This window comes from Canis lupus, chromosome 15 (genome assembly GCF_003254725.2).
Source record: "Canis lupus dingo isolate Sandy chromosome 15, ASM325472v2, whole genome shotgun sequence".
Taxonomy (NCBI): domain Eukaryota; kingdom Metazoa; phylum Chordata; class Mammalia; order Carnivora; family Canidae; genus Canis; species Canis lupus.
The window spans coordinates 55,355,793-55,644,150 of NC_064257.1; the positions used below are offsets into that span (position 1 = coordinate 55,355,793).

General features: G+C 37.3%; 2 protein-coding genes, 3 long non-coding RNA genes and 1 pseudogene across 20 annotated transcripts; 2 read left to right on the plus strand and 4 right to left on the minus strand.

Moving 5' to 3' along the window:
- Positions 1-83,135: 83,135 nt before the first annotated feature.
- GASK1B (golgi associated kinase 1B) lies at positions 83,136-129,135 on the minus strand. Its single transcript, XM_025439479.3, has 4 exons — positions 128,310-129,135; positions 112,669-112,883; positions 89,223-89,449; positions 83,136-85,926 (listed from the first exon to the last, which is right to left on the minus strand). Exons 1-4 carry the CDS (start codon positions 129,133-129,135, stop codon positions 85,719-85,721), a joined length of 1,476 nt encoding a protein of 491 aa, XP_025295264.1. The 3' UTR covers positions 83,136-85,718.
- Positions 129,136-129,291: 156 nt separating this feature from the next.
- LOC112654843 (uncharacterized) lies at positions 129,292-159,545 on the minus strand. 3 transcript variants are annotated; one of them, XR_004805345.2, is made up of 5 exons: positions 159,364-159,545; positions 147,792-148,176; positions 147,143-147,298; positions 130,627-130,683; positions 129,292-129,353 (listed from the first exon to the last, which is right to left on the minus strand). It is a non-coding gene; the product is annotated as an uncharacterized LOC112654843 (long non-coding RNA). The 3 variants fall into 3 exon arrangements; XR_003133420.3 differs by lacking the exons at positions 129,292-129,353; positions 130,627-130,683 and adding an exon at positions 144,179-144,617; XR_003133421.3 differs by lacking the exons at positions 129,292-129,353; positions 130,627-130,683 and adding an exon at positions 144,779-145,269.
- Positions 159,546-159,576: 31 nt separating this feature from the next.
- On the plus strand, positions 159,577-232,965 carry TMEM144 (transmembrane protein 144). 14 transcript variants are annotated; one of them, XR_003133417.3, is made up of 15 exons: positions 159,578-159,735; positions 176,047-176,220; positions 178,361-178,483; positions 179,030-179,129; positions 181,002-181,082; positions 190,711-190,792; positions 193,124-193,200; positions 195,297-195,415; positions 197,779-197,898; positions 199,031-199,128; positions 201,079-201,132; positions 206,234-206,441; positions 223,663-223,737; positions 227,356-227,563; positions 231,123-232,965. XR_003133417.3 is itself a non-coding variant. In XM_025439484.3 (14 exons), the coding sequence occupies exons 4-14, from the start codon at positions 176,112-176,114 to the stop codon at positions 205,526-205,528; spliced, it is 1,113 nt and encodes a 370-aa protein (XP_025295269.1). In that variant the 5' UTR covers positions 159,590-159,735; positions 163,101-163,209; positions 170,984-171,174; positions 176,047-176,111; the 3' UTR covers positions 205,529-205,699. The 14 variants fall into 14 exon arrangements, 10 of the variants coding, with proteins under 10 accessions (XP_025295273.1, XP_025295272.1, XP_025295265.1 ...); XR_003133418.3 differs by having other exon boundaries at positions 232,041-232,965; XR_003133419.3 differs by having other exon boundaries at positions 232,046-232,965.
- Positions 183,967-188,337, plus strand: LOC112654276 (eukaryotic peptide chain release factor subunit 1-like; annotated as a pseudogene).
- LOC112654844 (uncharacterized) lies at positions 193,193-205,879 on the minus strand. Its single transcript, XR_003133422.3, has 3 exons — positions 205,807-205,879; positions 205,372-205,490; positions 193,193-193,401 (listed from the first exon to the last, which is right to left on the minus strand). It is a non-coding gene; the product is annotated as an uncharacterized LOC112654844 (long non-coding RNA).
- A 23,158-nt stretch (positions 232,966-256,123) lies between the features above and the next one.
- LOC125752554 (uncharacterized) lies at positions 256,124-260,956 on the minus strand. Its single transcript, XR_007402374.1, has 2 exons — positions 260,870-260,956; positions 256,124-256,792 (listed from the first exon to the last, which is right to left on the minus strand). It is a non-coding gene; the product is annotated as an uncharacterized LOC125752554 (long non-coding RNA).
- Between the last annotated feature and the right edge of the window lie 27,402 nt (positions 260,957-288,358).

The window sequence follows — 288,358 nt, forward strand, 5'->3', positions numbered from 1 at the left end:
GAAGTGGAGGTGCTGGATCAGATGGTAGTTCTATTTTTAATTTATTAAGCAACCTCCATTTTGTTTTCCACAGTGGATACACCAGTTTACATTCCCATCAATAGTTTACAAGGATTCCTTCTCCTTCACATCCTTGCCAGTATTTGTTATGCCTTGTCATTTTGACAATAGCCATTCTAACAGGTGTGAGGTGATAGCTTATTGTTGTTTTAATAGGCATTTCCCTAGTGATTGATGATGGTGAGTATCTTTTCAAGTGCCTGTTGGTCACTTATATGTCTTCTTTGAAAAAAATGTCTAATTAGGTTCTTTGCCCATTTTTTAGTTGGGTCATTCAGGTAGTTTGTTTCACTGCTTTTGAGTTATATGAGTTCCTTGTATATTTTGGATATTAACCCCTTATCAGATATGTGGTTTGTAAATATTTTCTCCCTTTTCATATGTTGCCTTTTCATTTTATCAATGGTTTCCTTTGCTGGGTAAAAGCTTTGTAGTTTGATGAAGTCCCACTTGTTTGTTTTTGTTTTTGTTGACTTTACTTTTGTTGTAAAATCTCCCCCAAAAAGCATTGCCAAGACCACTGTCAGGGAGTTTACCCCTACTCTTTTGGAGTTTTGGAGTTTCAGGCCTCATATTCAAGTTTTTAATCCATTTTGAGTTAATTTTTGTGTATGGTATAAGATAGTGATCCAGTTTCATTCTTTTGCATGTGGGTGTCCAGTTTTCCAAACACTATTTATTAAAGAGACTATCCTTATCTTATTGTAATTTTGTGACTTCTTTGTCAAAAATTAATTGAACATACACGCACACTTTATATCTGGGCTTTCTATTTTGTTTAATTGATCTATATTTGTCTGTTTTTATACCAGTGCCATACAGTTTTAGTTAATATAGCTTTATAATATAGCTTGAAATCATGAAGTATGATGCCTTCTGCTTTGTTCTTTCTCAGAAACTTTTTTGGCTATTCAGGGCCTTTTGTAGTTCCATATAAATTTTAGGGTTATTTTCCCCCATTTTTGGATATATACCCAAAAGAAATAAAATCATTATTTCATAAAGATATCTGTGCTTTTATGTTCATGAAGCATTATTTACAAGAGTCAAGGTATGGAAGCTACCATAGCCTGTCAGTGGATGAGTAGACTTTTTTAAAATGTGAAATATATAAATGTAGCCTTATTTAAGAAAACAATCCTGTCATTTGTGGCCTCATTGATAGATGAATCTGGAGGACATTATCCTAATTGTAATAAGCCAGACAGGGAAAAAAAATACCTCATAGTATTATTTACATGTGGGATCCAAACAAAATAAAACATAGAACTCATAAAGAAGGAAGCAGAGAAGTAGTTGCTAGGTCCCAGGAAGGGGTTGGGAATGGAAGAAATAAGGAAAGGTAGGCCAAAGGGTACAAACTTTCAGTTATAAGATGATTAAGGCCTGGGGATCTAATGTATAACGTGATGACTCTAGTTAATAACACGGTACTGTAAAATCGATCTTTGCTAAGAGAATAGAACTTAAATGTTCTCAAAGAAAGAAAAAAAGAAAGAAAGAGTAAATATATGACGTAATAGAAGTGTTAACTCTTTGGTAGGATTGTTTCACAATGTAGACATGTATCAAATTATTATGTACATTTTAAATATCTTACAATCCTATTTGTCAATTATACCTTAATAAAGAAAAATAAAAGCCTCATGACTCTTAAAATATCAGCTGGAAGAATCAGGACAAACATGTTTTCACTTTTCTACTTCTCTTTCAAGCTTACATCGCTTTCAGAGTACATGTTTTGCCTCTAATTAATGTCCAAATGCTTCTTGTGGGTGTTTATCACTTGCCCAACATGGGAAGCTCAGCCAAAGAGTCGGGAACACTAGGAAAGGCTATAATGACATATTTTATCATTAATGTCCTCACAGGCAGGGCTGGCCACTGTCTTAGTCCACTCAGGCTGCCATAACACAACACAATAGAGTGAGTGGATTAAAGAACAGAAATTTAGGGCAGCCTGGGTGGCTCAGAGATTTAGCACCACCTTCAGCCCAGGGCCTGATCCTGGAGACCTGGGATCCAGTCCCACGTCAGGCTCCCTGCATGGAGCCTGCTTCTCCCTCTGCCTGTGTCTCTGTCTCTGTCTCTCTCTCTGTGTCTCTCATAAATAAATAAAATATTTTAAAAAAAGAACAGAAATTTATTTCTCACAGTGCTGGAGTCTGGAAAGTCCAAGATCAAGGTGCCAGCAGATTTGATTCCAGCTAAGAGCTTTCTTCCTGGCTTACAGACAGCCACCTTTTCATTGTGTCCTCATTTTGCCTTTCCTTGGTCTGGGCACACAAAGAGAGAGAATGATTTCTCTTTTTTCTTCTTCTTAAAAGGCCACTAATTCCTTCATAACAATCCAACCCTTATGACCTAATCTAACCCTAATTACCTCCCAAAAGCCACGCATCCTCTACATACTCTAATATTAGGAGTTAGGGTTTTAATATGTGAATTTGGGGATGATACAAACTTTCAATAATAGGTATCCTACAGTTGGTTCCAAAATTACCAAAACTCACAACCGATTTCAAGATTGCAGTTCATCTAGATAGTAGAAAAACAGCTACTGGAGTTCAGTCACTTAAGAACTTATAAATTCAAGGTTGGGTGAAGAGGGCACAAACCCAGTTTGAAGAGGTGCAGTGGGAAATGTAATGAGGAAGGACTCCTTTGGATTGGAGTGTAGGGTAAGCTTTATAATCTGAAAATGTCTTGGAGGTTTTGCTGTCATTCTAGTAACATCACCTAATGAAGGGAATACTAAAAGATGACAGTTTGAAGTTTATGATAAACAGGATGAAAAACAAACCGCTCTTGAGAAGAGTGGTAACCTACAACAAATTGTGAATTTTAACAGTATTTGGGTGACAACTATCAAATTCTTGGCTTTGGAAAGCTGGCGAATGCTTATTAATACTGGTATATTTGAGATACTGCTATGTGGATTTTGACCATTTGAGCATTCTTTAAAGACCCTATTTGATCCTAAAACTTCTGCTTTATGAAAGGGAAGTCATTTCTTTAAGCTGCTTTGAAGTGTGGCAGAAAGCATACAGGACACTTTGTAATTAATGACAATGCTAAGTGGAATGTCTTACCAACTTCTGTAGAAAGTGACTGCAATGGAAAAATCTCCATTTAGTTCTAAACTAGGTAAAATGGTCTCAACAGTACCACCAGGGGCACTGATGAGGCCTATAAATTAGAAACTAATAAAAGAATTTCACAACTTAAAAAAAAAAAAAAGATTGCAGTTCAATTCAAAATTATGAACTTCCTCATGAGCTCTGAGTATGACAAGAACCATAAATGGTAGCTTCGTGTTACAAGGATAATGTTAGGCTTATGGTAACCACCTACATTCTCCATCATACATGAATAAGTCTCTGGAATTTTCACAATATTGGGTTATGATGTATTTTTATTAGTTTTGGATATTCTTGTGGATTCCAGTCTAGGACATATTGGAGAATAGCAGCCAAAACAGTAGATGCTTAGGTAAAGAGAGTGGATTGAACATACATATTTAATTTGAGCCTTTCCTGAAATTAGACCAAAACTATAATTAGGATTTTTTTAATGTATAGAGGTGCCTGGGTGACTCAGTCAGTTAAACATCTGACTCTTGATCTCAGCTCAGGTCTTGATCTTAAAGTCATGGGTTCAAGTCCCACCTTGAGCTCCACTCTGAGCATGGAGCCGAAAGAAAGAAAGAAAGAAAGAAAGAAAGAAAGAAAGAAAGAAAGAAAGAAAGAAAAGAAAGAAGAAAGAAAGAGAAAGAAAGAAAGAAAGAAAGAAAGAAAGAAAGAAAGAAAGAAAGAAAGAAAAGAGCATATACCAGTAGGCACACAGATCAATGGAACAAAATAAAGAACGCAGAAATAAACCAACAATAATAATTAACTTATGACACAGATGACAAGAATATTCAATGGGGAAAAGATAGTCTTTTCAATAAATGTTACTGGGAAAACTGGGCAGCTAAGTATAAAAATAAAACTGAACAGCTTTCTTACACCATAATCAAAAAGAAATTCAAAATGGATTAAAGGCCTAAATATGAAACCTGAAACCATAAAAATCCTAGAGGAGAACACAAGCAATAATTTCTCTGCCATGGCAATATTTTTCTAGATATATCTTCTGACGCAAGGGAAACAAAAGCAAAATTAGACTGTTGGGACTACATCAAAATTGAAAGTTCTTGCACAGCAAAGGAAATCATCAACAAAACAAAAGGACAACTTACTGAATAGAACAAGATATTTGAAAATGATATATCCAATAAGGGGTGATATCTAAAATATATAAAGAATTTATACAACTCAACACCACAAAACCCCCAAACAATCGAATTAAAAAATGGACAGAGGACCTAAATAGACATTTTTCCAAAGATGACATCCAGATGGCCAACAAACACGTGAAAAGATACTTAACATTACTTACATCAGGTAAATGCAAATAAAAACCACCATGAGATATCACCTCACACCTTCAAAATAGCTAAAATAAAAATGGCAAGAAATAACAAGTGTTGGCAGGATGTGGAAAAAAAGAAATACTCATCGTGCACAGTTGGTGGGAATGTAAATTGGTGCAGCTACTATGGAAAACAGTACTGAGGCTCTTCAAAAAACTAAAAATAGAATTACCATATGATCCAGTAATTTCACTACTCAAAGAAAATGAAAAAAATTCAAAAAGATGTATGCACCTTTATATTTACTGCAACATTATTTACAATAGCTAAGATATGAAAGCAACCTGAATGTTCATCAATCAATGAATGGGTAAGGAAAATAGACACACACTCTCAAACACACACACACACACACACACACACACACAAGAATATTATGTAGCCATAAAAATGATGAAACCTATGACATTTGAGAAAACAGGGATGGATCTAGAAGGCACACATTCAATGATACTGTAATATTACAGGACAGATGCTAGCTATACTTATGGTGAACATAGCATAATGTATAAACTCATCAAATCACTAAATTGCACACTTGAAACTAATGTAACATTGTCAACTATACTCAAATTAGAAAATGCACACAACAAAGTATGTTGACAAAAGAAGATATCAAGAATACCTTTTGGGAAGTAGGAAGACATGATCATAGATTTTTATTTAGGACATCCTAGGAAAGTAACTCAATCCTTATTTCAAAATCTTCCTATGTCCAGAGTAGTGATAGGACCAAATGCCTTTGTAGCTTGGATAAGGGGAATACCAAAATAAAGAGATAGCACTGAAAGCAGTTTAATATGTGGTTAGACACCTAGATCCCCTTTCCATTCCAACATACCAAAGGACGATCAGTTCCTAAGACCAAGAAGACTAACTAAACGTTCATTATATGGAAAATAAAGAGTAGAGGGTCTGAACATTTGGAATAATCAGTTTGAAGGGGTAAGCACATACCAAAAATAGAGGATTGAGTCAACATGTGAAAACTAAATGATAAATTCTGAGACCCTATTGTTTCTCCGAGTTTCATAGCTCCAGAAACCAGTGCTTCACTCTCCGGAAAAAGCTCAAGTTCCCAGAACATAAATTCATGTTTCCCTAGAGACTCTGAGTATCCCTAGAGGGGAAGACCTAAAGAAACAGGTATTGAAGTTTTCCCAAAAGGAACCAACCAGGGTCTTATTCCTGAAGTTTTTCCAGATCCATCTTAGATAGGAAAAGAATAGAGTGGAATCAAGAGTAACAAAATGATAGTTCTGTGTAACTTGAAAGCTGGGAATATATGAGAAATTTAGGGTCCTCAGAAGAAATCTCATTCGGTACCTGTGATCCATCCACAGACCACGCTGCCGAAGAGATATAGTTAGTGACTAAGTGTGAGGGCTGTAAAATGGCAGCTGATAAAATGCACATGGATTGCAACTCCAGAGACCAGTCAGGACTTGACAGTGCTGAGTTTCAAAGTAGAAGAAGTTTCAAGGTCTCATTTCCATTGATGGCAACTAAGCATCTTGTGGACACAAGGCCTACTTAGGCTTATTTCCAGCAGTCACAAAACAAACAGTGTTTAATTCCTTAGTGGAAGAGCTAAGAAGAGAATGATATTTTCTCCTTTGTTCCAGCTAGTCCGTTAATCCTCTTTCTTGGACTAGGGATTTGTAGGTATAAATTTATATCATTAATTGAGATCCAGTCCATATGGAGCTCAGCATAAGACCTGATTTACTGGCTCCGTGGGCAAGCCAAGAAGACCTTGGACCTGGCATTAAATCACCTCTTCAGAGATCTAGTAGGTGAGGGTACAAGGAATCATCTTGGAGGTGCGCCAATCTCATAATCAAAGAACGGTAGACAAAAGGTAAGCCGTCAATAGTAATGCATTGGCACACAAGTAGATCAGGTCAGAAGATGAGTTTCCAGCTATGTCATGTCTAACACCTAGAATGAACTAACATAACACTTGGAGGGGAAAGTTATCAAAAAGATAAAGAAGCAAAAAAAAAAAAGATAAAGAAGCTTTTCTGAATTATTTTCTGAACAAGGAAAATTGGAAGCCTAGGTCAAATCCCTGGGGTGAATTGTATATCATATCATGAGAGTAATAAAACAAACAAGACATAAGCAGCTTGAAGAAGAAAGAAACAGAGAAGCAGCCATAAATTCAAATACTTAAACATTTCTTTTGTGAAGAGGAATTAAAATTATTTCTGCGATCTCTTATTTTTATTACTGAGCATAGCCCACTGAATCTCTGCTGTAATCAGTCCACAAGGCAGGATCTCTCCTCAAATTTGGTTTCAGATGTAGAGATGGTGCATTATTATACACACACTAAAGAGGGCATGGAAAAGTTTATTGCTCATATAATGAAGCTTTCCAGGGAAAGCAGTGCAGGTGCTCAGGCAGGTCTGAAAATGGCTCGAGGAAGAGCAGGGAAAGGAGACTAGCTTAGCTTTTACTCTAATGAATGGGGCTGGAGTGAGGAGTCCCTCAGGCATACCACGGTTTGTGTGGTTCAGACTTTCTGCTGGTGTCAGAGGAGGAAATAAACTTTTCTTATAAGCTTTCCCAGATTTAGAGTAAAATGAGTGATGGGGTTTGAAAGCTGTCAACAGTCAAATATCAATCAGATTCTTTATTACAACCTAGTATACTGAATTTTGAAATAGTAGAAATTTTACTTAAGAATGAAAGTCATATTTTTGCAGACTGTAAATACTAAAATGATGAAGAATTCATGTAAGGTTGACTATCGTCTTCTTGAGATTCTATGGCTATACCTTTGCATGACAAATAAGGTGCCTTAGAAACATCTAATTATTTCAATTCCTGGATTAAACAAAGAGGGTCCCAAATGCAGAATTTTAGAGGAATATTATCATTGGTTTTGTACAGTATATGATACAATATTGGATTATGAGAGTTAAATAATAACTAAATGATGAATATTTTTTACCACTATTTCAGTTCCAAATCATATAAATCCACAATGAATTGGAAGAATAAATGAAGGTGAACAGAGTTTCATTCAAGTAAAACCAATCTGGATAATTAAAGAAATACACTTGGTTCAAAGATATTTTTTAACTCTGAGAGTCCTCAGATGTTAGTTTTAAGAGAATATTTCCATTCTAATACCTATTTGATAATAATCTTTTTGAATTATGGCCCATTTTTGCATTATATTCCATATACATAAGAAAACATCCCTTTGTCTTAAAGCTATAATCTTTGTTGTCTATAAGTCCTGGGTAAAAGAGTAGCAGTCAGTGCCCAATGTATGACTTTCTGAGAAAAAAAAGTAATCACACGTATATGTCAGAAAGAATACTTACAATGAAGACAAGTGAATAAATATCCATGTTTCCTATTTTTATCAGTGTGTATATTTTAGCTCTGAAAGATGCTTTAAACTTAAATATTATGGCAAAATAGATGTTAACCTATGACTGTCTGAAATCCTACAATTGAAGATTAGATCAAAAATTGACAATACTACAAAACAGTGTACAGTTGATCCTTGAACAACACGGATTTGAACTGCACAAGTCCACTTATATGTGGATTTTTTAATAGAGCACAGCAGCGTAAATGTATTTTCTTTTCCTTATGAGTTTGTTAATAACATTTTCCTTTCTCTAGTTTACTTTATTGTAAGGTTATAGGTTATAGTGTCTAATACATATAACAAATATGTGTTAATGGACCATTTGTGCTATCAGTAACAGTAGGCTACCAGGAGTTAAGCTTTTGGGGAGTCAAAAGTTGTACATGGATGAGAGACAGGGTTCATGAAGACTCCTCTCTAAGAACAAAGGGGCTGGCTGGGACCATTTTCTGATCCCACCCCTCAGCATAAACATGAAGCCATGACAGAAAGCCAAGCAGCATTGACACTGGCTGCCTAAGGTGCTTACACAAAACCCCACTGCCCTGTGCTCAGCTGGGAATGTCCTTCTTAGTCAAGCTTGCATCAGTCCCATCGTGGCAGGCAACTCCCATGGAAGGCCAGCACAAACCACTGCCCATATCATGTCTCTAGAGCCTGGAGTTTTAAAGGTCAGCCAGCTTGGATAGATCAAGCCAGGGGAACATTGCACTGCTCCTGAAGAGAAGGCAGGCAGAAAAACCAGAAGCAGGCTGTGTGGAAACACTGAACTGGGAAATACCTGGGCCACACAGAGGGAAGATCATTTGCTACTAGGAGCACTTCCATCAGAGCCAGTGTTCACAGAGATGCCTCCCCAGGAACAAGTTTGCTGTCTGGCACTATTTCCCTCCACTGCCCCTCACCATAAGCCACCTGAGGGAGTAGCTCAGTGCCAACACTGGCTGCCTAACTGGTTTACACCAAGCTCCATGCCCCTGTGCTCTGGGAACTGCCCTTCTCAGTCAAGCTTGCCTCAATCCCAGAGTGGTGGGCCGCCTCCCAGAAGATGAGCACAAAACCCCTACCCACACCACATCTTCCAACCAGAGAGTTCTGCAATGCCTCGGTTATGGTGGAGTTGGTGTCAAGTCTCACTTCACAAGCAGACCAAAGCATACCTAGTTAAAACTTGCCACATCTAGGCCAGGGACCAAACACCGGTCCACTGGAGACAATTGACATAAAGAATAGAGTAGTCACAGCACAACAGCATAGTACTTGTAATGCATACTGCAGACATACCCTGAATCGTCAGGCCTAGGTACTACATGACTTCTTCTTTATAAGGTGATTATTTTCAGGAGCAGGAGACATAACTGGCTTTTCTAACACAGAGAATAAGGTAGACTTAGGCAAAAAGCCAAGACAAAGGAATTTATCCCAAATGAAATAACAAGATAAGGCCACAACCAGAGATCTAGATAAAACAGATATAAGTATCATGTCTGATGGAAAATTTAAAGTAATAATTATAAGGATACTCACTGGGCTTGAGGAAGGAATAGAAGACCTATCTACATGCTCCCTACAAGAGGCTCATTTTAGAGCTAAAGACACTTGCAGATTAAAAGTGAGGGGGTAGAGTAACACTTATTACATAAAACCCACAGTTATCTTCAATGGGGCAAAACAGAGCTTTTCCTCTGTGGTCAGGAATAAGACAGGCATGTTCATTCTCACCACTATTATTTAACATAATAATGGAAATCTTTGCCACAGTAACAGAAAACAGAAAGAAATAAAAGTGTGCAAATCAGCAAAGAAGTCAAACTTCCACTATTTGCAGATGACATAGATAACTAAAAACTCCACCAAAAAACTGCTAGAATTGATAAATGAATTCAGTAAAGTCACCGGATATAAAATCAATATTCAGAAATCTCTTGCATTTCTACAAACCACTAATGAAACAGCGGAAGAGAAATCAAGGAATCAATTCCATTTACAATTACATCAGAAAAATAAGAAACCTAGGAATAAATTTAACCAAAGAGGTGAAAGGCCTGTACTCTGAAAAGTATAAAACACTTATGAATGAAATGAAGATGATACACAGATGGAAAAACATCCCATGCTTATGGATTGGAAGAACAACTGTTGTTAAAATGTCTATATTACCCAAAGCAATCTACACATTTAAGGCAACTCCTATCAAAATACCACCAGCATTTCTTACAAAGCTAAAACAAATTATCCTAAAACTTGTATGGAACCACAAAAGATTCCCAAAACCAAAGCAACCTTGAAAAACAAATCAAAGCTGGAGGCATCACAATGCTAGACTTCAACTTCTGTTACAAAGCTGTAGCGATCCAAAAAATATGGTCCTGGCACATAGATCAATGGAAGGAATGGAAAATCCAGAATAAACCCACAATTATATGGTCAATTAATCTTTGGCAAAGCTGGAAAGAATATCCAATGGGAAAAAAGACAGTCTTTTCAACAAATGGTGTTGGGAAAACTTGACAATAAAGTACAAAATTATGAAACTGGACCACTTTCTTATACCATACACAAAAAATAAATTCAAAATGGATGAAAGACCAAAATGTAAGACTTGAAACCATCAAAATCCTAGAGGACAACACAGGCAGTAACCTCTTTGACACTGGCTGTAGTCACTCCCTTCAAGATATGTCTTCAGGGGTAAAGGGAACAAAAAAATAAATAACCAAATGGGACTACATCAAAATAAAAAGCTTCTGCACAGTGAAGGAAACAGTCAAGAAAACTAAAAGGCAACCTGTGCAATAGGAGAAGATATTTGCGATGACTTATTTGGTAAATGTTAGTATCCAAAATATATAAAGAACTTATCTAAGTCAGTATCCAAAAAATAAATAATCCAGTTAAAAATGGGAAGAAGACATGAATGGACATTTCTGTAAAGAAGACATCCAGATGGCCAATAGATACATGGAAAGATGCTCAGCATCACTGATCATCAGGTAAATTCAAATCAAATCTACAATAAGATAACAACTTACACCTGTCAGAATGGCTAAAATCAACAATCTAAGAAACAGAATATAGAGAAAGGGAACCCTCTTTGCACTGCTGCTGGAAACGCACGCTGGTTCAGTCCTTCTGGGAAAACAACATGGAGGTTCCTCAAAAAGTTAAAAATAGAACTACCCTATAATCCAGCAACTGCACTACGAGGTATTTACACTAAGAATACAAAAATACTAATTCAAAGGGATATGTGCACCCCAACATTTATACCAGCGTTATCTACAATAGCCAAACTCTAGAAACAACTCAAGTGTCCATCAACTGATGAATGGATAAAGAAGATGTATATATACACAGTGGAATATTACTCAGCTATTAAAAATAATGAAACCTTGCCATTTGCAACTTCATGGATGGAGCTAGAGAGCATTAAGCTAAGTGAAATAAGTCAGCCAGAGAAAGACAACTACCATATGACTTCACTCATATGAAAACTTAACTTAAAACTTAAGTTTTTAAGTGAAACTTAAAAAACAAATGAACAAAAGGGGAAAAAAGAGAGAAAAAGACAAATCAAGAAATACTCTTAACTGAGAACAAACTGATGGCTATCCGAGGGGATGTTGGTAGAGGGGATGGGTAAAATAGATGAAGGGAATTCAGAGTATACTTATCATGATGAGCACTGAGTAATACATAGAATTGTTGAATTAATATACTGTATCCCTGAAACTAATATTACACTGTATGTTAACTAACTGAAATTTAACTAAAAACTTTTTTTTAACGTTATACTTGGATTTTCAACTGTGCCGGGGCATCCATGCCCCTAAACACTACGTTGTTCAAGGGACAACTGTACCTAGGTCCAGCTGGCAGAATGATCTTCTATAGTCCTCATTATTTTCAAGAGGAGGATTAAGTCAGCCATGTGTGTGCTATACCCACAAAGCTCTTTGGTACACACCCACTTCACCAATCTTCATGATAGATCAAAAATTACTTAGGCAAAGGATTTTGACTTTGCTGATCCATCATTCCCATGTCATTACACATATGGTTGCCAGGTGTAACAGTCTAAGGCTGTGTGTACTTGGGACAACCAGATCTCCTATGCTATCTCGAAGTAATCATGGAATCCAATCATATGCTACTAATAAAGCAGCATGACAATATGCAAGTGCACTGCAATTTGACATGGAGCAAGTTCCAGCCCTAACAAATCTTCAGCCCAGTATTGTTTTCAAACCACTGAAAAGAAAATTCTCACCAGGTTAACATTTCAGTTAAGCAATTCCACAATAATGCAGATCTCCACTTAATTTTCAATCTATATTTTTAGTAAAAGGTACATTTGAAGACTAAACCCTTCCAGTAAATGTACCTAGTCCTTTTTATTGATAGCTGCTTAATACTTTTATACTTTCCCCCTTCCATTTCTAAGCAATATGGTTACTTAAACTTTATGAAGGGACATAGTTTTTCCATTCCAATTTCACACATGACGCAGGTGTTTCAGAATGGAGTTTGGAATTAATCACTGGGAAAGAAGAGAAGAGATGAGAAGCTAGAAGTGTGAGTCTGCAATCGATCACTGAAACACTGCATTATGAAACTGAATTCAATAAAATGATCATTGGCTAATCTAATAATCCTGCAAAAAGTATTGGTGATGAAACTAAAATTAAAGGTAAATAAGTATAAATAGCCTCCCCCAATACAAATCCATAGTTAATTTTTTCTCATGTTTAGTTAGTAAAGAAACTGTGGAAAATACTTAAAATATAAAGAGAAAATTAAAATCATATAATCCTCTCATTTAGTAATAACCAGATAGTATTAACATGTTAGAGTTTTACTTCCAGTAATGCTAGTTTTTATGTGTGTGTGTGTAAGATTGTGTCCTAAAAATATTGTTGTATGTTTTGTATCTGCATATAAAGATAAAAATGCATATAGAAGAATGTTGTTAGCTTTCATTTTACTTAGTGTTATACTATAATTTTTCCATGCTGCTAAATTTCCTTCAAAAATACTAATTTTGGGGGCATCTTGGTGGCTCAGTTAAGCGACAGACTTTTGACTTCAACTCAGCTCATGATCTCAGGGTCCTGGGATCCAGCCCTGTGTCCAGCTCCATGTTCAACTCAGAGTCTATTTGGGATTCTCTCTCTTTCTCCCTCTCCCTCTGCCCTTATTTTGCTAGTATGCATGCACTCACTCTCTCTCTAATATAAATAAATGAAATATTTTTTAAAAATTACTAATTTTATGTAGCTATATAAGTTCCCCATACTATCAACATGCTACAGATTATTTTCCCCCTATTATCAAACATTGTTTGTGTCCAAGGAGAAGGTTGATGATTGTATTTGTCATAAATAATATGTCAACAGTTCATATACTTGTATATAAAGATTTGTATTCATCTCCTGGTATGTCCTTTGGATATAAGAAGTGCTTTTCTGGGTCACAGTATTTTGCCATTGCATACTCACTGCACATTTCTTCACAATTGGGTTGCACCAGTTTACAATCTTATCAGCAGTTCATCCTAATGGCCTTTGCACCACACCCTTACCGTCACTGAAATTGCCTTCTTAAAAAAGCATTTCTACAATGTTATATAGGATTATGAAACACTGTTTTACGCTTAAGTTAGATTTTTCTATGATTATAGGCCAGGTATATTTCCTTTCTGTGAACTATAGCTCCATGTTCTTTTCATACTTTTATGTTGAGTTACTAAATAGCTTTTAGTTATTAGTTATTTGTAGGTATGTGGTTTTTAAAAACTAAGTATTTTAAAGTTCTACATTCACTTTCTAAAATCAAATGAATTTGTTTCCAATAAGCATTACTAGCTCTCCTATATTTCTAAATAAGCAAAAGGGTAGACATAGAAAAGAATATATCAAAAGAACATTTCTTGCTTTCTTCTTTCACAATGACCTCTAGGCATATTTTTTGTATTTGCATCTTTAACTTGAGTAGAATACATACATTCGTGTGAGATCAGGAGTCATCATTTTTCTCTGATATCCCCTTTATCTTTTTGAGACCTCACTGTGCATAATGGATGTGCCCACTTACACAAGTACAGTGAAATTTGATGAATTGTGGAAAAGCATTCTTTTGTGGGGAAAGAGTGACACACATGTCTTTGGAATGTAAGGAATTTGACCCTAAGTAGACAGAGTCACATTTTATATAAATAGTGCTCTATGGCAGTAACTTTCAACAACATAAACTATTATGTTCATGTTAGTGAAATAACAAAAGAATCACTAAATTTTTCATAAGCTCTTATTAGAGAGAAGAAGGATGTTCACCAAGCAAGAACTGGTGTTGAAAATACAAATGCAACATTGTGTGAGAAATTCCATGTCCAGAATATGCCCTCTTGACGACAGCACAGTTTTTGACCTTTGACTTGTAACAAATTGTGGTTAAGTTAAAACACTATCTGGAAATCCTCCAGTTAACATCTGCATTATATTGCAACTATGTTAAGAAATGTTAGGGAAAGATACCAAAATGCGAAAATCATTTTGCTCAAAATATTTCAATTTCGTTAAATGGCACGAAATACTTATATAATACACTATTTTTAAAAATCCACTAGCCAATTAAAGACTGACTGAATGGATAAAAACATACATACATAAGAATAATGAAGACCTAAACAATATATTTTTAAAAGTAGGTCTAATGCATATGTGCAAATATTTCCTGATGATAGGTGCAAAGGCCCATGCCATATTCATGAAAAAGATCATATAGTAGGCCATAAAAATCTTCATTAATCTAAAAATGTAGAAATAATAAAAGCATGACAATAATACTACAAATTCAGTAATTAATACAAAATAAGAAACAAAAGTCCTTCCATTTAGAAATCATTTTTTTGCTTAAATTTTTTTTTGCTTAAATTTTAAAACTTAAAATCTTGTTTAAAAACTTTTCTGTACACCAAAATTCAAAATATCCAGAAAGTAATAATAATGGGGATAATATATATTTTGGATATAAACTATAAAAAAGAAGAAGAAAAGAATATATAGAAATAAAGGCAAAAATGAATGAATTAAACACAAAAAATGAGAAAATACAGATTAGAACTAATAACAAAATTTATTCATTAAAGTAAAATAATAAAAGTAATAAAAATCAAAAATAGGTCAAATCTTACCTATTATAATCAATTAAAAGAAGGAAGAAAACCACGTGCACAGAGAGATAACAAGAACAAAATAAGCATAGAAACAGAATAATTTTAAAATATTAAAAAACATCCCTACCTCTAAACATAACAAATTTAAATCTTGGATGAAGTAGTATTATCTGAGAATATACAATATACCAAACGTGGCCATAGAATCTATATAAATCCTTAAAAACAATCAAACTAAAAGTTAAATATAAAGTGATTTTCCCCAAAATAATGCAAACCAGACCTTGACAGTTTCAGAGAGCATTTTTCTAAACTTAAAAATAAATAAACTATTCAAAAATCACACTTAAAATAAGATTGCAAGTTATTTTAATAAAGTATGAGTTACATTGACATTAAAACATAAAAGATTATAAACTGCCAAATAAACAAAAAAGAAATGTTGACCAATTTTCAATATTTTAGAAAATCTTAAATAAAATAGTAGTAGGCCCATCCAGCACCACATTAAAATAACAGTGCATCAAGAACAAGCAAGATTTTACAGGCATTAAAAAAAATGGCTGAATGTTAGAAAATCCTTTGTTACACTTAATTCTCTTTATTGATATAAGGTAAAAAAATTAATGATTATTTTCCTGATTGCTGAAATGGCATTTGATAAATTCTCTACTGATTTTTTACTTACAAAAAAACTCAAAAACTAAAAATCAGTGAAACTTTCACCGATAGATGTGAGTGCACACATGTGCGCACATACACACATCAAGCTCTGCAACCAGAACACCAAATAGGGAAATAACACGGAGGGCAGGACCAGATGAAAACGCTCACCACTAACATGCCTGCTAAGTAAGGTCCTAGAGGTATTAGTCATTAGGATTAGAGACAAAATGTATGTTTATTAGTTTAAAAATGAAAGAATAGAATGAAGTAAAATTAATCTTTGCCGATGGTATAATTGTACAACTGGAAAATCCAAGATAAGTTATCAGTGAAAAAAAACCCCTACACAGCATGAAACCATAAGGTATTAAAGAAACATGGCTGTAGTTTTTGATAACAGAGCAGAGAAGGAAGATCTTTCTAATCATGACTCAAAGTGCAGAAGTCATTAAAGTAAGATTGATAAAATTATCAGTGAGTTTTTTAAAATGCCACTATAAGAAAAATGAATCCCAAAGACACCATAAGCAAAAAGAAAGACACACCCAATACCTAAAAATAAAAAGAACCTGGTTGCAGGCAATGTGTAATCCCCAAAAATGTAAATACCTAGAAATCAAGAAGAAAAAAGCCAACAGCTCAACAGAAAGTTAAGCAAAGATGTGGATAATTCATTGAAAATTAAATAAAAATATCCCCTGAGAAATAAACTATGCAACTTCATTCATCATAGCTGAAATCTTCATCAAAACGCAATAACATTTTTACCTATCATATAGGTCAATATTCAAAATGTTTGACAAAATACTCATTGAAAGGTTATATGGAAAAAAAAGCATTCTTGTTCATTCTTGGTAGGAATACAAAATACTACAACTCCCGTCGAGGACAATTTGACAAAATTTGACAAAAATCTAAAATGCATTAACCCTTTTACCCAGCAATTCTTCTTATGGGAATTAATCCTGCAGGAACCTCTGAAATGATTTACATAGAAGGTTATTTTCTTGCAGTACTTTTGTGTGAGCAAAAGAGTCAGCGACAACTGGCTAGAGGTATCTAAAGAGGAATTATTAAATATACTGGTATCGTTAATATTTGTGTCCTATCAGTGAACATTTCATGTGAGTGCTGAGTCTCTTTAAGTAATGCTGTTTCAAATCTAAAAGCATATGTCCTCTTTTGAATACATATTATGTGAGTACTAAGATACTGTTCAAAAAAAAAAGATATTGTTCAAATATACATATGCACCCCGCATGCAAAATATTAAGTGCTTCATTCAAAAGAAAGTTTGAGGTGAGTAGCATCATTACTTCACTTGGCATTTTCAGTCATAATAAAACTTGATTCAAATTTTTAAAATTCGTTTCCAAAAGTTCTATTTCCATTCAGTTTGACTGCACGCTTAAATGCAGTTTAGCCTCATTCTTCATATGATGCTTTACGAGAATATTAGAAAAATGCTCCATTTTTCAGATTGGCACTATGCATGTGTGTATGTAGAAATACAAATGATTATATTTTTATTACGGATACTAAAGAAATTTACTCACAATGGAAAAAGTGAATTTCAGGCAGTATAATGCAGTTTGAGCAAAAGACTCAAAGTAAAAAATTACATGTTTTTGAGAAAATGGGGAGTTCCACGGGTGCATCAGCCCAACTGTGATTCTTTGCACAGGGTGAGCTCCAGTAGGTAGTTCCTGGCTGAGCCTTAATCACACATACAATCAACTGCTAACCGACTCCGGCCGCTTATGGGGAAGGCTGCAGGTGCAGGGGGGACGGGCCTCTATTCTGCACACAGCACACTCTGTCCAAAGAGCATCGCAATAGGTATGGGAAGCAGCTAACACTCAGATCACTAAACATGTGAGTGTGTGAGTGTTGCAAGCTCTTCAAGCCTGGAACCTTCTCCCTTGACTGGCAGGGGAGCGAATGCAGAAATGATAATGAGGGGCACCTGGGCGGCTCAGTGGGTGAGCATCTGCCTTTGGCTCAGGTCATGATCCTGAGGTCCAGGGATCGAGTCCCGCATCGGGCTCCTTGCAGGGAGCCTGCTTCTCCCTCTGCCTGTGTCTCTGCCTCTCTCTGTGTGTCGCTCATGAATAAATAAATAAAATCTTAAAGAAAAGAAAAGAAATGACAACAAGAGAGGTCAATGGCAAGCATGGACAAGATGCCAGGCAGGGCTTTGCCAGTATTTTATTAACTCAGGTTTTACGAGAGAATCCGAAGTACCTGTTCGAGGGGAAGGTCAGCAGGTAACCATTAACATGGGCGCAGTCTCCATCAACAGCAAGTGACTTCATATGAGGAGTCGAGGAGTCCTCGATATGCGGCCCAGCAGTGTCACCCCTGTATGGACAAGCTGGCTCTAGGGTTTGGTGCTTCCCGTTTCCCACAAGCATGTTCCTCGTGATTGTCCTGAATCTGAGCAGACATTGTATGTGAAGCATATGCAAGGCAAAGAGCTCTGTAAGTTCATAAATCTCTGAATCAACGGATGCCAAGCTTGGACTTCATGGAGCGACCCCCCACCCCCACCCAGCAACATCCCGTGAGGTGCAAGTCTGGCATAACACTGGGGATCTGGTCTTACTGCTGTCACTAGATCTGATTGTTTAGGATTGTTTCCCTTAGAGAAGTGTTATATTTTTAACATTGATCTTTATTCATTTTATCCTGAATGAATAAATGAGGTGGAGATACTCTGGATCAGAGCCAGACTCTCATTATTCATTTAAAAAGTAAAAAATGACATTGTGGCCCTTCATACCCTGACTCTCACCTCAGGGGTGACATGAGAACACTCAGATAAAATGCCTTAGCCATACAAACCTCAAAGTCTGTATCTCCAGGGAAATGGAAAACAACGGATTTTCTTTGCTTATCTCCAGAAGGAAAAAAAAGCACAACTTTTACGCCTTTGAGAGGGGGTGGCAAGGATCCTGGATTTTGACCCTAAACTTTGACAATGTAAATATATCTTTCCAAGGACCAAATAAATGCTGGATGTCTCCTGCTTTTGTGACCCAGAGTTATTGCCAATTTCTGGACTTCATAGATTTGGAAATGTAAGTACCTAAGTCACTCTGGCATCCTGAAGCTTAACCTAGGGACCTAGTGCAAATGGCCATAGAAACCATTTTCATGATATGTGAAGAGCAAAGTGCTTCCAGGAAAAGTGAAAGCAAACATTTCCTAACTCAAAAGGCTGGGCCTTTCTACAGACTCCGCTGTTCTCAGTGAACTCCAGGGAGTCGTAGTTACCCACAGGAGGGAGAAAGTGTATTTTTATGCAGCAGGGAGAAAAATAAGCTCAAAATGGGTGACTAGTATTCTCAGCCGCCCTAATCATTAGCATTGTTAGCTAGTATTTTTATTACGATTTCTTGCTCTCCTCTTTCAGGCATGTGGTAAAATTTGCTTAACCGTCCCTTGAGGTTAGACATGGTCATGTGACTCCTATTGGCTTAATAACATGGGAGTGAAAGGAATATGTATCATTTGCAGGTAGAAAGCTTGAAAAACCAGAGCACTATGATCTCTTCCCTAAATGATAGACACGGTCCAACTTCCCCTTCCCTGCTGCGTGCCCAGGGGCTGACTTGTAGGCTCATTTTTTTTTTTCAGGTCCCATTTAAGATGCATATTTTTATTTAAGTCAAAAAAAAAATTCGTAACCAGACAGAAAAAGTAGACAGGAATGTTATAATCTAAAAAAAAAAAAAAAAAAAAAAAAAAGGCATGTTATAATCTGACTATATAATATCCTCTCATTCTCAGTGAATCACTAAATATAACAAAGGATTGTTCTCTATGCTAATCTTAAGCTTGTCCAGTTAAACCATTATCTGGTATCTTCAACAGAGCAACCTCTTTACTATTTAGAGTTTCTTCTCAGAAACAGTCATGTATTATACAGGAAACATTCATAGCATATTTGGGACACATTCACATTTTATCCAGAATGTACAAATTTAAGATGAGACAATAATAATAATTTTAAATCACACAATTGTAACCACAGCACTATCCTAGCTGTGTTGTGGGGATTCTGTTGAGTCTGCTGTTCACTGTATACAACCGGATTTAATAGTGTAGTTTACAGAGGGGCCAAAAGCACTCATCTAAGGTAAAGGCGCTCGGGTTTAATGTGCACTTTCATAGCCCTGTGAAAACACAACCATTATATACGCTGTAAACACCACAGGGCATGAAATCCATCTCCAACCACAAACTTCGACCTCACAGATCAAGCATACAAGTGCTATGGGTAAGGGGCTGACTTGTCATTTGTAAGCATTCCTGAGTGAAGATGATGTGGGCTGTAGCCCAAAGCTAATCCTTCAAATACACATAGAGTGAGCAGAAAAGTAAACCCTTGATGTTTTGAGTTATTCAGATACTGTGGTTGCTTCTTATATAGCATACCTGGCGCCGTCCTTTCTGACGTGAATACATATAAAGTAGTTGAAAAAGTGTTATTGATCTAAAGTTCTAAAAGTTGGTACACTTTGAGCTGTTTTCTCCTCTGGGATATGTCACCGCCTTCCTCGAGTGGCATGAAAAGCTCAAGAAATTAATTTTTCAGAGATTGCATCTCTGGGGTCAGCACAACCCAAGGAGTCTGATCCATTTCTCATCAAAGTGTATTAGATATTCAAGTTGGGATTTGAATTCTGGGAGAGGCCGACGTCAACCAATTTCTAGTCATAATATACACTTGTATGCAGTAGAATTCAAACTCTCTCTAAGAAACTTGCTTGGTTTAAGGAAACCAACCTTAGTTCATGTGCATGTGAAACTTGGCAACAAATATTATCTTTAGCTTACTGAAACACAAAGAGGAATTTATTTCAACATACCAAACAGTAAGCGTGAAGAGTCCTCAGAGTATTCCTCTACTTTTCAATACCTCACAAACACAGTAATTTCAAAAGAATAGTCTGAAAAATGTCTTTTAAAAGGGTTGTTTTGGGGATGCCTGGGTGGGTCGGTGGTTGAGCATCTGCCTTCAGCCCAGGTCATGATCCCAGGGTCTCAGGATCGAGTCCACATCGGTCTCCCCACAGGGAGCCTGCTTCTCCCTCTGCCTGTGTCTCTGCCTCTCTCTCCGTGTGTGAATAAATAAATAAATAAATAAATAAATAAATAAATAAATAAATCAATCAAATCTTTTCTAACAATAAGTAAATAAATAAAGAGGAAGGTTGTTTCCTAAATTTTCTTGAGCCAAGACTATTGTTTCCTACTGTTAACCCTTCTTTATTGAGTTTTCATTAGTGCATTTTATTTACTATCTTGTGATGTCACATAGGTAATTAATCAAAAGAATCCTTTTAAATGTCTATCATATGCCTACACTTCAAATGTTGAACAACTGATATCCATGGATTGTTGTGGCAATTCAAGCAATGTTCTGCATTAATAAATTGTTTTCATGACAGTCTAACTGGAAGCCAGGAAATAATTTACTAATAGATTGACTTCTCATATTATAATCTCAGATTTCAAGACTGTATTTTTCATTTAAAGAGACAGTTGTACCTCAGGGGAACAACAGATAATTGTTCATTATATATCTGAAGTATAGGGGGGAGAAACAGATAAATTACTGCCTTTAAAATTATTACTTATTAAAGATTTCAGTTTAAACAAACAGAGTAGGCAATTACTTATACAATTCAACACAAAGATACTTCAATAGAAACACCCAGACATTTAATTTGAGCCAGTAGTATCTGGAAAGCCTCCACTTATAATATTACTATTTACCTTTGCTGTGCCTTTTTTGTTTTAAATGAGAGAAACTGGGTCCTTTTTCTGATGGCATCAACTAAGTAAGCAAGTTTTGTTATTTTTATCCCTTCCCCGGAAGAAATAATCTTTTTTTTTTAAGATTTGTATTTATTTATTCATGAGAGACACACAGAGAGATGCAGAGACATAAGCAGCAGTAGAAGCAGGCTCCTCACAGGGAGCCTGTTGTGGGACTTGATCCCTGGACCCCAGGATCACACCCCGAGCCAAAGGCAGACCCTCCACCGCCGGGACACCCAGGTGTCCCAAAAAGTAATTTTATTTGAGACCTTGCTTGATGTCAGCTCTGATTATATTAAGCCTCTTTCAAAATCATTATTTTCCCAAAATTATTTACTTTCTGAATATATCTGAGGGCCTAAAAGAATGACTTTATTAAAAATTAATAAGACACGAAAGGAATAAATTTGTTTCTACCTAAAATGACTTTTGATAAAGATCCTGAAGTTTTCCAAAGATACTGATAGACCAATCAATGGTTCTTGTTCTGTTTTTGTTTTTATTAAAGTTGGTTTTATTAAGTCATAGATAAATCAAAATGAGGAAAAAAAGACAAAAAGAATTTTAAAAATAGACCTGGTGAAAGACATATCTATTATTAAAGATGTAAACTTGGGGAAAAGTTTTACTTTTATTTCCAATATACTTTGACAGTTGTTTTAAACATTTATTTTAATGCATCAGGACTAATTTACCTTCGTAGATACAATTAGAGGTAAGTTAAGATTTAAGAATATTAATGTTAAACTTTTTCAGTGTTACTGCCACTTGTATCTAATCACGGAATAGATCGAGATTCATGATAGACATTAAATGCCCTGAATTATTTGAATAAGTGCCATTACTGAATTCTTTTGTGTCTAGATAAATTCTGTCCCTTCAATCAGTGTTTGAAGAAATTTTTATTCAGGTCTAATTAGACCAGCTCTCGGTCAACATATAGGCCAATCTGCTGATTAACGAGTTGATGTTTTTAAAAAAATAACATATCAAATCACATAAATATGCTTTTGTACACAAAAGCAATCCAGCGTGGGAATAACAGACACTCTGGATGTTAGTATCAATCTCATCTTAAATTTTAAAATAATCTAGCCTAGACCAAAATGTGAGAGAGAGTTTGGTGTTTGCTGTCTAAAGACCATGGATCATTTATTCCAAGGACAATGAGAGAAGGAAAACTGAGAAAGTCCAACACTTTGCTGTTTCAGAAAAGGAGGTGAAACCCCAGTTTCAGCAAGAAGCTGAGAATGGCAGAGGAAACGGATGCCATGCTAGAAAGTTCTGTTATACAGTTGTCAAAATCTAAAGAAAAAAAAAAAAGCTTTTTAATTCTAAAGAATTAGAATGCAGTCAGCCAGATATGTAATTTGGATTAATTTAGTTAATCTCTTGGGAACTCCGTTAAATTATCAGAGATTAAACAACAACAACAAAAAAGTAAAATACTTTAATCTCTAAGTAGGTTTTGGACCAAGTGATCTATTAAGTTTCTTATGTTAGATCTTTGATTTTATAATACACAAGGCAATAAAAAAGTTTGGATTTTTCTCCCCCTTTAATATCTAAATTGCCTTTTTCTTTTTTCTTTTTTTTTTTTTTTAATCTCAGAAGAGTGAGTAAGAACAGACCTAAGAGTTGAGTCCCAACTTTCTCAGCCCTGGCTCCCACGCCATCTCTTGGGAAAGAGCTTCCTCTCTCAGTGTTCAGTGAATCAACTCCTCCAAGGGCCTTGGTATTCGAGTGGAAGTTTTACACTGATACTCTGAGGTTTTGGCTCTGAGGAAGAAGAAAACAAGACTTTCCAAAGTTTTGACATATTATGTATTATTTTGTCCCTGTTCTCACATAAGTTTAAAAAAAAAACTATTCAGATGAAATTTTTTCCCAAATACCTTGATACCAAAGGCAGCCCAGATACCTTATGAGGGACTTTAAAAGAATACCCATCCTTGTGCCCCATCCGTGACATGGTCTCAGGATACTTGTAGTAAAGAGCATTAGAAGGGGGGAGAACTTAAAAGTAACCCAATACTTCTGCATTCCAGGCAACTGAGACTTGGAATGAGACCTGATTTCCTCACAACATTGCAAAACTGTACCTCTCAACCTTCTAAGGGACTTGGGATATTTTAAGTTATTTCTGTTGGCATCATATAGCACAGAATAGAAAGTCTATAATAAGAAACTAGAGTAATTCTGTCCTCCCTTCACCTCCTTTCCTCACTGCTTCTCAAACCAACAACAAAAAGTTTTTGGTGATATTTCAGAAAAGGAATGTGACAAGGCCTGTTTCATTTTAAAACAGTAACTTTTGAAACTATTTCCTTTGACTTAAGCATTATGACGCCATGTTGCATTCCTTCCAGAGAGAGGAATATTAATATTATTAATATTATTTGTTAATCAACTAAGTTACATCTCTGAAAAAAACATATTGAAATAATGGATATGAAAATGTCTGGAACAGTGCCTGGCATTTAGAGGCCAGTTAGTAAACATGCACCATATGAACTAACTGACATGACTGCATTTATTTATAAAACCAAATATTCTTATTTAATAGATTTTATATACTTTGAAATTCCACTATCCACATGGCTGAGAGAACTAGCTGTTGAGGGTCAAGGCCTTCCAGTGTCATATGAATTTTACATCAACAAAAGACTATGAAAATACGACATATCTGGCTGCTAATCTATATGGCAAAAGTACATATAACTTATATGGTCACTCTAAGACATGGCTTCACATAGTATTGGAAGTTAAGCTATTTTAATATAAGTGCTTGCCTATTACACAAATATGCATCTTAAGTATAATTACAGTAAGTAAAATACTGCCTTTTCTAATAATTTGTTCAGAAACAAAATGTTTATTTTGTGTCAGAAGGACACAAGATTGTTATAAACATGAATGCCTAAGTAATTCAATCATATAATGGTGAAATCTAACCCCTGAGGATGAAGTAACACGCAGTATTAATTAAAGCATGATTCATTGAGTGATGGAAATATAGCTTACCCTGAGTTGTATTTCATTAAAAGTTGACTGGCCATTAACAATTTCACCAAGATAAATAATTCTATAGATGAGGGACAAAGAATATACAGTAAAATACTTGGTGCACTGTGTTTCTATTTCTCAAGAAAGCACCGGTGACAATCTCCAAGTGTCATGTCAGTGCCCATCGGATATCAGAGAGGGTTCTATGTACTGACTGCTATTAGGGCACTAAGCTGTTATCAACGTGATGTGATCCAAGGATGCCCAGTAAATCAGAATGCCCTTCTTAACCCTGCATATATGCTAACCAACCATTGACATTCCAGAATGCTTTATCTCTCAGACCAGAGGTTATAAGGAGAAGTGTCCTTCAGTGTTTTAAAATACTCTATTTAAAAGTACAAATGTCCCACCAGACTTACTAAATCAGAATATTTGGGGATCGGATAAAGTACGTGCAAAACTTTGATCTCTTATAAGACCTATCTCTCTCCCCATCCTAGCCACACTTCTAGTGGAGCCCTCACTTAAAGCCATTTGCACACATTTGTATTTTAGTATGAATTTTCTGAATGCAGGTTTTGAAGAGGAAAAGAACAGTTAGTCTATCAGTGTAACTGTGGAAAGATCGATGTAAAATCTTCAGAAAAGGATGGACTTAATCTCATGTATTATCTCCAGCAGAAATTTATGAGAGAATAAAATTTTGCAGGACTTAATGTGAACAAGATTTTCGCTTCTTCCTTTTCTTTTCCAAAAAAAAAAAAAAATAATATATATATATATATATATATATATATATATATATATATAAAATGGCAAATTTCTGGAATAGTTTGAAAAGCTTTCAAAAATTTACAAACTAGAGGAAAATTAAGTAGGAAAATTGCAAAAAGACTCACTACAAATGAGCAACAATTAATAGATAAATAATATTTTACAGTGCTTATGAACATTTATGAAGCACCTTTCACATTCTGTGTATCATTTAAGTATCAAAACAACCTTATTGCTTTGTAGATTTAAGTGTAAGTAGATAGTGATTAACACTATCTGACAATGAAGAAACTCAACTTCTCAAAGGAAAAACATTCTTCTTGTGTCCTTGAGCAAATTGGAGAATCTTCTTGCTGTTTCTTAGCTAGGTTCCAAACCCTTCTTAAGGAGCACGGAGAACATTTGGGTGCTCTTCTAAAATTTCTTGGCATTGCAGGAGTCTATGGAGTATGGCAGGCCCTCTCTGTCTACTGTTCCCATGTCATTATGTTATAGGAAATATCTGTTTGACTAACATGACCTGGTATTCCAAATAAAACGTGAGACACTAGTGGCTTCCAATTTTGGATTTCCAAATTTATCTTGGGAGTCCCACTATCTGCAATAATACCTGACAGAGGTAAGATCAAGGTCAACATCTAATGTTGTTGTTCTGCTCTAGCTTCTATCTCTCCCTCTTTTATTTTTGTTAGTCTAGCAAAATACCTATTGACTGTGTTGCTCTTTACAAAGAACTTTTAGTTTCATTGATTTTTCGCTAACGGTTTTCTTTCATTGATTTCCACTCCGATTTTATTATTTCCATCTTCCTCTTATTGGCACTGGATTTGGTGTTCTTGTTTTCCTAGTTTCTTAAGGTGGAAGCTGAGATTATTGATTTTTATCTTTCTTCCTTTCCACTGGAAGTGCTTAAAGTTACAAAGTTTCCTCTAACCACAGACTTCTTTCTGTTGTTCATTTCCAATTTAATTCTGTTGTGGTTGGAGAATACGGTTGGTATGATTTTAATCCATTTGAAGTTACTGAAACTTATTTTATGTCCTAGCATGATATCAATCTTGGACAATGGGTCATGTGCACTGAAGAATAGGTGCATTCTGCTATTGTCAGGTGAAAAGTTCTCAATATGTCAAGTTGGTGATGGGGTCCTTCAAATATTCTCTAATCTTACTGCTTTTTTTTTCTAGTTGCCTCGTCAATTATTGTGAGTAAAGTACTGAAATCTCCAACTATAATTATTGAATTGTCTATTTCTGTTATAATTATGTAAGATTTTGCTTAATTTATTTAGGGACTCTTTAAGTACATTTATTTAGGTGCAGCTGCTAACTCTTTTTAGTATATTAACAGTTTATTGGAAAAATCTGTTTCTGTCTCTAATAATATTTCTTATCTTAAACTCTATATTAATATAACTACTTCAGGTTATTTAGAGTTACTGTTTGAATGGAATGTTGCTTTTTCCATCTTTCACCTCAACTATTTATTTCTTTGGATATAGTAAAGTATTTCTCTTGCAGAAAGCATAGGGATGAGTCTTACTTTTTTATTCAGTTTGGCAAATACCACCTTTGATTACAGTTTAGTCTATTTACATTAATACAATTACTGTTAGGGTTAGATTGCTGGGGGTTTTCCTATATCATATCTTTCACATTCCTCTTTTACTGCCTTTTTTTTTTTGGAATAACAGACATGCACATACATACACTGTATATAATATTTAATTCATCATTGATTTTCTTTTTCCTCATCAATATTTTGCATAGTTCATTCCACACTCCCTTTTCATCTCCACTGTTTCCAATTAAGAAATCAGTTACTAATCATATTGTTGCAAATCATTTTTTGTTTTGCTGCTTTTAAGTTTTCTTTTATGTCTTTGTCTTTCACAGTTTGACAATGTGTATAGGTGCTGTTCCTTTTATGTTTATCTTTCTTGGGGTTCATTGAGTTTCTGAGATCTGGGGCATCATATTTTTCATCAAATTTGGCATATTTTTAGCCAAATGTTATTTCTTCAAATATTTTTTTTTTTGTTCCTGTATCTACTAGTTGGAGATAGGGGATAGTTAGAATTCAAGGTGATTCCTACATTCTTGGTAATTCTTTCTTCTATCATCTCAAATCTGTTGTTGGTCCTCTCATTCTAGTTCTTGTTAACTTTCTACTTTAGAATTTATTTCCTTTTATACAGCTTACATTTCTTTACTAATATTCCTTATTTACTTATTGTCATCCTAATTTACTTTTATTTTTTGAACAGCATTTCCTTTACGTCTGTGAATATATTTATAAAGGCTGTTAAATCAAGCAGATGAACCCATACAGTTTTTATTGAAAGCTTCTGCTTCTATAACTAAGTATGAGTCACACTTTATTATTTCTTTGTATGCTTTTTTTTTCTTTTTGAAAGTGTTCATTTTAGATTATCTATCATAACACCTCTGGGTTCTTTTTTTTTTTTTTTTTTTTCTGAGGCTTATTAGACTTTTAAAAACTATTTGCTCCTGAGCCACTGATGTCTCTGCTCAGGTTTTTCATTCTTATGTTGATTTTTTTTAGCCTGGCTTCCTAGGTGTTGCCTCCTAGGAAGGGAGGGTAGCTAATGCTTTAGACAGAGGTTTTGCTCCAACACCTTGACCATGTAATTTTCATCTTTATGTGTATGTGGTTTGAGAAATGCACTCGATGTGACAGCCTGTTTTTATGTATTCCTAAGCTCTCTTCTTCCGCTTCCTCATCTTCTCCTTCTCTCCTTCTTTTTCTTCCTCTTCCTCTCCCTCTCCCTCTTCTTCTTCTTCTTTTTTTCTCCTCCTCCTTCTTCTTCTTCTTCTTCTTCTTCTTCTTCTTCTTCTTCTTCTTCTTCTTCTTTTCTTTTCTTCTTCTTCTCCCTCTTCCTCTTCTTTTCTCCTGGGCCCTGATTGACCTCTTGTTCACATGCATAAATTTCTAGTCAGCCAATAGGCACATGAAAAGCTTATCTCAGCATTTCTGGGGCTTCCTTATCTTCCCATGAAATGTCTGGCTAGAAGATTTTCCTGCCCATTCCTAGTTGACTCCATCACCACTGCTAACCAGCAAAGCATGAGGTTTTTGCCTCTTACCCTCAACTGGGACAGTCTGTCCTCTTTGGTAGCAAAGCCCCAGGTTCTTGCACCCAGTCACAATTTGTGACTCTTGTTCAAAGGGACTGGGGGTGTGAACAGTCTCAGGGAAATGGCCAGAGACTCCTGACATTGTTACCCAAAACTCTCACAGGTTTTTAGGAATTAATACTTCTCAAATTGTTATCTGCTTTTGGTCAATTTTCTGTGTCCTTATATGATTGTTTTTGACAATTTGGTCCAGCTTTATACATTTTTTGTGGAAATGAATTGCCAAGCTATTCACACAACTATCATTTTATCTATATCTCAATCTGCAAAAGGCAAAAATCATAGGAACAAAAAAGTAGGTCAGTTTCCAGGCACTTGGGATTGAGAGAAATTCTAAATACAAAGGAGGTATAAGAACTTACTAAGGTGTTGGAAACATATCTTCATTTTGTTTTTGGTTTCATGACTATATTTATCAAAACTCATAAAATTGTGCACTATAACACAGGGTAAATTTACTATTGGTAACTGATAGGACACCTGGCTTTACAAAAACAGTAATATAGTTACCTAACCTCTGTTTCTTATCCCATCATTGCCAAATAAGTATGATAATTGCATTAGTTTCCCATTGTTTCTGGAACAAATCACCATGAGCTCTGTGGCTTATCACAACACAAATGTATTACTATACAGTTCAGGAGTTCAGAAGTCCAAAATGGATCTCACTGGGCTAAAATTAAGCTGTCAGGAAGTGTCCTTCCTGAGGCTGGAGAGGAAAATATGTTTACTTGATTTAACAGCTTCTAGAAGCTGCCTATCTTCCTTGGCTTGTACCTCTTCCTCTCTCCTCACAGCAACAGAGCATCTTTAATCTCTCTCTGACTCTGACCTTCTGTCTCCCTCTTCCACATTCTTCACATAAGAATGTTTATGATTACATTGGACCCACCTAGATATTCCAGGATGAACTCCATATCTTTTTATGATCTCTTTATTTTAAGAGATGATTAAGATCCTTAATTCCATGTAAAATCATTGTGCTTGCCATGTAATTTAATATGTAATATAACATATTCAAATATTCTGGAGATTAGGAACTGAACAACTTTGGGATGCTTACCACAATAATAACACCTACTTCATGGGTTTGTTGTGAATATGAAGTGATTTATAAACACAAAAACACCTAAACCAATACCAGAAAAGAATAAATAACTCGATACATTAGCTCTAGCATTGTTAATCATTATTACTATGTAGCTTCTCACACTGGGGTCAGGCATGGACAAAAAGGGGAATGTGGGAAAAGGTGAGAAAGAATAGATCAACAGAATCCTGCCATACTCTCAATGAAACTGAAAGTAGAAATGCCAGTACAATAACTTTCACTCAAAGAGTTTTTATTTAGACCTGTATCCCTCTGGCTTTCTGTCCTAGTGTCAAACCTATACATAACCAAATCGGAAAATAAGCTTCCCAACTAATTTTATGGGGGAGAAAAAAACGTTAAGATCCCATCTCCAGGTCCTCAGGCCATCACCAAGGTGAATGAAGTAACTGTATACCATGATAAAAGGGCTTATTCTCAAAAGTCCCATAAAACTCAATTTAACTACTTTTTATGAATCCATCCATAGACATACACAGCCTTCAGGCACTAAAAAGTCCTTTGTTATACCACAGCAAGATACGTCATTCTGAAGCCTGTGGTTACATGTAAGCTGGAACAGGAGCAAGCCAGTTGTATTTTTCAAATTTCTAAGAGGTTGGTTAGAATAGAAGTCATTATCCTCAGTCTGGGATATGCAAACCAGTTAAGTAAAAGAGAACATGATTCAAGCTTAGAACCTTTATTTATTCATTTTTTATTATTGCTAATCCATGCACTAGGAATGCTTAATTATTTCGGATGAGGAAAAATATATTTCCTATGTATGTACTCAGTACCCTATCATGTTATATAGATATATTTTTATTTAGTAATCAAACAGAGCCACTCCAAAGTAACTAACACACTTTAAGGCTAACTTGACCCAGTAAAATCAAATATTAAAAGTGTATTTGGCATAAGGAAATAACTTCTGGAAAAAATTCAAGTTCACACCGGAGTAGCAACTTTGAACAAACATAGATAAGAGAACTGAAGCATTGTCAGGAAAGTCTATAGTTTCAAATATCATATTAATACATAAAATAGTAAAATTAATAAAATAGTAAAATGAATTAATAAAACATTTATCTGGGATCCCTGGGTGGCGCAGCGGTTTGGCGCCTGCCTTTGGCCCAGGGCGCGATCCTGGAGGCCCGGGATCGAATCCCACGTCGGGCTTCCGGTGCATGGAGCCTGCTTCTCCCTCTGCCTGTGTCTCTGCCTCTCTCTCTCTCTCTCACTGTGTGCCTATCATAAATAAATAAAAAATTAAAAAAAAATAAAAAAATAAAAAATAAAACATTTATCTTGAGAGGTCATAAAAAAACAAACCTATGAAAAGATAAATAGAAGAAATTAAGTATAAACAGATTTTAAGGAGCACCTGGGTGGTTCTGTCTATTAAGTGACTAACTCTTGGTTTCAGCTCAGGTCATGATCTCATGAGTCATGGGACTGAGCCCTGTGTCAGGCTCCACACTCAGCAGGGAGTATGCTTGAAGACTCTCTCCCTCTGCCTGTCTTCCAATTCACATGCAGTCTCTCTCTCTCTCTCTCTCTCTATCTCTCTATCTCTCTCTTAAATAAATAAATACATCTTTAAAAAAAACAAACAGACTTTAATAGATTAAAAATCATTAAACTAATAGAATAAAAAATAAATCCAAGAATTATTTTCTGTAAAATAAAAAAATAGATAAACCATTAATAATCTCATTGAGGACAAAAGAGTAAAAGCACAAATACAAAATACTGAAGTGTTTTCGTGGAAACAACCATAAATAGCAAAGACACAGAAAGAATTACAAAAGAATGTTTTGCTCATTACTCTGCTCAATGACAATAAGAACTTGTATGAAATAAATTATTTTCTGGGAACAGGTACGTTAAAATTAAACCCCCAAACAGTATACCAATTACTCTAGAAGATGACACTTATAAAGCTATTGTTTCCAAAGATTAAATGTTCAAATAGTTTCACAGGGATTTCTACCAAACCTTTAAGGAAAAAATAACTATAGTGAAATGCATACTGTTCAAAAATACAAAGAAAAAGAATGGGAAGAACTCAAATGCTCTTTAGAAAGTCATCAGAATATGGATCCAGAACCCAAAAACAATAGTAGAAAAGCAAAACAAAGTAGAAATCAATTTTATTTAATGATTATGAGTGAAAAAAAATAATGAACAGAGTCCAAGGGCACATTAAAATAATAATACAAGAAGTGTTATTTATTCTAAAAATGCAGGGAAGGTTACATGTTAGTATGTCTATGTAAATTTGCATATTAATTAAGGAATCAATGAAGAAAAATCATAATTTCCATACATAATGAAAAGTCATATAACAAAAAACTAACATAATTAGTAGCATTCCCAGTAACATAAGACATTTCAGTTAGTTAAATCATGCTTAACTGGGAAACATTAAAAGCATTTTAATTAAAATCAAGAATAAAACAAATATGTTCTTTATGTATGTTCTTTACCATCATTATAATTAACATTGTTTTGACTATATTCATGCAATTAGATCAAGAAAAAACATAAAAATCAAAAATCTTATCATTAAAATTATTAATTTTATTATTTACTTTTAAAATTATTAAATTATTAAAGTCCTATCATTGAAAATTTATTATCATTAAGTTTAGATTACATCTTTGTTTTCTGGGGAAAAAAATAAAAGAATCAGCTAAAAAAAACTGCAAGTAGTAAGAAGATTTATTGAAGTTTAGTGTAAAATTAAATATACAGAAACCAATGATTTTCACATCAACAAATAACTGCCAGTTAGAAGATGTATCCATTTAAAATAACACAAAATTAATAAAATATCTAGAAATAAATTGAAAAAGCATGTACAATGTACATAAAAAACAATTTAAATCCTACTGGAGGATGCAAAAAAAGGTTGAACAATTATATGGCACAACTTATCATTGAACAGGAAGATTTCACATAAGAATATTCTCTTCAATTAACTTACTTTTTTAAATTACAACAAAAACACAATATTGATTTATATTTGGAACTAAACACACTGACTTTAAATTTCATAATAAAACAATAAGAATATAACACCAAAGGCATAATCCATGAAGAAATATTTGATAAGCTGAATTCCATTATATTTAAAAACTACTGTGAATGAAACATCAAAAGAATGAGAAGACAAGCCACAAAATGAAAGAAAATATTTGCAAAATATTTTCTGATAAAGGACTATTATTCAAAATATACAAAGACCTCAACAATAAGGAAACAAACAACCCTATTAAGAATTGAACTAAAGCCCTTAACAGACACCTCACAAAAAAAGGTATGTTGATAGCAAATAAGTATTTGAAAAGACAGACGTCTCATATCCTATAGAAATGCAAATTAAAATGAGAATGAGATACTACTATACCTCTGTTAGAATATCCAAAATCTTGAATACTAACAACACCAAATGCTGGGAAGGATGTGAAACAACAGGAATGTCCATTCATTGCTGATAAGAATGCAAAATAGTACATACTACTAGTTTGGAAGATACTTTGGCAGTTGTGAGTGTGTGTGTGTGTGTGTGTGTGTGTGTTTTAGAAAACTAAACATAATTATTACTATAATATCTAACAATCATGCTCCTTGGTACTTACCCAAAGAAGTTAAAAATTTATATCCACGGACAATATACATGGATGTTTATAGCAGCTTTATTCGTCATGGCCAAAAATTTGGAGGCAACAAAGATATCCTTCAGTTGGTGAATGAATATTAAACTGTGGTACCTCAGATAATGGAATATTTTCAGTGCTAAAAAATTTATTTATCAAACCATGAAAAGATATGGAAGGAACTTAAATATATATTACTAAGTGAAAAAAGCCAATCTGAAAAGGCAATGGTTTCAATTATATTGTTCTAGAAAAGGCAAAACTGTGGAGACAGTAAAAAGATCAGTGGTTGTTAGGGGTTAGAATGAGAGGGATAGATGAATAAGTGGAGCACAGAAATGTTTAGGACAACAGAAATTGTATAATGTTATAATGATGAGTACATTTTATTATATATTTGTTCAAATCCATAGAGTATATAAGAACAGGAGTGAACAATAATGTAAACTATGAACTCAGTGATAATGATGTATCAGTGTAGGTTTAATAATCGTAACAAATGCAATACTCTGGCAGGGGTTACTGATAATGAGGAAGGCTATGCATGTGTGGAGGTAAGGAGAATATGGTAAATCTCTGTGTCTTCCCCTCTCAGTTTTGCTATAAATCTAAAACCATTCTAAAAATTAAAATCTTAAAAAAAAAATCAGTAAGAGAGCTTTCCTTACACCTAGGCAATGGAGAGCTAAAAAGAAGGCTTCCCCTCAACAAGAAAAAGCCAGATAAAATCATACAAAATCATAAACTTTCTCAAACTATCAAAAAATTGATGTCACAGAGTAACACCAGATAACCTGGAAATGCAAAAAGGTGCAGGCATCCATCAGAGAAAGTGCAATATGAACCATCTCGTCTTCGGTAGAACATAGAAAGAAGGCAGGATCATCTGAAATTATACTATATTGCCAAAGACTGAGAATGGGCTAACATAACAGTATAAAACTGCTGATAGTCCCAGACACAAAAGGAATTTGCATTTACTCACGAACTCTTTTTTTGGAAACTTCCAATGGGTAGCAAGTGAAAGAGGGGGACAGCCTAAGAGAACTGCTGCTGCTGGTAGACACGGAAGAGGGGATTCACCGCCATTGCTGGAAAGGCAAAAATCACATTACTCTTCCTTATTTTCTGAGAAGCAAATGCCATAGGGCAAGAAAACTGTACTTGTCAAACTCGGGGCATGAGTAAAGATCTGCTGAGGAATTCCTGCAGCAGGCTCAGCAGTAGACCTGTCCTGGTTGAGGAAAGAATCTGTGAACTTGAAGATAGGTCAGGAGAAATCACCAAAACACAAGGGGGAAAAAAAGAATGAAAGCAAACAGAACAGAGCATCAAAGAGCTGTGGGAAAATATCAGATCATCTAAATATTTGTATTTGGAGTCCCAGAAGGAGAACAGAGAGATCACAAGACAGAAGAAATATTTGAAAAGATAAAGACCATAAATTGTCCAAAAATAATGAACGACATCAAAATTGAAATTCAAGAGACTAAAAGAACCCAAGGCAGTATTAAAATATATATATACACACAGACATATCACATTCACACTGCTGAAAAAAAGATAAAAAGAAAATCTTGAAGGGAGCTAGAGGGGAAAAAAAAGAAAAAAGACCCATCACATACAAAGGAGCAAAACCAATAATTAGAGCAGTCTTTTCATTAGAAAACACATAAGTGAGAAGATAACAAGTAGCATCATTATATTCTGGAAGAAAATCTGAAAATCCATCATCCCTTATCTATACCTAGAGAAAACATTTCTCAAAAAAGGTTAAATGCTTTTTCAGACACACAAATGATTGCCTGAAGAATCCACTGAAAAACAGTTCTTTAAGCATTAAATTGTTATGATGGGACAGAAGAAGGTCCCAAATCAATGATCTAAGTTTCTACCTTAAGAAACTAGGGGGGAAAGGAGCTCTTGAGTGGCTGAGTCATTGCACATGCAACTCTTGGTTTTGACTGGGGGGGGGGGGGGGCATGATCTCATGGTTTGAGCCCCGAGTTGGAGTTGTGCTCAGTGGGGAATCTGCCTGGGATTCTCTCTTCCTCTCTATGTCCCTGCCCCTGCTCCTGCTCACTTTCTCTCTCTCTTTCTCAAATGAATAAATAAATCTTTAAAAAAAAAAAAAAGAAAGAAAGAAACTAGTAGAAGAAAAGCAAATTAAACCCAATGCAAGCAGAGGGAGGAAATAATAAAGAGCAGAGCAAAAATCAATTACATTGAAAACAGACTAAAATAAGAAAAAAAGAAAACAAGTGAGTGAAACCAAAAGCTTGTGTTTTTTTTTGTTTTTTTTTGTTTGTTTGTTTGTTTGTTTTTAATTAACACAATTGATAAACCTCTGGCAAAATTGTTGAAGAAAAGAGACAAAGACAAGTAAAAACCATATGCAGGCTCTGCTTATATTAAAGGGAAAAGGAAAAACATGTAACTGGATTGTAAGATGTACAACATAGACTTAAAATAAAAGCTGCGTGCTGTGAGAACAAGCAGCCAAATTAGGAAATGGAAAAAGGGACCCTTAAAAACTGACATAGCTAGATAGAGCAACATGGTTTCATGTGGAACCTCAAAGAAGTGAGCAAAAGAATAATTATTTAAGAAACAGTGGAAAAATTAAGAACTTCATGGAGAAAAATAAACTTCTGCAAATGAAATTTTGATGTGTTCAGTGTATGAAAATGTGAAATGTAAGACTCTAAAGTTAATTTTAAACGGGGCATCAGAAAGCATCTGGCATAAGGTGACATATTGATGAACACATCAAAATTAAGGTGTTTTGCTTTTTAAAGTTTCAAGAGAACACCAGGTGAAGATATGGCAAAGAAAAAAACCAAGACAATGTTATCTAGAATATAAGAGTCTCTTACAGAATTGGAAAACACTGGACTCTCTCTCTCAGGTGATAACACATAGAATTATATGTGAATAAGAAGTGAAACTTTACAGATTGAAAACCATATATTTCAAATCTCCCTAATCATCAGAGAAATACAAAGGTAAATAATGATTTATTACCTTATATCCAATGATTAAAATAATTAGAAAGCTATGTGATACCAAATGTTGACGAGGACGCGAGAAAATAGGAATCCTGTATATTTCAGATGGAAGCATAACCTGGCACAGCTAATGTGTAGAAAACTTGTAGTACACAGCAACCACCAGGATGGCCCAGCACTGCTGCAATGCCCAGCAGCATTGGAGGTAGAAACATTCATGTATAGATCCATTGTGGAATTTGTATGCATATGTTTATTATAGAATTATTTGTGATTGTGAAAACCAGAAGCATCCTATGTGTCAACTGCTGGGAAATAGATTTGGAAAAAAATAACAAACATGTTTAAAAATATCATGCAGCAATTTAGAAGTAATGACCATAAAGTAAAGAATGGATCAATAACACAATACCATCAATATGATTTTTAAATACACACATGCTAACCAATAGTTTGTAGTTTACAAAACTATATCCAAGAAAATACCACACCTTAGAGCAATGCCTGTTGTAGAGAAGTTAAGAAATGTATTCGGTGACCAAGGACAAAGGCAAAGGTAAAAATGGAGCAACAGAGGATACTCACATAGTCCAACAGAGTAGTACGAGTGAGCTGAGTTACGTGGCTTCTGTGTGTGAGCCCCCAACACACACTCTTATACACATTCACCACACACATACTGGCATAGGCACAGACACACAAAAAGTAAAACAGAAAGCCAGAAAATTAGATAAAATTTTGGTATGGGAGCTGGTTAAAAACACAGTTCACTCATCTCGTGGAATATTACTAAGCTGCTAAAAATAATGAAGAGCTGATAGGAAACCATTTCAAATGTATATTATCAAAGTAAAATAACTAAATCTTGACCTGTATGAAGAGCCTGGTACTATTTGCATCATAATAAAGATAAAAAGATGATAGATGGATAGATAGATAGATAGATGATAGATAGATGATAGATAGATGATAGATAGATAGATAGATAGATAGATAGATAGATAGATAGATGATAGATGATAGATAGGTGATACATAAGTAAATGCTTACATTTGTACAGACTTATTCTGGAAAGGCACAGAAGAAAATGGGACAGTGAGTGCTTCTATGAAGATAGAAGGGAGGACACAGCAGTGGGAGGAGAGAATGACATTTTATAGCACAGCATTTCTTTTCAATTTTGTACTCCTATTTGCATGACCACTTCAAACAAATAAATGAAATGCATCGTTAAAGAAAATGTAGAAGAGGAAGAGTTTCCCCTTTTTCCTTTCTAGGTCCTTTGGCTGTTCTAATAATTAAATTGGTGTAAGACAGATTAATGGAAGAAAAACACATTTAATTTTGTACGAATGAAAGCCCCATAAAGGTATGAGACCCAAAGGCAAGCCAACGATTGAGGCTTGTATAACATCCCAGGCCTGAGCCAGAGAAAGGGGTGGGGGTCTGCAGATAGGAAGGAGGGGAAGGCCACTCACAAAGGTGAGAGGCAGGTGGTGTCTGAAAAACAAAGCCTGCCCTGTTATTAAGAAAGTTTCTTAGGTAAAAGATGTATGTGGTAGCAGCTCTCTTCCTGCACAGACCCCGTTTCCAATGTAAATTTAGGCAGTTAAGGAGAGGTAAAGAGCTCTTCCTAAATCTGCTAGATTTTGATTACTTCTAGCTCTAAATAATCCTCGGGCCAAAGTGTCATATTTTAGGGTCTCCTCTCCTTCTGCTCTCCTTCAAAAACTTGCACCAATAAAATAATTGTCTACTTTCATATTAGCAATGAGATTATCGTAGACTAAATTATTGGCAAGAGTTAAAAACTTAAATATTTGTGAGATTTTGACTGAAGTGATAAATGGGAATACAGAAGCGGGACTGCTCTGAGGCCAGAAAGTCTAAAAAGTGCTCAAGCTTTATTTAAAATTTATTTTCTATCCAAACACAGCAGTCTTAAGCTAAACCTACAGCTCCATGCTTTTGTAGTGTTTTTACTTTATCACAGTCCTTGCCGTGAAAGCTATACTTTTGATAAATCAGGATTTCATTTAGAATTCAGAATAATTTGTAGGATGGTAATAATCCCCCTAGGACATACACCAGCATTTTCTATTTTAAATAGCCAAGGATCTCTAGATCCTAAGGGCCTTAAAGAATTATCCATGACAAAGCCGAATGTATTGATCTGTAAAAGTGCTGGAAAGCTTTCCTGTGAAAGTTCCTTACTGGAGTAAGGATCAATTCCAATTCCTGTCTCTCCTGGAGTACTTTCACTCAGATTTTCAGCACAATTTCAAAGCCATTCACTTAAATGTCCTTGATATGCTTACTCATCACTTTCTGGTACACTCCCAAAGGCCCATCAACTTGTACTCAAAAAGCTCTGATTCCTTTAAGTGGAAACAATATCTTTTCTAAGTCTCTATACGCCTCACATAACTGAGAAAAGCCAATTCCATCCTTCAACCATCCTCCAAAGACTTTATCAGTACAGTTGTTATTTCTAGAGCAGAATCTATAACTAGTGGAGCCAGCAAAGACCCAAGAATTGGGCATTAACTATTCTGATCATATCATGATCTTGTCAAAAACAATAATATTTCCCATTGTGCTCTTAAGGAAGGTACAGGAATGGGGGCGAATACAAAAAGAGAACTTGAGACCAACTCTATAGCAGATTTACACTTCCCAGATCTGGCTACCAGAGAACTAAAATTATTAGAAAGATTAAATAGTCAGCTAAAAGAAATTAAGTTTATTTAATCCTAAAATGTTAGTAAAGGTATTTCAATATTTCCTTACTTAATAATTAAAAACGTAATTACTACCATGGATAATCACTAGTACTGTAATTTGTATGGAATTCACAAAATTTGGGGAGATGTTCGTTACCATTAACAACTTTGGTAACATTTTCAAGAGGAAATACTCTCAAGGAAATACTCCCAGCTGTTTAGGTAGATAAATTGGCAACACAATGTTATTCTCAACTTTCGCACTTAATAAAAACAATAAGAATTAACACAGAGCCAGATAAACAGAATGAATCAGTATTGATTTTTCTTCCACAGAGAAGGGAGATGACGTGAGCTGTTCCATTGTTTGATTTTTATTTCATTTATTTCAGGCATCAGCAGCTTTTCCTGTAAAGGGCCAGGTAGTAAGTATTTTAGGCTCTGTAGGTCTCTGTTACAACCATGCCACTGTAGTGAAGCCCCTACACCCAACATGTAAATGGGGATTGTTGTGTTTCAATAAAACTTTATTTACAAAAACAAGAGGCAGGCCAGATTTGGGCCTGCAGATTGTAATAGTCTCCTTACTTCTAATCTATTTGTTAGCAAGATTCATAAAGATATAGTAAGGAACGAATAATAGTCCAAAGAGCCAAATCTCATCAGCTGTGCGCCTTTTGTGATGATTTCGAGATGTCATGAAGTCATAAATGTACTCATCTGATACTAGTGGACATCATTTCAATCTATATGTTAGTCTTCCTCTCCCTTCAGGTATACATTGGTTATAAGTGGAAGAATTTGTGGATTTTTTTTATTTCACAATTTATCTCTTGAACTATTGTGAATATTTCATAAAGAAAGTTGTATCGTTTTAGCAAATACTCCATAGAACTCCAGTTACGTTATCAGAATATTATAATGTGAAGAGTAAATATATGATAAAAGAGCTGAAGGAAATTTGTAGGAAGGGAAGTACTTTCAACATGGCTAAAGGGATAGGTATTAAATACATATGCTTTGATATGCTTACTCATCATTGTCTGGTACACTCTTGAATACCCACTAACTTGTACTCAAAAAGCTCTGATTCCTTTAAGTGGAAACAATATCTTTTCTAAGTCTCTATACGCCTCACATAACTGAGAAAAGCCAATTCCATCCTTCAACCATCCTCCAAAGACTTTATCAGTACACAGAATGGGATTTGATCCAATAAAATTAATAAATTAAATTCCTGATTGCTCCATTGTACCAGTTTGTGTGAACGAATGATACTTAAAGATAGCATGCATGCCGAAATTAAAAGAACTAGTCATATCTGCAGGAAATGAAATGCAATTTTTTTGTTTTCCTCTCTTATAACTTCCTTATTTCAGATTTTTGGGGAAAAATAGTCATTACATGTCATGAGTGGAAAAGAACCTTAAATCTGCCCCTATTTAATTTTTCATTGTCCAAAACAAAAATAATAACCAGGAACAAAAAGTCAAATAAATGAACAAAAGATCAGTGTCCACATTGTGTATTTTGAATTTTCTTCTTAAGGAAGGCCTTTTAATTCCATTTTCTCTTTTGAGCTTACAGGCAATACAGGCAAACTGTCTAGGTAATAGGATTGTGAGCAGTACATAACAGACAAAACTGTGTGCTAGCTTTATTCTACTCCTCCTATTTCTTCACTCTGTACTTTCAGCCTCTATAACAAATCTCTGTGTGTTCTATTTATGCAGTCACAAAAATTTTCTATATGCCCAGGATAGCTAATGAACATATCTAGATGGTCAAGGGATACGTTGAGAGAATTATAGGCAGCTCATATATAGATTAATATTTTGTGAGAAAAGATCTTTTAAAGATAGCAGTAATAATTATATGGCCCAGTACATTGTATTTATGTCTCTAGCTATTCCAAACTGCTGCATAATAACTGATTAGCAGTGGAAAGTTCAGTCGTATTTACATAATATCTCTAAATAGCTTTACTATTATTAACATGCTTTGTTCTTTCAAATTCTCTGAGGCAGTTAGAGTAGGTAGTAATATATTCATTTTGCAGAAACAGAGATGGGCTCCCAGGGGCTAAGTGGTACATGCAAAATCAGAAAATTAGTTAATGATAGAACCTAAATTAGGCCCCAAATGTTCTTCCTTTTTATTGGATTTTAATCTATGAAACTTTACTACAATTAATACTCTTGAGATGGGCATACCATAATACACAATATAAATGTGAATCTTTAACACAGCAAATTGAGGTGGTGCGTAGGTGGCTCAGCCAGTTAAGCATCAAGCCCTGCACTGGTCTCCGTTCTCAGGAGGGAGCCTGCTTCTCCCTCTCCATTTGCCTCTTCTGCTTCCACTCACTCTCTCTCTCTCTCTCTCAAATAAATAAAATCTTTTAAAAATATAAAATAATCACAACAAACTGAGGTATCTTTCGAAGGGTGGGGGAAGAGGCTCAATTCAAAAAGCTGGATTGGAATACAGCTTTGTAGTCCAGGGACGGAAATGGTGGAAACATAGTGGAATGGTGGAAACATAGCCAAGAAAAGAACTTTTAAAGCAATTTATCTAATAACATTTTTAGGGAAAGAAGAAATAAGGTCTGGTTTTTCAAAACAAGGCTGACAAGAATGAGACTGGTCCCAGGCATTAGGCTGGGGGCAAGAGGAGATCTCTCTTCTTTGCTTCTACGTACACTGGAAAGAGTTGAGACAGCACCATGACTTCTCCATTAAGGCATTCAATGAGGTTGTCCTACCTATTCTTTTTGAAACAACAACAACAACAACAACAACAACAACAACAAAAAATGAGGCTTCAGTTTTCTAGTGGCAGAAAAAATTGAATTTATTTTCAGCTCATACTGCCTCTTGGGCAAAGGAACAATGACATTGATACGTACTTGCCACCCAGGTTGATTTGTTTAGTCTCAAGAAAAGGCAGGGCAGTCTGCCATTGTGTGGGGATTTATCCCTGACAATTAGAAGGGAGCTAGGATAGTGCTACAAGAGGGAATAGTGTTTATTAATGTCATTATTAGCCTTCCATAAAAAGGATTTCTATTTTGAAATAGTCTTATCTAGCATATGCACCAATGTTTTCCAAACAAGTTATCATCTTAGTAAGTGGTCATTCTTCACCCAACATTGGAGCTCCATTAGGTTGATTAAATCATGGACTTAGCAACTTTTTTTAAAAAATCAGTCAAAAAATAATTTTGAGCAAACATTTGGTCCAATTCTTAATCACTGTTTTAAATCATATATATCTATATATAAATATATATAGATATATATATAGATATATATATATATAATCTCGTCACCTTATGGTGACGTTTATGCTCATTTCCCAGATGAGAAAACTGAGTTTTGAAAGAGACTAAGTACCTTCAATGTTTTACAGTTATTAAGCAGAAGAGCAAGGATTCAAGCCTGCGTCTATCGAGCTCTAAAGCCAAAGGGTTTGGTCATTCTTCTCCTAATGACATTTATTTAGAAAGTCAAGATTTAGATACACAAAAAAAGAAGCTAATAGTGCAAGCCAGTACAGATATCAAATAAATACCACAGACAGGAAGCAGTATATAATTCCTGAGTAAGAAAAAGAGGACTGTAGTTTTAGAAAGGAGGAGAGGGGATTAAGACAAAATTTATCTCAGTTAAATCTAGAAAGTTAAGAAATAGACAGGTAGGTGGAGAGAGTTGAGGCATTAACCAGAGGGAACTGTGGGGAGAAAGGTAGGATAAAGACACAAAATGAAACCAAGAAATAAGAATGTTCAAATGCTCATGTTCAAGAACAGACAATAGGCATGTCTAGTGGAAATAAAGTAATGAAATTGTACAAATACACACAAGGCTAAAATATATATGAATGAACATGATCACATTTCCCCTTTCACAGTAAAGATGCTGTGCCTTACTACTTAGAAAGCATCTGTTTCTCCTATGAAAGTCCAGAAAATCATGAATTCTTAGACAAGAATAAAGAAGAGAACTGACAGGTACTAGGTTAGGGTAAAAGTTGCATTCAGCATAAGAATTAAAACAAATATTATAATCATAATGAACTATGCTGTGGCATCAATTGAGCTCAAGACTTCAAACTGTAAGGTGGGAGTTAAAAATGGCAAAGAAGTGGGGCACCTGGGTGGCTCAGTATGCTTGAGCAACCAACTATTGATTTCTGCTCTGGTTATAATCTTGGGGTTATGAAATTAAACCCCCCTATTGAGTCCCCCATTGAGTTTCGTTGCTGGGTATGGAGTCTCTTTAAGATTCTCTCCTTCTGCCCTTCCCCCCTATAAAAAAGTGGCAAAAAGTCACGCTGGCAAGAGATCAGGGCTAGAGTCAGAATTATTTAGTGAGCACAGGGCTCTGGAACCTTGAGTTCTTAGCAAGTTTACTCTTAGTGATGGCCAAAGGGAGGATGGAAAGGTTGTAATAGGCATGCGCTTGTCTTCATCAATACACCTAAAGCAGGGATTTTTTTAAAAAAAATATTTTATTTATTTACTCATGAGAGACTCAGAGAGAGGCAGAGACATAGGCAGAGGGAGAAGCAGGCTCCTTGAGGCAGCCCAATGTAGGACTTAATCCCAGGACTCTGGGACTATGCCCTGAGCTGAAAGCACTCAACCGCTGAGCTGAGCTACCCACACGTTCCTAAAATGGGGATTATTATCACCATTCCTACCTCAGGATCCTTCTCTCTAATACATACTGTGGAGGGATTCTTTTTATATATTCGTGGCCTATCTAGGCACTGACAAGGCACAGATACTGCACCTGTAGAGGAAGGAGGGGGAGCAGAGTCAAGGCATGGAGAATTCATATAAAAACTGTCCTCTTTCCTAGCTATCGACAGGATAAAATAGAGACTCATTTCTCTTTCAAACAAGGTTTTCCATTTTCTATGCATGACTGTTTATTAGAAACAAGCGAAAATATTTCCTTTCCATGTACAACAGGAAATTATATGTAGAGAAAAATAAAATCTGTTCTCCATGGAAAGAATTTTAGCAACAATGGAAGTTCGACTTCTTTCCAATAAAACGTGTGTATGTATTTTCCCCATGAACAGGTGTGAGGTTGGACATTGAATCGTGCTCACTTCTGTATATCTTCTCAGATCTCACTCAGATCTTACAAGGAGAATATGAAAAAGAAATTCAACAGCCACAGCTCTTTACAGACACCCTGATGCATTATTACAAAATGCCTGAGGTAGAACATTGCCTTCACCAAGGCTACACTACACTCAAATAGTTCATGCAACTATGTGGAATAAAAGCAAGACCATAATGGTTCAGCCTCACTTTCCAGTTTAACCATGAAGAAGCCTATAGGCATCAGCACTTGTTCACAGAAGGCCCATGTGTGTAGGCTCGAAGGAAAGAAAATGGCTCTGTATGAAAAACAACAAAATAAAACCATGCAGCAAGCCATTCCCTTAACACCCAATCTGCATAGCACCCTGTATTTTCCCTGTGTGTTTTTATGTTATCACATCGTGCCCTGGACCTCTCCACATGGATGGGACACTAATACCTCAAACTCATCAGGTTCACAACCAAACCATTCATCTTCCCCCCTATCCCCCAAATCTATGCCTTCTCTCTTCCCAATTCAGACAATGACAGCAATATCCTCCAAGGCTACAAAATTCAATGGAATCTCTGCCTTCTTCCTCTTGTTCATTCTCCAAATTCAGATCATGGATACCTTCTCCACTTTTTACTCCTTCGGCCATGACCCTGATTTGGGCTCTCAATATCTACTTCTTGGAAAGTCTCATTAACCTCCTTATTTAGCCTCCCCATCCTCTACCGTATCCTCATTTTGTCATCAAGCAACAGCCACAGTTGGTTTTCTTAATCTTAGATTTGATCACTTTAATTCTGTTTGGAACGTCTCATCAATTCCTCATTTCTCACAACATCATTCCCTTGTGAAATTAGCTTTGCCTTGTGCCAAACAATGGGGGAAGGAAGGAAGGAAGGAAGGAAGGAAGGAAGGAAGGAAGGAAGGAAGGAAGGAAGGAAGGAGAAGAAGAAGAAGAAGAAGAAGAAGAAGAAGAAGAAGAAGAAGAAGAAGAAGAAGAAGAAAAAGAAAGAAAGAAAGAAAAGAAAGAAAGAAAGAAAGAAGAAAGAAAGAGGAAAGAATAAAAATATTTCAAAATCTATAAGAATAATTTTACTTAAAAATTGGCTTTGCATTTCATTTGTTTATATTTAATGGACTTTTTGTAGAAGCAATTCTATTTAGGGAAATAAGAAAACATGTACAGATCTGCTTATTTTTGCACAAACAACCAAAGAGAATAAACTAAATACTAACGTAATTAGTCACGTACAAGGGGAAAATGTAGATTAGATTGAAGTGTTAACTTTCCTCAATATGTTAACTGCACTGTAGCTATAAGAGAATATTCTCATTCTTAGGAAATACAAACTGTAATATTAACTGCTACAGGACCTGACATATGCATCCTACTCTCAAATAGTTTAGGTAAAAAATTAGAATTGTGTGCATGTGTCAGAGAGAGACAAGACAGAAAAGAGAATAATAAAGCAAATTTTACAAGACGTTACAATCAAAGTATAGAAGTCACTTTTTTTCCTGACATATCTTTTTTTTTTCTTTTGCTACTGAAAACCAACTAGAAGACTTTCCTCCAGTCCTAATATTTATTTCTCATCACTAAAAGACTTGGAACCCTGATAATTTGCTACTAATTCTGTAGCAGAAAAATGGGCAGTGTTTATCTGAAGTTCTTCATCTTTGGCCATGAGTTTAAAGCATATGTTTAGCAAGTGGCTATTTTTTGCATATTTTCCTTTTGGTAGATATGTGATTGTTACTGTAATCTATTTTCAGAGTTATTTCCTCGTCTCTCAAGTTTGTTCTTGTGATATGAACATTTTTGGGCTTAAATCTCCTCCTCTGCAGAATAAGAACAGTTGAGTAATCACTAGATTACATTTCTAAGGTCTTTTCTCTCCCAAAAATCTTTTTCATATTTTACTTTCTCAATTTTTTTAATGCAGAAAAAAATATCTTATCTCCAGTATCTTCATATCACTAGGGAGGAAAAAAATCAATCATTTGTGCTCTTGATCGAGGTGAAGTGAGGTTCATTGTCAGGCTTGTTCCTTTCTGTACAATTTTAATTTCTTAATTGAGCTTAGAATTGAAAGAAGCTTGTTATAACTAACACTCTAAAAATACTAACTCATGCCTAAGATTGCTTGCATTCTTACAAGTGAAAGAAAATTGTTGAAATCATTGATTTGTGTCCAGATGCTTTTGGTTTCTATTATTTCTCAGTATTTCTCAGCACTGGCTGGTAGAGTCATTGTTACACAGCTTTGCTGCAGTGTTAATTTGGCATTTGCCAAAAATATTCAAAATCCTGAAGGAATGATGTGCAGCACAAACGCTTTGAAGTTGTCTACAATCTTTTCAAGTATAATCAATGTTTATTTGTTTGTAAATCATCAGCTAAATAATATGTAAAAGGTAAATGTATTTCCTTTTTCCTTTTCTCCCCAGGGAGAATCTGAAAAGAAATGAACCAAAAGCCACTGAGAAGCTGTGTGTGAAGTAGGGCTGTGACCTGCAACAGACAGTGGTTCCAGATGGACTTCTCACGGTCTGAGAGATTAGCTGGCCAAAGGCTTACAGAGAGCTTCTCCAATAGCCACAACCCTGCTGGAAAAAATGCATAGATATAGGTTTGATTCACCTCTTCATCAATAACTCTTCCAGATACCCTATGTCATAAAATTTAATAAAGAAAGTCAGAAGGAGGACCTGCTATTTATTTTATGGGTCCCTGAGTCTGCACCCCTTAAGAGCAAAGTGATCTATGCCACCTCCAAGGAGCCCAGTAGTGATCAAGCATGAATTATAAGCAAACTTCAAGGTGGCGATCAAAGACCCCCTCACTCTGACAGAGAAGCTGCCGGGCAGCGCCCTGCTCCCTGGAGAGCAAGCCTGTGTGAGTCTCTTTCCTGTCCACCTGCCTGGAGCATCTGGCAGCCCAGACTTGTCCATAGGGGGTGCAGGATGAACCTCCCGCCAGGAGGGCTAAGAGGATGCCAGTATGGAGAAGGCAATCCCTTCACGCAGTTGCCAAATTATCCCTCCTTCCCACAGAATTTCCTCCTTCCTTAATCCCTGAAATTCTTGGCCTTCCCAAACCACTTTTAATCTCCTGATTTCTCTTGGGTTGAAGCAGACCAAGTTCCCCCCAGGCACCCTCATTTGGGGTAGAGGGGAGGAGCCGTATTTAATAAATATAAAATTATACTGATGCTTTTAAATAAACTCAATATTATATTTTGAGCCAAAGTTGAATGGGATCTACATTAACTACATGGAAATCTTTTATTTTCTTAAGTCAGTTAAAACTCACCAATTAAAAAGTAGCTTTAATCCGCTCATTCAACAAACATGCATTAAGCACTTATTATATGCCAAGTTCTGTGGTCCACAGACCAGGTTCTCTGGACTCAAGAAACTTATAGTAAAAGCTTTAAGAAAAATTTTAGCTATATGTAAGGATTTTTAAAAGACAAAAAGATACTAATCTGGAGTGTTTTAAGTTTTTTAATGAGTGTTTTATTATGAAAGATGAGTATAAATGATGAAAATGCCAAATATACAACAACAACAACAAAAATACAAATAACAAGTAACATTAGTCTTAGAGACCCTTTGAGAATGGTCTCAGAAAAGATATTAATAATGCTGCTTTCTTCTAAGCCACTTTTTTAGTATTTTCATACATATTATGAAATTGCCACTCTACAAAGAGTTTGCATGTTAAAAATAAAATATATATTTCCAGGGATCTACAGGATCAATATGTTAGAATACTGATGTTCGGCAGAAAATATTTTTATTTCCTGCTATAACATCCGGCCAACTTCAAGCATTTAGAATTCAGACATGTAACTAGTGTGGACACTGTTAATCTTCCTATGCAGATATTCAGGAGAAAATTACCAAAGCAGGATAGGGAAAAGTTAGCGTCATTTAAAAAAATGACTTCTACTCAAACAATACTGTCATTGTCTAAATGCCAAGGTCCTCTTGGAACTGTAAAAGTTTTCATATCAAGTTCAATTGTTTATTAGCCAATAAGTAGTTCTTGCTTTCTAAAATATTCTTGATGTGTTTTTTCCCCAAGAAATGTTATCTTAAAAAATGTTATCTTTGAAGAAAAAATAACATTATTTTAAAAGTATTGCTAATTGTTCTGCTATTATTGATTTTTACATAAAGTATAAAATTTTATTGATACTTCTTGGGTTGATACTTTTATATAAAAATCAGTGTTATATATTAGGCTTAAGTAAAACAGACTCTACAGTAAAAGTGGAAGTCATTCTTTATACAGTCAATTAAAACTCACCAATTAAAAAACAGCTGTACGGAGTCTTAATTAATTAAAAAAAAAAGTCTATAACCAACCACAAATTGACAACCCAATTAAAAACCGGGCAAAGAATCTGAATAGGCATTTCTCCAAAAGAGATACATGATGGTCAATAAACACAAGAAGATGTTCACCTTATTAGCCAGAAGGGAAATACAAATCAAAACCAGGAGATACCACTCCATAGCCCTTATTAGGATAACTATAATCCAAAAGGCAGACTATAACAAGGACTGGAAAGGACATGGAGAAATTGGAACTCTTATAAATCTTTGGTGAATGTAAAATGTTGCAATGGCTTTGAAAAACAGTCTAGTAGTTTCTTAGAAGGTTAAACATTGAATTACCATATGACCAGCAATTCAACGCCTAGGATGTATCTGTAAGAAATTAAAACATACATCCACACAAAAATGTCTACGGCGATCTTCTTCTTCTTCTTCTTCTTCTTCTTCTTCTTCTTCTTCTTCTTCTTCTTCTTTACCATCATATCAAATGTATTATTCCAATGGCACTAATACAGCGGGAGGCACTCACAGTAACATCACACAAAGTCTCCTGCCTTTTAGCTTTTGCCCAAAGAAAAAGGTCTACTCGCTTGTTCCTTCCCCCTTTGTGGGGGAAAGCCCACTGTGGGCCATTTACCCAAATTCAACCTCATAATGCATTAATTGGGTTTTTTTGGATATCAATAGAATTATTCATAAGAGCCAAAAAGTGGTAATAAGTCAAATGTCTAACCATTGGCAAATGGGTACATATGTGAAGTGCCACCGTACAATGGAATATTACTCAGCAATAAGAATGAGTAAAGTATCTCTACATGCTACAATATGGATAGCTTTGAAAATAGTATGCTAAATGAAAGAACTCAGTCACAGTAGATTATATATTGTATGGTTCTATTATACAGAAGTTCCAGAACAGTCATATCTTTATGAATAGAAAAGATTACTCTTACAAGGAGGAAAACAGAGCTTTCTCTCTCTCTACCTCCAAGCACAAGGAAAAGCCATGTCGGCAAGGCAGAAAGCAGGCCCCCTCCAGAAACTGAATTGCCAGCACCTTGATCCTGGATTTTTTCAGCCTCAAGACCTATAAGAAATACATGTTTGTTGTTTAAGCCAAGCACTTGATGGCATTCTGTCATGGTGACTCAATCGACCAAGACAGGTGTTTGATAAATACACTGATTCAGGGGCTTCAAAATCTATTGATTCAGAACCTTTTAGGGGTGAAGCCCAGAAATCACTACTTCTAATAAACTCCTTGAGAGATTCCTATTGAAAACAAAACAAAACAAAACAGATTAGTAATTGCTTAAGTCTGAAGCTACAAGTCAGATAATTGACCAGTGATTACTAATGGGTATAGGATTTCATTCTGGAGGAATGAAGAAATTCTAAAACTGATTGTAGTGATGGTTACACAATCCTGTGAATATACAAAAAGCCATTGCATTGCACACTTTAAATAGATGAATTATATGGCTTGTGAATTATATGTCAATAAACCTAATAAAATTATCTGAATTGTAGAAAACACAAAAAATACAATTCATTTTTTCCTCATACATATATTACCTCAAAAAAATAGTTGGGGTAGTGTTACTAGATAGAAGTGATACTGGAGTTGCTTTAAAATGTACAGATCCATTTAAAATCAACATACTTCTTGAATAGAAACCATTCTCCTGGGACACCTGGGTGGGTCAGTGACTGAGTGTCTGCCTTCGGCTCAGGGTCCTGGGATCAAGTCTTACATCAGGCTCCTTGCAGCGAACCTGCTTCTCCCTCTGCCTATGTCTCTGCCTCTCTCTCTCTGTGTCTCTCATGAATAAATAAATAAAATCTTTAAAAAAAAGATTCATTAAAAAAACTACTGTGTTGAGAACCTAAAAATTTATTCCTTAAATAACACACATTTCCTAAGTTAAGGTTGTACATTAATTTTTATATGTATTTTTTCTCAGAATCATTAAATAATTATTAATTTAACAAATCCAGATTTGGCACACATTTTCATGTAGTATAGTCTATATTACTAAAGTTCTATAGGAATAATTTTTTTAGTTTGTATTTAAGTATTAAATTGTTAGTATACTCATTCTCTAATATCAGTATTAAGCAATTAGAATACTACTACCTAAAGTAGTAGAATATACTCAGATACCTGGATAAAATTATAAATATATATATAAATTCTTTATATAAATTCTGAATATATATACATATACATAGGTAACTATATACCCTAAATATTTTAATAAAAATAGATAGTGTGAATTAGAGAAGTTAATGTTTTTAAATACTTGATTGAAATACTTTGATTAGGTCTTATAAATAAGAATGATTGCTCACTTAGCTTCATTATAAGTTTGTTACAGAGAAAGAGGAACGAAAATTAATTTCATATCAAAAATTATTTAAGAGATAGAGGAGCCAGAGGTGATCTTGAAAGCACATTTGTCTATTTGCACCACTGCACTGAATGAAATGTCAGATTGAGAATCGTCTCCCTAAGAGCACACAACATCCATTCTCTACTACCACATAACTGAAAGAGGAAGCAAAGAAATTTGCAAGAAGCAAGTGTAGTTGACAAAACAAAGATTAGAAGCGTGCAGGTAACTAAACTAAAGAACTAAAACCAACAAAACTAAATTGGGCACTTAATTTTAAGGGGAAAGGTTCTGAAATATTCACCAAAAAAAAAAAATGGGTCATGAAAGGACTTAATTCATCAAAAGTTTGCTTGATCAAGGACTACAAATTATTCACAAGCATCTAATTCATGGATAGTTTCCACGGTGATACAGAAGGTCCAAGATGGAAACAATTTGTGTAGGTTCTTAACCCACATAATGGCCCAAACTGCCTTGAATAGTGGCTGCAGCTCAAGATATTATGGCCACAAATAATTCTATAGAAAATCAATTTTATTAACAATAAAGAAAGGATAAATCACAATATTCTTAAGCAACAGACTACAAATACTGAAACATTCATGAGTCGCTGTACAGAATAACACTTCCACGTTTCTTTAAGTGTAGACTGTATTGATAAAATTGTTGAGTCTGTTCCCCTCCTTCAATATATTTAATATGACCCTCTGTGGTTGAATAAGACCAACATAAGCGGTTGCTATGGTATTTGTGTATTCAGTACACGTTCACCACAAAATAGTTTATGAAACTCAATTTATATGAAGAAGTTTGGCTATACACACAAGGAATACAGGGCACTGATGAAATGCTCTTTGATTTATTCTTAATCTATATTAAATGATCACTACTGCTCTTGAGACGTCCTTCCTCTTTCATTTAATGGAAAGAAAATTGCTGGGCTATTGAGTGCCACCAACATAGTCCTTCCTAGATGAGAGAACTGCTACAATCATTTTACTTCATCTTTGGATTTCTCCTTTCTATACTGGAAAGAAAAGACAGAACATAAAGAATGGATTATTTGAGTTGACACACTGTGCTTCTCTTTTCTTCCACTTCTAATACCCCTGTATGAAGTAGGAGAACCAAAATGCTGCTTATATTTCTTATTCAGCATCCCAGTTATATGACCTACGAGCAGATAGGATTTAGTAGTTTATTTCACTCTTTCTTGCCTTAGCCCAGAGTGAATAAAAACCAAAAAGCTGAATTATGAAATAGCTTACCTTTGCCCCGTCGTTATTTTATAGTGCTAGACATAATCAAAAATCTCTTTATCTCTAATTATTTTTATTGATTAGAAAGACAGTGAGTTCAGTCCTATTATTACTTTGTACAATTTAAATGTTGGGTTTCTTAATATAAGGCTGGTCAATCATATAAAACACCTTTAAGAGAGTTTATGGGAAGCAGGCACATTTTTCATCTATTTTGTGACAAATTTCTTCATCCAAAAAATATTTATTGGGTTGATTTTTTTTTAATCCAGAGACTATGACACTATCCATTGTTTTCTCTGACAAAGAAATCCAGTGGTAGCAAAAGAAGTAGACTTCCATAGCAGCAGGGCTGCATCATTAGAGGAAAAGTAAAAGTAGAAGTAAAAACAAACAAAAACCTCACAGAAGAAAGAGGATGAAAAACAAATCATTGAAGGTGAGGAGAATGGCTGTGTGAGAAATTGAGTAGAAAAATGATAAAACTCTGGTATAGGAAATCTTCTAATTCAGATGCTTTATTAATATTGAATAATTGTAAGAATTTGCTTATCATACTTTTTAGGACTTTTCCTGTATAAATGCATTTAATCCTCACGGTTTATCCTGAGTGATGTATGTACACACCGGGAAACCCATCACCACAACCAAAAAATAATAAATATATCCACCATTCTCAAACTTGCCTTTTCTTTCTCCCTTCCTCAGGTAAACATTGATCTGCTTTATGTTACTACAGACTGTATAGATTACATTACTAAAGACTGGTATTAGTGACTACAAATATAACTAAATTTACATATGAGTGGAATCATAAAGTACGTTCTCCTTTTCTGTCTGACTTCTTTCCCTCAGAATAGTTATTTTAGAATTCATCTATCTTGATGCTTGTATGAATAGTTCATTACTTTTTATTACCTACTAGTGCTCTGTTGTATGGATATAGCACCACTTGTTTATCTATTCACATGGTGATACACGTTTGGATTGTTTTCAATTTCCGTTCATTACAAAATCAAGCTGCTGTGAACATTTGGGTACAAGACTTTTGGTAATTCTTTTGGGTGAATGCCTAGGAATGGAATGGCTAGATCGTGTGCTACTTGCATATTTAACTTTCAAAATATTTCCAAACAGTTTTCCAAAGTGGTTGCATTACTTTACATTCCTATCATCAGCTAATGGGTACTCTAGTTCCTCCATATCCTCGCCCACTTTTGGCATGGTTGGTCTTTTAAATTTTAATAATAATTTTAATAATTTTATGCAGTCTACAGTGACATCACATTATGGTTTTAATTATCATTTGCCTAATAACTGATGAATCAACATCTTTTTATATGGTTATCTATCATCCATAATCTTCTTTTGAGAGCTGTCTCTTCAGATCTTCTGCCTATTTTTTATGGGTTGGTTCTTTTTTTTAAATTTATTCAGTTTTGAGAGTTCTTGAAGTCACAAGTCCTTGAATTTTCTCCTAGTATATAGCTTGTCTTTCCATTTTTATGAGTGTATTTTGAAGGGCGGATTTTTAAAATTTTGATGAAATCCAATTTATCAATTTATGGATTATGCTTTTGCTCATGTATCTAAGATATCTTAGCTTAACACAAGGTCACAAAGGTTTTCCTCCATATTTACAGCTAGAAGTATAACCATTTTAGGTTTGACATTTAGGTCTATAATCCATTTTAAGTTAATTTTGTATATTGTGAGATAGTATGGATCAAAGTATTTTGTTTTTGTTTTTATTTTTGCATATCAATTATTATAATTAATTAATAATTAATAATTAATTATAGTATTATTATACTAGTTGTTGAAAAGACTATTCTTTTTCCATGAAATTACTCTTTCATCTTTGTCAAAAATCCATTTTCTATGTATGTGTCTATTTCTGTACCCTCTATCCTTTTCATTGATCTATTTGTATATCTTGGGTTTTTGCTTTTTTTTTTAAGATCTTACCTATTTATTTGAGAAAGAGAGAGTGGGAGGAGGGGCAGAGGGAAAGGGAGAAGCAGGCTCACCACTGAGCAAGGAGCCTTTTATTTGTCTATCTTAATGGCAATACTACCTACACTATATGATTGCTGATAGCTTTATTAGAGGTCTTGAAACCAATTAGTACTAGCCTTTAAATTGTGATTTTTCAAAGTTGTGCTGTCTATTCTAAATTTTCTGTACTTCTAAAAGAATTTTAGAATCAGCTTGTCAATTTTTACAAAATACCTACTGGGATTTTGATTGGAATTTGTTTTGTGACTGGAAATATGATTTATCTTGGTAAATATTCCATGTGCAATTGAAAAGAGAACATAGTATTCTCTTGTTTGGTAGAATATTCTATAAATATCAAATAGATCAAGTTGGTTAATAGTGTTGATAAGTCCATAGTCTTGTCGATTTTCTCTCTACTTGCTCTATTATTTACTGGGAGAGGAGTACTGAAATTTCTGACTACTGCTGAGGATATTTCTATCTTTCCTTGCAGTTTTATCCACTCAGTTTCATGCATTTTGAAGCTCTTACTTGAGGCACAAATGTTTAGAATTCTTATATGCTTTTGATAAACTGATTCCTATCTGTGGAATAGATTTTCATTAAGTTTGGAAAATTCTTGGTCATTATTTCTTCAAATATTTTTTCTGCCCCTCCACTTCTCTTCGTCAAGAACCTGAATTATAAGTACATGAGACTGCTTGAAGTTTTTTTTACAACTCACTGATGCTTTGCATTTTAAAAATCCTCTTTTCTTTGCTTTTTATTGTGTATAGTTTCTGTTATTATGTCTTCAAGTTCACTAATGTTTTTTTCCATCAATGTTCATCTATTGTTACAAGATATTTTTCAGGTCATACATTGCAGTTTTCATCTCTTAAATTTTGAGTTAAATCTTTTTCTGTGCCCCTAGACATAGAACATGTTGAGTATATGAAATACAGTTAAAATTGTTTCAATGTCCTTTTTTGCTAATTCTATCACTGTGGCAGTTATGGTCAATTTTGATTTTCTGAATTTTCTCTTCATTATGCATTATGTTTTCCTACTTCTTTGCATGCCTGGTAATCTTGTTTAATAACAAACATGATGAATTTTGCCTAGTTTGTTTGCTTTATTCTGAGATGCAATTAAGGAACTTGGAAATAATTTAAACTTTTTGGATCTTGCCTTCCTGATTTTTTTAGGCAGAAGCAGAGAAGCATTCATTCTAGGGCTAATAATTTCCTAGTACTTGGGCAAGACCTTTCTTGAATTATGAGTTTTTCCATTCTGGCTAGTAGAAATGGGACTCATTCCCAGGCCTGTGTGAGTGCCAGACACTGTTCTCTCTAATCCTTTTGGTTGGTTGTTTTCTCAGCCTTAGATAGTTTCTTCTTCACTTGCATGCTCTGATCAGTGCTCTGTTGAATATTCACAGGGGCCATCTTAAGAACTCCAGAGATCTAACTCTGTGCAGCTCTCCTGTCTCCAGTACTCTGTCCTAAGAACTCTAGTCTCCTATTCTCCCCAGACCCAACTCTCTCAGACCCAACTTCTCAACTCAAGGAGTGCATTTGGCTCTGCCTGGGTACCCAACCCTGTGCTGCATCTGGGGTCTGTAAATTGGGGAAATGAGCCTCACTTTATCTGTGTCCCTTATCTTGAAACGAGTTTTTATATACCAGTTTCATTTGTGTGTGTGTGTGTGTGTGTGTGTGTGTTTGACAAGCAGGAGGGTATTTTCAGTACTTGCTACTATGTCTTGTGCAGAAGAGGAACTTCCCCCCTACCTATTAAAAAACAATTAAAGGACCAAAGGAAAAAGCAGTAGATAGAGAGCAGGGAAGAATTCCTTTTCCTAACTTGTTTTGATAATGTGCAATAGCTGATGGATTAGCTTTCCACTGCTGCTGTTACAAATTACCACAAACTTAATGGCTTAAAACAATGCAGATTTATTATTTACAGTTTTGTAGGTCAAAAGTCTGACTCAGGTCTCAGAGGTCTAAAATCAAGATGTCAGCAGGGCTGCATTTCTTTCTGGGGGCTTTAAGAAATAATCCATTTTCTTGCATTTTCTAGCTTTTAAAGACCACCCACATTCCTCTACTCATGGCTTCCTCACTCCATCTTCAAAGCCAGGAAATTTGTATCTATCTGACTATTCTTCTGTAGTCATATCTCTCTGACTATAGCAGGGAAAAATTCTCTGCTTTTAAGGACATATGTGATTAGAATGTGTCCATTTTGATAATCTGCTATATTCTCAGCCACCTTTTAAAGATTCTTAACTTAATCACATCTGCAAAGTCACCTTTCCCATGTAAAGTAAAACATTCATAGAATCTAAAGATTCACTTGTGGATATCTTTAGGGGATGATTATCCTAACTGAAATTTGGTGTCTTAAATTTTACTTTTCTAATTATTTTTAAGCAATGAGCATGATATTCACCGAAATCCTCTGAAAAACATTTAGTCAAATAGAAAATTTTAAGAAAAGAAATTTGCAAGTTGTTCTTTTCCACCAAGTTGATGAAAAAAATTAATTGGACAGAGACTTTTCTTTACAGAACTCTCCTGTAAGCCTTTCTTTCTTGGTCTATGATACTGGTGTCTCTACCAAGATTAAAATTGTTGTCTAATATGCAATGAGCTCCATATGTTTCAGGGTTCAATGATGCTTCTTAGCATTTATCCCCAATAGTCTTCTCTATTTCATACTTACATGTAAAATTTTATAGATATAATATATGTTTTAATTATTAATAATTTTATAGATATAATATATGTATGTATATATGTATATATATTTCATGTATATATAAAATATATGCGCTTTAAGATTATCTGGTTAATGTTTTATAACCAATTTCATAAGTATTATCAGTAACGTAACAATAGCTAATATTTATTAAGCACTTACTATAAGCCAAGTACTTGATTTAACACAAATAACTTCTTTGGCATATAAAGTAGCCACTACCAAGAGTGCCTGGCTGGCTTAGTCAGTAAGGCTATGTGACTCTTGATCTTGAGGTTAGAAGTTTGAGCCCCACTTTGGGTGTAGAGATAGTTAAAAAAAATTTTTTTAAATAAGAATTGGGGCGCCTAGTGGCTCAGTTCATTAAGCATCTGCCTTCAGCTCAGGTCATTATCTCAGGTCCTGGGATGGAGCCCCTCATGGAGCTCCCCGCTCAGTGCGGAGTCTGCTTCTCCCTCTCCCTCTGCTTGTGCTTGCTCTCTCTCAAATAAATAAATAAATATATACATACATATATATATATATATATATATACAAACAAAATGAAATCTTTAAAAATAAATAAAGTATCTACTATCATTAACCTCATTTTATGAATGAAGGAATGAAACAGAGAAAGGATAATTTGCTCAATGTCTTAAAGACAGTATGAGTGAGGCCTGTCAAAGCCAGAGCAATCCGATTCCAGGCTCTGCATTCCTAATCTTTGTTTTCACTCCATTTTAAGTTCCTGGAAGGCAGGAACTATCCTTTTATATTTTGTTATTCCTCCAATGCACTTGTCACAGTGCTGATATTTAAGTGTACAACACTTGGTAGATCAATTTATACTTATTCTTTTCATGTCTTTATTAAGCCATTTAGATAGATTGATACCCCAAAGATGTCCCTTGGTTTTGGGGGGTAGAGGTGAACTTGGAAAAGGTGACGGGAAACATTATATATACCATTACATGCCAACAGAAAAATAATGTGATATTATTGCTACGAGAGCTAATCAGCCATACTGGGAAGCCTCATTGTAGCTCACTGAGATTTGTTGTTGTTTATCCTCACAAACACACACATATGTATACCTGGATATTTGAATCTTGAACACTAGATATGATTCTTTATCTTTTTTTTATTTTTAAAATATTTATTTATTAATTCATGAGAGACAGAGAGAAACAGAGACACAGGCAGAGGAAAAAGTAGGATCCCTGCAGGGAGCCCAATGTGGGACTCTATCCCAGGACCCTAGGATCATGACCCGAGCCAAAGGCTGACACTCAACCACTGAGCCACCCAGGTACCTCTAGGCATGATTCTTTAAATCTTGAGATAGTTAAACTTTGAAATTGTTTTTACAAAAATAAAAACAGGAGAGTCTTGCAGATTTTACAGATTGGTATTTCAGGGCGGTTGTTGAATAGAGCTCCTAAACACAGATGAAAAGACTCCCTCTCTAGTCATCAATTTAGCTGATTAGCAGGGCTTATTTCTATCACTGGGATGTGTTTTAGGTCTATCATTCAACACAGAATGACTTGGAAGAAGTTGCCTACCTATGCTAGGTTCCTAGAGCTGCCATAAATTATCACAAACTGGGCAGATTAAAACAACAGAAAGTTATCCTCTCACAGTTCTCAAGGCCAGAACTTCTAAAGGAAGGTAGCCCAGGCACACCAGGGTGGCTCAGTCAGTTAAGCATCTCAAGTCAAGATCCCAGGGTCCTGGGATCAAGCCCCACATCAGGCTCCCTGCTTACCGAGGAGCCTGTTTCTCCCTCCTCCTCTGTCTCTGTTCTCTCTTTCAAATAAATAAAAATCTTTTTTAAAAATAAAATAAAGAAGGCAGTGGAAGGATTAATTTCTTTTCAGGGTTCTGTGGGAGAATCTATCCCTTGCCTGTTTCCTAGCCTCTACTGACAGCCAGCAGTCTGTGGCGGTCCTTGGCTTGTAGGTGTAATCACTCCAAACTTCGCTTCCATCTTCATGTGGCCTTTTCCTGGGCCAGATTCCCCCTCTTCATGTGAGGACATCAGTCACATTGGATTAATGACCTCATCCTACATTGATGAAATCTACAAAGACTGTTTCAAAATACGATCAGATTCACAGCCACTGGGGGTGAGGATTTCCACATATCTTTGGAGAAGGAGACACGCAATCATAATATTACACTACCTGTTGAAGAATTTAAAAGTTATGTTAGGAATCACTTAAGCCAGGATTCCACTTAGGTGTAAATACTGCCATTAAAACATGAGCTGTGTAATCCTTTTTTCCTCAATCTCATCTATGTGTTATTATAATCTCATCACCTGTGTGAAGTTTGTATTCTTTTTCCTTCTGTGTTATGTGGTTATCCCTAGGTCTCCCTACTCTTGATTTAACAGTCACTCAATCAGCAGCTATTTCATGGCTTCCTATGTGCTCAGCACCAGATGAAGAACTGTGAGGTACTGGAAATGTCATAAATGTGTTACTAGAAGAGATCAAACAATCCAATCTTCCCATTGTGCTCAGATGAGGAAACTAAGACCCAGAGGGGTTATTTCTTAAGTTAACCCTTCAGTTAGTGACAGAGCCAGCTATCCCCAGGCATCAGTTGTGTCTAACCTACTGTTTTTGCTCCATTGGCTACTATACTGTAAGGCCAGTAAACCTCACAAAAATATATGTGGGGTAGCGTCATTTCAATTTCTGCTCTGATTACAGCCAATGTGGAAGAGAGGGCTCCCAATTTCATCTCCAGGAAAGGAATCCTCCCCTCTGCATTTCACCCTGAGGACCTGGGAATACATTATAGTATGTTAATAAGGCAAACTTGTGTTATTATTACTCTGTACTCTAATAAATAAGCATGTAGGAAAAGCCAAACCTCCTTCAGGTTTTATGCAGCTGCTGAACTGTCAAAGTCAGCTTTCTTCACACCATTCTTCTAGTTCTCAACATTGCAATTTGCTCCAAAAAGCACTGAAGGGTTTGCTTGGGCTGTTGCTAATGTCTTGCTCTGAATATAAAAAAGATAGTTACACATAGAACAATCACATTCTTAATAAAATAATGATTTATGCCCTCAAAACTGGGCAATAAAAATTCAGATTGACTTTTTTGTAAGTTACACCTTCTTCACTGCAATTCACTCATGCCTTCTCCAATTTTCACTTTCTGTACAATCAGAAATCTCAAGCATTATTGTGGCTTTATAGTTCAGGAATAAATTTTAAAAGGTAGCAAGATTAATTTTGCCACAATCCCTTTTAAAAATCAAAGAAGAAATATTTCACAGTATGCAAGTATCTTTGCAGCACTAAATATGTTCATTTATGAAGCTAGGCATCCACAAAGAAAAGGGAAGGATTGAGGAGCTACACAGGAGAAGGCAAAATTTAGTCAAAAATACAGGTAAAGCAATCCAGTTAAACATATTTTAACTTAGTTACTAAGCCAAATATTCATCAAGGATATTGCTAACCATAATCTATTATAATTACTGTTATTATTGCATAAAAATAATTTTATTATATCAAATTTATCTGATGGAGTGCCTGGGTACTCAGCCAGCTGAGGACCCAACTCCTGATTTCGGTTTAGGTCGTGATCAGGGTCCTGGGATTGAGCCTCTCCTTGGGCTACATGCTCAGTCTAGAGTCTGCTTAAGATTCTCTCTCTGCCCCTCCCCACACTTGTACATACTCTCTCTCTAAAATAAATAAAATATTTTTAAAAATATTATTATTATTATTTTATAGACCAATAATTTGAACAGTATAATCATCTATTTAAACTAGCTTGGAGCTTATAACTTATATGTTTAACAGAGAAATAGAGTTGAGTTCTTTCTGGAAAAAAAAAACAAAATTTTATCTTCAATCAATGTAAATCCATTAATTTCAGTCTACAAAAATAACTCTTCAGAAATATAATGTGGCGTAACATTCAAATCAAGACCTCTGAAGTTAGATTTCCTGGATTCGAGGCCAGACATTGCAAATTACTAGCCATATGTCCTTGGGGATTGAATTGACCTTTATAAGCCTTCCTCAATTTTCTTGTGTATAAAACAAAGATAATAAGTAGTACCTGCCTCAAACATATGTTTGTGCAAAAGTAATGGGATAATGCACATGAAATACTTGTTACGTATCTGTTATTACCTGCCTGAAAAAACTTTGTTAAATAAGGCATTTGTAACATAAAATAATGGAAAATAAAAGACAATAGAAAGAAAATGCAGCAGAATGTGAACAGTGGTTAACAGTAAACTAGTGCAACTATGACTGATTATTTTCCTTTGGTCCACTTTTAAATGCAGTTATATTGTATTTAAAACAGAACATGATTTTATGAAAGTCATTAGAGCATATATGTTACAGTGGAAAACTTTAAGTTATTCTTAATGTTTCTCTATGTATGGAACCTTCCAATTTCTGGAAATAAGCATCCTCCTCTCAACACACACACACTTCTTGCCCCAAGATGAGATTTCACCATCATCTAAACCCCCAGGGCACGTGTAAAGAACTCACTCCTTGACATCAATTCAGCCAGCCCTTTACAAGTTCTGTTTTATAACATTCCTAGGATTAGAAACTCATATTCTTCAGAATTCAAAGAAAATAGAGCTGACCTATTTGTATAAGATATGGACATAAGATATGGACTGGTGTTATATCAAAATGCTGGATTTGCATTAAACAGTTCCTATAATATATTTTTATATATTATACATAATATATAATATAACGACATATAATATGTAATATATTTTCTAAACCTGATCTTACTAAAATTAACTGCTATAGATTGAATATTGAGTTAAGGAACTGGGGTAAATAGAGAGTCATTTAATTTTAGGGATGGCTTTTTCAACATCAAGATTATTCACATCAAGTTTGATATCTGGAAATCAAAGTAAAGGCATGCATGATTTCAGGTGGGGGAGAGGGGGACAATCTACTCACTTATTTCTTAACAATAAGAAATTCAGAAATGGTTTAAGGCAGCTTACACAAATACATTTAGTAAAACAAAACAAAACAAAACAAAAAAAAAAAAAAAAAAAAAACCTGTCCATACAAGAGAAACTTCCTTGGAAACAATTAGTGGATTTATGAATCACTCATTTTAAAAGTAGTCAGAAGCCATACATAACTACCATGTTAAAACAGATTATTTGATTTCTTTTTTTTTTTTTGATTATTTGATTTCTTATATGAATTTTGAAACAAGATTTTGTAAAAATCAGAAAGCTTATGCATAAAGATAGGCAAGAGGCTTTTCATAACATTTCTTAATAAGGCTATAAAAGATGAGAGTTTGGCCATGACTCATGAAATGTAATCTGAATTAATTTCCACTTTTTACCCTGGTCGTGTTTCTAAGAAAGTGGCTCATTTTCTCCTCTGGAATTTAAAAGTATAAAATATCAGCATATTGTCTGAATTAACTCCTCTGCAGATATATGAATAGAGAAGATACAGACACACAGTGTGACCCCCTAATAACATTTTGTATAGAGACAAATTAGGTAATAATAAGTATCAAAGATATCATGAAGTGACAAGTCATAAATAAAATCCAACAGTCTCCAGGACTTCTTTTCCCTTGCCCCTAGGTCTTCGATCTTCCACAATCTGTAAGAAAGACTGGCCATAGATACCTCTTAAAGATGATAAGTGGTTTTTTAAACACTGGCTGCACATGATATCTTTTTTTTTTTCACCTGCAGACAGAGACCACCTCCTTACTTATATCCATGAAACATGTTATTCTCAATGGTATACACATTTGTACAAAGTACGAGTAACCCTAGAGGCACATGTGCTTGAGGAGTTCATTAAAATGAAAAAGTATGAACAAATAAAGTGCTATTTACTTCCTACAGAGGTTTGTGAATACAAACCTAAGCAAGAAAGCATTCTGAAATATTATTGTTTAGGAGAACATTTTGAAATCTGTACAGGATCAAATGCAGACATGTCTAAATAGGTAAGGTGAGACAGAGATTTTGTTCTCATCCAACAAGCAAATGTATAACTCATAAATATTTTTCATCTCCAAAAATAGGGGACATATTTTCCACTATTTTTTAACTGCAAAATATTCTCATTCCCATGAAATCTTTTTTTTAAGGATTTTCTCTTGAAATATGCTAAGAAATCTGCGTTTTGTTCTTGGCAGATAACCTTGGCCAACTGCAGAAGCAGATGTTTGTCCACACTGTTATCCAGAAGTAATAATAATAAAAAGAAAACCCAAGGTCAGAGCTGTCTGACAAAATCCAGTAAATGAGAGATGAATAAAATAACAGAAAATGAGGGATAAACAAGAATGTCAGAATCCAGTGATCCCATTACTTGAATCACACTGAATTCAGGAGTACATGTCCACCACAGCAGGAAAGCAGACAACCTGGTAGCATTATTATGATTTGTTCTTATTATGAGTTCCTCGCCTGGAATTAAAAAAAAATATATTAGCTAAGAGCTTTGTAATCAGGTTCAAGTTATCACAATTCCAGCTTCATGAAATGCTGTAGCTTTCCCTACTATTCGTTGAGATAAAATCATTTTTTAAAAATACTATTGAATATCAACCCCAATCTGCAAAACAGACTATGGATCCTGAGGAATAAGCAATGACAGAAATTTATCTAATACCAAATTGCGGGAATTAAATGGGATACCTCTGCCATTATGGCAGGTATCTTTGAAAGGAACTGTGAAAATTGTTTCACAGCCACACAAATCAGAGGAAATGCTACACAAATGCCACTCTTTTCTAGTTTGTTTAGATATTTCTAAATTTAGGCAATGGGTGAATACTCAGCAAAAGAAAAAAAATTATTTAATCTTAAGGTTATTGAGAATCAAAGCTAAAATCTACCAAGTGATTAATTTGCTCTAATTAAAAGTAATTCTGCAGAAGCATTTGGAAATCCAATGGTCTGTAAAAATGGTAAATAAATGCTCTCTGACTGTTGCCTGCGATTTAACTGTGATTTCAGGACTTGCTAAGGGTCCCTTATGCTCATCTGATATTGCTTATGTCAGCTTGGTTATGAGTTTCCAGGTGAATTTCCAGGTTTCAGACCCCATCTCTGTGTTTGGAGATGGGGTAGAAAAAAGCGAACATTGGGATCAAGTTGAACATTGTGATTAGTCAGAAGAGAAGCACAATTTTTATTTCCTGCTAATAAGTTCAGGCAGGCATATCTTGACCCATTTTAAGAGTTCCAGGAAGTGGTTGTTAACATTGGTCCCTAAGCAAGAAGTCCCAGTTTTCACAGCTGGCCTTGTTCCTTTATTTCTCCTCCAGGGAGATGGGAGTTGGAGGGTGCTAGAAACACATGAGCCCAGGGGCAGAGATGGGAGGTGGCTCTTGAAGCAATACCCACTCGGGATAAAGGCGAAGCTTATTTTCTCTAGTGTGGCTGAGAAATGATTATAAGTATTCCTAAAATACTAAAGACAATAAAATCTTTAATAAGAAGGCATTTCATAAAGAAAAATATTGACCTAAATTTAACTAATATTTTGGCTCATATGGATTATTTAGCTCATGTAATACCTTGTCCCTGATTACTTTTATTAGGGAGGCACTTGATATTTTATTTCTGTTTTTTTTTTTTTCCTTCTGGAGTAGATCCTAGACTTTAGAAAGTGGAGACTTCATTGCATTCATCTATGTAATCTCTGCAATATTTGTCCAGCTCAGGGCCATACACAAATGCTTGCTACTGTAATCAGGGATCAGCACCATATTTCACTAATATTTTCTTACCTCTTAGGATATGAAAAGCAGATCTACAGTCATCAAGTGTACAGAGTTTATTCCATAGTTTCCATGTCCAAGATGTACTTCCTTTCTTTTAGCCCCCACATCCGCTCATTTGCTCCAGACCTATTTGGAGGGTTTTGTTTTGTTTTTTGTCTTTTGTTGGCTCTATGTCAATGCTACTCCCATGTAGTAATTAATTAAGCAGGTACCAAAAGACACAGGCATGGAAGGTCATCAATAAATAGAAGTCATTGGATTGACTAAAAGCCATCAGGAGAGGCAGAATGAGAAAAGTCGAGAAAGGTATGGCAGGAAGAAAGAGGTACATAAAACATAAACCAAAGTGGTGCTTCAGGGATGTTTGATCATCCACTAAACATAGAACAAGAATTTCTGATATGAAACACAATAACCTGAAATTTACTGTACAATTTGGTCTTTATGTCCTGAGAGTCAGAACCTGCCATCATTTGTGTTATTTACAGACGCTAGTTAGTGAGAAAAGAGCAGCCTGAGGCTCTCTGTTGGGATGTTCACTAAAATATCCTTACTGACATTGGAGTAGCTTCCTCATTAAAGTCCCAGGAGCTTGTTTTTAAGGCCAGAAATAAAAAAGAATATTTTTCAAATTTGACTCTTCTCTTTGCCAAATAAGGTTATTCTTCCGTAGAACAAACTGAAAGATCAGCATGTTAGGCTTTTTGAGAGATCAAAACAACTTTAGAGTCAAATATTAGCATAGGAAGTCTCATTAGGAAAATTACAAATCAATTTGTTTATATTTGAGTTGTTAAATATAATTGTTCATAATATTAAAAGTCTATACCATGATGAGAGGTATCTGAAAATGTGTAATTTATATAATGGATCATTCCATAAAGTAGGTTAAGAGCTGAGTTCAAGCTACGCTTGATTTAATATCCTATTGGTTCAGACATATTATGTACAAATAAGTTTTGGGGTTATTAATTACTCTTTCTTATCATGTATTGATCATCCTCTAGGGATGAGTTGAAAAAGAGAGAGAAAAAAAAGTCATGGAATGTTGAAAAATCCAAAGAATAATATAAGAAAATAAGATTTCTCCAGTAATATGAATTTCAAGTTAATCTCTTATTGTCTTAGAGTGTAGTTCAGTATATACTCGCTACCTCCAATTTCTATTCCTAAGTTTTTTTTTTTTTAAATCACTTTACTTTTACCATCACTATTCCAATGAAACTGTTCTCAGGTCCTAATGAATGTCAATTCTCAGTCTTCAGACTCAGTTTCTCATTCTTCCCTTGCTATGTTTTATTTTTATTTTTCTTGGCTCCAGGACACTAAAAGACTTGGTTTTCCATCTCTCTTACTGGTCGCTCCCTCTCAGGGATCTCCATGCCTAATAAACACCTCAGTCTTAGAATTTCCAAAAGCGAACCTCTTTCCACCTTAATACCTATCCAATCTGCAGTCTTCCTCACCTTGGTCTTCACCGATTCTTCTATATGTCTCATACCCACATGCAATCTGCTAGTTCCACCTTCAAAATGCGTTCAGCATCTGCTCACCTCCCTTCATGGCCACAGCATCCACCATGGTCCAAACCATCATCATGGCTTAGCTGGATTACAGCAATGGCCTCCTAAGTGGCCTCTCTGCTTCTACTCCTGCCCCTGTAGTATATCCTTCACACGTCAACAGAGCCTATTTAAGGGAAAGTTATTACCCCTGAAATCCTTCAATCTGAATAAACACCAAAATACTTACAACGGCATTCAAATCCTTACATGGCCCAACCTTTTGTTGCTTCTCTGTTACTATCCCTCACAAGTCTTCCTATGGCTCCCCTTGCTCCAGTCATGTTGGCCTTCTTGTTCTTCTCAGAACACGAGATAGTTGGTACCTCAGTACCTTTGAAGGAATGTTCTCTCAGTTTGGAAAGCTTTTCTCCCAAAACACGTGTGACTCATCTCAGTCCCTCCCTGCTTTCAAGCATTTCCTAAATGTCACCTTTTGGAGGTCTTCTAAATCACTCAGTTTTAAATTACAATGCTCACCGTGGCACTCCTCAACCCTCACCTTGGCCCTCCTGATCTCCTTCAACTTACTCTAGTCTTTTATTTCCATCCTGCTTATAACCCTTCAACATTCTACATCATTAATTATTTTATCATCTGCCTTCTCCCTCTAGAATGTAAGCTCTAGGAGGGCAGGGGTTCATAAATTGTTTTTTATAAATTAGACTCTCAATAAATACTATTAATTAATAAATGATTAATTTGCAACAACACACTGTTTTCCCATGCATGACAAGGCATGCATCTGTAGTTTGCAGACCTCTGTCCTAAAAATCTTGAGTCAGACCCACCCCACCCAAGAAGGGATTCACCAGCCTCTACTCAAACTTCCTTAGATTCAGAGAATTTATGAATAGCTGTGATTGTGAGAAAATGTCTTCAGTTGGAATGAAATCAGGCTCTCTATCTCTTCCAACCACAGCTTCAGTTTTTGTCTTTGAGGAAAGCCCTGCATAAGTATTTTTCCTCTTCCATGTGAAATCTCTTCAGGCGTTTGAATATAAAAGCGTTTTCCATTTGTTTCCAAAGTCCTCATATCTTTTGCAAAATAGCATCCATTCTTCCTTTTAGTTAAATGACTTAAAATTTTAGAACATAAAATTTATTGTGGAGCAACTTATCCCACTTACTCTACAGGCATATCAAATGCAGTATCTTACTTAATTTCACAACATCTTGCTTAGGCAGGGACTACAATTTCCATTCTCACTTTACAGAGGAAGAACCCGGGCTTCAGTAGAGTTTGGCAATTTGTCCAAAGACCCAGGGCAGGAAAGTAGCCCAGTGGGGAATTCAATGTCAGGCTTTGTCTCTAGCCCCAGTTTTGGATTTTTATCTACTATACTTGCTGTGTCTTGCAAAATTATAAATGATTAAAACAGAATTTCTCAAGGAAATAAAGATCCTGTAATCTTCCCAGTCAGACCTTGGGGATTGGAAATCCCAGTTTATGGCTCACTAGCTGGGTGTGACATACTTCCATGCTCTGGGTGCTATTTACTTCATCTGTAAAATGGGATAATAACATGAAAATTACCCGATTTAATATGTGGGAAGAAGATCAGCCCAGCAGTTAAGAGCACTAGCCTTAGAGTCCAACACTCTGGGTTTAAATTCAACTCTGCTCCTTATGTGTTGTGATCTTGGGTGAGCTGCCAATTTCTCTCAGGCTCAGGTTTCTCACCTGTATAGCAGAAATAATGAGAGTATCTCCCTCACAGATTGTTAGGAGACTTAAAAGAGAAAATCTTCACAAAACATTTGTCACATAGAAAGTGTCACATAGAAAGAGCTACTATTTATCTGGCAACTAGGAATACTAATTATTAATGTGAGTAAAGAAAGCAAGTTTATTTGACACATGACAAAACAGAAATGTGTAACCTAAAAAAATACAGCAGTTACAAGATTAAAGTTATACCAAGAATAATGATCTTGACAATAAGATAAAATGATTAAAATCGATTTGCTTAAAAGCAAAGTCTCTCAAGTTGAAATGTAAAACCAAATTTAATGAATTGTTACTTATAAAAATACATGAAAGGTCAAATAATACGCAAATGAAAAATAAGAATATAGTGAACATAAAAATAACATATTTATGTGTCAAATATAGAGCACAGATAAAAGCACATAGAATAAAGTCTATGTGAGACTAAAGGAAAAATTAATGGTAATATGAAGAAAAAAATTCTACCCAAGCATTGTCAGCCTACGGTGGAAAACAAAACAAAATTTTTAAGTCGTTTGGTATTTTTTATTTTAAAGATAACAGTAACATATGTACAAAATTTTCTGTGATTCAGAGAATATATCCATTGCAACTACCCATGCAATATATTTACCAATGTAATAAGATATAAAGAACATCTCAAATAAAAAATAGTAATAAATGTAAAGGTTATCTTTGATTATCATAATTCAATAAAGCCAGAAAATTATTTTATTCACGCAACAAAGTTGATTCCTCATCACCTTAAAAAAAGAAAAGGGGAATTAAAATTTAAAGACTATTTAAATTTCTTAACACCAAGTGAAAGTTTGGGGTTGAGACTGAGGATCTTTGATTGATGTATATTGAAACAGGCAGAGGTCCCAAGACCAAACTGACACATGAAGAAGCTAAACTGATATGTTGGGAATCTAATCCTTGGGTTAGAAGGTCCATGTGCCCAGGAGGAAAAAAGTGAAATACAGGTAGGCTAATTTTTGTTCACTCTTCACTTGTATGTAGTGAGTAGCAAAACCACATAGGAACAAACCTATTCAAACTTATTTTAACCTCCAAAACATTCTCAACTTAATTTGCCTTTTCTAAGTTTTGAGGTTCCTCAGGAACTGGTCTTGGTTTCTTTTCTGTCTCTGATCCTTTTACTTAGATGATCACTCTTTTTTAAAAAATTTTAATTTTTTTTTATTTTTAAAGATTCATTTATTTATTCATGAGAGACAGAGAGAGAGAGAGAGAGAGAGAGACAGAGGCAGAGACATAGGCAGAGGAAGAAGCAGGCTCCATGCAGGGAGCCCGACATGGGACTCGATCCTGGGTCTCCAGGATCATGCCCTGGGCTAAAGCCAGACTCTCAACCACTGGGCCACCCAGGTGTCCCTGATGATCACTCTTTTTAAAATACTTTGTATTCAATTTCAGTGATCTGCAGTTTCCTTACATAGTACCTATGCTGAATTTATTATTTTTTTTTATGTTTTTTCTTTCAATTTGAGAATTTATGTCTTGGATCAATTTTGGCAATTCATAAACAATGTCTTTTCCATTATTGCCACTTTTCTCTTTTTCCTATCCTAGCTTTTTGGAACTCATGATAGATATGCGTTGGCTCATTTCATGCTATCTTCCACAAAGAATTATCTTTAAGCTCTTCAGTTGTTACCACCCATTATCTATAATCTGTTTTATTTCCACAGCTCTTTCCTATCTTAAGCTTCTGCAAAACAAGAACCTACTGTTTAGCTTCCATTGCATTTGAAATTTCACATGTTATAGTTGTCATTTCAAGAATTCCATCTTGTCCTTTTTTTGTCCTGGTCTCTCATTCTTCTTCTGTATTTGTTTTAATATTTTTAATTATCTTCCACATTACTGATTTGTAGTCAGCTTCAGGTTATTTATTGTTTCAAATGATTAGAGCAATAATTCTCCTATGTGCTGTGTCTGTAAACTTTGTTTTATGATAAATGAGTTCTTTCTATTTTAATGTTTAATTCTGTACTTCGAGAGGGGCTGGGTTTTTGCTGGAGTCTGGTTGCTGACTGGTTGTGGGAATGATCCTCGGAGAAAGTTTTGCGTCATTTCTATTTATCTCAACGGTATTGTGAGGACCAACTTTTATATTAATTTCTTAGCTGAGTGAAACTGGCCTTCTCAGATACTGCAAAGTTAGACTCTAAACCAAAATGGGACATAGCTTCAGGCTTCTGATTGCTTGGAGTAGCCTTTTTCCCAGACACTAAGCAAATAAGAGTTTCCTCATCATATGCTGGGTCATGGGGAGATATTTATGTCAACCTTTCATTTCTATATTCCAGACATTATGAAAGAACATTTTTTACAAAGAATTCGGACTCTTTGCCTTGTACAGTCCATATATAGTAACTGAAAATCCAGTCCTGTGCTATTTTCATCAGTAGTAAGGAAACCCCTCCAACTCGTGTCAGGGCTACAGTAGCATCACCTCCACGTTTACTTAAAGTTTCATTCTTTTTTAATTATTATTATTCTATTGCTTGGGTATTTTCTTTTTTTTATGTTCTCACTGTTAAATTTGTGATATTGTTATACTTTATCAAGCATTCCAAACATAGTGGAAGAGTTTCTGTATTTATTTGATATACCATTTTGCTGGAACCTATACTCCCTGAGTGATTTCTTCTACTTTTATGGATTTAAAATTTCATCTATATGCCGTCAATTCCCAAAGCATATTTCTAAACTAGTCATTCTCAATCAGTGGTGGTTTTGCCCCAAAAGACATTTGGCAATGTCTGGAAACATTCGTGATTGCCATAACAAAAAGGCAGTGCTATGGCATCTAGTGGGAAGAGGCCAGAAATGCTGCTAAATATCTTGTAACTGACAGGTCCTTCTCTCAACCCCAAATGTCGTTAGTGCCAGGGTTGAGAGACCCCTGCCTAGCCCATATGCCTCATCTGTTTTTGACAACTCCTCTTGAATGCACATTGATGTGTCAAATAGAATATTCTTTTTGTTTTTATTCACAAATTTGTTTCTCACCGATCTTCTCCATTTCAGTTAAGGGCACCATAATGAGTATAATTGCTCCAGTTAGAAACCTGAGAGTCATTCTTAAAACTTTTATTGCCAATCTGGTTGATTTTGCCCTCCAAATATATCTGGCATCACCAGATTTCCATCTCCACACTCTTCTCATTGCAGCCTACCAGCTCTCACAAGAGCTACAAAATGATCTTCTAAGCCATCTCCCTTGCAAACTTTCCTGCCTAGTTCTTTTCTACACTGATTCCAGGGAAATCTCATTGCACTTCTGGCACAACCCCAAATCCTTAGCAGGGCCCTCAAGTCAGGTGTGCATGATCAGGGCCTTGCTGATCTCATTAATCACCTTTTGTGCTGCTTTCTCATTCATCACACTTTAGAAACCTTAGCTTTCTCTTATTTTCTGGAAGATGAACCATTTTCCACCTCCACGACTCTTTATGCTCTTCTTTTGCCTGGAATGCTCTTCCTTCAATTCTCAGGGTAACTGCTGCTCAATCTTCAAATGTCAACTTAAATACCCCTCCTCCAGAAGGCCTTAACTCATTCCCCAGTCTGTAACACATCTTCCCTGTTATTTCTCACAATATTTATGCAATTTTTAATATTACTGTGCATATTCTCCCCTTAATGTAAGCTTCAAATAATCAAGACCATGTCTCCTGAGTTCACTACTTTTTAGTGGGCCTGGAATATGACACGCATTCAAGAAATATTTGTTGAAGGAATTAGTTATGTGTATCAGAAATTGAACAGGAATGATCACTAGGCTAACATCAGTTGAAGGGGTTCTGTGAATCTTGAATGTATAAGGACTTAGAGTTTTAGGTGTAGACGGAATACAAACTATGAAATAAGCTATATACAGCTGCAAAATAGTTAATGCGCTATATAATACAGATACATTTATGTACACAAACTGCACATATATTAAAATGTACATGTATATATTATATACATACTTATACATATGCACATATATGTATACAAGATGTATATATCTCATGGGTATATGTGTGTATTAAACATATGCATATATGTATATAATATCATATATATGTATATAATATTTCTAATATAATGCATTAAATTCATATTTATATGTAATATATAATGTAAAATGTTTTATATATTATTACTTGGTTCTAATCTTCAAGCCTAGTGATGGAATTAATAAACTTGTATATGGTTTTGACATCAGAGATATTTCTTTCCCACATATTCAGAAATGTCTTACACTCTGTCTTGGTCCCTAAGGGACTGGCTCATTTTTTTCCTGTTCCATGAAGTCTTATATCCAATATTGACATCTTCAAAATAATCACTTTATTTCCCACTTTTTTTCTATTTTCCAAAATTCAGAAGTTTTCAGTCTTCATCATTTGCATGTGTATAGCTTTAAGTATTTTGCTACCCCTACCTGGAAACTGGGTGCTCCAAGTTCTTTTAAGAATGACATAGAGAAATACATTAACAAAAATAAATCAATTACCATAAAATGCATGTCTTGATAGATAAATTTTATAGAACTTTGTTTTCCAACAATAGCACTTCATAAAATGGATTTACTAACTAGATCTTTGGGAATGGCTTCTCTTTCTCATTTCCACAATATGGTAGCAAAAGGGATTTGAGAGACTATCTTAGCTCTGTAAGAAAGAATATGGCATTCTTAAAAAGCACCTCATAACCCCCCAAAACTAGACTGAAGCCATGAATTTCACATTATTTTGTGTATCACAGTCTCAGATACCCCATCGGCTGTAAATTTTGATGCTGCTTCATGCTCATGATGAGAAAACTGCATAGAGAGTCCCAGTGTCCTTGAAAATCTGTACACGTCTATCTGTAAAAAAAATGATGTGTACATTTTTGCCTCTCAATCTTCCACGATCCTCAACATAAAGATCCAAAGGTTTACCTAAGCCAACCAAATAGATATTTAATCGTTGAGCATATACTGGAGACTCATTACCACTTCTAAGAGTGCTGTCACTCACACAACAGGAAGCAAGGATGCAAAACAGTGTTTCAATCACAGCAATGGTATAAAATTATATAAAGTATTACTGCTTGGTCATGAAAATCAGCTTCTTCATATGACTCTTCTTTATATGACTCTAAAGTAAGAATTCTTTCCCAGCACAGAGCTGATTTTTTTATGAGTTTAAATGTGTTCTTTATTTTTTCAATCTCTTGCTTTAAAACACACTAACTAATCAGTTGACCAAAGCTCCACTGGCTATTATATCTACTTGCAAACTAGCAAATTCAATTTTCAACATAACAACACAAAGTAAAATGAAGTGGAATGCTGTGATTTTAAGGGGGCTTTGCCCTCCTTTGTTCTGTGAACTTTACTGGCTTTCACACCACAGCAGTCTCACAGCTCTTTGTTCAAACTCAACATCGAATGTAAAGAATGGCTTTACATTGTGATTTTCTTACCCGAGGAATCCAAATGCATCAAGAAAAATGCTCATCAAGGCTTGGAACAGAAAGAGGTATTTATTTTACATGTGCCCTAGTTCTGTGTAACTCAACGTCACGACAAATGAGTTGAGATTGCAACTGAGAGTTGAAATTCTCTCTGTCTCCTGTGAATCATAAAGCTGAAACACATGGCTTGACATAACACTTTTAAATATTAGTTACTGATAGTGGGAAATTAAAGATCACCATCTCACATACATAAGTAAAACCAGACATGTGAGAGATATTGCAAGCTTGAATGGCTTCTGCTTCTTATCTCTATCAGGTGTCTACTTGTTAATTTTCCACTTAAACATTGGCCATAGTTCCCTGCAATTTATCTCAGTGTGCGTAAGAAATACAAATTCTATCTGGAGGTAAGTCACTGTGACAGAAAGGAGAGAGCACCGGATGGAATTTGGAAGGGATTGTGGCCTAATCGTCATAAGCATAGGTTGTGAAATCAAACACATTTGGAAATGAATCTGTTTGGTCACTTCCTAGCTCTTTGTTCCTGGACATATTATTAACTTCTCTATTCTTCTATTTTCTTATTTGTCAGATAGACTCATGAGGACTAAACTGGATGGATAATATTCTTGAAATACATCACACCATGCCAACCTCATAATAGAAACCTGATATAGGTGGCTAGTTATTAAATTAGGAGAATTACCATATTGTTTCATGCCACAGCGCTCTGGAACTCATATGCAATCCTTTTCAAAATACAAATGAATGAGCCTAAATAACAACCGGATCTCGAACGGTGTCTATACTATTATTTACCTCCCACTTTATTTCATACTCTTTCTGTTGGTTTAAATGGTGTCCAATACTTATATAAGAAATTTTAAGGTCTTAAAAGACAAGAAAAGCAAGAGGTTTGTATGGTATTCAGGTTAATTAGCTGCCATTTGTCTAAGCAGCAGAAACAAAGCTATGAATTTTTTGAGAGCAAAAATATAGAGGGCAGCAGAAGTAGAGAGGGCCTTAGGAAAAGTGAGGAAAGCATGAGAACAGGAAAAAATTCTGAAGTCTGTATCTCTGGGTCCTAGAGAAAGAGGGAGAAATCAGCACTAAAGAAAAAGTCACTGAAGATTTTGCAAAACAATGACATGGCTGCCTTGCAGAAAAGTTATTCCAATGGTCAGAAATTACACTGAAGAGACTTCTAGAAAAGATAAAATAGAAGCACCAACTCTGCAATACAGTTAAAAACAAAATGTTAAGAAAAGAAAAAGAAAGGCCACTCATAATAGAGAAAGAGATCTGAGATGCTGAAGGCCCTTGAAGGGGATTATGTTGTCACAAAGGAAAGCAGGCTTACTGAGGATGGCTTCTTGAACTTTCTGTCTGGTTCCCATTACTTTTACTCTTCAAAAAATGTCATCCATTCAAGGCAGAACATTTTGCCAAATATGCTATTTAAATATTGATTGTAGAACATTTCCTTGATTTGAAAGTATACTACCAACATTGGCAAAAATCCAAACTATTTCTTTCTGTAGTCTTTGTTATGACTTAATACGGGTAGTTTTTCCTACCAAGACAAAATGGAAAAGGAACAAAATGTAAACTGCACAATACATGCAATTCCAGTAAAATGCATTGGCTAGAGGCATCGTAAAGGATATTTGAAATATTACTCAAGAGATTCTGATTATGTCCACAAATATAGCTGAAAAATACTGTTTCTGTTTTTAATACGAACGTTTGAAGAACAGAAAGGTTAAAGTGTTAAGGCAACACTATAAAATTAGTTCTTCTTGTGTATGAAAAATTTTGGCCAGTGCCTCTGATTTTTGTTGTATTAACTTCACAGTTTAATTTTCAAAGACTTGAGGACAGAAAGCTGCTAAAGATGCATGTGCTCACCTATTTTTCTCTGCTGTATCTCAAGACCTAAAACAGGACCTGGCACCTAGCCTGCACTCCACAAATATTTGTTATATGAGTGAATAAATAAAGCTTCAGAGAAATCAAATTAGCAAACAAACTCTGTAATCGTCACTGGCTGAGAGGTAATGGGGCCAGAACATCTTGAGATATAAATGTAATCGCATGGTTTGGGGCACCCCAACCTAAGTGCAGAACCTCAATCCTGATTAATAGTAAGTAGCTTGGTTTTAAATCAACTGAGAAGAGCAACCAACTTGTTCATTATGAAAAAAGAAAAGGAAACAATCTAGCTCCTTATCTAGATTTACTGTTTCATGTATATGCCCACTGGTTGGTGGTGATGGTGGTGGTGGTGGTGGTGGTGGTGTGTGTGTGTGTGTATGTGTGTGGTGTATCCATCCATTCTTCTGAATCTTTCAATGATACAAACTCAGTCACCTTGTCTGGTTTAGATAGGCCTCTTTAGTTAATACTGGTGTGGTGACCATATTTTTTTAAAGATTGCATATATTTATTCATGAGAGGCAGAGACACAGGCAGAGGGAAGAGAAACAGGCTCCACGCCAGGAGCCCAATGTGGGACTCAATCCCGGGACCCTGGGATCACGCCCTGAGCCAAAGGCAGACGCTCAACTGCTGAGCCACCCAGGCATACCTGCTGTGGTGACTATAGCTGAAGAAAATATATCTAAAGCCCTAAGGAGACTGTTATACATAGTGTTTCTAGAATATCTTTTCAAGTTGTCTCCAATAGCAGGGATATTTTTCTCAGAATTGTTAATTAATTCCCTTTGAATCTTAAAATATATAATGGCCCACAATTATGCATGAAAAATACCTCAAAATTAGACCCATCCTACCTCACCTCTTGATAATCTTAGGCCTAAATAATTTCCAGAACTTCCTAAATTACTTCTCTATGTCTTCCCCACTGTCTCCCCCAACACACACTCCAATCCACTCTAACACATGGCTCCCTAGCTTAAGAACTTATAATGGCTTCTCAGTAAAACACGGCACGGGATAAACAGTTTAAGATTATTCTTAGAAAGCTGTTATTCTTAGGAAAGAATGATGTATCTAGTACAAAGCTATAAAACAACTATCAGCCAAACTAGAAAGCACTGTGTAGATTTCTTTGAAAATAAACAATAGGGTTCTAAAAGACCTAATTAAAAGAAAATGGGAATTATACCTGCAAACACACTGCCAGTTTAGACTAAAAAGAGTAAGAAGAGGAAAGAATGATGCTGAAGATTTCAGAGATCATCAGAGCTGCTATTTTCACCACAGGCCCCAAGGACAGAACTGGTTCCTGCTGGTCCAGTGGGCCAGGATGCTGCCACTAGTGCCTCAGGGGTAAGGCTGCCCACCAAGTCCTGTGGGCAGGTCCCTTGCAGAGAGCCATGGAGTGATGGCAAACTAAAAGAGCAAGACCAAGTCTTGCAGCTGTGAGGGTGATACTGTCACCCCAGTGAGCCTGGGACAGGGCACTCAAGCCAAAGAGGATTATTCCTGACACTTAAAAGCCAATGAAATTTGCCTATGTTTGGACGGACTTGGGACCCATCACCCCTTTCCCCTTTCCTATTTGTTCCTTTTGGAATGGGAAAGTTTCTCCCACAGTTGTCCCACCATTATATGTGAAGACACAATGAAAAGGTGACCATCTACAACCTGAAGAGAGAACCCTTTCCAGACACTGGTCCTGCTGGCATCTGGATCTTGAACTTCCATTCTCTGATACTGTGAAAATTAAATACCTGTTATTAAAGCCACCTAGTCTGTGGCATTTGTTGTAGCAGCCCAAAAAACTAAGAGAGAGACCAAAAATCTAACCTAGATAATGCTGCCTGGCGATAAGGTAAGGGGGAGGAATGGAGGGACAAAAAATATAACCCCAAGGATGGAACTACTGCCGAGGACAGAAAATATAAACCCCACCTCACAAGAAAAGCAGACACCTGTGCTCTACAGCAACATCGGCCAACAGATTTTTCTACAATGATGGAAATGTTCTATATTGGTGCTATCTGATGTGGTAACACAGTGTCCATGAAGCATATGAGGTTCCTGAGCATCTGAAATGCTGCAAGTGTGACTGAGGAAATGGATTTTTAATTTAATTTTCATTTTAATAGTTCCAAAAGCTATTCCCTGCAGTCTCAAAGAATATTTTGAAAAACTCTTTGAAAAACTAGTTCAAATAAAAAGAATGAGAAATGAAGGTCAACCAAGAGTTAACAAAGCCGCCAAAGAAAGCTGAGCTCTCTAAAAAGAAACTTGAAGATAATAAAATCATTACAAGAAATTAAGACTAATGGAAAGCAGGGAGAAGCCAAATAAATGGGGCTGAAGTGAAATCAGAGATATAAAGGAAACACGTGGGGAAATAGTACATTTTGTGGAAAAAAATACAGGGAAGTAAGCAAATAAGGAAAAACCAATTGATTCAGAGCAGATTCCATACACACCTAATAAATATGTCTTTACCTGAAGACAGAACAAATAGAACCAAAAACTATTCAAATATACATTGTAAATATCTTCCCGAAGTGAAAGAAAATATAAATATGTTGATTTCAGGAAAATGTTGTGTTCCAGGAAAATCTGATGCAGAACAACCAGCTTTAAGACACATCCTGAGAATTTATTAAAATTAAAGGGTAGGAGCACCCAGGTGATTCAGTGGGTTAAGACTCTTGCCTTCAGCTCTGGTCATGATCTCAGGGTCCTGGGATCGAGTCCTACATCTGACTCTCTGCTCAGCAGGGAGTCTGCTTCTCCCTCTACTCCTCCGCCCTACTTGTGATCTCTCTCTCCCTCTCTCAAATAAATAAAATCAGAAAGAGAAAGAAGAAAGAAGGAAGGAAGAAAGAAAGAAAGAAAAAGAAAGAAATAAGAAAGAAAAAGAAAGAAAGAAAGAAAGAAAGAAAGAAAGAAAGAAAGAAAAAAGAAAGAAAGAAAGAAAGAAAGAAAGAAAGAAAGAAAGAAAGAAAGAAAGGATTTAAAAAAAAAAGAATTCAACATGCATGGAAACCAGAAAAGCGAATCACCTACAAGTCAGAGGGAAAAAAAAAAAAAAAGGACAGCCTGACCTCTGAAATCTTATCTGCAATGTTCAATGCTATATGACAGTGTTACAGTGTCTAAAGACTTCCAAGGATATTTCGTTTTGAAAAACTTTTTAAAAAGCGCAGAATCCAAATTTTGTATCACAAGGCTGTTGTTTATATACATAAACAAAACAATGCCATTTGCAAATCAGCAAGGCTCACTGAATATGGAACTCATGGGTAAGTCTGTAAAAATCATTTCCATGAAGCCAATCAGCAAAGAGATGAATGAGTAAAACAAACAAAAACCTCAGGAAGGAAGAAGTTGTAATTGATGGTGAGCAGGAAATCTATTCAAATATGGAATTAATGCACCTGTGACAAAGTGGAAACCAGAAGGTAAATATTAGGAAGATTGACATGTAAGCGTGATGATAAATATTTTAGATATTGGTTTATGAAGGAGAGAAGTGGAGGGAGGGGGAATTTAAGAACATGAACATCTTTATCTGTCATAAGAAGAACTCATGATATACGTTCTAAAACTGACAAATTAGAGAAAGACCTAATTACCTTAGAAACTAATTATAGATTTGCCATTTGTTGCAATTATCAGAAAAGCTGGATCCCTGGGTGGCGCAGCGGTTTGGCGCCTGCCTTTGGCCCAGGGCGCGATCCTGGAGACCCGGGATCGAATCCCACGTCGGGCTCCCGGTGCATGGAGCCTGCTTCTCCCTCTGCCTGTGTCTCTGCCTCTCTCTCTCTCTCTCTGTGACTATCATAAATAAATAAAAACTTAAAAAAAAAGAAAGAAAAGAAAAGGAAAGAAAAGCTATCGGCCTAGATTAAGTTAAAGCAAAGGGGCACATTAAGAAAGGACTCTGAGGAAACTAAAAATTGGAAGGCACCTCAAGCAACTAATGCGAAGGAGTCGGAAGACATGGGACCTCCCCATCTCACCCACCAGCACCTCTGAGGCTTGAGGCTTTCCCTCAATCTACATTAAATTTTCTCCACTCACAGCAAAAAAAAAAAAAAAAAAAAAAGTCTAAGTAAGATCTCCAGAACATTGCCCCATTATTGCTTTGGGCTTGGGTCTTGTTTTTTTTTTTTTTTTCTCTTTATCTGTTCTAAAACTCTGAGGCAAGTTTTCTGGGTGACCTACTTAGATCAGGTGTTCAGTTTCGAACCAATCAATTATGACAGGAAACAGAGCTGAATAGAGAGACTGCGACTGGCCCAGCATTAAGGCACATGTACATCACTGACCCCATCAACCATGGTCAACAGAGGTCAGTGAGGTGGGGCCGGGGGGACAGGGGTAATCTCGAAGAAGAGGGTTGACAAACAATAATAGATTTGGGATATGATTGCCTCAAACGTAAGCAGAGCCACCCCTGCAGTTCTCACTCTCTGCTGTAGTTACCGGTGTCCCTTGCCAGACAGTTCAGATTTCTCGCTTTTGTCCAGTTAGTGGTGACGAAGTGCAAAGCCCTTCAGAACTTTCTCTCCCTCAGATACAGAAATAGAAGCATCCAGGCTGCCTCACCACGGTGATTCTCTAGGTGTTTATCTGAAGCAAAGCTCTCCCTGCCAAGCTGTGGCAGACAAGTGCTGTGAGAAATCTAGCTTTATTGTTTTAAGCCACTGAGATTTGATGGTGTTTTGTTACTACAGCATTACTTAGCCTTCCCTGTTGATATTCCACTCTCTTCTTCCATTTCCCACTGCGATTCCTCACTGCCCACTGGCTGCTGACTGTACCACAGTAGAGCAATTCCGCTCTACCACACTTTGCTACTCATTTTCCCCTCCTGCTGCTAAGGAAACACCCTCCACTTCTTTTGACCCTCTGTTGGAGGAGGATCCCACAGGGCGGTTGGGTCCCTGGTGTGAGCAGGGCTTCTTTGTATTCCAGGCATCTTCTCAAAGACTACAGATCCCGAGCCCCAGGACAGAGGAAGGGAGAGCACAGATTTTCAAGCGCTTTTACTTCAACCACCATCCATTCCCAAATTTTTATGCTGATATTTAATTTGTCATATGCTCCTAAATTTATGCTCCACCTAAAATGTTTATTTCAAAGCCCAGTATGTCTCTTTTCTCCTCTCAAGTGGCTACTTTTATTGATCTCTTTCTCCAAACCATCAGACGTCTCAGGGCCCTGAGTGATGCCATACCATGTGGCAACACAGTCTAAAACAAGGACTTAGAGAAAAATCTTCATAAGCTGAATGCGAAAGGACAGGAAAAAAATTAAAAGGTTTGTCTTTTATGGAAGACTTTCTATCAGTGAAGGTGCTAAAGCACGAAGAACTAATGATTCTCAACCAGGGAATGACTTTGCCTCCTAAGAGGACATTTTGCAATATCAGGAGACATTTTTTGTTGTCACAACTTAAAGGCGTGTTACTACTGACATCTAGTAGGTAGCCCAGGATAAAGTCAAGACTTAATTAGGAATTTGTGTCTCTAATTAGGACTTTGCTTCTCCAGAGGCTGTCATGTCACTCCTCCTTAAACACAACATGCTGTGTCTACTTGCAACGGACCGTAAGGAAGACAAAGGAAATGACACAATGCGGGCAGCAAATAGCACTGTCACATGAATCACCAAAACTCAAGTCCTACATCGTAACTGTCACCTGTTACCTGATGTGGAGGACGGACTCTTAAGAGAGGCTGTAAATTATTTCACCATTCTCTTAAGAAAGACTTGAATCTTGCAAGCTTAACGATAATGTACTCTCACAAAGTTAGAGGCTATCTGAATCACAGTTGACTTTTTTAAGTTACTATGTGGTAAAAAATAAATAAAATAAATGTTGACCTCCCTTTTTAATGCCCCTGAGGGCCTGAAACAGGGATACAGAACAAGATCTCTTGTTCTCCTAAACAGAAGTTGAGCCAATAACATAGGGTACTTTATGAGCCAAATAATGTCTGGTGTCCTGGGGCTAAAGAAAATGTTGGCACATCCTGCAAAATCACAGCTGTTTCAGTCTCATTTAGTGACTGGTCCCACTCTCTGCAGCCCAGTTTGCCTTTTGAAATATAGCACAGCTAGCTAATTCTGCAGCATGTGATTAAAGCCACTGACAAGGGAGGTTTTATTTTTTAGTTCTTTGTCTCAGAAGCTTTAGAAATCTTGACAAGTACTGCTAAGAAATACAGATTACTTTTTTAGAAAGAAGATGCATAGAGATTTCTTAATGTGCACATGATTGTGCATATTTTTATCGAGAAAACTAAATGCATTTTGGAGTCATGATGGTAAAAAGGTAACTTCCTAAGATAAAAAAAAAAAAAGTTGAACTAATTTAGTAATATGCAGTGCTCTTGCAAGAAAAGATCTCTGCCACTTCATTCCCTTACCATGTGCACTCTTAGGTTGCAAAACAGAGTCTGTCCGCAAGCCCTTCTGAGTCAGACCTCTGAACTAGATAATCCACTGATAACCACTAAAAAATTAAAAGATTAAATGAAAATAAGCTCCAAAGGCTAATCACATGGTGTCATTCAGTTCTTCAATGATAGAACTGTGTTTTGAAAGGTTGCTAAAGTAATTTTTCAAAAATTTAAAATCATGATTCTCAAACAAGTAAGATATGACTCTGTAGTCAAAAGTTTATTAGGGCAAAATATTTGAAATAATTGAAATTGCAATTCCTATGCAAATGTAAAACGAACATATGTCAAAGACTTTATCTAATTAATAACCAAGGGAACTGCTAAGATGGTAAAACCATTTCGAAGAGTATTTCAAAAGCTAAGTATTTACAGGCAATGTTAGGGTAAGATTGCTGGACTAGATATAAAACTGGCTAATGTCCAACAGGGTAATAAACTGTAAAACCATTAGGGTTGTCTTTTCCACCAGGCAGAAATTATTTGCATCTCAATGGGATAAAAATCTACAAGTTAACCTCTGCCCCACAACATTGTTAAGTAGACCATTCAGTACAAAAGCAAGCCCAGCATTGTACTGAAAGAACACCCAAAAATCTCTTCTGGCTATTTCCAAGTGTCCAGTAACTTTTCCCACAAGTCAAATTCTGTTTCAAGAATGGAAGCTCTTAATTCTTGATGCTACTAGTTTTTGGAGAAAGGTCTTTTATCATCTTTATTTGACCCACATACAATTTCCATACCATATTTTCAGACTAGTGCCCTAACTGAGCCTTCCTTCATTCTGTGCTGAGATAAACATAAGAATTCCATAAGGTACCGGCTAGATAAATCTACATCTAGGTTATTTTATTCATTAGCTATATCACATATATTTAAAGGTACGATGGAATAAACAGGCTATAATACAGGCTTAGAGATTATAAATTTTTTGAGCATAAGTCTAAGACATTTTATATTTTGATAAGTCCCCCAGGATACCTAATAAACTTAATAAGATTGAGTGCTATAAAGAAAACCTTAACTATAGTTCTAAGACTCACCCCCAGCAAAGAAAAACAAAAATCAGTCTCTTAGGGTTTGTGATAGCTATTAACTAATTTGCATACCGCGGAAGACAATGCTTTATGTACACCAAGAAAAAGCATAAAATCACTGGTAACAATGTCAAATATATGCATACACGAACACAATCCAACAAAACTCTTAATTGTTCAGTTGTTTCTTTTATCATGGACAGTGGTAGCAAACCGTCTTCCGTACTTCACTTCTGAAAAGTCACCCATGTACAAAAGAAAACCCACCTACAAAATAAAAAGCACGCATCTTTATTTTCTAATATTTTTATTATAGATTTTTAAGATATGTATTTATTTTCATATTATCAGCTTAAAGAAAATAAGTCACACAAGAACAAGCTTTTGTATGCCTGCCAAGGTAAATTGTTCTATTTTAAATTTATCAAGTTATAAATAAACCACATAATATGCTTATGTGAACCAAACCACAGCATAATCTGAGTGCATCTGAAAGGCGCAGAGTACTCTCATTGTTTCAGTGAGAAAAAAGAGGAGTGTTACTTAGAAGTAAAAGCCTGGCCCTGTAGCTATCCATTATTCAAAAATAATACGGCATGAATTATTCACTGATTATAAAGCAAAATACATTGTTAAAAAGCAAAGGTGACTAAAATAAACATGTGTTCCTGGACCTTTCATTTAATATTAAGCATGTCAGAATAACTGGAGGCAAATAAGCAAAACCAGACCCACATAAGGGAGAACCAAGCTGCCCCAAAGCAGTGCAGCTGGAGAGGCAACATTATAGCTCATTTCTAAGGAGACTGGAATTCCCACCACTAATATCACAAATTTGGATAAAGATGCTCTACTCCATAAAAAGCATATTAAAATGAAAATATGCCACCTTGATAAGACAAGGTACAAGGCAACTTGACAATGAGTTATTTTAAGTCAGTGGCTCAAAATAGAACCTGGGTCTCCAAGCTTCTGTTAGGACAGTTTTTTTTTTTTTATTAAAATACTGATTAATGAGAGAAAAGGGGATTTTTAAAAGCCGGAGCACAGCAGGTAAAAGTAGAGACTCGGGAGAGCCAAAGAGTGCACGGGACATGTGGAACAGGAGAAGGGAAATCAGAGTGGTAGAGGGATAATGGGAAAGAAGAATGGTCTGAAGGCCACTTCTCTAAGGGTTAGCCCAGCAAATAAGGATGTTAAAAAGTAGGTACTTGAATGTGAGCCTAGAAAAGTTCTAATTAGGTGATCAAATGATCCCTCTCTCCTTGCCTGTCTTCTCTTAGAGTTAGCAGGCGTTGTTTTGACATTTTTGTCCCTATACCTTTGAATAAATTAGAATCTACAGGTATATATATTTTTAAATTTTAGTCTTTATTGTTGTAATGCCTTTAACAGTTCTACTTTACAGTGATATTAAGCGACCCTTGATTAGAACACAGAAGATATGGGACTTTAGCAATAACACACAGACTCGAGAAAACAGAATAGAATGTAGTACAGCATTCTTAAATCATATTTTTAAACTTTCAGGGGAAAAAGAAGTCAGTATATCAGCTTTTAAATAAGGATAGGTGTGAGGGGGGTAGAATGATGACTTGTTCAAGATTTGAAACCTCTGTAAGAACATCTATCATATGTGATGACATGGGTATCTTTCCAGGACACAAAGATCCAACACATGAATACTGTACTTCCATGTCCCTGTGCCTAATTAAAAAGTTGGTAGAGGGAGTTTGGGAGGAATTATTTGAAGCTTAATATTGTCCAAATTCACTGTTTTAGTTCTAGTCATGTGCTTTCAATGAGGAGAACTGAAAAGAGTCAGGTTTCAATTTATTTTGTTCATATTTTTCATATTAGGATAAGCCAAACAGCATATCTAAATGCACTCGGTATCTGGTTCTATCGTCAGTATCTCAGCAACATCATTTAAGTCAGTTTAAATATAATTAGAACAAATCTAAAGAAATCCCCTATTATTAAGAAAATATACAAAACTATAGTATATCCTTTGTAAAAATGACATTTTTTCAAAGAGCATCCATTAAAAAAAGGCACACTAGAAGTATAGTTTCAAATAAGCTAATTTATACCTTAAAATTGTTTAATGTCTAAGCCACTAGACATAAATTGGACCAAAACTGAGGAAGCAAAACTACCTACTGTATAAATTGTCATACTTGGATGGTTTCAAAACTGAAAACAAAACAAATTTCTAAAAAAAAAAAAAAAAAAAAAAGTGAAACTGTGATTTTTGTTTCTCAGACTCACAGAGATGGCCGATCATATGCAGATAGAATATATCGGCGCTTTTGCAAATAACCCACCATTTCTCGTGTAGAATTATTGTGTGTGCTGGTGTTTTTGTAGATCACATGCCTCAGTTTTCCAATATGGAACTGCCTCCTCTGGGTCATATTGGGACGGCTCTGTTTTAACAATCAGCAACTGAAGAATGTCAAGAACCGTTCCCATCAGTACTTGATCAGACCAGTCAATATGGCATAAAATACACTTTGTTAAAGGAGTCAGTACCTCTGGTTTACACTGTTCTGTTAAAAGGCACGACAAATGTTTTAACAAAGCTAAATAATGATTACAACCATTCTGTAATCAGATGTTGAGACTCGCATGACATGATGTTAGAGGAAAATATGGACAAAAATCCTTGGAGCAGTATGTTTTTTAAAAGGTTTTAAGTCTGCTTATAGTGCTCAGACCGATCATATACACTTGGTTAAATTCATTTGTTTTATATATTCATCTACACTGCCTCATTCCTAAAAAGGCTTGAGGTTTGTGCATGTGGTTTGAAAACAAAAACAAAAAAAAAGCATAAATATGCCTAGTATTATACCCAGAAGATGCTTTTGTTATTCATTCATAGGTAATACTTTGGCCCCATGTGCATTGATGTAGGTGAGAAGGATTTTGGCTCTCTGTTCTATTACATCGATGAGTTTTTCAATTCCTTGTCTACCGCCTTGACTCTCCCAATAAACTTTATCAAGAAACAGGGACTGAAGGAGTTTCTGCCGTAAGTGCTGGCTCTTCAAAACAGAAACTGCAGATTCGGGAAACCTGAGAAGATAAAATGATATTTCATTCTTAGTAATTGCTTAGAAATATTATGCCTTACCCAATTGCTCTGCCCTTCATTAATCTGGCACAAATCACACTATCAAATAGTACCTGGAGAATGAAAACATTTTTGTCACTGTCAAGCCTGTCAAGCTGACACTTCTCTTAACAATAATATACTAGAAGAATATGTCTCAAGGGACCTGAATTTTCTACGTTGAATTTTCCATTGAGAACTTGACATGCTAACATCTTATTTAAAGTCATTACTGTAGGCAAAGAAAGGCATAGAATTAAAAAGAGTTCTGTTAGCCTGGCAAAAATACTTTCCTCAATCTTCAGCTCCATTTCACCCATAGAAACCACTTCAATCTGTCAAGTTAGAATAGTATCCTCATAAGTGTCAACGTGGGGTTTTATGCAAGAAAATATGAGAAGCAAATTGCTGATAAATGCATGACTGATTTTAATGTGAAATAATCCAAAATGTAGGTAGTAAAAAGAGAAAGGAATCATTCCATGACGCCCAATTAAATAAGGAATTGCTCCTGATTCAGACTACACTTCAGGAATTCTGAGAATCTGGGAGCACTTTACTGAACTGGAATACTAAATTGTTTTCAAATCAATTTACCAAAACTCAAGTTTTAGAGCCAGCATTCCACAGTGAACCTTCTTTGGAAAACCTGAGGCCAATTTGGAAAGGTCCTTGTTGAACGACCTTAAGAGAGTGCTTTGGGCTGCCTGTTCTCCATTTAGAAAGTGAAAACCAAGCACATACACTATCTGATGACCTCTGTCAAGTTTCTGGTTCAAAGTCTTAAGGAATGTCTTGCTGAATCTCCAACTGGCCCCATCCAGCTTTCATTGAAATACTGATGGAAGCACAGTACAGCTACTGGGGTTACGTGGTATATTTCATGTAAACGTAATTGCTCCTTAAAAGCTATAATAAGAACATATCCTGGGGACGCCTGGGTGGCTCAGCGGTTGGGCGCCTCCGTTCAGCTCAGGTCGTGATCCTGGGGTCCTGGGATCGAGTCCCACATCGGGCTCCCTGCAGGGAGCCTGCTTCTCCCTCTGCCTGTGTCTCTGCCTCTGTGTGTGTGTGTGTGTGTGTGTGTGTGTGTGTGTGTCTCATGAATAAATAAGTAACGCCTTAAAAAAGAAAAAAGAACATATCCTTGTTTGAGGAATACAATTTGCCTAAAGTTTCAAGCCTCCTAAACGCCTTTTCCAAATTCCAATGGAGTGAACTAAGGATGGCATTCAGGGGGCATAAATGCTGGGCATCCAGGTCCAGATGCTGCAGAAAGACCAAAGGCCACAGAGCTGGACGTGCTTAATGAGTCTGAGTAAGCGTGGAATTAAATAATACTGATAAGATGCCCTGAGCTCCCTGAAGACATGTACTATATAATTTAGTGGCCATAGCATTAATTAAGTAAGCATTTTTGCTCTATGAAATATTAATAATCCATGATTTATAAATTCTATGACCCTTCAACTAATTTCACTGTGGCAAAATGTACGAGATGAGACGGTGAAAACCATGGATCTCTTTAGCGACTAATCCTTTTCATAAGGAAAATCAAAAAAAATTACCTGTATGTGCATTACATTAACAGGAATATTCTATGCATAAATCTGGGCTAGCAAATCATCATTTTTACTTTTTTTTAAAAAAAAAAGATTTTATTTATTCATGAGAGACACAGAGAGAGAGAGAGAGGCAGAAACACAGGCAGAGGGAGAAGCAGGCTCCATGCAGGGAGCCCAATGAGGGACTCGATCCTGGGTCTCCAGGATCACGCCCTGGGCCAAAGGCAGATGCCAAACTGCTGAGCCACCCAGGAATCCCCTCATTTTTGCTTTTCAATGCATGACTTACTTATTCAAAAAAAAATTTAACTTCAAACTCATTACTCCTCAAATTTCATTGGAAGTTAACTTCTTTGGAAGCATAAATAAGACCGTATTCATATTAATATGAATGTATAGAATGGCTGGACCATATTCTCAGGTACTCCTAATTCCAAAAGAAAATTTAGAGATTTAAGAAGACCCCATATTATCAGTAACAGATGCCTTTGGCAAGAAAGACTCAGACTTTTTTTTCTACACATAGAATTTCTGTAGTTTAGTCACTTTAAAGAATCTGTCATATAGTCTACCTTCAATCCACAAAGAGATGTGAGAATGAGTATGCAAGATGCGGCAAGAACTCATGAAATTGGGGCTCATGAAACTTTCATGGGAGCAGTATTGTTTCTAGTCCTGAAAGTACATAAAATCCACATTACCTGATTCGGAGAACTAGGAAGAACTAATGAAACATGCTTCAGAGTGTTGTTAATAAGAGCAACAGCATAAACAAACAAGTCACTGCAGAAGAAATGACTGGACCTGGATTTGGAAGACTGGGGTTCTACTCTCAATTTTAGACTCATTCACGTGCTCTCCAGCAGTCACTTAGCTACACCGAGCTGGTTAACTCTTTCACTAATGCTCCCCTCTATTTGCAAGTCTCAGACATACCCTAATGTCTTGGTCACTGATTTCTGACAAGGTAGGAAGGCTATGTAGGGCGGCTATGAGCTGGGGGGCCTGAAATCTGCACTCAATCCCTGTAGCTAAAGTTGAATGGCCCAGACTCTACAGCGGGTTCCTGCCATTATTAAAAGAATCTGTTTCCTTTATTTCCAAATAGATAAGCTCAAGATACTTTCCCCCATAGTCTATGTCTACCGGAAAGATTTCCAAAAGTTCAAAAACCCTCCTACCTGAATTCAAAAAGCCACTGTCTCCAGCAGATTAGCTCTAATTTCCCACTGCATTCAGAAGTCTCTTGAGTGTATTATGCCTTTGATTATGCCTTTGGACATCCCCCCAGTCAACATCTGCATGCCTGTTCTTCCCTCTGCCCCATGCCCTGGTAACGGAGTTTCTGCTACCCACTCATCCGTGCTTTGCCGGTTCCTATCCCAGAGGTCCCTGCATGCTTCCAACCTTACCCAGGCGGATGTTCACAATGAGGCCCAACCAACACAACAGATGTGAAATGTAGTGGGAGTTTTGTAGGTTGCATGGGTTAGTGATAGTGACACTGAGGCCGCAGTCTTGTTATGTTCGGTTTAGGTCTGTTTCCCATTTCTGGGCCTCCAGTCCCCAATTCCACATCCACAGTTCCATTCAAGGGTCAGATCAGTCACACATAGCATTTGGGTTTTCTTAAAACCTTACTACTTATTTAATCGAAAAGTGATGTCCCACAGATGTTACATCATAAAACTTACTCTTTAATGCCTTCTAACAATTTGAAGTTTAAGTTATCCTCACTCCTGTCAAAAAAACCCTTGTTGTCTATGAAGACCAAATGCCTTGGGTCATGCTTTCGCTGGATAATGTGTGCCAGAGCCACAGAATCTTGGTCGTCACATTTTGGCCTCAGTCCATTCTGTACACAGGCATCTTCCTTTCGAGGTCGGAATCCACAGCAATTTGTATCTAAGCGATTATAAATCTGAAAATGGAAAACGAAAACAAAATCCAAGATGCTGAGTAAAAACAAAACTTGGGAAAGTTAGATTTCTGAAGAATTAGTGCTTTCTAAATAGCTGCCTTGCCAGAATCTAATAGAGCCAGGCTCATTTAATTAAAGGCAACTGTCAGAGTAAGTCCAAGGTTCATATCCTTCTGACTAAGCCATGGTTAAAAGCATTTCCAGCTTCTAACAGCTCCAAAGTCAGATCATCCAAGTTAGACATCTCCACCCTTAATATTCAAAGTTCCCACTGACATCATATGCAGACGCATGGCCAGAAGAATCTCTGACTCTACTGATGACAGAAGATAGAAACCACTGCCTTTTTACATAGCTAAAGGCTATATAGCTTGTTCTCTTTCTCGAGTTGGGTTATAGAAAACCTGTGCTATCTCAGTGGCTCTAAAAATTTACTGCATCCTCTGACCTCTCTGGACTTTAGAATTACACTATCTAACCTGAAATAAATAACATAGAACGAATCTTTTGAAAAGATGTGACATTCAGCAATGATAACAAAAAGCACTACCCATATGGGGCCCACAGCTAGATTCTAAATAAGTGAGCACCATGAATAAAATTATTGGGTCCAGTGGGGTTTATTATGGGGATAGGGTTTCTATCCAATAGAAGAGGTAAGCAGATCAATTAGAAAAGGATAATTGTGTCATCTCCATTTCTTTTGGGCAGGAAAGAAATAATATTTATTAATTGGGATAAATTAAAGTCTCAGCTTAGGAATTAGATAAATTTCAAGTCAAATCTCTGTTCTCTCCCTTAGCTCTATGACCTTGTGTAGGGTCCTTTACATCACCTACTCTCAATTTAATTGGCTGTATAATGGGAATGATACTATGGCACTGTGCCTTGTACAGTTAGTGGGAATTTAGTTAGCTGGAGGGATCACCACCCACAGCTGTGATCCAGGCATCTAGAAGATACTAAAAAAAAAAAAAAAAAAAAAAGTGAAAATAGCTATTATTATTGAGACACACACATATATACTATATGAAGTGATTTACCTAGAAACTATATGTTGGCAAATTGAATTTAAATTAAAAATTCTATCTCATTGTAGAAAATTTCTAAAAATTTCTAAAAATTTCTATCTCATTGTAGAAAAAAAAAGAGAGAGAAAGAAAGGAAGAAGCTTCCAAGACAAAAGGCAATTTCTCCATATTAATGAAGAAATATTGAGCCTCAGGGAGGTTAAATAATCCACTCTAGGTAGCACATAACTAAGTAGCAAAGTTAAGATTTAGACACAGCTATATTTGTCTCCAAAATTTCATGATTCTCCACCCAGTACATCATGTCAAATAGTTTAAGGCTAATCAAAGAGTACACATTCACTCATGATTCAAAAGATGGCTGGACCCGACACTTTGGCAGTAAATTCCCATCCTTTCTCTTCCCCTGTTTCTGCAGATCCTGTGGGGCTGGCCACTCTAAGAGGCCAATTGCTCAGAAAGGAATGCAGAAAGAGCAGTACTGAAATTTAGCCTCCTTGGAAATGACCACCCATTCATTCATTTATTCACCCAACAAATGTTTATTGAACATCTACCACCTGTCAGTGAGCTGGGCACAAAAAAAAAAAAAAAAAAATGTTGCCCATGGTCAGCACCTCCCCACCAAGACTACTCCCAGAGGAAAATGAAGTGGTCATTTAATGTTGCCTCACTACCACAGCAAACCTTAAGAACTGCACAAATGACCGTCCTCTCTGTCTTCTGCACAAAAGTGAACTTTGTATCAACCAGCATATTTTGAGAAACAGGGATTGTAAAAGAAGTCAGCCTAAACCAATCTTCTATGTCATTTATGTAAAACCAGTCACATGGGACAAGGGTGGTCAGTGAGCCAAGAAACATTTGGATAATGCAGAGGGTACATTGCTGATCTACAAGCAACGTACAGATAAAGGGAGGCCTCTCTTGGGATTGGTTCCAGGCAGCTGATCCATGGGGCTATAAGTCTAAGCAATGATTTATCCAAAAGGTCACATAGGCTGATTGCAGAGAACAGTAAATTCCCACTTCTGGTTAAAGCGTCTCTGTCTGATATGAGGACAGGGGTCGCCCAAAGGTGAGCAAGAGTGTCCCCAAGCGAATCACTATAGGTTAAATGAAAAAAAAGCACAAATTAGAAAGTATTAGAAAAATTTATGGAGCCCTTTCTCTTTAAACAATTTGGTTCATTTTGTGTAGTATCCTGACTGCCTTTGAATATAGGAGAAATCAAGTGACATAAAGAGATTGCATCTGATTAGCAATCATTTAAGTTAAGATCAGAGAGTCGGAGAGGACATGAAAAATAACCCTTCTAGAAGCTGCTTCTCCGTCGATCTTCCCTCTTTATATACATTAGCTAATAATTCTCAAAGATGCTCTATACCATTGCTCCATCACCATCGTATGTTTATATCCAGTTATAATGACATTATATATGGGGGAAAAACTAAATACTGCTTAATTTTAACCGCAATATTTAAGGTCTGTTATGTTGGATAAATGGTTTAGAACTTAAGTTTTATGTGCCAAAACTTAGCCCTTAAGGGCACTGGGTGGCTCAGTCTGCTAAGGGTCTGCCTTGGGCTCAAGTCACAATCCCAGGGTTCTGGGATTGAGCCCCGCATCCGGGCTCCCTGATCAGCAGAGAGTTTACTTCTCCCTCTCCTTCTGCTCCTCCCCCTACTTGTGCTTTCTCTCTTTCTCTCTCTCTCTCATTCTCTCACTATATCTCTCTCAAATAAATAAAATCTTTAAAAATAAATAAATAAAATGAAATTTAGCCCTTAAACTACTTAATAATCGCTACCCAGAACCCTGAACATTTTTCTTCATTGTTAATTTCATATCAGTGAAGAAACGATGAAGACATAGAGCCACATTTCTGTTGTTTCTACAGCAAAGCCATCAGTAGCAAATATATTGTTAAATAATAATAAGCGCCTTAGAGTTTAGACCCCAACTTTCAGTATTTCTATAAATATTACACTCTTCTATTTTTAAACTACAAGAAAACATTAAAAGTTAGAGGTGGAAAAGACCGATTTAGGTCATTTTTTATTGCCTTCCCAGCCTAGATTGTTTCCTACAGTGTATTTTTAAAGTGCTTTGTCTGATCTAATTTTGAATCACTCAACAGTCTGTGATGATTTCACCACTTCCCCGACAGACTGTTGTGCCATTCAAGTCTAACAGACCTTATTATTAAAAACGGGTGTGTGTGTTCAGCTCAACTCTTCTTCTAGAAAATGTTCACCCTTCCTTTTATTCAGATCTACACATAAAGTTGGTGGGTATGTTAACACACATTGAGTGTGTGTGTGTGTGTGTGTGTGTGTGTGTGTATACACCTACAAATATAGAATTAGATTTTAAGGCCTCAAATAATCTGGGCTTCACTTCATTTTTCTTATCCTCTAACTACAGTAAATTATGTCTTTGTATTATTGTCCTCGTCTAGCAAGGGCCTAAGTAGCTCTTAAATCTTGTTCCCTAGCTCTTCTCAGAATTTTTAGAGTCTTCTTTTTGAATTCACATTCACTATACCAAAAATAATTTGACCACAAAACCATAATCCACTCCCTTAAATTCAATGCCATGTTGCTTGGCATTTAATTTAGTTATATGTTGAATACATTTCTGCTTACTTCCAAGAGAGTCTACCTATTTTTTTAAAGCCTAATAAAGCATATCCTCAATAGCTATGAATCCGTAATATGGTGTTAATATATTTTTTGGCGCACACATTAAAATAATCATTCCATTTAACTACCAGCATAATCAAACACTGTAATTCACATCCACAAGTCTATGTCCTTAGAAAATTATCATACAAAGAAGACTCATTGGGGGTAAATTTTATCAGGCTAGTGACTGTGAGTATTGATCATCATTAATGCAACTTGTTCAAATTCACAACCTCTCACTTTTTAAAACAAGGAAAATCTTTTATAGAATCGATCTTCTGAATCTGAAGATTACTACCAACCATCATTTTCCATAAAATTACTCTTTCCTCTTTTAGGAAAATATATCTTTTCAATGTTTACCTAACTAAAATTATACTCAGAAAAATCCAGGTGTCCCAGCCAATTTTTTTGTTGTTGGTGTCGTGGGGATATTTTTAGATATACTGCTTTCTTCTAAAGTTCCTTTTTTTAAATTCCATTTTCCTTTTAGGAGTGTTACTTTTGCCTGAATGAAAAAATTATCATATGAGTGACTCAGTTATGTTTACAGAACCTAAGCAAGTAGGCCTCTGCTGCACTGACCAGCTCCCCAAAGCCCCATAGGAATCTATAGAAACCCAATGACGTTCCACTCTTGCACAACGCCTATTCTAGGATGTGTCTTCAAAAAGTGGGTCTATCAAAGGACAAACATTATATGGTCTCATTCATTTGGGGAATATAAATAATAGTGAAAGGTAATAGAGGGGAAGGGAGAAGAAATGGGTAGGAAATATCAGAAAGGGAGACAGAACATGGAAGACTCCTAACTCTGGGAAATGAACTAGAGGTGGTGGAAGGGGAGGAGGGCGGGGGGTGGGTGTGACTGGGTGACGGGCACTGAGGGGGGCACTTGACGGGATGAGCACTGGGTGTTATTCTGTATGTTGGCAAATTGAACACTAATAAAAAATAAACTTATTATTAAAAAATAATAAATAAATAACAAAAAAGTGGGTCTATCAAAGCAACGGCTTCATAGCTTCTTTTTCCTCAAAACAATGGGATTGAATGACTAATTTCAAGCAATATCTGAACAAATGCAAAAAAAAATATTCTAAAAGTGCTGCTAATATTAATGAAAAACATAAGAGCAATCATTTACTGAGTGTTTAGTATGTGTCAGGAACTGTAAACTTAATGCTTTATACGTATTGTTGCTTCTAATCCTCAAAGCAACCTGAAGAGATCGGTGCTACCAACAGTCCCATTTGATAAGAAAAGCAAGTGAGGCACAAAGAGACTCGTTGACTGACCCAAGGTCCATCACTTCATAAATGACAGAACTCAGGATTCTAACCCAAATATTCATGCCCTTCCCCATCCTGATTGTATCTCTCATATGTAGCCCAGGTGGTAGTGAAGAAAAAAAAAAAAAAGCAAGTGCATTTGTATAGAATATTAAATGTCACTACATTTAATAAATGCTGGTTATAAGGTTTCAGCAGAAATAATAAAAAAAAATGCAGTGTAGGAGTTCAGATAAAAACTCATGAAGGAGAGGATATTATGGTTGTATTTTGAGAGACAGGGAGTATTTGCTAAAAAATAGGCAAAGGCATGAAGGTAGGAAATCAAAAGACATTTTTAGAAGAACTGAGAGTACGTTAGACCAGTAGTTCTCAGACTATCTGTAGTGAAAGACCAGGTAGTTTTATTGTTTCTCTCCCTCAGCCTCACAATTCATATGGATTGTTATTTGTTAAATAATAATGATAATAATTTATCACTGGAGAAATAAAATTTAAAAAAATACAAAATACCAACCAAACATTTGTTAGAATCAACAGATGAAATTCCTCTACCACATTTCTATCAAAGTTTCTAAGTGCTTGCTTGTAATTTTTGTACTTGTCACGGACTAGTAAACCAGCAGAGACCTTGAGTTCCACTTTGAGTAGGACGGTGCGGGCCTGAGCTGTCGAGGGTAAGGGGAACGTGAAGGTAGGTAGCAGAGCAAAAGATGGATAAGAGTATTTTTATTGTGCCTTTAGGGGAAAGCCAAAAAATCTGATGTGCCTTCAGGTCTCACTATATTTTCTCAAGTTGAGCTGGAAGAAAGGTAAAGGCAAGGGAGCAGCACATCAAGGGAAAATGTTAAAAAAAGAAAAGAAAACTAAAGGGAATCAGGACCTCTCTTGGAAGCTGAAGACAGAATAAAATAAAGATGTTCTTCCTCACATAGATTAGAAATATCTGGGGCACCTGGGTGACTCAGTAAGTTAAGCATCTGCCTTCACCTCAGGTCATGATCTCAGAGTCCCACCTCGGGCTCTCTGCTCAGTGGGGAGCCTGCTTCTCCCTCACCCATTCCCCTTTCTTGTGCTCTCTCTCTCTGTGTCAAATAAATAAATAAAATCTTAAAAAAAAAGAAATTCCCCTAATCCAAATATTTTTTTTCATTCGACTTTTTTAGTTAAATTATGTGACCCTGTAAATTTTTCTACCGCAGTTTCTGTACATTTCTTTAAGGGACTCAGTGAGTGTATGTGTGTATGTACGTGTGTGTTTCTGGTTGCTGAGTCAATACTTAAGATCCCATCATCTCTTTTCAAGTTATTTGTTTTTAACCACTTAAAAATTGCACCTTTACAAAGAAAACTGTCTTTTTTTTTAGAGAGAAAGCTTAAGTAATGCAAGTAAGATGTGTAATAAAGTGGACTTTAACAATTTACCATAGTAACTCATCCAATACCCGGCACCTACTAGGCACTCGATAGTGTGTATTATAAAAAGAACTGTCGAGAGTTAGGAAGAATCAAATACAAAATAATGGTGACATAGGAAGACATGGGTCTTTTTAAAGTAGCCTCTACTGGATAGAGGGGGGAAAATGGGAAGGGAGCAAAAAAAAAAAAAAAAAAAAATGGAACTGCCTGTGCTTGTCATTTTCTCTCAGTTGGCTCCTTTATTTGGGTTGAGTCCCACTAACCATGGACCAAAAACTGTTCTATCCCACAGAGAGTCTGCCATAATACCTTACGGGTAATAGGCACTTGAGAAAGACATTACAATCAGATGGGACAGAAATAGCAATAGGGTATCCTTTTCTATAATTAGCAGTTTTCTACAAGATTTCTTTGACTTTCATTTACCTCATTGGACATCTCATTTGTCTTAAGAAAACAGTGTGGAGGGGAAAAAAAATTCTCATTTTCAACAATTATCTCATTTCAAAAAGGCAAAAAGACAGTGTGTATCATTACCATTATCAGCCCAACCCCAGGTACAAAGAAACACAAAAACATATAGATGCATTTATTAGCTAATGACTCACATTGGAAAATCCTTCTGTGTGAATTTGTCTTGATATGAACCAGTGTATGGTTGCCAGTGAAATTAGACGGATCCCTGTAGTCTACTGAACATTGTGAAGCTAGACCAGACTGTAGAGAAGACCAACCTCAAACAAATCTTACAGTCCCCATGGTACTTTTTAATACAGACTTAGTGTCTCACTGTGGGTACGCTACACAAGCAAAAGCAAAAGTGTTCTCACCAGCCTGCACCTGCATCACTCGGGAACTCTCACCTCATAAGATAATAGATTTCAAAAAAAAAAAAAAAAAAAGATAATAGATTCCATATTTGTTCTGTGCTGCCATGGCAACAGGTGCCTGTTAAATTACTATGCATATAAATGTGACCAGCAGAACATTTGATGAACGATGAGAAAGTAAAAATAGTTCACAATATATGCATCTAACAATGCCATAGGCTCGTTTTTGCCTCTGCCTCTGTAAACAGCAGTCACTGTTCTACACTACCTAATCTGGAGAATTCCGCATTTAAAAACCCTTTCAATATGAACCAATTCAATGTAGAATCTCTAGTTTCTTCCATGTTACTGAGTCATAAGTAAAGACAGGACAATATTTCTTTATGTATAAGTAAGAGCTTATTTATTTATTTATTTATTTGTAAGAGCATTTTTAATGCGACAATGCATTTGAATCTATTTCTATGCATGCAATGTTGGGAATCCACATATTGTACCTCTGGATAAGAACCAGAAGTCAAGCATCATTCCGCCACATAAAGACTCTGGAGAGAGTCACCAGGCAAGTGATAATCTATTTTTAGAGAAAGAAAATTCACATCTGTAATTTGCACAAGCAGAGCTGCATGGAAATAGCCTCAGCCAAAGGCACACCCACTTTCCTCTAAAGATTTATAAAGAACACTCAGACTAAGAAAAACAAGAATTTTTACATTTCATAAAGTTTCGATTTATGGAATGGGTTTATGTTAAACAAAGAAAATTAAAACAAGAGTAATGTAAGTAAAATGTTTAAAAAGTGCCTTCTTTTGAGGAAATGAAACACCATTTTTAACAATTTAACATTAAATCAAGTTGTAAGCAAGCTTAAGATTACACATACTTACATCTGAGGGAACACTGTCACTGAAAACTTTCTTTGTTTGACTTGACTGTATTAACTTTTAGTGTTCTCATAAAATTTTTATCAATTTTATCATTCTCTTATAATGTATTTAATTATTAGGAAGTTGACAAAAACAAGATAATCTAAATGATGATGCGAAAACACAATTCTGATTACAGTAACAATGATTCTTTGCTTGACGTAACTTTAGTCAGGCTCCTGCACCTTTCTCCTAGACCTGTCTGTGCACTTCCATATACAATCCAGTTTTAGCAAGAACCTGTAAATCAGTTTAATCGGAGTCCCCCACCATTGATATCTGATCACTCTTGATATCTAATTGGGCTCCTCATCTTCCACCAGTCCCCCCAGGGCAATGTCTGATGGCCCTGGTCTATCTTCAGCAAGAATCTGGTTAGGCCAGTTAAGCCAGAACTTTTCTTACCCCTGGTGCTTCCTCTTCATAATTTGCCATCCACTGACTCCTCTCCTGCTCCTTGGCTGTACATTCACACTTGCCCATACTGTACTCAGGGTGGAGCCCAATCTCCTCACCAAAAAGTCCCATTACAGTTGTCCCCCTACCTAAAAGGATCATCCTGAATAAGGTCTTCTTTATTGTCTTTAACAAGCGTCACTGAACATTTTTTTTCTTTAACAATGATGAACACAATCTAATATAACATATTCAAAAGCTATTTGAACTCATATCTTTTGATGGAAATTGGTCCTCTTTATAAAAAGCCAATTCATTCTCTGCTTATTGAAAATAAACACTGCTTGAGAGTGGAATGGTGATTGCCAGGGGCTGGGAAGTGGGGAAATGAGGAGATGCTGGCCAGAAACTTGCAGAAAGAAAGAAACTTGCAGTTGCAAGATGGGTAAGTTCTGAGGATCAGATTATAATTAATTATACTGTATTGTATACTTTAAATTTCCTGAGATCGGTAAGCATTCTCTCGCACACACACGAAAAGTACCTATGTGAGGTGATAAATGTGTAAACTACCTTGATCATGGAATTTCACACTGTATACGAACATCAAATCAACACATTATACACCTTAAGTATACACAGTTGTGTTTGTCAAGTATCCTTCAATAGGATAAAAAACAACTAAAAAAAAAAATCTGCCTTACAAAATTAAATCTTTTTCTTTCGAAGATTATTGCTACATGTACTTACAGAAATCCCCATTTGAAGACAGATTTATCTTTATGCTCTCTGGGTTAGCAAATAGCTATAAAGTAAAGTCCTTTATTCAGCTTGGATACAAAAGTCCCGGGATACTGCTAAGCACTTTACATCACAAACTTTCCAATTATCAAGATAAGCCAAAAGGACACACATTTTTTCCCACATTACAAATAAGAAAAAAGCTCAGAGATGGTAAGTAACTTGTCCAAGGAGACAAAACTAGTGTTATGATGTGAATCTCTACCAAGGAGACTAAACTAGTGTTATGATGTGAATCTCTAGGGACGTCTGCCTCACTCACCACACTGTCTCCCAAGGTAGAAAAGACAAGCTTTTTACTTTTGTGGAGATTACAATCCGGCACTTCTAAGTAAACACCATATTCTGCATAGTGCACATACTCAAAAATTGTTGAAAAAATGAAAGAATGAACGCTGGCTTCACTCATCTCACCTCTTCAAACCTATCTAATGCAGATAGCTAACTATGAAAAGACCTCTCATTAGGCCAGACCTCCATGTTTTCTTCTACCCATTTTCTTGTAAAAAGCTCAAAATCTTAAAATCAAAATCACAGAATCTTAGAATCACAGAAATGTAATTAATACCTTTGAAGTTATGAGCAACCATCCAAAGGAAAGTTTTTTTCAGAAAAACTACTCCAGGCCATGCTTCTCAAAGTTTTTTTAAGTACCTTTGACACATACAGTTATTGAAGACACCAAAAAGGATTACTTTATGTGGGCTATTTACCATATAGAAATGAAACCTGAAAAAATGATTTATGTATTAATTTATTTAAAAATAGCTGACATATCCGTTACATGTTAACATATTTTTAAAGAAATTGCTATACTTTCTAACAAAATAATAAGAGAAATGAAATTGTTCTTCCAAGTAAAAATGATGTTTAATGAAAAAAGCAGCTAGTTCATCTCACAATCCAAACAACTGCATAAAGTTTTTTTCTAGACAACCACTGCTCTGTGGGAGGCATTAGAAGTGCTCTAGGCATTCTTCCTGGGTTATCACACAGAATTTTTATTTTTTAAAATATTTTTCTTTTAAAGATGTATTTATTTGAGAGAGGGAGAGAGAGAGAAAGAGAGAGAGAGAGAGAGAGAATGAGCTGGATGGGCAGGAGAGGGAGAGAGAATCTCAAGCAGACTCCATGCCAAGCTCAGAACCCAATGAAGAGTTTGATCTCATGACTCTGAGATCATGACTGAGCCAAAATCAAGAGTTGGATGCTTAACCGATGGGGCCACCCAGGTGCCCCTCAAATAGAATTTTTAAAAGGTGCATATTTACATGGAGGATTTAAGAAAGTTAATAGTTTCACTGCTTCGTCAAGGACATTCTTAAGTGAATCAGGCATTTTTTTCGTGTATTTTTTTCTTGTGAGCACAGTGGCAATGAAGAGTAGGACAGCAGTTGGTATAATTCAGCGCCAGCTCTGATTCATGCTAAGGCACCACCAGATTCACCCATTACTGCAAACATCAACGTAGTGAAAAAAGCAAAAACCATCTTAACATTATTATGGAACTTGTATTGACCTCATGGACCCCCTGAAATGGCCACAAAAAAAGCCATGGTCTCAAACAATCCTATCAGTAACAAATTTTTGAAGCTCCATTTATCTCTTAGTTATCTATGTCCATTAAATAACAACTTGAATACGGCTGGCAAGAGTGTGGAACCAAAAGAATCTTTATGAACCAGCTCTCAACCCTCTCTGAGTCTACTGGATCAGGCAAGTTTTTAAAAATGCATCTTTTAAAAATAATTATACCAAAAAATAACTATATTGAGGCCCATGGGTATCTTTCTGGCCTCTCAGGTGTTCCCATGAATATACTATTGTATTAAGTTTTCCATGGTTTTTTATTTGCTTCCTGGTGGATTTATCCAGGCATGATGCTTAAACTTCCTATTTCCCCAGAACACAGCAGTTAAGTTTGGTTTTAAATTGTCTGTGGTTCAATGGCATAGGATTAGTGGGGAAGCCAATCCCACAGCTAGCTCAAACGATGCATTAAACAATCTTTGAATATCAAAAGGTTGTTATGGAATCACACAGGCTTCCTCAAATCCCTGATCTCTCCAGTCCAGCTATGTATACAACACGATTTAGGATTGAGACATAGTTACTATGCACTACTCCATTTCAGCACAGTCTATAAATCCCAGGGCAAGTGTTGAAATAAGCAAAAGCAGTATATCGTTAAATAACGTAACATGCTTTTGACTAATAATTAAATTAAAATTGACCCAGGAATGTTGAGTTGTTTGTCGCTCAGCAATATGAACTTTACGAATATAACTTATTTGACCAGACATTTTCCCCTTTGATTCAGACTGATAAAAGAGCAAAGACTATGTGAGCCAATTTCTGAGTCCACATTTTATGCAAATTAGGCTTTGCTATAATCAATGCCAGAAATCTCTGAGAATAAATGCTAGACGGTGGATGGAAAGAATATATAAAATTCTAAAAGCTTTTACGTTGAAAGCCAACATCTGAGGAGCTCATATGCTCCTGAACAGGAGAGAGATGCTTTGAGACACAGGGAAGTCTTCACGAGAAGCGGACCAGGATCCAGCAAAACACATTCTTGTGGTAAAGGCCAATAAGCCATGCCTCTGTGATAAACCGGGGTCAGTATGGCTAGACAACTGTTTTTCTTCAAAGTTGCCTCCCTGAAAAACCAAATAAATAGCTTCCATGCTGTGAAGTGAGACAATGTAGTCTCCAAAAGCCAGGCCTCTACTAGAGCGATGATCTCAAAGCCCAAAACAGGGACTCATGGGCCAGTGCCTTTGTGTTTACTTTCTCAACCCTGTCATATTCCTGTAGAAAATTTTTAGCAGCAGACGTACATTCCACTTAAAGGCCATAAAAAGTGAAACTATTTGCCTTTTGAAGTGCTGGCCAATATAATTCTACTCTTGGTTTCCTAATCTGCCTGAGGTTTTGAGAATGCTTAACTGCTGAGGGGGCAGGTACAGTCTAGCAGGTCGGTTTTCTGCAGGTTTCACAAACTCCCTACATCAGACTCTCTTTGGAAGAGAGGATTCCGAAGGAGCCAGCATGTGTGAATGGGATGTTATTCCATGAATAGTCAAAGGGGAACTGGCTATGTGGCTTAGCCAAGAGGACATTTGGAAAGGAATCACACTGAGAAAGAAGAGCACAATAGTTCCCAGGCATAGAAATGACATTGTGTCAGATTCAGAGCCAAGTCACAAAATCTCAAATGATGACTGAGCCTCACAGGTTGATTAGGAATTGTCTAGACAGAACATAGAAATTCCTCGATTCAGGTTTGTTCAATTTGATTGAATCTCATGAGCAGTGTCCTGTACTCTTTGTAATTCCGGATTTTTGTTCATAAAGTAAAATAAAGAGTACTATGCTATGACAACAGGAAAAAGAACAAAGGGTTATAGAATAAACCATCTAAATACTACACCTATGAGGCCAAGCAAAGCCTTTCATATGATGTCAAAGTGGCCAGAAGCAGTAAATAAGTGCCCTAAGGGATTTGTTACATTAAGATGCTGTTTCAATCTAAGGAAAATTTCTTGGCTTCTGCCTTGCAGACCTATGGTCTCAGGAATATAATCTCCCTAATATCCACCTCCCACAACATCCCTTTTTCTGGCATCATAAAACCACAGCCTGCCTCACCCCTGCTTCTCTCTAATTGGTAAAAGGACAGGAATAGCATGTGGTCAACTGCACTTAAAGTATGTAAGATTCTTAAAAACACACAAATATCCACTTATTATGCATATAAAGTTACTTTTAAATTGACTGAAAGGATGCAGCCTAATCTCATCTCATGACAGTGATCATCTATTTAGAGAAAGTACAGAAGGGGACTTGAAGAGATGGTCAAATGGGACTTTAACTTATTTTTAATATGTTTATATTTCTAGAGTAAATCATAAAAGCAAATATACAAAAAAAAAGTTGACAGGATAATCCTAGAAGGTGGAAACATGGTATTTGTTGTTAGTCTTTGTTCTTTGGATTGTTGCCTTTTTTTTTTTTTTTTTTTTCTATGTCTCAACAAAGAGAATAGAGACATTGAGGAACAGGAAACAGACTTTCAGAATCTAATCCCAACTAGCTTCCCAGATTCTGTAGGCTGAGAACCCTGCAACTAACAAACATGTAAGAATGTATTCTCTGAAGTCCATCATCTAAGCAAATATGATAGCCCTTTACCCCAACTTGACCTGAATGGCAAGTCCATGGAAACAACCTTATATGATCTCATGGTTTCCTACAGCATCAGAAGCTATAATGAGCAGCTCTTTGCTGCAGAAAATTCACAGAAAAAAACAGACATGAGTCCTACTACTGAGGACTTGCAGTATTTGGAGATTCAGGAAATCACAGCTATGTGTATAGATATACATTCAAAGTCTTATAAACGGGGCGATTCTAGATAATCTCTGTGCTGATCCATTGAGTACTTTCTATCTGCCAGTGCCTTACTTCATTTGTGCTGCTACAACAAAATACCACAGACTGGGTAATTCATAAACAACATTTATTTCTTGCAGTTCTGGAGGCTGGAAATGTGAGATCAGGGTGCCAACACAGTCTGGTTTTGGTTAAAGCCCTCTTTCCTAATGCAAACTACAACATCTCACTCTGTCCTCACTTGGTAGAAGAGACTAGGGAACTCTGTTGGGCCTCTTTTACAAGGGCACTAATCCCACTCATGAGCGCTCTGCCCTCATGACCTACTCACTTCCTAAAGCCCCCCTGCCCCACTTCCAATACCATCACGTTGGAAGCTAAGATTCAATGTATGAATTTTGGTGAGACACAAATATTCAGACCAAGGCAGCCAGGTACCATGATAAGCATTTCATGTGATAGGCAAATGTTTTCGTCAATAAGTAAACTGGTAAGGGAAAAAAAAAGGAAGAGTTGGGGGTGGAGGAGTCTATAAAATAAAAGACATATCAACTGATGATAAAGTGTAGGATTTATTTGAATCCTGGTTCAAGTAAACAAACCTAAATAATAAATACATAAGCAAACAAACATACAAATAGAACATTTATAAGTCAATTAAAAATTAGACAATTTACTGGATAAGTTACTGGAATTATTGCTAATTTTTCTTTTGAATGTTTTAATAGTCCTATGCTTAAGTTTTATTTTCTAGTGATACTTAAATATTTACGGATGAAAGAATATGATGTCTGGGATTTGCTTCAAATTAATGTGAGTATGGGGAGTAGATTGGGATAGAGATAAAACAAGCCTGGTCATGAGTTGATGATCAATTGTTGAAACTGGATGACAGGTACCCAAGGGTTCATTTACTTTTGTATATGTTTAAGTTTTTTCATATAAAAATTTTTAATGCAATAAGACAATTAAAATTTATTTTTTAGGGGCGCCTGAGTGGCTCAGATGGATAAGCATCTGCCTTCGGCTCAGGTCATAGTCTCAGGGTCCTGGGATCCAGCCCCACACTGGGCTCCCTGATCAGCGGGGCGTCTACTTCTCCCTCTCTCTCTCTACCTCTCTCTATACTGGTGCTCTCTCTCTCTCAAGTGAATAAGTAAAATTTTTTTAAAAATAAATAAAAACAAAAAAAATTGATTTTCCAATCATACGGAAATCTTCAGAGCTTTATTTTTTATTTTTGTAAGAAGCAACTAAAACAATTTAAAGGAAAGTACAAAAAGTCAACTCGGCAATGGATTACACATAAGTTGCAGGAGGGAAAGATAGAGATAAGGAGATCAGACCTATAGTGATAGAGTTTGATTCGGATATCATTAATAGGGATGAAAAGGAACATGTAATTGGAGTGATTTTGAGGAACTGTCAAAGTTTAGTGCTTCTTAAAAATGACGCACAAAGCAAAGGAAGATTCAAAGTTGACTCAAAAATTTCTGACCTGACTGACTTTAAAAATAGTAATATTATGAATAGAAACAGGTAAGTCAAGAGAGCAAACTGTCAGGGCATGAGGTGACAAATTTGCTTCTAGATATCAAGTTTGAAAGGCTGACATGAAAAAAAAAGAAAAGAAAGAAAGAAAGGCTGACATGACCATTGGCTATTTAAAGTGAAGTATTGTTTAGCTATATATGCATAAAAATATTCTTTGTGCCCTCTCCAATTGTGATGCTTTATTTAAAAATAAAGTCATGAATTGAAGTTGTATAATAAAATAACTGAATAAAAATATGTAAGTCGGGGATCCCTGGGTGGCTCAGCAGTTTAGCACCTGCCTTTGGCCCAGGATCAAATCCCACGTTGGGCTCCCTGCGTGGGGCCTGCTTCTCTGTCTGCTTCTCCCTCTGCCTGTGTCTCTGCCTCTCTCTCTCTCTCTCTCTCTCTCTCTCTGTCTCTCATGAAAAAAATAAATAAAATATTTTTTAAAAAATATGTAAGTCAAACTTCCTTCTACTAGTAAGATAGCCCAAATCCTTCCTTAATAAATTTTCTTGGCATAGGTTAGCCATTTCATCTATCTCCTCTTCTCTGCAAAAATCTCTACATTGTTTGATACAGAAGCAAATCTGTATGCTTCTTTTAAATCACCTCCCCTGTCCCTATATATCTAAACATAGGTGCCCAGGAAATACCAGCTTTTCTGGCCAATTTGCTCATGTATGGTAAGCAGTGCTTAGAAGAATAAAACTATAAAGTCACAAAATAATTTGGTAAGTCTTTTGAGGCCTCTTTAAATATAAGATAATCCCCTGCATCACAGCATCAATAATACTGAAAATATTTTCTCCTAGTGACAAAGTATGGACATGTATATAGTAGAAACTATGTCAAAGTCAGACATTTGAATTTCATTTATAACAAAGGGCACACTTAGCTTTAAACAATTAAAATTCTGTAGAAAGCACAGTAGATTTCAGTTCTTAGCACATCAGTACCTTCAGAGTTTAGAGTTGGTCATTTTTGATGCCCAGAGTATCACATTCCCATGTCCTTTACCTTAGTAAGTGACTCTCAGCAATCAAGTGAACCCCTGTGATTCTCAACATAAAAAGAAATTGTGAAGATTTCTTTTTATGAAGCAGTAGTATTTTCAAAACCCTGTGATCCTTGGCCATCTTTGTTCCCCAAATTCCTGCCAACTCAGCAACCAATATAGCCAAAGCTAATCACCTTCTTTGCTACTTGAAGACAAGACAGTCTTATATCTTATATAAGACTTACATCTTTTCTCATTGTTTGCGAGCAAATAAACAAAAAAAAAACCTCTATTATTTTCTTGTTTGGACTTAATGCTACAAGCTATTTAGGCTACAAGCTATTTAGATTGACAGTGCTACTTCTGCAAAACAGCAAAACTGACCCAAACTATTAGAAATCCCAGGGTCCAAGACCCAGGATTGCTATGCCTTTTGCTGTCAGAGTGTCTGTCTGTGAGTGATCTCAGAAAGTTGGAGACAAAATCCTTGATCACTGAGTAGTAGGGATAAAAGGAGGAGAATGCTGGGAAGACCTTCATAATCTATCATGGAGGCCATAGTTGGAATCTTTCTCTGCCTAGCATTTGGATATTCCTGCAGAAACAAATACTCTTTTAATGAAAAGTTATATTTTCTCTTGTTTAGATGATAGTTGATCGGAATGTTTACTTTTACTATTATCACATCATTAATTGAAAAAAAATGATGCATAGATAAAGAATAAAAGAGAATAGGTCAAAGATTACACTTATTAATATAATGTATTATATTCCAGAACTTAATCATTAGAAGCCAGGTAAGAGCTAAGAGAGTTGATAAAAGACATACCAATTCATATTATTGTTGTTTGTTAAATTTATGAAAATAAGTTTATTACAGTCACTGAGGAGGAAACTACCTAATGGAACAGGAAGTTTCCATAAGCATAGTTTTTCCCATTCAGAACTTTTTTTTTTACATCTTTAGCCCTTTGTTAGAATCCCTCTCTCCGAAACCCTGTCTCCTGTACTCACCTGATTCCTGCAAGGTCTTCAGTCTCTACATTAAATGTCACATTCTCTGTCCACATTCTCTACACATCTCTAAAAACTAATAGCACCTTATTTGTTTCAAAGGATGTTAATCTTAACTCGGTTATGACACTTGATACATTCTGTTATGATTGTCTCTGTTTTTAGACTGCCATAACTCTTGAGGTCAGGGACAGGATCTCATCCATCTTCTCACCAGCACTAAACCTGCCAAGTGTCTGGGAAAGAAAGGGGCCCAAAAAAGTCTGTCCAGTCCACATGGAAAGAAATATATGGAACTTATTTTGTGAAGGTGGAAGCAAACAGCTCCAAAAACACATCTCTGTTAGTCCTCCTCTATCTAAACACTCCTTAATTGCCCATGAAATAAAGTTATACTTAGAAAATGTAAGTACAAGAAGAACTCCAATAAATAGTAAAAATATTAAATATTTTCTATTCATTTGATTTTTCATTTTCTAAACTTCTAATTCTCTTATTTTATAAAACTTCATTTCTTTGGTGCAATTACAATTTTATTTCTTTCACATTTTTAATTTGGCACTTTTGATTTAATATTTTAATATAACTAGTTTTCTTTAATCAAAAAAAATAACACCCTGAGTGTGACAATCTCAGATACTCTACTACTAATTGAAAGGTTACAGAGTTGGATAAGACAGGGACTTGCCCTTGAGAAATTCACAGCTTATTAAAAAAGACAGACTAGTCAAAAATAATTAAAACTTAATAGGCCAAGATCTCTAATATAAGTACATAAGAGTAGAAAAATGTAACGATCTGGGAATGACTGGCAATTTAATGAATAAAAATGATAAAATACTTTAATTCTTATATTGATATTACCCTCTACTATTATTTCTGGCTGGTCAATTTCTTAATATATAATACTCCCTGAACCTATTATGTACCAGGCATTATTCTAAATTCTTCATGTGTGTAAATGCATTGAATTCTCTCAATAGCTCTCTCTATAAACAATATTATTATTCCTGAGGAAACCAAGGTAGAGAGAGGTTAAGTAACTTATCAATGTTAAAAAATAGTATTGAAAATTAGGATTGAAATTTAGCAGGCTGGCTCCAGGATATCAGTTCCTAACAGATTATCTCTGAGCTCAAAAACTAAGTTTTCTACATCCTAAATCTTTTCCTGTTATTTTATATGACCTTTTGATAGAAATTTCCCAAATCTTATAAACTAAAATGCTCTCTAGAATACTATTCTTTGTCATCCTAAGGAAGGTGAATTTTTGTCTCTACAGTTCATACCCCCACGCTTCAAGAATAAAAGGTTACTTGTGCCTCTATCACATTTTACAGTAAAATGGCATAGCCTTTATGAATGTAGATTTGTTAATTGGGTAAAACAAAAAGAATATTGTGTACAGAAAATTAACAACTGGGTTCTGTATTCTCTTGCCTTGCTGTAGCATCATAGAACAAATGATTTTAGTTTACTTCAGGCAGAACTTTTCTAAGATTGTTAACAAAACCCACCCAATATACTACCAACACATTCCCAATCACCGTTTAAATAAGGAATATATTTGACTTTAAAGTAAACATTTCAGTGTAACTGATGAGAAGGATTATTGTATAAGAGAAAACTATTATGGTACTCCTGAAAAATGGCCTACGCATTTTCATTTATTCGATTATTTGTTCAGCAAACATTTTTAATAAGCATCTCTCTATAAACATTGTATGATGCTAAATACAGGAAGTAAAAAGATCAATTAAGATATAATCTTACAAAAAACATACAATTTCTCTGAGTGACATCTACTATGAACAAAGTCAAATGAAAATCAACAAAGTAAAAAAACTATTTGAGATATATAGGATTGATAATGATTAATTTTCATGATATACAAAATGTTTTTATAAATCAAAAAGGAAAAGCTATGGAATACAATAAAAAGGACAATGATATAAACACGCAACTCACAAAAAATGGACTATAGATAATATTTGAAAATATGATATCTTCAATCACATTCATAATGAAAAAACTGGAAATATAAAAGACCTTGCTACCCTCCATAAAATCAGTAAAAATATTAATTAGTTCTCCACTTCCCAAGATCGGCAAGAAAGAGGGAAACACACACTATAATACCTTACTGGTAAAATTGTAAAATGCTGCAGCATCTGGAGGAAATTAGCGTTTTGTCTGTTGCACTGTGGGAAGCAAGTTAATGTTGAATGAATTAAAAAAAACTCTATTCTCATAGACGCCATCCTCATATATATAATTTGAAATACTTTTGTAGATGCCAATCAAATTAACTCTTGACAATAGAATTAACTTCTGACTTTTAGATTCAATGCTTTAGCCAGAGCCAAAATTGGGAACTCCAATCTCCAGTAAAAAAGGATGTGATCTCTGCAACACACATGCTCATGGATTACCAAGAATGTGAAAGACACCCCCACAACCTTCCCCAGGCAGAAAGAGCAAGAAGGCAGATTACAAATAGAACTGACCTGCCAATAGAATCAGTTCCTGCAGAGATAACAGCAGCCTGATTCTCAATATCTCAAGCCAAAGGTGATCTTGGCTTAAACAGTTTGAGTGGACTCAAAGGAGTCATCCAGGTAATAAATTACAAAGCCTGAACTAAAACAGGAGCATAAGCCATTCCTGAAAGAAGAAGGGCTGGGTCATTGTATGGATGTGAGGGTCAATACCATGAGGCATATAAATGATCCCCATATTCTTGGCTTGGGAAATTGGAAAATGATGGTGCCATTACTTTATCAAATGATTAGGAGGAAGCATTGCTTAGAAGTTTGTCTCTCAAACCAGAACTCCTCAGTTGAGCTCCAGATCCTACTGGATACCAGTTGTGACTCTAGCCAAATTATTTAATTTCTCTTTGCCTTAATTTCCTCATACCTAAAATATGAATAATAATAAAAATTTCTTCATAGGACCATTATGAGGATTAAATAAGTTAATATCTTAGTGCTCCGTACAGAGTGCTTAGAATAGTGCCAAGCACATAGCAAATGTTATATGATTGTTAGATTATTAATAGTATTAGTTTAAGGACTTAAAATATTTATCTTCATTGAAAACTTATAATAGAGATGTGTCTACATTCATCCTCAAGGTCATAGACAATGGGTAGGTACAATGTTTAAAGCTGCTGATATACTCAGGGAACTGTGGTTCAGCTGGAATTCATTCTTAGTCAAGGTAATGAACAGAAGTTACAATGTGAACACACCTCTTGTGAAAAAAGCTCTCTTCCTCCATGATCTATCATATCGCTTATAGGCAGAAGCCATCACTATTCCCCTAAAAGACACTGTTTCAGACAAATGGTATATTTAGGATGCCCTAAATATCATATGAAAATTGCCAACCCCATATCCTTCCTCACATTTGTGCTCACCCTCTTTATCATTTACAGCCTGTGATCTTGCTCAAACTCTTCCTTCTTTACTGTTTCATGGCAAAGTATTCTCCCCTCCTTAACCTCATACCAGTAAGAACTTTTATATTATTTCATCCAGCCCTTCTTACATGTATCTATATTTGTTTCATACACTGTACTTTCCTAAGCGATTTTTTATAAAACTAAACTTGGGTTAGGGCAAGGGGGTTAACCATCTTTACTACTTTGCTACCCCTGTGTTAGTTTTCTACAGTATAATGCTCAGTAGATGCTGCATAAACACATCTTCATTGATTAAATGATAGTTGTGATTTCCCTCAATAGAGAGGAGAATGACAAAGACAGAAGGTAGGCAATTTACTTGAAGTTTCCAGAATTAACATAAATGTCACTAGAGACAACTTTCAAAGGTTTTGCCCTCTATTCCGTGTAGAGTAGATCTTTGTTCCTCAACTACAAGCCTCAGGGTCATTCTTTTTTCATAGACTTCACTGCCATGTTCATGGATCTCTTCACCCTCCTGCCTCTACTTATCACTCTCAGAAACTTCAACCTCTACACTGTCAACACTCCAAACACACGGCCTTCACCTACTTAGCCCTAGAAATCTTCACTCATTCCTCACTTTATTGCTAACACGTTTTATTACACCAACACCCTTCATTCACCTAAGAATAACCTGGTAGTTTCCATACGATAATGATTAAAAATATGGAATCGAGTATTAGCCAAACCTGCTGAAAACTAGTTTAGGAACTTACTAGTTATGTAATATCAAACAAGTTAGATAACTGTTAAGAAACAATTCTCCATGGCATTTCCAAACGTCTTACATCAGATTTTGCTCTGCACTGTCTCTCCAAGGATATTAGTATAGCAAACAGCCTTGGAAGATACAAAGAGTGTTTCCAACTGATGTGGCAAGCAGATCTGATTTATCTCCTGACCAAGATGATAAAGATAATGTCTGCTTCTGGGGCAATGTTGGGCAGGTTTGCTAGCAACCTCTCATAAGATTAGGGGTTTCCTAAGCTTAGAATTCCTCTGTAGTGAAACAAACCACTACAGGTAGCAGTCACCAGGGCCATTCTGTATCGTCACAATGGGACTTGAGGGGCAAAGGGACATGAAGCTCATGCCACTTGCTATACCATGAGAATTGAAGTCATCTGTTGGCCTCTGGCCCAGGAGTCTTTTGTCCTCCCTCTGCTAACATCTACGAACATGTGGCTGGTTAATTTGTTAGTTTACAGAAAGGTAAGCTCTCAGACTTTCCACAGTTCTCGATAATAACCTCTTTATGCTTCAGTTTCCCTTTTACTTACCTATAAATTGGGGAGAAGATGACTATCTCACAGTTAGTATATTAAATAAAAGGAATAATGAGCTAATACATATACAATGCTTAAGACCAGTCTGAGCCTCATAGTTGGACTCTAACACAGTTTTTTTGTGACTCTTGACTGCAATTTTGCCAAATGGCCTGCTCTCTAGCTCAGTTCTCACTGGTGGTTTTACAACACTGACACTATAAATCATCCTCTCCTTGAAAGTTCCTAATCCCTTGAAAGTCTGTGCTGTTGTACTAACCTGTTTTCCTTCTTACATTTTTACCTGTCTCTAGTTCCTTCCCACAATGTCACACACACACACACACACACACACACACGTCACCGAAAAGAGAAGTTTTGCAAATGTCCTAAGACACTCTTACATTTTCACAAAATACTAATTAGCAATGCAACAACAGCAGTCAACTGGTTTTTCTAAGATGAAGGAAGAGAAAAGCAGTAATCAGAATGAAGGAATGAAGAGAGTTGTGAGATCCTTGCCAAGAGGAGATAGCGGGTTATAAGAAATCTGTAACATTCTGTGTCAATTATGTAGATGGTCAATATTTATTATTCTATTATTCTCCAATGTCCAATCTTAGTGAAATATTTAAAAAAAATACTATAAAGCAAGAGAAATGGTGGCTGTAAGTGTAGTGACCAACGAAACACAATGTGGAATGATGGAAATACAGTGTGAAAGGAAGTCAAATTTTTACCATCAACAGATCCCAGGGAACCCCAGCTCCAGCTTTTAGAAGTTTTCAGAATGTGGATGAGGTCCTTAACCTCAGGAAACATCAGTTTACTCCACAAATGGGGGAAGACCAGTCACCTTGAGTTGTTGATGGGCTTCCTCAATACATTGGATCTACAATGAGTATGACAATTGCAAGACTGAAGTACTGAAGAAGAACTCCTTCAGAAACTAACAAAAGAGCTGAGGGATGTTTCTGAATATTTCCCAAAAGAATTTAAAACTTTGCAACGTAGTATTATACTTGCCAAATATAGCATTATAGAACTTAAACTCCGGCTTCATCAAAATTCAAAGTATAGAAAATTCCTTAGTGTTAGACTTACATAACCCAGTGTCAGTCTTAGAGAACCACTTATTTGATTTCAGAAACCTACCTGTAACAAAAAATCGAAGAGTGCCAGCTTGGACCACTCATGGTGATGTATTTCAGTACAACCCCATTCAGGTTTGGGCACTCGACCATTTTGCCAGCACTTCTGTTTCAACGACTGTTGGTAAGTTCCCCAGGTGAGCTTAACAGAAGAGTGGGTCTCGTTACTTGCTGGAGATAAAGATGAGTCCCAGAGAATGAGAGGGCATGGGCGGCCATCTATAGAATCCAAAAAACAAACACGCGTTAGCACGTTTAGCATGAGTCAGTGTGAGTCTTTAGGCAGTCCCTCACAGCTTCACCCTGTCACCTACCAAATGCAAGAGTTTGATTACATGATATTTCACAGTCCCTGTTAGACAGTGAAAGATTTTCGAAACAAGACCTTTTATTGATGTAGCACAGGAATAAGCCACTAATCACCAATAGCAATGTCCTCTGGTTAATGTGGTTTTATTCCACATCTAAAAGCAGCCACCACGAAAAGGGAAAGAGTCCAGGCATTTATAATTGTGTATTCAATAACTAAGTGGAGCTGCTCTCTATTTGTAATAGCAACTGTCTGATTTTCTGAGGCCACAGAAAAGGAACTTTTAGAAGTCACAAATTTAAAAGTGAAATTGCACGGCTTACACTAGTCACTACAATCCCCAAAGAAAGAAGAAGCAAGATGGAAACTTTTTTTCTTCTCTGATGGAAACAGGAGCACCCTTAGTGATGGATCATTTATTCACACATAATCTCACACACAAAGTACATTTAAACAAATGTCATTTCTGCAACTGCGTGCACATAGATGATTTTTTTTTAAATCTGTCACTCTAATTGTTTTTGTCTCACCCCTGATAGTTTAGAAATGTCACTGCTGGACTAGATAAAGAATGATGAGCCCAAGTGAAGTCGTTACAAACAGGAATGATCACTAAGGTTCCATTAAATGATACTTCAAGCTTAAAACTAGTCACATCCTTTTCCAGTCCCCATTTCTGCCAAATAAAGTCACTGAGAGATGATGTTAGGCGGCTTCACTTGGAAGTTAAAAATCAAAATGATGCTTGTGGGGTGGGGGGTAGTCACAACGATCTGGAAAAGCCTACTTAACTCATTCTTAACAGGCCTGGACAACAGAAGCCTCTGAAATTATGACTGGAATGTCTAAGACACATCACAGGAATTTTTAAAAGCACTTTTAAATAACCTAAGAGGTTCTCAATCTATGACTGTATTCCTTTGGTCAAAGACATTTATTTCACCTTCTTGCTGGTTTGCCTCTTGTAGAGCTCTTACCTATGTCTGGGCTTTACTATGAGAAAGAGTTGTCTTCTCTAACCCCTCTTGAATTTGCTGTTACGGTGACCTCAATAATATTAGTAGCATTCCCTTGATCCTTTGGATCATCTGCTTTCCAGTTTTATTCAAAAGAAAAATCTACCTCCTTTTAGCCTTGCAATTTAGGCCTGGGCATGTAAAAAGTCCTTTAGATTCTGGAAAGTATGCCACAGTCACCAACACACAATTAAGCAAAGAGAGAGAGAGAGAGACCACAGATCCAAACTAAAGAACTTCGTTTTTAACACTATCTCCCTTTTTAATTTCCTTGGACTTTTCTAAACGGTTTTGGGGCTGCTGAAATCCAATTGTCTTCTTAGATATAAGATAAATATAATTTTTAATGAGTGGACTCCAAATACAATGCCAGTGTAACAAATAATGATAGTAAAGTCCAGGTAAAAACAGTCCATCTTGAGTGGGAGACTACATGTAGAGACCAATGTAACCCAGTGGGTAGAAAACACAACATAGCTTTCAAAGACATGGTACTTCGGACTTGTAAAGACAAACACTGAGGAGTTCTACCCATTGGTGTCTCTGGACTAAAGTTATATGCAGACAGCACTTGAGATCCTCATAGGTAGGAAAATTCAGAGGGAGTTGAAACCTAATCCTGAACCTCAACAACACAAATCAATACAGGAGACAGACCGACATGAGGCCTGCAGAGAAGCAGGGAAATGATCTACAGAAACAATTGAAACAGTTAACCTTTTGGGCTGTTTTTCCTCTCCTTTAGAAACATTCTTTTCTTATTTTTAAGGCAATTAAAAGCAAATCTACTCATTTTAGGAAATGTGGAAAAACATTAGCGTGTAAAGCCAAGAAAACAAAAATCATCTATAAGCTCCTATTCTAGTAATTGGTTCTGTGATTTATATACTGACTTCTGGAATTTCCCATCCCTTTCTTTCTCACCTAAAAATGTCCGTTGTTTTTAGAAATTTAAGAAGTAGAGCTTATGGTGAGAGCTTAGGCTCTTTTGAACTCTGGTCACGTTACTTCGTAGCTTTGTAACAGTAGACAAGTTAAACACCCTCTGTAAGCCTTGCTTTCATCTTCTGTAAAATGGGGGCGAGAAGGTACCTTCCCTAACTGGCTTTTAGGATTAAATGGGCTCATGCATTTGAAGTCCTAACATGTATGCATATTCCAGAAAGCTTTTGCTATAACTATTATTATATATTATTATTCAATCACACAATTTATCAGGTTTTTTTAATATTTTATTTATTTATTCATGAGAGAGAGAGAGAGAGAGAGAGGCAGAGACACAAGCAGGCTCCATGCAGGGAACCCGATGTGGGACTCAATCCTGGGACTCCAGGATCACACTCTAGGCCGAAGGCAGGCGTTAAACCGCTGAGCCACCCAGGGATCCCCAATTTATCAGTTTTTGACTGCCTTCATTTGTTTATCGAGCATCTACTATGTGCCAAGCATTGTTCTAGAAACTGAACCTAACTAAATTAATAAATGAATGTCAATTTATATTTATTTTCTTGGCATTTACATTTCCACCAGGATAAAGGAAAATAAACTATTTGAGACTATTTCATATATACAGTTTGTCATGATTGTCTTACTAAATATTTTACCACAAACATTTCTTATAATTAAATATTTATATTTAATTGGCATCAGTTTAACTGTCATACAATAATCTAGCCTACTGGTCAGCACATTTTGTCAAAGGTGGGTAGTAAATATTTTAGGCTTTGAGAGCCGTCTGGTCTATCACAACTATTGACCCAGCAAGTATTTAGCTCTGCTATAGCACAAAAGCACTCAAAAACAACAGGAGGATGTGACTGTGTTCCAATAAAACTTTATTATAGACACTGAAATTTGCATTTTATTTCATTTTCAAGCCATAGAAATGTTATTATTCTTTTGAGGTTTTTTAACCTTTTAAAAAATTGGGGAAAGCATTTGTAACTCATAAGCCATTCAAAAACAGGCAAGGGGCCATCTCTGGCCTGCAGACTGTAGTGTATCAACCCCTGATCTAGTCTAAGAGGGTACTGTATTTCATTTACCATTTCTCTACTTTAATGAATTGAATTTTCTGAATGATACATTTTCTACGCTATTATTTTAAAAGCTGTTCTCAAACTGCCAAAGGGAGCTTTCAGCTGCTAGGAATAATTGGTTTTCAATTAATATTCTGGGTTTTTCTCCACATCTATCCATGCCCCCTCAGCAAAATAGCTTCAATGCTGACTATAATATAAAAATGTTCCATCCCGCCCTGCTGGAAATCTGTGCACCTCAGGCAAGGGGGGATTTCCAGAAAGCAAGAAGAAAGTGGGGTGAGTAGAAGTTCTTAGGTAGAGTGTGGCTGGGACGGGTCCTTTGTACACACTGGTCTTCTTCTTTCATCTCAGTGTATCTGGCCCTTGAGATAATAGCAGTAGTCAGTACGGCTCCAGACCTCAGAGCTACAAGTACTAGTGAGAAAAGATTTCCACTTTTTATAAAATATGGCTGTTAAAAGAATTAAGTGAACTTTGATAGATCTGAAGGGATGACAGAAAAATAGCCTCTGAAAACAGGAAACTGGTTAAAGCAACTTACCCTGAAGTGTTTCAGAGATGAGGAGCATTCATCTCTTTGCATTCAAGTTTGTCAAAATGATGCAGTATTGTACTCTCTAGAGAAATCTTAACAGTGAAGAGATAAAATTCTAACTGTCAGAGTGGCGAGAAAGCAGGTTTTAAAAGATATGTGGGTGTTTGTGTGAATTAAAGGTTATACAGCTGCCTTAAAAAATGAGAGTCACCAGTAAAACTGTTTTTCCCAAAATCTGAATATTTCCTCTGATTTTTTATGTTCTCCCAAGCCCATCCTTTATTCAAAAGAATAAAGATTTATGATTTATACCACATTTCTTCAAAAGCACAAAGAAGACATCTTTTGAGAAGATGAACATGAAAATTCACTAAGAACGAGTCCTATACACAATCTCCTTTGCCTGGATTTATTAAATGTCCTTCACTTTGAACACCGGCTACCCAGTGTCGTTGAACTACAGGTAAATGCTAAGAATGCTGGATGGAGCTATGAGCATCTGTCTGCGTTTGTCACTGAACAAAAATAAGTTAAAAACGTTCTGAGTTCTGAAATCTGAAGTCCTTTCTATCATACGGGCCACCTTCCAGGATTCCGAGACTCCTTGTGAACCAGACAGGACAGGATTGAGGGGTGGGGGTGGGGGTATCCATTCAGAGCCCTTCATTAAAAACAACTCTACAAAATCTCTTAAAACAAAGGCCAATCAAACCTTGAGACTTGTCTTTGTTATAAGAAATGGATTCTGTTGGGTTCCACAACTATCAGCAGCGCATTGCAGGAAAACCTTAGTGTCTTGGATCTCTAATTGCTAAAGGCAATTGCCGGTGTTGATGTGACTCCAATGAGAGTGTAGCAGGTGTCTCGTTGCCAATGATCCCTTAAGTATTGCCTGCTCTATTTTTCTCGAGTGCCTCTCCCAGTAGGGTTTGGGCCATTAAAAGTATTAGATTGAAGTGAAAAAGCAGGCACCATCTCTTGGCTTGGAGTGGGTAAATATGAACAAGCCAGTGGAGGTGGGTGAAGGGAAAACAGGAATGGAATGCAAGATTCCAGGACAGCCTCAAGGGAGGAGAAAATTTGAAGGATGTGATGAGATTTACCTTGTGCTGAGGATTCTAAATACTGTTGATTCACTTATTCAGAATGCAAGTTTTTACAATTGTCTTCCAGTGGACCTCTTAGTTCCCGGGGTTTCGGACAGAAAGAGCTCAGTGAGGCACAGCAAAGATGGAAGCCTTACAAGACCCCCCTCCCAGGCAAGGCCCCAGCCTCAGAGAGTTGGAGGCTTAGTAGGAATAGACAAGTGTGCACACCTAATGATGATCAGACAAAAATATCTGCCAGTTGAACAAGTGTTTGAAGGGAACAAATGAAGGGCTGACATAAAGATTGAGCTTTCACTGCAAAGTTAAGAAATGAAGAAATACCGTGCCCTAGAAGAGCTATATGCTGAAATGTCGCAGTCAATAGGGGAAGAAACTTCACTGAAAAGGAGCTAAGAATATTGGGGGCAGGGGGTAGAAAAAGAAATCACAAATGTTTTGACTCTACCCCTGACTTATCACTAGTCCTCAAGGAACATGGGCCAATCCCTCAGGCACCTTGACTAAGGCACTGAGTTCCCCGAGGTATGAGAAGAGTGCCTTCCAAATCATCTCACGGTTGAGTCAGAAACCAGTGAAATACTGAAAATGTGGCACTTGTCAAATACTGGAAAAACACACACACACACACACCTATGTGAGGTCTTTATGATTTAAAAAAGGAGAGGCAAAAGAGAGAATTCTATAGATTTCATAGGTCGAGATTCTGTACAGCCAATCGAGTCCTGTCTCAGAAATAGATTGCTGGGTGATTTATACCACATTTCTTCAAACCACAAAGAAAGTATTTCTTTACCTCTTTAATTGTTTTTCACTTGTTTTCTCTAGGTTGGACTGGGTTACAATAATCTCCATATTTCCTCAAGAGTTAGCTAAGTGTGAAGCAGGAAAGGAGAGTATCTTGTGACTTCCTCCGTCACAAGCTATTTAAACAATCTAAATCACCAATTCTACTTTAAAAACAAAGTGTCCTTCTCTTTTCTGAACCTTTGACTAATGGACAGGAACTTCTGCTTTCTAGCTCTGCCCTGGACTTCCTCTCTAGAAATGAAAACTCCCAGAAAATTCCTGTCTCGATATTCCATTAAAAAAAAAAAAAAAAAAAAAAAACAGAAATCAAATGTGACTTCCGAGGGTGCTGATGATATGGTCACTGTGCCAGGCTCCACAAACAATCGTAGTTTGTGAACAAGGTCCTGGTCACATCGGGATGACCACAGTCCTGGGCAATTTAGTATTCATTAATGTAGATAAAGGAGCCATGAATTCCTGCCCAGGGTGACCTTCCTACAATGCAAAACTCATTTTATCGTTTCTCTTCTTCAAACCCTTCAATGACTCCCCATTATCTGCAAGATAAAATCCATGTCCTTACATGACATCAAACCCAGGCACTCTTGAGCACCACAGCTTTATCTCACTTCATCCTCGCTCACAACCCTCCCAAATCCTCATGTCCTTCAGAGCTCTGAGATTTCCTAAGTACCTCTGCTTTCACAAGTTTTTCACACATCTATTCTCTCTCCCCTTCCGACACCCACTCCATCTCTCACTCCACCCACAGTGACTTCAGATCCAGTTCTGACATTAGCTCTTCGAGAAGTTTTTACAATGTCCCCCCCACACCCCCCCACCACGCACACATTTTGGGCTAAATTTTCCCTCTCTATGCCTGCAAGGCCTCCTCAAAATATCTCCATTGAGGTCTTCCTCATACCTTTTTTATATGGTGCAGTTGCTTAGCTGTCTTCTACCCTTCAAGCTGAGAGTTCTGTGAGAACAGGGACTATTTCTTAATCATCTTTGGACCTCTAAGTCCTGACATGATGTCTGCACCAAAGCAAGCACTCAAAAATGTTGGAGAATGGGGGCACCAGGGTGGCTCAGTTGGTTAAGCATCTGCCTTCAGCTCAGGTCATGATCTCAGGGTCCTGGGATCAAGCCCCACTTCAGGCTCCCTGCTCAGCAGAGATTTTCCCTCTCCCTCTGCTGCTCCCTCTGCTTGTGCTCCCTCTCTCTGTGTTAAATAAATAAACAAACAAATCTTAAAAAAAAAATGTTGGAGAATGAATGAATTTTTCAGAATGCTTCAATTTTCATCTAGAGCCCTGAAGTTCCAAAGAACTGTCAGTCAGTGGGCTCTGAATCAAAGTTTGATTAGTGGGACATCCTTACAGTAAGCTGTGATTGGACTGTCCTCACTCTCAACTGAGCTAAGAAAGATCAGAGAGAAAGTTGAGAAACAAAGGTGAGGATATGCAGAGGTTTCCACGAGCTGGTTCCAGTCAGCTTGTGCTCAACAACAGTCCACTCTCAGGTCTCCATAATCCTGTGAGTCACTGGAATAATCATGAAAATGAGGGTGCTGGAAACACCCACCTGCCTCTCTCCTCCTGACCCCAGATCACTGTCATGAGAAGCGGAATAGTGGAGGTGTCACGGCTAACGTCAGGAATCAGACTGCAAGGCAGTGGAGAAAGCAGGTTACAATCCGGATGTATGATTAACTGGGAAAGCCCCAGGCCACAACCCCTGGAGGCTAACACACGAGGTGAACGGCTCATGGGGGACAGGATAGCACAGTGATGAAGAACAAGGTGCTGGGCTCCTTCCAACCCCGCTACACAAGACCTGTGGCCCTTTGGAGGACACGTATAATCTTCTGAGCTTCATTGCTTCCACAGAAAGTCTGTCTGACAATACCTCGTGTATGGGGCCATTGTGAAATTTTGTGAGATAATAAATGTAGAGTGCGTAGTGTTCCACAGATGAGAGATAATGGCATAAGCCACTATCAACTCCAAGGACTTTCTTCCAGTGACCACTCTAGGTGCCTGCTTACTTCAAGTAAATGTTAATCTAGATAAACACATTCAGAAAATGTAGGCAAACACATCACAAAGAGCTGAATCAGCTTGAAAATTGGATAAAAAGAGGTAACATTTACTGACTGTTACATTGTGTTAGGCTCTTTTATAAATATTTTTTTCATATCACTCACTTAGTTTTCACAACTTCATGGGGCAAATACTGTTAACATCATCATTTTTATTGTTGTCATCCCTAGGATACTAATTAAGAAATAAGGTGCCCAGTGACTATCAAGTTCATTTTTCTGAGCTCACAAACCCACTTGATTCACAAGTGGTAGAATCAGGATTCAAACTCGGGAAGTCCAGATCATCAGTTGTAGTGAACTGAATTATGTTCCTCCCAAATGTATGCGTTGAAGCCCTCAGTACCTCAGAATGGGATTGTATTTGGAGACAGGGCCTCTAAAGAGGTAGTCAGGTTAAAATGAGGCCCTTATGGTGGGCCCTAATCCCAAATGCCTGGTGCTGTTCTAAGAAGGGATTCAAATACAGAGGGACATAAGGAACAGGCAGGCACAGAAGAAAGGCCTTGTGAGGACAAAGGGAGAAGGTGGCTATTTGCAAGCCAAGGAGAGAGGTCTCAGCAGAAAGCAAACCTGTGGACACCTAGATTTCCAGCCTCCGGAACTGTGAGAAGATAAACATATGCTGTTTAGGCCTATGGTATTTTGTGATGGCAGCCCTGGAAAACTAATGTGGCAACCCACGCCCTTAACTACAAGGCTGTTTGGATTAGAGAGTGTACGGCGTCTTCCCCATGTTTAAAACAGGGCCTAGAAAGCAAACGTTAATTACAACCCAATAGGACTGCAATACTTGCCCATTAACCAAAATCCAAAATCCAAGCCAGTCCTTCTGCACCTGCATGCTCCTTAGGCCAGTCCAAAGACAATAACATATTCAGTCCTAATGGAAAGATCATAACCTTGAGCCCAAGAAGGTTCTGAGCAGATCCTGAAATCAGTGGTGGAAGAAGACTCCCTTTGGGCCACCAAACTCTCACATGGCCCACTGGTGCCAGCTGGACAGACGCAGGGATTCTCGACTTTTTAGTTCACTAACATGGCCCCCAATGACTAAAAGAGCAGCTGGCACAGAGCAAAGCTCAATAACATATTTCTTAGAAGAAGAAAAGATGAATGTGATACTGGAGAAGGAAGCAGATTGCATGGAACCGAGGCACGTACATCTTCACGCTGTGATGACACTGATTGTGCTTTCTACCCTCGCCACATGGGGGTCAAGGGACAAGTTGCAGAGGCAAGGCAGAGAAGGTTACCGGGTACCCCTACCTGTCTACGAAGGTACGTAGTGAGCAAACAAGAGGATACTCCAGCAGAGTGCTGCCTGGAGCAGATGTTCAGCAAACTTTTGTTCACCAGTGAAAGAAAGTATTGAGCAGACCAGCTCCATCTGATTGCTAAAGTAACACCCTCAGGGCTTTTCTGATAACACAATGTGCTTTCAATCCTGATTTTTCACAACAAAATGTGATTCCTAGACTCCCAAAGAAATCTTTTAAGAAAGTTTGCACGTATGTCCAAGACTTTTAGAATTTTGAGTCAATGTGTTTCCACATTGTGGGGGTATCTACATTCTCCTCATTGCTCTCTACAAAATGCTCTGTCCTGAACTGAGAGCCTAAAATCACTTGAAATGCCTGCCCTAGCAACTGCCTCATCACCCAACAAATAAGAGTGCTACCCACGAGGACTCAAAAAGAGAGTGGAAAATACACACTGTATTTCTCCTACTTTATAATAAGATGAGGCAATGCAAGTTGGAAAACAGTGAGCGACTTGGGATCCACAATGAATTTGGAAGCTGGTGGGGTGCCTGCAGTTTGTCATCTAAGTAGCCTTGACATACAGAATTCCTGGAACTAGGCTACCTTAATTCGGTATGACAGCTCTGTGGCAATAAAGCAGCATCCTAAAAATAAAGCATACATAATGCATCTTCCATGCTGGGCATGAAAAATAGTACAATGCTTAAATGCTACCAAAATGGTGTCCCTTGGGATTCATTCACATTACTGTGCAGCCTGCTAGGGAAGCTTTGGCAAAGCTGCTAAATTGAAGATCACAGAGGGGTGCTGAGCTTTCTTATGCTCTTGACTTTTACATGAATGTAGTCTGCTTTTCCAATCTTAGATAAACATTTAAAAATATTTTGTTAAAAAAAAATCAAACGTATCGGCACCATGTAGTAGCTGGTGATCTCTGAAATGACTTATGACTTTTGCAAGGATCGTCTGGCAGAAAACACACCAATATGTTCAGTCGTGTTTGCATATATATGAACATTTAGAGCAAAACAAGAAAGTCTGGTAAGCACTGGCTTGCATTAAAAAAAAAAAAGACAATGGAAACCTTGCAGCAGTGTTTAGGGTGATATGTCATACTTCCTTTGTATAAAAACATTATCAATGTTAAATTGTGGAATTGAAAAAGGAATTAGGTAGAAACAGTAGTAGAGGCAAATCAGAAATCACTATGCTAAAATTTGCCCATTTTTGCCACTATCCCATACTTATACCAAGTTATATCTGAGAGGTGATGTAGGTTAAGAGAATCAACTTGAGGAAGCTTTAGTATCCGACAGGATGGTTACAAACTCGAGCTCCACTGCTCACTAGCTCTGTGGCCCTGGGCAAATTTCATAATCTTGCTGACTCTCATATTTGAAGTAGAGATAATATCTTCCTTATAGAATGAGGAAGTGATGCATAGACATATAATACCAAATGCAGTGCCGCAACTGGGTGACGTCTAACACTAGATCCACTATAAAGTCGCAGCTGAAGAAGATGCCATTGTTGCAAAACCTGATTTTTTTTTTCTAAAAAGCCCTTTGATGCTATATTTCCATTCACTTTTGCATTTCCCACATGGATATGCACAGGATGAGGCTGCGTTCCAGTGATAATTGCTAGATTTTGCAGCATGGTATACCACTGGCGCTCCCTACCTAATTACACCCTTGCCTTTCCCCAAGGACGCCCTTCTCATTTTCTCCGTTCTCTTTGGAATAGCACCTGTCGGAGAAAGGTCTGGTATACAGCTCCAGGTCAGTGAGTCCACTGATTTCACATACACACTTTTTGCGCTCAAAGAGAATCGCAGCGAATTCATCAAGTTACACAACCAAGAACCTGTCCCAAGCTAAGCTGAGCTAGCGGCTCCGTGCTGATAGGAGCATCCACAACAGTTTTACTAATTAAAAAACAAACAAAACCTGAAGATGAGCTTTGTAATGGAGACCTTTTGTCTTTGGGCTGAATCAACAGAGAGATCCATCTGTGAGGCAGGGGGCAGGCAGGGGGATCAGTTAGTGATAGCACTTAATACTCTCACATCTCCCTCTCCATCTCATGTATCCTTTTTACATACAGGCAATTTACGTGACTTTGAGCTAAGTAGGTAATTACTCTGGGCCTCCACTTCCACATCTACAGACCATCTCTCACAGAGGACTCATCTTGTAAAATTTTTATGAGGAGTTAATGAGATAATTCATGTGCGGTACTTAAAACGGTGCCTAGTATATCATAACCTCAACATGACTTTTGCCATGGTTAAGGTTGCTGCCTCCTTGACAATAAAAAGGCTCTCGTCCTTGTGCATCACTGCATAAGCCATCTATTTCACTGCTTTAAATAACCAGATATGCCAATACACTGTGGTAAGGGACAAAAAAGTCCTACCGTAAGGCCCCTTCTAGGATTTGTTGAAGGAAGTAGGTTGACGGAAACAGGAAAGCCAAGGAAGTCAGAAGACAAGGAAGCTCTTTTTCGATGACTACTAACTCATTGTATGACCTAGCACAATTTTCTCATTCCTTTTTTCCCATCTTCAAATTAAGGTCAAAAAAAAGTTTCTGCTGCACAGGTGTTTTGGAAAGATTTACTGAGATAAGCGTAATATCTGTATTTGACTCATAATACAGACTCGCTGTGTTCTTGATGCTGGGCATGAATTTATTTTCACAAACATTAATCAAAAGTCAGAGAACAGAAACACAGCAGGATTACTTACAGGATTTTCTGGCTACGCACTCTCCCAGATATTAAAAAAAAAATCTATCCTTACACCAAGCCAAATCGCCAGAGAAATATATACCTAAAATAATCCAACAGTTCCTCCTACAGAAAACTCATTATCAAATTACATTGCAGTGTGAGGCCAGCAGACCATACTGATGGTCCTCACAAAAATAAGTTCTATAAACCTCATTATTTGCATAACACAGGGGCTGCCAAAGACATTTTTCATTACCTCTACAGTGAGAAATCTCAGCCTGAACTTTAGGACTAACGATGGTAGCGCTTGTCTCCTGACAAGTAGTATTGGAAGTGGAAGCAAATACAGATGTACTGTGAAGACTCAGTGGAACGGGCCACGAATGTATTCCTGCATTCATTCAAAAATATTTCTTGAACACCTACTATGTCTGAGACTCACCACTAGGATCTAGAAATGATAAACAAGACAGGAGCTACCTCTGCCTTCACAAACCTAGAGACTGGAGGAAATGAAAAGATGATTAAATGAGCAACTGTAATGCAAAGAGATGACATCAAACGAACCAGAAATAGGTCTTGGGCAACTAGATGAGATCTATCACTTCCTTAGGTAAGCAGGGAACCTGAAATAAATCTAAGCTTAGACCAAGAGAAGAGGACCCTAGAGGAAAATACGCACTTCTGTGGAAATCAAAAGAGGAAAGACGTGTCAGGAAAAGCCTAGAAATAGGTGGATGGAGATAGACACTGAGAACCTAAGGCTGTCTATATGTCTCCTACCAAGACCAGAACTGATCTATTTATGTACTTTATTTCCATGTAATAGCCTACATGAGTAGAATTATATTGTGTAGAGGACTCATACCTATATTCAAATCAGGTCATAGACTCCCAAGGAAATTGGCTTGATTTTACGTCTCTAAATAAGCACACAGGAGAAGGTGTTAAAGAAAAAAAACAAGGAAAGATCTAGCATTGTTTGAGATGTAATCTTGGGCATTTAAGTCATCACACTGAGAGTCATGCTGATAGCACCTTGTTGGGTTCTTTCCATCACCACTTACATCTGAAATGGGAGAACACCAGGATGTACTGGGATTGTAAACCAACCCCTCCATCATATCGAATGCAACTGCCCTCTCCATCCCCATAAGTGCCGGATATCCTGGGTGCACCTGGGTGGCTCAGTCAGATAAGCGTCCACATCGCCTCTTGATTTCAGCTCAGGTCAAGACCTCAGGGTTGTAGGATCATCACACTCATCAGGGACTCTGCCTGAGTTTCCCTCTCTCCCTCTGCCCCCTCACCCCACCTCTCTCTCTCTCTCTCTCTCTCTCTCTCTCATTCTCTCTAAAATAACCCAACAAAAATCTTTTTACAAAGATTCTGGATATTCAGAGCACAGGGCTAAATATATACACGGAATCCTGATATTAAAAACTTTAACTGAGCAATCAAGAGACCAGGGTTTTAGACCCGGTTGTGTCACGTAAAGAAATGATACGTGAGGCTTAGAGGCCACATAAGTAATTCCATAAACTTGGTCCCTCCTGCGCGTCATGTGGTAACAAAAGTAGTCAATATTTATTGAAGACCTACCGTCTGACAAGCCCTCACTCCATGCGTTTTTCACATATTAACTAACGACAACCTCATGAGGTAGGTATTATTGTCCTTTTACAGCTGGGGAAACTGAGGCATTCAGAGATACTGTGACAGGGGCCTTTCAGACATGACAGTGAATGGCAGTACAGGACAACAAGAGTGACCCCATGCTGTGCTCTGCTTTGCCCAGGACAGATCGGGCAGATGCCTGTTCTCTGAATGCTCACCAATACCTTCTTTTACTCCATGGTGGTCTACTTTGGATGAGGACTTATAGGGCCACCCAAGGCCAGGGATTAAGAACCTTAAGTTCTGCAATTTTCTGAGTCTGCGTTTGGAACCCAACTTAGCCATTAACTAGCTGTGGAAACTGAGGTCAATTAGTTTAGCTAAATAAGCCTCAGTTTTCACACGTACCAAAAGGAAATAATAACGGTACCTACCCGATGGCACCATCGTGAGAAGCAGAGGGTCAGGACATGTATCAACTATATGAATCGATTACTATAGTGCCTAGCAAATACTAAGCACCCAAGAAAAATGAGCTTTTACCAACCTTTTTTTTTTAAATATTTGAGAGGTTATCGCACATCTCCCTAATCATAGCGGGCTGTTTTATGAACTTGAGACATCAGAACATACCTGTGAATCTGAAGCTCTTAGACACGAGCCAGGATAAGTAAGAAATGCCAAGCCTTTCTAAGTAAATCGCTGGTACTTCAAGAAGTATCCATTTTAAGACTAAATTATAATCCTAAAGCCATTGGAAATGCAGTTTAGATCTTGGCCACGCCCAAGAATTTTAATTCATCCCATTCCAGACTCCGTACAATGCTAAATTTTATGACAAAAAGTAAAATAAAATAAAATAAAATAAAAATACTCTTTAAGCTTTTAATCCCCTCATGGTCCTTTTTAGCCTGTCGAGCCAGCCCAGATTCACACTGGCAACTTCTGGGATTATTGTGCTTCCAAACAGAAGTCGCTGGCCCACCCTACTTGTCTGCAAAGCCTGGAACAGCCTTAAGGTTCGGAAAACATCCTTTACGTGGCACGAGCATGGCCATAGACCAGGCCCTTTGCCTGCAACTAAAGTGACTGGCCACACAGCCCAGAACCTGCCAAAATGTTTGTCACGTGACAGAGTCTTAGAAATCAGGCTCAATAAATAAGACTCATAGGCTCAACGAGACTGTATAGCTGGTTACTATACGCACTGAACAAATCACCTATCTTTGCTTCATTTTCTTTGTAAAGTAAGAGGGTTAAATCCATTGTAAGAGAATCAAAGGGCCAACTCTAACGTGGTCTGGCTCTGGGCCTTTTTTTTTTTTTAAGATTTACTCGTTTATTCATGAGAGAGAGAGAGAGAGAGAGAAGCAGAGACACAGGCAGAGGAAGAAGCAGGCCCCATGCACGGAGCTCGACGTGGGCCTCGATCCCAGGACCCCGGGGTCATGACCTGAGCCAAAGGCAGATGCTTAACCGCTGAGCCGCCCAGGTCCCCAGGCTCTGGGCCTTTTAAAGATTCCATTTCAGGGCAGCCCGGGTGGCCCAGCGGTTCAGCGCCGCCTTCAGCCCAGGGCCTGATCCTGGAGACCCGGGATCGAGTCCCGCGTGGGGCTCCCTGCATGGAGCCTGCTTCTCCCTCTGCCTGTGTCTCTCTGTCGATAGATGATGATAGATAGGTAGATAGATAGATGATAGATAAAGATTGCATCTGCTGCAGAAGGATAACCGCTTTCCCCTTTACTTTTAAAAAACTCCTAAGGAATGGAATCCTATGTACTCGCATAGTGACCTAATAACACACCTGTCAGCAAGTCCTTGGCCTCCACCCCGCCTCCTCTCATCATGCTAATTACCACTGGCTTTAATTAGATGTGATGAGCCCCTGGGCCGCGCGGAGGGGGACCCCCTTGCGCCCAGGACAGCCCCTCCCGGGAGCCCCCGAGCCGGGAAGATGCGGGGCGCCCCGCGTCGGGAGGGACGAGCCGCTGTGCGGGTGCGAGGCGGGGGGGGGGGGGCGGTGGAGGAAGCAGCTCGGGAGGGAGCAAGGGCCACCCGAACCCCCAACAGCTGCACATCGGGCCCCCCCCCCAGCCCACCCCCGCCCGCCCCGGGGGGCTGGTACCTTGGATGAGCTCGGATCTCCTGCCCACGGCCGGCAGGGTCCTGTTGAGGCCCAGGATCCTGTCCAGGTGGAAGGCGAAGACCTCGCTGAGGTCCAGGGGCCGCCGGAGCAGCCCGCAGGCGCGGGGGCCGCAGCGGCGCGCGGAGCCCGGGGCGCCGGCCCCCAGCAGCAGCAGGTGCGCGCGGCCCCCCGGGGCCCGGGCCAGCGCGCCGTCCGCCAGCGCGCGCATCCTCAGGATGTCGTCTCTGCTCAGCCACGAGGGGGCGCTCTCGCTGTAGATCCGGATGCCGCTCTCCCGGCCCCCGGCGGGCGCCCCCGAGCCCCGCGTGCGAGCCCCGGGGGGCGCGTGGGCGGCCGAGCGCCGGGGCCCGGGGGACGGGGCGGCCGAGACGTGGCGGCCCGGGCCGGGGCGCGGCGACGCCAGCGCGGGCTTCTTCCTGCGCTTGGGCCTCACGGTGCCGCGGATGTGCGCGGGCTTGCTGCGCCGGGAGCGCAGGGTGATGTACACCACGTTGAGCGGCAGCGCGGAGCCCGCGCCCCGGGGCTCGGGGGCGCCGACGGTGCCGGCCCAGGGGCCCTCGGCCAAGGGCGCTCCGGCCGCGCGGCCGCCCCGGGGCTGCGCCCTCCCCGCCGCGTCCCGGGGCCGCGGGGCCGCGCGCCCCACCTGGCTCACCAGGAAGCCCAGGTAGATGGCGCAGGCCGTGCCCAGCAGCAGGGTCCTGCGCGCCCCGGGCCGCCGGCCGCCGCACAGCTTAGGGAGCCGCGGGCCGCAGCGCGCGCCCAGCAGCCGGGTCAGGAGCCGCCCCGGCGAGCGCGGGCCGGTCATCGCTGCGCGGCGCCCGCATGCTGCGCGGAGCGTGGCCTGCGCCCCGGGGCCCCGCCGCCGGGTGCAGGGCGGAGGGTGCAGGGCTCAGGGCGGAGGGCGCAGGGCTCAGGGCGCAGGGCGCAGGGTGCAGCGCGCAGGGCGCAGGGTGCAGCGCGCAGGGCGCAGGGCGCAGCCTCGTCCGCTCCGGCCGCCTCCCCGGGCGCACGCGGCGCTGGCTCCTGCAAATGAATGGGAACAGACCTGAGTCACGGTCGCAAACTGGTTCGGTTCCTCTTCAAGAGGAAAAAGTAACCCTTTCCTCGCAGATCTCCCCATCGTGAAATGGTTTGTTTTAAAAGGATGAAGTTTGAAAAAAGCGAAACGACACAGATGTCCAGATTCCACTTGCAGTTTAAATTTAGTGAGGACGAACCATGAAAAGCCAAGGATGTTTGAGAACTTGTGGCCGCTCGTTGAATTTGATGCGGAGAGAAAAGTATTAAAATCTGGCAGGCGCTTTCTGAAGTTTAGGAATGATTTAAGAGAACTAAAGATGCTTTTTTTTTAAATAATAATAATAAAAGGATAATCTGTAGCCATCCCATGCGTATTCGTGAAAGTCCTGCATTACGCATTGGGCAGAAGCACCAAGTATTAGCATTCAAATCCAGAAACCTATTCTCTTAATCTGATAGCACAGTTGTTGTTGTTGTTTTTTTTCCTTCATCATGTTTCATCATCCTACAGTAAGAATTATTCTAATAGAAAGCTGTAAGTGTCCGTATATCTTAGAAGTTACGTCTATGCAGTCACACACAGACACACACACCACAAATCTAACTGCTTTTCATTCCTCCTCTTCCCACAAAAGTCAGCTGAAAGAAAATAAAGGGATCTCTAGCTCTATTTTTTCACTTAATTATTAAAAAAGAAGAAGAGCTCAGAAGCAACCTTACTTACACAGCTGGCCCCACGCTTGGCTCCAGGAAGAATGCAATCCCTGACTGTAATGCAAAGAACTTTTAGAGGCTGAGGCATGTAAGTAGAACATATTTCTTGGTCAAGAGTGTTCCACATTTCAAATATTTCAGCTCAGCTTTAAAAGCTCCCTTGAAAACTACCGATTGCAAAGCAAAAACGGTTCCTTGTAAACTGGCTGCTGGTCACCCAGTTTTAAGACGCGTCAGGGTTTGTTTTTGTTTTTGTTTTTTAATAGTTTGCAATATAAACTCTAATTTTTAAATTCTGGGGGGGGGGGGGGGAGCCAATGCCGTACAGAAGCAGTTTTCATTCAGAGCATTTTCCACTCATTTTTAACCCCTGGGAGCCCTCTAGCGTCCTGTTTGGAAACAGACTCTGAAATGGCAGTCTCCGGGAGTTCAAAAGGATTGAGAATGTTTGCTTAGCAGCAGCCAGATAAATACCTTATAAAATGAGGAATGCTAGAACCTTCCTGTGCATCCAGCGTAGCTGGAGATCTTGGCACCAAGGTTCCCAGGGACTACGACTCACCTTACCGTCTTGCCTGTGTACAGGGTGACATTTGTCTCCCACCTCTTCTGAGAAGGCCTAGAGGTTCATAAAAAGGTAAGAAAGGGTTAACTCAAATGAGGAAAAAATAGAACGGTGAGATAAGAGGACACACAGATAAAGAGCACGTTTATAGTGTGCTCTTGCACAGTGCAACAGCTCACAAAAAGAAGTCATGGATTCTTCCTGATTAGAGGGGGTTTTAAAAACAGGTTAGTAATTGGCTTGGGGAGTTTGCATGTCCTGGCACAAAGGCAGGGTTGATGACCTCTGGGTCTCATTTAAGCCCATTCTTATTGCTTCCAGGGCAAACAGAATCAGAAGGTAGCAAGGTGACAGGGATTGTTTGCCCCACTGGAAAAGAAGTCTGTGCTACCAGGGGGCGGTAAGAGAGGAGCGTATGGTGTATAATCCTAAAATACTACATTTAACAATGCAAAAAAAAAAAAAAAAAAAGATCAAGGAATTGAAACAGAGAGAGAAGGAAAGAATAAGCTTCCAAGTGGTAAAATACCAAAAAAAAAAAAAAAAATTAACTGTTACTTTAGCACTGGAACTCAGACCTCTCTTTCTTTTTTCAAAATCCTGCCACATGGAGGAAGGCGAAGAACAATTCCAATACCGACCATGATCCACAAGTACCTGTGGATTTCGGCTAAACTTCTTGAGACTTCAAGCATTCTTCTACAAGCATTTTTCTTTGTGTTCCAAAAATTCTAAACGCTCACTTCCATAAGCACAGAATTATTTTCTAGGTAGTAAATGTTAACTTCTTGAAAGGAAGCCGTGACTGAGTTGCTTTTTGTAACAGTATAGTTTTCACATATCCAGAAAAATAACTGACCTGGTTCTAAAAATTAAAAGTGCATCTTAAATTTAAAAGCAGAAGCCAGGTTATAACAAGCAGATAGAACTGGCTGTTTCTGAAGGAATCTTTTTTTTTTTTTTAAGATTTTATTTATTTATTCATGAGAGATACAGAGAGAGAGAGGCAGAGACCCAGGCAGAGGGAGAAGCAGGTCCCATGCAGGGAGCCCGATGTGGGACTCGATCCCGGGACCCCAGGATCACACCCTGGGCCAAAGGCAGGCGCTCAACCACTGAGCCCCCCAGAGTCCCTCTAAAGCAACTTTTAGTTGAAACTTTTAGTTTCAGAGATAGATGAGAGTTGAGTGAGTTGGTAAATTTGCTTGATTGCCCCTCATTGCGACAAAGGTCTCTTTATTGGAAGAGCAGCACATTGCCCCCACCTGCAGCCGTGGGAGGGACTGGCAGAGGCTGAAGGGTGGGCTGTTTGCAGAGTGGGATCCACAAGGAGAAAGCCTGGCTCCCAGTCCTCCCCCTATTCTAGCTGTGGTCCTTGTGACAAGCAGCCTTCCCTTTCTAGCCTCAGTTTCCCTAAGACTAGCATTTACTCCATCAGTTTCTTGTGGTGGCTCAATGAGATAACGGTGACCTGAATGACAATTCGAAAGATTAGTCAATGTTTTCTATTCCCCCAGCGCCTTCCTGAACTTCTCAGAGGCCCTCTCCCAGCCCAGGCAGCTTGACAGGGCGAGGCTGTCATGGTAAAATTAGGAACACACGCATTGAATTATTGGGATAGTCAGTATATTGATAAAACCAACACAGTGGATGAGAATGCTCATCAGATATAATCAGAAAACAGTTTTCATCGGGGTCCTTAGGTGGTTCAGTCAGTTAAATGTCAGCCTCTCGATTTCGGCCCAGGTCATGATCTCAGGATCATGAGATCGAGCCCCACATCTGGCTCCACACTCAGTGGGGAGTCTGCTTGAGATTCTCTCTCGCCTTCTCCCTCTGCCCCTTCCCCATGCCTGCCCCCCACTCACTCACTTTCTCTCTCTCCCCTTCTCTAACAAAAAATAGAAGAAAAAAAGGAAAAGAAAATAATTTTCATCGTTCTCCCCACTGCCGATTCAAACCTGCTCTGTGGCCTAGGAGCACTTCTCAACTCCTTTGGATAAACACAGAGACATGATTTTTCTAGTCATACTTAGATTTTTTTTTAAATGTCTCCACATACACACACATAATTTGCACATAAACTAACCCAAATGTTTGATCCAAACATAGTCAAAATTTTCAAATGCTTTTTAAGTTTAAAGTATTTTCCCTTTCCAGAAATTAGCCGTCCCTCAAAAAGCATGGCCAAAGCTTACTGTAAGGAGGAGAGGAAATCCATCCCAGATTGGTTTTTTGTTTTGTTTTGTTTTCCTGTCTAGACCGTCTGTCCCTCACCTGCATACCCACTGCCCCCACTCTGAGTCTGTCTCTGGCTATTCCAGAGTTGAGGGGTAGTGGGGACGGAAAAGTAGTGGCAGCGCAAATGTTCTTGCCCCTCCACTGTATCGTCATGAATTGGTTTATAAGCTCTCCGGGCTCAGCACAGGTATTAAAGCTAACCATCTGGTGGGCATTTTGCGGTCATTTCAAAACACCACTGTTATTGTCTCTCTGGCTGCCTGTTGATGTCCCTTCAGCCCCTTGGGATCTAGCAGCCCTCTGTTCTGTTGAGGTCACCTTCTCCCTTCAGGCTGTTCCTTGGGCAGCATTTAAAATGGCCAACAGGGTGGCTCTCTCATTTGGACCTGTGTCCCCACAAGTGGTCCCATATGCACAATCACCATCCTTTGCCTCAGCAAGCTCAGGCTTCACAGTGTGGCCACTTATTCCCTTGGCGTGGTGGGCCCTCATTTTGCAATGGGGAGCAGCTGCCATCTATTGCTCATGGTCACTGTCGAAACTGAACAGGAAGGTATTTTCTACCATCCGGTGCTATGGAGCTCAAGAAAGAAGTTTAATTTCGTTTTAGAAAAATAAACCACCTGGGTGGCTCAGTGGTTGAGGGCCTGCCTTCATCTCAGGGTGTGATCCTGGGGTCCTGGGGTCGACTCCCATATCGGACCCCTCCTCCCAGGAAGCCTGCTTCTCCCTCTGCCTCTCTCTCTCTCTGTGTGTGTGTCTCTCATGAATGAATAAATAAAATCTTAAAAAAAAAGAAAAGAAAAAAAAAGAAAAGAAAAAAAAGAAAAGAAAAGAAAGAAAAGAAAAGAAAAGAAGAAAAGAAAAGAAAAGGAAAAGAAAAGAAAAGAAAAGAAAAGAAGAAAAGAAAAGAAAAGAAAAGAAAAGAAAAGAAAAGAAAAGAAAAGAAAAGAAAGAAAAGAAAAGAAAAGAAGCCTACATTCCTTGAATGAGTAATGGCTTGAAAGTTTGCTGTCGCAATAGAACATTCACAGGTAACATGTGAGCACACATAGAACACTCCAATTATTTGTTATTGGTATTAATATCATTTGATCAGAGAGATCAAATCCTCATACCTAAAATACTTTCTCGTCATTAAAAAAAAACATGAAGAAAACAAAGTGGAAAGGTGGGCAATAAGACAATGATATGGTTCATTAAAATTTCCTGGAAAACTTTTTATAGCTTTGTGGAGCCAAGAGAGGGTAATGGTGGGAAGCAACATGAGCAGGGGCTGGAGCCTCTGATAGTGTTCGTTTTCTTGGCCTATATGGTATTTATGAAAGGATGCTTATCTGGGGACAATTTATTGGCTATACATTATGATTTATGAAAAAGATAGTAAGTAAACAAATATTCTCTTTATATTCTTTATATCTTGTATACACTATATAGAGAGGGAGTAGAAGTCAGAATTTTTTTACATAATTTTATTTACGATGAACAGTTTGTGATCCTTTCATCCTTTAAAAGTAAATTTAAGTTAAAGAAAGCTAAAATCATTGAAAATTTTAAAAATATGTAGATACCTAGGCTTCATCCGCCTCCCCAGAGATTCTAATTTAATTGGTCTGAGGTCGAGGTCAGCAATCCATGCTTTGGAAAACCTCCAATGTGCGGGGTTATAATTCACTCTTCTAGAAGTTAAATGGCTAGTTTCGGGGTGCCTGGGTAGCTCAGTAGGTTAAGCATCTGCCTCTGGCTTAATCATGACCCCAGGGTCCTGGGATGGAGTCCCACATTGGGCTCCCTGTGGGAGGGCAGTGGAGGGGGATAGGGGTGGTGGGGGTGGTCTGTTTCTCCCTCTCCCTCTGCTCCTCCGCCCCCTTGTGCTCCTGTCTCAAATAAAATTCTAAAATCTTTTTTTTTTTAAATGGCTCACTTCAGAAACAAATTAACACCTTCTTGCAGTCAAGTGATAAGTCTTCGTTTTCACTGGCAGTAATCTTTAAATCTTTCAAGGCTTCCGATTGTAAGCTCAAGTGCAGTGAAGGCTGCTTCTCCTTCGGGCGGGGAGGACCCCAGGAGCGGATGGGACAGTGTCTAGGCCTCCAGTTTCGCAGTCACATTTCTCAATTCTCTCCTCCTGTCAGGTCTACCTTTTGCGGCTACCGTGGGCCCAAGCTTATCCACCTCCTCAGAGCCATTCAGAAAGGGATGAGGAGAAATAAATTAGGACTCCAGTGACTGAAAAACTCTCAAGCTTCTCCCTGCTGTTATTGCACATGCTTGTTACATAGATTACAGACCTACAAATGAACACGTTGTTCCTGGCTCTGTGCTGACCAGACCCTTCCACTGGGTCCCTGACCCTTGCTACAAACCTTCCTGACTCTCTAGGACCTAGAGCCCTTCTAAATGTACAATCCTGGCTTTCGCCTAGGTTCTCAGGTATGAACTCTGTCTTGTTTATTATACGGAATTTGCTAATACCTTTGCTGTCCATTCTGATAACAGGCCTGGGTGGCAGCCAAGCTGGCCTGTCCTAACACTGGAGAATTCTTAGCCTTATGATCTTTGAAATTTTGTCATAAAGGTGTTTGATTGGGATCAAGAAGTTTGTAGCCCCTTAAATAGTGCTCTATATTATATCTGGCTTTATGCAAAAGAAGTTACAGTCGTTGTGTTCTATTGTATTAAAAAAAAATGTGTGCACTTCCATCTGACACTTGATTATTGGGTCACTGAAGGATCTTTCCTGTTCACCTATAGCCCTACATCTACTTGCCAGGTAGGAGGCGCTTTCAAAGAGAACTACCTGTCTACTCAGAGCTAGCCTTACAAATCTATAAAGTGACGCTGAGTGCCATAGCTTGATCTCTCATGTGTGACCAGGAGGGCACCAGATAGGCATATTTCCAGGGGGTCCCAGTGCCTGGCATTTCATTGCACTGGGTGCTCTCCCCTCTATCTGCTCTTATAATCTGGCAAAGAAGAACACGAGCCTCCTTGCCTTTTCCCAACATAGAAATCTACTGCAATAATTATCCATGTAGTTTCATTTCCCTGGGAGTGTGTATTTCGTTTCTATAAAGTTGTGATCACGTCAGGCTGCTTCTGCCACATGGCCAGAAACTGAGCAGTGTCTATATGGACAGAGCATAATACAAGAAACTAATAAAACGTATGACAGCCGATTTGACATACGTTTGCCATAGCGTTTTTATATGGTTGTTATTTTACTCCTGGATAATTAGATAATTGATGCATGTTATAATAACCAGCACTTGTTTTATAATTCTAAAACCCAGGAATGCTTAGATGCATGCACTCATCATGGAGTGAGAGAAGACTTAAGTAAATCAGAGGCCACCTGAGTTCCCTCTAAAAGCCCCTGGACAGGGGATCCCTGGGTGGCTCAGTGGTTGAGCGCCTGCCTTCAGCCCAGGGCATGATTCTGGAGTCCCAGGATCGAGTCCCACATCAGGCTCCCTGCATGGAGCCTGTTTCTCCCTCTGCCTATGTCTCTGCCTCTGTGTGTGTGTGTGTGTGTGTATGTGTGTGTGTCATGAATAAATCAATAAAAAAGAAAGTTGCCTTTCAATAAATAAATAAATAAATAAATAAATAAATAAATATCCCCGGACAACCTAGGCAATTAATCTCCTCTACTTCAGCCGTGGGTGCTGAAGGCCTTGAAACTCTGCCTCCCACTTCCACTCCCAGGCCACACTCACAGAAACTAGGACATCCGGTCCTAGGTCATTCTTGGCTTCATTCTTGGCTTAGATAGAAAACCCAAACAGAGGTGGGTTTTGGCCTATGTAGAGGACTAAAGATTGGATAAAGCTGTCTTAATCCTTAGGCTCCTTGCAGAAGATTATGCAGAGCTACAAATGATCTCTTTTCTCCTCACCTAAGGCATTGTTTGCATAAAAGAAATAAGCTGCAGAGTACAGTTAGAGAAAGGAAGGCCCCCTGGCGGGACTGGATTAAATTTGGCATATTAGAAATGCAACAGGATTATAATTTATAAACACCTTAAAAGAAGAAGGTAGAGAGAAATTTGGGGTCTTTTTTTCATTTGCATCAAGCAGTTTTGAGACTCAGCCGTGTCTCCCACTGCATGTCAGACTTGCATGGCACACCTGAGAAGTTGCTGGGGTGTGGAAACTGCACGCTCAGGATTCATGAACCTTTAGAGAAGCCGGATTAGAAAAGACAGAGAGTCTTAATATTACATTCCCTGCCCACCCACCCATTCCCACCTCCCCTGCTCTAGAGATTCAAGACCCAGGAAATAACTGTAGGCAAGCACAGATGAAGATATGTTCATGTCTTGTCCTATGAGGTATCAAGGCAGCAGCAGCCCACTTTGGTTTCCAGGCAAGGAGAGGTGATACAGAGTCAGGGAGCATCCCTCTGTGGCCACCTTTCCAATTTCAGGTGCCCTGGCAGGCAGCGCCCCTGGCATCGACCTCACGCCTCCCATGGAAGGCAGCAGAAGCAGCAGGCTCACCTGTGAGGCACCCTTAAATAGCTGCACAGACAGAAAACATCCAGGAGAAGCTAGAATGTGGCACCCAGAATTGAGCAGATGACAAGCACTTGAGACAAACCCTATCCTATGACACGGTTGCATACTTGTCTGAGAGGTGCTGGAGGTCTTATTTTATGCAGGAGAGAGTAAGAGTCAGTGCAATGTGAGTCACTCCCACTAAAGAGTGCTTGGTACCTAGGCTGCCGAGACTCAGGGCAATGCACGGCCACTTAACATTTATTTAATTCCACCATTTTCTTCAATGTGGATGAAACTGGAGGGTATTATGCTGAGTGAAATAAGCCAATCAGAGAAAGACAATTATCATATGATTCCACTCATATGTGGAATATAAGAAATAGTGAAAGAGACCATAAGGGAAAGGAGTGGGGAAAAATTAGAGAGGAGACAAACCGTGAGAGACTCATAACTCTGGAAAACAAACCAAGGGTTGCAGAAGGGGAGGTGGGTGGGGGTTGCGGTGACTGGGTGATGGGCATTAAGGAGGGCACATGATGGGATGAGCACTGGGTATTATACTATCTGTTGGCAAATCTAATTTAAATAAAATATTTTTAAAATATTGAATGAATGAATAAATGAATGAGTGAAACAATGAATAAACAAATGAAAATATTAAGATAATAAAGCACAAAACCTAGACCATGATCACTCAAAATGTGGCCCTGGACTATCAGCATCAACTTCCGTGGGAAGTTATTACAGATGCAAATCCTTGAACCCCACCCCAAACCTACGGGGTTAGAAACTCTGGATGAGAGGCTCGGCCAACTGTATTTGACAGACCTCCAGGCAATCTGATGCATGCTAAAGTTTGAGAACCATTGCTCTCATGGAGGAAGGCCAAAAAGAGTGAGGCAGGCCAGGAGGAAGATAGAAAAATGCCGAAAGAGGAAGGATAAAATAAACCAAAAAGTTGTAAGCAGATTTGAAACAGCGTTTGTAATTTATGTAGTTTTTCTTGAACTTTTCCCTCTTTATGAGAGTTCCTTTCCTCGTTGACACTTCATCTATTGGTTGAGAAAAGACAAAATACACTAAGAGCACATGTTTTGCCCAGTGAGGCACCCTCACCTACACAGCCCTATTGATTCTAGCCCCTTTCTCGGAGCAAGGGCATAGCATGTAGGTACTGGGAAAAGAAGAAATCTGAGAGACAACAATCACAGAGAGTAGAACGAAAACCAGGAACACTCCTGGGTGTGGAGGGACTATCCTCCACAGGAAGAAATTACAGGAAGAAATCAAATCCTCTACAAGCCATCATTAGTTCTGTACCCATAAAGATACCTTTTATAGGAAAATCACACTGTTTTCCAAAAGACAGTCATAGGGCTCCCATGGCCACATAATGTGTAGCATAGACAAAAATTATAAGCCCAAAAGCTTTATTGAGAAGCCTGGAATGGGGTTTGAAATGTAAAAAAACGAGCAGATACAAAGCAGTATAACACATGGAAAAAAATTAAATATTTGTATAAGAATGAACATATCATTTCCCTACATGTAACACACCTCAATCATTTTTCCATAGGAAATAACCAATGCTTTGGTTAAGAATGCACATTATTTTGCAGTTCTTTGGGGAATAAAGCAAACTTGATTGAGATAATCACCAGCTCAGAGGCAACATTCCTTTTCTTAATCTTTGTACCAATTGCTTATAATATAGAAATAGCCAGAAATACAGTTTATGACAATAAATCTGAATTTAATTCCATTGAGTTGAGGAATTTGTAAACAAAATATTCTTAGCTGGGTGCTTTCGGCAAGTGCTGTGAACTGAATGCACCCCCTCAAAATTCATATGTTGGAATACTAATTACCAACATGAGGTAAACGTGAGGTAAATGGAGACAGGGCCTTCGGGAAGGCCATGAATGTAGAGCCCTCAAGATGGAAACGCTGCCCCGGTAAGAAGGTCGCTTCCTCTCTCTGGTCTCTGCCATGTGAGGTCACAGCAAGAAGGTAACCATCCATGAACCAGGGAAAAGGTTCTCACCAAAACCCTACCATGCTAGCACTTTGATCTCAGACTTCCCAGCCTTCAGAATTTTGAGAAATAAATTTCTGCTCTTTAATCCATCCAGTCCAGGTAATTTGTTATTGTAGCCCAAACTAAGACACCAAAATATTTCATTTTGCTCAGCTTCCTCATGTGAAAATCTTTTTATACTTATCTAGCTCATTGGGCTATTCTAAAATATGTCATACATAAAGTACTTAGCATAGTTATGGTACACAGTAAGAAATAATGGCTCATTGACTTGCTCTTTTCTTCTTGCAAGGATGATGCTAATGACTAGGCATTCTCTAAAGAGACCCCAAGAAAACACTGATGGATAGAACATTGATCAATACACAATTTCAGGTTCAAGAAATAATTGTCATTCTTACCAAGTTACTAATGCAGCGTATTATCCAGAATTTGCTCCCTATCTCCTTCTATACTTAACAAAGGGCTTAAAATTAATCAGGACCATATTTGGCATGCTACTTTGGATTCAAATCTTTGGTCATTTTTGCCATTGGTATTTAGAATTAGTCCATGGTAACCACTGTGAGACTCTAGCAAGGTGGGTCCTTGGCAATGTAAGTGGAATCATGGGGCATTTGTCATATAAGGTATTTAGTGTAGACCACAGTTTGAAGAATTTAACCTCAGGCAATTTGACACTTTCAGCCTGGTTAGACACACTCCTTCTAGGCCTTTAGCAATATTCCCAGGGCAAAAATGATTGATGATAATAGTAGTATAACAATTTAATAATAGCACCTCATAGAATTGGTGCAAAGATTAGATGAATAAATAAATAAAAGCCATTACCAAAAAGTTAATTCTGTAGCTACTGTCACTACTGGGACTGTGATGAGGAAAATAGACCTTAGAAATATTCAGTTATTATGGGCAAAGAGAGATTGAGAGTTCATTGTACCCATTTACATACTGATCTGGGGAGAGGTCATTCAATTATTGGATGAACTGGATCTCTCCAGTTCTCCTGGCAGATATCTCCCTATTATGAAGAAACTTGTGATCTTCAGAGACTGAGGTGCCTGTTACCTTATCTCTAGACTCCTACATTATTTTGTTGGAACTTTTTATTTAATTTTCGTTTGTTTGTTTTGGTGCGACTACTATGTGACAGGCTTGTCAAGCCACTTTGGATGTAGGTGCAAAAAATATACTCAGTGGTCTAGCAGTCAAGGGGCATATAGGATCTGACCTTCCAGACTAGATAGCCTTCTAAAACTTTCAGCCCTGTCAGTTCTCCACCTTCTTGCCCATCTACCACGCTTAGAACCTGCCCACACCTAGCAGACACATCATCTAGGTTCAGATGTCAAGTCTTCCCATTGTCTTGTAGATCATGCCTACACATAGCATCAAATATGACAATTCTAATCTGGCCAAATTTGTCATCTGCCAAGTAACAGTACTAGACTGGCTTGATTAGTTTTATAGATTATTCATTTTCACTTCATGAATAATTCACCTACCAATCCATCATAAATTTCAAACTGAACCAAAGCTTATTTTCACTTATCCCCTTATTGGATCCTGGAAAAAAAAAAGACATTTTTCTTTTCCTTAAATAAGGAAAAAATCCTTTAAAATTAGTTGAATTTCAGATAACAAGTAGGTAACTTTCCCTCTCAAATACATATTTCTAAATAAATAAGTTTAATAACATGGGTTTGGAATTTCTACAGATAAAGCTTTTACATGTCTAAGAAGCTTGATGAATCTAAGTATATCGCAAAACAAATCAGAAAAGACCCCGAATAGCAAGAGGAATATTAAAAAAGAAAACCATATCTGGGGGCATCACAATGCCAGATTTCAGGCTGTACTACTTGACTGTGGTCATCAAGACTGTGTGGTACTGACACAAAAACAGACACATAGAACAATGGGACAGAATAGAGAACGAGAAGTGGACCCTCAACTTTATGGTCAACTAATATTCGACAAAGGAGGAAAGACTATCTGCTGGAAAAAAGACAGTCTCTTCAATAAATGGTGCTGGGAAAATTGGACATCCACATGCAGAAGAATGAAACTAGACCACTCTCTTTCACCATACACAAAGATAAACTCAAAATGGATGAAAGATCTAAATGTGAGACAAGATTCCATCAAAATCCTAGAGGAGAACACAGGCAACACCCTTTTTGAACTCGGCCACAGTAACGTCTTGCAAGATACATCCATGAAGGCAAAAGAAACAAAAGCAAAAATGAACTATTGGGACTTCATCAAGATAAGAAGCTTTTGCACAGCAAAGGATACAGTCAACAAAACTAAAAGACAACCTACAGAATGGGAGAAGATATTTGCAAATGACATATCAGATAAAGGGCTAGTTTCCAAGATCTATAAAGAACTTATTAAACTCAACAGCAAAGAAACAAACAATCCAATCATGAAATGGGCAAAAGACATGAAAAGAAATCTCACAGAGGAAGACATAGACATGGCCAACATGCATATGAGAAAATGATCCGCATCACTTGCCATCAGGGAAATACAAATCCAAACCACAATGAGATCCCACCTCACACCAGTGAGAATGGGGAAAATTAACAAGGCAGGAAACAACAAATGTTGGAGAGGATGCAGAGAAAAGGGAACCCTCTTACACTGTTGGTGGGAATGTGAAATGGTGCAGCCACTCTGGAAAACTGTGTGGAGGTTCCTCAAAGAGTTAAAAATAGATCTGCCCTTTGACCCAGCAATTGCACTCCTGGGGATTTACCCCAAAGATTCAGATGCAATGAAACGCCGGGACACCTGCACCCCGATGTTTCTAGCAGCAATGTCCACAATAGCCAAACTGTGGAAGGAGCCTCCGTGTCCATCGAAAGATGAATGGATAAAGAAGATGTGGTTTATGTATACAACAGAATATTCCTCAGCCATTAGAAACGACAAATACCCACCATTTGCTTCAACGTGGATGGAACTGGAGGGTATTATGCTGAGTGAAATAAGTCAATCGGAGAAGGACAAACATTATATGGTCTCATTCATTTGGGGAATATAAAAAATAGTGAAAGGGAATAAAGGGGAAAGGAGAAAAAATGAGTGGGAAATATTAGAAAGGGAGAAAGAACATGAGTGACTCCTAACTCTGGGAAACTAACAAGGGGTGGTGGAAAGGGAAGTGGGCGGGGAGTGGGGGTGACAGGGTGACAGGCACTGAGGGGGGCACTTGATGGGATGAGCACTGGGTGTTATGCTATATGTTGGCAATTTGAACTCCAATAAAATATAACTTAAAAAAAATAAGTATGTCACAAAACATTTGTATTGCTTTCCTAAGTTTTCCATGGAGAGCATAATTCAAGATTAAAATATATAACTTCTGCCTCAGCAGTATGTCAGGCTACATACTCTCAAAGGCATTCTTACTTTAAACCAAGACCCAGGATAAATAAGGAAAAACATATATAATCCACTATTTACAAGTTTTCTAAAAAGGAAGGACTCTCAAATTTAAAACTTTCACAAATTTTTATTAGTTTATATAAAACCATCAAGCATACAAAGAAGAAGAAAAAACTGAGAACTTTTAGAACTATTAGAATCTAAATATGAATTTAGTATATGTAAAAAATGTTTAAAGGAAGAACAAATGAGCATGCAACAAAAAGGAATTAAAAATAATGATGACATATTAAAAAGAAATTTTAAAAAGAATATTCTGAGGGATCCCTGGGTGGCACAGCGGTTTGGCGCCTGCCTTTGGCCCAGGGCACTATCCTGGAGACCCGGGATCGAATCCCACATCGGGCTCCCGGTGCATGGAGCCTGCTTCTCCCTCTGCCTGTGTCTCTGCCTCTCTCTCTCTCACTGTGTGCCTATCATAAATAAATTTTTAAAAAATTTAAAAAAAAAGAATATTCTGAGATGATAAAACAAATTATTGCAATTAAAATTTAATGGATAAGATTTTTGGCCCTGGACTTAATAATGTAGCTTATGTTGAACTAAATTTTATACCAAAAATAACTTCAGATGTTGGGAAAGCACATAAACAATGCTTTGAAAGCATTGAAAAACCAGCTCAAGTAACATTGAGCAACTAGAATCCTTGAGCAAGGAAAGCACACAAGATGTACTCCACATTCACCTCAGAATTTTCCTGAGGGCACTTTCCCAATTGTGGCAAGAGTGGAAAGAGCTCAAGAAGAAAGCAAGCTCCTAGGTCTGAGGAGTCAAAGAATAAGTTTGGGGATACCAAAGGAGATGGGATTGGAGGAGCAAAATATTGGAGAAAAAAAAAACTTTTCTTTTGGAATTCAAAGGAATGCTCAAAACTCTGCATTCAAATTTCCATCGAATGGTTGGTCAGCTTCTGAGCTGTGAATGTGCAAAGCAATCCTGAAGAAGTGTGGTAAACAGCAGACAAGAAGCTCAAGAATTGAGGTGGATTTTAGCAACCAGACAGCACCAGGGTGTTAAAAGATTGATATTCAAGATGGAGGAAACTTCAGGCCTGAACCCTATGAGTCAAGGCAGAACCAAAATAGGCATAACAAAACTGAAAAACAAGTCTTGACAGGATCAAGATCATTTACTGTAACTCTTTGACTAAAAATCTTAACCCTTTTTGGGAGAATATCATATAGAGCCTCTACAGTTTATCATCTATAATCTGAAAAGCAACTGAAAAGTATAAGCATACTAAAAATAAAAGCAAATGATCAATATGAAGAGAAAAGGCAAGAAATAAAAAGATACAGGCCTCAACCACATGGCCACCATAGAAGCAGGAGTGCTGCTGTCATGGCTACCTGGAGAAGCCCAGTCCAATGCTATGTGGCCACTTTTGGCACCTGGGAGCACACCTCACTGCACACCAGACTTCTCTTAGCCCAGGCTTGGCCAGATTTCTTCCCATGCTCCTGCACCAAAATGGCCCCTGTGGTAGGCTGCCAGTGGTCATCTCCCCCAAAGGCAATTGAAAATTTCTTATCAGAAGAAATTTGGCTGGCATAAGTAAATAAAATCTGTAAAAGAAGACTTGAAAATTTTGTCCTTCTCTCTGAACTTCTATAAACTTTATTTGGATTATACGTTAGAAAGCAGGGGAAAAATGACTGCCCATCACATTTTTCACTGCTGAGAGGTGCTCCAGCTTTAACCAGGAAATGACCTGTATTCACAAGATTCAGACTTTAGAAGATTATTTGTTTACTGTAAAAAAAAAAAAAGGTTAAAGAAATTATGAAGGAAGGCAAGACATTTCACCAAGTATAGTAATCTTTACAGTATCCACATGACTATCGTGTGCTATAGTCTTTATAAAAGACTTTTACAAAAAAAAAAAAAAAAAGGCTTTTACCTACTATGTAGGTCTTAGGATAAATGTGTTTATACTTTAAACAGTCATGTGGATACTGTAAAGACTATTAAGGTATATTTCTGTTTAAAACCACATGGTATTAATTTTTATCTCTTTCCAAAATTGGAAACTTTATCCAGTCAAAATATTTTTAAAAAATAGAAAATCATAATTATTTTTACTCTGGAGTCCTAGTTAATGAATGCAAAGAGGTTAGAGAGATTTAGAGCTACTCATCATTTAACGGTGTTTAATGTTTATTTTCAGTATGTTTAATAGGGCAACTTTTTTGAATCCTCCAAAGAGTAATAATGTTTATTGATTAAATGTGGGGAATAAAAGGGGTGGCTCAGTCAGTTAAGTGACCGAGTCTTGATTTTGACTCAGGTCTTGATCTCAGGGTGATGGGATGAAGCCCCGCATCAGGTTCCATGCTCAGCAGGGAGTCTGCTTTAGAATCTGTCTCTCCATCTGCTCCTCCTGTCTGTCTGTCTGTCTCTCTCTCTAAAATAAATAAAGAAATCTTTTTAAAATGTGGGAAATGATGGTTAAGACACCAAATTCTACTTCAAGACCTGTAACTGTATTACACACCATTAAATGGATTTCATTTTCCATAAAATATCTTATTTTCCTGACCTATAAAATAGAGACAATGATTTTTCTTAAAAAAAGAGAGAGAGAAAGAATCCACAGGTGACTCAGGCTTTAAAACACTAAGATTAGTATATAATAGTATAAAAGTTAAAAAAGCAAAGGTGAACAAAAAAGATGAGAAGTGAGAAAATCTCACTTGTAGGAAATTGGGACCTATAAAAAGGAATCAAATGGACATTCTTAATATGAAAAATAAAAAATATATACATAGGCAATAAAAAGTATTTATTTGGGTTTCTAAAGCAGATTGGACACAGTAAATGCAAGGTTTGTAAACCAGAAACAGGTCTCTAGGGAATATAAAAACTAAGTGTCAGACAGTAAAATGGAGAAAAATAAAAACTGAGTGTTTAAGAGACACATTGGACACAGCTCAAAGATCTAATGTACAACTGGATGTCCAGAAGAAGAGAGAAAGACAATATGGCAGAAACAATACTGGAAAAGATAATGACAGAGAATTTTCAAACTGGCAAAAGACATCAATTCAAAGTTCCAAAAAAAAAAAAAAAAACTCACAGAGATCGAGAAAAGATATGTGAAAGAAAACTACCAATAAACACCTCATAGTCAACTTACTAAAAACCAAAATAGATGCAGCTGAGAATTCGTAAACTGAAAGGTGGGTCAGAAAAAAAAACAAAAACGAAAACATATGAAATGAAGCAAAGACAGTTAAAAGAATAGAAAATCCAGAAAGGACTATATACGAGACATGGTTATGAGAAAAGATTTAAAACAAGAATAATCTGAGGTATAGAAAGAAAGGAGAGAGAATCTGACTAAAGCAGTATTTGAAGAAAAAAAAACAGCCTTGATTTTTCAGATTCAGGAAATACTATGAACCTCAGGAAGGATTATTATAAACATTTTTATAAAGGAAACAATATAAAGTTTGAATAATTGAGGCATAGTTGTATTTTACAGTGGAATCTTAGAACTGGGAGAGGTCTGAGAGATAAACTGACATTAACACCCTGATTTTCGAGAGGAAGCAGATCAACAACTGTATAAACAAATGACCCAAGAAAGGCATGATAATGCACAGACGGAATCAGAATTCTTGAATTCAGATTAGGTGATGTTTTCACGGTACAAGGTTCTCTCTCCTCTTTACTTTATATGTCAGCAGCATTATTCAAAGATACAGATCATTCTATCATTTTAAAATTATGTTTTCTTAACTAAATTATTTTTAAATCTTTCTTGCTGACTTCCGTATTGCCAAACAGACTGACAATGTAAAAAAGTAACTCTCGGTCAATCACTTGCTCAGGCTGCTTCATGGTAGAGGTAGAGCAGGGACAGAAATTCAGATTATGGAACTTTCAATTGCAGAGTATTTTTCGTATCTAGTTTGTTGTTGGTGTCACTGTTTTGTTTTGTTTTGCTTAGATTTTATTTAATCATTTGAGACAGAGACAGAGCATGATAAGCAGGGCCGAGGGAGAGGGGTAAGCTGAGCAGGGAGCCGGATATGGGGCTCGATCCCAGGGCCCCAGGATCATGACCTGAGCCAAAGGCAGACGCTTAACTGACAGCCACACAGGCACCCGAGTGCTACGGTTTTTTAATAGCACTTGTGCACTGAATCTAAGACCATAAAACTCCTGTTCTTTTACCTTCACCTTAGCAATTATTTTGTGACTCATACAATTTCTGATTTTTTAGCGCCTTTTTCTCCAGCTATGTGGGGTATAACTGACAAAATTGTACATACCTGAAGTATAAGATGTGATGATTTTGTATATGTATACCTTGTGGAATAATTTACACACACATGCACACTTGCATGCACACACGTGGCTTCTGGAGCAGCTGGTCTAGCTCAGCCATACTTCGCCTATTTTCTCTTTCAGGCTGCAGACATGCTGTTCTAGAGAGCCATAGTGTTCAAGGCAGAGATGAGAACAGAAAGAAGTTCCTACCATTATCACTGAGGTCAAATATAAGGTCCAGGTACCTGATGGGGTTTACTAGGGCTTCTTAACTAGAAGCCAGAAAAATGTAGAAATAGTGCAATGGTGCCATCAGCCCACCCTCACCCTGCCCACAGCCCAGAGACACCACCAGGTTTTAGAGAATGACCTTTAGGTTGGGGCAGCCAGAATGCTAATGTGCAGCTGGGGGGCTGCTATATGATCCCAGGCCCAAAGGGGCAAGTGTAAGTGAAGGGCACTTGAGCTGAAGCTTCTTTGGGTTCATGCTACATCTCCATAGAAGCCTGGGTTAAGAGACACCCATTTTGCCAGTAACAGAGTTTTACACTCAGGCACTATGCTGACAGAAAAAAATTGAACTCTCTACTTCACAGTACAGGAAACTTGATTGTCTTGCACTCATTTTCCCAAGATTAAGTCAGTTGTTACCTCCTCTTCTTCCCTTGATTTATTCTTCCTCTGTACATCCAATAATTCCCTCTACTTATTGCCGTTATTTCCACTCATCCCAATGGTATTTTCATTTGAAATTAGTTGGAGGCTCTTCTTGGGTTCAGGCAACAACAACAATAACAACAACATTAAAAAAAAAACAAAAACAAAAAACAGAAATCCTACTCAAGTTTCCACAAAAAGAAATATTATTGGCTGGTTTCACTCCAACATCCAGAGGCAGAGTGGCTTCCACCCAGTTCAGTCATGTCTGGCTAAGTTTCTCTGTGGTCCTTTCAGCTGTATCTTGGCTGACTTTCCTTCTGATCACAAGGTGGCTTCTTGAAGAAGCAACAGACTCTGCATGATCCCTCTTTCACATCTAGGTAAAAAAAAATAAATTAAATTAAAAAAAGATTACAAGCATCTCACAGCCATCAAACAAGATTTCTCAGCTCTGCGCAGAAGGCAGTCACTATAGATAAAAGAGTGTCATATAGGTTTACACCTTGGTTATGTGCTTATTGCTGAAATAATCACTGTTGTAAGTGACTCTGAATTGCCCCTGGAGCCAGATGTGGTGATATCCATCCCACACAAATCCTTATCTCCTGACTGCTGCACAGTGCAAAACAAAATGGCGTTAGGTAGACAAACAAAACATCCATTATAACTGTAGTGGATTTTTTTTCCATTGTCTTATAAAGCCATGACAGCCTGGAAGATAGAGACAATCCTGACATATCTCTGTATCTTCAGGCCCTACCTCAGAGCTGACATATAATCAGTACTCAATAGTCATCTGAATGAATGAACAAGTGAAATAACTGTTTCTCCTCAGAAATGTATTTGTCATCAACCATTCCATAATTCCTAAAGTATATTGTAGTTGTAATAATATTTGCACAACACTGTATTGTTCCATCCCACCCTGCGTGGTTATAATTTTTACTATTCCTTCCTGGGTGTTTCACTTTGTTTCAACACATTACTGATTATTTTTAGAGCTGCTATTAACACAGACTTCAATTCCTGTCCTGTTTTCCCCTTGAGCAGTGAACCAGTTTCCATGGAAACAGAATCCAATACCTCTCTCTAGAGCCTCACATCAATGCAATTTGATGTGAGGGGCTAACATACTACCTCCTACCTGTATTTTATAAGTCTGGAGCTATCATACCTCAAAAGATACAAGTCATTATTGGGGTAAGGCATACCCGATGAAGTATGAGCTTGATAGCTTGTCCAAGAGATGTATCAGAGCTCTCATCTGGAAATAATCCCCTAATCACAGCTGGAGGAAGGTTTTCAAGTTTGAAATGACTAAAAAAAAAAAAAAAAAACAAGTCACAAGGTGAATTTTATTTTAAGATGGGAAGCAAGACCATTTTAATTGGCACCACTCATTCCATTCAGCACAAAGTCAGACACCTAACCTTTCTCAGAGAACCATGTACAGTGATTACATAGGATGCTTCCTCTCCACCTCCATCCTACACCAAAGGTGAGGTTTGGAATCAAATGCAGGTAGACTGATTGGGAAAGAGAGGAATAATTTCCCAAGTATCTCTGGCTGAGACAGCTCCCAACACCCAAGAGTGATTCTCTGAAATAGTGGTAGATCTAAGCCTTAGCTTCTGTACTCTCAGCACCTAGGGGAAGGATACACTGGCTAGTGGGAAACTATATGGGAAACCAACAGCATCGACTGCATATGAGCACACACAGTTCATCACCAGGTCCTAAATTCTCAGCTGGACCCGATTTTCATAGTGTAAAACCAAGCTTGGACCTTGTCAGCACTCCAGAATCTTTTATTTGGTGGACAGATGTGGTATGATGGAATTTTCTATCCTGCCGTGAGATGTTGACACAGTCTATCTCTATGGATATGTATCAGGGTAATCTGGGTTAACCCAAGGATATGGAATGCAAGAAACCAGGATGCGGTCGGTATATACAGGCAACAACAGGGCAGCAAGAGAAAAATTAAAATACTAGATCAAATGGTATCAACAGCACCTAAAGCAAAGAGACCCAAGCAAAGTGGGTAGTGAGTAGACGAGGCATAGCCAGCTGACTGTAAGGGGTAACAAACCTTAGAAACAAAGGGATAACAATGAGCACATGAAGGAGAAATACAGCAAAAAAGATACATGAATGGTATTGAAATGGGGTCCATAGACTAAAAGCAGCACCAGAAAATAAGAATCAGGGGATGAAGCCAGGCTGTAAGACAATAGTCAGGATCCCACCCCGATTCTGTTGTAGGATTCCAATGGATTCCTTTCTGGGATCTTTTTCTTAGTGCAATGCTTTTAAATTGGAGAAGCAAAAGACTTGTTTTTTTAATTTGTTTTATTTTTAACCATATGCTTGTTTGGTTTACAATCCTGGCTCTACCAAGATGATATTTTAAAGATGGCACTCAGTATTGTCTGCTCTTGGTCTATGCCTTCTCTATCTGCACAAAAAAAAAAAAAAAAAAAAAAAAGGAAACCTGTCCATGAGCTAGATCAAGGCTGATTCTCCCAATTGTTCTCTTGGCCACAGTTTTGTTCTTTGCTGTGTTAACCCTTGCCCTCATCCTAGCCCCATTCCAGCTGCTCCCAAAGAACATTCAGTTCCCATCATTTTTCTAGAAAAGAGGCAGGTCAATATTATTAGTGGAATGTGTTCTACATACCACCAGGTATGGAAATATTTTTTTGTCCAGACATGCATAGGCTTTCTCACACTGAATACTTCTACAAAAAAGCCAGCCCACACTTGGCCTGTTTCTACCTAGGACTCCAGGGCATTCAAGTTTTCCAGTTTCTCTGCAGGGTATTAGTTGGGGCTGTTTTCTTGGCTCCTTCATATTAGGCCCATTTCCAAGTGGCTGGGTACAGATCCTGTTCTTACTTGATTTGCTTTGGACAAAATTCCTGACCTGCTCCTACTCTACTGACTCTTTTTTGCCCTGTACTACTTAAACTCAACCCTCCACACCTGCCTCCACTTCATTCACAATGTCCATTCTTGCTTTCTCATCCATTCTTATTCATAGCCCTACTATACTCTCCTCTCTTAGTCCATTAAAGAATGGCTAGAAAGACTAGACAGGATTAAGTAAGGGAATGTCACAGAAGGAGATGTCAGAGGGCAGCTTAGAGTAGGGCCAAGGACCTGGGAGCCATTGTAAAGACTTTGGCTATTACTCCTAAGGAAATGGGGAACCACTGGAAAGTTTTTAGCTAAAAAGTGAACATGGTCTAAAAATGATGGAAAAGAATCACTCTGATTGTTATTTTAGGAATAGTCTGGGGGGTTGGTAGGGGCACAAGAGTGAAAGCCAGAAAACCATCTGTAGGCCATCAAAGTAATTCAGATTGAGATGATATAGGCTTGATCCAAGGCAGTCATAATGAAAGAAGGATGTTAGGGTTTGAAGCCAATGGCCAAGAAAAAATTCTTGAGATGTCTCTGGTACAAAAAGGTGGTTTTATTAAAGCATGGGGACAGAATCTGTGGGCAGAAAAGGCTGCACTGGGGTCATGAGGAGGGCCCATTATATACATTCAAGTTGGGAAGAGGTTAGGGATAGTGTAAGCTTCCCAGGTATTTTGGAAACAAGGTTTCCAGGATTCTGAGGGGCCTAGCTATCGTTAGGAAAAAGCCATTTATTACTCTTTAGTAAAAACCCAATCATGAGACTCTTCAGGACGTCTACTGGTGGGCCATATGCTTGGGGGATAATTGCCAACATGTGTCTTGGGGTTTAGAGATAAAGAAAGTTCCCAAAGGAATTTTTATATGTTCAAGTAGACTTCCAGGATCCTGGAGGTTAAGCTATCATTGCCTCTTGCTCTTAGCAAAGTAGTAACATTGAGGCAGCTGAGTTGCTAGAGGAAGGTCACTCTGCCTGTTTCAAGGACTTTTCAATGGACTGTAGGTAGTAAGGAAATTTAATTTTTCTTTTGCCTTTATTTCCCACATCAGTCACAGTAGAGATAATAAGATGAGGTCAGATTGAGATATATGTAGTCAAGCTGAGAGAATTTCCTGACAGTTTGGATATAAGTATGAGAGAAAGAATGGAGGCAAGGCTGTTTCTATGGGTTTTGACCTGCACAATTATTTAAATACTTATATACTGTTTCAGGAAATCATGATTGTTCCAGGCATTGTCCTAAGTTCTTTGCCAATCCGCAGCTCACTGAATCCTCATAACCCTATGAGATAGATGCTATTAGCATTCCCATTTTATAGATGAGGGACTTGCTACACACGTTGCTTAAATAGCTTGTGCAAGGTTCTTGTGAATGTTGTGGCCATTAACTGAAATGGATTAGTGAAGTAGTGGAATGGATTTGGAACAGGATTAGAAGCTTACTTCTCTCCTTTTTAACTTACTAACTGTCCAGGCTCAGTCCACTTTTGCTCCCAGATGCTATTAGTCTATACTAATACACATTTTTCTACCTACAAGGGTTATACCAGGTGCTCCAGGTTGTTACCAAGACTCCCACAGCTTGGTTTTCCACTGGAAATAGTGGTATGCAGGTAACATTTACCAGTCCTTCAGGGGTGGGGGGGGTGTAGCAGGTTCTGAGTATTTGCCGATTTCTGTGATGTATATAATCTCACCACAGCCAATTTCAAACAACACAATTTTATTGAATATGGAATTTGGAAAAGATGTACACAACTTGCCCTCAGCTAAAGCACAGCACTAATTGGAACCATTACAATAATTTTAAAGTACTAGTGAATATCGAGCAATGGTAATTCAGGGCTCTCAAATGAGGAGGAGAATTTATGATGGGAGACATAGCCAAACTAGTTGGGAAAACTAATTTACACTTGAACTAGAGGTTGAAGTATAGATGGTAAAGCAAGAATAGACACAATAAATCCAAGAATGTTCAATAATGAAGGGGCTACATAACTATAGGAGAGGCCAATGGCTGAAATAGCTGATTCCTAGTTGATGGCACAAGGGTGCAGGGCAGAGATGACCAGGATGTAAACCTGAAGTGACTTCCAGGACAGTTCAGCCAATCAGAAGCCTCAGGAATAGGATTCCTCAGGTAGAGGAATCCAGTCAAAGTAGAAAAGAGGAACCAGAGGACTTCAATAGTGGGCAGTAGAGAGATTCAAGCATAGCGTTTGCCAAGTGAGTGCTTCTCCAAACTATCTGCTTCTGAGTCTCTAAAAAGCATTTTAAAAAGTATTTCTAATGCGATGTATCTGGGTTGGGTAAAGATCTATGTACTTCTTAAAAGCAGATTTATGCATAATACTAGGTTTGAGAATCTGGTAAATAATAAAGGCAGGAAGAGTTAGGTTATCAAGGCATCCCAAGACCAAATAAAAGACAATTATGAGATTGGAGTTTAGGACCAGGGCAGCAAGCAATACCTGAAAGGAATAGGACAAAGGTAATATGGCAGCCAAGTAAATGTGATACACAGGTAAGAACTGATGCTGAGACGTGGACACCACGGGACCTTAGCAACACTACACAAAAGCTCCTGTACACAACACCAGGAAGCTTTTAGCTTATTGGCAATGAGTGCCAAGAGAAAATTTTATTCAGGGAAATGACACCATTTTACTTGCACAATAAAGTGAAAGACAGAATGGGAAGAAACAAGACTAAAAGTAAGAAAACTAATTAAGGGAGCAAATGAAGCAGATGATGACAAAGGCCTGAACAACGGCTGTGACAATAGGGATGGGATAATGAGGTAGGTTTTAGAAATATTTTATAGTTAGAACTCACATAGGATATTTAATTGGGTATGGAGAGGGAGAAAGGCAGAAATTGAAGAGGATCCCCACATGTCCAGCAAACACTTTCATTCAGGGAAATAGGCACCTAAGAAGAAAAAGCAAGATGAGAAAGTGTGTATTCATCAGGACTCCTGATTGCAAATGAGAAAAAATAACTCAAATGGATTAGAGGAGGAAATGGCTTTTCTTGCTGGAATCTAAGGGATTCCTTAGATCTAAGGGAATCTAGAAAGGATTAAACTAACAATAATGTAGTAAACTGTGATAGCTATGGTGTTGCCTTCTTAAAACAAATTTTAATATCCCTTATAATAAGGGTTTTCCTGTTTTGAGTACAGCTGTGTCTGACCTACCCACGCCCATGGAAGTAGTATATGAGCTGGGTCTAGCCAATCAGAGCACCCTGTGCTTTTGGCCATAGTCATTAGCTCAGAGGTGGTCGTAAGACATGAGCTGAGCCAATCTGAATTGGCTGAGAGCTGAGCCCTCATGAGATTTTTTGTTAAAATAGCAGAGACCTTCCTCTAGAGCTTCTATCTTTGGGTTTACCATTTAGGAAGGATGAAAGACTGGAGCAGCTTGCAAGTCTCTTCCTCAGCAACCTAGAAAAAGCCTAATTGCATGAAGTTCAGTTGAGACCAACTCAAACGCTGAGGCAAGCAGAGATGAGAGATGGATATAAAGAGATCCAGTGGTTCTGAAGTGTCAGTTCCAGGCATAAATAGAGGCCTGTATAATGCAGTTATTTCACTGATCATGTTAGTACTGTAATCTCTTTCCCAACCATATAAGAAAACAAATTCCTTTTTTCTCCCCTGAGCTACTTAGCCTTGGGTCTCTGTAATATAAAGCATAAGATTCTCCATTAATACCTCCAAAAGCCTAGAGATACAACCGGGCCTCAGGAAAACTAGATCTAGGGACTGAAATATCACTAGTCCTCTACCTTTCACCTGTGCCTCTCTGGGCATTGGTTTCATTCTCACTACAGACCACTTTCTTTACATTGTTGGAAATGTGGCCACAACAGCTCCCTAGTTTTACTTTTCATAGGTTTTATCTCTATTTTTGAACTTGGTTCTATCTCTATTTTTAAACAAGGTTTTATCCCTATTTTTGAACTCGGAAGCACAAAGAGTAAAAGACAGTTTTACTCTCTGCCTTTTACTCTGTGCTTCCGAGTTCAAAAATTCTAGAAAGGATTCTAATTGACCCACTTAGGATCATAAAATAATAAATCAATCACTTGTAACCAGGGTTTTGAAATACTGTGGTTGGCTTGGTATGGGCCGGGTTTACCTCCCTGAACCAATCAAATGAGGCCAGTGAGGTAGACTCAGGTAAGAAAATAGCAGCATTCAAGGAAGCTCAAGGAGGAAGCACAGGGACAGTCCAAGAAGAATGGAAGTACTATTCCAAGGGCAAACATAGCTATCAATGTCCTTTACTGGAAGGGTGATGTTTTAAACATGTTGAATTTGAGGCCCAGTGTAGGGCCAAAAGAAGGCCAAGGAAATGTGACCTGTTAAAACTATCAGCACAATATCGGGTACAATATGTGTCACCTCGGACTATAAACTGCAAACTTAACTGTAACCTATATATATAATTTTATCCCTAAGATCACCTAGAACTCCAGTTTTCAAAACAATCACGCACAATTTAAGATGGTTATGTGCTCTAGAAGAGTGACACTGGAAGAGAAGAGAAGAGAAAAGGGTTTGGAATCCTAGGGGCAAGACCTCAAGAGCAAAAAATCCTGATCTATGTCTCTCCCCTATTGGGTGAGAGACAAAGTCATGGACAAGCAGAGCCTCAAGATCCCAAGATTTTTGATCTGAACAACTGGAGTAATGAGGTTGCCATTAACTGAGAAAGGGAAGATTATGAGGAGGGCAGGGTTCGGGTAAGTTTGAGTTTTCTTTCAGACATTTAGGTGATGATGTCAGGTAAGCTATCCAAAATATGCTACTGGATTTCAGAAGAGCAATCGGGGCACTCCAATATTAAAAGGGATGAAATGAGAAACCATCCAAGCAGATTGATGAAGGAGCCTTCTGATGATAGGAGAAAAACAAGGAGAATGTGATGTTCTGGAAGCCACATCAATGACAAACATCAAAAAGAAGGGGAAAATCAGCTGTGACAGATCCTGCTGAAGGGTAACATAAATAATGACAGAGAAGTAATTGTTGGATTTAGCAAAGCGGCTGCCACTGGTGATTTTGACAGTTTCCCTTAAGTGATGGAAGCAAAAGGCAAAAGTTACACTTTAGTCAAGGATGCCAGCAGAAAAGACTGAAATGAAATGGGACACAGTCCCGGAAACCAAAGGATGCATAAGATGTAACATCTCAGGACTCTGACTCTTCCATGTTCATGATGTCCCATAAGCCACACTCTCCCCCCATACACAGGGACACCATAAGGGAGAGAAAAAATCAGGTGTGGGGAGGTTATTTCAAAAACTGAGCACTATTTATATGGCTTTTATTTGCTGAGAGAGACTGAGTATTAGATAAAGCTTCTGTTTAAGTGAACAGATTAGACTAAGCTTTAAATTAAAGTTAATGCAGGACCACTGCATCTCTTGAGAGATACTAAAATACTTTAAATGTGAACCTCCCTTCTTACCAGCAGTGGAGAGAAAAATCAAAGCTAGTAAAGACAAAACTTAAAGGAACTACATTTTATGCTCGTATTGGATTTGTTGCCTGTGTTAAGTTTTTCACCTTCATGTATTCTTTTTATTATGTTTTTTCAGCTTTATTGAGGTATAATTGACAAATAAAAATTGTATATATTTAAGGTTACAATATGATGATTTGATATACGTAGACCGTGTGAAACAATTAACACAATCAAGCTATAACATATCCATCATCATACATACAGTTACCTTTTGTGAGTGTGTGTGGTGTGGAATGCTTACGATCTCTCTCAGCAAATCTCAAATTTACAATACTGTATTATTAAGTAGTCATCACACTTCACATTACATCCCCAGAACTGACTCATCTTGCAACTGAAAGTTTGTACCCTTTGACCAACATTTCCCCACTTTCCTTGCCCCCCAGGCTCTGGCAACTACCATTCTATACTGTGCTTCTCTGATTCTCTGAGTTTGACCTTTTTAGATTCCATATATAAATGAGATCATGTATTTTTTTTCCTTTCTGTGATTCTCATCAAAACCTCCAATGACCTTTCTCCTGTGTCATTCCACCATAAGTATTATGTTGACATTCACCCTCTGAAACATTATTAAGAAAAATCACATGGTCATGCCAACTAGCAAGGTATAAAAGGCCACAAATGTTCATTGGAGGGCATGTTAAAGATTATTTATGCAAAAGGATATCCTGGCTAAGATTGGAGTCAAGAGACTTTAGATTTTCGATGAATAAAATTAAGTAAAAAATTTTAATTGAATGTGGCACTATAATAAGTTATTGATCTTCTAAAGATGTAGACTTTAAAGTACCTAGACAAACCGTTCCCTTGTTTCTAGAAAATCAACAGATGAACCCTTTAACTATATAAATTTAAGGCAAGCCCTTTGTTCTTGATGAAATTGTGATGACCTGTAGGCTAAAGTCAAGTGTTGTGGTTTGATGAGTCCTTGCGTAAGGTAGAATCAGAGCTAGATCTATGAGAATATGGATTCCATTTCTTTTATTATTATTACTGATTGACTTACTTCTTTGATTTCGTTATTGTTTTTTGTTTGTTTATTATAAGTTTTGAGGATTACTTGTAAGAGATGAGGCATTGAAGACAGAAGCAGCTTTCCTGAAAGACAGCATGAACAGAATGCTCCAAGATCAAGAAGATATCATAATGAGAAGAGACATCCTCTAAGGTCCTTATAGAACCAACAATGCTCTGCATCTGTGGTGAGCTGTAGCTGTGAGAACATGGCTATGGTGCCACATACTCATCAGTCACAACAACAGGAGATTTTTTTTTAGATTATTTGGATGGTAGTGCTTGTTAGCCTGGGGGAGCTAGAACAAGAAAGGAAGAATATGAAGATGTCACACTTGAAGTGTGAACACCTGGGAGGCTTCCTTTGGAGATTGGCAGATATAATTGCAGGACACTTGAATGCTGAGGTCTTGTAAACATAGTGTGGGAGGCATTGTAATTTGGGAATTAAAAATAAAAGAAGTCTAATTTTATATACAAACACTGATGAGAAAAACAAACACTGATGAGGATTTCTTTCAACTTCCTTACACTACAGGTTTTTTGAAATTATGTACAAACTCTTTAAGTGTCTTGACTAAGATTACCCAGGAAGAAACAGCAACTTGTACATCAATATTTTAAGCTAGGAAGTTATAATATTATCAAGTAAGAAAGTAAAATAAAACAAAAATCTTCTCTACCACTCATCAGTCCAGAATTGGAACTGTAGGTAAAGCTAAGTGCAAATTTATCAGAAAACAATATTTCTCCCAAATCTGTAGCCATAAAATACCATAAGAACCCAATTACTGGAGCATTTACTGATTTCTTATTGAGAAATCTTCTTCTCTAAAATCATAGACTATCAGAAACACTCTTGTTTGAAAGAAAACACTGTTTTCTTGTTGAAAAACACTCTTGTTTCAGTAGGAATAAAACATCCCACTCTTGTCTATAAGAGCGAAGTTGTGACACAGCGAAGCAGCCTTGATTTCCAGGCCATGTGCAGGGCTTCAGATAGTGGGTCTTTGCATATAGCATTTGACTTCTATTTTATTTTATTTTTTACTTCTATTTTAACAGTCTTTCCAAGAAAGGACCATTTCACAGTCCAGGACTGATGTTGGCTCCTTTACATTCAGCAGTATTTTGCTTTGAGCCCTTCGAAACACTACTGTGTGTCCATTGCACTAAACTCCACTCTTCTGCAAAATCCTTAACTCTTTTCTTTTCTTCCTTTGCTGAAACACTCTTCAATTCCTCCGATGTGCAGTCCCCCACATCTTGATGAATCAGTAAACCTGACTTATTTAGTCTACAGGTTTGTCCCACGGGGTCTCAGGCTGATTGAGCTAGGAAAAGACCATGTCTTATATTTTAGAGTCTCCTTTAAGCACACTAAATTATCTGTATTTTATCCTGTTCCAGAAACAGAAGTAAAAAAGTGATCTGATTGCAAATCAAAATATGTTTACAGCTAAAAGTTTCCATGTTATAAACATAAAAATTTCTTAAGACCGAAGAGGAAAAAAAATTAGATTTAAAATGAAACAAAACAAGCAGAGTTGTTTTCCATTCACTTTGCTAAAACTCAGGCTGTGCCTCTTAGAATACAACAATGGTCAAAAAGAGGGGTTTTTTTCTCCTTATTTTTTTTAAGATTTTATTTATTTATTCATGAAAGAAACAGAAAGAAAGAGGCAGAGACCTAGGCAGAGGGAGAAGCAGGCTCCTTGCGGGGAGCCTGATGTGGGACTCGATTCCAGGACCCCAGGATCATGCCCTGAGCCAAAGACAGACACTCAACCATTGAGCCCCCCAAGTGCCACAGTTTTTCTCCTTATTAATATGATGAAGCAAGTAATATAACAGGACCACTGCATCTCTTGAGAGATACTAAAATACTTTAAATGTGAACCTCCAAAAACCTCTTTCCCCGTCCTCATTCTTGACCTATGACCTTGTTTTCTATCTCACGGAGAGACTAAAAAAAAAACAGAAGAGAATGTGCTCAAACTCCCACCACTTCTTCCCACCTCCCTGCAATTGCATCTGCATACTCAGTATCAGTGACCTCTCTGTGTACCTAACAAGGGCTAACCTCTGCTCCCGTGCTAGATCCTGTCCGCTCATGCCCAGGCAAGGCCTTTGTTCCAGTACTTCTCTTCCTTTTTCCCCTGGTAGTCTCCATCCGAATCAGTCCCCAGTGATCCCCCACTCCTGGTATCCGTGCCATTATGAAAGCTTTTCTCTGATGGAATGCGGGATGAACCCTGTGACCCATAGAATACTGCAGAAGCAATGGTGTGTGACTTCAGAAACTACTTCATAAAGGACAATGACACTTCTACCTTTTTTAATTTCTCACCCTGGGAAAAGCTGCACCATGTCATGAGAACATTCAAGCAGTCCCATGGCAAAGCCCGTGTGAAGAGGAACTGAGGTCTTCAGCTAGACCCAACTTGACAGTCGTGTGAGTAAGGCAACTTGGATGTAGAGCTTCTAGGCCCAATCACATCTTTAGATCTTAACTGGAACCTCAGCCAACATCTGACTGCAACTTTATGAGGGAATCAGTGGGAGTCTGCCCAAGGTGCTCCTGAATTTTTGACTCACAGAGACTGTAAGAGATAATACATGGTGTTCTTAAGCCAGGAGAACTTGCTGTGCAGAAGTAGATAACTAGTGCACCTCCTGTGATCAAAATACTTTAGTGGCTCTTGGTTTTCCTCAGAGAAAAAGCCAAAGTCCTCTCGATGACTGACATCTTCCATTACCTCTCCAACTCCATCTCCCACCACTCTCTTCTCACCTTAGCTCCAGCTCGAGTGACCTCCCTGCCTTCCTCAAATATGCCTCAGGACCTCTAACCACCATTTCCTCCCGTCTCCCCCACCTCTTTCAGGTCTTTACTCAAATGTCCCTCTCTGGATGAGGCCTTTCCTGGCTACCCTTCCAAAAATGCAGTTTCCCTACCTACACCCACACCCACACACATTCTCCATTATCCCTTCCTTTTTCTATTTTTGTTTTTTTTTTTTCCTAGCATATTGCTTATTATCTGGCTCACCTTATTAAGGCGAAAGCTGAGCTGATGCAGCAATTTTTGTCTACTTCCAATGCCTAGGGCAGTGCCTGATTTATTATAGTACGTATTCCGTAAAGATTTGTTCAATGAGTATATGAATGTGAAGGCTGTAAGAATACCCAACTAATAGTAACTTTAAAAAGGCTTCAAACATAGACCTTTTGCAACCCACTCCAACTTTATAAAGCTGCTTCTAAAATTTACTGCTAGAAAAGGCTCTTCTTTCTTTTTTGTTTCACACAAAAAATGCAGTTAAATGGTAAACTTTTCTAACCAACTGTTTGCCTTTTTCCTTGTGAAACTCAGATCAAAATTGAAATGAAATTATAGTAATTATATGAGTCCTCGGGGTCTGTACCTTTTGTTTCCTCTTGATTTTTTTCTCATTCTTTCAAGTTCCCTGTTTTTAATCCTTTATTCTTATTATTTCATTGTATGTTCTCATTATACAAGTTCCAAAGACATTATGAAATTAATATAAATAAAAACAAGTAAATAGTGTTTGTGTTTTCTTAAACTCAGAACAGGAGATTAAAACCATCATTGGTTTAGTACACATATAGAAATGTGAACTTTTTAAGGAACAAAGCTTTAACTTTTTTGTGAACCCTTTTTTAAAAAGTCAACATAGGGATCCCTGGGTGGCGCAGCGGTTTGGCGCCTGCTTTTGGCCCAGGGCGCGATCCCGGAGACCCGGGATCGAATCCCACATCGGGTTCCCGGTGCATGGAGCCTGCTTCTCCCTCTGCCTGTGTCTCTGCCTCTCTCTCTCTCTGTGTGTGACTATCATAAATAAATAAAAAAATTTAAAAAAAAATAAGTCAACATAAGGTAATAGTTTTATCATCCATCAATTAAACTTTATTCTAAAATATTTTACTGGTATATATGCTGTGAATCAAGACAAGAATATTTATTTCAACATTAAGTCATCAATTCTCAGTACCGTAGTATATTTTACCCAATTTCAAATTATTCTTAGAAAATGTTGTTTGCTTTCATTATATAATACAACTCTTCTTGAAATTATTTGTGTTAAATTGATTCCTTCTTTTCCAAAGAACTCAGGATGAGCTCTTTTATATATTTTTTAAGATTTTTTTTTATTTATTTGAGAGAGAGAGAGACAAAGAGGAAGAGGGAGAGGGGGAAAAGCAGGCTCACCGCTAAGCAGGGAATCTGATGTAGAAACTTGGTTCCAGGACCCAGAGGTACTGACCTGAACCAAAAGCAGATGCTTACCAACTGAGCCACCCAGGCGCCCCAGAAGAGCTCTTTTAAACACTAAAGTACATGATTACACTATTTGATGAATCAGAAGATTTTTTTTCTGCCTTCACACGATTCATAATTTCTCATTATATAGATAGATCCTCAAAATGGGGAGCAGGAGCACACACATTCTGTAGGATCCTCTAGGATCACTTAGCAACTAGGGGAAGGAGAGAAAATAAACGAGATTTTTTTAAAGCTGTTATATCCATACATATAACATAGGGGTGTGACAAATGATAAATAGGAGTTCAGAGATTATATATGGAAAACATTGGTTTTGATTCTATAGAAAAGAATAAAATAGTACTTGACAGTAGATATCTCACTTTATAAGTACTCATTTAGTGAATGGTTGAAAAGACACAAAATATATCAAAATATATAAGTACATCTATCATATATATTTTTTTAATTTTTTTATTTATTTATGATAGTCACACACAGAGAGAGAGAGAGGCAGAGACACAGGCAGAGGGAGAAGCAGGCTCCATGCACCGGGAGCCCGATGTGGGATTAGATCCCGGGTCTCCAGGATCGCGCCCTGGGCCAAAGGCAGGAGCTAAACCGCTGCGCCACCCAGGGATCCCCATCTATCATATATTTAAATATATATATATATTAAATTTGATGTAGTTGGTATGGTTTACCTGACTGAGAAAAGAGTGTAACTGCTATAAAATAGTCACAGGCTCAAAATAATAATATTTTTGTAGATTTTATTTTTAGAACAGTTTCAGATTTATAGAAAAAAAATGAGCAGATAGGACAGAGTTTTCATAGACTGATTCTCTCCCCTCTCACACTTCCCCTATTGATAACATGTCGCATTAGTGCATATCATTGCCCATTAATGATGTGTTGCATCATTACAATTGATGAGCCAACATTGATACATTACTATGAACTAAAGCCCAGAGTTTATAGTAGGCCTCACTCTTTAGGTTGTACAGTTCCTTGGGTTCTGACAAATGTACACGGTCAAATACCCACATTAGAGTATCATATGGAATAGTTTTACTCCCCTTACAATCCCTGTGCTCCACATATTCATCCATCCCCTCCTTTCCTTGAACTCCTTGTAAACACAGACCTTTTTCTGTTTCCATAGTCTTGCTTTTCCCAGAATGTCTACAGTTGGAATCATATAGTGTGTCTTTTTTTTTTTCAGATTGGCTTTTTTCACTTAGCAATATGCATTTAAAATTCCTCATGTCTTTTTGTAATTTTATAGTTCATTTCTCTTTATTTTTATATAATATTGCATTGTACGATATACTATGTTTTGTCTATCCACTCACCGAGTGAGAGATACCCCAGATGCTTCTAAGTTTTAGCAGTTATGAATAAAGCTGCTATAAACATTTGTGTAGGCATAAGTTTTAATTCATTTGGGCAAATACCTAGAAACTTGATTGCTAGATAATATGGTAAGACTATGTTTAGTTTTTAAGAAACTGTTAAACTGTCTTCCAAAGGAACCACACCATTTGCGTTCCCACCAACAAGAAATAAGAGTTTTGGTTGCTCCACAGCCATACATACCATCAGGGGATATTGTCAGAATTTTGGATTTTAGCTATTCCAGTAAGTATACAATGATTTTAAACTGCAATTTAATTTGCAATTGCCTAATGATACATTATTTTGAGCATTTTTTTCATATCATTATTTGTCATTTTTGCATCTTCTTTAGTGAGACATCTGTTCCAATCTTTAGTCTGCTTTTCAAGTTGTGTTGTTGAGTTTTAAGAGTCTTTTAAATATATTTGGATGGAAGTTGTTTATCAGGTATGTATTTTGCAAATATGTTCTCCTGTATGAAGGTTGCCTTTTCATTTTTTTTAATATCTTGCAGAGCAGAAGTTTCTTTAATTTTAATAAGTTCAATTCATCTATTGTTTACTTCATTAATTGTGCTTTTAGTGTTGCTTATGAAAGCTCATCAGAATCCCAGGTTCACCTAGATTTTGTCTTATGTTATCTTCTGCAAGCTTTTAACTTTTGTGCTTTACATTTAGGTTTATGGTATATATTAATTTTTGTGAGAAGTGGAAGGTCTGCATCTAGCATTGTCTTGCACACGGATGTCTAACTATTCCAGCACCATTTGTTGAAAAGCCTGTATTTTCTCCACTGAATTGCCTTTGTCCTTTGTCAAAGAACAGATGATTATATATGTGGGAATCTATTTCCTCGGCTCTCTATTCTGTTCCATTAATCCACGCGTCTATTGTTTCATTCTTACCATATTGTTTTCATCACAATACTTGATACTAAGCCTTAAAGTTGGTTAGTGTCATCTCTCCAACTTTGTTCCTCATCAGTATTATATTGGTTATTCTGGGTATTTTGCCTTTCTATATAAATTTAGAATCAATTTGTCAATGTTCACAAAATAACTTGCAAGGATTTTTATTCGGATTTCATTGAATTGATCGACCAAGTTGGGAAGAAGTGACATCTTAACATTACTAAGTCCTCTATTCATGAACATGGAAATAGGTCTTCTCTGATTTTACTCATCAGAATTTTGTCCTTTTTCTCCTATAGATCTTGCATGGATTTTGTTAGGTTTATACCATTTTTTATTTTACTGAGTGTTAATGTAAATGGAATTGTTTTTAATTATAAATTTTATTGTTCATTGTTGGTATACAGGAAAACAATTGACTTTTCTATATTAACCTTGTATCCTGCAACTATTGGTGTTTATTGGTTCCAGGAATTTTTTGGCGATTCTTAAGAATTTTCTATATATACAGTCATATCATTTTGAACAAAGGCAGTTTTATTTCTTCCTTCCCAATCTGTTAGCTTTTATTTCTTTTTCCTGTCTTACTATGTTAGTTAGGACTTTAATGTTAATTATATTAGTTAGGGCTTAGTTAGTTATGTAGTTAGTTATTAGTTAGTCATATTAGTTTAGGACTTAATGTTAAAAAGCAGTAGTGAGAGCAATCATCCTTCTCTTGCTCCTGATCTTAACGGGAAAGATCTAAATTTCTCACCATTATATATGTTTGCTGTAGGTTTTTTGAGGATGTTCTTTATCAAGTTGAGGAAGTTCCCTGTCTGTTCCTGGTGTGTTGAGTATTTTTACCATGAATGTACTGGACTTTGTCAAATGGTTTTGCTGCATCTATTGGTAGGATCATGTGACTTTTCCTTTTTAATCTGCTGATATGATAGATTACAGAAACTGATTTTGATTGTTGAACCAATTTTACATAGCTGAGATAAATCCCATTTGGTCATGTCATATAATTCGTTTTTATACATTGTTGGCTTATATTTGCTAATGTTTTGTTGAAGATTTTTGCATCTATGGAACTATGAGACAAATTACAGAATTTTCCTTTCTTATAATTTTCTCATCTAGTACTAGGATAATGCTGGCTTCACAGGATGAGTTAGGAAGTGTTTCTGTTGCAGTTTTCTGAACAAGATTATAGATAATTAGTATGAGTTATTTAAATATATGATTCGCCAGTCAACTCATCTGGTTTAGAAGGCTACCAATTATTGATACAAGTTCTTTAATAGATATATTAGATATAGATATAGGCTTATTCAGATTATCTATTTCTCCTTGAGTGAATTTGGCAGATTGTGTTTTTCAAGGAATTGGTCTAGTTCATCTAGGTTACCAAATGTGTGGGGGTGGGGGTGTTCATAATATTCATTATTCTATTAACATCCAGGGGATTAGTAGTGATGCATCTTTTTCATTTATAATAATAGTAATTAGTGTCTTCTTTCTTTTTTTAAACTAGCCTAGCTAGAGGTTTACTAATGTATCTCTTCAAATAACCAAATTTTTGTTTCATTGGTTTTCTGATTTCTGGTTTTCAATTTTATTGAGTTCTACTCCAACCTTATTTTTAATTCTCCTTACTCTGGATTTTATTTGTTCTTCTGTTTCTAGTTTCCTATTGTATATACTTAGATTATTAATTCCAAAGCTTTCTCTTCTGATGTGTGAATTCTATAAGTTTCCCTCTAAGCACTGATTTCACTTCATCTCATAAATTTCATAAATAGTGTTTTCATTTTCATTTAGTTTGAAGTATATTCCATTTTGAGAGCTTTCCTTTGATCCATGACTTATTTAGGTGTGTTGTTTATATTCCAATATTTTGGGATTTTCCAGCCATCTCTCTGTAATTTATTTCCAGTGTAACTTCATTGTGGTCTGAGAGCATACTTTCTATGATATTTATTCTTTTAAATTTGTCAAAATGTATTAAATAGCCCAGAATGTGGTCTATTGTGGTCAGTGCTCTATGTGAGCTTGAGGAGAATGTGTAGTCTCCTGTGGTTGGATGAAATATTACATAACTGTCAATTAGATCCAGATGATGATAGTGCTATTCAGTTCAACTATATCCTTACTGACTTTTTGCCCGCTGGATCTTTCGATTACTAATGCAGGGGTGTTGAAAACTCCAACTACAACAGTGAATTTGTGTTGATTTCTTGCAATTTTAACTGGTTTTGCCTAATGTATTGACACTCTGCTGTGATGTGCATAGGTCTTACCTCTTCTCGTCATGTCTTCTTGGAGAGTCAACTTCTTTATCATTATGTTATGCCTCTTTGTTCCTGATAATTTCCTTGTTCTGAAGTCTTTGTCTGAAATTAAAATAGCTATTCCTAGCTTCATTTTGATTAGTGCTAGCATGATATATCTTTCTCCATTCATTTTAATCCGTGTCTTTATAATTAAAGTAGATTTCCTGTAAACAGCATGTATCTGGGTTCTGTATTTTATTTGCTCTATCTTTTAATTGGTGTATTTAAGTCACTCACATTTAAAATGATTATTGATAAAGCTGGATACTCTTACCATATGTTGTTTCCTATTTGTTGTCCAGTTCTTTGTTTCTTTTGTCTTCACCTTTATTTTTCCTCTACTTCCTCTGGTTTCAATTAAGCATGATTCCACTTTCTCTTCTCTCTTGGTGTATCAGCTACACTTCTTTTTATCATTTTTTAAGGAATTTCCTCTACTTCCTCTGGTTTCAATTAAGCATGATTCCACTTTCTCTTCTCTCTTGGTGTATCAGCTACACTTCTTTTTATCATTTTTTAAGGAATTTCCCTCGAGTTTAGAGTGTACATTTGCAACCAATCTAAATCCACTTTCAAATAACACCATACCTCTTCACAGACAGTGCAAGTACTTGATAGTAGACTATTCCCAGTTCTGTTCTCCTGTCCCTTCTGATATTGCTGTCATTTATTTCATTTATGCTATAAGTTATATAACCATATAATCTATAATAGCCATCTAATACATTGTTGCTATTATTATTTTGAAGCTATCAATTAGATCAATTAGGAATGAAAAATAAAAGATCTTACTTTGCCTCCATTTATTGTTTTTCTAAAGTTCTTCATTTCTTCATCTTGATCCAACTTTCTGAACTACATTTGTTTCCTTCTCTATGAAAAACTTTTAACCCTTCTTCCAAGATAGGTCTATTGGTTAAAAAAGAAAAAAAAAAAACTCCACCCAGTTTTTGTCTGAGAAAGTCTTTATTTTCTCTTCACTTTTAAAAGAATAATTATACTTAATTCAGTTGTCTAAAATGGTGGACTTTTCTTTCAATATAAAGTATTTCATATAGTCTCTTTTTGCTTGCATGGTTTCTGAAGAAAAGTCTGATAAAATTCGAATCCTTACTCCTCCATAGATAAAGTGCATTTTGCCCCCCTCTGGTTCTTTCACTATTTTTAGTTTGTCTGATTTTCTGCTATTTGAATAGGATATGCCCACATGTCGATATTTTCTGTTTTTATCCTGTTTAGTGCTTGAGCTTCCTGGATCTGTGATCTGATATCATTTGTCATTAATTTTGAGGAAATCTCAGCCATTATTACCTCAGATACTTTTCTTCCTTTCTCTTTTTCCTTCTGTTGTTCTCACTACCTTTATGTTACACTTTTTTTCCCCATAGGTTTTAGATATTCTGTTGTGTTTTTTCCATTGTTTTCTTTACATTTACATTTGCAAAGTTTCTATTGACATATCTTCAAGATCACTGATTATTTCTCAGCTATAAAAAAAAAGCATTCTTCATTTCAGTTGCAGTGTTTTGTTTTCTAACATTTTCTTTTGATTCTTAAAGTTTTTGTCTCTCACATAATACATCATTTTTTCTTGTATGTTAATTTTTTCCAATAGAGTTCTTAGCATATTAATAATAAGCATTTTAAATCCAAAGTCTGATAATTCCAAAACCATATCTGAATCTGGTTCTGAGGCTTGCTTTATCTCTTTAGACTGTGTTTGTTCTTGCCTTTTATTATGCCTTGTAATTTTTTTTACAAGCCAGATATTACGTGTCAAATAATAGGCACTGTTGCAAACAGGCCTTTAGTGTGAGATTTTCTTTTTATCTCACCAGAACTTAGGCTGTGTTTAATATTTGCTATAGCAGTAAGGCGTCACAGATTTCAAGTTCGCCTAATGTCCTTCCTTCTTTCTCCTCTTTTGTCTTTGGGTTTTCTTGGAAACTCCTTGTTAAACAGCGTCTGTGTCTTGCAGCTCTCTCAGTTGTAATCCACTGTTATTGTTGGAACACTTTAAATATGGTCATAAGATATTGAGGAGTGGAAGCACTCTATACTCTAATGAGTAAATCTCCATTTTTAGTGAGCCAGGATCCCTGGACTGTAAACCTGCTGAGGAGTTTCCTAACCCTTTTTCCCCCCTCCCCTCATGAGAGACAAGTAAGCTAGAAGGGGCTCAAATCACTCAATTGCTCTTCTTCCAATTCCAAGTCTGGTAAAGCTCTGATAAAGATGCTTACCTAGAAAGCATCTCTTTACCTAGAAAGTTCTCTTTATTTCAGAGAACAGAAGACTCTGAGCATGTTTCATAATGGTTACTTTTTCCCTCCCCTTTCCAGAAGCAAGAGAAATTTTTCTTTGATCGTCACTGTGAGAACTTAGCTGAGCTCCTGAAAGTAAATTCAAAGTATGCGTGCTCCCCTGACACTAGGTCCTCACCATTACTGTTGAAGAGTCCCCTGCCCATTACTGGCTCTAGTGGTCATAAGGTATGATCTTCTGCATTCACCTACCCCTGCAGTTTTCAGGGAGGTGATTTACCTGGAATCTCAACTATCTGGTGGACCTAAGAAGAGTTGCTGATTTTCAGTGTGTTCAGCTTTCTTCTTATCCTGATGACAGGAGGGATAACTCCCAAGATCTTCAAATGCCAGAGCAGAAACCAGAATCCTAATAATATTTGTTATACATTTTATCTTTTGACCATGAAAAAAGGGGAGGTCCCCAGATCTTATTATGTCAATAATAACATATGAAAGAAACAGGTTTAGAGAAATTTAATGATTTTTCCAGAGATAAATGGCTAGTATATGAAGTTAATCTGGATCTTCTAGTGCCTCTTCCAATACAAGTCTTTATGTTTTGACATTAAGGCATATGAAACAACTTGAAAAAAGGAGAGTTTATTTATTTTTTTTTTTTTTATGATAGTCACAGAGAGAGAGAGAGAGAGAGGCAGAGACACAGGCAGAGGGAGAAGCAGGCTCCATGCACCGGGAGCCTGATGTGGGATTCGATCCTGGGTCTCCAGGATCGCGCCCTGGGCCAAAGGCAGGCGCTAAACCGCTGCGCCACCCAGGGATCCCCGAAAAAAGGAGAGTTTAAATTAAGCAGAGAATCATCCATGTTTGAGTGGCATTTGTGGCATGATGTGAAAAGCACTTGACCTGGGACATCCTATAATAAATGTCCCCAATCCTGACTCAGCCCCCAATTCACTTTAAGATTTTAGGAAATTCACAATAATGTGAGTCTCGATTTCCCAATGTGAAACTAAAGCAAGAATGAACACATGGATTATTGAAGTCTCTTGTAATCATGAAGTGAAACAATTCTGGGTTGGATTCTGGGAGGAGAGACAGATTGTGACAAAAGGGCAACTTGTTTCCTCAAAATTTTACTGAAGTGCCGAATTAACTTCTTCCCTTGGGTGAAAATCCTTAGCTTCCTTAATTCTTTAAATAACATGATACTTTTCCTTCCCATCTGCTTCTTACACTATTGGGTTTTTTTATATATTTTATTTATTTTTTATTTATTATTTTTTAGGGAGGGAAAAAATATGAGCAGGAAGGGATGGGGGGAGACACACACACACACATGCACACACAATCCCCAGCAGGCTTCACACTCAGCATGGAGCCAGAGGTGGGGCTCAATTTCACAACCCTGAGATCATGACCTGAGCCAAAATCCAGAATCAGCTGCTTAACCAACTGAGCCACCCAGGCACCCTTGCTTCTTACATTATTGTTTATGCATATGAGTAATGTTTAAAGCAGGACTTCCTTCCAGGACACCTCATCTCTGAGCAGTCTTTATGCTTTCTCCCTCTTGTAACTCTGCAGTCATTACCAACTACTAAATTGTTTCTGCTAAATGTCACTTCCTTAGAGAGGCCTTCCTTGATCTCTTAGACTAGGACAGAACCCGGCACTTCCCCTTTTCTAAATTTATTTGTTTGTCTCTGTGTCCCTTGTCCCTTGCCATTCTGGAATATATATGAAGCTAGGACTCCCTATAGGTTACCCTGCTGCACTCTCAGGGCTCTTGAGTCCAGAAAGTGTTGTCCAACAGAACTGTCTGCAGTGATAGAAATGTTCTGTAATCTAAACATGCGGCTACTGAGCCCTTAAAAAGTGTCCAGTACAAGTGAACTCCTGAATTTTTATTCTAATTTGAATTCATCGGGCTTCCGGTGCATGGAGCCTGCTTCTCCCTCTGCCTATGTCTCTGCCTCTCTCTCTTTCTCTCTCTGTGACTATCATAAATAAATAAAAATTTAAAAAAAAAAGAATAAATAAACTAATTTGAATTCAAATAGCCATATGTTACATATCTCACAGTGGAAGACTAAGGCAATGTTTCTCAAAATCGAAATCAAGATATCAGGAACCTGGATTTTTAACTCATTCTCCAGGTTATTCTTCCCAGGAATAAAACTTGACCCTTGATCTAGAATGTGATTCTCGAGACTGGCTTCACATTAGAATCACCTGGAGGAGAAACGGATTCCTAAGCCACATCTCCAGAGATATTAGTATTTCAAAAACTAAACAAAACCAAACCCCGTCTGTGAAGGTAATATGCAATCAAGTCTGAGAGGCCTGGAACACACGGCCTCACGTGGTACTCAATACCTATTAGATAAATATAGAGGGGGAAAAAACCGATTTGGGCGCATTTAGGAAGCCTTAGTGATTACAGGGGAAATCTTGTGATGTCACAGGGGGGTTAGTGGTTCAGATGAATTTCTTGATAGCCACAACAAATTCCATTTTAGATAGCCTTTGCGATTGTGTGAGATGCCTCAGCCCCCTGTGTCACCGTGAACAACAGGACTCCTACCTGGCCCCTTGACTTGTAGAGGGTGCGGGGCACAGGGCTCCCCAGCAGGAGCAACCGTCTCTACAAAGGCCCAGAGGCCTTTCCAGGCTGATTGACAAACGGCCTGAGGGCGCCCGCGGGAGTCACGTGAGTCTCCGGGCCAAGGCGAGGGAGGGAGGCGCCGGCGCACCTGGCGCCCTGGGCCGCCCGGGCCTCCCGGGTTAGGGCCTCCGGGTTACAGCCCCTCCGCGCCCGCTGTGCTCGTCCCCGCGACGGGGCGGCGCCACGCCGCAGACCTCGGGGTCGCCCTGCTCGAGCCCCGGGCCAGGTGGCTGTTCCCGCGGGGGAAGGCGGCGGGCGGCGCCGGCGGCGGGGGACACGGGCGGGGACCGAGCGGCCTCCTGGGCGCGGTGCGGAGCTGCGGCGCGGTGAGTAGAGTACGAGCACCTGCGGGGACCCGGGAGAGGAGGAACACCTGCGGGGATCCGGGGCGAGGAGGAGCACCTGCGGGGGACCCGGGGGCTCAGGAGGAGCACCTGCGGGGACCCGGGGCGAGGAGGAGCACCTGCGGGGGACCCGGGGCGAGGAGGAGCACCTGCGGGGACCCGGGGCTCAGGAGAAGCACCTGCGGGGACCCGGGGCGAGGAGGAGCACCTGCGGGGGACCCGGGGCGAGGAGGAGCACCTGCGGGGACCCGGGGCTCAGGAGAAGCACCTGCGGGGACCCGGAGGCTCAGGAGGAGCGTCTGCGGGGACCCAGGGCGAGGAGGAGCACCTGCGGGGGACCCGGGGCGAGGAGGAGCACCTGTGGGGACCCGGGGGCTCAGGAGGAGCACCTGCGGGGATCCGGGGCGAGGAGGAGCACCTGCGGGGGACCCGGGGCGAGGAGGAGCACCTGCGGGGGACCCGGGGGCTCAGGAGGAGCACCTGCGGGGACCCGGGGCGAGGAGGAGCACCTGCGGGGGACCCGGGGCGAGGAGGAGCACCTGCGGGGACCTGGGGGATCAGAAGGAGCACCTGAGGGGACCCGGGGGCTCAGGAGGAGCACCTGCGGGGACCCGGGGCGAGGAGGAGCACCTGCGGGGGACCCGGGGCGAGGAGGAGCACCTGCGGGGGACCCAGGGCGAGGAGGAGCACCTGCGGGGACCCGGGGCGAGGAGGAGCACCTGCGGGGACCCGGGCGAGGAGGAGCACCTGCGGGGAACCCGGGGGCTCAGGAGGAGCACCTGCGGGGACCCGGGGCGAGGAGGAGCACCTGCGGGGGACCCGGGGAATCAGGAGAAGCACCTGCGGGGACCCGGAGGCTCAGGAGGAGCATCTGCGGGGACCCGGGGCGAGGAGGAGCACCTGTGGGGACCCGGGGGCTCAGGAGGAGCCCCTGCGGGGGACCCTGGGGCCGAGTACGAGCTCCTGGGGGACCCGGGGGCCCAGTACCAGCACCTGCGGGGGACCCGGGGGCTTTGCGGCGGAGCCTCTCGTGATTTTCCAGAACACGCTGATGCTTAAAAGGAAAAACCAAAGCTCAGAAGTCAGGAGTCCAGCGCTGCCAACTGTACCCAAGAGGCGGGCGGAGCTCGCCGGGAGCGTGGAGGAAATTAGCACGAAACTAAAAGTGAAATCTTGGCTGCAGTAGAACGAGCCTTAGTGACCAGAACGTGCCAACTACTAACCAAAACCAAAACAAAAACAAAACAAAAAAAGACCCTCCATAGAAGCTCACAGTGACAGGCAAAATCGAGAATAAAAAACATTTACTTAATAAATGAAATAAGTATTAAAATACAAATGAATGTGATTTAAAAAAATCTCAGAGGACACTGGAAAGCAAACATTTAAAAACTATTTTTTGTTCGGAAATGGTTTGAGACTTGTTCATTCAACAGGTCTGCACTACAATAGGATTGAAGTAACGTGCTAAAAGCCATCTGGCCTTACCTTTTCATATAAATCTTATTTTTTATTGACTTAGAGAGGCGGGTTCTTCCTTAAAGACCGGGCATATTGCCCACCCGCCAGCCCGCTGTGCAAACTAGATCCCTTGCTTTCTGAAACGTACCAGAGTTGTGGGCAATACATTTCACTTATTTGCACCAATAGCTTTAAGTAAATTAACATTGATAATGTTCATGCAGCAGTCAAAATGCTGTTTATGCCCTCTGATTGGCACTTCAAATTAGTACTTCAGTTGGAATGAAAGTAAGTTTAGGGCTGTCAACAGTCTTTAAGAAAGCCATCTTTTCACTAAAAAAATCTGTCACTTCTGAGGGTTAGGCCTTCTCTTATCAGTGTGCTTATTTCACTTTGCTTATTTTAATTAAAATAGAAAAAAAAAAAACGATTTCTTAGCTATCAACCAAATCTTCTTGGTCCCGTGAATCCTCCCCAGGTAACTCCCGCCCCTCTGGCCTAATCCGGTCCTGATACCTTAGCAGCAGTCCACCTGCCTGACTCTTGAGCAATAGTCCATGTAAGCAACTGCAGGGCTAAAACGTGGCACCACAGTAAGACTATTATTTTTATTGGAGTAGTGTTATTGTGTTAGTGTTTCTATACGTCTCAGTGTCTCTTTCTCACCTACGTCCCCAAGGAGGATATTGTCTTACAGACATTGGTTTGTGGTTTATTTCAAGACAGCACATACAATTTCAAATAGGTGTTTTTTCTTACTAAGATTTATTGAGCAATTCTGAAGTTATCCCTATTTTCAGTTAAATTATCCATAACAATGCCAAAGAATATATATTGTAGGTAGTCCTATATTTAATATTCTCAACAAGAAAACCTAAGAAACAATACATGGAAAAATGAAACACCTTTTTTTTATGATTTATTTATTTGAGAGAGAGAGAGAGAGAGAGAGAGCGCCTGGTAGGGAGGAGCAGAGGGGGAGGGAGAGAGAAAATCTCAAACCTTCCCCAGTGAGCGTGGAGCCTGACTCAGGGCTCAATCTCATGACCCTGAGATCATGACATGAGCTGAAACCAAGAGTCGGGCACTTAACCGACTGAGCCACCCAGGCTCCCCCAAACACCTTTAAAGTGAATATCATTGTAAAATAAGGTAACAAGGAAAGGTGATTTCAGATGTCCCCAAGAAGTCATCACCCAACATTAAATCTGGAGGGAAAAAAAAAAAAGACTGGGTTGATTATCTTCCATTCCAGAAGGCTTAAGGAAGTGAAGCGAACCAAAGGGTCAATGTGCAAAATATGGTTTCACAATGGTATTGTGGAAAGACTCTGATTATCTCTTGTAATAAAAGAGAGTCCTTTTGTATTATTTTTTTTTCTCATGTAGGTTAAACAACTAAAAGGGTGAATGAATCATGTTCCATAGCCTTTTCCAAATGTAATGAAAAATATCTGAATCTTAGCTATTTGTGATTTGGGTCCTTTTTTCTTCATAGGGATTCAGACTTTTTAATAAGCTTAGCAGTGCTGTCCAATAGAACTTGCTGTAATGGTGGAAATGTTCTATAATCGGCACTGTTCAGAGTGGTAACTACTGGCTATGAGGAGCTATCAGGCACTTGATATTTAATTAGCTTGGCTAAGGATCTGAATTTTTTTTTTTACTTAACTTTAATGAAAATTTAATTATCCACTCGTGGCCAGTGGCCACCAGATTGCACAGGTGGCTGACCAGCCGCCTCACGTTGTTCTGCTGACCAGGTGATGGTATCGTGCATCACACCACTTTAGGAGAGTCCTTGGGTTTGTTTCCAAATTTTAACTTAAATTCTACTTAGTACACATGTAGTGTAATATTGGCTTCGGGGGTAGAATTTAGTGATTCATCACTTATATACAACACCCAGTGCTCATCATAACAAGTGCCCGGCTCCTTAATCTCCATCATCCCTCATCCGTCCTCCACCCAGCTCCTTCCATCCACCCTCAGTTTGTTCTCTATCCTTAAGAGTCTAGGAGATTCCCGAAGGGATATTTCAAGGATCTAATCTTGAAGAAATTTAAGAAATTCTTGAAGAGATCTTTAAGAGATTGTTTTATCTGTGCAGTTTTTTTTTTAAGTTGTAAAGATATAAGATTTCATGAACTTCTTAAATACACACCATGAGGGTACTACTGATGCAAAAAGTGCCTTTGCCTCTAGGTAGATCTGAGTATGTAAAAGCAATACAACCTAAATGTGCCCTTAAGCTCCTATTTGAAATTAAAAAAAAAAAAAAAAAAAAAAAAAAAAAACCTTTTGCTTTTGAGGCACTAACAGTTCTTTTTTTATATAAATATATATAAATAGGGAGAGGGCATCTTAAGCCAGTCCCACACCTAAAGCAAAGCCCAAGGCAGGGCTTGATCTCATGTATGACTTGAAGTGAAAAGTCAGATGTTTAACCTACTGAGCCACACAGGTACCCCAGGCTGGTAGTTCTGAAAGTCGTCACACATCCTCTCTCATTTGATTGTCACAACAACCAATTGAAGTAAATTGAGTCTCGGTCCATAAATCTTTTCATTACACCAGTCCACCTACACAGGAGAATTTTGTATAATATAATATGGATTATCTCCAGGGGTGCCCAGGTAGCTCAGTTCATTAAGCATCCACCTGTTGGTTTCGGCTCAGGCCGTGATCTTGTGGTCCTGAGATGGCTTGAGGATTCTCTTTCCCTCTGCCTCTCCCCCCACTTGTTCTCTCTCTCTCTCTCTCTCTCTCTCTCAAATCAATGAATGAATCTTAAAAAAAAAAAAGAAAAAAATTATTTCCAGATCTTAGAAGTGTTCCAGCTCTAAAGACCAAGTTATTTTTCTCTTAATTGCACATTAGTGATCAAAAAAAGTATTTGTTGGTAAAATAATAAAAGAAAACAAATGAACGTGGGGTGTGAACATAATACATAACTTCATAATGTCCTAACTTTTTATCTGGAGGAAGGAATCTTAGCATACTTTCGAAAACCTCAATAAATGTCACATAGTAATCACAATTTGTTCACAGAACTCACAGCTTCTTAATGGTTTTATTTTTTTGTTAATAGTTTTATTTTTGATTTATTTCAGAAGCTCTTGAAAAGGACATCAAGTGTGAAAAGTGAACCGGCTTACTCGCAGGCAGCGCTGGAATCATGAGCAGTAACGGAACAGACCTAACCATTGGTTTCATCTGCTGCTTTGTAGCCGTCCTTTTGTTTGGCTCAAATTTTGTACCGCTTAAAAAATATGAGACTGGTGATGGTAATTATTTTTCCTTCATTGCTAACTTTATGTTTAAATGTCAAGTTCTCTTTTTTGGTCTTTTTTTTTTTTTTTTTTTAATGATGGCCACAGATCTTCTTGTACCTGGCACCAAATGAATAGAGCTCACGCTAAATCAGTTGATGGTGCTCGTGCCAGTTTATCTGAGATTTGGTCAGTAGAGAATAATCGTGAGCGTGGTTCCATGGTAAAGCTGAGAGAGTGACCATCAGGAGAGCTTTCTAGCCATATCTGTTATGTTTACAAAAGGTTAGTCGGTTCTACTCACATACACTTGTTTTGAAAACATGAATTTCGAACATGCTTCATATAATAGAGAACACATTGAGCCCAACACAAATGTTGTGTTTATGTGCAGTTTTGACTCTGATACAGTGTCAGGTGAACGAAGAAACCTGCACCCAGGTGAATAAAGAGGCCCAGTAAAGCCTGAAAGGCACTTGCACACACACCCTGCAGCATCCCCAGCCCCCTCAGCACCACACCCAGTCCCATCTGAGGTTAGGATCCCCCCACCATTCCCCCACTGCCCCCCATCCCCCAACGTCACAAGCCGCCACACTTCCAATGCCCACTTCCAGAAGCAAACCACCAAGTTCCAGTTCAGGTGCCATATTTTTGGAAGACTTGTGAATTTTGGGCCACTAAGCCAGTGTAAAAGTGTACTACTGTTTTTTATTGGGTTCCTGTCTTTTTTTTTTTTAATATGTTGTTGATGAAATTTTTTTTGAGTGCTATTCCCTTCTTCCCCATAAAAACTCTACAGTTTTTTATTATGTGATTTTGTGTAGCGCAATGTTTTTAGGAACACACGTGGCACATTATAGCTGCCCTGCCTGTAATGTGAACTTCAGGGAAGGAAAAGCAAGAAGTTCTCTCTCTCTCTCTCTCTCTCTCTCTCTCTCTCTTTTGAATCCACATGCCTTTAGCGTTACAGCCAGGAGAAGGGGATGTTCAGATGTTAACGCTGAGCACCTGGTGGGAAGCAGTTACTTTGCCACCTCAGCTCCTTATGACTTGTGGCTACTTAAACAATAGGATTACAAGTCTTTTTCTTTCCGAGCAGGATGGAAACGGAAACGACTAAAATAAGAACAAAATATATACAAAGGGGTAGAGGAACTGGCTTTTAGGTGTCTTTCCACAACTGTGTGGTCCTGAACAAGTCTCACTAGCTCTTTTGTTCTCAGTTTCTCTTTTTGTAAAATGAAGAACTTGTTAAGATGAAGTTCCCTTTCATCTCTGGGATCGTCCCTTTTTTGTCCTAGAGGTTAACAGTCATTTTTTGTTCTCTCTTCCACCATGAGACTGAATCTCAACAGGCAAATATCTTCCATAGGGGGAGTCAGAACTGCTACACTGAGTCATAACTGCCCTAATATTTCTTCCAGTGTCAACGTTTTCTTTAACCTTTTAATCCCCAAACCCTTGATGGTACAGAAGCGTCAGGTACAGACATACTTCTTATCACCGTGTCTTCTTCAGCTAATTGGCAAATGGCAACCCAGAGCACAGAAAGGAGAATGCCCTGACCCAGAATGCTAATTGTCAGGTTTGTAATGTTTGGTCATCACAGGCATTCAACTCTAACTGGGAGAGGTCTACATGTGGCCATAAGTGGTTTTGTTTTTATCCCAAAGATGGCATAAACAATCCCAAAGATTCAACTTACTGTTGTGCTGTTCTGAAGTTCTGAATGCCATGTTTTGGTGAGAGATGGCACTAGCTGTGGCATTCGAATAAGAGTACGTAGACTTGGTCTTGCCAGTACTCTTTGGTAGAAAATTCTTGATTTGTCTAATAGGTGAAACAGACAGAAGAATGTTACGCAGGAACACGCTGTGTTTGGTAAGCTGTGGACTAGACGGTGTAGGTTTAAATTCCAGCTGTACCAACCGTTAGCTGTTGAGACAGGTTGCTTCATCTCACATTCATTTTTTCCATTTTTTAAACTGGAGTTAACTCGGATGCATCATAGTTGTAAAAATTATATTGAGTGTGCAAAGTACCCCCATATAAACATTCAATAAGTTGTGGCCATTCCTGTAATAATATCTCTTTGATACTCAGAAGCATTAATTTAGTTTGAACCACTGAAACCAGTTTCTTTTCTTTTCAGGAATGTTTCTCCAGTGGGTACTTTGTGCTGCCATATGGTCGATTGCCCTTGTGGTCAATCTGATACTACATTGCCCTAAATTTTGGCCTTTTGCAATGGTTGGGGGCTGCATTTGGGCAACAGGTAATGTAGGATATAATTTATTCTTTAATTATTTAATACTGTGATCACAATAACTCTGAGGACACCTAGGTGGCTTACCGGTTGAGCGTCTACCTTCGGCTTGTAGTCCTGGGATCCTGGGATCGAGTCCTGCATCGGGCTCCCTGTGGGGAGCCTACTTCTCCCTCTGCCTGTGTCTCTGCCCCTCTCTCTGTGTGTCTCTCATGAATAAATAAGTAAAATATTTTTAAAAAGAACTCTGGTTCATAATAAAATAGCACAAACAGCAATCCTGAATAATTCACCATAGATAAATAAAATCTTAAAAGAAAAAAAGAAACTGAACTAATTTCTATTATCAGGTCATGATCACGGGATCCGGGATCGAGTCCCAAGTCGGGCTTCCCGCAAGGAGCCTGCTTCTCCCCCTGCCTATGTCTCTACCTCTCTCTCACTCTGTATCTCTCATGAATAAATAAATGAATCTTTTTAAAAAAATTAATTCAATTTATAAATGTATTTTTTGTCTTAAAAATAACATCTTTTTTCTGTATGTTACATCCACAGGGAACATCGCTGTTGTCCCAGTTATCAAAACCATTGGTTTAGGCCTTGGAATCTTAATCTGGGGATCATTTAATACATTAACTGGCTGGGCAAGCTCAAGGTAACGCAAAACAATTTCAACTAAGATTCTCTACACTGATGTAAGGCAAGTTCTAGGGATTGGGCTAGCTAAGAGGAATAACCTGGTTTTTACCTTCACAGAGATTACAAATGGGAAGACAGACACATAAAATATGCAATTTTTAATTATTATTGCCCCAAATTCTAATATCTGATCTAGATATTTGGTTAAGATACAGTAAAGAAGTATCTCCTCAGAACAGAAGAAGGAAGAGAGGAGGGGAACTGATGTTTATTTTCTCTTTTTATTGTGTGACAATTTGCTGGACATATTGCATCATTTTATATGCATCATTTTCCTCATTTTCACAAATGTGAGCCTTATAAGAGAGCTGAAAGACAAAGAGATGGAGTAACTTGCTGAATATCACAGAATGAATAAGCTAGGCTTCAAACCCCAGTCTCCTAGTTTTATTTATCTTTTTTTTTTTTTAGATTTTATTTATTTATTCATGATAGTCACACAGAGAGAGAGAGAGAGGCAGAGACACAGGCAGAGGGAGAAGCAGGCTCCATGCTGGGAGCCCGATGTGGGATTCGATCCTGGGTCTCCAGGATCGCGCCCCGGGCCAAAGGCAGGCGCCAAACCGCTGCGCCACCCAGGGATCCCCAAAGCACATATTCCTTCTAGAGCCTGGGCCAGGTTCAGCAAGCCATGGCCCACCTTCCCAGCCATTTTTGAAAATAGCATTTTATTGGAACATCCATCCATTTCATATTGTCTGGGGCTGCTTTTACACTACAGTGGCAGAGTTGTGTAATTGCAAGAGACCAGCTGGCCCGCAAAGCCTAAAATATTTACTCTCTGGCCCTCTAAGGAAAAGTGTGCCAACCCCGGCTCTAGAGGAGTCCAGCAGGGTCACCACAAGCCACATGTGTCCATTTATATTTAAAGTTAAATGAATTAAAATCTAATCAAATTAAACAGTTCTACAGCTGCACTGCCCAAATATATATATGTCAAGAGCTCAATAGCCATAGAGGGCTAGGAACTCCCCTGTTATACAGTGCACCTGTAGAAGATCCTCCTCATCCTAGAAACTTCTGTATGACTGTGCTGCCCTTGGTTAGCATTAAAATTAACATTCAAGTTGAGTTTGGGAAGAGGAGTAGAAGGGATTATGTCGCTCTTACTTTTTGGGCTCCTCTTCCCTCGCAAAGCATTATAACAACCTCAGTAATAACAGAACAAAATAACCTCCAATTTGTTCTTTCCTGGCCTTTCCCCACTCTCCTACCTGCTTCTCACAAGTGCTATTTTCTTTTGCTTTTTCTTCTTGCCTCTTTCATTCTTGCTTCTCACAAGTGCTATTTTCTTTTGCTTTTTCTTCTTGCCTCTTTCATTCTTGCCCTGAGTGGTTCATAGTAATTGTTGGTCATGATTGCTACAATCTCAAGGTGTGAAAAAAAAAAAAAAAAAGGGAAGGTGATGCAAAAAAGTAGTGATCATTAACCAAGCAGTTACCTAAAAGTCTGTTTCAATAAATGCTATACAAAATTTCAGCCAGTTATTTGGCATTCAATTAGCCACTTAATCTATTTTGTCTTCTTCCTTAGTCTTAATAAGAAAGGGACCCTCATAAGCACTTTTACATATACTAACTCATCTAAAATATCTTCATAAGAAGGAAGGTATTATAATATACAATAAGTATACCTACCTTGTAGGTACCCCATTTTAAACATGGGGAGCTGGAAGCATGGTAAAGAGTCAACTTTTTCAAATCACAGTTAATAAGAGAGTGATTTAGGATTTGAATCCAGGAATCCGACCCTGGGTCCATGCTCTTGAACACAATTGATGAACACATTTTCAAAAACACCTACTTTGGTGTAACTTTCTCAATTCCAGGTTTGGTTGGTTTGGAATGGATGCAGAAGAAGTATCAAACCCGCTGCTAAATTACATTGGAGCTGGATTATCAGTAGTAAGGTACACAGTCATTTCTGATTTAAGTGTTCTTCCAAATGTTTACAATATTTAGAATACCTTTTAGAGATCATAAAATGTTTACATTTTTTTAAACCTGCATTTCACAAAAGTGACATGATTTGTTCTCAGATTCTTAATTTACATTTACAGATTTGGCTTTTCTTTTTTTTTTTTTAATTTATTTTTTATTGGTGTTCAATTTACTAACATACAGAATAACCCCCAGTGCCCGTCACCCATTCACTCCCACCCCCCGCCCTCCTCCCCTTCTACCACCCCTAGTTCGTTTCCCAGAGTTAGCAGTCTTTACGTTCTGTCTCCCTTTCTGATATTTCCCACACATTTCTTCCCCCTTCCCTTATATTCCCTTTCACTATTATTTATATTCCCCAAATGAATGAGAACATATAATGTTTGTCCTCCTCCGACTGGCTTACTTCACTCAGCATAATACCCTCCAGTTCCATCCACGTTGAAGCAAATGGTGGGTATTTGTCATTTCTAATGGCTGAGTAATATTCCATTGTATACATAAACCACATCTTCTTTATCCATTCATCTTTCGTTGGACACCGAGGCTCCTTCCACAGTTTGGCTATCGTGGCCATTGCTGCTATAAACATCGGGGTGCAGGTGTCCCGGCGTTTCATTGCATTTGTATCTTTGGGGTAAATCCCCAACAGTGCAATTGCTGGGTCGTAGGGCAGATCTATTTTAACTGTTTGAGGAACCTCCACACAGTTTTCCAGAGTGGCTGCACCAGTTCACATTCCCACCAACAGTGTATGAGGGTTCCCTTTTCTCCACATCCTCTCCAACATTTGTTGTTTCCTGCCTTGTTAATTTTCCCCATTCTCACTGGTGTGAGGTGGTATCTCATTGTGGTTTTGATTTGTATTTCCCTGATGGCAAGTGATGCAGAGCATTTTCTCATGTGCATGTTGGCCATGTCTATGTCTTCTTCTGTGAGATTTCTGTTCATGTCTTTTGCCCATTTCATGATTGGATTGTTTGTTTCTTTGGTGTTGAGTTTAATAAGTTCTTTATAGATCTTGGAAACTAGCCCTTTATCTGATATGTCATTTGCAAATATCTTCTCCCATTCTGTAGGCTGTCTTTGAGTTTTGTTGACTGTATCCTTTGCTGTGCAAAAGCTTCTTATCTTGATGAAGTCCCAATAGTTCATTTTTGCTTTTGTTTCTTTTGCCTTCGTGGATGTATCTTGCAAGAAGTTACTATGGCCGGGTTAGTACTGGAAGTCCTAGCCTCAGCAATCAGACAACAAAAAGACATTAAAGGCATTCAAATTGGCAAAGAAGAAGTCAAACTCTCCCTCTTCGCCGATGACATGATACTCTACATAGAAAACCCAAAAGTCTCCACCCCAAGATTGCTAGAACTCATACAGCAATTCGGTAGCGTGGCAGGATACAAAATCAATGCCCAGAAGTCAGTGGCATTTCTATACACTAACAATGAGACTGAAGAAAGAGAAATTAAAGAGTCAATCCCATTTACAATTGCACCCAAAAGCATAAGATACCTAGGAATAAACCTAACCAAAGATGTAAAGGATCTATACCCTAAAAACTATAGAACACTTCTGAAAGAAATTGAGGAAGACACAAAGAGATGGAAAAATATTCCATGCTCATGGATTGGAAGAATTAATATTGTGAAAATGTCAATGTTACCCAGGGCAATATACACATTTAATGCAATCCCTATCAAAATACCATGGACTTTCTTCAGAGAGTTAGAACAAATTATTTTAAGATTTGTGTGGAATCAGAAAAGACCCCGAATAGCCAGGGGAATTTTAAAAAAGAAAACCATATCTGGGGGCATCACAATGCCAGATTTCAGGTTGTACTACAAAGCTGTGGTCATCAAGACAGTGTGGTACTGGCACAAAAACAGACACATAGATCAGTGGAACAGAATAGAGAATCCAGAAGTGGACCCTGAACTTTATGGGCAACTAATATTTGATTAAGGAGGAAAGACTATCCATTGGAAGAAAGACAGTCTCTTCAATAAATGGTGCTGGGAAAATTGGACATCCACATGCAGAAGAATGAAACTAGACCACTCTCTTTCACCATACACAAAGATAAACTCAAAATGGATGAAAGATCTAAATGTGAGACAAGATTCCATCAAAATCCTAGAGAAGAACACAGGCAACACCCTTTTTGAACTCGGCCATAGTAACTTCTTGCAAGATACATCCACGAAGGCAAAAGAAACAGTTTTGGCTTTTCGAGGAGAAAGCAGGCCAGCTCTGGGGTCGCAAGCCCCAGCTTTAGTTCTGAAAAGCTCTGAGACCCTAGGAAAATCATTTAGCTGTTTTGAAGCTCACTTTCATTATCTGTGATTTTTAGAAAAATCATAGTACATATCTCATAAATTGGAATCAAATGGCACATTATTTTGCAAACTAAAAAATACGATATAAATAAATATTATGCTGGCTCCCAGATGCCCCTGGAATAGACATTAATTCTCTCCTCTTATTACTCATTTCCTCTTTGCCCCCCAGTTTCCAAACTCCTGTCACCTCATCTGGTCTTATCCCGGTCAGATAACTACTCCCTCACCTATAAAAACACACATTCATTTTTGTACGTGTTTTTGGATGTATCTGTGTCTAGTCGTATGTACTATATGAATAAAGATGAAAATGACTTTAAATCTCTGGCAGTGTTCAATCAATAAAACTCCAACAGGAATTAGGTCACCTTAAATTCAGTCCCTTTCCATTCTAGACTCCATTTATATTCCCTGTCAGTGCTTCGCATAATGGATAGCACTGTCTGGAAAGATTTTAGTACTTTTTTATTCTTCAGGGAAAGAACACTATATTTCTCTTCCTACTTCAACGATGGCTTTTCCCCAGCCACATTTCAGGAACAATCTCTTTGTCATTGAAATGTTGCCTAAGAGAGTGGTTCCAGGCCAATTGGAGAAGAAATAACATAGATTATTCTAAAAAAGCAGATTCCTGACATTTTTGGTTAGAGGCAACTTTATGTATTTTGTACAATTCACATGGCATCCTGGCTTTGAATAGCTCTCTCAAAACCAATTTCTTTTTTTTTTTAATTTTTTTAATGGAGTTCAATTTGCCAACATATAGCATAACACCCAGTGCTCATCCTGCCAAGTGCCCCCCTCAGTGCCCGTCACCCAGTCACCCCAAACCCCTGCCCACCTCCCCTTCCACTACCCCCCTATTTCATTTCCCAGAGTTAGGTGTCTCTCATGTCAAAAACAATTTCTTTACGCCCCAAAATTGTAATGTAGCGTGCCTTAGTTGTGACTTAATAGTAATTTAAGGCCAATTTACTCAGTCCATCAGGCATTGTTTTTCTCCATATTTCTTCTTTCTTTAGAAACTGTACATTCTCTAAAATTGCAAACTATGCATGTCCTGCCCACTTCTTCCCGTATGACCTTGGGCAAATCACTTGATTTCTCTAAGCCCTGGTTTCTCCATCTGGAGCTAACGTGGCAGTAATAATTGTGCCAGCCTTATAAAATATTTTGAAGATGAAATGAGAAGAAATATATCAAGGGCTATGTATATTTCTAGGCATACATATGGCTAATGCTCTATAAATTGGATAATTTTTATTATAAGACTCATTATTTTGATTAGTAACTAGTTCATATGCAATCACTGTTTTCCCTTTCAGTCTGTGGTAAACTGTCAGTGCACCTGGGGAATCAGGCAGCTGGATTAGGAGCTTGGTCTGTGGCACAGAAAGGCAGCGATCTCTTCCTGTAGTGCATTCTGGCTCCCGTCTATGTTCTTTACCAAGAGGACCTCCTAGAAACATTCATTTGATCATTTTAACTCCATTAAATCAGTTTGTTCAAAGGGCATTCACTGAATAAGCTTGCGGTTTCATGCCCAGTGTAAAGAAAATTGGAATATGGTTAGATTTGTTGGTCACATCCTTTTGCTTTTCTTTTCAAAATTGACATTATTGATCCTCTCCTCTGTAGAGTCCAGTTTTTAAAGGATAGGTGGGATTGTTTCAAGGCTTACGGTAAGGTAGTATCAGTCAGGTTTCACAACCAAAACCACTCTAGGTGTTGTTGTTTTTTTTGTTTTTTGTTTTTTTAATTTTTTGAAGGTGGGGGACAGAGGGAAAGAGAATCTTAAGCAGGCTCTACGCCTAGCACACAGCCTAACATGAGGTTCGATCTCATGTCCCTGAGATCATGACCTGAGCTGAAATCAAGAGGCACTCAACCGACTGAGCCACCCAGGTTCTCCCACTCTAGGTATTTTAAACAGAAGAGCATTTCACACAGGGAATTGCTTAAAAAACTGCAAGGCCCAATGGAGCAAAAGGAGTAAGGGGGCTCTGCCCAAAGTCCTAGAGTCCACACTCCAACCCGCACAGTTGCCTCTGCCCTGAGTTATCATCGCAGCTGAGCCACCATCAAAACCAAATGGCTTCTCCCAACTTGTAAGTCTGACTGTATGCCTCCCATGGGCAAAACCTAGCTGTTCCACAGTTACTCCAATTCAAAATTTTAGTCACCTTAATTTTTTTTCCTTTCATCCCCCATCTTATATATAATCCTATAAAAAGTTTTTTGTGAATGTTTCACAGGTTTTTCCTCTCTTCTCCCCCAGTTCCCTACTATACATCCACCTGCATATGATTATAAAAATCTCACGTCTGTGGGGGCCTGGGTGGCACAGTTGGTTAAGCATCCGACTCTTGGTTCCGTCTCAGGTCATGATCTCAGAGTCATGAGGTGGAGCCCCATATCAGGCTCCACACTCAGCTCAGAATCTGTTTGGGATTCTCTCTCTCCCTTTGCCCTTCACCCTGCTCTCTCTCTCTCTCTCTCTCTCTCTCAAATAAATAAATAAAATAAAAATATTTTTTTAAAAAAATCCAAGAGGCACTACTGGAGAGGAGCAGCCCCTGCCACCCAGGACTAGGCCCCTTAGGGAGGAGGAGGCAAGAAGATGGCGACAACCCCACAGATGTGAGCTTGTGCCCAAAGCAATGGCACAAGCATCATGTCCTTGATCATTCTCCCAAAGACCAGATTTCACAAGTGCCAAAAATGTTAGCAGATAAGTTTGGAACTGCATCTAACATTAAGTCACCAGTAAACTGCCTTTCTGTCCTGAGAGCTATTACATCTGTAAAACAAAGACTCAAACTTTATAACAAAATGCCTCCAAATGGCCTGGTTGTTTACTGTGGCACAATTGTAAGAAGGAAAGGAAAAGAAAGTCAACATTGACTTTGAACCTTTCAAACCAATTAATACATCATTGTATTTGTGTGACAACAAATCCCATACAGAGGCTCTTACAGCACTACTTTTGGGTGACAGCAAGTTTGACTTCATTGTAATAGATGGTAGTGGTGCACTTTTGGGCACACTCCAAGGAAACACAAGAGAAGTCCTACACAAATTCACTGTGGATCTCCCACAGAAACATGGCAGAGGAGGTCAATCAGCCTTGCGTTTTGCATGTTTAGGAGTGGAAAAGCAAAACAACCATGTTCGGAAAGCAGCAGAGACTGCTGTTCAGCCATTTAATTCTGAGGACAAAGTGAATGTGGCTGGTCTTGTTTTAGCTGGATCAGCTGACTTTAAAAGTGAACTAAGTCCATCTGATATGTTTGATAAGAGGCTGCAATCAAAAGTTTTAAAAATTAGTTGTTATTTCCTATAGTGGTGAAAATGGATTCAACTAAGCTGTTGACTAAAGTCCTCTCCAACACAAAACTCATTCAAAAGAAGAAATCAATAGGATGATACTTTGAGGAAATCAGCCAGGGAAGGGGATGAGAGCTGTTAGAAATTGGAAGCTGTAGAGATTCTAATAGTCTATGAAAATTTGGATCTAATGAGATACATTCTTCATTGCCAAGACACAGAAGAGGAGAAAATTCTCTAACTACAGAATAAGAGATAAGTCTCAATTCCCAGACCAGGAGACAGGACAAGAACATGAGCTGATTGAGAGCATGTCCCTGCTGAAATATTTTGCTAACAACTATAAAAAAAAAAAAAAAAAAAAAAAAAAAAAAAAAAAACCTGAAGCTAGGTTGGAGATTGTCATAGATAAGTCACAAGAAGAATCCCAGTTTCTGAAAGGATTTGGTGGGATTGGAGGTATCTTGCGATACCGAGTAGATATCCAGGGAATGGAATACCATGGAGGAGATGATTAATTTTTTTACCTTGATGACTACTAGGTAGTCAACATGGGTCCAGCAAAATGTGCCTCACTCTCCAGCATCCAATCCAAGGAGCATACCCGTGGTGGAATCCAAACAGATCCCTGCCTTACAATTGGCACATTTCCAGAACTTTAATTCATGACCATTGGATATTGAAAAGAAAACAGAAACAAAACAAGACCCAGCAGTACACTTTGGTTGTCCTGGTGTCAGTGCAGCAGCCTACAACTAAGTTCCTAAAATGCCACTCTGGACTAATTTTAAAAAGAATCCCAGTTTTTACTTTTACTCCATGGTGAAATTCATTGCTCTTGTATTTTATGAAAAAAAATAATTTTTTAACCTTCATACATAGAATCAAAAATACCTTAACTGCTGTAAAGTTTCAAAAGTTAATAGAAATGAGATCATTTAAAAAAAATCTCACATCTACTTTCCCTAGTTCCATTTTTTCCTATTACTAGTATAACTTCCTTGTATCTGCTACCAACTCAGTTATCACTCTCCTAATTAAGAAATTTGGAAGCCTCCCATTGGATTCAGAATAAATCTGTCTTCTTACTCTGGTATGCCCTCCACAGTCACAGATTCAAGCCTTCTTCCTAGATCGGCCTTCTCCCTGTATTGTCAGTTCATTGACTCAGGATTATTTATCACATCATATCCCAGACACTTCCCCCAGCCCGAAGACCCTTTCCTCAGCTTCCTTCGCCACCCTTAAATGTCAGTAGAGATTTTCCATCCTGTGCTGTTTTCTTGCTTTCTCTTCTTCCTAATTAGAAAGAGTTATCCCTAAACTTCCATTGCATTTTGAATTTCTTCTATTATGGAAGGGCCTCTTTTGTATTATTCATACAATTCCTTTATCCTTGAACTGTGAGATCATGAAGGACAAAGTCTTATTTTCTTTGAATACAATCTCTCCCATCATCACCAACAGACTTTGCCACACAGTGGTTGACACTTAATAGATGCTCAATGAAGGCTTGTTAAATTGTCAGGGTGAACACATACAAGTTTTGCTAATAGATGTAGAGAGTTATAAATCTCGGGAAACTGGAAAGATTGAAAATGTAGAGAGGCACTCCTGGGTATGACATATTGATTTTTTTTTTTAATTTTCCATGCTTTTGACAACATTCACAGACTTTATCATGGATCTTTGTATCTGACACACTGTACCAAGTTCTGTAAGTCTGTAGCCCAAAAGACCTGTGACCTATTTGGTTTTATGTTCGTAAACATAAGATAAATTTCATTACCTTGTCCTAATTTAGTGCTCTGCACCCCTTGTTGACCTAATTGAGCTGACTTACCTGTTTTGTGACAAGCACTAGTCACACAAGCTCAAAACCACTGATTTCTTAGTCTTGATTTTTTTCTTATGCTCAAAACCCCCTCTTCCATCCAATAGGCTCTTTATTTCCTAACATGTTTTGAAATTTTACCATGTTCTAAAAAGTACACTGAGAATTTTATATTCCTTGTTATTTAATTTTCATCACAGTTTTGTAAAGTGGGCACATACCCATTTCTATTTATTTAAATTCAATTAGCCAACATATAGTACATCATTAGTTTCAGATGTAATTTTCAATAATTCATCAGTTTCCATTTCTTTAGATGAAAAAAATTGAGACTCAGAGAGGCCAAGTGATTTGTAGGAGGGGCAGACGGTCATTTGAAGAAACATTCAAAGACTTTCTCATTGGTTCCCTTCAAGTATCTCTAACATACCTTCCTGTATTCTTATTAGGAAAACACACTGGTCTACACAAAGTTGAAGGTTTCCATTGTAACTTTGAAGAAAAAATGCAACTGAGACATCTAATAATAGCTTTGCAAATAAGCATGTATGTAAGCACACATTTAAGTAAGATACACACATTTAATTAGGTTTTATGCACTCATTTTTACTAAGTGTTAAGCACTTTGAGGACCCTGAAGGAGCTCTTATCTTCCACTGAATTAGAAAATCTGTAGAGAAAAAAGTTTACAAGGCTTTGTGGTAAATGGTCTGGATTATGCAATGACTATTCTTAGTGTTGTGGAAATTCAGAGAAGAGGAAGAGTCAGTGAGCATGGAGCTGCGAGTGGGGGTTTCTTGTCACATTCAGCACTTCAGTTCTTCAGTTTGGATAAGAAGAGGGGAGTATGTGCTGTGTTCAGCTAAGAAAGAGAAGCAAGAACAGGTGGTTTCAAAAGATGGGGGTGAAAGGGAGGTTGGAACAGGGACAAGTCAAAGTTGAAAGTCCATGTGGAGAATGATGTGGCATAGGTTATGGGGAACATAATGCAGAGAATAATACAACTCAAAAAGGACAGTTCAATTTGCTGCAGAAGGGAATATGGAACCATTCAAGTTTTTAAAGCAAGTAAGAGACTGGACCAAGGAAGCTAAGAAATTTTAAATTCGTATTCAAGAAATAGCACATCGTTAAGCACTAGTCTGCACTTACGTACCTATACTATTTCAGCCTTCTCTGTACTTGCAAAACTTCTTATATTGCTATAACTTTTGAACCATGCAAACATATTTTTAAAAAAGAATGTCAAAAGTATACCAGAGTTGTTAGTTTCCTTAAGTTAATTTAATATTTTAACACATTTTACCTATTTACATGGTTCAAAAGTCAATGGTAAGTGAAGCATCCATTACAAAGATACTGAACATGAACAGACGGTGCATTTTGAGAGAATGATGAAGGGGGAAAGTCATTGGGCTTATGTGTGTGTTTTTATCTCTTAAAATACACTCTGGATATCTTTCCATATCAAGCACACAGGGTGTCCCTCGTTTCTTTTATATATATATATCTGTGTTGCATTCTGTTGTGTGGCCATGAAGATTGCCTCATCTGAGTGTGGGTGTGGTGGTGTTCTAGGGCCCCAGAGTCTCCTCCAGGGGGGTTGTACAACCACCCTCACAACAACCTGATGATAAAGTTTGTCCAACAGAGGGTGTTGTTAAATGTTTAGGGTTTTGTCAGCATAATAGGTGAGAAATAGTGCTACAGGGTAGCACTTTGCTTTTTTTTTTTTTTTTTTTTTGTATTTTTTTTTACCATGTGTTTCATTTGTTTTTTTTACCATGTGATTCCAGAGTTAAGCAAGAATTAAAGAAAAATGCAGCCGTTGACTGAAACAAGAAAATCAAGAGGAAGATCTGATTTGAGGGGAATTCTTGTGAGTTAGGCTTCTAACTCATTGCAGTTAAGGACAACAAGAGATGTCAAAGAGAAAGGCAATCCTAGAGAAATGTCAGGGCCCCTGAGGAGGCAGTGTGGAAGTAATCAATATACCAATGGGCTGGATTTAAGTCATGTTTTCTCATAAAATTCAAGCAGCTTAATATGAATCAGGGTTATGATAAACATCTCCAAAATTTCTTTTCCTTACAGTGCTTTCATATTTTTGTTCATCAAAAGTGAAATACCAAATAACACATGTTCGGTGGACACCACACCATTAATGACAGAGCATGTAAGTACAATATGAGAAACAATATGATTGGAAACATAAAATTAAAATAAAAGGAAAGTGCATAGATTTGAAACACAGATGAGAAGGTAGTTTTGTTTTTGTTTTTTTCATTTGGGGCCATTGAAAACATGTTTGCATATTTATTATAGTTAGATCTACATATCAACCAATCAAGATTGCCACAGGAAAACTTCTCAGCAAACTCAGAGGTCCATTTATGTATAAATGTATCTACAAGCTCTTATTTTGGAATGGCTTAAGATTTCTGGAATGGGAGGACCCTAAGTACTGAAGAGGAATATGAAAGCCCTTTTAGGAAGAGGGAGGAGGGAGGCCATAAGGTAGACCCAGGGAGAGCAGTGGAGAATAGATCAGAGGCAGCCAATGAAAGAATAAATCCAGTCATATGAAAAGGAAGTCATATGAAAGGAAGAGTAGGACTTGATTTTCTTCCTTTTTCTCTTTTGTCACATCCTGTTCCACTCAAAGGTAAAGTCAAGAAATATGTAAAAAAGTTGCTGTTTGACCTTGAAGAACCTAAATTAGTCTGGAGTAGCAAATCTTGATTAAACAGAAACAACCCAAAAAAGAGATCTGACAAAGCATAAGGGCCAGTGGCTACATATACAAAAGTGATTTTGGGGCAAACTCCCATTACCATGAGTCCAGACTCAATCCTTCCTATTTCAAGTATCTCTTCTATCTGCTGTGGGTCCGGGGCTATCTAGCTGCCCTCAGAAACCAGTGTCCTATACCCCTCCAGAGTCTGCCTCCCTGGAAGGTGCTGCCTCTACTCCTTACTTCAAAATTAACCTTTTCTTCTTCCTTCCCTCTTCACCTATCAAAACCATTATCGGGAGTGCCTAGGTGGCTCAGTGGTTGAGCACCTGTCTTTGGCTCAGGTGGTGATTCCAGGGTCCCGGGATCGAGTCCCACATTGGGCTCCCTGCATGGAGGGAGCCCTCTGCCCACGTCTCTGCCTCTCTCTCTCTCTCTCTCTCTCTCTGTCTCTGTCTCTCTCTTTCTCTCTCTGTCTCTCATGAATAAATAAGTAAAATCTAAAAAAAAAAAAGTCCTCAAATAAGATGATGAAACCTTAAATTGACATGTTAGTTAATAATTAGCTTAAGTATAAGAGAAAAGAGATTTGTTAGCCCATAGATATCTCTAATCCAGAAAATGTTGCAGAGAGAATGGAGGAATTGGGATTGAGAGAATGTGTCCAAAATTCCTCATCTCCCCTAGGAAGTCAGATACCTCCTGACCAACCACCCTTTAAACCAAGGGAGAGAAAAAGAAAACTGCAACTCAGAAAAAGATACATAGTATCTTAGTAGTAGGTTAACTGCCTTAGATTTTTCTAGGCGAGATGGAAGGATATGAGCAAACCAAGTGAAAAGTTACATAATCAGCATGGCTGGGTATTGTGCAACCATACACTATGAGCTCTTCATCATTGAAAGAAAGCAGTATTGCCAAACTTAACACATGACGAAGAATTCAAATCTAGTTTCTTATCTCTTACAAAGGCTTTAGGAATCACATTAAAGAAACTTCAGCTAAAAGGCAAAAATGATTAAAATTCAATATTAGAAATATTTTAAGTGTGCTTGTAATTTTTCCTTAGACTATTAACCTAAAAAAAGAATTTTGACTTTACATGAAACATGACTGGAAATGTTTTATTAACTAATTCAGTTTTTAAAAGTGAATAAAGGGCAGTCCAGGTGGCTCAGAGGTTTAGCGCCGCCTTCAGCCCAGGGTGTGATCCTGGAGACCCGGGATTGAGTCCTGCGTCGGGCTCCCTGCATGGAGCCTGCTTCTCCCTCTGCCTGTGTCTCTGCTTCTCTCTCCCTCTCTGTGTGTCTCTCATGAATAAATTTTTCAAAAAAAAATAATAAATTGCGTTTAAAAAATAATAATAAATTTTTAAAAAGTGAATAAAAAAGTACCTATCAATCGAAAGTATTCCATAGAAGAGTCTGAGTTTTCCTTGGTTCTAATTTTTTATAGATTATTAAAACATGCAGATTAAACACACGCATTGTTAACTTCTGTTACTTGTAAAGGGTGTATCAAAACAGCCATATATTAAACTGAAAAAATTTAGAGAAGCTGCCCACAGCCAAACCATTCTGAATGAAAGAGGAAAAGAATCAGAAACATTTGAGTCTGGAGAGATGCACAGAATCAGAATGCATAGTGTCACATGCTCATATTTTTAAAGTATGTTTGAGAAAGAAGAGAAAAACACTGAAAATCTTCTTGCCACCAGTATGACTATCAATTGAACGCTGTTTTTGTTTTTGTTTGTGCCAATATTTTCAATAGGTGATCAACAGCAGTCAAGATCCCTGTCCTGATTATTCCTGGGTGGATAAACTTTCTAGAGCACAGCAGCGCACAGTGTAAGAAGAGGTTCTATTATTCTCTTTCATATTTAATTAAAGCAAGGATTATCAGAGTGAAGTGCTACTCATCTAAGTTCAAGAAGCAAATGGTATCATAAGCTTTGACTCCCGTAGTGCTGTGGTGGACAGATTTTCTTGTCCCCTGCTGAATTTTCAGTTTGAGAGGTCCTTGATATCAGTGTTTCTTTCAAGAAATTCCTAAGCAAAAAAAAAAAAAAAAGAATGAAAAAATAAACAGAAAAAGAAATTCCTAAGCCACTGCGGTATTTCTAGCCAATAAATAGCTTACGAAAGCAATCTCGCTTTGCAGTACTTTTGTGCCTAAAGTACAAGAGGTAATATAGGCCGGAGTATATAATGATCAACAGGCTCTCACCAATCACGATCAAATTAGACAACACACTCCTCTAATACTGCACTGCCCAGGACGCTTGTCCTCCGCTGGAAATCCCTACACTCAGGTGTTAGACAATTTTTTAATCCCAAGATATTCATTTTCAAATATAGTAGACATTTTGGGTTCCTGTAATTATACCCCTCACTGTCATAAAGTGGGTCCCTATATCTTAGGGTTTCTTGTGGGATGGCTCAATAGCAGCCCCTATATCTTAGGGTTTACTGTGGGATGTTTTTGGATTAGCAGAGAAATATGAAAGCATGTAAGTGGATAGATAGCTTGAGTTTTACAGTTGATGACTGTTTCGGACTTTATGTGGTGACACACATAAGCGCTTCAAGAATAGAAAGCATTTTCTCTGTTAGTATAGACATGAACCTCACAGTGGGAAAGAGCCTGTGCCTGGCGCATAATAAATGCTTGATAGATCTTTGAATGAAGGAAGGAACGAGCTCATGAACAAGCTTTGGAAGATAAATATGTTACTGTTTTTGCTTCAGAGTAAAACAGATCTCTCAAAACATTTTTTCACAAAGCTTCTCCCTTCTAAAGGAATTTTTGTTGGAAACAAAAAAAAAAGGCACTTTTGATTGTCTTATGATTAGCCAGACCTGGTCTTTTAGTCCTGTCTATGCCTGGGACACCTCTTTCAGGACTGTGGAGTCCAGGCTTCCCCATGACACATGGATTTCCAGTGTGGATAGAGCTGATTGCCAGGTTGGCCTGTGAGTTTCTATTAAAATAGACTCTAAGAATTTGTTTTTAAGTTTGGAAAGGAATGTTTTTGTTCGTTTGTTTTTGCCTAACATTCTGTTTTATGCCATTGCCCTTTGTATTAAGTTAAAGGGACTGTTCCAAAATATTAATCATCTCTCAACAAAATTATCAGGAACACTTGCCTCATGCAAATGTGGCCCAAGACTGAGGAGGCGCCATGACTCCAGTGCTTAAGAAGAAGTATTCTGTTTTTATAACAAGAACTGTAATACCCAAATTATTTGATTAAATCAGCATTTCTTGACCATGCCCTCATCAGTGAAGGTATGGGCAAGTGCAGGGACATTCATTTAGTATTTTGTCTATCCTAGCCCTGTGCTGGATAAATTGAGTGTTTACAAAATAAGCCTGGGGATCCCTGGGTGGCTCAGCGGTTTAATGCCCGCCTTTGGCTCAGAGCGTGATCCTGGAGACCTGGGATCAAGTCCATGTCAGACTCCCTGCGTGGAGCCTGCTTCTGCCTGTGTCTCTGCCTCTCTCTCTCTGTGTGTCTCTTATGAATAAATAAATCTTTTTTTAAAAAAAATAAGCCTAGGGCATAGTATCAGTCTACAAATAGTTCATATTTAGACAGCCAAGTTTATTATGCAGACAGTATAATGATAGCATAGTCACGTCGATGCAGTGACAATTTATAATGATAATCCATCAGAACTTCTATGAATCATATACTTCAAACCAGGCAGTGGGGGACAGAAGCTACACTTTAGGTCTTGATGTCTTTCTGACCCTGATGCTCTGACCCTGCAAGGTATTTCTTTGACTTTTGACAGTCACAGAGCTTGAAATAGATGTGTGATTTCTGCATAACTGCTTGTGATTTACACTTTGAAGCATGCTTTAGTTATGATTCCATTTGTGTGTTTGTCAGAAATATTGCTGTGGGCCAAGATTAATAGTAACGTATTTGTTTTTTAAGGGGCTGCAGTCTTGCAGTGATATCTGGAATACTCTATGGGTCTACGTTTGTGCCAATAATTTATATCAAGGACCACAGCAAAAGAAATGATAGTATATACGCAGGGGCAAGCCAATATGGTAAGGGTAAACCATTATTTTACTTTATAAATAAATTCAATACCTGTTTTTCTTAAGAATACAAAGAGAATGTGGTCCTAGTAAATCCTGGTGCATAGATTTGATCTTACTTTTTCACTGTAAGTGGTGAATTAGAAAACCACTGAAGACTAAAAGTAATAAATGACTGTTTGAGTCATCTCACATGATCGGCAAAATACAAATATAATCAAGTTTATTCTAGTCAGGATTTATATCAACTACTTAGATCTTAACACTTGCTTCTTAGCTTTACAGTGAGATTCAGAGATTATTTTCCAGTTAGATAATCTCTGAGAAAATATATATTCTTCTGCTCTTTCAGGTAAACGTCAAAGTATAACTTTCCTAATGGTCAAAATATGGCCTAGTCAGAAGATATTATTTTTAAAACATAGAGAAGTGCATTGAAAGGCTCAACATAATGCTCCCAGATTACCTCAGTTTCTGGATGTAGAGTCTGTCTGGTGTAAACTCAACACCGTGTCCAAGAGCCTTGTACAGGCTCATCAGAAAATGAAAGAGGGTCTACTTCAGGGGTCCTATCATTTTGTTGAAGCATGGCTTCCACCCATGAACCCATAAAAGAATGAGATCATAGGCAATAAAGTTCTGAATTGGATGGTAGAGAAAATTAATGTGATCTGTGTTCAGATAAGGGTGAAATTTGGAAGGCAAAAGTTATGAGGGAGAGACTGATGACAAAACTGGGATTTGAAAGACTTTAATGGAATAGATAGACTGCATTGACACCATTGTTTCTTCCTTCCTTTTTATATTCAGTCCAATTAGCATTCAAACCTTTTACTAACTTCCGTCTTTTTTTAAAGATTTTCCGCAAATGCTTTGTGTGTTTTTATTATTTTCATTTGTAAAGGATAAAAATCAATAAAAATAGAATAACAGAGGACAAATTAAAAGAGAAAGAAAATCAAGAGTTAAAAAATAAAACAAAACCAGGAATGAGTCTAAAAACCATAACATATTTGTACACTTGCTAGAAATGAGCCATAAATTTGGCTCTAAGATTTCTTATAGACACAAGGGAAATCAAATCAGTCCCACAATTCAGTGAACGCAAGATAAAAAGAACTAATCATCCAGGAGCATGGTTGCTCTTGGTCCTGGGCCATAATAAATAATGTCCTCTTTACTTAATAATGTCCTCTTTACATAATACATAGTCATTTTTTAGGGACCTTTCTTATGACAATGTTAATGTCATCTAATAGGAACACACTTCATTCCAATTTATTAAAAAATAGTTCCAGGGAGGTACAATTTTTTATTTCATTTATTCAACAAACACATAAGTATCACATGTACTGTGCTAAACACTATTCTAAGCACGTGACAATAATAATTCACTTGACCCTTATAGTAACCTTATTGGTTAGATACCGTTATTATTCTTGTTTTACAATTAAGAAAATTAAGACAGTGAGAGATTAGGTAATTTGCCCAGGTCTCAAAGTTAGCAAGTAGTGGATTGTAGATCTCTCCCAGGTGATCTGTGCTTTTTTTAACTATGTTATGCTGCTCCTTGTGGTAGTCCATAGATATGTTGTTCTTACCTGATCCAGAAAGAGGGTTTAAGATTTTAGAAGAAAAGGCACACTCTTTGACCTTTGAGCTTTTTTCATTAAATATGACCCCTCATCTTTGTCAAAACCTTAGTTGGTAGAAACATTAAATCCAATGTGACCTTCCCAGCCAAGAACCTGTAATAGACCCATTTGTCTGACTAAAATACAATCTGTTTAAACAGTTGGCGTAGTTGGGGTTTCTCGGATTTGGACCACCATCATGTGTCGTCATTAACACTCGCATGTAATAAGGCTTAGAGTAAATAATTAAATAAAACCCTCTTTGGTAGAACTTCCTGATTATCTTTCCATATAGCTGTCATCTGCAACAGACACACTGGTCTCCAGATCAGTCACCATATAAAATTAGTACTCCCCAATATTCTTCACAATGCCCCCCCCACTACAGTCTACCTGGAGATTTGCTACAATTGCCATTTGTAAAATTAAGTCGAAACCTATTCTAAAAAGAAGGTCGTATTCACATAATGTTTATAGTTTCTTATTTACCTTTCCAATCATAAATCCGCGTTTTAGATCTGATTGTAGTGACTAATTTACTCTTAATGTTTCTAAGTTTTAAATATGTTCATTAAAACTCTATGTACAGCATGTAGAAAGCCAGGATGATAAAATATAATTAATGGTTCCTTTACTTTTAAGGTTAATTTTGGTGAGTTTGTTTTATTTTTAGAACTCTAAATATATTTGAAATGAATAAAAGGATACATTTGAGAGTTTTATGATCTGCATTTTCAGATTTAGACTACGTTTTTGCACACTTCAGTGGCATCTTTTTTACAAGCACAGTCTACTTTCTGGCCTACTGTATAGCCATGAAAAATAACTTTAAGCTATATCCTAAAGCAGTCCTGCCAGGTAAGAATATTTACTACAAAAAATATTTTTACTCTATGAAAGTCTTCTCTACTCACTTAGCTTGAGTAATCGTCTTCTGGAAATCAAGCCATCCCTGTGTGTGTGTATCTGTGTATATGTTCATTCCCTAATTGCTTTGGCCCTACTCACCAGTAAATATAAAAGATTTAAAAACCATGAAACTGGGTGTGAAATGACAGTCATTACAGAACCTGAAACTTGAACAGTGAATCTAAGATGATTTCCTGTGCCAAAATACCTTGAGTATTGACCTATACAAAGAATGCTTATTAAAAGTCAGTGTCATGTGACTATTTTTTCTTTAAAAAAATGGTATGAACAAAGAGAACTTTGTAGTCACTTGGGTAAACAAACATTTTCTCTGAAAAATAAGAAATTGTTTTAGATTTTGAAAAGGGCATATGATAAATGCACATACTTTGGACTTAATTCATTCGGCACTGGTGGTAAAAAAAAAAATATGCCTATAATTCCTCATTTACTTAGAAGTTTGCCATAATGCAATTTAGAATATAAGTCCACAAGTAAAAAACTTTTAAGAACAAAATAAAGCATATGTCAGAGATTCATTTTGTTTACCTGATTCATTTAAGTCAAAGTACGCCACTATATGGTGTAGTATACAACTATACCATTATAAAAAATAAAAGATAGGATATTTATTGAACACCCAACTAAAGTATCCTAAAATTTTTATCTGGTATTTTCGTTCAAATTCTAGGAGCTTCCCCCCCACCACTTTAGCTATAAGATCATTCTGAACTTCACATTTTATGTTGAGAGTTGAAAGTAAATGGTGTTTGCAGAGCATGCTCAGATCCAGTATCTTCCTTAGGTCTCTCTCCACTACCCAATCTTTACATCAACTACAACTTTGGGTATTTTATTTAATGTCAATAAAGTGAAAAGATTGATAGTTATACCCACAGCAGTCATGAACCAGAAAAAAAAAATGATTTGGTTTCCAAAATGACCATAAAATCATGTTGGCCAAAAATGTCTATAGGAATGCATTGATACGAGCACTTTCATATTCCCACCATATTGAAGGCAAGGACTTTTCAGGAAAGGAACGTGGCTTTTAAGTGTGTGCTGTTTGCATGTGTTTCAGGATTCCTGTCAGGAGTTCTTTGGGCAATAGCCACCTGCTGTTGGCTCATAGCTAACCACTCTCTCAGCGCTGTGGTCAGTTTTCCAATAGTCACTGCGGTAAGTAGCTGAATGTTTTTCCAAATTTTTGTTTTGCAAATGCAAATCTGATCTTTCTGAAGCATACCTAGTGAATCATTGAGGACTTCAATTTTTTGGAGTTCAATTTTTTAGGAGTACAGTTTGTAGAACAGATTCATGTACACTCTCCAACACCCCCTCACCTCCGTCCCTGATTGCTAAGGGAACACTGATTGCTACCCTCATTCTAGCAGGTTTGTTCATTTTAGATATCCTTGTAGTCTTTGGTAATTTTACCTAATGTCATTTTGGATACATTATAATTTACTGTTTATAACAATACTTATCTCTGTATAACAGTTTATCAGTTAAAAATGCTTTTGTGTATATTTTGACACTTGAATCTCATGATAACCTTGAGAGACAAGAAGTATTTCAGAAAAGGTGCCCCTTTTCTTTTCTTTCTCTTTTTTCTTTTTCTTTCTTTGCAATAACCCATAGACCATGTCCAAACAAATATTTAGGAAATCATCAGCCAAAGAGCCTCAAAGGACAGTGATACCTTTTGGCATTGTCTTCTATCGTGTTCTCCGAAGGGAAAAAAATTTCCGGATTAGAGAGGATAAAATTCTTGAGCAATTGGCCTGATAACATTAATATTACGTCCCCTGTTCTATTGTTTCCTCCCATCCTGCCCAAGTCACTATGGAACTGCCTAAAGGACCCAGATGCTTCTTGTTTGGTTTGGATTTTGAGGCTTAGGACCTTACGTCATTGATAAAAGACAGTTCCTTTGACCTATTTCTCTGACTCTTTTGATGTTGAATTTTCCAGACGCTGATAAACAGGGTAACGTATTTTTATTGCTTCGCTTACATGCCTGGAGTGGAGTCAAACTTTGTTAACCCAATCGTGTAGACAGTTGGAGTAGTGGAGGGGAAGAAAAATGTTGGAATTGTTTATGAGAAACTCTTGCAGAGTTTGTGCAGGGATTGAAAAGGAATCATAAAAATGCTGATACAATACACTTTCTCCACAAAGACCACAATTAATCCAAATTCCATTTTTTCTTTCTCAGTTTAAAAAAGTTAATAAACTTGAATAGCTTTGTTTCAAACTGCAGAATCATCCTTTCTTCCCACCTCATTTCTTCTCATTTCCCTTTCCTAGATTATTTCATTCCTGTCTGAATAAACCTATTGCTTATTTTCCTCACATGGCTTTTCTGACTTCCCATAATACTGTCTTTAGATCCATTGGAGTGTAACTTTAGACATAGTTCATCACTGTGCAATAGTATCAGTTTAAGAATTTTTTTAAAGTGCATTATTCACTGGATCCGAAAGAACATACTGCAGTTTCTTCAGTTATAAGATGGCTTCATGCCAAAAAGAGTTATAAATTACTCCTACACTTTCAAGGCACCTGGGTTGCTCAATCAGCTCAGCATCTGCCTTCAGCTCAGGTCATGATCCCAGGGTCCTAGGATAGAGCCCCGAATCCAGCTCCCCACTCAGTGGGGACCTGCTTCTCCCTCTCCCTCATCACCTTCTTCTGCTTGTGCTCTCTCTCTCTCAAATAAATAAATAAAATCTTTTTTTTTAATTATTCCTAGACTTTCTCCTGTTAATCCCATTTTTGTGTCCTTAGTTCATTAGAAAACATAAGCCATTTGCTTATTAAAATAGTTTATTATTAGTAAATAAACTAATTAGTAAAATAGATCACATAATAGTATAGCATCATCAATGTAATAAATATGAAAATCATAAAGAAACAAAATATCTTCATTTTTTACCTAATGTTACTTTAGTTTAATGTTAAGGTTGAGATTATGAATAGTTTTCCCTGACAATACGGTTATACTCTTTTTACAGTAAAAAGTTATTCAATTAAAGTATGAGGTCAGCTCCCCAGTTTACTGTATTTATGTAGAGTATAAGTCACAGAAAAATAACCAATTTAATTGAAGTTTTTCTTTTTGTTAAGGGTCCAGGATTTATAGCTGCAATGTGGGGTGTCTTCATGTTTAAGGAAATAAAGGTATGTACAAGAAAGGACAAATTTAGAAAACAGGTGTAGAGCCACATAAGAAAGGTATTTAATACTGTATTTGTGTTATTTTCTGAAAACTGTATGTGATCCCTAAGCCCAGGGCAGAAAACACATGAATGGATTTGACAAATCAGATGTTCCAAATGTTATCATCCCTAACAAGGAAAGAAAATACTGAAGATATGATCAATATTATGAACCATGTTTCTCTTCACCCCAGCCCCCAGTGGGAAAATGCTTTAGTTGACTTTAGTTTCTTTCCTTTAAGAGGTTTTGGTTACATAATCCAAAAAATATGATGGGGGAGATTTTATTTGATGTAAAATATTATAGATAAACAGGATGAAATATTTTTTTATCCTAAAGATTAAAATATCCCTGAGGCAAATGGAATTTGTGAATGGATTTTTCTGTTGGTTCTCATGCCTCCCAAAGGCCCCTATATAAAACCAGCAACTTTATAGGAAATTAATATGGTAGCAGGTGACTAGGACCACTTCTCTTTCAAGTGTAAATGATGGTGATTTAAAACTGCATTTATTAAATAGCTGTAGGATGTGTGTGTGTGTGTCTTCATTAAAAAGTATTTTAGGAGCACCTGACTGGCTCAGTCGGTGGAGCTTAGGACTCTTGACCTCGGGGTTATGAGTTCTAGCCCCACATTGGGTATAGAGATTGCTTAAAAACAAAATATTTCCCAAAAAAATCTTTATTTTAGAATTTTCCCCACTTATTTTTATTTGAGGAATATATGTGAATAGTATTTTGTAATAGGTTTTACTAAAAATATATATAAATCAGAGATATTTTGTCAAGGTATCATAGACATAATATTTTCTGCCTTCATTCATATGCATCTGTAACAACAAATAATCCCTGGTTCTAAAAAAAATCTGATGTTCCTAATCTCTGGGAACCAAAAAGCAACCTGTATACCTGGATAATCCTTAAAATTATTATTCAATTTTATATTTAAAATATAATTTCATTTATTCTGAGTGAAATGTTTTGATTTAGAAAGCTTTAATTTGATAAGATTCTCAAAAATCTTATTTAAAAAAGAATGAATTTGTTTAGGAGTTAGATGCCAGGATCTCAATTTTTGTATTTTTTAAAGTACACAAGGCAACTTAAAACATCTATAAACCCATAAATTACTTCCATACACATTTCTCATTTATTTTACTTAGGGTAGCTTTCCACAAAAAATAATTCTGTGTCCAAAACATGCCATAATTTCATTGTAAATATTTCATTCACCTCCCAAAGGATAAATGATCACTATTTAGGAATTGGGTATTTATTATCCAGTATAACATCCTGAAGTCCTAGAAAATCACAAGTGAGCATAGCTTATTTGCAATTTTAGGTAAAAAGAAGCACAAGCGAAGAATGGATTTAATATAAAGGATTTGAAAGTATTTTAGTCACTACTACTGTAATAATGATACGGACTTAGAAATCCACTTCCCTAGTTACAAGAACTTGAGAGAGAGAACCCCTGGCCATTGAGCTTAGTGTTAATTCCTGAGTCCTCTAAAAAAGACACTAAAAGACATTGAAAGAAAGCTTTTTTTAATGGTAGACTTTTTAAAAGATAACTCAGACCAAATAGAGAAGAATTTTTTTCTTGATTTTTTATTTATCTATTCATAGAGACACAGAGAGAGAGAGAGAGGAAGAGACACAGGCAGAGGGAGAAGCAGGCTCCATGCAGAGAGCCTGACCTGGGACTCCATCCAGGGTCTCCAGGATTACGCCCTAGGCTGCAGGTGGCGCTAAACCGCTGTGCCACCGGGGCTGCCTGAGAAGAATTTTTTTTAATGAGAAGCCATGACCAAGGAGGGCTTAATTCTGGAGTACAAGGATAGTTCACAATATGAAAATTGATCAGTGTAATATAATATTAAGTAAACAGAGAAAAACTATGTGATAATATATATTCAAAAAATGTGCTGAAACTAAAAAACCAGTTTTTAATTAAGAAAAAAAACCTCTTAGTGTTACAAATAGGAGAAAGCTGTCAAAAAACAAGAGCAAACACATAGCTAAGGTGAAACATAAAGGTTCTAAATTACATCTCAATAAAGCTGAGAAAGGAAGTTCTCTGTAAGTTGAAAATCAAAGATATCTCTGTCACTGTTATTATTCAGTGTTTTCTGGACATCCTAGCCAGTGTGGTAAAATAAAATTAAGAAAGAAGGGGAAATAGTTGTAGAAAAGAAAATGAAAAAAATGTCATTTGCATGTAACATTATCTTCTTTAAAGTGGAGTTTTATCTGAAATTCTGAAAATGAGTCCTAAAGTTTGGCCAAGTACGTATGTAAAAATGAAGAGACTGAGGACCAAGCTAAAAGCAAAGAGTGACTTTTATTGACCTTCTGGGCTTAAAAAAAAAAACAAAAAACACAAACTTACAAATCTGTCTACAAATAAAAGTTAAGTGGCAAAAAAAAAAAAAAAAAAGTTAAGTGTCCAGTAAGACTTATCATTCAGTGCAGGTACCTAATTGCCTCTTAACAGGTGGTTTAAAGGCGAGTTTTAAATACTTTACATGCCAACTAGTTTAAGAAAGAGCTATCAACTAAACACTGAAACCAAAATCCCAGAAGAATTTTTGAAAATAATTTTTCTTAGAAACAAGATAAAACCCTAGAGGAAAACAAAAACAAAACATGTATCTTTATGACTTTTAGATCCTATCAGTTACATCTTGAAGCATCTTGAAGACACATATTTGAAAGTCTGCAACCTACAGCAGTTAAGAACTTAATCTGAGATCCAAGCATTTTTTGTGTAAAGAGTTTGATGATTTCATCGAGTCTTAATGCCATCAGGGCACCACCAGTTGGAGGCTTTCCATTTCCAATGTTCTTTCATATCTGATATCTATTCGTCTTTGGAAAGTTTGTTTTAGAATTTTACTTTAGCTATTTTAAGCTAGACATACATTATTATTTTTAGAAACACGCCTTAGTCACAATGTCTACAGAAACACCAATGCAGGGAATTACTACCACGACAATTTATAGGGCGGTAGCTACTCCCAGATAAAGAATGAGATGATCTGCTATCTTAATAGCTGCTTCAGAAATCCGAGTTAAAAACTTTTCACTTTGGGGAGAATGTTATCATGAACTTTCTAAGCATTAATATTCACATTTGACAAAGGGAAACTGTTGCTACTGCCCAAATATCATTGGTCTTTGTCCTTGTGAGACTAGGCAGGTTCTTAACCCCCTCTAAACCTAGGAGGCAGACAGATTCTTAACCTTAAAGGGGAAAAATATTTTACTCTCTGAGGACGTTATTCTTATCTACATAGACAATAAAGGAGTGGGGTCAGCAAAGTATTCACACAATCGGGTTGTAAAGTGCTGATAACTGACTACCCATATGATGTTTTTTTCTTATTTAAGTCATTGTATCAATTGTCTAATTCACAAAGGACATTTAGAAATCACCTGATTGTTATTCATTGAGCAACTATTTGAGTGCCTTCTCTCCATCAGGGCTGGTATCTGCAGTCTTTAGAACTGATAATATGTCAGAGAACCTTAAAGCCTTAGCAGGAGTGTGTGTGTGTGTGTGTGTGTGTGTGTGTGTGTGTAAAAGCTGTTCTGTGCTTGGCGAGGCTTTGTGGTGCTGTCTTTCGTCTGTGGAACTTGTGTTAGAGTGACTTGTGGTAGTATTCATACTCACAGTGAATCAGAAATTTCAGTTGGCTCCAACCCAACTTACAAACAACCTCCCTCTCTGGTCATCAAATAGAGATCATTCAATCCATTCTATCCCAATTCTTTATGAAATTGAGGAAAGAAGATATATGCCTTTTGGAATTTTGGCTGTGTGTTAATTGGCATTAATCTTAAGAGCTGATATTATATGATCTGTCAGGAGATCTCAATGTAGTTTTAGAATTTATATCTCAAGTTAGGGAGATGCTGGCCGGTTAGGCATCCAACTCCGGATTTCTGCTCAGATCATGATCTCAGGGTCGTGAGCTGGAGCCTGGCAGTTGTGCTCCATCTTTTTGAGATTTTCTCTTTCCCTCTGTCCCTCCCCTCCAAAATAAATAAATAAATCTTTTTTTAAAAAGTTATTTCTTTGTTACCCAAAGATGGACTGGCTTCATTGGGAACTGGTTGTCAGTGTTTCCCATCTTTAAGACCAGTACACCTACCCATGGCCGGGCAAGACAAACTTAGTCTCTGTTTCTTCCTCACCATTCAGATCCATCTCTGTCTCTCCATCTGCTCCTCATCATCTGTGCCCAGGAAGACTGTAGTCGCCTCCTTAATCATCTCCTCGCATCCATTCTGGACCCCTCCAATCTGTTCACCATCTGCAAAAAAAAAAAAGTGTGGGCTTTATGAAATGTGAATCCCATCTTTTCACCACATCCAGCAGCCTGTTTCCTTAAAGTCTTCCCATTCTTCTTCGGAAAAATAAAACCCCACAGTGTCCATGGCCTATGAGATCCCCGTAAACTCGGGCCATAGCTGGTTTTGCTCCACTTAACTCTCGATGCTGTGGTCACACTGACTTCCTTTCCATCCCTGGCAAGTATCACACTTTTCTATTACAACAGAGTTTTGCACACAAAATTCCTTCTACCTGGAATGCCTACCTGTTTCCCTGCCCAATTAATTGGTACTTACAGTTTGAAGCTTAATTTCTCACCCTCCAAACCAGCCTCACTAAGATTCCTTTGTAACACACCCCAGAAACAATCATGGTCGTTTACTCATTAACACCCCTCTCGCTTTGTAACATTCTTTTCTGTGATTATTAACTTCTGTCTCCCATATTATACATTTATCTGAATAAGCACGCATTTTGCTCACCATTCTAACCCCAGCACATGTTGATGCAAAATGAGTGTCCACATGCATTTACTGAGTGAGTGAATTAGTAAGGTTCTAATGGGTTTTCAAGAAAATCTGGATGTTTATTTGGAGGGATAGCAAAAGGCATACAGGTGGCTGGAGCAGATGGTTAGTAAGGTCCCTAGCAATTTGGACATTCTGCATGTCTGCTTCAGATTTTCTTAATTACACTTACTTTTTTTTTTTTTTAATTATTCAGGGTCTACAAAACTACCTATTGATGATATTTGCATTTTGCATCATCTTGACTGGAGCATTATGCACGGCTTTCTCTAAAGTCTAACAATCCCAAGACCAGCAGATGGCAGGAGTGGGTAAGAGGACACCGCTGCAGGGCTTGGCCGGATTATGCTGAGAACAGAGTTCATTTTCATACAGCAAATGGATCTCTACCCGTCTTGGACTGGGTAAATGATTTTTTTTTCACAAATGTAAGAATAAAGGAAAACTAAGTTTCAGTCAAGTATAAAAATGAAAGATTCTTCTAATGAACTGTTTATGAAGGTAAGACTTTACCAGATGGCTAAAATGTCTTCATTCTTACAGCATCACATCTGAGAGTGCTCCTTTTACCACAATGTGCACTCGGTCTTGAGCAAGCTGCAAAACACTGAGGAGCTCACATACACAGAGAATTTTTGTACATGTCCAAGTTTCCAACATATTGCCCTCATTAATGAAGAGAGACAGAAAAATGTTGGGGAGAGACATGGGGAGTCAGATGTCTGGATCCTTTGCCAGAGAAAGTAAATGTCAGAGTTGGTAACTGGGTATTAAAAAGGCCATTTCATTTTTAGGCCAAATTTATCTTTACTTCAAATTAATATTGCCCAACTCTACATCCTCCACTCATGCTAACTCAAAATGCTTTTCTCTCCAGATAAAATCCATCTTCAGAGAACAAAAAGTTCCAGCCATTGAGAATATGTGTATAACACATATACAGACATATATAGGTACACAGTCATGAACAGACACACATATGTGTGCATGATTCCAAACTTGTGGGAAATTCTAGAGTTGCTCCAGCAAGGGTCTAGCTTATCAGAGTAAGAATTTACAGGGACCAAACACTCCTTTGCATGTAAAATTTATTATTTTTTTCTGAAATATACTTTTCTAAAATCCCTCTTTAAACTGAAAGTTTTCTTCCTGTTTTAACTAGTGGTTTCCTTTAGGTAAAAAAAATAAAATAACGGCATGTTATTTTTATATATAAATTGAGAAGAGATGGAATAGCATTCTGCGTAAGTGTATGCACTCTGGCCCTAACCCAAATGGATAGAAATCTTCATCTTAATTATATGACTTCGAAGAAGTTCCTGAGCCTCCTGTATCAGATTGCTCATCCATAAAATGGACATAATGATAATGATCATGATCATGGTTATTGCAAGGTTCAAATTAATTAGAATCTGTAACATATGTTGAGTGTCTGGCACTTGGTGAACTGTATAATTTTTAGCTATTATTGTTATCTACTGTTTGAGAAAGAAAACCTGTCTATAAGTTGGAGAATATTTTGTAGGAGCTACTGCCCTCACCACCAGCCCATCCAGACACTTAAAATTCATTCCTCTATTTGAGTGCAATTTAAAAAATGATACTAGAGTCTCTATTTCATTATTGAATTCTTTGATTGTAACACCTTATAAAAACTCATTCTAATTTTAACCTGAAATACCATTATGTTGATAACTTTAAATAAATTGACACTATGCAAAAACTAGTTTTCTTAAGTATATTTTCAAATTTCATATTGATAGCATTTAATTATTCTGTAGTTGAGATTGCCAATTTATATGCAAAATTTTAAATGTGAAGTAAAGCAATTGAGGAAGAAAAATGAAAAACAAATCTTATTACCACTATACAGTCTCTGCCACCACACAATGCCTTTGGTGTTAGGAAGAGGTAAGAGTAGAGTAGGGGTGGGGGGGAATAAGCTTTTCCAAATGGTTACCATGGAAAACACATGCTATGCAGAGGTTAGTCTAAACAAATGATTACCAAATCTCCACTTTCTTTGCTCAATTTAGGAAGTTAATACCTATCTCTCTAAAAGTTTTGAGGCATTATGTTTCCTTGTCTGGTATGGTCAAATTCTTGTGTTTTCACTTTTTCTCGTTTTGCTGCCTCTAAGTACAGAGAAGGCACTACCCAATAGGGAAATGGCCACCCAGTGAGGCTGGCATCCGGATTATGGGAATGGCTTAATATCAGAATAAAAACTCTTAATTCCTTAAAATTCCTAATGAGTTTCATAGAATAGTACAGCATTTCCCTCAAGCTACCAAATCTCCATTTATTCCTATTATATTCATTTATTTGTACTTAGAGTTGCTAAGTACTAGACCTATATGTATCAGTATTGGTGAGCTGGAAAACACGTTGAATTAAAAAGAGAAGTTGTAGAGCCATGTGCACAGTATGATACCATTTAGGCAAATTCTTAGGAATCAAAATAATATATATTTTTTCGATAAATGCCTATATATGCAAAAACCAGAAAAATACATATACAAAGCTCATAATAATGTTTGCCTCTAGTGAGAATAAATGAGATCAGAATGGCAACACTACGGTCAATGTGAGCTTGAACATTATCTGTAATACTCTAATTTTTATGGCAATGAATTCATATACTTGTTCTTTAATATGTGGTAAAGAATCAACACCAGAAGAGCTCAGAACATGTGTCTAAATGTTAAAGTAATTAAATCTAGGTAAACAGAATATGGCTGAATGTTATTTTCCTCTTTATCTAATACTTTTTAATTTCAAAGCAATCATGCACACACACAAATGAAAAACACGAGATTAAGGCAAAATTGGGAAATTTTCCAACTTAAAAGTGCCACCTTCTAAAGGTAGGATTTAGAAACACTTTTCTAGTCTCCCTTACAGTAGGATGTGTCCTTCCTGATTATGTGGCCTCCAAGGTCAATTCCATTGAGATTCTGTGAGCTGCCTAATGCTTGTTTCAGAAATTTGGCCTCATTAATACAAAAAACAAAAACCCCCACAAATCTAGCCTATTTTAACCACCTTTAATGGGGTGTGATTTGCATCCAATAAAATTCTCCCACTCAGGTGGACAATGTTATGAGCAAATATGTACACTCATGTAATCACCACTACAACCTAGATACAGAACATTTCCAGCGAAATGTTCCCTTCTGCTTCCTTGTAGTTAACCCCAAACTACCAGTAATTTATTTTCTGTCATTCTAGAATGCTTTTGCCCCTTCTAAAATTTCACATAAATGGAATTATATAGTATAGACCTTTTTGTGTCTGATTTCTTTTATCTTATAGCTACTTTTAAACTATATGATCTAAAACAATTATAATTCATTATTAATTTATTAACTTAATTTATTAATTGTTTTAATAATTATTAATTTAATAATTATTTTCTTTAGTGGAAGAAACATATGTGTCTATTCAAGATAACAACTAAAGCAAAAATGATTAACATTTGGAATCATTTTCAAAAATGATTATATTTTTGTATATATATAATTTAAGCATGTGATGTGTTTTAAGACATTATCACATACTTAAATTATAAGTATATAATATTTAAGTATGTGATGTGTTATATCACATATATCAAATATATATGTGATATATCAAATATATGTGATATATTTGAGTTATATTTAAGTATGTTATATTTAAGTATGTGATGTGTCTTGTTCCACAAAATCATGGTTTTAAATTAATTTAAAAAATTCTTAGTGACCCTCTGAGTCCATCTTCAGATTATAATGTTTTCTTTTGAGGGGGCTATAAAATATTAAGCTGCTTAAACTAGATCCCTCCATTTTCTATATTTTAAAAAAAGTGTATATTCTTGGATTTCCTTCAACTATCAAATGGATTTTAATCTCTGGGGCTGCAAAGTGTGAATTTGCATTTTTTTACAAGTAATCTTGGTAGTTCTTATCACACTTGTGCTCTAAATTTTTTAAATTTGTGACTTATATTTTGCTATTTAAAATATTTCAAAGAGCTAGGCTATGAAAAAATAAAAATTCTCTCTCCACTCCTAAAGATAGTGAAAGAAAATAAAAGAACAGGTGTCCATTTAACTTTACGAAGACTTTTGAGAGAAAAAAATGAAATGCTTAAAACCAATCTGTTTAAATGGAATTATTTGACAAAAAAACAGTGACAATATAACTGAATATCATATTATCTCTGTTTTTTTGGTCAAACCACTTAACTTCCACATGAATTATTTCTATAATTCATATCTATATGAATGTTTTCATATCTATAAGATCTGTCATGATGTCCACTTTCTCATTCCTAATATTGGTAATTTGTTTCTTCTCTTTTTATGAACATTCTAGCTAAAAGTTTATCAATTTTATTCATCTATTCTACAAACTAGCTCTAGATTTACTTGAGTTTTCCCTATTGTGTTTTTCTCTTCAATTTTATTGATTTTTCTTCTCTACTATTTGTTCTGTTTCTTGTAAGTTTTTAACTGGCTCTTATTCTCTATCCCCTTCCTCTTTTTCTAGGTCTCCAATTATACACACATCTATTCTACCTGCCCTGACCTTCCCAAATTCTTATTTCTATCTATTCAACTCAGGGAAGGCTTCTGGATTCTGTGTTCCTTCTTACTGTACTGCATGCAGCCTCCAAACTCTTATCTAGGCAGTAAAATTGAAAAATTATAGTGCTCAACTTATTTGTTTCCCCTTCTGACAGGAATCATGGTCATGTCCTGCCTGTGGCCCAGTGTTCCATACATTTTACACATTTTGCTATCTCTTTAATGTTTAAGGATTAATATGATTCCTGTTACTCCCCATCTTTGCCAGAAGTAGAAATCCTCTGATTAGCATTTTGTTACATTTTAATTTTAAGTTCTCTTTTGTCACATTTTCATGAACAGTAACATCAAAGAATAATTCATCATTATAGTTGATTGCATATAGCTCCCCAAAAAATATATCTAGGTCCTAACTTCCAGGACCTATGAGTATGACCTTATTTGGAAATAGGGTCCTTGCAGATGCAATTAAATTATGGATCTTAAAATGTGATCATCTTGGATTTAGGAGGGACTCAAAATCCAATGACTAGTATCCTTATAAGAAAAAGGAAAGAGATATTTGATTGAAAGAGAAGAAGGCCACATGAAGATGAAGGCAGAGATTGGTGTAATGTAACTATAAGCCAAGGAACACCAAGGATTGTGGAAAGCCACTAGAAGCTAGGAAACAGGCATGGAAGGGGATTCTCCTTCAGATCCCCTAGAAGGAACCAACCTTGACAGGCTTTTAGCCACTGACTGTGAAGAAATATATTTCCATTGTTTTAAGCCATCAAGTTTGTGGTAATTTATTGTCCCACCCCTAGGAAATTAATCCAACAAACATACAAAATAAGACGCACGAATGGAACCCATAACCTTTAATACTGCCAATACTACTCAGATAAAAGTGTTGGCTCAGTTGCAAAGCAAACATAGAGTAAGAAAAATTACATGTTGTGAAGGTCTCAAAAGTAGCTTTTTGTCTTGACAATTTAGTATTTCATCTTTAGATAGTACAGGATGGGGCATACCTCTCTTCCTGTTTAAAATGAAATAGAATAAGTCAAGTGATTTTTGTTTGTTTGTTTTTAAGAAATAAATGAACCAGATGACCTGGAATGTTGTAGAAAGCATATTAGGCACACCTCTCTACAGAAAAGATTTGGCAGGAATTAGATAAAGGAGTAGGAATTTTTTTAAGTTTCTTGATACTAACAGGAAGATTCTTCTAGCAAACAAAGGACATCAGAGCTAACTCAGTTGTTTTTTAGCTACTGAAGTCCTTATTGGTAATGCATCTCGTTTTTTTTATTGAAGACAGACTCTCTCTGGACAACAGTTAAACTCCTATCTTTAATTCTCCTTTTTGGTGGCGTCTTTGTCTGATTTGGGAATTGAGGTAATGCTGGCCTCATAGAAAGAGTGTGGAAGTTTTCCTTCCATTTCTATTTTTTGAAACTGCTTCAGAAGAATTAGGTTTTAATTCTTTAAATGTTCGGTAGAATTCCCCTGGGAAGCCGTCCGGCCCTGGACTCTTGTTTGTTGGGAGGTTTTTGATTACTGTTTCAATTTCCTTGCTGGTTAGGGGTCTGTTCAGATTTTCCATTTCTTCCTATTTCAGTTTTGATAGTTTATATGTATCTAGGAATACATCCACCTCTTCCAGATTGCCCAGTTTGTTGGCATATAGTTGCTCAAAATATGTTCCTATCATTATTTGTATTTCTTTGGTGTTGATTGTTATCTCTCCACTTTCATTCATGATTTTATTTATTTGAGATCACCTCATACCAGTCAGAATGGCTAAAATGAACAAGTCAGGAAATGACAGGTGTTGGCAAAGATGTGGAGAAAACGGAACTCCTTTACACTGTTGGTAGGAATATAAATTGGTGCAGCCACTCTGCAAAACAGCATGGAAATTTTTTAAAAAGTTGAAAATAGAGCTACCCTGCAACCCAGCAATTGCACTATTGGGTATTTATCCTAAAGATACAAATGTTGTGATCCAAAGGGGCACTTGCACCCCAATGTTTACAGCAGCAATGTCCACAATAGCCAAACTATGGAAAAAGCCCAGATGTCCATCAACAGATGAATGGATAAAGATGATGTGGGATATGTATATACAATGGAATATTACTCAACCATCAAAAACAATGAAGTCTTTCCATTTGCAATGACGTGGATGGAACTAGAGGATAGTGTGCTAAGTGAAATAAGTCAATCAGAGAAAGACAATTATTGCATGAACTCATTCATACTATGTAATTTAAGAAACAGAGGATCATAGGGGAAGAGAGAAAAAAATAAAACAAGATGAAATCAGAGAGGGAAGCAAACCATAAGGAGAGATTCTTATAGGAAACAAACTGAGGGTCATTGGAGGGGAAGTTGGGTGGGGGCATTGGATAACTGGATGATGAAGCAGAAAAATTACATATTGTGAAAGTCTAAAATGTAATGAGCACTGGGTTTATATAAGACTGATGAATCACTGATCTCTAACTCTGAAACCAATAATATGTTGTATGTTAATCAATTGAATTTAAATAAAATTTTAAAAGAAAAAAATAATTTTACCTTTTGCCTGAAAAAATAAAACCTTTAGAAAAAAATAAATAAAATAAAATAAAATAAATAAAATAAAATAAAATAAATAATAAAATAAAAGCTTTAGGGATGCCTGGCTGGCTCAGTTGGTAGAATATGTGACTCTTCATTTTAGGGTTGTAAGTTCTAGCCTCATGCTAGGTGTGGAGATTACTTTAAAAAATAAAATCTTTAAAAAATAAAACAAAGTCTAATAAACAAAAATTGGCCTTTCATAGTAAATATAAACAGAGAATAGAAGGAACTTCCTCAATAAAGTAAAGGCTATATATGAAAAACCCACAGCTAACATCATACTCAACGGTGAGACTGAAAGCTTTCCTCTTAAGATCATGAACAAGATAAAATGCCCCCTTTTCCCAGCTATTCAGTATAGTACTGGAAGTAGTAGAGCAATTAAGAAATACAAAGAATTAAAGGGCACTCAGATTATAAAGGAAGAAGTAAAATGATTTCCGTTTGCAGATTTGACCTTTTAAGTAGAAAATCCTAAAGGTTCCAACAACAAAACAAAACAAAGCCTGTTAGAGCTTATAAACTAACTCAGTAAAGTTGCAGGATACGAAATCAACACATAAAATTGGTTGTATTTTTTTAAATGAGACTTTTAATAAGAAACTTTTAATATATTTTTTTAAGTAAGTCCCACACCCAACTTGGGGCTTGAACTCACGACCTTGAGATCGAGTCACATGCTCTACCAACTGAGCCAGCCAAACACTCCAAAACTTTTAAGTTCCTCATACTTCTATAATGTTTGAAAATACAAAAGCAAGCATATATTGAAATGAAAAAGATAACAGCAACAACAAATATTTTTTCTAGTTTCTTTTAATGTTCATACCTGCAAAGCTTTTTCTTCCTCATTTGTCAATTCCTGTGAATGAAGTAGTGCTGTGCGTGACGCCCATTGATTCTGTAATTGACCCAGTTCCCAGATTTTTTCTGACAATATCTGTATTAGGGTTCAGTACAAAGTATTAAGACAATCAATCAACCAATCAATTCCTATCTTTCTAAGCATCCTGAGGAAAAATAAAATTGAACAGAGAATTTTAACATGTGTGCTATGACTTACTTGTCACTTGTTTACACTGATGTTAGAGTAACCTTTATATAAATAATTGGCTCACAGATTTTGGAGGTTGAGAAATCTCAAAATCTGCAGTTAGCAATCTGGAGTCCTGGGATAGCTCATGATATAGTCTGAGTCAAAAATCTGAGAAGGAGAAGCATTGATGGTGTAAATTCCTGAGTTTGAAGGCCTGGGAACCAGGAGAGCCAATGCTCCAAGTTCTCCTCTGAGTCCAATCCTCCAAGGCAGGAGAAAACCAACATTCCAGCTCAAAGATGTCAGGCTGACAGTGAATTCCCTCTTACTCAGCCTTTAATGAATTGGATGAGGCCTCTGACATGGGTGAGGGCAATTGGTTTTAGTCAATCCACCAATTCAGATATTAATCAGTTCCCGAAACACTCTCACACACACACCAGGAATAATGTTTAACCAAGTATCTGGACACCCTGTGGCCCAGTCAAGTTGACACATAAAATTAACCATCACACGTAGGTAAACCATTTTGCAGTAGTTAGCTCTTCAACCATAAAAAGAATTTGAGTTTAAACTCCTAAATACGCTGCTTGGTATTACTAGTCTGTGGTGATTGCTTTATTTATTTATTTATTTATTTATTTTTATTTATGATAGTCACACACACAGAGAGAGAGAGAGGCAGAGACACAGGCAGAGGGAGAAGCAGGCTCCATGCACCGGGAGCCCGACGTGGGATTTGATCCAGGGTCTCCAGGATCGCGCCCTGGGCCAAAGGCAGGCGCCAAACCGCTGCGCCACCCAGGGATCCCTGGTGATTGCTTTAGAACATGTCTGAGACTATAGTAAAAACACTTTTTTATAAACACACAAAAGAACATGGAATTCTTGGGAAGTTTTCCTCTGGCTCATACCTGGGTTTTACTCATTTATATTGAAGTCAAAATAAGCTCTAGTCAAATCAAAGGTGTTGGGGGAGGTGGGCGGTAAGGAGCCTACTAAAATATATTGTTAGAACTTTTTTAAAAAATCATGCACAGTCTAAAGAAGGAAGCTCAATATATTCTCTCCACATACATAATGTATCTCTCAATTGAAACACAACATATAACTCTTGAAAGACAAATAAATAAAACAAATTGTCATTTACTTGACTGGGCCCAGCACTATGAGATTAGTGGTCAGTCCATTCATGATAAATTTTAAAAATACATAAAATATTTTATTATTGATAAAATTCCATAAATTTGAGGGTAAGAAACATGTTAAGACTGTGTTCAAAAACAATATATTTGGCTCAAAATATTATATAGTAAGACAAAGAGGTTTGGGGGAAATTTGAGGATTAGTCTCATTAAGTCAATTTATGAAATTTGCATGTTGAAAGAACATGGATAAGAAGAGTTGAAGAGGAGCACCTGGGTGGCTCAGTGGTTGAGCATCTGCCTTTGGCTCAGGTCATGATCCCCAGGTCCTGGGATCAAGTCTCAAGTCAGGTTCCCCCAAAGGGAGCCTGCTTCTCCCTCTGCCTATGTCCCTGCCTCTCTCTGTGTATCAGTCATGAATAAACAAAATCTCTAAAAAAAAAAAAAAAAAGGTGAAGAGACAGTAATAGCCCAACAAATAGAAAAATTATACTTGAATATGATATTCACTTTATTGAAGCACAATTTATGTACAACAAATGCTCACTCTGATGAATTTTTACAAAGTTAAACATTTGACCTGCCATCACACAAATCAAGTTATAAAATAACTTGCTATAAAAATTATAAAAATTTGTTATAAAATTTGTTATAAAAATTTGTTATAAAAATTTCTTGCTTCTACCTAGACCCAAGAAATTTCCCTCATGACTCTTTGCAGTCAATTCCCAGGCCTCTAACTTCTACCCACCCCACACCCCGCACACACTCTTCTAGGTGACCACTGTGCCTCCATCATTATAAATTTTGCTCATATATAATGGAATCATGCAATGGATATAATGGACCCATACAATATGTTTCCCTGGTGTTTGCTTATTTTCTCTCTGCATCATGTTTTTGAGACTCAAATGTTTTGTTATATGTATCAACAGTTTGTCTCGTTAATGAGTAGTGTTCCATTGCGTTTTATGAATACGCCACAATTTGTTATCATTCTTCTGTTCAGAGACTACGAACACTCCTGCACTAGACTTTCTGTGAAGATATGCATGCATTTCTTTCTCAGGCATATACTGAGGAGATGAACTGGTGAGTAAATGTTGAGAAAAGTGGTCCTAATATCCAGGACCTGGCCCAGTACTCTCAGTTAGGCCTTGGGGTTCTGTCGAACGAAACAACTTCACAGAACCTCAACATCCCACAAGGCCACCTTGTGACCAAGAAAGATCAAAAGAAAAACCCACAACCATATCCGAGCCCAGACAAAACATAAATATCATCTGAGCCACAAAATATCCCATCTGGCTGAGATGAGTGACTGACTGATTTACCAGTGACAGCTTTGGCCTCTCTCTAGTCTTCCCTTCTCCTAGATAAGATTTATAAAGACACCCAGTCATAGAATTACTCACTTTCTGACAACATCCAATCCAGAGCAAAGCCCCATTTCCTTAAGCCCTCTCCAAAACCACCTAATGGAGCGTCAATCCTAAAGTGTCTAACACCCTATAATTACCAATATACACAAAATAGGGGGAAATGGAAGATGTTAGAAACACCACAGAGATGTTAAAGACATCAAATGAGCAAAATACCAAGTGTGGGAAACCGTATGGGACAAATGATTTGATTCCTTCAACAAATACGTGTGTGTGTGTGTGTGTGTGTGTACATATGTATTTCTATACATCTATATAATATGTATTTAGCTGCTCATATATACACGTGCCTGGCTCATATATACACGTGCGTGGAGGTGTATATTGAGAGAAAGAGAGAAAGGTCTATAGATTTAAAATAACTTCATAGACATGTGAACCAACCAAAAGCAACATCAGGACCTTATTTCAATCCTTATTTCAATAATAAAGCGATTGGAAAACTAAGTTATCTTGAAGTATGTTTAGGTTGGATAATGGTATTTGGGTTGCTTTTTAGAAGTGTCCTCTTTTTTTAGAAATTCCAACTGAATTACTTATGGATGAAATCAAATGAGGCCTGGGATTTGTTACAGAATGATATAGGAGTGGGGTTAAGTGGGTGGGGCTTTTAATAACAAAGTTGGACATTCGTTCATAGTTGCAGAAAGTGGTTGATGGGTACTTGGAGATGCGTTATGTTATCATTTACACGTTCGTGTATGTTTTAAATTTTCTCTAATAAAAATTTAAAAACACTTTTAAGTTAATATGTAGTAAACAAAAAATAGCCTGTCATTTACTTCATTTGTCTTTCTTTTATTACTTGTTTTAACATTTTTCTGTTGAAGTTTTCTCTTTAATGAATTGACATTTTGTACCATAATCCTTTGATCTATTAGAATATTGATGTTTGGGGGATCCCTGGGTGGCGCAGCGGTTTGGCGCCTGCCTTTGGCTCAGGGCGTGATCCTGGAGACCCAAGATCGAATCCCACATCAGGCTCCCGGTGCATGGAGCCTGCTTCTCCCTCTGCCTATGTCTCTGCCTCTCTCTCTCTCTCTCTGTGACTATCATAAATAAATTAAAAAAAAAAAAAAAAAGAATATTGATGTTTACTTCTGGGTTTGCATGTATTCCTTTTTTTTAAAAATGCTCCTCTTTCTATTTTACCATCTGTCCATCTCCTCAATAGGAGTTTTTATTTCAGCTTAAGTGCACTTTGGGTCATTTCTTTGAAACAATGCATGTCTTCATCTTCTACTCTACAGTCTAACTTTCCTTAAGTCCTTCTTGTCTCTCCGCAAAGCCAGAAGTATCTTAATCTCAAGATCCATTTCTGATTTACCTTTGTAGTTTACCCTCACTGTATTGTAGCCAACATAATAATTTTTAAAAAATAGGTACACAATGCATGTTTATTGAATGAATTAAACTAAGCTAACTCCTAAAGGCCTCGTTTGGTGCTAAAATATCTCCTATCACATATTTAGGTTTTATATTAAAAGAAGTTTATTTGAGAAAAATTAAGGTATTAAAATTCAAGACCATTTATAATTTCACTATGTAACTGTCTTTTAATAAGAGCTCACATCCAATTAATATAGTAGATTAAAACTTACAAAGTTTAACAGGAAATCATTTGAAATCCTCTAATTATCAGAAAGAATGAAAGCAAAACAGTTTCTGTCATCTTTCTTAGTTACAAGAATGTCTTATGACTAGAATAAAAATAGAAGTCAAATAAAATTATACATTTTGGAGGCTGTTTTGGGGGGATTTTTTTGAGGTTCAAGGAATACATTAGTAAAAAATTTTGTTGGCTTCCATATGAAATTATTCAAGCTGATATTAAAACTAAACAGCCAAGAAAATGTGGGCTTTAATTTTCTCTAGATAGAAAAATTAATATTCCAAATAATCTTGGAGTTAAAAATCTTATATTTCTTAAAGCTGTAATGAATTATACAACCTTTTTTGGGTTTTGTTTTTGTTTTTGTTTTTGTTTTTTCTTGCTTAAGGATCAATACCCTAAGATATGTCTAACGTTCACATAGAGTAACCAAAAAGCACTGTGTTTGGTTGCTGGGTTAAGATTCTATATCCTGATATTCTCTGACAATCATATATGTGTTTGTGTTCCTAAAACTTTCATTTTAATGTGCATGATAAAATAAGGCATTAAATAAGTCATAGTCTACTTCTCTCAAATGAAGTAGCCTAAGAAATCCAGGAAAATATTCTTTTCTGTTATTTCTATATAAATTGTAACACACACCAATACCTTAGTCCAAAGTATATAAGTGGTGTCATCCAACACAACCTCTACTTCTAGCTCCTGCATCACAGTTAAAGTTTGGAACAATGATGACCTCTCCAAAGAGAAGCCATGTATAATAAGGAGAAATGTTGTAGTCAAGTGAGTTGATTAAAAGGAATTATTCACTCAAAGTAAAGCATCTGGTTGCCTCACCTTTAGTTATTAATGTGTATTAAATAATTATCATTTAATTCATCTGTAAAAATACATTTTCAAGTTTGACCACCAGAGGCCAGTGCAGGTTTAATCGTAATAGTCTTTATGTTTAAAAAAAAAAAAAAAAGTAAACTTTTTTCTTTTTTTCTTTTTTTTTTTTAATTTGGGCTTCCTTTCTCTCCTCCCCAACTTCTGCTTCTCTCTTCTGAAATGACTGTACTTCGCCATTTATGGATTTTTTAAATCTGGACTAAGAAGACTATTTTCTACCTTACACTCCACACATCTCAGTTGAATTCTTGGTGTGGTAATCTGTTTTGCAGTCTTGGGTTTTTATTACTTTTTGACTTTATTATTTAGTCTTTATCATTTAATTTCCTAGAAGTGGAACACATCACAAAATAAATCCATTTTTAGAGTTATGTAAACAGAAGAGCGTGTTGCCTGAGAATACTAAGGGCATAGGACAATTCTCAAAGCCGGTGCTCCTAGCAGTGGTGAATGTGGTTGAAAAAATACTGAGCTAGAAGCCACATTATTCTCTGACCTAATGACAGAGACATCATTACTAAATCATTAGGCTGAACGGCTTCAGTTTTCTCTAAGATGCTCTAATAATTCTTCTTCAGCTTCATTAGACATTTTAGGTCACAAAGACCTGGGACTATTTGCCCTGCTATTTTTGAAGACCTTTTTGCAACCCAGAGGCGGAAATGTTTTCCCAATAGGCTATTAAGTAATCATTTTCTGTAATTGGATGGATTCTGAATATGGATTCCTATGGCTTCTTACCATCACTGGGTGGACTGGCTAAAGGAAGGTGTGTCCTCAGTTCCTGTTTCCTGGGTACAGAATGATGTTTTACTAAGGTAAATGTCTGATGAAAGGTCGGGTACCCAACAATCCTCTTTTTCCCAGCTCTGAAATGCTTCATGGAAAATTACCAAGAAGCAAATTCCATGAAGATAGGAAAGTTGGACATGTCTAAAATACTCAAATCAGAAGCTGAGATACTTTCCAGAACCTTCTTCATTTCTCATTTACACAACAAAAGTCCTTTCAAACCCTGTCTCTTCACTTTTATCATCTTGATCAGGATACTTCTTATTGAGGACCTCAGGTCTGAAATTCAAAATCACTTATATGTGTTGTCCTGGTAATAAAACCATAAACTTTAATACAGGAATGTGACAGATTTCTTAAATAAGTGGCAGGAAAATATATAAAAAATCTAAATCTCACAATATATATTCCAATAGATTTTTGTGCATTTTATGTGGGGGGTGGGGGAGCAACTGGAAGGAAGGCAATTTGGAATTGAACGCTTTCATGTAGGAAGGATTTTCTGCAAAAACCAGGCTCTTTCTACATGCTGCGCTATTTTATGTAAATGTGGATCTCTTTTCTGTGGCTGTTGCAAAAATTCAAAATGCCTAATTATTTCTTAACTTCAATGCTTTGTGGGATTGACTTATCCTCCTGAAAAGATGTTCCAAAATCATAAATCAAAGGAAGAAAAACGTAATTCCTCTGAGTTTTTGTGTGGTTTTACTGAGTTCTGCATCCCCAGCTGTTTGACTTACTATTGATTCAGGCAAACTTTTCAGAAAAATCTCTCAGAATCCAACAGGGCTTTTCTTATGACCCATTCTTATGCAGTTTATTTGTGGGAGAAAGAAAGAAGGGAAAGAGGGAGAGAAGCGCATCAACATAAATTGTTATTCATATTGGTTGGACTTTACCCTAAAAGAAAGTTCTTTATAGAACAAGAATTTGTTGTTTCTTCACAGAATTTATGATGCCCATCTACATTCTCACTAAAATGGACATAGATTTTGTTTAAATTGGTTTCCCAATAAAACAAGTTTATTTTAAAGCAATGAAAAAACAAAAGTATATTGTTTTTTTAATTTGTTATTTAAAAAGTAAATAAAATGCTACCAGTAATATCTTTGCATGTATATTTTGTGCGTTTCTGTGTATATGTTTATGAGGCTTATTTCTAGTAGAATTAATTATTGTATCACAAGATAGATACACATTTTAAATTTTGATAGATATTGCCACAATACTCTACGGAAGTTGTAACTGTATTTTAACCCTGTTAACACATTTCTCTCTACACTGCCAAAATGATTTTTATCAGTTTCTTAATTATTAACCAATGTGATTTGATTAAAAACGGCATCTAAACATCTAGGATGTGTAGGTGTATATTAGTTTGTGAGCTGAATTGATCAATTCTTTCTACGTATATCGACTCCTTATATTGCCTTTCTTGTGACCTTTCTTCATATTTATATCTCTTGACAATTTTTTCTAGGAAATCTGGGGATTTAAAAGGATAACTTGTAGGATCCTTTTGTTATGTTAAGGAAATTAATCTGTTCGCCTGTGGTATATGTTTTTTGGTAAATACTTTTCCTAGTTTATTTTTTATTTTGGTTTTGTTGATGATTACCACCCATACATTTAATTCTTACAAGGTAAAACGTATCAAGTGTTCCCATTTAACAGATTTTGGTCACACTCCCAAAATAATTCTTTTAAATCTCTATGATTTTTTTTCTAACACTTTTATTATCATGTCTTATTTTTAAAATGTTAAATCATATGGAGTTAATTTTAGAGCAAGGGGTGAAGATTTACCTATACTATTTTCCCCAAAACCTCATAACTTTTTTCAGCACTATTTGTTGAATAATTCTACTTTTCTTCAAAGTTCTGTAATGTTTTTATGTATGCCAAATTCCTATAGGCACTTGAGTCAATCTCTGAATCTTGTAATCATTTTCTGTGCTAGGATCAAAGAGTTGTACTTACTGTCTTAATAATATGGCTTAAAGTTGTTAAGCTTACTCACTGTTATTCCTCTTCCATTTCAGGTTATTTCTGGTTATTCTTATATGTTTACATTTCAAGATAAATTTAGAATAACCCTATCATGTTCCAATCAAACAAACACAGCAGCAACAATACATCTGTTGGGTTTTTTCATTTTGTTTTGTTTTGTTTTAGAAGGAGGAAGGGCAGAAGGAGAGAGAATCTAAAAGTCTCCACACTGAGCATGGAGCCAGACGTGGGATCCATCTCACAACGCTGAGATCATGACCTGAGCCAAAATCAAGAGTCAGTCATTTAACCAACCACCCAGGGGCCCCCATCTGTTGGCATTTTGATTGAATAGCATCTAAATCTATAAATTTAATTCAGGGACAATTGACATCTTTCAAATTTTTTAGTACTTTGATTGTGTTGCTGCATGGTTTTTATTTTATTATTATTGGTTTAAAATACCAGTTCTTGAAGAAAAAATAGCTCTTAGTTTTATTTATCAATTCTGTTATTTACCTTTTATATTTCTGTTTTAATCATTTTAATCCTCTGTATTGGGACACCTGGGTGGCTCAGCGGTTGAAAGTCTGCCTTCAGCCCAGGGCGTGATCCTGGAGTCCGGGATGGAGTCCCCACAAGGGTCTCCCTACATGGAGCCTGCTTCTCCCTCTGCCTGTGTCTCTGCCTCTCTCTCTCTCTCTCTCTCTCTCTCTCTCTGTGTCTCTCATGAGTAAATAAATAAAATCTCTTTTTTTAAATCCTCTGTATTTTAATCTGAGTCACATGTTTAATTCAATATTTTATTCTATCTCATAGTAAAGTATAAGTATTTATATATATTAAGTTTTCTATAAATATAGCTATAAATATAGACAAGTCACCTAAATTTCAATACACAGTTTTTATCTTCATTTTCTAGACATTCTGCACTATTGGTTAAAATATTCTGTTTTGCACAAGAATAATTAAGATAGCATTTTAACATTTCCATGTAGTTATGGGCAAAATCACTTTCAGAATTTTTTAGGGCTTCAAAGACTTACTCAGTTAAGCACCTGAGTCTTGACTTTTCGGCACAGGTCATGAGATCAGACCCAGTGAAGTCGAGCCCTGGATCTGGCTCTGTGCTTAGGGGGGAGTCTGCTTGAGATTCTCTCTCTCTCTCTCTCTCTCTCTCTCTCTCCAAAATAAATAAATACATCTTTAAAATTTCCAGGTGGTTAAAGTTTTTGAATTTTTATCTTTATCATTTTTATTATTCACAAAATTAATGTAATCCATATTCTTTTTATTTATTAAAACTTATTGAAGCAGTTTTTGTGCACTAAGATAGGGTCAATTTCTATAAGTATTTCATGGAAGCTTAAAAATAAGATATCCTAACTATTCTCAGGTGTTTAGATTCTGCATATACAAGTCAAATCAGCTTTATTTATTGTCTTTTTCACATCCTTTAAGCCAAATATTTATTTTTAAAATTTAATCTGTCAGTTAATGTTTCTATTCATTTCCTTTTCTATTTCTTGTAGGTTTGCTTCTTGAATTCTGATGTTATACTACTTAGTTCAGAAAAATTTATTCCAGTTAGATCTTCATTACAGAAGGTAAAATTTATCTTTATAAAGCTCCACTGTGCCTTTTAAATGTATTTTTTGACTTTAGCTGAGTTGCTTATGAGCAGCATATAGATGAGTTTTGCTTTTTGATCCATTGAGTCTTTTAATCTAACCAATGAGTTTATCCTATGTATAGTTATTCTTATAAACCCTGCTTAGTTTCACTTCTTCCATCTTATTTTGCTACCTTTTCATTTTTCATAACTTCCCTCTTCCCATCTTTTTCTGTACAATCTGTATTTTCTGGCCCTCTGTTTAATTATAAAGTGTATGGGCCCCTCTTCACCTTTCTGGTGTGGTGTAGTGTCTCTAAAAGTGTGAACCAGAGACCAAGAGAGTCACCTTGGTTCTTGTCACACAGGCAGATCCCAGGCCTACTGAATCCAGAATCTGAGAGGTAGAAAAGGTATAGACTTGCTCTTCACAAGCTTGCCAGGGTTTTTTCAAGGTATAGACTTGCTCTTCACAAGCTTGCCAGGGCTTTTTCAAATTCTACCAAGTCTTATTTAATAAAGCGTCAAACATAGGGAAATTTGTGCAACAAACCCAGATTTGAAAATCTGAAAGAATAGTAATAGAAACACCTGTACACCCCTAACCTAACTCTAATAATTGTTAGCATATTGCTTCCTTTACTTGCTCTCTCTCTCTTCCTGTCTCTCTCTCCTCCCTCCCTAGAGTTCCTGAAGGTAAATTCCACCCATGAAACAAATCCTGCCACATTATTTTAATGACCCCTGCCTTTATGGTTGAAGACTAGAATATTGTGCTTCATGATCACAATATTATTAACACATGATCACAATATTATTAACACAGCCAAAAAGCTTAACATTGATCCAGAAATATTATCTAATATGACATCTGTGGTTGATACATTAAGGGCCATTGTGAACCTCTAAGACGCCAACCAAAGACCCACTGCAAGCAGAGACTAGATACCCAAATGCTAACTAACTAGGGCCTGTCTTTATGGAAGGTCACTGGTGCCACCGAGAAAGCTGGTCCAGTTCTCTCTTTTTTTTTTAAGATTTTTATTTATTTATTCCTGAAAGACAAGGGCCTATGAAGAGAGGATTCCAGCCACCCTGTGGTTCCCTCCAGCTGCATGGGCAGTGCTAACATTATCAACAGAAGAGAATACACAGAACCCTGAGAAACAATAAGTAATTATTTAAACCATTGAATTTGAATTTGTTGCACAGCAATAGCTACTTGACACTTAGTCTATATTTAAATTACCCTGATTTTTTTAAATAATGTCCTTTATAGCTTCCTATCACTTTTTTGATCCAAGTCCATTCAAGACTTACACATTGAATTTAGTTACCATGTTTCTTTACAGCCTTTCTATTTATACCTGTCCTAGCTGTTTTTATCTTTAATGATACTGACTTTTTTATTGAAGAATCTAGGCCTGTTGTCTTATAAAATAGCCTATAATCTTGATTTGTCAGATCGTTTCCTTGTGAATAGCTTCAATTTAGATATTTTTATCTGTATACAATAGTTAATACGGTATATGTATCATATCAAGAGAGATGCTGAGTTTGATGATTTGATTAGGTGTTTCCTACCAGATTGAAATATTATTAAGAAATACTTTGAGGCTTTGTTAATATCCTGTTCCCCAACTAACTTTCCCCTATTGGCTACCACATCCGTGATGATCCCTGGTCTGAACAAATTATATCAGTAATTACAAAAAGGTGATCTTGTATATTTTTTACACAATATTCTTCTGTGAAAATAAACTTTTCCTGCTCCCTCCCTTCTCTCTTTTTCTATGGACTTGGAAACTCATTGTTGTTCTTGTTCAATGTGTCAAAATCTGTTGTAAATGGCATTGTTCTTCATACTTCAGCTCCTCAAAGTAGGCCAGCAGGGAGGGCCTCTCAGTGCCTCCCTGTCAGTCTTTGTGCACTTCTTAGCTTTCTGATACATAAACTCACCTTCTACTTCACCCACCCAAACCTTTATCAATCCTTTCTTCAAAGATATTAGTTCATTTTACTGGGAAGTGACACATAGAAACCAAGAATTGTCTAACTCTCTTGCATGCTGGAAAAATCATTTTACTTACGTGTATTCTTCATTTGTCATTTACTTCCCACATTTCTTTTCTGCTATTTTGTAGTATCTAACGAAAAGTCATGTCTTAGATCTTTCTAAATATCATGTTTTCAGTGAGGTTGTTATATTTAGATATGCAATTTGCTCAAAGATATTGTAGGGGAGGGGCTGGGGTAGTAAATTATAGCTTTTATTCCAGCAATCACTTTCAGAATTTTTTAGGTCTATTGTGTTCCTGTCCCAGTGGGTTAGCTCCTTTCATCTTCTGTGGTTTCCTATTCAGAGGAAGAAGATGCCCCCAGCAATAGATGGACATGGCTCAAAGAGATAGCACGTAGCTCATAGCTGTTCACCTGGTTATTAATCCCTGTTCTTCCAAATTTGATCAGCAGCCTGCTTCTCTGAATTAAGAGTCTAGATCAAACAAAATAAAGAGGACACCTCTGCATGTTTCCTTGCCCTTCTGCGGCAAAGGAGAGGCCCCAACAGAGGCATTTCCAGCTTTCCCTACCCTCACTCTATTTCTCAGTCTTCCTAATAAAGGATTTTGGTAGAAGCCACAGGATAACTTCTGCATGGCTTCACCTAGCACAGCTTAACTCTCTTTGGATTTCAAGGGAGGAACACGTAGCACAAATTAACCTGAAATAAATAGAATTTATTTATTTGTTTATATAAATAGGGAGAGAGTAAATATAATGGTATTCAGGCATGACTCAGTTCAGAATTGGTGGGCAGTCTCTCTCCCTCCTGCCACCTTGTTCCTTTCTCCCTCCGCTCCCATAACTGTTCTATGACTCTCTTTCAGCCCTACATGTCCTTGCTTGCCTTTTCTTTCCTTATTCTTATATAAGCTATCTCCACATGATAGTGTGAATTCACAAAAAGCTCCAGCTAGCTACCATTCTAGCTCCAACATCTCTTAAGAAAAGCGCTTTCTATGTCAACTAGAAACTACAGAGTCCCGAAAGACTCAGGTGACTTCAGTCACCTGCTTACCCTTGGAGCAATCACTAGACTGGGGGAATGGAATATACCATGAATGAGTGGACTGTTAACTCCTATGTGAGGAGGGAGAAATCTGTGAATGGCACCCCCAATAGAACATGATCAAAGAGAAAAAAAAAAAAGACTCACTCTCTCAAAAGACCACCTCACAAAGGAAGGAAGAGGCACATCAAATAAAAATAGCATGTATCCACTACAGCTCAGCTTTTACAACAGCAGCATCTCTGACCCAGAAGATATGAGGCAAGACATTTTGGTATCCTTATACCTATGTCCAATGAGGTAGCATCTGCTAATCCAACATATCAATGGCTCTTCAGAACCATATGTTGCTTCATGACATCAGAGACTGACCATAAGAGAGAGCTCTAATAGAAAAAGGAAATGGAAAGCTCTGAAAATCTTATCATTATGTTTAGACTAAGTTATGCTGCATCGCCAAACAATCCCAGAACCACAGTGGCTTATTCAGCAGGGTCTCTGTCTTGCTCTGAGATCTGGTGTTCTACATCCTCTTCATTCCAGGACGAAGGCTGAAGAAGCAGCTCTATCTGGAAACTTCTGTTCTCCTGGAAGAAAGAAAAGGGAGAAAGCAGAACCATGTGATGGTGTTCAAAACTTCTGAAGTGATGCCATTATTTCCACTCACATTCACCTTTTCCCGGTCAATGCCAGTGTCCCAGCCAACTCTGGTATCAACAGGGTAAAAAGTATATTCATTCAGCAGAGACAGGTGAGTAGAGAAATGCCTGGTAGAAAGTGGTTCAGGAAGGAGAGGCAGAAATTATTTTCTTGGTAATACAATTGACCACAACAATTAAAAGGGCAAAGAAAACTGTCTTTTTGAGGACATGTAAGCTATCTCTGAAGACTTCTAGAAATAGCGTGTCAGTAAATTGTAAGGGGAGATCATGGCTAGAATTTCTCTGAAATACCATCCATTGGCACCAAAGAAATATTGTTGATATGATTGGCTTAGGGAAAGACTGAATATACTGAGCTAAGCAAATGTGAAAGAGAGAAGGAGAAACTGTATATATCTTCCCCTGTTTCAGTAAAGAATGACCTATTCTTGGGGCACTTGGGTGGCTCAGTCAGTTAAATGTCTGCCTTCGGCTCAGGTTATGATCCCAGGGTGCTGGGATCAAGCCCTGCATCGGGCTCCCTGCTCACTGGTGGGGGTGGGGGGGTGGGGGTCCCCTCTCCCTCTGCCTTTCCTTCCTGCTTGTGTTCTCTCTCCCTCTCAAATAAATAAATAAAATAAATAATAATAATAATAATAATAATAATAACCTATTCTTAGGGTGGCCATATTATTTAATCACACAAATCAGGATGCCTTGGAGAATAAAGGGCAGGGGGGAGTTTTTTATTACATTGCACCAACTAATTAGCCTTAGCAAATCAGGACCTACAAGCTTCTACTTTTATCCTATGATTGCCATAGATTCTAATAATAAATTTTTGTGTATTCTAATTTATTTATTCCGCAAGATGAGTTTCATCACTGGACTCATCAAAATTTTAAAGAGCACTGTTTAAAATACAGCTTCTTGAGCCTTATCTATAGAATTAAAATCCCCACATCTGAGTGGGTGTGGATCTATGAAAGCATCGAAGTATCTAGTCACTTCCACTCTAGCCTCTCCTGTAGAAATACTGTACTTCCTATCCCACTGACATGAAGTTTAGCTGTGTGACTTGCACTGGACAATGAAATGTAAATGGAGTGAAGCTCTATCATAGCAGAAGCTTTAAGGCCGTTCATGCTTCCACCTTCTCTGTCTTCCCCATGCCAGGAGGATCAGCAGTGTTCCATATGGGGGCTGCTTCTTCATCCTTGGTCCTCCAGTGAAAAGGACATGGATCACAGCTATAGGTAGCCTAAAAGGGTCATGTAACATGAACGGAAATCTTTGTTGTTACTATGATTTGAAGCGCGTTTGTTTCCACAGCATAACCTAGCAGGATATGTCTGTATCTCATGTGAAAACCTTAATCAGAGATACCTGGGTGGCTCAGCAGTTGAGCATCTGCCTTCGGCTCAGGGCGTCATCCCAGGGTCCTGGGATGGAGTCCTGCCTCGGGCTTCCTGCAGGAAGCCTGCTTCTCCCTCTGCCTGTGTCTCTGCCTCTCTTTCTGTGTGTCTCTCATGAATGAGGAAATAAATAATCTTTAAATTAAAAAGAAAAAAGAAAACCCTAATCAGATTAAGTATTCATGCTTCATTAATTTTATTCATTATTCAGTTCTATTTCTTAACCTAAGCATCTCACACAGGACAAAGTACAGATGATGTGTCCAATGGTTATTGACTATTTTCATTTGACTAGTTGTATTTGTAGTACTATAGGTTCGCTGCCAATAATTTTCACTAGTTTTAATGTACTCTTGTATTATTTTTTCTGAAAGAAGGAACACATGCACACTGTAGACAACTTGAAAATATACAGTGCAAAAAAGAAATTACACACCCTCCTATAAAACTTAGATTACCACTGTTGATATTTTAGTTAATTTTCAAGCGCTTCCCAGAGATATTTTCATTATTTAATCATACTATACATTATCATTTTCTCATTTTTTTCTACGTGAATATGTCCTACATTGTCAAAATGCTACAAAAACATTTTAATGAACATATAGTGTTCCAACATGTCGAAGTCACAACTGAGCTAACCTCACCCGACTAGTTGTTTCCAATTACTACTATAATTAATGCTATAATGAGCACCTTTGTACTGAATCTTGTAAGCATCTCTATTTTCTTATATTAAATATAAGAAAACTTTAATATAAGAAATATTAAATCCAGAATTACAGGGCCAAAGAGTATAAACAATTTTAAGACTTTTTAATATGTATTGCCAAATTATTTTAAAGATAGGTTTTACCAAAAATATATACTCAACATGCCTTTGCCTCATAGCACACTTACCAGCATAGTACCTGACCATTATTTTTTTCCAGTCAGATAATCGAAACTAAGCTCATTATTGCTGTTTCCATTTCTAATAAGCTTGAACATTTTCTTATGTTGGTTAACCATTTGCCTCTTCATATGCTTTCTGTTGCTGTAATCTTAATGTAATTGGTCCATAGGGAGTCTTATTCAAAGTCCGCATCAATTTGTAAATGAATTCTCAGAATACATCTCATTTGTAAATTAGAAGCTGTTTATATTAGATACATGTTAGAATGGAACAAGAAAGGTTATGCACTAGCAAACTATCAGCGCTATCCAATAGATTTCTGCAGAGTTAGAAATGTTCTGTGTCCGCACTGTCCAGAATGGTAGCCACTACCCACATGTGACTATCGAGCCCTTGAAATGTGGTTAGTGTGACTATGGAACTGAATTTTTCAAGTTTATTTTATTTCAATTAATATACATTTTAATTTTAATAGCCACATGTGGCTAATGGTTATCATACTTGACATCACAGCTCAGGGAATGGGTCGGCCTAGGCTTCATACTTGACCTACTAAATCCATAAGCAAGAAGGGAAAACACAAGATCAAGAGGCAAAGTGCACAGTGTGAGGCAAGCTCAGTATCTGTAATTTAGATACTCGATGCATTTCTATGGGTTTTTCTTTTTTTATTATTTAAATTCAAGTTAATTAACATATAGTGCAGCTTGGGTTTCAGGAGTAGAATCCAGTGATTCATCACCCACACATAATATCCAGGGCTCATCCCATCAAGTGCCGTCCTTAATACCCATCACCCATTTAGCCCATCCCCCCACCCCACCCCCTCCAGCAACTCTCAGTTTGTTTCCTATAGTTAAGAGCCTCTTATGGTTCATCTCCCTTTCTGTTTTTATCCTATTTTATTTGTCCTTCTCTTCTGCTATGTTCATCAGTTTTGTTTTTTTAAATTACACAAATGAGTGAAATGATATGATAATGGTCTTTCCGGCTACCTTATTTCATTTAGCAGTATGCTCTCTATTTCCATCCACATTGTTGCAAATGGAAAGATTTCATTCTTTTTGATGGTCGAATAATATTCCATTATACTTATATACTACCTCTTCCATATTCACTCATCAGTCAATGGACATTTGGGCTCTTTCCATAATTTGGCTATTGTTGGTAGTGCTGCTATAAACATTGGGCTGCATGTGCCTGTGGGTTTTTCAATTAAAGTTGCCATGCTATCCTTGCATATTCATCTTACCATATTTACCATGTACCAGTCTGTATCCCAAATGCTTTCACATATTAACACGTATTCTAACAATTAGCCTGTAATATAGCTACTATCAATTTTTCTCCACTTTACAGGTTAAACAACTGAGGCACAAGGAGTTTGGCTTGCCTAGGAACCTAGAGCTGATAAGTGCCAGAGCCAGGGTGCAGCTCAGCTAGTCTGGCTTCAAAATCCATGCTTTTAACGCATCCACTCCCTAATATTGGCTGCTCGTATATGATCACTAGGGGTACAGAGTATGTATTGTACTTAATGAAATCAATTATACTATTGCCTGAAATGCCTCTAATAAGAGGTAAACCTTTTATTTCACAACTTAGAGTTAACAGGCTTACCGTCAAATCCCTGGCTAAAAACAAGAATTGTTTGTGAATGAAAAACTCACTACAAGAAAGTCAGTCAACCCATACATGAATTGAACTGGCTATCAAATCATTTACTCAAGTATTTGTCTTCACCGAATAAAAATCTAAAAGACTTCCCAGTTTGGCCAAAGAATGGCCTTGTTTAACTTCCACAGGGTGAGCCAAATAGAAGCAGTGCTTGGTGTTATTTGTCCTGCTCAGGAATTTTGCTCTTCAAGATTTATGAAAGTTGTATTTGTTAATCATTTAAAAGTCTTGCTCTCAGGGGATTGTTTTATTAAGGTTATGTCCTTTATCATGTGAAATGTGTGTTTAGTGATTAGAATAATGTATCAACTGACTCTTTTAATCTGTAACTTTCCAAAGCACAAAATTAATCTACCTTCAGTTGGCTCAACAGGAAGCCAATCACAAAGGGAATCAAAGTTTTCAACTGGAGATCAAACTTCTTTGAGTGAAAAAATTATTTGAAGGGATGTCTACTTTTCTTTGATATATAATTCTGAAATTGGTACTGCTAACATTTTAAAATTTTAAAAGATTTGAAAAAAAAATTAAAGTGTCAGACGAAATTAATATAATTGATTTCCAAACAACTTGTTTCACTGTCATCACATGTTCCTTCAGTATAGCAGGACTGCCTGTGCCTATGCCGTATCCTATGCAAACAACTGTGCTAGGCGGAACTTTAAAATCGTCCATGCTGTGATGATGTCCCAACTTCCACTTGATAGAACAGCTATCTGATGAAGGACAACCAATGAAAATGCAGATGACCCTTGGATCAGATTTAGAATGCTGCTTCAACAATTTACTAAACCCTACTAGTCTCTTAGGTGTGGACAAGTTAGAGTCGAGGTTTTGCTTGAACTGTGGCAGCGCAGCTTTGTATTAGAATTTACATTAGAATTAAGGTGAAGCATCGTGCAGAGGGTCATGTTCAAGACTTTGGACATAATAATTTTCAGCAATAGCTAATAGGAAGAACATACAGCTTGATGTCAGAGAGGCAAGGGTTAAAATCCCAATCTGCCACCTACCAGTAGTGTGATACTGGATAATTTAATTAACTTCTCCAAGCCTCGGTTTCTTTATCTATTATGAAGACCCGCTATTTGCCAGACTGCCGAAGAGCACAGAAGTGGGGATGGCAACGTTCCAGAGGCTGGTCACACAAAGAAGCAGAGAATGAATGCTTAAGCTGGGAGCCTGGAACACAAGGTGGTATCAGTGGTCATTAGAACGAAAATGAGTTCACAAAAAAGGCCAAACCCCAAATTGGTTTAACCAGGTTGTAAGGGACAAAGCAAAAAGTAACAACAGCTACAATAATGAAGTAGTGTCAGATGCATGTTAAAGTCACAACAGAAGAAAAGATAATGTGCCTGTCAGAACTCAAGGGGGTTTTTTGTTGTTGTTGTTGTTTGGTTTGGTTTTTTTCTGACTTCCCTGTGACAGATTCTTCATCCAGGACTTTTTAGAGGGTCTGAGAACCATTTCTGACTATGTGAAACTCAGTTTTCACAATATAAAATAAAAATTTTAAATATCAGCCCTGCCTGGCACTCGATTATTTGGAGGAACAAGGGAAATAATGCAAATGAAAGCATTATCGTGTAAACTAACGTGCTGTGACATTAACTGCTTGTTATGATTCTCGTTGACCTAATCAAGTATATTTAAGAGAAGGGCTTTTGCTTACATATTATCCGAGGAAATATAAATGTAAGTAGTAGTCAAAGTAATAGTTATTCTGAGTATTTTTGCTGCATAAGTGAAATGGGATTAAGATATGAAATCATGCACTTGTGTTTATATTGTTTAATGGTTTTAGATATTCTAGAAGTCGTAGGGACCTTAGAGAGACTGGCCTCAGCAATTCTAAGTTAACCTATCAACACAGAAGAAGAGACAAGTATACATTGTTGTACATTAGTTTTAATGTCTATGAAAGGGATCGAACATATCACCCCAAAAATGCCACTTTGATATTTATTTTGAGCCTCAGGCAAATGAAGAAAAGCAGATACAGAAAAGGCTCTCTGATCTCTCCTTTCTACCTAAAATGGGGCATAAATTTCCTATGAGAAATATTTCCTCTCCCGGAAGAGAATATTCTTATCAGTTCATATCACTGGAGATGGGAAGATGACACTAAAATGAACAACTGTATCAACAGATGGACCAAAATAACCCTTGCCTTCCATTAGTCTCCCCCTTACACTTGCCAGTCACTTTCCCAGAGTGTACCACCCTAGCGCACACACCTTTTCCCTTTGTCTTGTCACATCTCCACGATATACTGCTCTTTGTTAAAATGGTATGTAAGCGTTCAGGCCCATCTGCTTCTTTGAGTCTTCATTTCTTACATGTGAAAGCTCTGTGCACATGTACAAATAGTAATACCAAATAAACGTGGATGCTTTTCTCCTACTAATCTGTCTTTTGTCAGTTCAGACTTAGATGCAGAATCTAAGAGGGTCTAGGAAAAGTCTTTCCTCCCCTACAGCCATATTTGTCATATTGTCATACTAGTCCAGTCCAGAAGGTTCCTGATTCATTCATAGAGAACATTCTCAAAATTGGCCTCCACTTTTTGTTCTTCTCCAAAGTCTTCCATTACTAATCAGCTGCCCTTTCAATTGATACAATACATGAAGAAAAGCATATTAACCTTTAGTTATTTCATAATGGAGTCTTCTAGGCCTAGAGCTCTTCTTTCTTTTAAGGCAATTTTTTTTTTCCGATTTTGTAGATAAGCTCTCAAAAGGCAGTCTTATTTCTCTCCCTTCATAGTTTTTTGTGCATTCCTGAGTTCATGGTCAAGCACTAGCTAATATACCTACCTCATACTACCTAGTATTTAGTAAGTATCTGATAAATACTATGAGTTTTTTGTAAACTTTTCCTCATCATGAGTTTATCTTTATTTATAACTGTTCTCTAGGTCAAAGAAATAAAGTCAAATTTTGTCTGCAATCTCATTCGCCCACCATCTCATTATATTGTCTCAAATGACATTAGTTAAAACTAAAACTACCCAAACTGCTTTGCAGCTGCTACTCAATCAGCCTATCAGACAAACCTCCTCAGTGTTAAGAGCATATTAAAATGCAGATTTTTCTGGGGAGCTTGGGTGGTTCAGTCCATTAAGCTTCTGTCTTTGGCTCAGATCATGATCCTGGGGTCCTGGAATTGAGCTAAGCAGAAAGCCTGTTTGTCCCTCCCCCTCTACCTTCCCCCCATTTGTGCTTACTGTCTCTCTCTCTTTCAAATAGATAAAATCTTTAAAAAATAAAATAAAATTCAGAAATAAAATAAAATGCAGATCTCTCCTACTATCTGAATGTAGAGTATTCCAGTGAACACTTCCATAAACTTAAAAGGCATAAAGAAGAAATCACCATTAATTTATATGAAAAATGTTTGAGCTTTCCCAGACTCAAAAAATAACTGTTCCTAGGCTTCTCTGACACCTTAGAATGCATCTTGCTAACAAATGCACAAAATAAAATTGAGGTAAAGCACGGATGCTGAGAGACACAGTTCAAAGCTCTGGCAGCTTGATGCTGCAATGCTGAGTGTAGTTGCTGAGCAAGGAGCTTGGTGGGGCCACTCTTGCTGCTCTATCCAGCTTGCTGCAAAACCAACACAGAATGCTAATTTTGCTTTTTTTGTCCTTTTTTTTTTTTGTAAAAGTTTTTTTTTTTTGTAAAAGTTAGAATCCCTTTGGATTTCTTTTAGTTACCAAAGACAGGTTAGTAAAAGAGGTCTTTTATAAAAGTGGAACGTGAACTTTCAAAAAGGTGGGGACACCGGTAGTTTCACTGATTATAGGGTTAGGAACGTGGAGAAGAGTATTTTCAAAGGAGTTTTGTTTTACAGGAAGAACAGGAAAGAAATCAAGAGCAGTCCTATTCATAGTATTAGCTTAAGAGTTTGTTTCTTCTCCTTCACTACTTACATTAAAAACAGGGGGAAAAGATGGGGTATGAAAAGGATAAGGCACAAAGAAAAAGGGATTTTTAAAATTTCAAAATCACAGGTAAAAACTACTTACTGTTTTCCTCTGGAGACAATCTCCCAAAACAGCGACCATCACTGGTCCCCATTACAATTTCTATCCACTTGTACAGCTGCTTTCCCCCCACCCCCCGCCACCTGCTCCTACACATAAACGCCTCTTAATTTTTTTCAGTCTTCTAAGTGAGAACATTTTTTTCTTTTAAGTTTTGGTATATTAATTAATTAGAAATCCAATGGCTGGTATAGAGGCAAGAAACTCAGCAAACAGAAGGCAACTGATTCATCAACGGAGGACTAAGCTTCCCTAAAAGAAGCAAGATCTTTGCTAGTAGCTGGGAGAGCTTGCAACTAAGGAGTTGGGAGACTCAGCCTCCCACTGCAAATACTTAAGAGGCAAATGCCTCAGGCAGTGGACAGGCTACATTAAGCCAGGGTGCAGAGGACAGACTAATTGGGTCCAAATTTGCACAGTCTGAATCAACCACACTAGTGATGGGTGGCAAATAGGGGATCTTAGTGGAACCAAACAAAAGGGAATCAGCAGGGAGGAAACCATCCACATCTACAGAAGTATGGTCTTTTCCTGATGCGATCACCAGAGATATTTATTACAAAATGGGGTAGACATTATTCTCCCTACCTGGGCAACCATTGAGGCTACTTTTAAGTAAGAGTCCTTTCTGAACATCTAGTTTAATATTTCACGAATCTCCTTTAAAAAATCAGATTTTCATTTGATCACTTATAAATATAAAACCCTAGAGTATAAACCCTGAAATGCTTACCTCCACTCTGGAGACATTTAAATTTCCATAGGCAAGATCCCAGAGACCCTTCCTTTTTCTTCCCAAATGGAATTTGTTTACACTGGGGAGATTGGGTTTCTCCTTTTCTCTCCAGAAGCTGTATTTCTCCTATATAAGCTCCTAGGTTCCTAGTTTTGAAGTTCCCTTCCTGTAATGACACACACACACACAAAAAAAAAAAAAACCTTTGCACACGCTCATCTGCCCCTGTGGCCCTCATCACATTGCTACAGAAAGGGCAAGAACTGGTTCCAAGGGAACTGATGCAGTTATTGCTCTAAGTAATAATAACCTACCTTGATCCAGAAATGCACATAGTGAATAAATATAGAAATTAAAAGCACATTATATATCTCTAGATGGAGAGACAGATAATATAGAGATAGATATAAATATAAAAATGGAAATATATATTATGGTAATACTCCTTATTCATGCTCCGTGAACATGTGCATTTTTCAATGATTGAACTCTGCACCGTTACTGCTTGAGGGTAGCATATGCTAGAGAAAATAGTACCAAAACCACAATGGCTCTAAAAATGAGGTTTGATTCACATACACAAGCTTTTGCATTGGAAACCAAAGCTACTCAGGCTCTAAAGGAAAGCCCTTACCATCCAACATAGCCATGAAATTCCAAGAAAAATGTTTAGTTTCTTCGGGTGTTATTAAAATTGCCAATCGTGTTTATGCACAGGTCACTAAATTCTAACTTTTTCCCTCCACTGTTTAGAGATATTGGCAGCATCTATAAACAGTTATTGTCTCTTTCTGGTGTTTTGCGCAAGAGTCCTTATTGGTCTGCTGAAGGATCAAGACATTCACGGTTTCCCAGACAAAATATTCAACTGGAGTGATCACGAGCTTGACTGGCACTCACTTGATATTTTCGGTCTCTAAAATCTAAAATCAGTCTCTAAAATATGCTGCTGGTAGGTTACCCGGCAAAATGTAGAGAGCATCCATGTCCTACGGGCAGTACAAAGGGAATGTAATAATAAGGTAATAGCAACAGTGAACTCATTTTCTGATGATAATGTGGTAGGTTGTTTTTCAAATGACCTGATCTTGAACAACTTTAAGGGAACTGCCTAAAAATATTTTGAATATTACGAAGAGACATTTAAAAGATAATAAAACAAAGTATAATTGAATTAAACGCTTAAATGATTTGAATAGTGTCCCTGGTGATATTACCTTGCGGATTCTATGGGTATTTGAATTCGGAACCCTCTTTTAAGGTATATGAAAGGAAAAGAAAAACAGTATTTCAACACCAATAGACTATTCTTAACTGCTGTTGCTCCCTCTCTATTTTGCATAACTCAATTAGGTCTTCAAGGACAATTTCAAGTAGAAATATCTTTTTTTCTGAGAAAACTTTCCCTAGGCACTGCAGAAGAATGAATTGCTCTGCCAGTAATGCTTCATTCACTCCTCTAATCTGGTCCTTCCCTCATGGTAATCCGTAGCTATGTGCAAACAGGACAGCCATCTAGACATCTGGAAGCCTATCAGGACAGGGACCATCTTTCTTATGCATTTTTTTAATCATCAGAGGTAACGGATATTTAAGAAACATTTGTTGATTTTTGAAAAGTGTAAATGCTATTTTTTTAAGCATTTGCATTTCTGTCTATGGCAAACGTGCTCTCAGCCACTATTAAACACATATGGAAATACATTAATCTTTGCAAGCTAGAAAAGTGCAAATTAAAAATAAATAAATAGTGTAAGTTAATTTGCAGACAAGAAGTCAGTGCAATTCATGCACACTGTGGCACCTCAGCTATTTCAGGAACATTCTAACCAACTCCTCTAGGTTCTATATTCTTCCTTTCTTACCTCCACCACAGACTCCTCATGATTATAGCCCTGAATGTGACCTTTCTTTCCTTTTTCTCCCTGAGTGCTAATGGTTGACAACAGAGAAGAGTCTCTTGGGTGGCCTTGAGAGCCACAATCTGCTGAATCCTGCCTGATTCAAAGTGTTGCATTGGTATGAAAGAATTAATATAGCTTTCATTAGGAGTGAGCTAGACTTTGGACGGGCTATCACCCCAACAGTCCCTGTATGAGGTTTTTCTATACTTCTCTGTATTATTCTAGAAATATGGCCTACCAGTCTATAATTCATTACTATGTATAGTGCTCACTTTAGCAAAACATATGCTTGTCTTTTAGTGTGGTATGAAAGATCATTTTCCTTTTAACTTTGTATGATTATAACCCATCCAAGTAATTTAGTTTCTGCAAAAACATCTCTGATGATAAATACTAACCCGTTCACAGAAGTAGCTCTGTTTGCAGAATGCTGGAAAAAACATTGTTATGTGGAATGAAGTCTGATATTTTTTTCCAATCATTCTCAGTAGTTTGAACAAAAAGCAAGCCATATGTCAACATTTAGACAGGCCATTAGAGCTATCAGTTCACAGTGTAAGCGCACTTCACAAAAATGGTTATTATTATGAATAATAAATTGTGCTTCATCATATTTGGCAATAATTAAGTTGAAGTTGGAACAAGCCTGAGGATAAGCAGTTGTCCTCTCACTAGAAACTAGAGACATACTCATGCTGAGTATTTGGGGGAAGGAATAAGGCTAAAAGGAAGTCTATTTTTAAATCTTAATACCATTGGAAATTTCCTTTAAAATCCTGCTGAAGTTTTGGATATGAGAACATTGTATGTCACTCCTTTCCCTTATTCTAAGACCAAATTTATTAAAAATCCTATTCTTTGCTTCAGTAATACTTGACATCTTTCAATGTTTTGTCAGTAACAGTATATGCAGTTGCTATATTTTTATTTTAAACATTTTCACCAATTGTTTTATTTCCATAAATTTTGATTTATTCAATATGGTCTGAGTTACTGAGATGAAAAGAGGTATTTGAAAGAACGACACATATGTGGTTTATTTTAATTTCCATCAGATTTTCAAAAAAAGTAGGTTACAGCTACCAGAATTTTGTGTTTGGCTCAGTTCAGTTTTTTTTTTTTTATTAAGTTCTTTATTTTTAATTTCAGTATAGTTAACATATAGTGCTATATTAGTTTCAGGTGTACAATATAGTGATTCAACAATTCTATACATTTCTCAGTGCTCTTCATGGTAAATGTACCCTTAATTCCCATAACCTATTTCACCCATCCCCCCCACTGACCTCCCCTCTGGTAACCTTCTGTTCTCTATTGTTAAGAGCCTATTTTTTGGTCTCTTTTTTCCCCTTTGTTCCTTTGTTTTGTTTCCTAAATTCAGAAACTATTCACTGAGTGAAATTATGTGGTATTTGTCTTTCTCTGACTGACATATTTTGCTAAGCATTATACTCTCTAGCTTCATCCATGTTGCTGCCAAGGGCAAGATCTCATTCTTTTTATGACTTAATATTCCATTGTGTGTATATACCACATCTTCTCTATCAATGGGCATATGAGCTGCTTCCATAATTTGGCGATTGTAAATAATGCTGTAATAAACATGGGAGTACAAATATCCTTTTGAATTAGTATTTTCAGACAAGCATGTTTTCATATGCTTTGGATAAATATCCAGTAGTGTGATTACTAGATCATAGGATAGTTCCATTTTTTTATTTTTTTGAAAACCTCTATACTATTTTCCACAGTGGCTGCACCAGTTTGCATTGACACCAACAGTGCACAAGGGTTCCTTTTTCTCCACATCCTTGCCAACACTTATTTCTTGTGCTTTTGATTTTAGCCATTCTGACAAGTGCAAGGTGATATCTTGTTGTAGTTTTGATTTGCATTTTCCCGATGATGAGTGATGTTGAGCATCTTTTAATGTGTCTGGAGAAATGTCCATTCATGCCTTCTATCCATTTTTAAATTAGATTATTTGCTTTTTGGGTGTTGAGTTGTATAAGTTCTTTATATATTTTGAATACTAACCCTTTATCAGATATGTCATTTGCAAATCTCTTCCCTCCTTTTTAGTAGGCTGTCTTTTGGTTTTCTTGATTATTTTATTTTGTGTGCAGAAGCCTTTTATTTTGATGTACTTCTAGTAGTTTACTTTTCCTTTTATTTCTCTCATCTCAGGAGATAAATCTGGAAAAGTTACTATGGCTGATGTCAAAGAAATTACTGCTTGTACTAGGATTTTTTATGGTTTCAGGTCTCATGTGTAGGTACTTAATCCATTTCAGGTTTATTTTTGTGTATGGGATAAGAAAGTGGTTCAATTTCAATTTTTTGCACATAGCTGTCCAATTTTCCCACATCATATGTTAAACAGTCTTTTTCATATTGCATATTCAGAATCTATTCACTGAGTGAATAGATTTTATTTTGTTAATTTCTTTTAAAGATTTTATTTGTTAATTTGACTGAGAGAGAGCACAAGTAGGCAGAGTGGCAGGCAGCAGGAGAAGGAGAAGCAGGTTCCACACTGAGCAAACCCCAATGCAGGGCTTAACCCCACAACCCTGAGATCCTGACCTGAGTCAAATGCAAATGTTAGCCAACTGAGTGACTCAGGTGCCTCGAATATTCTTCCTCCTTTATCAAGGATCAATTGACCATATAATCATGGATTTGTTTCTGAGCATAGTATCCTGTTCCATTGGTCTATGTGTCTATTTTGACATACTGTGCCATACTGTTTTGATTACTACAGCTTTGCAGTATAACTTAAAAACTGAAATTGTGATACTTCCAGTTTTGTTTTTCTTTTTCAAGATTGTTTTGGGGGAAAAAAAGCTTTGGCTATTCAGGGTCTTTTGTGGTTCCATCCAATATTAGAATTATTTGTTCTATTCTGTGAAGAATGCTGTTGGTATCAGTTCAGTTTTCTTTAAGGTGGGTATATTATCTTCAGAACTTTTATATCTTGAATTGAAGTTACCTGAATTTAAATTTTTTAATTAGCCTATACATTGTTTCAATTGCAACCAATCAAGGAAGTAAGAAAGCAGAGCTTTCCCAACAATGCTTCTTAGGTTCCAAAAAGTTTAAAAGATTGAAGTAGCATAAAGAAAAAAAATTATAACAAAGAATAATGGAATGAAGCAAAATTCCAAAGTGCAAAAAAAAAGATTGAAATTATTGGCAAGCAAAATTATTAAAAATGCCATTAAAATTAATTAACATCATTGAAATTGATTAAAAGAGAAGTGAACAGAGAAGAACAATGGAAGAGAAGAAAATGTGTACTTGTGTGGTAAAACATTACACCTTCAATAAATCAACCTTCAGAGAAGGCAAAGCATACCTCGATTTTGAACTTGGGGGTTAATTTACACTTTACTGAAAAGAAATTAAGAGTTGGTGAGTTGTATAAATAAAGCTGCATCTTCATTTTTTATCTCCAAATCCATAATGTGAGGAAATTCTTTTTAGCTGCTTAAGGACAGATCCTCCAAAAGGAACTCAGTTTTCATAATTAAACCTTTTCCTGGGATTTTCACCAACTAAGGAAGACTCACTCTTATTACAGGAGAGGATGCTAGAAGTTGACACCACACCCAGATGAACTTTAGCACAAATGATCATACTTCCCATCTATTTCACTAAGAGCCTTACATCTTTTCTAAAAATCATTTACTCTCCCTCAGAGGTCTACATCCTTCCGTCCCCTGTCCCTATTAAAACAAAGATAAGCTCCCAAATCTCACTGTTCTTTGCTAATTCACTCTTGTTTTCCTGTGATACCTCAAACACATAATATTAAAATTAATAAATTTGTATATATATTCTCCTATTAATCTACCTGTTGTCAGTTTATTTCATAAGCCCAGTTATTGAGCCTAGGAGAATGGAGGAAAAAATGTTTTTTTCCTTTACACATGCAAACTTTCATATTTACCCTGAAACCCAGAGCTAAATTTTTCACACTGAAATCTATCCGAATATTTTAAAAATATGTTTTGTCTAGGTTTATTGACATTTATATTACCATGGTGATGGGAAAACTAAAAAAAAAAAAAAAAAATGACACTGGATACAAGAAAAGTACCAGTTAATAGACCTGGCAGGGTCCTATTAAGGCAGATTGGTCAGAGCCTCCTCAGCAGAAAAGCAAATACAATAGCCACTGAGACCCTCCTGTAGGATTCACAAAGCCTCTGCTGAGCCCAGAATCTTGAGCTGAGTTGAAGTCAGAGAGTTAAGTGGCCTGCACTTAGTTAAGAGGGTAACAGCAGCACAAAGTCAAGAAAATTTTCACATGTACTCCACTTTCCATAATTAAAGTCAGGCGTTTGCTTGCGAAATTTGAAAATACATTTTGGGGAAATCTGAAAATTTTCTAGAATTTTGCTAAAAATACTCACTTGAAAAGCTAATCTATTTTTTGTGTGTCTAAACAGATGTCAAAGAAGCCTTGAACCACGTTAACATAATTATACTTTTCAAACATTTCAAAGTATTAGTCTCCCATAGAAACACACTTACGAAAATAGATGGTACAGCAACAAATATAAATGGAACAGACAAGTCTTGCCTGTCAATTTTAATTATCAAATGTTTATTACTAAGTTGGTAGATAATTTTACACGTATTAATGTAGAATAAATTGGAACTGGCAATTAGTTTAGAAGCAAAAATAACTTATATTTAACTGTTCTTGTAACTTTAGCTTACTTCCTAAATACACAATGACTTGAACTTTTTAAAAGATGGAAAAAGGTACGCTGTGCTCTTTTCCCCCTTTGATAAGACATGACACCCAAAGAAATGTATATTACTAAGCTAACTAGAGACTTATAACAGGATTTTAAAATATAAAGCATTATGATATTATGGGTTATTTTAAATATCAATAATGACAAAGAATCTAAGTTTTCTTAGAGGTTGTTTCAAATTCGGAAATGTGCAAGGAGGACAAATGTGAGATTAATCATATACAGTAATTCTAAAATAAAATTAACACCTTTGAACAGACCAATGGTAACCACAAGACACTTTCTGAATATCCTTATCCACTGAAAGGAACCAAGTATTCTCAAAGAAATAGCTGATCCAAAAGCTGAACAGGGAAAGTACAAGATGATCCTAGACCAGCTTGTGCCAGAGAATAAGGAAATTCTCGAGAATGATGAGAACCTATCAAAAAGACCCAGGAGACACTCTGAAGAGGTTTTAACTGGCCAAATTTATAAAATTTTAGAATTGAATTAAAGACATAAATGAATTAGAACTCATAAAACAAGAATCCATACTGATCTAAATAATAACCAGACTAGAAAGAAAAGCTCTTAGAGCTTTGCTAATAAATATTGAAGGAATGATGGAATTTAAAAGTTACCATTTGGCAGTGATCACAGCAACATTTAATTCAAGTCAAGAAGCATCAAAGAATGAAATTTTTTTTTTAATTTATTTATGATAGTCACAGAGAGAGAGAGAGGTAGAGACATAGGCAGAGGGAGAAGCAGGCTCCATGCACAGGGAGCCCGATGTGGGATTCGATCCTGGGTCTCCAGGATCGCGCCCTGGGCCAAAGGCAGGCGCCAAACCGCTGCGCCACACAGGGATCCCAAGAATGAAATTTTAATACATATTATATATATATAGACATACACAGAGAGAAAGATAAAGAATGACAATGGGAAATGTGATAGAAAGCTAACAATTAAGGGATTTGGGCAATGGGTATATAGGTTTCTATGCGCTCACTTTCCAGCTTCTCTGATAACATAATACTATATCAAAGTTTTAAAGTTACTTGAAACCTCATCATTTCAGGCTAATCCAGCCCCCAATATAGTATTTTTGTTTGTTAATAATGTTTTATTCTTAAAAATTACTTGATTCAGGTTTTCTGTAGGTTTCCAATAGCTATATTTGAAATTCGAGGGAAGAAAGTAATGTTTAAATAGTTTCAAATGTTTGGTAAAGATGAAAAATTAATAATAAAATCTAGAGTTTAATTTTTAAATATTCTACAAATATTTACCTCAAGTTTGCTATTTACAAAGCCAGGCAATATTCTAGGCTCTGGGTGCAAAACGAGATTCGCAGGAAGAAATGACCAAGTGACTACACATTCGATGAAGAATGAAGGCCACTGCACACTTTTGTAGTTGGGGGAAGAACCAGTCCTTTCTTTAATGCACACCAGTGTTCTTCTTCTATCAATTTAATCTACCAATCCTTTGTAGAACATGTTTAGTGGGCAAAGCCTGTCCTCTCATCCTGTGTCAAAGATCATGCAAACAACACATAGATCTTATTTTTCATGAATTCAAGTTATAAAGAGGAGATAAGCAGGGGAGGTTTTATATACATAGGTAATACTAATATAATAAAGACCAAAAAATGGAACTATGGAAAGAAACTTTCTTCCTTTGTAGAAAATCTTTCTTTTCTTCTTTTCTTCCTTTTCTAGAAGAGGAGGATGTGATTCGCCCCTTTAAGGGTGCATCTGTACTACCTATGGGTAGGTTGGTCTAGATGGAAGGAAAAACTTCTTTTAAAAAGTCTGGAAAATGCAGGTTATGTTTTGAGAAAAGAGGCTAATCATAGGGTCAAGTCATAAACAGAAGCCAGTCAACTTGTTCTCGCCTGCCTTGCCATTCTTTGGAAGCCAAAAACCTGTGAACTCAGGAGATTCTGTGAGATAATAGAAAATATATATACTGGTCTCTGCCCACAGTTCCTGGCACAGAGTTCCTAAAGCCCTTGTAACTTCCTTAATGATAAAAACACAAGGAACATTTTTTGTTCTAATGAGGCAATTCTAAGTGGGCTCCTGGATGACTCCTAGATGGAGGCTGGTCCAGAAAGACCAAGCCATGATTTGAAGCTTAGAATTTTCAGCTCCAACTTACCCTCCCGCCCTTCCTCCAGAGAAAGGAGAAGGGCTGAAAATGGAGTTAATAACTGATCATGCCTGTGTGGCAAAGCTTCCATAAAATTCCAATAGTAGGGAGTTTGGGGAGCTTCCAGGCTCTTCCCTTACTGGAATGGGGATGAACTTCACTTCCATAGGGATAAAAGCCATTATGCTCAGGACCCTTTGAGATTTCATCCGATATATCTCTTTATCTGACTGTTCATCTGTATATGTTATCATATCTTTTAATAAACTGGTAGATATAAGGAAGTGTTTTGCTCTAACCAATTAATTGAACCGAAAGAGAGGGGTTTTTTTTTGTTTTGTTTTGTTTTGTTTTGTTTTTAGAAAGAGAGGGTTTTAGAACCTCCTATCTATAGCTGGTTGGCCAAAAGCAAAGGCAGCAACCTGGGCTTGCAATTGGCATCTTAAGTGTAAGGATGAGAGTGGAGTGGTCTTATAGGACTGAGCCCTTGACCTGTGGACTCTGATGCTGTTGCTGGGTAGATGGTGCCAGAATTGAATTGAATTATAGGACACTTGGCTCTTTGCTGGTGTCACAGAGACTTTCTTGTTATTTGGGGGAGGGGGTGAGTGGAAACCTCCACACATTTGGTGATCGGGAGCCAAGTCTGTCCTGTAACTAGTAAAGGATATACACAGGAGAGAAAGTCATAGTTGAGAAGAACTGGGTGTTTCTGGGGAGGAGAAAAGTCCATTTACAGATTCCTTCAGTCTCTGGAAGAGTACAATTCAACCCATCCCTACAAATTAATAGGAAATTACTTGTTTTGTTTTTCCCCATCATTCTAAGATTAGAGCCATCAGATGCAATCCTGGAATCATAAAGATTGAGCCCTGCTGATCATTCTCACAATACAAAGTGAATTTTATTAGACATGAACCTGGAAATATATCTGGTATTTAAAATGCTTGTTAAAAAAAATACTTGTTGACATCAGAGTTTTTTAAAATGACATTTTGGTCTGTTTTATAAGCCAAACCAACACATGCATCTCTAATCTGTATTAAGATAACATTAACTGCAAGGTAAAGGTTTCATTGCATTACTTTCTTCCTTGCTGCCTAAAATATAAAATGATTACTGATTTTGGTAGTTGCCATTCATAATAATCTATTGTAAAAAACTTCTGTTGTGTGAAACCTTAAAGATATCTAAGCATAGAAGATGTAATATAACTATGTGAGCACCTAGGTTTTAATTTAGACTCAGGGTAGTTTGTTAGCATTTGAAAAACTGTAATCAGAAGCCCACACTACATGGGTAGCAGCTGCAAGTGTTTCAGCCTTCTTCTTCTTTTTTTTTTTTTTTTCCAATACTAAAGGAGTTATTATTTAGCATAAGGAACATAAGACTTTTTTCCCTACTGGAGAAATAAATGGTGTTCAAGACATGAATCAACTAGAAATGGTGTACCGATACCTTAACTCTTGCGAGAGAAATATTTAGCAAAGCTAACAGCTGATATCTATGAGAGCCATTCCCAAGCCTAAGGACTTTTCTGAGTCTTTTGTATATCATTTTTGAAAGATCATGCCACCTGATCTGACTCGAAGTTTAGCTGAACAAAGCTGCGGGCATATTGTCACAATTGCCTTATGCACCTTTCATTCATGGTGCTTCACAGAATGTCTACAATGACAGTAAGCTGGGACTTCAAGCTTAGAGACTCTTTGCCCCTTTCTTCACCTCTTTGGTAATAAATATTTATACATGTGACAGAATTTGGCCTGAGGCTACAGGGGTGGTCACACCTTACCCATAAGCAAGATTGTGGACAACTATAGCTCTAAGTAACCATTAACGTCTGGAGATTACCAATATCTAACAAAATAATGTCATAATTTTGAATGAGAAAGTTGGCTTAAAGCAATTTGTAATAAAGGGTCTCCATCCAAAATCATCTTTTCAATAGTCCTGGAAACCTTACAGTATTGGGAGACGAGTAATAATGTTTCAACAAAGTCTAGAGAAGCTTGGTACTGAATGCTTATTGATGCCAATCAAAGTGCTAGAGTCCTGGGGGTACCAAGTGGAGGCTGTAAAGGTAGAGACATCAAGGGATTTATGGTCCAGTAGGGAAATAAATGTGTAAGTATTGGGCAGCCCAGGTGGCTCAGAGGTTTAGCGCCGCCTTCAGCGCAGGGCCTGATCCTGGAGTCCGGGGATCGAGTCCCACGTCTGGCTCCCTGCATGGAGCCTGCTTCTCCCTCTGCCTGTGTCTCTGCCTCTCTCTCTCTCTCTCTCTCTCTTTGTCTGGCTCTCATTAATAAATAAATAAAATCTTTAAAAATAATAAATGCTTAAGTATTCAAGTATAATGCAATTTGATGAGCATAATAAGGACAGAGATATGCATATAGAATTGGGGGTGAGAAGGTTCTTAGAATATAGAAAAACTTCCTGGATAAAGTAATCTTTGATTTGAGTCTTCAAGAAAAAAATAAGATTTAGCAGTGAAGTGTCAAGCAGTAGGGAAAGGGTTTATAGGGACAAAGATACACAAAAGACAAATAGCATGTTGTATAATGGGGACCACAAAGAATTAAGTGTCCCTGGATTGTAAAATACCAGGTGAGTAGTTATAAAAATGAGCAGAAGAGGTAGCCAGGAGCCATAGAGCCTGGTCATGAAACTGTGAGTCAGTTTTGAGAAGCTTAGCGCTTAGTCAAAAGTTGCCAACTTTTTCAAATACCAGCACCCATTTTTAACATGGATGAATTTAGGGCTTCCGCATGATTGTCACTGTGCTCTTACTATTCCTATACATTTAAAAATACACAATATCAGAAAGTTACTACAAAGTCACTGAAACTTAGGAGTTTGTTGTTTATATTACTAATCATAACTTATATCTATAGACTTTTAAAAAATAGTCATGTATACACATTAGAAATATTATTTGTTCAGTCTATATTCAAAGATTGCAGTGACTTTTAAGGAAGGTACTTGTCCTGAGAACTGTGTATTATACATAAGTGATAAATCACTAAATTCTACTCCTGAAACCAATATTACACTATATGTTAACTAATTAGAATTTAATAAAAAATTGATAAGATAAAGATTGCAGTCAACATAGACCTGAAAACATTAACCAAAATATTAAAAGATTCCTAAGGCCTGTAGGCCCCAAACTGGGTACCACACTGCAGCTCATTAAAGTTCAGTGAACGCTTTCAAATCAAGAGAGAGGTGGTCAGAACTATATAGTAAAGCCAGACCTCAGACAAGGAGAGCAGAAGGAGGGTGGAGTGGCTCTTCATCTGAAAAATCCTGCATGAAGGCAGTGAAAAAGTGAAATGCTCAAGAGTTAGCTGATTGGATGGAAATGGTGATAGAAAGAAGAATCAAGGCTCAATACAGGAATGACTTAGGTGAATGATGGTGATATTAACAAAAAGGAAGGGATTTAGAATGGCAGGTGGCCATTTGTGATGACATGGATGGAACTATAGGGCATTATACTAAGTGAAATAAGTCAGTCAGAGAAAAACAAATACCATGTGATTTCACTCGTGTGGAATTTAAGAAATAAAACATGAAGACGGGGGAAGGAAAAATAAAGGAAGAATAAAATAAGATGAAAATAGAGAGGGAGGCAAACCGTAAGAGATGATAAACTCTAGGAAACAAACTGAGGGCTGAAGGGGAGATAGATGGGGGGAAAGGATAACTGGGTGATGAGCATTAAGGAGGGCACATGGTGTAATGAGCGCTGTTATATACAACTGAAGAATCACTAAATTCTATCCCTGAAACTCCTAATACAGTATATGTTAACTAAATTGAATTTAAATAAAGAACTTACTATTAAAAAAAAATAGAATGGCAGGTGGTGAATTTGTTTTGGACACCCTGATTTGAGCTGATGTGAAGTAAGAAAATGTACAGCAGTTAGTTAGATAAACATTCCTAAAGTCAGAAGCACCCACAGCACATAGGTAGTGGTAGCCTAAAATTTATGAGACCACACACCAAGAGAGTAGCTATAGAGCAAGAAAGAAGGATAATAGCATGAACTGTAGAAAATACCAAAATTTGAAGGCTAAGAGAAGAAAAAGTAAAGAGTTAGAGAAGGAAAAGAGGTATTAAGGAAAACCAGGAAAGTTGGAGACCACAAAGTTCACGGGGAGGAAAGAGTTGGAGGTAGGAAGCAACAGTGATCTGTGTTCAAGGTGGTTCATGCGGAATCACATACCACAGTGGGCTAGTGCCATGAAGTAAGAAAATGAGAAATAGAGCCAGAGGCAGCCTTAGAGATCATCTAGTCTACTCTAAACCTCTTACTCTGCAGCTAGGAAATTGAAGTTCAGAGAGATTCAGTGTCTAATTCATAATGAACGGTTAGTGGCGGAGCTGGAGTTTGAGCCAAATCTCCTCATAGGAGATAAGTGCTCTCAAAACTGTTATTAAAGTCTGATAATTAAAACTACCTGAGGCCAGCGTCCAAGTTTTCTCAAGATAACAAGTAAAGAGGGTAGAGTCTTTACAAAACCAGTGCACTTTCCAGGGACTGGAAATTTCATCAGCTTCAACTCATTAGCATTGCCTAATTCACATAAGGTATTTTATCCCAACACGGAGGTGCAGCATGTGCTTCTACTTCTCTGTGCTGAGCACTGGAACCCTGGGGTTAGACTCTGGCATGGCTCTGCCTATAGTTCCTCAGCTCCCTTCTAGATCCAGCCATGATGACAGCACACTACGCTGCTGAGAAGATATTTGTATCATGAGACAACTAACGAACAACTGCAGACACCTGCCAAGGTGTTAAGTAGTGGCCTTTATTTCTACCTCCAAGAAACGGGTGTGTGTGTGTGTGTGTGTGTGTGTGTGCAGATATGTTTACTCTATATTGAATGCACATTTATATTGAGCAAATTCTTATGGGGAGCAATCCTATGATAGATACAAACAGTTTGGTAAGGGAAGGCCAAATTGGTTTTCCAGTTTGCATGACAAAACCAGTGGACTAAATGTATTGCAGTCACTTCATACCTTTTATAGCTTTGATAGATATTATGGAAATTAAAGATTTTAATTTAAAAAGCTCAAATATACCAAGTTTCATAAAGTTGAGACATTATAAGTTCTTCCTTTTGGAATGGTGTTTGTAGCCTTTTTAAGAAGGGGAATATTTGAGTTCTGTTTTCTAGCTAGAGTAGAATTTAAAGAAATATACTATATACCAATGATTTTGTATGAAATAATCCTTTCAGAAAAGAAAGTTTTTTTTAAACAGCTTTATTTTATTTTTTTTAATTTTTATTTATTTATGATAGTCACAGAGAGAGAGAGAGAGAGAGAGAGGCAGAGACATAGGCAGAGGGAGAAGCAGGCTCCATGCACCGGGAGCCCGACGTGGGATTCGATCCCGGGTCTCCAGGATCGCGCCCTGGGCCAAAGGCAGGAGCTAAACGGCTGCGCCACCCAGGGATCCCAGAAAAGAAAGTTTTTGTTTCAGATTTTGGTTATGTTTTTTTTTATTTACAAGAAAATCAATTCTTGTCCTACAGTTTCTGAAAATTTATGGAACACAACTTACAAAAACAAGCAATCTGGTAATCTTCATGGAATAAAAACATATGAAAGGTAGTATAAAGGATATTTTGCTTTCAGTTTCCACTGGTACAGTGAAAGCAGCAAGGGTAAATGGTTTGCTTTCTGCTATGTTGGCAGTGGTGGTGGTATGGTTTCCAGAGAACGACGGCTCTTGCTGACTTCACTGTGAAGTAACAGTGGTAAACGCAAACATTTTGTTGAAGTTCTGCCTATTCAATCACATAACTCCAATTTCTATTTTATTATACTTCAAGATAACTATAAGATGATAAAACACTTTATAATCAGGACCTATGGAGCCATTGTACCAACTCACTACTTCTAATCTCCCAAGGCTTTTTTAGGCTTAATAAAAAAATAGCTTTAATTCAATCAAGGAGGAGAAAGATGTCAAAACACTGTACCAATTTAGATGTGAATTTGGTTAGGTTTCACAAATACATGAAAGATATCTAATTTATTTCCGTGTGTTGAAATGCTTAAGGTATAAAATTATGTTCAGCTTTTAGAGGAATCTGTGTGCGTGGCAAACTCCGAAACCTTGTCCACACAGAGAAAAGGCAATGGCTTTAAAAATTGATTAAAATACACAAATCAAACCAGACATCACCACCTAACACTTTATTTTCACAGTGTTACTTCATTCCTGGCATGAAATGAAATAAAGTCCCCAACATAAATGGTCAACTACATCGACCTAGACATCAATGTCTCTCCTGAACATTTGTCTGCATTAGATGGAAAGCACGTGTTGACTCCTTACTCTGTAAGAGACACTGTATCATTGTTATGGGATACAACATCCCTACCCTGTACTTAGGAGATCAGCACCAGTGTGTCCCAAGAGCTAAGTGGCACTGTGAGCGCGGGCAGTGTCTCACTGCTACCCAGTGCTGATGTACCAGGTCAGATCACTTTGCTTCACTCACTCCTTTTCATTACCTTAGAAAAAAATAATAGTAGTACATTACTGCAGCAAGTGCCCCAAATATAACTCAAATTTCCTTAGGGAAGGTACAAGTTCTCTTTGAATTGGTCCACTAATAGAATTCTCTTAATCTAGTTTTATGAAAGACAATTTCCTTATGGACCGCTGGGAAGATGTCTTGCAAGGATTGGGGATTTACTTGAAACTTTAGGGAAAATTTTCCTTCTAAAGGCACTTCATTGATAGCTTTAAAAAATAGGACTTTCAGTATATTTGAAAAGATAGATTTGGCCCAACTGAGGTGATTGTCTGAAGTTTGAGGCCATCTGTAAAATTCGGCTAAGAATTAAGCAATTTATTTCTCTTGAGATACAAAGTCAAATATCTGAGTTAAAGACTATTCAGTTACATTTTTATAATGCAATGAATGAGAAGAAACAAGAGCGATTAGTTGTCATTGTAATTTCCTAAGATGATAGAAGTATAACAATTTCTTGAGGAAAATTTTAATTATTTGAAAGAAGTTTATATATTACTGCAAGTAGGAACTGTTGCCAATCTCAACAGTCTTATCAAGAAATTTTTACCTTTCCAGTTAATTGGCTAGCCTAAATTATAATAGAAGTCCTGGTAGTAGCTATGACCCCTGAGAAAATACTATATATTGAAAAATAGATGTATTCAAAGGAATAAGTGGAAGCTGGGGAATCTTTGAGAGCCTGTCAACTTGATCATACTTGGCTTATAATGAAAAGATCAAAAGGTGACCATGCTTATAACTTACTTGCAGAGATCACATTTTATAAACACAAAATAGACAAACCTTTGTTCATATAAAAAGATAAACCTCAACACGCACAAATAACAATCACAATCAAATCCCACCAATCACTTCTTTACTTGGAAAAGTTTAAAAACTACAGACAAGGTTGGAGACCCATGTAATACGTATTCCTCTACCTAACACACAGAATTAGCAAAGGTTAATATTGCATAGAACATTTATTCAGCTATTTTTAGATACTTGTACTAGAATTAGTTTATCTTGCGACTGGCCCAGGACGCCACGCAAGTCGGGTATGACCTTTGATCCGAACATGACTAGGTTTTCAAGCTGGTGATTTCCATTATGCTGATTAAAATCTGAAACTCCCCTGGAGGTGCTTCCTTCGTTTAAGGCCGTATAGACATGGTTGGCCCCTGGTGTAACCAATTCCACAGGGTGACTTTAGCTGTGCTCAAGGCTATAGAAAGGTGTCCGTCCTCTTATTCCTGGACTGCCCAGGAACTAAGGTGGCCCATAATCTGAAGATGAAATGGACCGTGGAACTGAGAAAGGATGCTTGGGGGGGGGTGGGGGGGGGCTGATGGGGAGTGTTCAGTCTCCTCTATGACCGCCTACACTCTCTTCCTACAGTGGGACCAAAGCTTTTTATCTTCTCATCTCTTTGTTGCTGCTGTATGGAAATGAAATTGCTTTTGGTACCTTTATTTTGCATCCAGGAAAATTGATCAGCTTTCTTATTCATTCTAAAATCTAGCTATAAATTCTTCTGGATTTTCTAACTACATAGTCATATCATTGGTAAGTAATAGCAATTTTCATACTTTCTTGCCAGTCCTTACTTTTAATTATTATTATTATTATTTTCCTTTATTGCACCCAATAAGAATTCTGGTGCAATGCTGAATGAAGGGGTGACGATAGTCACTGCCATCTTATTCTTTCTATTGAAAGGAGTGATTCTATATGTCACCATTCTTTTTTCTTTTTTGCAGCTACCCTTCTCAGATGAAGGAGTTTGGCTTCATACCTAATCTGTTTGAGGTTTTCTTTTTTCTTTTTAAACATGAATAGTTTTTTTTTTTTTTTTGTATTTTTAACAATTCTTTCTCTTTAGCCAAAGTAATTGCCTTCTTTATTTTCTTTATTCTGTTAGTGTGGTAATTTATGTTATTTCATCTCCTAAGGTTAAACTAACCTTTTATTTGGGGAATAAACTTAGTTTGGTCCCAAATATAAACATATATTTATATAGACGCATACTAATTTCTCATACATTGTTACGTTCGGTTTATCAGTATTTTTAAATTTTTGTATCTTCATTGATGGGAAAGTTTGACTTGTGCTTTTTGTTTTTATACTGTACTTAGTAGTTATCAAGGGAATGCTGAAATATATTTCAGGGGCTCCATGTTGCATCTGATGGCTAAATCTGTGTCTTCCTCAGCCATTCTGGGATTCTCCTATCTGCATTGAGATTAAGGAGCCTAATCTGTAATAGCTCCTACCATTAGCTCTAACCTGGAGAAACCAAGCACCATGGATCTCTCAGTGAAGCTGGATTCCCCTTCATCGGTGGATTCCCTATTGACTTGGAGAGCATGGTAACCTCCAGGTCTTCCTGAGGATAAATATTAGGACTCCTAATTCTCTGAACCCATCCCCTCTTCTCCAGTCTGCCACAGCAGCCCTGCCCTCTTACTTCTTTCAGTACAGGTCACAGCTTTCCCGGCTTCTGGCTCCAATCTAGAAGGTATTACAACTGCTTATGCCAGAGTATTGAATCTTGGGCCATTGAAGGATGCCCCATATTGACAAACTCTTGTTTATCTATCAGGGACCTCCAAGACCTTCTTCATATTCTCCTGGTTCCTGCCAGTACAAGCTAATCAAGTTGCACAGTTTGTTTGGTTTATAATCTTTGCCTCTGAGATAGGCGCATCACTTCTTTCTCTAAGTGATGCTGGAATTTGACTCTACTTATTTTTTGGTGATCAGGAGTGTGAAATAAGGGCCAATGCTGAGAACAAGCACTGTGTCTGCAGTTTTTATCCTCAAATATGAGAAAATAGGCCACTACTGCAAAGGGTTCGAGGTTCTCTATGTATTCAAGGTTCTCAAGTATATCCATTCCACGTCCTGGGGTCCCACTGCTCCCGTAGCACAGCTCTGACTTGGACAGAGACTTACCTGGGCTGAAAATTCAACCTCCTTGAAGTCTTTTCCAATTGTACAACTCAGTCCTATGCCGAAGTCATGGTTTATGTGGCCTTCTGGTTGCAGAAGAGGAAAGACTCTTGAAATGTTGTTTAAAAGGTTCTTTACGGACACCTGGGTGGCTCAGTGGTTGGACATCTACCTTTGGCTCAAGTCTTGATCCTGGGTCCTGGAATTGAGTCCCATATCAGGTACCCCACAAGAGGCCTGCTTCTCCCTCTGTCTATGTCTCTGCCTCTCTCTCTGTATCTCTCATGAAGATTTTTCTATAGATTTTATTTCTAAAATCTTTTTTTTAAAAAAAAAGGTTCTTTAAACATCACACTGAACTTGAAGTTGTTAATTAATGTATCTAAGCCTACCATTCCTCCCTGGCAACACAGGATTTGCAGTTAACCCCAGACCTCCAATTCCATAGTCCTTAGAGTTACCATCCTGCGCCCCCCCACACCAGCCAACCTTTCAAATGCTCAAGAAATTACACTATCTAGTGCGCCCTCTTTCACCTCTCTATCCCACCCCAATCCACCACAAGGGAAAGTCTCTGCAAACGTTATCAATACAGCATTCTCCTAGCCATCAGCATTCCGCCTGCCATTACCAACAATAGGATCCTTTTGCAAACCACTTGAGACTGAGCAAATCCTATCCTTATGGTCTGTTTCATAGTCAAGATTTACTGAGTGAGTTCTCCGAAGAAGGCAAAAGGCAGGTGTGGGGGGGGGGGGGGCGGGGAAGCAGAAAGAAAATATAGTTTCAGCTGGAGACTCATTTCAGCCTGATCTCACGGGAAAACTCTGGAACACATATCACCTAGAGATGATCCCCCCTGCAGTAGGAAGACTGGCCTTTTGTGCCCTGTTGCCATTCAGATGTTGGCTGGCGTACTTCCTCAACCTGAGAACTGTCTTCAATTCCAGAAAGTTCTCTTTTTTAAAGATTTTATGTATTTATTCATGAGAGACACACAGAGACAGACAGAGACATAGGCAGAGGGAGAAGCAGGCTCCACACAGGGAGCCCGATGCGGGACTCGATCCCAGAACCCTGGGATCACAACCTGAGCCAAAGGCAGATGCTCAACCACTGAGCCACCCAGGTGTCCCTCCAGAAAGTTCTTTGACATTTTGTTTTTTTAATACTACACTCTGCTCTATTCTCTTATCCCCGCCCCTGGAGGGTGATACATAAATTTCCAGGTAACCTGGATACAAACATCTGGAACATTTCTTTAGAGAAGGACAGCTATGAGCTACCAGCAGTCAACACCCATGGCAGCCGGGGCATGGGTGTGTGAGTGAATAATAATGACCTGGGCATGGCACTGCAGCCTACGCTATGGCCACACCTCACCACTGTTGTATCTAAATCAGAATCTGTCTTCCTGCAGCAAATTCATATCACTGTGTACCAGCTAATTGACAGTATTTATCAGCATCACCATTTAGCATTTTATTTCATCATCTTTGAACTATGATAGACTTGATTTGGCTCATTACAAAAAGCATAGGTTTAAACTGGACTTAGCTTTAGTTAAAATAAAGGGAAAGAAAATTAAAAAGCATAAATACTATATTTCACAAGAAATCAGTTGCATATTATCAATTACATATTTAGTTTTGAAAGAGAAGAAGATTATTAATCCACATGGTATTTGGGGGCATTGAGGGAATTTTTCTTTCTCTGAAGAGCATTGTACAATTGTATTTTTAAGAAAAATAAAATATCTTCACTAGAGGAGGGAAAAAAGAAAAAAAAAAACAAGGTTACCAAGACACTTGCTACCTCTGCCATATACAGGAAGTCTCTTGCTCCAGAACTATCCTTTCCCAGCTACAATCACCCCCTTCGGTGAGGAAGAGACCACACACACGCAGCCACAACAAACAGAAAATCCCTGCAACTCTGCTATTACACATCTTGAGATCCAAGGCACACTGCTCCAACTACACCCAAAAAATTGGGTGTTCTCCACACCGCCCCTCTGTATGGACATAAAAAGTAGCTCATGGCCCCTGGGGCCTCTGCTAGGACTCCAGCATGGGGACAAAGCTTCACAACTCGGCTTGCCAACAAGACACAGCACAAACAGCAAATGCAGATCTTGTGTGAGTACATCTGACAGGGCATGAATCACTGCCGCAAGCCACTGCGAGGAGCCTGGGAAACATAGAAGATGGTGTCTAAGAGCGCAGCTTTGTCCTCTTCATCCTGGAAGGCACCCTGAAAAGAGAGAGTAATGGGTGGTCAGCACCCATCCACCAAATCCATGTCTGTCCACTCTTGCTACACAGCATCCATCTCGAAATAGCTAAACTTCTAAAGAAGAGAGCATCTGGGGCGAGAACAGGCTGACACCTATGCTTGGGAAACAGGTCTTCTCTATCTTAAATTGCTCAAAATATCTTAATTTTGCCTTCACTCTCAGGTCATAGTTGAGTAGAGTTCCAGGTTGACAATGATTTTACATCAGAGCAGTGAAGCTCTTATTTCACTGTTTTGTCGCTCTGATTGCAGCTGCTGAGAAAACTGTTGCCAATTTAATCATTCTTCCTTTAGAAGTTAGCTGGCTTTTCTCTCTGATTAACTAAGTTTTTCTCTTCTTGATATTCTGCAATTTTGCCATGGTTTCTAATTTATTTTTCTCCTTCCTGTTGGATCATGGTGTACTTCTTCAACCTGAGAATGATCTCCAATTCCAGGAAGTTCCAAGCTATTATTTTTTTTTAATACCATGCTCTGCCTTATTCTCTCTTTTTTTTTTTCCTGGAATTTTATCGGCATATGTTGATGGATCTTTTTATTTTCTCCTCTACAGATCTTAGCATCTCTTTCATATTTTTTGTCTCTTTATCTATGCTTAATTTTTCTCCATTTTTATGTCTTTCCATTACCTTTTTCAACTCTATGATCACACTGTCCACTTAATTAGTTGCACTTTTAAAGTTTCACTTTCTGTAAATTTTATTTCTAAATACTCTTTTTCAGTTTGTTTCAAAAGTTACCTATCATTTTATCTATTGCTTGGCTATCACCCCATATGGTCTGTCAGACATTTCATGTCTACAATATTTGTGCGAGCAAAGTCGCTCACGTGTTGCATTCTCTGCAAGTGCCTCCGTGGCTCTTGTTTCTGCTTGTTTCGCTTGTCATTTTTGGTTAGATAATGGGGGAAGAGTCCTACTGAGCAATTCTGAGTTTTGAATTTTGAGCCCTGTGGGTCTCACAAGTCTAGGACCAACTTTATGTGCTTTTATCTTGGTGCTCTGGGTCACCAGGGGAGTTCAGCTCCAGCCTGCTGCAGACACAGAGCCCACTTCTAGTCCGGATTCCCTTGTCAGGCCCTCATGTCACATCAAATGCCCTGAACTGAGTTTTCAATTCCCTCTTCATTCATTTACCTGAGGAGTCCCCTTTCTTTGGAGCTCAGGTGGATATATGAGGATTTTTAGTTTTTGCTGTTGTTCTATTTTATTTGTAATTTTTATGTATTGAAACTTGAGAAGGATTTCCTTTATCTGCTCAGGATGGCACAGCAATCACAAATATTCTGTTAATGACTTGTCTTTCATATACCGAAGAAGAAAGGAAAAGGGCAGTGTCAGCATCTCTCCGGCAACGTGGTGAAGCAGAATAATGAGCGATAAGCTAATTTAGGTTGCTAACAAGCCATAAGACACTTTTTTTAGTTGAAATTAATTTGTCAGTGTGTGGGTAGGAGATGGATGCTACCTGGAGAAATAAAAGTATCACCATTATTACCTTACTTTCCCTCAATACACCCACAGTTATTCCTGGTAAAATCTTATTTGGGAGGGGAAATAAAAGCCTATTTATGCCGACCACATCTGCAGTTAAAATGCAGCTGTTATACCATCTTATGGTAAAGAAACTAATTTCTTTTTATTCTATGACCAAGGTCTTTGATAAACAAAAAGTTAATAAGAATAAACCCAATAGCTGGAATTCCCTAATAAATTGAAAATTTTTTTCTCACATGGAGAATCCTTTCAGCATCCTGTCATGCTTCAGCCTCTACCTGAGCCAGTTAACAAGAAAGACACCATACAATGCTGCTCCATCCTCACAGAGCCTTGTCAGCCCAGCTCCAAAATAGCTGCTGATCAAGACAAGGCCGGCAACCATGGTGCAGGAGAGGTGCTGAGACCCGGTGCTAACTGCAGAGGCCCTGGTCTTCCTCCTACAACTAACTGCACTGGGACTCCCCCTGGCTCTCTCACGTTGTCTGAGCTGAGATACACAGCTGTACCAGCTGCACATAGACTTCTCTGCGGTATTGAAAACCAAGGAAGAGGCCCAGTGGGAGCTCTCCCTTCACATGACATCAAGTGGGCATTACTAGTTCCCCTTTAAAAAGAAGAAAGTCAAAAAACAGAAGAAGAAGAAGAAGAAGAAGAAGAAGAAGAAGAAGAAGAAGAAGAAGAAGAAGAAGAAGAAGAAAGAGTCAGTAAGTTTGGTGTTTTTTTTTTGTTTTTTTTTGTTTTTTTTTGTTTTTTTTTTAATTTATTTATGATAGTCACAGAGAGAGAAAGAGGGAGAGGCAGAGACATAGGCAGAGGGAGAAGCAGGCTCCATGCACCGAGAGCCCGATGTGGGATTCGATCCCGGGTCTCCAGGATCGCGCCCTGGGCCAAAAGCAGGCGCCAAACCGCTGCGCCACCCAGGGATCCCAAGAGTCAGTAAGTTTGGATACTGATGGGCCCATGTCCCTTCTACCAGCTAGTTACATGTGTATGGCAAGTTATATAAGATTTTGAATGCTAAAGGGTTGTTTATCCTTCATTTTCTTTTTTTAAAAGATTTTATTTATTTATTCATGAGAGACACAGAGAGAGAGAGACAGAGACACAGGCAGAGGGAGAAGCAGGCTCCCTGCGGGGATCCCAATGTGGGACTCGATCCTGTGACCCCAGCATCGCGTCCTGAGCCAAAAGCAGACACTCAACCACTGAGCCACCCAAGAGCCCCTCCTTCATTTTCTATTCTGATTTGGCTTTAATACTGTTGTTTTCATTCTTTGTAGACGTTCACTCAATAGCTCTTCTTTAGTCTTCTAAAAATGCTAGGATCAAGTAAAGCAGTTAAGAGTATATGAAGGAACTAGAAATTAATCTTCCAAAATTAGTTTCTTCAAACAGACAAAAAGCCGAATCAGACCTATAAATACAGAGAACAAACTGATGGTTGCCAGAGGGGAAGCGTAGAGGCAGATGGCAAAATGGGGGAAGGAAAAGGTGAGATACAGATACTTCTGGTTATAAAATGAGTAAGTCGTGGAAATAAAAAGCACAACATATGGAATTTGGCCAATAGTATTGTAATAGTGCTGTGGGGTGATGGATGGTAGCTACATTGTGGTGAGCACAGTATAAAAATGGAGGAGTTGAATCACTACACTGTAAACCTGAAACTAATGTAATATTGTGTGTCAACTATATCAGACTTTAATTTTTTTTAATTAATTCCTTTGTTTTGACTTCAATCAGTTACAAATTCACTACAGATGTGCTGACATTCCAGAAAACTGTTAGCAAATGTAGCTTAGCTACAGCTCTATAATACTAAATTAGGGAAGCCACCATTAACACAAATGCCTTTGCAATTAAATGAAACATTTCTTTTTGTTGTTGTTCATATCAGCCATTCCACGAAAAATTAAGGAATTTTTTAGAGGAAATAGTAGTCCTGATTGAGCGTGGAACTCCACAATTTTTTCCTATAAAATATTTTTCTGTATCTTAAGACTACACTTTGAAGTGACTCTCTCTTCTGGGTAAAACATACTAGAACTTGTAAGTGGGCCATTTGCAGGTGTTTTAGAGTGAGTATGTGTACTCTTTAAAACACACTATTTGAAAATATGTCTCCGGGGCGCCTGGGTGGTTCAGTGGTTGAGTGTCTGCCTTTGGCTCAGGTTGTGATCCCGGGGTCCTGGGATTGAGTCTCACATCAGGATCCCCACAGGAAGCCTGCTTCTCCCTCTGCCTATGTCTCTGCCTCTCTCTCTGTCTCTCTCATGAATAAATAAATAAAATCTTAAAAAAAAAAAAAAAAAAAGAAAGAAAAGATGTCTCAACTAAGCTAGAACTCGATTGTTTTGGAAATCTTTTATTTATAAGTGGATTTAACTGTCCTGTGACTCTTTTTTTTTTTTTTTTTTTTTTTTTTTTTTTTTTTTTTGTCCTGTGACTCTTATATTAAATTTTACCTCCTTGAAATGTGTACAACTGATTGACTAAGAAGTCTTCAACAGATATCAGTCAGAAGTTGGTCCCCTACCTGATTATTGATTCAAGTTGGATGGCCAACTTCAAGAAAGCACTGCATTGGATTTGGCTATATTTAGCATCTATGACTCAGAGGTGGTTCTAGAGTAAGAAAAACTTCTTCATTCCAAATTCTAAGTGCTGGGGTCAGTTTTGAGGTCTCACTTATCTCACAGAGCTTACCTTCCAGTGTGAGAAACAGAAAATAAAGAAGCAAACAAAGGAACCATACACACCCAGATCCCCCCCCCCACACACACACACACACAAAACAAGGGTGTCAAATAATTCTATGATCTAAGTCTAACGTATTGTGATGATGAAAAGACAGATGAGAAGGAAGGGGCTATTTGAATTGGCTGAGCAGTGAAAGACTTTCTGAAGAGCTGCTGTTGTGCGGAGGCCTATCAGGAAGAAGTCAGCCATGAGAAAATCCAAGGGAAAAGTATTCCAAAAAAAGTGAAGTGCAAGAGCATAGGCCCTGGAGCAGAATCAAGCTTGGAACAATAAGCAATAGAAAGAAGACCCATGTGAATAAATTATGGGCATAAGGGAGTAGAGCGTTACAAATGGAAACTGGACAGGTAGGCTACAACAAAACCATGCAAGGCCTTATACACATCAGTGAGCCCTTTGAACTTGACTTTAAATGTAACAGAAAGTCATTTGGGGGTTTTAAGTAAAAGATCTTGATTGTCCTGATATGACCCCAATGCAAATTAGAATCAACTATAATCTTTTGATTTCTGTCTTCTTCTTAGCATTTATGACGACCTGTGTTTATCTGTTTCTGAGGCATCTTTTTCCGTTTTAATCTGCCTTCTCTTTGTGAACTCTGTGAGGGTAGGGAAGAGACCACTTTGTTTGCCATGGAATATCTAGACACTAACAGAGAGCCTACCGCATGCACGATGGGGACTCAGTACATGTGAGTGAGTGGCCACATATTAAATGTTTATTTCCGATTCTTTATAAGGCCACAGGATACGGAAATAATCCTCTCCATGTAGTAACTTTAAGGTTGTTGTACCAGGTGAGTCAGTTCCAGGCGTTATCCCAACTTTCTCAGCACAATTGTGTCCACTGAGCTTAAAAAAAGACACATTTTCATGTATGTTTTAATATTTGAAATCTGTGTGCTTACTTCTAATAAAACACAGAGAACCCAAAGAATAAAAATATTCTCAACCCAGAAACAGTATCAGGAGCTCTGCAGGCAGGATTTCAATAGCTATTGTTTTATATAGTAGGAACTCTGTAGTGGTTTCTGTTGAAAGCTGCAGTTCAGTAGATTGAACAGTGTAAAACTGCATTAGTAAATAAAAGAACTAAAAAGGTTTTATGACCACTTCCTTCAAGTAATTCTGTCCTGGGTAGAACCATTACAGCCTGAAACCCTGAACCAATAAACCCACGGTAGTTCTGTTCAAGGGGAGGATCTTTCTGTTCTAAAAGTATTTAGAATTTTTCCAGTGAATCAAACCTGTGTATCCCTTCCTAGAAAGACGGCATTATAAGAACCATCTCCAGGGCCACTGCCCAGCCTCCCTCCTCCAGTGACTGCGTGCTGACTCCATCCAGACCTCCAATCTACGTGGCTATGTCTGTGTGTTTCAAGGTGGGGATGGAGCATGCTTTTTCAGTTCCTGGTTTTATAAGTACCACCAGGTCATATTTGAATTTGCCAAGGGTGACCACCAAAAAACAAGTAACAGGGAGGGCATAAGAATAGGCACATAGGCATTTATCTTCTATGGTTTTATGGAGAGAGGGAGCATTTTTATCATCAAAAACATATCAGTTGAAATTCTCTTAGAATCACAATTTTCCATTTGTCCACTAGAATCAAGACAAATTCAGTGGAAGAGGTGATATGCTTCCATATGTTCACATAGTCTCACAAAGGGGTAAATAATCACCTGATATCATGATGTCTGAGCCTTCCCTGAAAGGAAGTGTAGCTATGGAGGAGGGGGTATCCTGAGTCTCTAAAAGACGATCTACGTGGGATAAAGGAAAGTTTGAGGACAGGAGAGCTGGTGTCACTCCCTCATGAATTTCCTGGGATCGTCTCCACTTAGAAGTTACCCTTTCTTCATAGAAATAGCAGCATAATAGATTTCTCGGGAAAGGAGATAAAGCAATATAAATGCAAGAAAATAAAGAAAAATCATCATATAGAGATTACCTTAGGCACAAGATCATTGGACTATTTCATTACCTTCATGTTAAAAGGAAAACTTGGAACAAGGATTTTGAAAAGAAGTCTGTCTTGTGATATGTATTACTTTTCTCCTTGATTCAATTTGTCCTTTGGAAATGAGTATAAGACTATTCATTAAATAATCATAAAATGTTGTTCAGTTCCTGTTACGGGACAGATGCTGGGCTTGATACAGAAGATACAAAGATAATTAAAATGAATATCCTGCTCTCAAGTTCTATACTGACTAGTGGGGAGAAGGCAAATTTACTATTGTGATATAACTCATCTCCTTAAAAGCAGAAACTTTTTATATTCTTGTTCAATTCTCTATCCTCAATGCCCACATTGGTCAGGCCTACAGTATCTGCTCAATAAACATGTGCTGGATGTTGAATGAATATGATCACTGCTATAATGGAAACAACACTAACAACTGCACCCATAATGGCATTTAGATTGAGACTTGAAGCATTGATAGGAAATTGCCAGATAGGCAGGCAGCAAACATAGAGAGGGTATTCGTGACAGAGAGGAGTTTGCCCAGGGGCAACTCCTGGCAAACTCTCACAAGAGTGTGAGAGAGCATAGTATACTTAGGAATACAAAGGGGTTTGTAGGGAGGAAGCATTAAATTAAGAAGAAAGAGTGGCAAGAGATGAAATTAGAAAGGTAGGGAAGAGCCATATTGGGAAGGGCCACGAGATTCCTAAAAAAAAAAAAAAAAAAAAGACCTGAAATTGAATCTGCACATGATGAAAAATACTGAAAAACTTTGACCAAGAGTAATATATGGGGCACCCAAGTGGCTCAGTCAGTTAAGCAACCAACTCCAGCCGTGATCTCAGAGTCATGGGATTGAGCCCCATGTCAAGCTCTGTGCTAAGCAGCTTGGGATTCTCACTCTTCCTCTCCCTCTTTCCTCCTGTGCTTGCTCTCTCTCTCTTTCTCAAAAAAATCTATCTTAAAAAATAGTAATATATAATGGCTTATATCTATTAAATGTAACAGGCAGGAAAGAGAGATGGGTGAATCAGAAGGTATCAATACTCAAGGTCAGGAGATCAGTTAGGAGCTACTGCAATACTTGTAATAGACCACAAGGGCCTGAACTGGGGCATCGCAGATGGGAATAAGATGAGCGGAGGAAGACCACAGCATTTTTAGGTGAGACCAAACAACTCGGAAATTTGATCTGGAAATGAAGAACGAAGAGAAAGCTAGAATTTTTTTCTCTGATTTTGGCTTGAGTACGGGGTATATTGTTGTGCCATTCACGAAAAGAAGAAATAATAGAGGACCTACACCAGAGATAAACAAATCTGACAGTGTATCAAGATCCCATTCTCTACTGATGAGTGGAGTGTGAAATTTATTGCGCTTGGCATGATATTGTGCTTGACATGAATATACCCCTAAGGCCATGGCCACTTTGCCCAACTCTCACATGTGTTTTCCTGGTCAATATAAAAGGGCTCCTATATCTGCAGCAGGTTTTTGCTCAATTCCAGGTCAATCCTGGATACCTGCTACAGTCTGCTTGTCTGGAATCCCGACATGTTTTTTTGGCAAAGAGCGTCATTTCTCTATCTCAGCCACTGTGGGGAAGTCCTTTGTTGTTACAAAATGACACAACCTCTGCTCCTCCTTATGACCTGCTTAGGAGGACAATCATGGTACACTCAAGAAGTCCAATCACTTGAATATTGACATTAAACAATATAAATTCCAAACTGTGAAACATCACTTGAATACGACCTGGGTTGTTGGTCACCTCTCTTAGGTACAGGTCTATAACAAGAATATGACCCATGTTCTCCAAACTTTCACCACAGAGGTATTTCATATATCAAGTTCACACATAGAATGGAAAAAAAATTCACAACTTGACAGTCCTAGAAGAAAAAACTTAGTCCTGAAAAAAACTAAAAAGTTGCATCAGAATGGCCTCAAATTTCAAATAATGAAGGAAATATCACATTAAAAAAATTTCTAGTTAATAACTAAAAATAATCCCAGTCATCTATGTATATGCATGATTAATTTATTGAACTTCTTGCTATATTCTAGCTTGACTTCGTTTGACATGATTTTGTGACTAATATAATTTTTTATCATAGTTATCAATTTGATCCAACTGGACTGGTGCTTTATAAATAAAGATATCTATCAGAATCTCCTGAGAAGCTTTTTTGTTTGGTTTGCTTTGGTTTAGCTGTTTCAAAATACACTACTTCCATGCACTAAGCCTCTGAAGGTAGAGTCTGAGTACATGAACTTTTAAGTTTCATTTTGATATTATTTAAACTTATAAGAAAGCTGCGAGAATCGCATAAAGAACTGCTCTATGCTCTTTACTCAGAGTTTTTGTTATTTATTGCTGCAGAATAAACACTTCAAAAGGTGGTGTCTTAAAAAAAAAAAAAAACAGTTATGTTTTAGCTCACAGACCTGGCTTTTGGCAGGTGTGAGAAGGCAGGCTTGCCTCTCTGCTCTTGCAGCACCAGCAGTATTGGCTCAAGTGCCTTTAACTGCAAGATGGGTTTTCCTTTGGCTAATTAGTGTCTCTAGGAGCTCAGTGTTTGGCTAGGGCTGAGACCTGGGGGCCTCCATTCCTTTCCAGGGGGCCCTATGACACAGGCTTCTATTGGGGCTACTTGGGCTTCCTCAGAGCATGGCAGCTGGGCTCCAAAGAGGGGGCATGCAAGAGAAGCAGGCAGCAGCTGTATTGCCTTTTACTATCTAGCCTGGAAAATCATACGTATCACTTCTGCCCACCCAAATTTACAGGGGAAAATAAACCCTTTGTACTAATAAAAGAACTATGAGATGAAAGGTATTATTGTCAGTATTTTCATAAAATACAGTGCTTCACACCCAGAACCACCAATTATTTACATTTTGCCCTGTTTGTTTTATCATTGTCCCTAACTACCTATTGATGTGTTCATTTATCTCTACATAGACATAGATATAGAATATCTATCTATATATAGACATATATTTAGGCGTATTTCCTAAAAACAAGGGCATTATATTATATCACCACAGTAACTTTATTTACCACGGTAATTTTATTACCAAAATCAGAAAATTTAATATAGATAAATCACTGTGATTTCATCCAGAGTCCACGTTTAAATTTTATCAATTATTTCTTCCCCCTCCTTTCAAATCAATCTGTAAGGGATATATTCAGGCATGTGTATTTTTTTCAAATCTCCAAAGATGTTTCTGGTGGGTGGTTTTAGTCTAGAATAACAAAAATATTTGGAGACAGGCAGTCCCAAGTTCAAATCTCAGCTTTGTCATTGATCAGAAGCACAACCTTTGGCAAAGCACTTTGGCTCTCTCTGCCTCAACTTCCTCATTAATAACAAAAAAAAAAAAAAGGGAATATTATGGACTGTATCATAGAATGAAGAAAAAAAATGTAAGGCACCAGCCTCTTAGCAAATGTTAGTTTTGTCTCTTTCACTCCTTAAAATTCCCAAATGCTCTCATCGAATGGTGCTGTGACAGGGTCTATCCTACCTTTGCTCTGCTCCACTTTAACTGCACAGGGATGCGATTCAATAGAAATTCAACCACGCTTTCTCAAGGCTGCCGTCACTTATGTGGGGCGTGTTGTTTTGAGTCTATATCATAAATTAGAACCCATATGAGTCAGTTAGCTTTTGTCTTGCTCCCTGCTCTCAGACGACACCAGCTTCCTTGCATTCAAAAGCAACAGGGGAAGTGGCAAAACTAGGTAGTGTGAATGGCACGGAAATCATGCCTGTTCTCGCCCTTTCTGTGCTTATCAAATAGCTCCATCCCCCAAACAGGAAGATAGTTTTTCATGGTGCTATTCGATAAGTACTAAAAAGGAACCACAAGCAGGACTTCCTCATTGGATCTTTCATTATTACCATTCAAATGTAAGCTAAAGAAAGAAAATTCTTACTGCTTTTTCTTTCTTACTATTAAATATGCCCCCAGGATACCTGCTATCAGCTCTGCTATTTCATCAAATCTCATTAGAGTTCAATGCGTTTGCTGGGCCAGAGATTTCTTTCAAGGTGACTTTATTAGCTTTTACAGCTCTGGTTGCTTTCTTTCTCCCTTGATGATGACATCACTAAATAACCCTTTTAACAATATATAAACATTTTAGTTAAGAAGTCCCTAAGCAACTTGGTCCAGTTTATCAACGGCCACCAGATTTTTGAATGCCTTTGATCTATTATTTAATCGTGCTTTATTGGGATTTTTAAAACCCTGGTAAATAATTCCTGGCACATTGCTTCAGTCTGGTTTTAATAAGGATGAGTCCACTCACATGCATGTTTAGATTGCACAATACATAGCAACAAACTCGGGCTCACCGCCAGGCTTCATCGCTGGAGACACAGGGATCCATGGGACAAACCTGACTTCTGCTTGTTGTCATAAAGGACAACATAGATAAATGTGACAGAACTGGTCCTAATGTCACTAACAGATCCCCTTAGCAGTGAACCAAAGAAAAATCAGGCCAATTTTTTTCACCTAAGTATGTAGATTTTAACGAGGTGGGTATTATTGTCAAAGCTGGTCCCGTCTACAAGCCAGAGATCTCTGTGTCTTGGCTAATTTCACAAAGTCACAAATTGGTATCAAAAAAAAAAAAAAAAAAAAAAGAACTCAAAAGACCTGAACTTTCACACACACACAAAAAAATCACAGGATCAAGTCAAAATGTGCCAGCTGGGGCTTTGAGGACTATTGTTTTTATTCTGTCCTCATGTATCTTGAGGCAGTAGTCCTGCCTTTGTCCTGAACACAGTGCTGTTACATACAGAAGTCAGTTTCCTCTCTTAGCATCCAAGCACCAAGCACCGGCAGGATAGCCTAAGGCATCCTTGCGAAGACCCACAGTGGTTCTTTTATCCCCATCCTGGGTCAGGTTGCACACCTCAGTTAGTATTACAGAACTAATAATTTGCTTCACTAAACTGAAGGTACGCTCGCTGCATGCTTGAACTGGAGAGGTTAACTGTTTTTGCAAAGCTGGTCATAGCTTAGCATTATATTTATAAACGATGTGTTTCTTCTGAAAGGAGACTAATCCTTTTACAGGTAAAACTGTTTTAAAATTTAAAATGATTACAACTTTTAGCCATGATCAATACTACAGAGTTTAAGCCATCTGCAATATTGTGAAATATTTATCATTAGGTAAAGCCAGTTGAGATTAAAATAATTCACCAAGTGCTAAGTGTAAGTTTATTCTAGTGATCAGTTAACTAGAAGCTTGATATTTTAAAATTCCAAAATTTTAATTCCATCCAGGACATTTTTAACAATTACATATGACTTTTTATTTATTCTTAGTTACACCATAACAGTTGGATTATATAGACTCACAGAAACAAATAAATAAGTATTTTATTTGAGCCACTTACTTTTTCTTTGAATGGCTGCAATTCTTTTACTAACCTGCAAACCCTAGAATATTTAGTACATTATAGTAAGAAAGAAAATTAAAATATAAGGAAAGTTATTTTTTCTTTCTTTATCTGTTTTGAAGGTTTTTCTCTAGCCATTGCAAAATCATAACATAATAGATAATTTGCTAAGCAAAAGCAGTGCCAAATGATTCTCCTAAATTGCTTTTACTATCAAAAAAAAAAAAGTAAATTCTAACTCTTACATTTTAAATAAATGAATGTTTAGACTCAAGCTGATTTAGTCACATGTGAGCAACTTTATACTAAAGACAAAGTTTTGAAATCTTGACTAAGGCAAGCTACCATTGCAGCTATGAATTTAACTATCCAGAACAGTCTGAGGGAAAACACAAATATTACATCAGTCAACTCTAGCTTTCAGATACTATAAAATTTTAAGGCCAGAAAACTTTTATATTTACAAGAAATGTTTTGAAAGTTAGTGGAAGCTCTAAAATTCAAGAAACATTATATTGAGATTCAAATTGCCCTGTGGCTAAAAGGGGCAGGCCTTTAGAACTTTGTTCCTCAATGTTTGCTAGATGAGCTCATTCCCTGCTCTGGATAGACCAAACAAGCTGCTAGCAGATTGCATTCTCTCTTCTAGAGAAGCCCCAGAATGTCTGCAATGTCCATGGGCTTCTTCAGCTCATGGAATGTGATGGAATCACAGCTCATTGGACGTCTTCAAAAGAAGCTCATCCATAGGGTGGGCAGTAACCTATGAGGTAATCTGATGATAGCAGTCTGCCAAGAGCTCAATCGAGTCTTGTAATTTTTTTCTTTTTGGATGTGCACTCATATTACTTGCAAAAGTAATAAGCACAGCTGGTAGTTTTAAAACATCTTAGATGACCCTCATCTCTTAGACAAAATAAGACACAGCACCTGAGTAGCCACGTAAAGTAGGTGCCTCTGCACTCCACAGCAAGGGAATCATCACCACAGCAAATCTTTTCTCCTCAATTTATTACCATTGGTGATAAAAGACTTAGTCATTTGGTATACAGACTTGGTGCATAGAAAGAAGATATATGCATGAAATATGTACATTATAAAGCAATAATATAATAAAAATCAGTCAAGCCATCCCCCAACCAGAAATAAAACATATTTGCTTCTATTCATGTGTATATCCTCATCCCATTTCCCTGCTTCCTGTCCAGATCAGCACTAATCACTATCCTAAATTTTGTGTTTATCATTCCCTTAATTTTTTAAAACCTTTTGTCTCAAATATATGCATGCATTCACCATTAAACATTCACAAACCACTTAGATGGTTATTTTATTATCATGATTTTATCTTTCATCGTGTTAAACTTCCACAATTTATTATCAACTCTATTTAAAACTATCATTTTGGGGGCACCTGGGCGGCTCAGCAGTTTGGCGTCTGCCTTTGGCTCAGGTCGTGATCCCGGGGTCCAGGAATCGAGTCCCACATAGGGCTCCCCGCATGGAGCCTGCTTCTCCCTCTGCCTGTGTCTCTGCCCCTCTCTCTGTGTCTCTCATGAATAAATAAATAAAATCTTGAGAAATGAAACTATAATTTTCATAATAGAAAACGATATATATCATGATCTGTGCTTCCATGAACTTTCTTCTAATTGTTCCTGGTGCATAGGTACATAATTTTCTCCATGGCAAAGCAATGAGTGAAATTGCTGGGTTGTACTACATGCAATATTTCTGCCTTTCAAGATAAATTGCAGAGGTTTTGAAGTACAGAAGAGTGCTCTTCCTGGTAGATGCAGAAATAATATTATCAGGGATCCAGAGATATTGCCAGGTCCTGAGATATTCCCATTTCCGAGGGCTGGCTATGTGGCATGGGGCACCTCCACCAGTGAAGAGTTGAATAAAAATGGTGGTGTCAAAAATAAGTATTGAATTTGCAGAGAACCACATCAAATGGTTTCTCTGCAGATATGAAGGTTATTGTATTTTTTCCTCTTTCTGTAATTTTGTGGGGAGTTATTTTCTATATGTTAAAGCAACACTGCACTCCTTCCCAAAATAACTGTAAATGTGATGAGTTATTTCCTTGAGGATTCCTTCATCTACACATACGTAGCAAACTGGACTTTAAGTTTTCTTTTTTGAAATGTCCCGGATAGGGTTTGGTATCAATGTTCACGTTGGCTTCATAAAAGGAGTTGGATGTTTTCTTTTTTCTCTATTCAAGGAAAGATTTGACGATATTAAAAGAGTCTTACCTCAATGTTTAGAAGATTTTATTACTGAGTTGTGGGCCTGGAGTTTTCTTTTAGGGAGGTTTTTGTTGTTCCTGCTTTATCACAGTTTAATATCTTTAACAGAAAATAGACTGTTCAGATTTCCTATTTTCTCCTGTTTTAGTTTATATATTTCACCTAAGTTTTCAAATTTTTTGGCATAAAATTGTACATAATGTAATTTTTTAATATCTGTGAGATCTTGATATTGATGATTTTTAACTTCCTTAATTTTTTTCTTGATCAGTTTTGCAGGTTTTTTCTTTATCAGTATTAGTAATACTGATTTTCTCTGGCATTTGTTTTCAATTTCATTAATTTCTATTCTTTTTCTTAATATTTTTCCTTTCTTCTATATTGTTTGAGTTCATTTCACTGGTTTTAATCTAACCTATTGGGATGCCTATTTAATAAAATTTCAGACTTCTTTTCCTTCTAATATGTACATTTAAGACTATAAATTTCCCTCTTAAGACTGTTTTAGCTGACTCTTATGTTTTGATGTCATATTTTTATTATCCTTTATTTTTAATATTTTATAATTTTTATTGTGATTACACCTTTGACATGTGGATAATTTAGAAATGTATTGCTGCTTTTTCCATTCTGCCTAGTAAGGAGTCCATATGCCACTGTTCTGTGTTTCCTTCATAACCAAAAGGGAAGCTCTGATGGACCTTGATGTCCTGCAAATGAAGGAAAAGATGTCTTCAAATCACTTACAGGAGAAATCCATTTGGGTGGCACCAACCTTGACTTCCAAATGGAACAGTACATCTATGAAAGGAGAAGTGATGGCATCTACATTATAAATCTGGAGAGAAGGCACCTGGGTGGCTCAGTCGGTTAAGCATCTGCCTTTGGCTCAGATCATGAGCCCAGGGTCCTGGAATACAGCCCTGCTTCTCCCTCCCTCCACTGGTGTGTTCCCTCTCTCCCTCTCTCTCATAAAATAAATAAATTTTTAAAAATATTTTTTAAAAAATCTGAAGAGAACCTGGGAGAAGCTCCTGTGGGCAGCCTTCCAATGGTTACTGGTCCCAGGGCTGACCACCAGTCTCTCAGAAAGGTGTCTTACATTAACCTGACTGACATCGCTTTGTGTAACATAGACTCTCTTCGGCAACATGTGGACACTGCCACCCCCTCCAACAACATGGGAGCTCACTCAGTGGTATCATATGGTAGACGATGGCCAGGGAAGTTCTGGGCATGTGTGGCACCATCTCCAGTGAACACCCAAGGGGACCGTGCCTGATTTCTACTTTGATGGAGATCCTGAACAGATTGAAAAGGAAGAGTAGGCTGCTGCCAGAAAAGCTGTGACCATGGGGGAATCAGGGGGTGAACAGACTGCGCCAGCTTCTGAATTTATTGCTATACAACCCAAGGTCACCAGCTGGTCTGAAGGCCTGTGGATGCCCCACATCTTTTCAGCAGCTCCCTATTAAAGACTGGAGCACTCAGCCTGCCACTGAAGACTGGTCTGCAGTGAATGAATAAGAACAATCACTGAGTGGTCTTGAGCTGTTCTTTTACAAAATCTTTTTTTAATCTATCTTTTTTATATTGATATGTAGTTGATATGTTACATTAATTTCAGGTGTACAACATGGTGATTCAACAAGTCTACACATTGTATTCTGCTCACCACAAGTTGTAGCTACCATCTGTCACCATACAACATTATTACATATTCCCTGTACTGTACCTTTTATCTGCATGACTTATTCATCCATAAATGGAAGCCTTTATTTCCTGCCTTCCTTCACCCATTTTGCCCAACCCCTCATCCCCTCTTCCCTCTGGCAACCATCAGTTTGTTCTCTGATTCTGCTTTTTGTTTATTCACTTGTCTTGTTTTTTTTTTCTTGAGTCCATGTATGAGTGAAGTCACATGGTATTTGTCTTTCTCAGTCTGACTTACTTCTTCCAGCATAATACCCTCTAGGTCCATTATGTTGTTGAAAATGGCAAGATCTCATCCTTTTTATGCCTGCATAATGTTCCATTGTGTATATATATCCACATATTCCTTATTCATTTGTCTCTTCATGAACACTTAGATTGCCTCCATATCTTGTTTATTGTAAATAATGTTACAATAAACATGTGTGCATATATCTTTTTGAATTAATATTTTCCTTTTCATAAATAACTGATAGTGGAATTATTGGATCATACGGTATTTCTATCTTTCACAAATTCTTAAACAGAAAATGGAAATAAGGGTCATGGGGGGAAAAGAAGCTTCTAAAGAAAAATCATTTAGGGACTTCCTCACTCTATTTTTATTATCCATTTCTAAATTAATTCTACTGTGTTCAGAGAACATACTTTGACTTAATAGTTGGAAAAGTTGTTGTGACTTCATTTAAAGCCTAAACATATGTATTTAATTTTGGTAAATGCTCCATGTGAACTTGAATAGAATATTCATAATACATATATTGAGTGCTATGATTTAGCAGTATGTTTTACACATGCACACACACAGTAAAATTAATCATATTTTTTTTTAATTTATATATATACTGACTATTTTGTCTATTGTATCAGTTCCTAATGCAGGTATTTTAGTTCTTCTATGGTCTTGGTTTTGTCTACGACTTCTTTTATTCCAGCAGCTTTGTTTTACATGATTGGAGACTATGTATACAAAATTAGGAGTTTTATTATTTTTAGTAATAATTTTTGCTCCAAAGTCTACTTTGTCTATTACTAGTGTACTTTTGTCAGCTTTCTTTTTGTTGACGTTTGCATAGAATGACTTTTTATCCTTTTGCTTTAAACAGGGCCTTATATCTGAGATATATTACTTGTTAGTTTCTTTGAAATATGATCTGACAATCTTCGTTCTAGTGTGTTTTCTCTAGAATAGAGAAATAATTTTAATTAAAACATTTGGGTCATTTACAGTTAATGTAATACTAAAATATTTGAGATTATGTCTACACTCTACTCTTCTTTTTCTCCTATTTTGCCTTGGCCTGTTGGCTAAATCTAGCCAGCCCTAGGCCAATGCTGGCCACATTCATTGTTTACACATTCCTTTCAGCTGCTTTTGTACAACAATGTATCAGAGCTGAACTAAGAGCTAAGCAATGAGCTGTTTAACTGTAGAGTAGTATTCTAATACATGAGAAAGTTTTCTGAAAATTCTTTGATACATAGAATCTTATAGAAAGTAAAATATTTGTAGTACCCATATACAACAAAGGTCTCATATCCAGAACTCCTGAAACCAATGTTAAAGAAAGGAGATAAGGAAAGAAACCCCAAAATAAAATGAACAAAAAATTTGAACATGTATTTCATGAATAAGGATATCCAACTTGCCAATAAGCATATAAAATATGTATTCAACTTCATTAAACATAGGAAAGTACACATTATAACCACAATTCTATAAAGCTGTTCTCCTAGAATGTCTAAAATTTTGAGTCAGAAAATAAGTATTAGCAAGGCTATAGAGCAACCAGAATTTCTATACACTGCTGATAGGAATATAAATCGATACAATCACTTTGAGAGCTTTTTGGCAGTACTTACTGAAACTAAACATATACCCACCTTATGGCCTAGCAACTCTACACATACCCAACAGAACTTCATGTACCTATTCACTAAAAGATATGGACAAGAATGTTTTTAGTAGAGCTATTCATAATTGCAATTAAACTAAAAACTAGCAGTATGAATAAATAAGTTGAGCTATTTTTTCCATAGTGAATACAAATACAATGAGAAGGAGCAAACTACAGCTGCACACAAAAATGAATCTCAGAAACATAATATTGAGTGAAAGAAGCCATACAAGAAAGAGTGTGTGTTCCATTTGTGTAAAAGTTCAAAATCGGGCAAAACTAATCTATGCTACAAGAAGACAGAAAATAGATTTCCCTCTGGAGGGGTGTAGTGACTTGGAGGCATTTGGAGAGAATTTCTGGATACCAGTAGTATTATGCTTCTTGATCTTGGTGCTGGTTACAAGCACATTTAGCTTCTGAAAATTCACCTACCTAGACAATTATGTTCGGTGTGCTTTCCTCTATTATAGTATCCTTTGATATCTTTTTAATTTTATGGATATTAATTGAAGAGTACACTTCTAGATTTAGTAATTAAGAAATAATGTGTGATTATTTAAATGGAAAAGTTTAAGTGTATTTTTACTATGCAAACTAGCATATTTAGTATAGTACAGAGCAATTATCAAAGCAAGTGCTTATGTCTGACAGAGTTTCCCCCACTTCACATTTCTTTTCTTTGCTGCATTATTATACAGTAAATATTTGCTTTTGAATATGAAAGCCACATGCTCAAGTTGGAAAGAATAAAAATTTTTATTTCGTCTCCTTTGTGAGAAACCAAATGTCAATCAGAATAAATTAAATGAAATTAAAGTTTGTGGATAGGGAAAATCTTAATTCCACTGTGATTGTGGAACACATATTTGAATGCCTTCCTTTCTAAAGTATATGTCACTAAACTAAAATTACTTATACTGTATAAATTTAGGACCCACAGATTCTGTAAACTGTACTCGAAAATATTTAAAAATTAAGGGGCATTGTGTGAACGAGTATATTCCTCAGTTCATAATTCATAGGAAAAAAATAAGTGTTTCCTCTTTGAAATAATTAAAGTGGAGTGCAAAGACTCTAGATCCCCTTATTTCTTTACACTATACAAAAGTCAATATCTATAATGAACAGACAATAAGCAATGAAAGAAATTGTTGATTATTAATGGTGGCAAAATTCCTATGACCAGAGTTAAAAACTTTATATAAAGTTTATTATTACTTACCTTATAATATTATTTTCTACACAGATTATAACCTTCTAAGGGAGCATGCTTTCCTATTATCTTACTCCCTATATCTTCTTAATGTCTGCTCTTCAGTGGGAAGCGAACATACCATGAATTTCCATTATCACAAAGCATTCCCTAGAGCCCCATTATAGTCAATCCCGTCCCACAACCCCAAACCCTGTAACTACTGGTCTGCTTTCTATCACTATAGTGGTGCCTTTTCCACAATATCATATCAGTGAAATCACAGACTATGTAGTCTTCTGTGTCTTACTTCCTTCACTTAGCATATTTTTGAGATTCATGCAGGTTGTTAAACATAACATATCAGTAGCTGGTTCCTTTTTATTCCTGAGTAGTGTTCCATTATATGAATTTATCACATTTGTTAACTCAGTCACAAGCAAAAAGACATTTGAGTGGTTTCTAATTTGGAGCTATTATGATGAATATTATGAATAAAGTTGCTATGAACATTTGCATATAAATGTTTGTATAGACAAATATTTTCATGTCACTTAGATAAATACCTAGGAGTGAGTTTTTTGGCTTATATGGTAAATGTATTTTTAACTTCATAAGGGACTGCCAAAATGGCTGTACTATTTAGAATTCCTATGTATGAGAGTTTATTCACATACTTGCTAAAACTTAGAATAGATAGGCTTTTTAAATTTTACAATTTTAGTGAGTATGAGGAATTCTCTCATTGCTCTAGCAATTGGTGAACTTTTTCTTGTGAATTGCTAGAAAACACTCTCATGGAACAAATACAACAAATATCATGCGTCATGGGCCTTCTAAGGAGGGTGGTACCTGCACCCATAAGTATAGTCTCCTTAAACCTGAGCTCACTTGCAAAACTAGACAGGAGGTTCCAGGACTACGGTAGGAAATCCTACTGATGACAGACACACTTGATGCTGGCTTCCCATCATCTCCTATGTGTGTCTTACAAAGCTGATTGAGTCTGTGTCGCGATGGCCTATTGGGTCCCACAAGCATAACTGGGTAGCTGAACCCAGGGCCACTGCTGCTGGTCAAGCAGGGCAAGTGATTTAGGCTCCAACACATTGTGAACAAAAAGGCAAGACCCTGCTTAGTCAGTTATCTAACAACCTAGAAGGGAGAGTCAGATGACAGAGATTTAAAATCATGTCAAGTAGTGGCACTCTGTTGAAAATCAAGCAGTATGAAAAAAAAAAAGAAAAAAAAATCAGCATTATGTATGAGATAGAGAAAGACAATGAGAAGTTAACATTTTATGGAGTGTCAGGGAGGGCTCTGTGACAACGTGACATGTCAGCAGAAACTTCAAAGAAGAGAGGCACCAATCCATGTAGCTATGTGCAGGAGAACTTTTCAGGCAGCAGAAACAGCAAGTGCAATGGTCCTTAGCAGAAATGTGCTGAGCATGTTCCAGAGGAGGTTGATGTGAAATAGCAAAGACATATAGATATGAGTCCGCAAAGCTGTGGGAAAGCAGATCTTACAAGACCTGGGAAACCATCTGAGATGAATGGGAGGCCTTGACGTTGTAAGCATTGGGTATGCTGTATTAAGCATTGGCTGCTGTATTAAGGGCAGACCGCAAAATCAAGGGTGGAATTGGGGAAGCCAATTAAGCTATTGCAAGAATTCAAATGGAAGATGGGCCGGGGGTGTAAGGGGTGGGGTGGTGAGGAAGCAATTAGAACACTGCACTACAAGTGGTGAAAAGTGAGCAAATTCAAAATGTGTTTTGAAGGTTCAGTTTTGTGTCTGGGTTGACTTTTTGATATGTGGAAAAAGGAAAAAGGAGTTAAGGTTGATTCTAAGGTTAGTGATTTAAGCATCTGAATGGACAAGTTGCCACAAATTGAAATAATGAAAATGTTAAGAGGAAAGTTAAGAGTTATTTGTGGGCATGTTAGTTTTTAAGTGCTCATTAAACATATAACTAAAGGTGTCGTGTAGATAGTTAAGAGATTATAGTAAGAGATTCTGGAAAGTTTCAGAACAAAGGTATAAATTTCAGAGTCATCAGGATGTGGATGGTATTTGGAGCCAAGGAAGAAGTGCAAGGATTGGTAACTTGGTAACATTTGGTTTAACTGAGCATAAAAATTCAAGGGAATTACACATTCTTCAGGCTTTAATTCTGCTTTAAAATGTCATGATTTTCAGTAAAGTGGCATGCACAGCACAAAGGGCTCTATTAAAAATGTGTGTGAAAAAAAATAAAAAATAAAAAATAAAAATTTGTGTGAAGTACACCAGCGGTATTCACTTTGCATGCATGTTACTAATGAAAAGACAACCCCAAAAATGCAATTCTCTAAGCTAGACAAAGAGCTTGGAAAATGCTTTTCTCAATTTGTTTCAAAGGGAAAAAAAAAAAAAAAACAGACTTCATTCTAGAATGCTTATATTCATGGCAGGATATAGTCCACATAAAAATGGCTTGTTACTCAACATAAAACATTTTACCCAACTTAATTTTTATTGCCTCCATCACCTGTTGCTAAGAAACAGAAAATAAAGTATGCATAAATGTCACATAGGCAGGGTCGCCATGACCAATGATTTGATTTACACTCTTGTGAAAACAATCAGGATGAAATCTGCTAATAGTCAAAATATTTAGATTCAAGCATTAAAAGGTAAAAGTTCCCAGATCAAACAAAGAAAGAGCTTCTAGTGTTTGAGGAGCAGGAAACTGACGGTCTAGAAATAGTGAAGTATTAACTTCACTCCATTCTCTTTGTGCTCATTATGCATATTCCTTTTCAGAGGAAATACACTATTTGATAAAAATATAAAGCAAGCATTTGATTAATTAAATTTAAATCAAGCATAAGATCTTCATGGTGCTGGAAATACTAGGCAAATAGTTACTACAGAGCCAAAAAGCCCAGTGACTTCCACCACCATCATCTTTATTGCTTCAGGTTCTTTTTTTTTAATAATAAATTTATTTTTTATTGGTGTTCAATTTGCCAACATACAGAATAACACCCAGTGCTCATCCCGTCAAGTGCCCACTTCAGTGCCCGCCACCCAGTCACCCCCACCCTCCACCCTCCTCCCCTTCCCCCACCCCTAGTTCGTTTCCTGCTTCAGGTTCTATCAACAGTCTCCCCCACTCTCTTCTATTGTCCCTGCAAAACAAGTTTAACTTTATTACTTGAGGGTCAGTCAATTTTTTTTCTTTTCCTATTCCATTATTTCCTGCAAGGATAAACTTCTAACAAGAAAATTTAAAAACTTTAGAGAACATAAACATTTGAAGGACTATGTAGACATGCAGTTCAAAATAAAAATAACACTTAGAAAAAAGATTTCAAAAATGAAATCAAACATACATACATGGGGGAAATTCACAGTTTCTTTCTAAATTACCAGATGATTCTTTTGAGGACCTTTTGCAAAATGCTTTCAACACCTGCTTTCTCAGCCTATCACACAGACCAATGTTATTCTAACTGATGCATTAGAGTCGTTATTTCAGTGTTATTAAGTTCTCACTTTTCCGCATCTTTTCCTTTGCCTCTTCTCTAGATTTCTGTACATACTCTCATGTACCTTAGCCCAGATCATAACTTGTCAGAAGGCTAAGGGATGGTTTGAATCACCCCATTGTATGACAACAGCAATCTGCCAATCAAAACATATACCACAGGGCATTAAAAGTAAGGAAAATATTTCACCGCAAGTGTAATATAACCGATAGATCAGCTTATTCCACAATGGATTAGTTCAAATATTGAGTGATGCTGTATTTGTATTTATTTAGGGTTCCTGCTAATATTTAGGGATGTTAATTGTCCCTAAGCTTAAGACTTGGACAGCCTAGTTCCTTTTCCCCTTGGCTAGAATGCCAAACATCTTTGCCTTTGATTTCTTTTGTGTCTTCAATTTCTCGAGCTAATTATTTTAGAGTCCTTGCAGGCACCCTGTGTCTTTTGTCTGTAGAGTCTCTTTGCTCCATTATGTTAAAATTGGATAATATGGGGTCTGCACAGTAAGACACCACAGCAAACCTGTTTGTGGCACTATGACTTAGCTTTGTCGTTCAGTCTCTTTTAAGAAGTATTCCCCACACACCCCTACCTCAGATGTTTGTGTTTGGGTGTGTAGTGTGGGGAGGAAGTTTTTTTTTTTTCTTTATTTTTGAAGTTTTTAACATGTTTGAGCAAGCCTCTTTCTCTCTCTGAGTCAGAATTGGACTAGGACTTTGCCGGGTTCCCATGACATGAGGCTATCATGAGGCAGTCTTTTTTAGTCTTTTCACTAAATAGACTGTGTATTTCTTTAAGCTACTCAAAGATTTAAAAAGAGTGAGAGCTACATATTGGCTGGATTCTGATAGTCATAACCGAAAACATTTTTAAATTGTTTCTGCCAGATTTGCCCAGTTTTGGTGAGCACCCAGAATAAGAGTACTACCCAGACTCTTTTGCCCCTCTGAAATCACTCAATTCTCCAAAAAGCAAAGGAAAGATTTTTTTTTCCTGTGAAAACATGTATCTGGGTAAAGAGCTTTAAAACTAGAACTTTAAAACTAGAACTAGAGGGCACCTGGGTGGCTTAGTTGGTCAAGCATCTGCCTTCAGCTCAGATCATGATCTCAGGATCCTGGAATCCAGTCCTGCAGCAGGCTGCTTGCCCTGCGGGGAGCCTGCTTCTCCCTCTGTCTCTGCCTCCTCTCTTTCTCTCTGTCTTTCATAAAGAAATAAAATCTTTTTTAAAAATAAAATAAAACTAGAACTAGATATTTTCTTAATTAGAAATCCAATTTGGTGACTATACTAACATTTACATCTAAGGGAATGAGAGGTTCCTTTAATAGGCTTTTTATTAAGTAAAATATATGACTATAATTTACCCATTTATAATCTGAGAAAAGATTTACATTTAATTATATCAAATATAATTCTAATATTCTTTCTTTTAGATCAGCTTTATTAAGGTATTTAGAGTACGCAGTTCATATGTCTTAACATATGTTCACCACTATGAACATAAAGACTATGTCACTCCCAAAAGGTTGCTAGTGCCATATTGGTAATCCCACCCTCTTGTTCCACTCCAGTGTTTTTGGGTTTTTTTTTTTTTCTCAGACAACTAGTGATCCATTTTATGTCATAGATTAGTTTGTATTTACTAAAATTTTATACAAACAGAATCATGAAATATGTGGTCTTTTTTATCTGGGTTCTTTCACTCATAAGAATGACCTCCAGGTTCACCCATTTGTTGCACATACCAGTAGTTCTTTCCTTTATATTGGTATTATTCTATGGTACAGACATACAACAATTTGCTTATCCATTCACCTGTTAATGAACATTTGAGCTATTTCCAGTTTTTGGCTATCACAAATAAAACTGCTAAGAATGTTTGTGTTCAAATATTTATATGAATATAGGCTTTTAACACTTTCACATAAACACCTAGGAGTGGAAGGGCTAGATTATAAGGGAAGTGTATGTTTAACTTTTTTTAAAAGTTGCCTAACTGTTCTCCTCTACGGTTGTACTATTTTCCATTCCCACCAGGAGTTCATGAAAGTCCCGATTATCCCACACTTGTCAACAAATGACATGGGCAGGCCTTAATTATAGCAATTCTAGTGGCCGTAGAATGGTATCTCAATGTGGTTTTAATTTACATGATAGTGAGCATCTTTTCATATGCTTACTTGCCATAAATCTTTGATGTGGTCTATTAAGTTTCTTGACTATTTCTATTAGGGTGCTTATTTTCTTATTATTGTGTTAAACATTTTTTAAAATATTTTGGGTAGAAGTACTTTATTAGACATGCATATTGCAAATTTTTTTTCCTGGTCTATGGCTTATTTACACTCTATCAAAGGTATATTTTGGAAAGCAGAAGTCTTACTTTTGATTGCATCTAATTTATCAATTTGTTCTTTTATGGATGGTACTTTTGTTGTATCTAAGAAATATTTGGTTACTGACTTTGAAGTCATATCCAATAAATCCAAGATCACAAAATTTTCTCCTAGAAATTTTATAGATTTAGGTTTTATATTTAAGTTTATAACTCATTTTTGAGTTAATTTTTGTATCTCATACCAGGTATGAATCATATTTCATTCATTTGAATGTGGCTATAAATTGTTCCAACACTATCTGTTTAAAAGGCTATTTTTTCTACACCGAAATTGCCATGGCACCTTTGTCAAAACTCAACTGTACATATGTGAATCTATTTCTGGACCCTTTATTATGTTCCATAGTACATCTATTTTTATACCATTAGTACAGTGTCTTGATTACTATAGATTTATAACAGGTCCTGAAGTCACATAGTGTATCTTCCAACTTTTATTATTCTCCCCAACATTGTTTGACCTATTCTAGTTTTTTTTTTTTTTGCATTTCAATGTGAATTTTAGAATTATCTTATCAAATTCTATAAAAATGTCTGCTGAAATTTTTATTGAAATTGCTTTGAACCGGGGTGCCTGGGTGGCTCAGTGGGTTAAAGCATCTGCCTTCAGCTCAGGGAATGATCCCAAGGTCCTGGGATGAAGCCCTATATGGGGCTCCCTGCTCAGCTGGTTCTCTGCTTCTCCCTCACCCTTGCCCCTCCCCTCTGCTTGTGCTTTCTCCCTCTTTCTCTCTTTTAAATAAATAAGTAAAATCTTTTTTTACAAAAGGAATTTCCTTGATCATTATGGGAGAAGAGGAGAGTGACATCTTAATAATATTTAATCTCTGATCGATGAACATAGTATATCACTCCAATTATTCAAGTCTTCCTTAATTTTTCTCAACAATATTTTGTATTTCTAATGCCATTGCAGTACCTAGAACCCAAAAGTAATTCTGTCTTCTTTTGTTTAAATGAACTGATATAAACCTATAATGAAACCTATAATGAAATCAAGCATCGTCTTTAACTTTTAATAAAAGCATACACCGTACAGTAGCCCTGCTAAAATCATTCCAATGATCAATACATGTTAACAATAATTCCATTTAGAATTTTATACGACTTCATACTGATTAAATAACATCTACTTAGATAATCTTGGCAAATTCCTGAATCAATATTCTTTTGATCTTGCTATATAGTATATATATATATATATATATATATATATATATATATACTTGCTAAATGGGTTTACATTTTTAATTCCCCTTTTGATCTTGTTCCTTTACCTCATCTTGATTTCTCTTTTCCTGGAGGGGCTGGTATAGAGTTCACCTTTACACAAAACTTATTTTTAATTTTCCTTTTGTGTATTCTGACACTAAGAGTTATGTTCTCACCCGTTCTTTTTCTTCTATCCCCACATAGATCCCATATCATGAATAAATGGCTGGATTACTGTTTATTATCAGCCCATCCTATTTACATACCCCAATATTCACGAAGCTTAGAATCAAACCTATTTCTCCCATATATGCATTCAATACCTAAAAGAAACATCATAAATTTTTGTTCTCTTTTCTCACTCCAAAATTGTTCATGTAGCAGATTTACTCATATTTTAAGTGATTCCACCACAATGTTTTATTTTCCTTAAATTCCATCTTGAAATGGATCATTGATTCCTTTCTCTCATTTGGATACCAATGATACATCTTTAGAAGTTAAATTTTAAATGTCTTAGGGATAATAATGTAATCCGTAGTACATATAACATTAGAAAATAAATGGAAAGAAGTCATTAAGCAATGAGACTACTTTTTACTAGCAAATAACAAAATTTTATGTCAAATTTTTTAAATTTCAACATCAAAACCTTAAGCTATGAATTCTGAATTGAAAATCAAATGGAAAAAAAAGACTCTGTATAGGATGGTTGTATGCCTCTCATCACTTGCTGACATGAAGTGTATAGATAAACCTGAAGAACGGTCATCTGAAATAGCTGTTTTAAAGAAATATACTATATTATATTTTAACCAAGTTTTCATAATAGAAATGAGAAACAAATACACAAGAAGAAACTAGTAAGTTTACGTGCCTATTGAAGGCTTATTTGGACTCTATAAAGTGGAAAATAAGCTTAATTTTATAGAAGGTTTTATTCTATCTTTCTGCTTTTTGAATTTTAAGGATTCACTCTTAAATTTTATTGTTTTCTTTCAAAACTACTTATGGCTATCTCACTGGAGAGCTATTTTTATGAAATGGAATCATGGCCCAACAAGATGGACACCATCTTGCCTCAAAAGCATTTACTCCCATCTCGGACTGGAAAGCTTTACTGTCATCTAGAGATGATGATAACATATTACAGGAAAATATGAAACATTTCAATGCATCTGTTGAAAGCTATTTGGCAATGGATATAGTTAACTCTAAATGACATCATTGTCTATAATCCAAAGTGACATCTAATTTATCTGGCAACTAGCAGTTTTCACTCCATATCAACGTCTATGACATTCTAAAACCACTTCAGTGTCAAGGCTTAACTATTGCCCTAGCAGTGGTCAAGATAGGACTTTATCAACTAATCAACTCAAGAAGAATAGGAAGATAATGGAATATTTTATGTAACTTGTAAAGAATGAGTAAATTATAGTTTTACATGTAGAAGAAACCAAAACAATTTTTCTCAGGGAATGGTCCATGACTGCCTTCATCAGAATTCTTGAAAGGGACTCTTGAATTCGCATTTTCAACAAGTTTCATAAGTAACTGTTATGTGCATTATAATTTGAGATAATTTTCTGATGTTTTCTATTTGAACTATTAGCAAATTTTCTATTTGAACTATTAGCAAACAGGAAAAGTACAAGATACTTCTTGTAGTATATACACAGTTCACAATAAACAAGAAGGGAGATAGAGATGCCTGGGTGGCTCAGCGGTTAAGCATTGGCCTTCAGCTCAGGGCATGATCCTGGTCCGAGGATCGAGTCCCACATTGGGCTCCATGCGATGAGCCTGCTTCTCCCTCTGCCTATGCCTCTGCCTTTCTGTGTCTATCATGAATAAATAAATAAAATCTTAAAAAAAAAAAAAAAAGAAGGGAGATGAAGGAGGAAAAACCTGCATGGCTTGCATCAGAAGTTGTCAATGAAAAGTTGACACTTAAGGGAAAAGAAGGAAATTTTCCCTTTAGATTTTAGAAGCACAAAGATAGCAAAAAGAAGGCATGACTCTTTCATGTGAAAAGTCTGAAACGACAATGGCCAGAATTTTCTACAGGACATAGATTCGGTGACAGTGGTGATTAATACTGGATGGGCAAGATAAAATCATACAGATCATGCAAGAGCTTGGTGAAGGAGTTTAGTCTTGATGTATTATTCATCTTCTTAAATTTGGTGATAACATGTTATAAACCAATTTAAGGAATTTAATCTGGCAATTGATGGATAATTAATGATATATATATCATATATTACTAGCGGAGAAAACAGGTCGTTCAGCCAAGTAAAAGCTTCAGCAATAGTGCATTGTGGGAGGAGAGAGATCTAGGCTCTGTGTGTTATAAGTACTTTTAGCTTCCTACTTCAGAGATGTAAAAAATGTAAAAGGAAATCTTTTTATTATCTCCACTAGTTTTTCCTTACACCAGAGAAGATAATCAAGAGTGCACTTTTTTTTCCATTTCAGTGGAGAGAAACATAAAAACAAACAAAAAAAAATGTAAAAGGTTAATTTGCATCATCCATAATAATTCCAAATACTTAGTAGCCAAGCCATTTCACAAAGGTTACCTTTCTAGTAAATGAATGAGATACCAGAAGGTCTTTATACCAGAAGGTATAAAGATGGTACTGTATTAAGATACTAAAGATACCAATTTTCCATTCACTTCCATAGTCTTCTCTGTCCTTAACAATGCACATTGTTTCATCAAATTAACACATAACACATTAAATAGATTAAGTCACACTTTAGTAATCCAAATGGTAAAAATAAATACATCCTAAAAGATTTCATTTTGTGTATTACATGCATGTCTAAAGGAGTTGTTGGCTTCATAAAATTGACTTTGTTGCCTACTTTTTCTTTTAATGATTCTTTACAAATTCACTCTATTTTCATTGTAGTAATAACTCTTTCTGGTTTATATTTTTAGGACCTGATTCTACATATATTTTGAAAACTCCCTATCTAGAGATTCTAAGTCTAACACACTAAAAATATCGAGAAATGCCTTGGGAAATCATTATATGCACTTGAGGCAAAGTGGGCAGGGGCACAAACAAGTCGAAGAGAAAATCTATGCAAGCAAAATGGATGAGACTACTCCTAGTAGTGTATATGTGAACAAACTCCACTGATCAAGGTTTCAATATTTTGCATTCACTTAATATTGGCACTGTGGTTGCAGCAGGTGATGTTGATGCTTCTCCCCTTTCCATCTGCACCTAAGTGCCCTGAAACTGAGGCAAGCTAACTTCCCACATTAAGGGCCTGTTTCACTTCTATGTTTGAGATTGTTTTCAACCCTATAGGCCCAGGAGGTATTGGAGGGCTGAAGAGTTAAGACAACAGGGCCATCTTGAAACAATAGAGAATGAGAGCTGATGGATAAATGCCCCAACTTTCCTGCCCTCCGGAGGCACAGGAGGGTTCCATCTAGTTTCTCAAAGGGCCCCCCACTTATTAATACATGCCCTTTTCATTAATACATGCTTCCTTTCTGGCTTTTCCTTCCCATTTCCTCTTACCCATTTCATTAGTTTGGTTTCTTCCAAAGGTTTGTCTCTTGGGGGAAATCCAAACTAAGCAGTATGCTAATATATAATGAGAGATGTTTGTAGAAAATGTTTCCAAGAATCCCTGGTGCTACACACAACTCAATTAAATCAGCTCTCCAAGAGTATCCAACATATAAGCCACAATGTTTTTCAATAATTCTTTATTATTCTTGGGGCATATGATTAATCCAGGAAATAAAAATTGTCATGCTTATTACTCATCTCCAGGAATTTATGAATGGCCCTTATCCATATATTTTGTAAGTGCTATAGTAGTCAGATAGGAATGGGTGTCAGCCCCTAATGAATATGATCTAGAAGAAATTGTGGGGAGAAAATCCTTACCGTCTTTGATAGCTAAAATATCCATGAAGAATTATGGCAATAACAACATATTTAGAGGACTTGATGTTTAAAATCTTGCTATATAGGGACCCAGCTATGTGGGGATCCAGCTGGGAGAAGTGGTATGCTAGTTGAACAGATAGGGCTTAGAATGAAAGTTAAAAATATGACAAAGAATTTAGAGAAATCGAACATATTAGTTTCTTTACAGTTCTATATTTATCTCTCTATTGCAACAACACTCGGGTTGGTAGATTTCTTATTTGCTATCTTCAGTTGCTCTCTCCTCTTCTTGTCCATGGACCTATTCCCTGAGTTATTTTTTTTTAATCAGAGCAAATATTAAAAATGGAAAAATAAACAGGATAGTTGTGAAGGCAGGAGGATATTAGAACAAGTTTGCCCAAACCATTGTATTTCCCCCTCTTTACCTTCTTCAATTTCCACTTTTAAGGCAACTTCCTTACTCTTAAATAAGATAAGAAGCTCTTCTGATATTGGAGAAGTAGCATTTTGCACAAGCACTGAGTTGCTGAACACAGCATATTTCAAAACCTTGATAATTCATGCCTCATTTTCCCAAGTTGAGTATATGATGAGAAGTTCCTGCCTAGAATGAATGATTTACCCAAAAAATGTGCATATCTTGCTATAATGTCTCATTTTAATTTTTGCATCATCTCTGAGGTTTTGCAGAGTTCTTCAAAAATATGTATAACCTACAATGACAATTATGAGAAATTCTTCATCACATTTCATCACCTCTAACTTCCATTCCAAAATTACTGATTTTAAAGCTTGTTTTCCAGCACTAAAACATGTACCATCACTTAAATAATACTCAGATGCCTTTTTACATGATCTAAAAATATTTTAAGTCATAATAATAGTATGATAAAATATCAGTGTAGTGGTCAGCACATTCCTCCAGAAAAAGTCCCAATTCCCATAAGCAATAGCTGAGTTCTCAGGATGCTGCAGGAATGATGGACATTTCAATCAGCTGAAGTGGTGTCACCATGTGCCGTAGTGTAAGCACAGTTTGCCGCACCATCCTTGGGATTACACTGAAAGTGTAGATGGCTTTGGGTAGTATAGACATTTTAACAATATGTATTCTTCCTACCTATAAGCATGGAATGTTTTTTCATTTCTTTTGTCTTATTTCTTTCATAAGTGTTCTATAGTTTTCAGCGTACAGCTCTTTTACTCCTTTGGTTAGGTTTATTCCTAGGTATCATGGTTTTTTGTGCAATTACAAATGGGATCGATTCCTTGATTTCTCTTTCTGCTGCTTCATTATTGGTGTATAGAAATGCAACTGATTTCTGTACCTTGATTTTATATCTCATGACTTTGCTGAATTCATTTATCAGTTCTAGAGATTTTTTGGTGGAATCTTTTGGGTTTTCTACACTGAGTCTCATCATTTGCCAGACCAACTTTGGAATTATTCGTTTTGTCTGTATGCTATAGATAATATGCATTATTTCGTATTTTAAATAATATTTCATTAATATTTTGTGCTGTTTGGTTGTTAATTTACGTGATTCAAATGCCCATAAAATACAACACACATGGTATATTTAGATCAACTTTTCAGAAATATTCTAAATCACACGATATGTCCAGATTCAACATTAGTGGTAAACAAAAACCAATCTCTCTAATAATAAGGTGATCCAAAATCTTTTATGATTCTTCTGACAAGTAAGCATGAAATCTGACCCGTTATATTAA

What these genes read in the sequence shown, in the direction of transcription:
- GASK1B (XM_025439479.3), bottom strand. Translation starts at nt 129,135, where the DNA reads ATGACCGGCCCGCGCTCGCCGGGGCGGCTCCTGACCCGGCTGCTGGGC. An exon ending in GAGATCCGAGCTCATCCAAG is followed by an intron (nt 112,884 to 128,309) that starts GTACCAGCCCCC and finishes TGGATTCTATAG; the next exon opens with ATGGCCGCCCATGCCCTCTC. An exon ending in TCTTCGATTTTTTGTTACAG is followed by an intron (nt 89,450 to 112,668) that starts GTAGGTTTCTGA and finishes TTCCATTTTCAG; the next exon opens with ATTTATAATCGCTTAGATAC.
- TMEM144 (XM_025439480.3), top strand. Translation starts at nt 176,112, where the DNA reads ATGAGCAGTAACGGAACAGACCTAACCATTGGTTTCATCTGCTGCTTT. An exon ending in ACTGGCTGGGCAAGCTCAAG is followed by an intron (nt 179,130 to 181,001) that starts GTAACGCAAAAC and finishes TCTCAATTCCAG; the next exon opens with GTTTGGTTGGTTTGGAATGG. An exon ending in CGCAGGGGCAAGCCAATATG is followed by an intron (nt 195,416 to 197,778) that starts GTAAGGGTAAAC and finishes CTGCATTTTCAG; the next exon opens with ATTTAGACTACGTTTTTGCA.